The sequence below is a fragment of the Lissotriton helveticus genome, chromosome 4_1 (genome assembly GCF_964261635.1).
Source record: "Lissotriton helveticus chromosome 4_1, aLisHel1.1, whole genome shotgun sequence".
In the NCBI taxonomy this organism is placed as follows: domain Eukaryota; kingdom Metazoa; phylum Chordata; class Amphibia; order Caudata; family Salamandridae; genus Lissotriton; species Lissotriton helveticus.
Genome location: NC_136063.1, coordinates 507,480,971 through 507,727,725, shown reverse-complemented (window position 1 = coordinate 507,727,725; position 246,755 = coordinate 507,480,971). Strand labels below are relative to the sequence as shown.

The 246,755-nt window shown below is 43.9% G+C and overlaps 1 long non-coding RNA gene across 1 annotated transcript; it reads right to left on the bottom strand.

The window, feature by feature from the left end:
* Positions 1-17,499: 17,499 nt before the first annotated feature.
* LOC144827213 (uncharacterized) lies at positions 17,500-174,635 on the bottom strand. The gene is made up of 4 exons (XR_013610082.1): positions 174,575-174,635; positions 89,013-89,103; positions 39,641-39,863; positions 17,500-17,881 (listed from the first exon to the last, which is right to left on the bottom strand). It is a non-coding gene; the product is annotated as an uncharacterized LOC144827213 (long non-coding RNA).
* Between the last annotated feature and the right edge of the window lie 72,120 nt (positions 174,636-246,755).

The window sequence follows — 246,755 nt, the reverse complement described above, 5'->3', positions numbered from 1 at the left end:
ATGGAGACAGACTTATTTGGCTATTTTTCCCTCACCCAGGCATAAAAACATATTTTATAATGTCCATAGTTTTTATTACAATGCATCCTACTCTTGGGACACCAAGGGCAGACCTTAGGGGTGACGTATATGCAATAAAAAAGGTCGTTTTAGACTTTGGAAGTACTTTTAATTCCAAAGTCGAATTTTGACACAGGTTTATTTTAAAACCAGCATGCAAGGCAGGGCTGGCTTTAAGATAACACTGGACACCAGGGCAGTGCACACTTAAGTGCATTAAGTCCACTGGGGTCTCGAAGTCCAGTGGGGTCTCTAAGCCCACATGCCGTACCATTTACTAAGGGCTTGCAGGTAGGTTGAACCACTTGTATTCACACCAATTACCATATACCTTTTAAACAGAGCACTGGGCCTGGTGAGCAGAGAGCAGGGCACATTCAGAGTCATTAGCCACCAGTATCAGTCAAAAAATGGTGGACGGGGTGTGGCTGAGATGGTGACCGAGTAGGACATGCCTACTCATTGCTTGATCCCACCGACAGGGCCCACAGCCTAAGCATCGAGTAACTCGACCGGAAAGGTGTCCCAGGCCACCTCCTCCTCCTCCCCCTCCCCTGCCGGCGACCCTGGTGACCCCGAAGCCGGTGCGATTGGGAGAAGAGTGGTCTTGGCCGGTGCTCTGCGTTGCTTGCTGCCCCTCCATCTGCAGAGCTGTGATAGGCAGTGTGGCCATCTACTACAGACCCCGGACGAGAAGCCTGAGTGGGGGAACGGCCTGCAGAAGTAATGAGCGGCCCGTAGGCGCAGCTGAAAACATATGCGGCCTGCAACCCTTCCCTAGAGTGGAGCAGAGGAGCGGCTGGGACAGGGCTGCCCGGCCCAGCATCGCAGACAACTGGGGACACGGGCTTCACACCGGGGAGGTGGTGCGTCCCGGTAGCTGCTGACCGAGCAGGCCTCACAAGCGCACCCCTCTGTGAGTCGCTTTGGGAAAAGAGGCCAGTGGCATCCCCCCGGGATAGGAGGGGCAGAGTAGGAGGGGGCCTGCCAACATACCGGGCAAGACGGAACTGATCACGGAGACAGCTCAGCGGCGGAGGCTGGACCAGGGATCAGGACACGAGGTGCTCTGGAAGCAAGCGAGGGGTGTTAGAGGGTTATAGACTTGCTGCCTGCTTCCACATGGTAACACTCACACCCCCGCCGGCTGCAACACATGGGAGTGCAGAGGGCACCCTCTTCCCCTGAGTGAGGAGCTGTAGGAAAGTAGGATCTGCTTCTTATGGTTACCCCCACTTTTTGCTTGATGTAATGCTGTTTTTGACTAGTCTGACTCGGATCCTGCTAATCAGGACCCCAGTCTATCTGCTTTCTCCTTATACTATTTGGTTCAGTACCTAGGTACATCCCAGATTGTATACTGGGGTACCCTTGTCAGTCCCTAGTAAATGGTACCCATATAACCAGGGCATACGTATCCCAGAGGTCTCCCATGGGCTGCAGCCTGTATTATGCCACCCATGAGAGACCATTCAAAATGGAACTATAGGTTTGCCATTGCAGCTTGTGTAAGTTGGTGCATGCACCACTTACTAAAGATATAGGTTTACTATATCTAAGGGTCACTGCACTTTAAACATATAAGTCACCCCTAAAGCAGGCCTTTACAATCCTGATGGCAGGGTGCTCAGTTCTAAGTGAGAGGGTGCCCCTGCCTGAACAGGACACCACTGCAGCCTACGGAGTCCATGTTTCCCGGTTGTCAGTGAAGCAGCCATATACTATATAGCGGGGCATCGTGTAATCGCACAATGAGCATCTTGAAAACGGCTGCAATGAATCCTATCATTGGAATCATATCCTGTAAACGGTGTGGGGGGTATGATTCCAAACACTGGAAGAGCCCTCTGTTAGGCTCTCAGTGTTCTCGGTACCAGCCTTCTAGTCCTGGACAGCACAAAATGGTTGCTGCCGCACAGAGACATATTTATGCCCTCCTGCTGCTGAGCCAAGCTCAAGCAAGGGAAAGCAGAACAATAGGCATCCTGTCACAGGGAGGTGTGACCACCCCAGACAGGATTTTGTGTATTAGGGCTGGGTGGGAGTGCTTGCCAGCGCCTGGAAGTGTGCATGAGGGACACACTTGGTGTCCCTGTGCATACTCCAGTTCAAACCAGTCCTGGGAGCTGTTGGCTCCCGCTCTGGCGCAAAACTGGACAAAGGACATGGGAGTAACCTCCCTTCTGTCCAGACCTTCCCAACCCTTTCGATAGGGTACTTAAGGGCTTGCCTGGGTGTAGGTCCCTAGGTTTGTCGTGGACAAGATTCAGAACTTAAACCACTGCACTTCTACCATCTGGGCACTCTGGACTTCGCTTGACTTCTTTTGGGCCTGACTTTGTCTCCCTTTCAGTCTACTGCCTCCTCTGTGCCTGTGCACCATACAGGATCTGTGGAGGACCTGTGGAGCATCTAAGACACTTAAAGATAATCTCCCTTGAAGTGAAGGACTCACTTCCCTGCATTCGAAGCGCACCTCAACACTGCTGACTGGTCTGCTGATCCCAAGCTCCTGCGGACTCCGAAGGGACCAACAACACAGGTGGTAGTTATCTACATTTCCAGAGGACCGAGCTGCCCTCTCACCGAATATGAGGTCAGAATCCCTCGTAGGAGCTTCATTAACCGAACCCCTGTGCACCGCATTCTTTTGCAAGTTGGCAACTTTGCGACAAGTGCATTGGGCTCCAGGTAGCCCCAACCTCCAGCAACATCTTCCACCAAGATCTTCAGCCACATCACCTCATGGGCACCGGGGCCTCCTCCTTTTGGTGAGCTGTTCGAGGTCATCTCACGATCCCTGTGCCTCGGCCTGTGGGTCCAATTGAGGGTCATTTTTGCTTTCCTTGGGCTCCCCTGGTTGCTCGGGGCCTGCCCTGACTCCCCTACTTGTGGTGAGTCTCCTGGACCTTGCTGGTCCCAACCGTGCACATTCTTGACTTCCTGTGTGGATTGCATTTGCCAAGACTTTTTGGTGTTCCTGCCGTACACTGACCCCTCAGCACTCGACATCCTTTGTGGGACAGCTCGTTTCCAGCTCCTGATCATCCTCAGCATCGCCTGGTCCCCGCAGCTGCAGAGTCAAGGTCACTGCCATTATCCCCGAAGCACTTGACATCGGAGGGAATTCGTCTACCAAGTCTCCTGGTCACTCCCAATTGACATAGACTCTGACCCCTTTGCTTTCAGGTACTCGTCTTCGAGAATCTATGTTTGCATTCCACCGGACACTTTTTCCTCTTCCAGCAGCAGCACTTTCCTGAAGTCCTCCATTGGGTTCTACAGCGGTTTCTGACGCCACTTCATACCTGTGCACCCGGCTTCCTTGGGATAGGTAACTTGGGTACCACAGTATCCACAGGTGGGGTGGCTCTCCAACCTTCTGTCTTCCATGAGGTTTCTTCAGGGTCCACTGGGAAGGGTCCTTAATCTTTAAAAATCCAACCTCGACTTGCACATAACGTGTACGCACGTTACGCACGCTTTCCTTGTGGTCCTTAGCTACTTACCATGGGTGGCTCCTTGTGGTCCCAGCATTTCTACGTCCTCTCGACATTGTCCTGACTCGAGTCATGGTTCTTATCCTACTTTCTTAGTATATGGTTTGTCCCCCCCTGGAGCCCACTGTGCATTCATATTATTTACTGTGATTTCTTTGCTGAGGTATTGCGTGATTTGTGTCTATCTCCGTGTGGGAGATTCTGTAACATACTAGATAGTGTTATATAAATAATACATCTTTTTATAAATACTTTGTTTGGTTCTCTTTCATTTAATATATACTATAAGATTGCATTCTGGTAAAACAAGCTACTTTACACTCCTTCAAGATTAAGCCTGAAGGCTGCTCTCCACAGCTTCCACTTGGATAGCTTACTAAGGTTGTCCGAGACCTCTTGAATCACCGCAAGAGTTGTCTGGACTGGTGCCAGGTGCCCACTTACATTAGTGGATATCATATACCAGGCCAGCTTCTCACAGGAGCCAAGTCGGGAACCCGCAAACGAACCTAGCACGCAACAAGAGGCCCCATACATGGACATTGTGAGGCCTCCTGCATAAACAAGAGGCCGGCAGCCCCACATAACTTTCCTCGGTGCCCAGAGCATGCTAAGGCGGCCTCAGGAGGTGTCCCGCCTTCCCCCACCATGCGGGAGGTACAGGAGCCCAAATTGACACTTGGCCACTGGGTTACCTCGGCGGGTGCGCCCATGCTGAGTTCAGGTAAAGCCCAGTCGTGAGGGCTCTGTGTCCATAGATATCTGGCGAGCTACCACCGCAGTCTTCCACGGGCCCCTGCTGTCCGTGCCAGGGGCTTGTCTCGGGGTGAATGCCAGGTGTGTTCAGCTGTGTTGCCTGTGTTCTAAGGAGCTGACCGGGCATGATGCCCCCGGGCGGATTGAAGGTACTGGGAGGTTCTGGGGCACTCAAATCTAGAGCCCCAGTGGCTAAAGGAACTCCACACTTCCCATCATGACAACAAGTAAGGGGAAAAAAAGACCATTCAGTCAAGGATCTCCTCATGAAAACGCCCTCTTCCAGCACTGAAACACTTGCCCCCCTCCCTGGGGACTAAACAATCACAGATGTCGGAGATGCCGAGGCCCCCATCACCTGCTCCTTTCTCGAAACACAGTTTGCCTCCTTAAAAGACGATCTACAAACAATGAAAAAGGAGCTAGCACAAGAAATCATTAAGGTGCGCAAAGACTTAGACTCACCGGGAGACACGACCGGCTCATTGGAAACGCAAGGCACTATCCAGGATGAGGAGATGAAACAACTCCAGCAAGAGATTCTCCGACTTACAGACCATCACCTAGACTTCCAGGCGCACACCGAGGATTTAGAAAACCATTTCCAGCTGAACAACATCTACATTCAAGGCATTCTGCAAGCCGCGAAGGGACAAGGTTTCATCTTGTTTGTGGAGGAACTCTTTCGTTCTATCCTAGGAGCCCCACCAGATCAAAAAATCAAACTGAACAGCACACATCGGACAGGCCCGAGGAGGCCCACTCCAGATCCCCCAGCTGATATCCTCACATGTGTACATGATTTCCAGCTCACGGAACGGCTCCTCCTAAAAGCAAGAGACAATCACCCAATTGAGTTGGGCCACAGGCCCATTCTATACCAGGACCTTGCGGCCTCTACTTTGGAAAAAAGGAGGAGAGTTTAGGCCAATCACAACTCCTCTACGGTCTATCGAGGTTCTGTGTTCCTGGGTCCATCCCTTCTGGCTGATATTCCGGAAAGATCCATTAGATCGGCTCATTAAAGGAGGCCCTGCAGCTGCTGAACTTGATAGAGGTCTCCCAGGGGGACCCTTCCTTGGCCGCCACCATGGATAGATATTCAAAATTTTGTAGATGGCAGAGAGCGGGTCGCTCGCCAGCTCGCCTTCACCCAGACCCGGAGACAATTACCAGAGAGAGGAGGGCGGTCCTGGCTTTCCTGGGACAGGATGCTGACCCCCAGAATAAAAGAAATAGCACTCCCTCACAGACACACCGCGAAGGAACTGGCCTGGGGCACTGGTGGTCCTTCTTCTTTGAACCTCTTGTTCTTTTGGCGGGGAGGGGCTCAGGTGAGATGGGGGCAGGATGGGACAGGATCTGCTGACATCTGTCACCCTCTCTTATGGGTCTACTCACCCAGGACATTCATAATGTATTTCAATTTTTGTTACTAGTTTGTTGTAGTGTAAAGGGTTGTACGGTTCTCTTCCCACCCCAGATTTACACGATTCTGACCCCCTGGGTCCCCTCAATGCTGTACCACATGCCTCAAGCACCCCCCTGTTAAAACGCAAGCAGGATTTGCTGTTTTATCCTACAGTCTAGCTCCGCAACATTACCATCCTCTTAAGATAGTCCCATTGAATGTAAAGGGCCTCAACAACCCGGTGAAAACAAAGGCGTGCCATACTCTCCTATCGTGAAACCACGGAGACACACATAAGTCTTCTCCAGGAGACTCAACTTCTCTCTGGGGACACACATAGACTATGCTCCAAAGCATTCCCTCACCAGCTTTTTTCCTCCCATACCACTAGAACTGCAGAAGTTGCCATCCTCATTTCATCCACGTTCACAGGATGGATTGGTCGTAAGCGAACAGAGCTCAAAGGAAGATTGCTGGCCCACTCATTCCAATCCGGTTCCCACAATCTCACCAAGGCTCAGTGCACACTCCAAATGAGGGGCTGGAGGGGTTCCTACACACGGCGGTGTTAGAGATACCTAGATCACCTGACCGGATGTTGCTAAAGGGGGTGACCTTAGTCTGGCGTCCGATAATGAGTCAGACCGATCGGCCCAACCGCCAGTCGGGAGCGCTCACAGAAGAGGGTAAAAGCGCTTGTGGAGACTGGACTTATCGAGGTCTGGAGGACCTTTTACCCTACAGAAAGAGAGTACATTTTTTATTCCCATTCCTGCAAGACCTATGCTAGGATAGATTACTTCTTAGCCACCGAAGAGGTCATATGTTAGGTTCAACAGACAGACATACTGGGGGGTAATGGGAGGAAGTTGGGGGGAATCAATGTTTTATTCCATCTATGCGCTACCCTACGTTTTGTAGGATCAAAAGATTCAAATAAGCGTACCTATTTGTTCTGTTATAAAGGACTGTTTATGTCAGGTAAAATCAACAAAGAAATCTAAACATAAACAATTGTGGTGATCAGAGCAAAAGGATGACTTTCCTACAATAAGTCTGGCGATGCCTAAAAGAGCTGACAAAGCAAACTAAGGAGGGGTCCACCCAATACTATGGTCTCTTTGATGTGAAAAAAACTTTGCAATACTTAAATTCCTTAAAAACACGCCTTTGACAACTGCCTGTCGGCCCCGTGGGGCACTGATGCTAGTGACCATTTAAAACTCAGGAGGATCCGTCATGAAATGAATTCCAATAATGATCCTAAGTCAATAGAACACTGAGCTATTTTAACAGAGTCTTGGGACTCTCTTAATCCAAAGTTATCTTCTGAACGGGTGGACTTATTTTAGGCGCAGGGCCTTTATGAAGGTTAGATTCTAACAAATGCATCTTGTGAGAGCCACAGGACAGCAGGGTCAGTAAAATTAAAGGAAGACTCTGTCCGTTGAACAAAGTATGTAATTCCTAGCATCACAAGATGACCCCGCCTCGTGCAACTCAGAGAGTGGTACTTGTTCTCACTGTTTAATGTATTTAACGTTCACGTCTTTTGCACTGTAGTTATGTGTGGAGGACCGTTTCTCAGGAAGATAAAACCTAGGAAGGGACACCAATTTTTGCGTAAATTTAGTTTGCATTAATGATAATCCTCTATTCTAACTAAATTTGAAATATAATCTATTGGCTGGCGGACTCCTTTGTGAACTGCTGGTGATGCACTTGTAACACGGCACAAGGAATGTTTTGCCACGGAGAAGAAAACTCCCAGTTATCACTTGAGCCAAAATATGTTGTCTGTGTAACATAAGGTAAAAATAAAAAACATATTTATTTATAATGCTTCCATTTATTTTAGTCAATTTGATATTTTGAATCCTTTTCAAGAATAATGCATATTTACCATTGATACTATTACTTCAAAATAGACGATTAGTTTATGTCCTAAAGTGTAGGCATATTCCGAGGCCACTCGGCAGAGTATACATATTTCATAATATTGCTGGTGCTTGGAATGCCACTCTAGTTTGTTTACATGCATTTTCGACTTCAAGTACTTTCTGTTACCGCGGTGCTATTTATATATGCACAATCAATAGAGCAGTGAAAGGTTTTGAACAACATGATGTACAAAAGTGAAGCTTGATCTGCCAGTGATGCCATTTGGAACCCGACTGTGGAAACCCCACCTACACTTTTCCATTGTGTATGCCCCCTCCTGCCCATCGATCCGCTGTACAAGGGCAGAGAAGCCACACTAAACATGTAAAGGACATATTTTCTTTTCTGTTGAACACACATTTCTCCCACTTGATTTCCCTCTCACGCCCCATATACTTCAACATCTATGTGCCTGATTCACAAACTGCACTTTGTAGTATGTTTCAGGGCCGGACTGGCCTTAGTGGGCACCAGGTGTTTCCCTGGTGGGCCGCCAGGGTGAGGGCCGGTTTCAGACCCCTAGGGTCCGTTTTTGTTACCGGTGCCGGTAACAAAGATATCGTCCCCAAGCAGCAAAAGCAGCACTAAGCTTTGAGCTTTCCACTAGCACAACACCTCACCCTACCCCAACCGGAGCCAGACAAGCTCATTGCCAGGGCCAGTTTCGGTTCACAGTCCGGCCCTGGCATGTTTTGTAGTACTACCAAAAGTACTACAAATTGCACTACACAAACTACGTGCAGACCCCCCGCACAATTAAGTATAGGTTTTAGTAGTAAATGTAGGTGGGAGTGGAGGGAGTGGGTGGGTGGAAAAAGGAGCAGATGTAACATAACATGTGTATTTATAAAGCACACGTCACCTGGAGACATCTTGGCGCTGAATAACAGATGTTTATTGTTACCCAACTCAATGGTACTCATTTTATCGACCTCAGATGGATCAAAGGCTGAGTGGACCTGCTGGGATTTGAACCTGTGACCACTGAGGTTGAACAGCGGCCCCTGCAGTGGATGCATTAGTCCACTGAGCCACCAGACCCCGCATCATGTACTACAAAAGGGATGGATTTAGGGAGGGATGTCACCCAAGAGTAACATGCCAAATGCATTACTCTGGGGGTGAAGATATGTACTGCTTTCTCCTAGAGATGGCAGTGGCGTAACAAACCTTGAGGGGTGTCCCCCTGCAGGGTACATGACTGGCCCCCTCCGGACTCAATCTAGAGTTCCCCAGCAGAAGTGCGGTGCTGACGGGGCCCCCTGGAGGGTAGGGCCCCCCGCACCACAGGGGCTGCAGGGGCCTGTGTTACGCCCCTGAGAGAGGGGCACCAGTGCAGGCGCTGTGCTTGCTAGTGGATGGACTGTAAGATTCTGCTAAGCCTAGAGAGAAGCATTGCCTGCCAGGTTTCTGTTGTGAGACATCCCAGGCAGGGCAGACAAGAGCTGATGGTGCCACAACATTAGCTACCATTCTCCAGGTTCTGGAATCGCATAGAGAGAGGGCGTAAAGGAGTGGTAACATGTTTGTCTTGCTGTAAATAGGAAGCCTTAAACAACAAAGGTTATACCATACAGTGAAAAGAGAGCTAGAAATCAAGTAGATGCAGGTATCACAATTCAAATTGGGGAGTTTAGGGCACTAGACAAATTGGGAGGCAGAGTGGCGATTACTGCCCGCCCCATGGTATAACTAAAAAAATTTTTTTTAATACTGATCCTATATGTGACTTTCTTTCACAGGCATATTCGATAACATTTGTACCCAGTCTATGTTTATTTAATTGCCTCCCATGCTTCTAAAGCCAAACACCTACATTTATTGGAAGATATTAGCTGTAGTGTGATATATAAAAATAATATAAAAATATGATATTCTCTGACTGGAAGTTTCTTCAGGCCTGTCTTAAATGCCATGCAATGACTGAAGGTATTCAATCTATGATTATTTCGCATTGAAAACCCCATTCCATTGATAATTGATCCGACCATTATGAAATCTCTTTTTCCATTCCCTTTCCTGAATTAGTGAATGCTCCACCGTTCTGTGGTCTGTCAAGATGGAAACAATGTGCACCAGAAGATATAGAACCTGATGGGATCCTAGTGTTTAACTCACAACAATCCAGCATAATTAGTTCACAACCTGATAAAATGCTGGAGTGTTTTAACAATTGTCTGCGGATGATGCTGGAGTGTACCACACCATTTCAAAAGTGTAAATTGAGGTATTATAACATATACTCAATTAATTATTGATAACTCCTTGTCAACATTCTCTCATATTCGTGACACCTTTCATCTCTCTAATGCACGTTCTTCTCAATATCCTCTGCTCAAACACGCTCTAACTGATTTTATTTTCCAAAATACTTTACTACCATTTCTCCCCAAACTCTCTCTCCTCCACCAGATTTTTCTATCCCTCTCAGAGCTGCTGCAATCTAGAAAATACGTTCTCAACCCACCACTATCAGGATTAAATCTAAACTTGAGCTATTATGGGAGCAAGACCTAGCTCAAGAACTTTTCTTACAGGTATGGGATAACATTTGGTCCAAAATACACACAGTATCCCGATCTGCCAGTACCACACAGACTTTTTATTTTTTTTACAACAGACTTTTTTTTACTCCTTCTGATTTACATAAATTCAAGTTACTTGACTCTAAAAAATGTTGGTCTTGCTCTCATGATAATAGTGATCTTTTACATATGTTTTTCCATTGTCCATTAGTTAAGTCCCTTTGGTCTCGAGTTTGGTCAAAATTAAATAATATTTTAGCCACTGAATTCTCTTTTGTCAGTAGACACATTTTTCTGGGTGGCTCTTCACCTATTTGAAATGTTCACTGCAATGTTTGTAAGTTTATAGATCTTTTTATAGCAATTTCTTTTCAGATCATTACCACCAACTGGAAGGATACATCCAAGATATCTTATAATGCTTGGTGGAATTTATTATGTCACCATCATAGACTTGATTGTGCCTTTGCCACCACGGTTCCTTTATTAATCAAGAGAGACTTGGTGTGGATGCTGTTAACTGATTTTCTTTCCAGAGGTGCCACGTGACTGTTTTTCATGAAGTTTCTACATTCAATAGTGTTTCATGCTGTTTTTGCATCTATGGAATTGTTTTGCATCTATAGTACTGTTTTATATATATAGAACTGTTTTGCTTTTACATTACTTTTAGGTATTAAGTTAATATCATAGGTTGTCCTTCTCTCTATTTTCTCTTTCTTTCTCTTTTCCTCTCTTTTGTTTTTCCTTTTCCTCTTCTCTCTCCCCCCTCTCTTTCCTCCCTGAAAAGAAAATCTCCTTTAAAAGCTTGTTCCCTTAGTACAGTTTATTTACCCCATTTGGGGCTGTTGTTTAAATTGTCCTATTGTATCAGTTCTTGATTCCTTTTTTGCTGCGATTTCTCTTCTTTACTGATATTTTACCTTGTATTTCTTATTTAATAAAGCTTTCTAAACTAAAAAAAAGTGTAAATTTCATGTAAAGCTGTCTTGATATACTGATTTTGACCCTGTCTGCCAAATCTGGTCGTTAGTCTTTGCCGCACCAATCATTTTTTGAACTGATTAATCGGCCATACATTCACTAAGTCACAGTATGGCCTGGCAGAAGTGACACATTTTGACTGTTTCAGTGATTGATGGTCTTCGTTGGCTGGTCGACGGTGGTGATGTAAGGGCCTTGACTTCTTGACATCCTGCGACAATACAGTACTTGACAGCAGATGTTCTTTTTTTGCAATTATCGTTTATTCTTTTCAGAACAAATAAAGAGAAGAAATAAAAATCAAGCTTGTAAAACACATCACTGTAAACATGACTCTGTTCACAAAATGGAATACAACGTTGACGGTGTGGTATTTACGAATAGAGCACATGCCAGTGGACCTGGCAAACCACTAAGGTAGTTAGTCGATAGCCATGAGTACTCCGTTTAACAGAGCCAATAATACCAACAAAACTGATAACAATAACCGCAGCCTCCTATCATGATGAGACCAGAGTAAGTCACATGAGAATATAGTTCTACTGACCACCCACATTGAGGCTAAGTTAAGCTAAAACCTGCCTCCATCCCCCTTTTAATCTCAGCATTCAAGCCTATCATTGTGTTCCCTCACAATACCTTTCCAGAAGGCATCTGCCATTAGGATAGGAGAGTCTATGGACAATTATTAATAGGTGGCTGCAACATGAATTTTTCGGGCAGAAAAGTTGTGCCAGCTACCAGAACTGAACCTGGTAGGTCTCTAGAGCAGGCTATCTTCTGGGGAGTATTCTAGTCTGGTAACCCCTTGCCGATGTGCCTATCTCTAGTAGGAGCCGAGTAGATGCATTCAATACGAAGTGCACAAAACAGAAGAGGAGCAAGCAATCTACCAAGTTCCTTAGATATGTCTCTCACATAGAGTGTGAAAAAAACACGCTTTGTTTTTTTTTAAAAGACTACTCACCCACCAACCTGGTTAGTGGCATGCTTCATCAATGGGGGCCAACCTAAGACATAGCGCGTCAAGGGTGTGCATTGATGCCTAATTACAGGGTAGCTGTTTTTTTAGGGGGTGTTTCTATCTCAAATGAGATAAGGAGGTGAATTAAAATAGTTTTCTGGGTTACCCACCAATGTGGTATATTTTTTAATAGTACCCTTGGACAAATATTAAAAGCAGTGGTGGAGCTAATGACCTCTCACATCTTTGATATAGGCAACATGTTTCAGCCATAATGTCTATGCAGCCCGGGGGGATAGGGGAAGGGGGGGGTCAGTATGACTTTCTTCAGGTCTGGTCACATACACGCCAAGGCATGCAATAGTATTAAAGTGCGTAACATATGGATTTCTGTATTACTCCATTTGAGTTTCTTTATAAAATATAAAAGGAGAGGGACACAACATTATTACTTCCACTCCAATTAATGCAACAGTAGGGAAAGTGTTGGATAGCAAAAGGGTAAAATTTACTATTCCAACTCCAATGAGTGCAACAGCAGGGTAAGTGTTAGACAGCGGAAGGATTAGATCTACTATTCTAACTCCAGTCAGTGCAACAGTAGGGAAAGTGTTGGATAGGCGAGGGGTAAAAATTACAATTCCCACTCCAGTGAGTGCAAAAGTAGAGAAAGTTTTGGATAGCGGAGGGGTAAAAATTACTATTCCCACTCCACTGGGTGTACCAGTAGGGAAAGTGTTGGATAGTGGAGTAGTAAAAATTACTATTCCCACTCCAATAAGTGCAACAGTAGGAAAAGTGTTGGATAGCGGAGGGGTAAAAATTACTATTCCCTCTCCAGTCAGTGCAACAGTAGAGAAAGTGTTGGATATCGTAGGGGTACAAAAATTACTATTACCACTCCAGTGATTGTAACAGTAGGGAAAGTGTTGGATAGCGGAGGGGTAAACATTACTATTCCCACTCCAGTGAGTGCAACAGTAGGGAAAGTGTTGGATAGCAAAAGGATAACATTTACTATTCACACTCCAGTCAGTTAAAAAAAAAATATATATTTCCCTAAAAAAACTCAAAAAAATATTAAATAAATAAACATATAAATATATTAATATGTCAAAAATTAAAATACAAATATATTTAATACTAAAAATAAAAAAAACATATTATAATGTTAATTACATATGACAAATACCTACAAATATTATATAAAATAAAAAATAAACATCAGACAAACACATATTTTTGACATTAAATATTTTATTTCCTACCATATAACACCACACAAATCACAACCCACATATACATGTAACAAAAATGTACTTCCATAATTGTGATAATTAATTACCAATCAAAGAAATATTAATTAACAAAAATAAAACTGTAAAATAATCCATTACACCATTAAAACTAATTTTCAAATAAAAAACTATTACTATTAACCAACTAATTATAAAGTAATTACAATGTATTTAATACCCACTTTTACCCCTTTAGGAGTAAAAAGCACACACAAAAAATAAACAATTACTCTAAATAAATATCAATTAATTAATTAACAACTATTTATTAATTAATTAAACACAAAATACTTCCCAACCTTTACTCCTATAAACCCCAAAACACGCATCTAAAATTAATTACACCATTGCCATAATTAATTTTTAATGAATTACCTAATAGCAATTAACAACTAATTATTAAGTAATCAAAAATAGATTACTTCCCACCCTTTACCCCTCTAAACCCCAGAACCTACACCTAAAATTAATTACACAATTCACATACCTAATTTTCAATAAATTGATTAATATCAATTAACAACGAATTATTAATTAATCACAAATACATTACTTCCCACCCTTTACACCTATAAACCCCAAAACAGGCACCTAAAATGAATTACACAATTACCATAATTAATGACCAATTAATTAATTAATTAATCTTAATTATCCTAATATTAATTAATAATAAATTACTTCACCCAATTAACACTATAATATCTCAATTAAATCAATATTAATTATTAAAAAATAATTATTAATGTAATATAAGTAAATTGCTTCCCAACCTATTCTGCTATAAATCCACAACCCACTACGGAACTACAAAACACAACATTCAATTAAAATAAAATTAATAACTACTAAAAATGTAACACATATATTAAAAAATATAACCAATTCTTATACAAAAAATACATCGCATGCACTTAAAATATATTCTAAAATACATAAGTCTAATTAAACAATCAATATTTTAAACAACTATATTTTTGCAAATGATATTAAACACTTAGATATTTTCTAAAATCAATATTTTTTACCTTAAATCGATATTCTTGAACACAATAGTCTTGCTGTCGATATTTCTCACTCACAATATTAAGGAATCTAACACTTTTTAAGGAGAATTCGGGTATTTCCCATTTCAATGTGCCCGTTTCCAGTCTGCCCCTGTGTTTGTTTATGACTTTTTTTACTTGGCCGGAGATAGTGTTATGTTATAAGTGGTGACACATGTGAGCAGGATACTAGAGTTATCCCATGTATGACTTTCCAGTAAGCTTCTGTATTTTGATTCCTCACCTGCTTCTTAGTAGTTCTTATCACTTTTTCTGGGTTGTTGCAATCCTTCAACTTGTTTGTCAGGGTCTTCGCTTGGAGGTTGAAATCAGACATTTTGTTGCAGTTTCTTCTGAGCCGAAGAAGCTGCATATAGGGCATGTTCTCCCTCAAAGGTCGGGTGTGGAAACTATCAAACCCCAAAAGGGTGTTTTTGTCTGTAGGTTTATGGTGGGTTTTAGAGCACAGTTTTCCATGTTCAATAAAAATTGTGACATCTAGGAATGTGATGGACACCTTATCCATGGTGTGGGTAAATTTCAGATTGTGATCACAATTGTTTATCCAGGTGAGGAAAGGAGGGCTGAAGGTGTTGTATTGTTCCCAGATGATAAGATTATCATGTATGTACTGCTTCCACAGAACAATGTTCTGTTTGAACAGGTTTTTTGTGTTTTAGATGTGTTTTGTTTCAATGTTGTGTACATATAGTCTCGCCCCAATGGGGGCAAACTGTCATGCACGCACCTGTTGTCTCGGGAGTGTCCTGGAGGCTCGATGCTAAGCTCTCTGTCTCACCCCTATCACCCCGGGAGTCAGGATATAACACTAACCCCCAAGTAGTGACAAGGGAGAAACAGGGTAACAAAACAAGGATAGAGGGGGATAAACACAGCTCTCCTCAATCTTCACCAAAGACAGAGTTGCTTCAATTTTCTCTAGTCTGGTACTGTAGCAAAAGAAACAAAGAGTTAATGAAAATAATAACTCCCCACACTACTCCCAAAATACTGATCTGTGGGAACTTATATACCTTCAGACTACTGAGGAGATGCTGGTAATAATTGACGAGAAATGCCAGGAAACAATAGTGCGAAAGAACAGAGTATGAAACCAGGTTGCCGATTTCTGCAGACAGAAACAACTCGTAAATACTAGCAAGACTTCAGGGGATATGCTTTACAACTTACTATAAGAACTCACCTAAAAGGTCCTGTAACCCGCTTTATCGTAATCAGAAGCAATACCAATGGGCAGCAGGAGAGTAAGCCTTGTTAAATGCACAAGGTAAATATCACAAATGTGGAAACTCCACAAGGATAAGGAAAACGATAAAACAATGAGCCTACCATGCAAGCGAAGGGAGGCTCGCGGATAAGGTAGGATCGAATAAGGAAACGTAAAGAGGAAACAAAAGCTGAACTAAGAGAAGCTATGCCGCTTCTTGAACTCACACGACAAACAAGTAGGAAGACCCAGGTAACTCGGAAACACAGGAACCACCGCTAACTCCTCGGACGCCCGTCACCGTGACCCGGAACGAGAACCAACAAGCTGGCTAAACGCGAAGCGTTTCCTGTGCGTCTTGGGCGGGGATAAATAACACTAGCAGGCTATTGCGCATGCGCTACTCTTAGCACATGCGTTCATCGTCTTTCAGCCTCCTTTTGCCAACCATTGCCAACCCCGAGTGGAAGAGTGATGACCGAGATCGAAACAACAATCTGCAGCGCTTGTGCACTTATATGATTACATGTGGTAAGCGGACGTGTCGGTCGACTGGGCAGCGGATAGTCGATGTGCGCAGGCACAGGCATGACACAAACATACTTCCCATGAATGCCCAAATGTTTGTAGGTATATTGTTCCTTCGTATTCAGAGCAGTTTCTTATGATAGCAAGTCGTGCGCAATCAAGGGCAACTTTGGAGTGGGCGTTTTGTTCATGTGGATTCTGGGTAGCATGTAGAAGTATGGGATTTTTGGGTTAATGGTGGGAGAAATTGAGGCTCTTTTTTAGAAATTAAATTGGTATTTTCCATGAGGTTCTTTATCCCCGCTCCAAATTGGGGTATGCGGTCTGTTGGGAGAATCATGTAATTCTTTCTGCCTCCAAGAAGGAGAAGACACTCCTTGTATTTCTCTTTGTCTTGGATAACCACACCACCCCCTTTATCTGTGGGTCTTATGACAATTCTTTTATCAGCTTTTAGATCATTAAGTGTAATGGTTTATGCTTTACTCATGTTATGGAAGATGTACCTGCCGCCTTTGTGTTTTGTCTCTATTTCATTGAACAGTGCCTTTTCGAATGTAAGAACTTCAATGGGGACTGTGGTGGCGTAGGTAAAAAATGTGGACTTTATCCTCAGTCCTGTGTCACCTTTGACTATAATGGCTTCTGATTTTTCAAAGAAAGTTTTCAGTTCGAGTTTTCTAAAGAACTCAGCAAGTTAACAATTCAATCAGAACTTGTCAAGGTGTGCTGTTGGTACAAACCCTAGTCCTTTATTCAAGACTCAGCATTGTGTATATGTCAGTTTTATAATGGACATATTTGTCAAAATGTTGGTTCCCTGATTGGCCCCGGGAGAGCTTCCCTCAACATGCTCCTGGTGTGTACTCCTGCTGTTTGATCGATCATCCCAGTTCTCTGTTCTCTTCCGCTCTTTCCTCTTCCTCTGTCTCCCCTCAATAAAAAATTAAACGCTTGGTTAGGAGTAAACCGCGGTGGTGGGAAATGTGGAAAATAATTGCCCCAGCCAAAAAATGGGTGCGTTTGGGCTGGAGGATAGAATTAATATGGAATTCCATTATGTTATTGTAGGGCTTGAAACCCTTGAAACCAAGGAGAGGGGCTCTAGTAATCCAAAGGGATAGAGCACCTAAGTAACTTGATAGTAAAAAATCAAATTTTCCCTCTGGTAATCTCACTTCACTCATAACCACTCATATATCTAATATTCCACTCAACCACCAATTATTAATTTAAAAATTAACCATAGAAGCTCCACTCAGTGTGTGAGCACGTGTGTGCATATTTAATAAGTCATATAAAAAATTAAGTAAAGTTGTACAATAAAAACATATATCATCATAAACAGTAAAACAAATGCGGGTTATCTCATAATCCAACAATTCAACAGACAGCAACCTCCAGACAGGACAACTATATGAGACAGTGCATTTTGTCTTATATCTGGTAATTTGAGATTTGTTATAGGCAGCACCCTGCAGGGGAGAAAAAACGTCCCTGTCTTTTACTAGTCGCTGACTCCCCTCAAATTTAACCAAGGTATTGTGCGTCAACGCGTTTCGGTGGAGCAGTGAAAAATAGAGCCACTTTCCTCAGGACTAACATTTTTCTTTTTCCTTATCCGCATAGTATGTAGAAGCCTACCATAGAAAGACAAAAAAGAATAAGTATACATAAAAATCAGGAACATTTCCATACGTTTTGTAACGTTTCTTTTGTAACATTCCTGCATGCTAAAACTATCTTCATAATTTAACAAATAAACACATATGACTTATCTAAACCAAACATATACATGGTTAATGAATACATGAGATATAATACACCATCTGTACCATTTTATAAGTACAAACACCCACCCAACCTATACATTGTTTATGAATTCTACGATATATGTTTTTATTGTATAACTTTACTTTAATTTTTGATATGATATTAAATATGCACACAAGTGCTCACACACTCTGAGTAGAGCTTCTATGGTTAATTTCTAAATGAATAATTGGGGGTTGAGTGGAATATTAGATATATGAGTGGTTATGAGTGAAGTGAGATTTCCAGAGGGAATATTAGATTTTTAACTATCGGGATTGAAACCCTGCCATGGCTGTACTCATGGTCTGTTTCTATTTCTGCCTTGTTGTCTTCCTCTATTGTCCTCACTATTAGACCAGCTGTCTGTTTCCAATGATATACCATCTGATGAGTTAGTGCCAGTTGTGTCCCCTTGTTTCCCTGTGTTAATGTACTCGGGTGCTGAGTGTAGGTACACTTCTACATATGAAAATCTCTTCAGATCCTTTTGAAACGTGTGAATCTTGGATTGAGTGAGATGATCCTTATATTTGACACTTCTTGTTTATTTCATCAAGGTTTTTTTGTACAAGGTTAAGGTGGTTCTGAAGTGTTTTTCTGTGATTTGTATTTCTATTAGCATTGCATCCGAGAGTCATTTAGCTGTTTTAATAGGAAGGATTAACCAATACCTGGTGCAATGCCATGCTATCTGAGCCCAGTACTTCCTGAAAGCAGCATCTTCCAGGAAGATTATATAATAAGAAGTCCATACATCCCAGGTATGGGCCCTTTGTACTTCCCCCATTTTTTTTAGATAGAACTGAAGCAGTGAATCCAAGAGACATATGGGGACTCTACTAAGCCTTGTTCTAAAACAATGAGTTAGTTGTCAGGACTTCCTGACATATAATTAATCTAAATGGAACTCTCTCTGGAGCTTCTCAAAAGATTTGAAGGTGCCTCCTTCCAGTAGTTGGTCAACAGTGTTTATGCGGCCTGGACAGCCTCATCCCACCTACTGTCATGGCTGCTTTGTTACAGAGAATGGCGGCGGTGTGAAGCAAGAGGTGCGCATGTAATAGAGAGGGTTATTGTCTCTAGATATAAAACATATCTGATTACGGGGTTGTCTATTGTTAGAGGCAGAATCTTATACTTATAAAGGACCCCAGGCCCGCTCTGCCAATTCAGGTAGCCAGGAACCCAGTCGGGGCAGGTGTTATGCAAAGTAATAGGAACCTATATTGGGTCGGCGCATTCCTCCCATCTCTGTATGTGCACAGAGCTTGTTTAATCAGATTCTAGGCTTAACATTTTCCCAGACAAAGGACTTAATTTCCAAGTCTATTCTGAGTAGAAGGTGATGCGGAATAAGGATGGGAAGCATTCCTATGACATAGTTATATCAGGGTGCTGTTACTATTTTTACCACCTAACCTCTCCCCCCATAATGACAGCTGTAGATGATCCCATTTTACAAAGTCTAGCTTCAGGCATCATGGTATCCTTCGACATGCTTCAATTACTTTGTTGAGAAAGATGCCTGGTATTTCATGCCCTTCGGGACCCAGCTCATGTTTATCCTTTCCATAAAGGCAATTGTCATCCAGTCGGACATTGGCAGTAACTCACACTTTCCCCAGTTGACCTTATAAATGGAGAAGTCTGAACGAGTGTCTAATAAGAACATCAATGCCAGGATAGAGGTACAGGGTTGCTGGACTTTTAACAAAATATTATTGGTATATAATAATGAGTTTATGGGTTCTGCCTTTGTTGGCATGCAATGCTCAGTGTCTCCAAGGCTAATTTAAAGAGAGGTGGTGAAAAGTGACAGCCGTGTTGCGTGCAGCGTTGTATTTGAATAGTGCATGATAGTTGCCCTCCACAGTCGACCAGTGCTATCGGTCCATTGTATAACCAGCGGCCTTTCTGGATAAAGTCCTGCCCCAGGCCGAACTTTTGAAGCACCTTAAATAGGTATGATCTTTCAACCAGGTTGAAAGCCTTTTATGCATTTAAAGAAAGGTCTTCCACTTCTGACCTGTGCCTGTTGTCCCACAGCAGATGCGGTAACATTCTCAAATGGTTACTTGAATACCAGCCTGAAACAAAGTCTAATTGAGAGGCAATGAACAGTTAGGGGATGACTTTCCGAAGTATGTTGGCCAGCACCTTGGCCATTATTTAAAGGTCCATTTTCAAAAGGGATATGGGCCTGTAGCTCCCACAATCTATCAAGTCCTTCCCTTCCTTGGGAAGTAGTGTTATTATTGCCTTATTGGAAATAGGCCCCAGGGACCTTGTGTTCTCCGCCTTCTTGGAAGTTTGATAGAGTATTTGCTTCATTTGAGGTTTGCACGTTTATTAAAATTCTCCAGGGAAGCTATCTTCCCCCCTGGATTTATAAGTCGGCAAGATTGATATAGCCCCTCCTATTTCATTGGACGTAATCGCATCGCTCAATATATTCCTCCTTTTGTCTGATAGGATTGGAACTTGAATCAAGTCTAAGTAGGCGTTTTCACTTTGAGAGTCTCTAGCACGACTAGTAGCATATCGGGTTTCATAGAAAGAAGTGAACTTTGCCGCCATATCCTCCCGTTGGGTTATGAGTTGTCCCTGAACTGTGTGGATCACATGGATGGACAATTGGGCTTTTCTCTTTCACAACTGAAAGACCAGCATCTGGAACGCTTCTCCCTGCTCTCGTTATGCTGCCAGCTAAGCTTCACTAAAGCTGGCTCTGCCGCCAATATGTATAACTGGTTATACTTGAGTTTTTCTGCTTCTAGTTTCCTCCGGGTTTGAAACTTGGTCCTACATTGTACTCTGCCATCAATCCATGTAATTTCCTGCTCTAGGTCCTTCCTGTTTGCATCATGACCCTTTGTGGTTATTGCTGAATCCCTCATAAGGAGCCCTCTCCAGGTCGACTTCCCTGCCGGCCAGACTAGCACTTGAGAGGTAACTTAGCTCTCATCCTCTAAGCCTTATACCCATAGATGAGCATTTAATGACCACTATTCCTCCAGAAAGCATGGAAGCCTACATTCTCCCTCCAGAGGCTGGAGGGAGATTTCCTCTGATTTAGGGACAGCTCCAGAGCTATGGAGTTGTGATCAAGATCCACCCCATCCACACCCTTCCCTCCAGTAGGGTGTCAGTCTCAAATGGTGCACCTAATAGTAAATGGTGTACTAGAAAGTAATTGATCCAGGATGATGTGTTGTCCACCAAGGATAGAAAAGTGTCAACCGTAGTTGTAGTGAAGTCAACTCTCCAAATGTTTACCACGCCATGGTCTCCCAAAAGTTTGTTTATCTGAACTTAATCAACAGCATTGCCCATGCCTGTTGGTTCTGTGCTATCTGTAATCAGATAAATTGCCATATTCCTACTACCCCCTACTACCAGTTTGGTCTTACTACATTCTGTAAATATCTTGTTCAGTTGCCCAAAGAAGGCAGTTTTACCATCGTTGGGTGGATAGGTTTATCCTACAGCTGAAATATGTTCCCTAGTAGATGTACAAATACATATATGCTATCTGAGTCTGTCCATATCTTGCAGATTCTATGTGGGAGAGATTTGTGTATTAGAATTGCAACCCCATTCTTCCTGCATGGTTTAGAAGGCTAGTGATGTCATTAACATTCAGTGATAGGATGTGTAGAGTGTGAGTAGTCATACATCCCTTTGTCAGGTCCCCAAGATACTGACTTGTCTATACATCAGAGTAAGAATGTACCTTCTGCGCCAGCAATGACTGGCGGAAATACAGGCAAGGGGGAAAGACCAGTAGGGAGCTATAGGTATCTAGTGGGATTTACAGAGACTCAACTGGGTCGGGTTTTTAGCATAGTACTTCTCTGTTGGTCTACCTCTTTTTACCTGCTTCGGTTGTATATTTTTGTTTGGAGTTCCTTTTGTGTGCCATTCTCTAAGAACAAGAATAATAGAGGGGTTTAGCACTGTACGGTAGGCTTATGATTATTTCCCCCTTGTTAAGGGACTTGCTGGTTCTCTTTAGCTGTAGTCTTACTATTATTTCCTCCTTCATCTGCTCTAGCCATGGTCTGAGGGCTTTGAGTCCTTCCCACAGTTGCGAGGGTTCTCTACTTGCACTAGGCAGAACAGGCATAAGTCCTACAACAGAGAGGTGAATACATACTCCAATAATCCTGAGGGAAAAATAAATGGTCTTTGACTAGTTGCACAGTGCCCAGCACTGCCTTTTGGAGGGAAAGGTGCCCTTTTGCCTTACTATCTTAGGCCTAGAGTAATTCACCGCTACTGTCTGATACCCTCCACCCCCTGTCACAGCCCAAGCACACTCAGCAATGGAAAGGGACAATTAGAGCTCATTCAAAAATAACATTTAAGTGACGTTCCTGTGGTTAGGACCATTTCTCTAATGCCATCGTCCTGTTCCGGCAATAGAGTACTGCTCATGAGATGACCATAGCAAATTAAGTTGAAATTGGGTAACTGAAAAGGATACCACCCAGTATATATGAGTGTTAAAGGTGTCTCCGTCTCCTCTGGTCTCTCTTTCAAAGGTGAACAAGATTCATCTCTGTCCCTTTCTTGGATGACAGTCAACACTTGTCGGAGTGTCAATGAGTGGATGTCCGCTTCTTGCCCATGGTGTTGACTAAAGGTTGTGGAGGTAGAGGTGTGTGGCCCTGTTGCACTGTCTCCTGCTGCTTTTCTACTGCGGCAGGTCAGTTCAGTGTTCAGTGTCCAATGGCATACTTTGATCAAAATCTTCATACTGAGGTTGTTTTTTACGCTAGCCCTGTGGGGTTGGGTGCCACCCTTGCACAGCACATCAGATACTCGGGTGATCATCTCCACCACCTGGCCTGTTTCTGCTTGGTGTCACACAAGCTGATAACACTCCCCTGGCAATAAACAACCAGTAACGCACTGCTGTGTCATGTCTTTCATCATTCCTGCATGAATGTGTGGATGGAAGTGGGGACAGTGACTTCCCTTACGTCAATGATGCTCATCTAGTGGGATGCCTGTCACAGTGTGCTACATTGCCTATTGTGTCCCGGGTGCCGTGGACACCACAACTGGGGGACACACATTAGTAACTTCCTTGTCCGGACAGGGACTGAACTATGCCCAGAGCCCTCGAGTCATTGTTGCAAACCCTGCGTGATGTGCCTACTGATGGACACACCGGTGGCAGCAGGTGAGCAGTGGGGCCTGTGTGTGCAGTCGCGGCGGTTTATCTCCATCTCCCTTCTCTCTCTCTCTCACTCTATCTCCCTTCCCGCTCTCGCTCACTCTTTCTCCCTTCCCTTCCCTTCCCTTCCCTCTCTCTCTCTCCCTCACTCTATCTCCCTTCTGTCTCGCTCTCTCGCTCTATCTCTCTCTCTCCCTCTCACCCTCACTCTATCTCCCTTCTCTCTATCTCACTGTCTCCCTTCCCTCTCTCTCCCTCCCTTTCTCTCCCTTCTCTCTCTAACTCTATCTCCCTTCTCTCTCTCTCCCTCCCTCTAACTCCCTTCTCTCTCTATCTCTCACTCAATCTCCCTTCTCTCTCTCTCTCTCACTCTATCTCCCTTCCTTTCCTTCCCTCTCTTTCTCTCTCTGGCTCACTTTCCTTCCCTGTTTCTCTGTGTCTTGCTCCTTTGATGAGCGCATGACACATGTCCTGATGTTGTGCTTTCTTTTCCAGGCTGTGATGTCAAGGTTGTCCCTGATGGACCCGACAGGAGCAGGAGTCTTCTGCATTGCTGTTCTGTGTTGTGTATCAATAAAGTTTTTGGTTGTTACGTCACTGCTGTGTGGCTGTTTCTCGTTCTTCTGGCCACACATGTGTGTATTTATTTTGGCGCTGTGCGTCATCGTGCATTTGTTGTGGCTATTGTGTCATGCACGGTATTTGTATGTCTGGGGGGGAGGACCGGGGTGGGGCCCTGGGGTGGTTGCGGTGGGTGTTGTGGACCTCATGGGTATCCGTGTTGCATGATCATTGTATCCATGGCATCTGTGGGTCTTCCGGTGTGGCTCTTGGCTGGGCTCCCTTTCTTGCTGCAGGTAGTGATCCTGCTTTACACCAGCAATGAGCACTTGTTAATTTCCTGCTGCTACTGCGGCTTATCACCTGTTTTTGTTTGGCATCACTGTTCTTGCATGTCGTTGTGAAAGTGGTGATGTGGTTTTTTCATGTGTTTTTGCACGGGAACGCCTACTCTGCATCTAATTACGGTTAGTTGGTGGTGTCCACCGTGGAGATACATTTTGGGGCAGTTATCGCGGGAATACAGGCGATGTCTGCAGTTTGCACCAGTTTGTGAATGGGGTGTTAATTCTATCTCCACATTTGTTGCATTAGGGTGGGATAATTTGGATTTGAGTCCTTGTGAATATCCCCTTAGACTTTCATCATGTATAGGAAAACATCCTTTCACTGAATGACCTAACCTGCATGTGAAAATGGCATCCTGACTTTTTTTTACCAGTCCAGCTAACATGTTCATCTAGTTTACGTTCTGTGGCCAAGGCCTGTCCATGGTGCTGCCAAGGTCTAGAATGTGTTTTTGACCTAAAAGGGGGGCACAGAACATGTCCTTTTTTGACAACATTTGTCACAAAGCGACTCCTGTCCATGTTTTGGTCTATTGCTAGTGGTGGCATAATACGATGTTTTGGTAATTAATAGTCCTGAATAGACCTTTTTTCTGTCAGTTAAGAGAGTGGCATACTGGCCCCACTCACACAGAACAAGCATTTGCAATGCAATAGGTCTCGCATTTGCAAGAGTGTGTGCTATTGGCATTGTAAATGACAATGCCTTTTATTCCTATGTTTTGAAAATCAGCAAGCAGTGTGTAAGCACGCACTTTTTACTTATAGTCCTTACTTACAAGAAGCACGGCTGGCAGTAAAAGAGGCGCAGTTACTGGCAGCCTTGCTTCTCGTAAGCAACAACTACAAGTACAAAGTGCGTGTTTACGTTCCGCTTGCAGGTTTTCAAAGCACATAAATAAAAGGCATTGTTCTTTACAATGCCAATAGCTCAAACGCTCACAAATGCGAGACCTATTGCAAATGCTTGTTTCAGGTTACTGTAAGTCCCTCTAAGCAATATTTCATTTATGAATAATACACTCAACGATAGCGCTGAGAAACAAGGACATGCAATTAAAAATGTTTTTTTTTTAATTCTCTGTCTAGTGCATAACATGTGAAGGGTAACCACAAATAATGCAAAAGTAAAATCAATTAGACATGAAATGGTCAGCAAAAACAAAAGAAACATTTCTAAAATTTTTAGCGAGTTTCTGAAATCATAATATCCTTAAGCTATTCCAAAGCGCTATTCTAAATCTTAGCTGAAGCATTAAGTAACAAACCTGCCTTTCAAGTTTTAGAGTTTATTAGGATGGATGACACATCATACCTTTGAATAGCTGATTTCAGCTATTTTTTAGAGTTCTGTCGAGGAGCCAACAACATGTATAAGTGAAGGACACCTGTACAGCTTCTGGAATTAACTTTCTGACAGAGAGTAGCTGGCTGAGCAACCTGGCATGACCTCTAGTGATAATTCTAGCATGAAGACCTTCCATACTCAATCGCCAAATCCTGGCGTTTGTATGATGTGTTTTTTACCAACTGACTTTAATTTAATCTTACCTTTTCAAAACAAAACGGGGGCACTAAGGATCCTAGAAGACTAAACTAAAATGGCACAAAATACTTCAGCTCTAGCCACATTTTGACATTAAGGGGTCTATTAGGATGGCGGTCGGAAAACCACCCCGACCGCCATGGAAGCGAAAAACAACCGCCACAGGTACCGTGGAAAAACCAGTGGCCAAATTAGGATCAACCGCCCAAAAACACTGACCGCAGCGAACGGTGCCAAGAAAAAACACCCGTAGTGGGCGGAGATGGCCAAAACCTGTGGCGGTCGGATTTGCGGCGGAAAAACACCAACGTATAGCGGAGACACCGCACAGGAAATTAGGATATCCCCGATGGTTCCCTGGTACATTCTGCTGTTTCTGACTGCCCCGGTCGCAAACAGTGATGAATGGGAGAGCCAGCAGAAGAGCTGCAACATAGCCACCACTGCAGATGCTCTGTGACAAATATGGCGGTCGACAGAAAAAACCGACAATAAGGCCACAAAGTGAACACAGCAAACTAGCCATGTCCCCCAAAAACACAAAACACAACCCAATGACACAACCACATAGCAAAAAATAAAATCCCAGTACAACCCACACAACACACCTGACAGCACTCCCCCATTTGGACACATCCACATAGCTGAGTATAAAACCAGCCCATTCCCTGACCAGAATCCTTTGCAATACTCCAGAAGTGAAGGGACATACACCACAGCTGAAAGGAGAGGCAAAGAACACAACATCACTAGCTACCCCACACACAGCACCACCACCACTTCCACACCTGCACTACTAACCCCCTGCATATCACACACCATACACATCACTACCACACCCACCACTCACAACCCTGCACCCAAAACCACTTTGCCCCCCACACACAATGGCAACACATAAAATGACCAAATTCACAGAGAGTGAGTTGAAGGTTATGGTGGATCAGATAGTCAGAGTGGAACCACAAATGTTTGGTAGCCTGGTCCAACAGACACCATTAGCCACAAGAGCACAAATGTGGGCAAGGATAGTCGAGAAGGTCAATGCAGTAGGGACCACCCCGCGATCAAAAAAGGAAATCATGAAGGGGTGGCATCACTTGAAGAGGGTTGTCAAAGAGAGGAGGAGCAAGAACCGTGAGCTGGTTCACGGGACTGGCGGTGGCCCTCCCATTCCACCAAAACCATTCACTCCATGGGAGGAGAAGGTGCTTGCCATACTGCATCCAGAGAGTCCCACAGGAGTACCCGGGGGAGTGGAGGCTGGTAAGTATAAACAAATTACTACCACCACACTGCTATGTACTGTCTTGCACAACTATAAAGCTACACCACCTAGGACAAATTCCATTCATCTGCACCACACACTCACAAAAATATGTCTCACAGATCCAACATTCACTCCCTCCCATTCACCCCAAACGTAGCTAGCAACATTACCATGGGGGCATGTGTACAGGCAGCCAGCACTACAACTCCCACCAGGCCCCCTTGTCCCACAGCATCAGCAAGATGGAGCCCTCCTCCACCCCACCCAAAAGCATGTGTCAGCCATTAGATTATCCAAATCAAACTTACAGTAAACTACAGGTAGGTAGCCATCTTCCCTGGGAGGGTGTTTGTGGGCGGGAGGCCTGCACCACTACTCCCACCATGCCCCCTGTCCCACACCTGAGCAGGATGGATCGCTCCCCTACCCAGAAGCAGTTGGAAGCCATTCCATTACACCAAACAAGCTTACAGGTAGAGAGCCATCTTCCCTGGTAGAGCTGTTTGGGTGTGGGTGGCCTGCACCACTATTCCCAATATGCCCACTGTCCCACACCTGGGCAGGATGGAGCACTCCCCCACCCAGAAGCAGTTGGAAGCCATTGCAGTACACCAAACACATTTATAGGTAGGTAGCCATCTTCCCTGGAAGGGCTGTTTGGGTGTGGGAGGCCTGTACCACTACTCCCACCATGCCCTGTGTCCCACACCTGAGCAGGATGGAGCACTCCCCCACCCAGAAGCAGTTGGAAATCATTGCAGTACACCAAACAAACTTACATGGAGCTCTCTATACCACCCAGATGCATGTGGCATCTAATGGATCACTACAAACAAACTAACAGACCACCACCATCACTGAGCATGATGTAAGCCTCCACCACGCACACACAGATGTGTCACATAACAAAGCCAAATGTGAAAACATAACAGGTAAGTAGCCACTACGTGCACCTAGCCATTCGTCACAAAAAAATTGTGCCATATGACAACACCAGCCCTCTCATTGCACACATATACACATCGATCCTATTGCCACGCACAGTTTGCACACAGCTAATCAAAGGAAACTGTCAAAGCAACCAAAGTGTGACACACCAATGCACATGTAGAAGAAAGTCTGTGCATAATTATGTACAGTACTGATTGACATGTGCAATGCCATGGGGCCAGAGCAACAAGGACCATATGAAAAATAAGAAAGCATGGTTGGTGGTACAAATCCAGCTATGCACATGACAAGACAAAGGTATGCGGGAGATGACAATGGCCAGTCCATGCCCAGATGTGACGTTTGCCAGGTCAGACAAATCAACAAAGAGTCCTCACCGAAATTGTATATTGCGCTAGTCCCTAGAAGTCAACATGTCCCTGTAATCACAAATTATCACCTGGTGCATGGTATGTATTGATACCTCACACCATGGACAAGTAATGCATGTATCACAGCATCATGACAGGAGGCACAGTAGTGCACATAGAAAACAATGTGATGATCAGTCAACTGTGTAGTGTACAAAAACAGTGAATGACACACAGCTAACACAAAGCTTGCGGGGTGCACTATAATGACCATTTCCCATCTGACCTACAGGTGACCAAGAGCTTACTGCAGAGGACAACACCAGCAACCTGCAGAGCCAGTCTCCCTGGAACATCGACTCTCGGATGTTGACTCCCAGGATTCTTTGGAGGAGGAGCCCAAAGCTGGCCCATCTGGTGTTCCAGGGCGCAACAGGTCCCAGGACCCTATCGTCTCCCCACCACATCTGCTGCTACAACAACCTCAATGCAGCAGACCCTGTTGTTACAGCCGGTGCGTCTTCCACCACCACCACCACTACCAGAGCTGCCTGCAACACTCTCCCTGCCCCACAGGATGACCACCCTACCGACTGAGGAGGACAGGGAGAGGATTCGGGTGCCGACAGTAGAGAGGCAACAGGTACGTGGCAGCAGGCAGGTGGGAGGGGCAGGTTACCCACAGACAACCAGAGCCTGGGACCGAATCCCTGGAGCACATACACAGAGTCCTTGGGGCATATGAATGGGTCCAGGGACAAACGGGCCGGTCCGAACAAGATTCCCGTGAGCTCCTCCTGCTGATGAGGTCCATGGACACCCGCATGGGACAAATTGTGGACCTCTTGGGCCAGCTAGTGGCTGTACTGAGGGACAGGTCTGCACCACAACCAACACCTCCCCCTCCCACTGGTGGTTCACAGGATGACAGTTCACCATCCTCCCCTGCGGCCACAGAGAGGTGTGAGTCCTCAGACCCCACTAGCCCCCCAGGAGAGGCCCCGCCTGCCAAGCAGCGAAGGGGCTGTCCGAATAAAACCCTGGGAATATCTGCTGGCAAAGCACCTGCCAAACACCAGGCATGAAGCCAGCCATGATTGCAACCCTCTTCCCCAATGCATTTACTTTTTGGATTGTTCTTCCCCACACTACCTTGTGAATGGCAACTGTCTGTTAGACTGGGTCACCACATCTATGTGGTGACTACTCGATGATCTCATGTACCAGAACTGTCAACTCACTGCTGCACTAATCACCTCACTATAGATGTTCACCCCCCTCACATGTCACCATTGCAAATAAACAACTCCTTACACATATGCTGTAGTACCTGCTCCGTCTTTATTCCAGGATGTACAGTCTTCACCATGATTACAATGTACCAGGAGTCTGGTGTGTATGTAGGCAAGGAGAGGTTGAAAGCACCTAGGAAAACACAACAGAACAACATTCACTAGTCTGGGTGTGGCATCACAGACATCACACAACACTTCACAACAGGAGAATCCCACATGCACACATCACAATGGGCAACAAGTGCCATCCAGTAGATGTACCTAAATGAACTGTCCCAGAAACAATGTCAGCCACCACTGAGTCTCCAACCGCCTGCTGTCACAAACATAACATACACCTTCACAACAACAGCAACATCATCAGACAATGGGTACGTTGTACATTGTCACCCACCTTCAAGTGAAATAGCGGGTGATGAGCTGTTGACGCAGGTCAACACCTTCCTCTTCTCCACTGTCCTCATCACTGGAGACGGGTTGTTTTGCAGGTAGGGGCCTTGGCTGCTCATCATTATCCAGGATCAGGGGAATCTCCTTGCGAATGGCTAGGTTGTGGAGCATGCAGCATGCCACCACAATCTGACACACCTTCCTGGGCGAGTACATCAGTGCACCTCCGGTCTTGTCCAGGCAGCGGAAACGTGACTTCCACAATCCATGCACCCTGGGGAAGCAGATTAGCCATCAGCTGGGGTACAATGCTGTTACACAAGATGTATGAGTCATGGGCCGAGCCTGGGAATATGGCACACACCTGTGAGATGATCATACCTGCCTGGCACACCACTTGCACATTTATGGAGTGGTAATGTTTACAATTCCTGTAGATGTGCTCACGTGCCTGTGGTGGCACAAGCCCAACATGGGTGCAATCAATGGCACCAACAACATAGGGGATTTGTCATAGGGGCCAATTCAGGCCCCTGGGAAATGGATATATCTGTCCTTGTAGATCATCATAGCGGACGGATCATCACTCAGCACCAAGCTGAACATAGGTTGTGACATCCCACCTGCGCTGGACACTGTGTGCTGGAATGATCCAGTGGCAAAAAAATGCAGTGCCGCCATCACCTTATACATCGGGGTGAAAGCTGTTGGATATGTTCTGTGAGGCTGCAGGTCGGGCTTCAACATCTCACAAAGGGTTTGTAGGGTGGCTCTAGCCAGACTGCATTTCTGAATGATCGCCTCATCCTCCATGTCTGCCAGCACTGTCAAATGACGAAGCACATTTGGTCTCCTCCTAGTTGAGATTAAAGTGGACACATGTCAATGCAAGACATCATGAGATGGGCACAGCATCTCACGTTCTAGCTGACACAACACCAACAATGACTGTCATCAAAATTAAGTCATACACCATCTTACATGTAGGGACACCTTCAGCTACACTAATCGCACCCATGCCAACTTACACACAGCAAGTACCTTATATACACCTCAGTCAATGTTAATGCACATAGGGAGATGGCCACATTTACCATGGACACACCTGGGAGGATAGCATCCAGCATATGTGTAACAAAGCAACCTCACTGTCTCATACCTAGCTGCTGTACCTGACACACTGTCATTCGTCATTTGAACATTTCACACATCAACAATACAATGACCACAGTCTTACAAATGACGAGTGTGTGCATGATCAAACATAAGAGGACATGCAAAACCCAACAACATTCATTGAGATAAACATTACTATGATTGTCACTGCACCTCAACACATTGACATGTGTACACGTTGTAGAGTCCGTAACAACACTGTCCTGTGTACAGGCCCATCAATATCACAAGTGGCATGTGACGGAGTACATGCCAATCTACAAAATCACATACACAAACTTGGCATGTGTAATCACCAGTGGACTAAATGGAACATTGGCACTGTGTACACAATGATGTGCCATTAACCATGTAGCCACTGTGCACTGTTGATGTTTGCCAGATGGCCATTGACACAGCATGATGTGTCCATTGGTGTTGTAAAAGTAATCCGCCAACACAATCCCGCACACCCATGTCACTGTATGGCACCCAAATCGCGGTAGCTACCACCTGGCCCCAGCCATGTGTCACCACGAATCCCCAATACACAAGTGCTGCCCATGTTCGCACCAGTAAGAGGGAAGAGTGCCCTTCACCCCGGGCACCGCTGCCCTTGCCCCTGTCCCCCCGCTGCCATCAGCACCAGCTGTGTGTAGGCCAGACAGCTCTCCTCAATGCCTTCATTGACCACGAAAAAATTGGCACAGGTTGTTGCTTTCATGGAGGGCACACATTCAGACGTGGGTAGGCTGCACCGGACTGTCCAGTCTTTGTCCTCCACAGTGACGGCAGCCCTTCAACAGGCACATACTCACAGTCCAGCTCTGGTCCCTTTGTCCACCCCCCTGGCAGTGGCCACGTCTGATGATAGTGACCATGCTCCACAGACCTCAAAGTCACAATACAGCACACGAAGCTCACAGCAGCAGTAACCCAAGCAGTACCTTGCGCTGACACCATCCCCACAGAAGACTAAAGTCACCACAGAGTGCAAAGACAAAAGCATGTCAGGTGACACTAGGGGCCAAAAAGCAAAGAAGCAGACCTCAGGCTCACATGCCTCAGATGCATCCCCAGCCAAGGACTCTCCTGTCCCTAAAGCATCTTGCAAAGAGAAGCATACCGTTTCTGTGCCCATTAAGAAGGTGGTGCATGGCAAGGGTACACCTAAGAAGGGCTCCAAGGCAGATCCACCTACCACCTCGACTCCCATTCCAGGCCCAGTGAAGCCGGAAAAGGAGGGCACTGTAGGGGTAACACCTGGTAAACATGGGATGGAGGGGCAAAGGCGAAGCCAGGCAAAGCGTTCTACTGGATACAGCACATCCCCAGTGGGAATGCCAGCGTCTGCACCTGATGCAGCTTTGGTGGTGAGTGTGCCTGTTGTGTCCACACCACTTCTAATTGATCCCAAGGCAAGAGAGCCAGTTAGGATCCCCAAGAAGTGGAAAGGCACCCCTCCACATTCTCCCAGCCACACTGTGTCTCAGGTCAGCATGACTCCACCTCCATGTGCCACTACATCACCTGGTCCAAGAAGCCCTCCGGCTTACCAAGCCACTGATAGCTCTACCTCAGCTTGGCTGCTCTCTCCCCGGTCAAGTGCTCCAACTGTCCTTGATACACAGCCAGCTCCCAGGCCACCTGACAGTCAAGTTTGAGTGGTAGTCACCCTCACACACCTGTCTCTCACACAGGGGGGCCTGTACTGCACATTGTTACCCCCTGACTGTGTTGCTGACCATGGAAAGGTACAGTTGCACACATTCCCTGTGCTGCTTCTAATGGACATACTCTGCACTTTGCCCTGCCCACTGGCATTGTCATTCACTGCTGTGTGCCCCTTGCCTGTGCAGCTTCTCATGTACTCACTCTGCACTTTGCCCTACCCACTGGCCTTGTCATTCACTGCTGTGTGCCCCTTGCCTGTGCAGCTTCTCATGGACATACTCTGCACTTCGTTTTGGCCACTGGCCTTGTTGCTCTTTGCTGTGTTCAACTATTCCCTGTGCAGCTTTTCATGGACATACTTTGCACCCTGAACTGGCCACTGGCCTTGCTGTTTTGCCCTTGCCTATGCAGCTTCTCATGTACTCACTCTGCACTTTGCCCTGAACACTGGCCTTGCTGTTTTGCCCTGGTCTGTGCAGCTTCTCATGTACTCACTCTGCACCCTGGACTGGCCACTGGCCTTGCTGTTTTGACCTTGCCTGTGCAGCTTCTCATATACTCACTCTGCACCTTGGTCTGGCCACTTGCCTTGCTGTTTTGCCCTTGCCTGTGCAGCTTCTCATGGACATACTCTGCATTTTGTGCCTTGCTCTTATCTACTCTTGGTGCCTATCTGTGCAATATGTGAATAAAGACAGTTACTCCTGTTGTCTGTTTTGTCAGTGTCCTTACTGTATAATGTTCTTTTGCTGTGTGTATATGGTTTACTCTGCCACATGCTCTGTGTGCCACGTCAACATAGCCAATGTCTTGGCTCACTTACTCTATTTTTTGCAGGGGTAACAGGGACTTCAGTGCCTCCTGACCCTGGTACTTGTGGGGGCAATGGTGTCAATTTTAAATGGAATGCAGTTGTCATTTTCTTAATTTGCTCATTTTGGCTATATTGTACACATGTCAAGTTGGGGGGCAATACCAGCACAGAGTGGAATTCAATCCACATGATTGCAAGTAGGCTGGCCAGGGTCATCATGTATGTGTGTTCTACCTTTATGTGTGCCCAGTAGTGTATGTGTGTGGTCATCTTGTGATGGCCAGTCTGCAGTGTGAAGGGGGACTTTGTTGGGAGTGTTGATGTGTGTGTGCCCCCGCATTGTCAACTACACACATGCGTCACCCAGGAGTTGAGTGCCTATTGTTTGGATTGTTCAGCCCTGTGGATGTGGTTGTATGTACATGTGTGAGTTGTATGTTGTGCACTGTGCAGTGTGTCCTTGCAGTTCTGGCTGACTCCTACTTGTTGTTTTTGTCACTTGTGAGTATGCAGAGTGTGTGACTGGCAAGTCAGTGTTGTGTTTAGTTGATCATCCATGTGCCTTGGTACTGTTTGTGTAGACTGTGCAGACCTGCTGCTCCACCCTGCCATTGTGGTTGTGTTTTCTCATGCAATGCTGTCACATGGTGCCTTATTGCCTCCAGTATGGCATGTTGCGTGTGGTGTCATACCATCCCCTATCTGTGCTGCAGATGCCTTCCCATTGTGAGTCTGCACTCCCTCTATTTGTGTATGGTACACTCCTGCCATGTCCACTGCTGACATGCAAAACACTTCACTTTGATGTCAGCTGTCCCCTTGGTTTACATGTGTGTGTGCCTCCCCATCACTTCATTTGAGACACTGCTTTGTGATGCAGCTCTTTGGCCTGGAGCAATGTGTCACCAAATAGGTTATATGTGATGTTCTTGTGCTGTTTGGCCGTCATGGTTGCTCATATGCACTTCAACTGTGTGTGCTGCCCAGTCTTCTGGTCAAGTTGTTTCCACCTTTCTGTCCCAGACTTGTGCATCTGTTGGTGTTGTGTTGAATGTATGTGTGTTTGCTGTGGTACTGCTTCACTTCCTGGGTGTGATGTTGTATTTGTGCTGTGTTGATTGGTGTTTTGTGGGTTAATGTTGTGTCACTTATATCTGTGTGGGGCTGGTATGCTTGGTGTGCACACACTGCTTGTTGTGCACGCAGTGCTGTGGTTGTATGTTGCCTTGTCATTGCCTGGTGTGCATCCACTGATGTCCTGTTGTGTTTGGTATGAGTTTTTTTTGCCTGTGCCTCTGTTGTTTGTTTGATGTGGCTGTGTTTTTCTGTGATGGTGCACTTCTTGTATGTGTTGTGGTATGTTGTCTGTGTATTGTTCCTGACTGATGAGGTTGTACACTCCTGTTGTGTCTGTGCTCCCATTAGCTTTCCACAGTTTTGCTGCACAGGTCATGTCTGTTCTTGTTGTGGTTCTGTGTGTGTTTCTGGTCGGTTATGTGTTTGTCTGTTGTTTTTGGGCAGATATTTGTTCTGGCATCCGTTTGTGTGTGTGATGTTTGTGGCTACCCCCAGGGTGTGTGATTGTTTGTCTGTGTGTGCGTGTATTGACTGGGAAATATTGCCACCCTTCAGTGTGTTTGACACTGGTGTTGTGTGCTACTGATGTGAGGGGGGTATGTGTGTAAATTCCTACTAGTGTTTGACAGTCATGGAGTGTGTCAATGGACCCTGTGTGTTGTGCTGCTGGCGTACTCATGTGAAGTAGTTGTATACACATGTGTGGCTGGTCACGGTTTGACTTCAGGGCCTTCCTTTCATTCTTGTGCCTATACATGGGTTGCCTTGTTGTTTCCCTGGGTTGTTGCACTGAGCTGTCTGTGGTTTGACTTCACTCACTGTACCAGCCATGTGTGCTTTGATTAGCTGAGGGAATTGTTCTATGTTCCTTGTCTTGCATGTGATGTACTCCTGCTTGGTGGTTGTCTCCATGGCCTTCCATTTGGGTGCCCCTCACTTTGGCTTTCCTATTTGTTGTGCTCCATTGATGGTGGCATGTGGTCTGTGTATGTGTGTCAGTGTGGGGTATGTCTGTGTGACTTGGCAGGCTGTGTGTCCAGTAGGATGTTTGAGCTTTGTATGTGTGTGTGTGTTCATTTAGTGCTTGTACTCATTTTTCTTGCCATGAGTGTGGTGTTGTTGTATGCGTGTTGCCCTGGCTCTGTGCTTCTGTGCTGTGTGTTCCTCTGCAGCCAGTCCTGCTGTGGCTGTCTCCCTGGTTGTTTGGTGTGTGGTGCAGGGTGTGTATTACCTGGCTTGTTATTGTGCATGGGGGTGCACAGGAGGGGCACATGGCATGTCCCTTCAGGGGGGGCTAGTGTGTGGAGGGTGGATGTGTGGCCCTGTGATCGTTGTGCCCTGCCCATGCCTGGCCCTGCCTTCTGCATTGTGCGCATGTATTCCCTTGTCTTCACCACTGCGGTGACATGACTGGGACATTGCTGCATGATCACGGAAAATGTGTGTCCTGGATGCAGAGGGGTGACTTGGTGGCAGATGGGTCATGTGTGGGTACCCTTGTGGATGTGTTCCTGTCCCCACCAGGGTGTCTGATGTGGAATTGGACCCTGTATCATCCCATTAGTTGTGTGTTGTGATTGTATTATTGCGTACCTTTGGCGGTGTCCGCGGCGGTCCATGAGTTGCTGGTGGTGTATCAGGTACTGCACCGGAAAAACGTCTAGGGCTGGGTCCCTTGGGGTCGTGTCCGGGTGGTGTGGACCGGGACTCTGGTTTCCCGCTCCGCTGTCAAGCTTCCGACGTCTCTGATTGGGCAGTTTCTCCGCTGCGGTGCGACTGGTTGTTTGGGGCATCCTAATTTGTGGAGCGGCGGACGTCGTTTCGCATGGCGGTGAGTCTCCATTGGCTCACAACACCGCAGTAGCGGGCACACTTTGATGGCGGTACGCTTAGCACCGCGGCAGACGGGAATTTGGCTATGTTTGGCCATTCTAATATGGCAGGCTTGAGGTCTGCTGCTCGCGGGCGGTAAAATGCATTTTTCCGCACCGCCAGCATCACGGTGGTGCCACCGCCCACCATCCTAATAGACCCCTAAGTTACCATCCTTAAACAATAAGTTTACGCAGTAGGAGGCCATATTGGGATAGTGGCACCCATTATCAAAAACAAAAAACATGTCGGCCTACAGAGTGGGCAGTCAGGATGATATTAGAATTTTTGCTTATGATCTAAGAACTTCACACTTTCTATTAGAGAAAAAGAAAAGCTAACAGCAGGCAAGGAATAAAAACAAACTGACTAAATGAGAACTGTGATGACATTCAGGCCAGCTGTGTGTGTTATCCTTCCAGCAAAGATGATTTTAGTAGAGTGCTGTTCTGTATGTCACCACAGGCAGGGCAATAGCAGTGGAGTTGATGGCAGGTGACAAGGGCTGGCAACACAAGACCTGCAATGGTAACAATGACAGACAGCATGTTAGTGTATGCAGGAGTGTTTTAACATTGATTTCAATGGCAGGAGAGCATAAGATATGCACAGACAAACTGGATTGCGTGTGTGATGTAGTGGCAGTGGAAATATGTTACGGCACATTTCTGTAGAGTGTGGATAGGATTGAATTTGTTATGACACATAACTGACTGGGTAGTGGAGATGGGCAGTTATGCTGACTTGCCTTTGCCCCTGCCATGAGGAGGTGGTGGCACTAATGGTCCTTGAAATAATGCAGTCACAGAGTCTGGTAGGTAGTTGTTTATCAAAAGAGGCATACTATTTACAGTCATACACTGATATTTACTGATGAAGGTTACTTTTGTGTGTGTTTGTTTGGGCTCTGAGTCCTGTGATTGGCATGTCTGCTCTATGTAGATATTGTGACATTTTAAGGCAATATGAGGTATTGATATCAGCAGTGGTGTGGCCATCGTACCTGGCATGACAAAGCTGGAATCTGGAGCAGGAAGGTCATGCACCTGCATGCGGAGGGCATACTCTGGTTGAGAGGTTTGAGACCAAGGTATGCTCCAAGTACACCACCAGCCATAGCAGCTGCTAACTGTATCTTTGTAAAGTTGTACATCACAGGCCTTCTATCACTCTACTATGTTTTAAATGTCCCCACAGTGAGCACCTCGACCCTTAGTGCATTCACACTTTGGGTGACACTGCCACTGGGATGTCTTGTTACCTCCATTCAGGGTGTGACCTTATAATTCACCCTAGAGGTCAGCTACAAAGTTGTCACAATGTTTGTCTCCTCAGTGAAGTTCCTTCTTCTCTTGAGTGGGATTCAGTATTCGGTCTGTCTCAAATAAAAACATGGCACTAGGCGTAGAGAGCAGGGACCTGCGTTTTGGATGTAATTGTGTGCTTCTGATCGTGATTGCAGGCTGATGTGTGGCAAAGCAGTCAGGAATAGCTAGTTCCCTATTTTACCCCATTAGGGACTTTGGGCCAGATGAAGGAGCCCTAATACCGGTCGGAAATGGCCGATTTTGGCCGTTTCCGACCGGTATTAGGGTTTTCAGATGTAGGGCATGCATTTACAGAATCGGTATTTTACTGATTCTGTATTTACCGATTCGGTAAAATTACTGAATCGGTAAATACAGACTCCGTAAAATACCGATTCTGTAAATGCAGATGTAGCTGGCACATGTCAGAGTGCCACAGGGCTTTAAGAATCGGTATTTTACCACCCAATCCAATTGGGAGGTAAAATACCGAATCCAGGTGTGCATGCACATGTGTGCATGCACACCTGTGCCATGTGACACACAGTTAATACCAACAAGAGAGAGAGGGCATGAGTAGACACTCCTGTACCCCAAACAAAGTCGCAAATAACAACAAAGGAGTGACTCAGTGAAAAAGAAAAAGAAAAAGCTGCTGTCTTAAACAAAAAAGTGAAGTTAGTTTGTTCACTCTGTACTGTGAATGCGGTCGTTATTCCCACAAACACAAGTACATGGTGTCCAATCTCTGTCCCCCTGCGAATACCCAACGAGGTACCTTACCAGGACAAAAACCCATCGGGTGCAAAGCTCACCCAAGACTAACGTAAGGAAAAAGAAATTCTTTTCTTAATGAAGGACCCTCACTCACCACTAGTTGGTGACATGCTTCATCATTGACCGAATGTCCCCCCAGCGTGCTACAACGCCTGATTACAGCGGAGCGGGATGTGGTGAGTGTAACAGTGCCCAAATTAGGAGTGACTATAAGTGAGTGTGCCAGTGTGTTAAAAAATGCAAAGGTTGTAGCCTTTACAAAAATCTTTAATAATGGCCAACCTGCATTAGATTAAAAACAAAGTGAACGGACTACACAAGGTTCTGAGTTAGGGAACCGGAGTCCTATTAAGTATACAAAATGGTCAACATGTTTTAAGTTGCAATTCGCTCAGCATTCGTCAGGACCTAGCAAAATGTCCTCCGGTGGTGTGAGCGCGCTAAGGCGCACCCTACCGTGAGGCTCTATATGTGAAAAATTCTTTATCTTGTGTGATGATTGTTTACCTTGTGAATTGACCCCATGTCGTTTGCCCAACATTCATTTTGATCTCCCTGCCTCAAAATCACAATTTCAAAGTGAATGAATTGCTTATTGATCAGTTATGATCCAACCATGCTCTTTGATAGGCCAGTATATAAGACTTTAGAGCAGTCGAGAAGCAAATCTAGGAAAATATCAATTACCATGAAGTGTTTATAGTCTATAGGGTCTTTGTAGAAGTGATTGCATTGTTGCACTGATACAGGACCCCTGCAGCATTGAAACCCACACAGAACTAATCAGGTAGTAGAGGATGCAGGGTAAGTGCCTCCTTTTGCGCCATTGACAGTGGCCCACCAACTCCCCACCAAAAGAAATTGGGTTACTAGTTGAAAGGGGTAAAAGTCCCACTCAAGTAATAAGCCCAATCCTTGTCAGGGTGAACCACAAAATCATAATAATAATAAACAAATTTGTAAAGTGCATGGTTACACTAACTAGTGTGTCCCCGCGCAGCAACAAAAAGACTTACCCTGAGTGGAGCAGAGAAGCGAAATAGAAGACGAGTTAGACGGGGATGCTTGAAGACGGAAAAAGCCAGGTCTTGAGCTTATTCCGAAAGATTGTCTCAGAGGACTTCAGCCGGAGGCCTAGGGGAAGTTTATTCCAATGTTTGGCCGCCAGAAAGCGGAAGGAACTGCCACCCATTCTTACTTCAGTTCAGTTAAAAAAACTTTTATTTCAGTCAATGTGACCTAAAAAAGTGCAGCATGCAATTACATTCATTTATGGAAATACATCAAAGAGTTTTAAAACATAACATTTCAAGAGGGTTAAAAACATTACAGACTTGATTTAGAAATTACATTGATTCCATATTAAAAAAGAAGGGACAAAGCAGAAAAGTGCGGTTGTTACACATACACATACAAATTTGTGGAAAGTGCATACTGCAATAAATAAATAAATAGTTTAGGTAAAAAACTTTGATAAAAAGCAACAGGGAAACCCTTCAGTATGAGACAGTATACTATGTTACAGAGGGAGATTACACCAAATAGCAACCTTGTCATTTGCTATAGCTTATTCAATAGATCATTAGATGCTTTCAAGAAAACCCTTCTGGTGCACCACATGGAAAACAGGAATCCAGCAACTGAGTAGACAACTGGGATACTGAGGTCATACTTCAGTATCCTAAACACTTCAATGCAGCGCCTACTACCCAGGTTCCTGCAAATCTGCACCAGCCATCTTTTCCTCGCTTTGTTATAGCCTGGGCAAATACATGCAGCTCTAATTACTCGAGGTGATCACAAGCGGGACACCGGACCGCATTCTGGGGTCTCCACTTTGCTGTAAAACATCGGAGAGGCTAGACCCCACATCTAAATTGCAGGTAAAGCTTTCTTACAGTCACAGGTTTAATAAGATCTAGCACCTTCTCAAAGTTAGCACTGTCTTTTATTTCCAGAAAGACTTTAGTTAGTTTGCCTATTTTAGAGCTAGTGTGAAGTGAAGCCACTCTGTAGTTCTCATAATGAGCCTTCATTTGTCTATTAACAAATGTTTGATGTGGGCAAACCAGGGAAATTTAGCAGCACCCCTCATCTTCAAGACTTCAGACAATTCTTCCTTATAGGGGAGAAGTTCAGGAGTCGACCACAGACGGCACCAATACAGTAGGGGTTTAAGACTCAGCACCTCTGCTATTGCCATTAATCTTATTATCAGGCAACAAAGGTCCTTGACTGAATACAATTGGAAACAATTAAATGATTTATAGGCAACAATCTACGCTATAATGAAAAATTTGTCCAGCCGGACACTGATTTAATCAATGGCAAGGTATGAACAAATTAAAGGGAACAATAATACAGTGGGATACAATCCTGTATCCAGTACATAAAACAAGGCAAGACAAAACAAAAATTGACAAGGGCAGAGTGTTTTGCAGGCAATTTAGAAATAGTGAGACGCTAGTAGAAATAATAGATCAACCTAGCTGTACTCATGTAGTAAACACAATTGGGTAACACAGTGGGAAACTAGTCAAGCCCAATTGTATTCAGCCAAGGACCTTTGTTGCCTGATAATACTATTACCCCTGGTCCTTGATTACCTAGTGGGTTCCCTTGTCTCTTATAAACAGTATATTGCCATTAATCCTGCATGTAATCGGAGTGGAATTAAAGGAGTACTGGGCGGGAGCCTAAATAGCTGCCTAATATAGTGGTTCTCAACCTGTGATAATGGCTCGGGACTAAGATGACCCCAGAGCAGATTTCTAATGCCAGGTTAACGGCACTCTTGCCTGACTTATTAAAAACCTTCACGATGCCCCCTGTCGACTGAGCCAGTTTTAGTGTCGACTTCACAATGTGCGCCCCCCCAATCCATAGATTCAGTGATGGTGATGCCTAAATAGATAAAAGATGAAACTCTTAAGTGAAGGGTTTGGACGGGTAGTCTTTGGATTATTGAACACCATAAATTTCGTTTTCTGCAGGTTTATTTCTAGGCCTCTTTCCCTACAGAATAACTGAAATCTATCCAAAACCCTTTGAATCCCCATGGGTGATTTAGCTATCAGAAGGGTGTCATCGGCAAACATCATTGCTGAAATTCTACGTGAAGCTAATTTTGGGACATCTAAATCTCTTTCTGACGACAGGGCATCTATCAGGCCATTGATATAGAGGCTAAACAAAGTTGGCGCGAGAACGCAGCCCTGGCGTACGCCACGTTTAATAGGTATGGGTGCTGTAAGATTTCCATCCCTACAATATCTTATTTGCGCATAATTGTTTTCATGTAAGCGCCTAATGAGTTGAATTAAATACACAGGGGCCCCCATCTCATATACTACTGATCACAGTTTTTCCCTTGGCACCAGGTCAAAAGCTGACCTCAGGTCTACAAATATTAAATAGAGGCTACCCCCTTCCAGGCAGACCGTCTTCCAGTAAAACAGTTGCAATCTTAGTACTTGGTCCAGGGTCGACAGTTTTTCCCTGAACCCTGCCTGGAGGGGGGAAAGCACCCCCTTGTCTCCCATTCAGGATTGGAGCCTGAGGAGCAAGACTTGTGCAAATATTTCTTGTGGGATATCGATTAAACTAATTGGTCTGTAGTTATTAGGTAATAGTGGGGAGCCCTTTTTAAAAATCTGAATTATCCCCGCACCGGCCCAACTAGCGGGAATCTTCATACCCATCATTATTGCATTAAAAAGGACCCAAAGATACGGGCCCAAATAAGTGGTTCACTCCTAAAAAGATCCCCAGGGATCTTGTCCAAACCTGGGGCTTTACCTGGGGCTATGTTTGCTTCTCCCTTTATTTACTGTAGGCTTATACTCGGACCCGAACTACCATCAGGATAAGGATCTACGTCCCTTATATCTAGGGGGTGGTCCACTACTGGGGGACTTCCAGCCATTGGGAGTTCCTTAGACTCCTTTTCCTCCTTATAAAGAGATTTGAAGTACTCCCGCCAGACCTCTTCATCCAAATTTGGTTCTACCGCATTTTTAGGTATGGTCGAACCAGAATTTACAACTCCCCAGAATGTCCTCATATCTCTATCCCCTAGTGCCGTTTTTAGTAAATCCCAATTTTCCATTTCCCACCTATGTTTCTCTTCTTGGACAGCTACTTTATAAACCCTTCTCAGAATTTTAATTTGGGGGCGATCCTTTGCTTTAATAGAAGCCACTAGTGCACCTTTAGCCTTACGGCAAGATCCATTATACAGAGGGAGGGGCACTGACTTACCCGGCCTACTAGGTTTATTGGGAAAATAGAGATTTAATAACATTTCTTTTAATTTATCACGATTTGACTCAATCGCCTCATTATCTAGAGGGTCCCTATTATGGTTATATAGGGTAAAGACTTCTAGAAATATGGGTAATAGAACATCATAAAGACTGCTCATGTTTTCCTGTGATTGATTAAAATTTACCCAACGTACTCTCCTCCTGCAATTCAAAAATGTTAATTTGGGATTACTGGGAGTATTATCAGAATGAGCACTCTCGGAGTTCAATATTTGGAGATCTACTACTAGCGCATCATGGTCACTATCTGCACGTGGAAGAATTTTAAAGTCAGCCATCCTATGCCAAAGGTTAGTATTAATCTATACTAATATAATAAAAAGAGAGCCCAAACCTTTGAGGCGGGTAATATCAGGAACCACAGCATCAATCACAACACCCAATACAGCGTTGGAAAGGGCAGTTGCAGCAGAAGGACATAGGCTATGCAGACGCCCACCTTATACATTTAAAAAGTAAAAGAACTGTGCCAGCAAAGTAGTCCCTTGTGGGTGTGTCTGCGTTGCGCTGTGGGCGTGTGCTGGGGGCGTGACAAACGCTGGGGGCGTGTGGTACGTTCCGCCCTTCATGCCATGTCTCATATCGTGTGCTGTGGGCGTGTGCTGGGGGCGTGGACGTGTGCGGGGTGCAGGATTACGGAAAGTGAGCGTTGTGCCCAATATTTCATTGTTTTTTCTTCCCAGGTTCTGTACATTCCAGCTCCGGGTGTCCACCCTGCTCCCTTTAAATACCCCTGCACCCCATAATCATAACCCACCCGTACTCCTTAAAATACCCCAACACCCTTAAACACTAACCCATCTTAACCCTATAACTATACCCTGTACCCCAAACCTATCCCTAAACCCTAAAAATACCCCTGTACCCCAAAACCCAAACCTAGCCCTGAACCCTATAAATACCCCTGTATCTCAAAACCGAAACATACCCCTGAACCCTAAAAATACCCCTGTACCCCAAAACCCAAACCTAGTCCTGAACCCTAAAAATACCCCTGTACTCCAAAACCCAAACCTACCCCTGAACCCTAAAATACCCCTGTACCCCAAAACCCAAACCTAGCCCTGAACCCTTAAAATACCCCTGTACCCCAAAACCCAAACCTACCCCTGAACCCTAAACATACCACTGTACCCCAAAACCCAAACCTAGCCCTGAACCATAAAAATAACCCTGTACCCCAAAACCCAAACCTACCCCTGAACCCTAAAATACCCCTGTGACCCAAAACCCAAACCTAGCCCTGAACCATACAAAATATCCTTGTACCCAAAAACCCATACCTATCCCTAGACCCTAAAACTACCCCTGTACCCCATAACCCAAAACTATATCTGAACCCTTAAAATACCCAAACACCCCAAAACATATACCTCAGTACCCCAAAACATATACCCCTATACCCATACTTACCTTATCCAAACATTAAAAAAAAACATGCTTTTTCCATTCATGCATTTACAACGAATTTCGTTGTAAATGTATGCGTGGTAAAAGCATATAAAATGTAATGCCATGCGTTATAACGGCATTGCTGAGTCATGGTACTTTCGTAATGAAAGTATGCGCAGTGATGGTATGCGGAAAGAAAGTTGCGGAATAATGGGTGTTTACCCTTCCCCGGTAAGTACATTGGTGGCACGGCGGTCCACATCTCCAGCAACATACTCATATTTTTTCACCACCGATTTGAAAAATGCACAGGTCTCTCTCATTGATGGCCAGCACGACATACACTTTTAGACACACCTCCCGCCACAAGTTCTAGAATTGCGAACTTTAAAGCTGGGGAGCTACGTTCGAATCTCGGCATCAGCTCAACATCCTGTGATTCCAGGCAAATCGCTTTGTCTCCCCGTGCCTACCACAAATGAATGTGTTCTTCTGTAATGTAAATTGTGCTCATGCCATGTTGTCGAGTTTGCGCTATATAATATTGCAAGGAAAAATAAAGTAGGGAAACTCGAGTTCACACACTACTGAACGCGTACTCTTAAGTGCATCAGCAGTGCACTGTGAATCGGAGCGTTTCACAGGCCTGTCACAGATAAGAAATGCTATCAAAACGAAATCGTACAAAACAATATACTACTGGCCGGCAGCAATTCATACCCGGACAACGTCGGGACGGGCTGCTAGTAAGAATATAAGCTAATAGGAACCCTCGGTCCTTACTATAGAACGTAAACCCATTTGATGTTTCAGACACTGATCTTCCATTACATGCTCTTAAAGAATATTTAACGGCAAGGCAATTCATCTGAATTACCAGGGGGGGCCATTTATTTACTTTTGGGCATCTCGATTCCGGTATGTTAAAAAGGAGGTCCTCTTCAAGTAAACTGTCAATGAACAAGCCCTCTAGAGGCTCGAACTGACAGTTGAAGTCCCCTCCTACTATGACCATTTGTTTTGAAGTGTTGCTACATAGAAATATATCTAGTTCCTCCACAGTAGTGGACTCCTTACCCATAGAGGTAGGCCTCGAGTACACATTAATTAAAACAATCGGAAATTTAAGAGGGAACTGCAGTAGGACACACAATATATCACTAGAACCTGTATCGAGTTGCACGGCCGTGCAACCCAAGTGTGCACCTACCCATGTAATTAAGCCCCCTTATGGTCTCCCTACATCGCCTGATATTGCTGGGATGCTAAAAGAGGCGTAGCCCAACTTGGTTACCTCTCCTCTTGCCCAGGTTTCTTGGAACATGCATATATCGTGTTGGCTAATAAAATATGTCCAATCAGGGTCATCTATTTTATTATTGATACCCGCAACGTTCCAAGATAAAACCTGTGCAACCTGACAATTATATATATTCTTATTGGCAATTTCCAGGGACTGAATGTTCGTTATCACTTCTCCTGTTTCTGGGTCTGCCAGCTCGACTATCCCTTCTGCTATAGACTGATGGGGACTTTCATTCTGGGCTAAACCACCCTTATTAGGGATGCTGCTTCGGGAGCCGCTCATGCTCTCTCCGACCAGATCTTCCTCTCTTGGGGGATGTAGCCCTATAGGATAATCCTTATAATCAAAATCAATAGACACGGAGGATATTTCTCCCTGGGTAATTTCGGGGACTTCCTCTAGTCAGTCCACCCCTTCAAGGGGGCTTAACCTATTCCCAGTGGGGATATTAAAAATGGGTTGGTTTCTCCAGTTTTGACCGATGTTTGAAAATGCAGTAATCAAACTGCTGAGGTATGTTGGGAGGATAAAAAAAACCTAAAGGAAGTAAGAGAATATTACCCATGTTCTTCCCAAACTCTGTTGCTAAAACTCTTTCTGTCATCATTGGATTTCTAAAATTAATGACTATACAATTTCCTTGGATGTGCTTGTGTCGTCCGCCAATCCAGCCCACCCTTCTTGTAAATAAAATCTCTTCAGTGTTATCATATCCAAAATCGCTATGATTTGTTAACCAGTGAACACATTTATTCTTTAGTGCTTGGTGGGATTCTGTCTGTCCCTTTCCTAATTCAGGTACACCTGCCAAAATTAGTACATAGGGAGTTGACGCTGGGGGAAGATTTATATTTGGTGGACAGGTGGTTCCTGGGGCTGCGAGTCCTGCCGAGTTGCCTGCCCTCACCGCTGCTTCACAGCTCCACACAAACGATGCGTCTCCGCCATTCTTACTCTTCTGATGGGCGGAACACTGACCTGCCCCATCCCACTTGACCTGAGCTGGCAGGTCGGAACATACGGGGTGAGTAGGTCATGCAAATAGGTGGGCCCTTTCCTCTGTAGGATGCGGTGGCTGACACACAGGGCTTTGAAGAGAATTTGTTCCTTCACCGGCAGCCAGTGAAGGAAGCTAGGGCCTGGATAGAAGGAGCTCTCCTGGGTAACATTAAAACAAGACTAGCCGTTGCATTCTGAATGCATTGGGAGTCTTCGCATATATTTACTACTTGCCCCCAGATAGAGAGCGTTTCCGTAGTCCAAGCGTGACATCACCAAAGCATGGACCATAGTTTTCCTAGCTGTAACAGGAAGTACATCACGGGTCTTCCGAAGTCCTCGCATTACCCGCCACCAGCCTGGTGTGGCCCTCGAAGGATAGTTTAGTATCCATCCACATCCCTAGGTTCTTAACCTGTTTGCGGGGGGGGTTTGTCGGTCCCAGTGTCTGAGGCCACCAGGCTGAGAACCAAACCGATGGGGTTTTGCCTATCACTAACACTTCAGTTTTGTTACCGTTAAGTTTCAAGCAGTTATTTTCCACCCACGATGCCAGTTCTTGTAGGCTGGTCGAGAAATTGATGGCTGCTCATTGTGAGCTTGTGTTAGGGACACCACCAGTTGTGTTACGCCATTGACAGTGGCACATCAACTCCCCACCAAAAGTAATTGGGTTACTAGTTGAAAGGGGTAAAAGTCCCACTCAAGTAATAAGCCCAATCCTTGTCAGGGTGAACGACAAAATAATAATAATAATAAACAAATTTGTGAAGTGCATGGTTACACTAACTAGTGTGTCCCCACGCTGCAACAAAAAGACGGACCCTGAGTGGAGCAGAGAAGCAAAATAGAAGACGAGTTAGACGGGGATGCTTGAAGACGGAAAAAGCCAGGTCTTGAGCTTTTTCCGAAAGATTGTCTCAGAGGACTCCAGCCGGAGACCTAGGGGAAGTTTATTCCAATGTTTGGCCACCAGAAAGCGGAAGGAACTGCCACCCATTCTTACTCTTCTGATGGCCAGAACACTGACCTGCCCCATCCCACTTGACCTGAGCTGGCAGGTCAGAACATGGGGGGTGAGTAGGTCATGCAAATAGGTGGGCCCCTTCCTCTGTACGATGCAGTGGCTGACACACAAGGCTTTAAAGAGAATTTGTTCCCTCACCGGAAGCCAGTGAAGGAAGCTAGGGCCTGGATAGAAGGAGCTCTTTTGGGTGGCATTAAAACGAGACGAGCCGCTGCATTCTGAATGCATTGGGAGTCTTTGCATATATTTACTACTTGCCCCCCGATAGAGAGCATTTCCGTAGTCCAAGCATGACTTCACCAAAGCATGGACCATAGTTTTCCTTGCTGTAACAAGAAGTACATCACGGGTCTTCAGAAGTCCTCGCATTACCCCAAAGCATTTACCCGCCACCAGCCTGGTGTGGCCCTCGAAGGATAGTTTAGTATCCATCCACATCCCTAGGTGCTTAAGCTGTTCACCGGGGGGGGGGGAGGGGGCGGGGGGGAGCGGTCCCAGTGTCTGAGGCCACCAGGCTGAGTTTCAAGCAGTTATTTTCCATCCACGACGCCAGTTCTTGTAGGCAGGTCGAGAAATTGATGGCTGCCTCATTGTGAGCTTGTGTTAGGGACACCACCAGTTGTGTGTCATCAGAGTATGACACAACACTGATGCCAAATTTTTCAATAATCTCTGCCAAGGGGGTGATGTAGAGATTAAAGAGGATGGGGCTGAGTTTAGAGCCCTGCCGGACCGCTTGGGCCAACGTAATACTCCTGGAATAGTGAAGTCGCTGGGATACCTGAAAAGTACAATCGTTTAAGAAGGACCTCAGCCATTCTAGGGCTCGTCCCATCAAACCTCTTTTCTTGAGGAGCTGCAGCAGGGTGATGTGGGCTACAGTGTCGAAAGCGGCACTGAGGTCCAAAAGGACTAAGGCTACCGTCTGTCCCTCATCTACGTGTTTGCGGATATTTTCTGTAGATAGGAGCAGTGCTGATTCAGTAGAATAGGTTGCCCGAAAGCCCGATTTTGTAGGATGGAGTAAGCTATGTTTATTAATATGACCTGTCAGTTGAGTATTGACCACCTTCCCTGCAATTTTTGCAAAATACGGCAGAAGTGAGATTAGACGTAAATTCTCCAACTGACTCATTCTAAAATTTGGCTTCCTTTTTAAGGGGAGGACGATCGCCTCCTTCCACCTTTTTGGGACTGTCCCTGAGGCAAAAGATAGTTCAAGGAGGTGTCTGATGTAAGGCTCTAATACCTCTATGCTCCCTCTTAACACCTTAGGAGTGGTGGGATCTCTAGGTGAACCCGACTTGATGCTTAAGGCTATATCTGTGAGATTGTCACATGGTGGGGCAGCAAATCCACAAAGATATTCCGCCTCTGCTAAGTCAGATGTCCCATCACTACTCGGGCACCCATTACGTGCTACCTCTGGGAAGGTGGAGTAGATCTTTCCTACTTTTTCCGCAAAGAAGTCTGCCACCTGATTGCAGGACTCCACAGAACTGCTGTTAGGAGCAGTGGTACTTGCTAGTGACAAGATCTCTTTAAAAATAGTGAAGAGTTCTGTTGTGTCCTATGAAGATAGACACCAGGAGACAGGATGTATATTTTAAGTCTTCAGTTCAGGTTTCATCAGTCTTGACTCCAGCCAGCACTGCTGTGGTAGCAGCCTCACCAGGAGCAGCCTGACTAGCTACTCAGCCCTACTCTAACTGACAACACTCATCCACTCAAACACCCAGGCATTCCACACATCACAGACACACCAACATTCCATAATTAACTCACACTCTGGCTGAGCAGCTAGAGGCAGCAGGTCTAGAATACATGTTATACTAGTAAAAAGGGTATAACATTATCCCTTTTTCTTCAAACAGAAGCAAAAGGAAGCAAAATAAAACAATGGGAGAACTATACACGGGTAAAGTAAGTAATGGAACGAATCTCAAAGATGCAGCCAAAAAGACAGAACATCAAAGAAAAGAGAACCATTAAAACAAGAAAGGATAGTTACAATACAGCATCATAAGATTAAGCAACAATATCCACCATCCTCCCCCATGCAAAGATATGAAAACTATTTGAAGAGTGGGCAAATAATGCAAATCTGTAAGAATATAAAATGTAACATTTGAAGTGAACACTGTAAGCAAATGCATAGGGCAACACACCCTGCAACAACAATCCCAAATGTAAAGAAACAAAATGTATATGGGTCGTCGCCCATAGAAACACCCGTGTAGGAATGTACCTTGGTACTGCGCGCAACTGTAAATGGAGACAAAATCCATATCCCAACCCAGTGTAAGCGTTAACCTAGGTGCAAAGTAAGTATGGGAACTAACCCATGGCCCAAACCCCTTGTAGAGGTGACATAGCCCCATGTAGGAGTAACAAACAGTCAAAAGTAATAGGGAAGTTAGTTCATAACCATCCCACATGAAAGGGAACAATGTGATGACCACCCACAGGAAATCAAGGAAAACCCATCCTCCGACAAAGGTAAACCTGTGTCATCACAACATGTCCGATGACAATCATGCTCTCCCAGAATTTAAAAATAAAGAAAGATCCTCTTCTCCGTTAGAATACATATCTGTGTAACAAGCAAACTAAAAAGATACTGGGAGCGAGAACACCCAGTTTGTATGTGAGAATGATATTACATAAATAGACTGAGAGAAGATAAAAGTGAAGCGGCTTGAAAGAAAACTCAAAATTCACCATAGATCACCTAGACATGCTGGACATAGAAAAAAAACATACCCAAAGAACATTAGTCCGACATACTTGAAACAGAGGAATACCAGGATGATTCCCAAATCAACGGTACTTCAGAATGTTCAGGACTCAAAACATGCTCAAAATACATTACCCCCAACATACTTGAAATGGGGAGTTGTTACAACTAGTAACCAGAATATATATAAAAAAACACCTCCTGGGAGAAATTGTTCTTGCGACGTGTAGCAGGCATTCAGACAACTGTGGGAACAAACATCCATGGACAATACCTCCGACATCAATAAAACAGAGGTTCTTACAAGAATATTCCAAAAGCGACGATAGCAGAGGATGTTGAAGTCGTGAAGACTCTGCGTTGTCCACAGCCCTCATGTCCACTTCCAGAAAACTTTATTAAAAACACGAACACCGTGGTTGGCAAAAGGAAGCTGTGTAGACGGCAACTCTGCAGCAAACAAAAACCACCACAAGGGAAAGGCAAAAGGGGCCGCCAACCACAAGATGGCGGCACGCTGTCGACGTTGCTGCCGAATGGCTCACGGTGCCTCTGCTACAGCGCGGCTCCAGAAATCATTTCTAATCAATACTCCCCATTTCCCTGAAACCTTAAAACTCACAAATCATGCATCAGTGGGGCCCATAACACTGCACATTTACCCTGTTCACTTACACTTGGCTTCAAGACTTTGGTGAATCGCAAAGGAGAAATGCTGTAACATTTGGTGGAGTGTCTAAACCTATTTAACTATTTATTATTTACACCTGCAGATTATTACACTTTACCATGGTTTTATTCAAACTTTTAATTATTCAGACACACCACCATAGTGGCAATGGATCTGCTAGAATGAAAATTAGGCGTAGGAAAATCACAAGACCAGCTTTTAAAATTCCATTTCCCAATTTCATTAATAGCAAAACGTTATTATGTCTGACATTTATGCATTAGTAAATTCTTTATTCAGTAAAATTGTAAACTTTATTTCAAAATAATCATTTTATTTAGAGCTCAAGAAAATCGCTTTATTTTAGAAAACAGTTAAAGTTTAGCAAAGAACAGATAGTTCCAAATTCATTCTCTCCTAACATCCCTAACTAACACCCTCATCTTATCCTCCAGTCCTGTAAAGCAAACAAGTAAAAAGCATTAAAGTCTTACATCCAGGAATCGGTCAGCAATCGGGCCGCATCTCCAGTAGAAATCAGAAAAGCAACCCCTTCTAGTCAAATCCAGGGGATTTTATACCCTAATTTCCTAACTTAATCTATCTAAAAAGTAACTGTCATTTCTTATTCAAACTCCCATTGGACAATTTCGAGGTGGGTGAGCATCATCTCACCATTACAACATCATTTTCTCCATGGTTCAACAGAAAAATAAAGGGTCTTTGTTTTACAACAGTCCATAGCGTTACTATTTCTTCTAGTAGATACATCGGCACCCTTTCCCATGATCACAACGTCCAAGCGTCCATGTTTGGCACTCATCCTAGGTTCCGGGCTAAGGCAGCCTTGAACCTCATCGAGCACAGGCAGTTCTCTCTGACTTGCAGGTTTTGGCGCACCTGCGCTGTTCTGCTCTTGCTCACTGTTTACCCAAGCGTCCTTTTTAACTAGGCCTCAGAAGCCACTTTTGGAACTATTATAGAAACAAACACAAATTCATGTTAATTATGGAATTTAAACCCGTTCTGTTTACCTCCCACCTTACTAATGTTTCCCCATTAGTTGTTACCTAGCAATATAAGCTACACAAATGCATTTTATACTTACATTTTCGACCTCTCCACCACACAAACGAAGACAATAAGCACATTTATATTGCATTTTGTTTATATTTATGCTGTGCATTAATTGACAACACAATAACAATACATATTAGCTAGTTTTTTTATTGCAACATACAAGCAAAGTTAGTATTCCTGTGTATAATAATAAAATAATGTGTGCATCTTACTCTATGGTTGGTTAATTTCACAAAACATACAATTAGTAAATATTAACGTTATGGGACATTAACTTTGAGAGGGGTACACAAAATGTTGTGTTTGCCACCTCGCTCCATCAATTCCCTCATCTGGTGATTCTATCACCAAAGAACATGTTTCAAATTCTTTTGTTTAGTATCATCTATACTTTTGTTTCTTTCTCTTTTGAATCTTTGAAAAAGTTTTCTTTTATTTCTTCCATTTCTATTTCATTCTTTTCTCTCATTCTTGCCTGATGTTCCTCATTCCTTTTCTTTACCGAATTTCTAAAATCTCTTCTACCTTTGTATATACAGCATAACCTTATCATAAAAATTACTATCACTAAGATTGTTATCGGTATTAGTATTTTACCTATAATTGAACTACCTATTTCGTGAAACCAATGCTTAATTGCTGAGAAACCTTTACCCAGCCTTTCAAAGACACCTTCAACCTCCAGTGGTTCAATTTCTTTATGCAAATCTTTAATATTTATAATATACTTTTCAATATTCTGACTTTTATCTGGAATATAAGTACAACAATGTTGAACTTTCAAAATTCCACAGACTCCTCCCTCTTTTGCTAAAATTATATCAAGGGCAAGTCGGTTTTGCATAACCATAGCTCTCATAGCAACCATTTCAGTATTTACATTTAGGAATCCTCCTGCTGTATCTGTTGATAATTTATCAACTATTGTAGACAATTTTCTGATTCTATTTGCATTAAACGAAATTCCCACTGCTGGTATCAGTGCTCCAAATACATCACCTATTATTTCTAACACACTCTCTCTTCTTTTTCGACTTAGAACTTTACCTATCTCATGCTTTCCATTAGTACCTCTATCTACATGGAACATTTTAGGAAAGACCAAACCCACATAACATGTCCCATACCAGTGGTCTGGCAGTCTATAATAGGCTCTATTCCCTCAAATGAAATAAATTCCAGGAAAAACAGGATCATTTCCTCCTTTAAATCCCCAACCCCTATAATTCTATAGGTATCTTCGCATTGACTTGCACCCACAAAATAATTGTCATACATTGAGTTATCTCTTCTAATACCAAATTTTCCCAACATTGGTGCATCTATATTGATTGCTACATTTACATTCTTTTCCTCAATGTTCTCATCATCAAATGTGTAATATTTAGACTTTGCATGTTTCATTTTCTCATTTCGTTTGTAAGCAATTCTTCTTTCCTCAACCATGTTTAAGAATGCTTTCTCCTCAACTCTCATTTTACATGTCAAGTTATTATTAAACGCATACTCGTGTGTTAACTCATCTACTTCTAGAAAATATTCTCCCATTACCTCGGCATGTTTTCTTTTATTCAATGTACTGTCGATCTTTAATTTCGCAAATATTTCATCCACATTAGAATAATGATATTCCAGTTTCCCAGTCTTGTAAAACAAACTTGCAATTACACTACAAGTTACTCCATATGTAAGAGGAAGGTGGTGATAGGTCACCCCTTCTGACACTGATGCTGGCAATTTTACACAAACATAACAGTCATCAACATTCATTGTTTTGATGTACTCAAGCAGTAACTTACAAAAAGTGTTCTTGGTATAATCACTGATGGACCTATCTTGATGCAATTCTGGCCTATACACATGAGTCTCATGTACCTTTTCTTTCTTACTTTGTTTACTTGAACTCACATTCGGTTTTAATTTTGTTAAATTACTTTGGAAAGGTATCACAATAGCTAAAATTACCCCCAATATCATCAACAGCCCCGTACATATTGTAAAGCATCTACACCATTTTCTAAAAATAGAACATTTCGTTTTATGATTATTCATTGCCATCTTCTCTAACACTGTTTCTTCGACCTTATGTCACCTATACATTTCACACCTCTCAGCACTCTAACAAGTTTTCTTCAACCTTGTGTCAATTACTATTCTAAATTATACTATAATTAAATTTTTCTAACAAGTTTTCTTCGACTTTATGTCAACTCTGACCTCTTCTATATTTACAAAAACCGTCTCACAGGACTTCAGACTTTTTATTTTAATATCATCTATTTTGAACACCTAACTTTCCATTTCTTAGTTGACTTCTTTGCTCACTTTTCCCAATTGGCTTTGGGTTGTACAGGTTTTCTTGACTACTATTAACTTCAACAATTGGTGGCAGGACAATATATGTCCACTCAGGTGATTTGTACCTCTGATTTGGACGTCTTACTCTTTTAGGCCTCTGAAGTCTCTATTTTCTTTCCCAATGTTTCTTTCTGGCTGGAGATCTCATTTACTTGGTCTTCTTGCTCTTTTGTTTTGTTCACTATTTTGAATCTTAATCCTCCAGCTCCTTTAGGCCTATTGTCTCCTTTGCAGACTTTCTTAGTCTTCGGCTCTATTGTATTATGCTCCACTCTCCAAGCTCTTTTTCTTGTGCTTTTTCTTAATGGAGTTTCGTCTGCACTGTCATCAGTTTCACTTTCAGTGTCTTCTACTGTATCATTGATTATGATCTTCACAATGTCTTTGTCTTCATCAATTTCAGTTTTCTCTACTGTTACTCTGTTAGGAACACCTTCATAACTGGTACTTGGAATCTCATCCTTATCGTGAGTTACTTCCTCTTCCCCAGTTTCAGGATTTTCGTTCCTGCTTTCAGAATCTTCAGATTGTTTTTCAGTTTTCTTCCTTTTATCAACTTTCTCTTCACCTTCTTCTGCGTCTTTACTGGTGCTTGTCTTTACCGATTCTCGATCTTCAGATTGATCTTCTGAATCTGGTGTTTCAACAATCTCCCTTTCACCTTCACCTTCAGACGCAGAACTGGCTTCTGATACTTCCAGATGTCGACGTTCCTGTTGATCTTCAATATCTGGATCCTGCTCTGGTTCACCTTCAGAATCAGAGTCAGTTGTACTTTCACCGTCGTATGAGTATTCAGGTTCAGGCACACGGATGGTGTGACTAGCATGAACCCACCTTTTCAGTCCAGCACACTTAACTGCAGTAGTACTAATCAAGATAACTTGACGTGGTCTTTTCCACCTTGGTACCAAGCAATTCCTTCTGCGATGAACTTTCACTCGTACCCAGTCCCCAGGGACTAGATCATGGGCTGGAATTTTCTCTTTGGAATTTGATTCATTTCCCACCTGGCGGAGCACAGAAGTTACCACATCAGATATATTCTTGCAGTAATCCAGCATGATGTTATCATTAATTGTTAACAACTTATTAACTGGTACATAGGCCTGACTCATCACCCTACCCATCAAGATTTCATGTGGACTTATTCCAGTTTTTGTGTCAGGTATGCTTCTCAGTGTCATTAAAACCAGTGGCAAAGCATCAGGCCACTTCATTCCTGTTGCCAAACACATTTTTGCAATTCTGTTTTTAATCGTTCCATTCACCTTTTCAACTAATCCTGAAGCCTCAGGTCTATATGCACAATGTAGCTTCTGGCGAATGTCCAGAGCTTCGCAGATCATCTGCATTAACTCATTTTGGAAGCGCGGGCCTCTGTCCGATTCAATCATCACTGGAAACCCAAAACGTGGTATTATTTCACGCAAGAACAGTTTAGCAACAGTTAATCCAACATTCCTTCGCGTGGGGAAAGATTCTACCCATCGAGAGAACAAACAGACTATCACAAGAACATATCTGAGTCTGTTGCATGGAGGGAACTCAACAAAATCCATCTGAACTCATGTGAATGGTCCACCCTCCCGTCCTATGGTTCCCAAAGTTACTACAGTTTTTCTGTTTGGATTAAATTGCTGACAGACTAAGCATCTTCTCCTCCTCGTGACCTAAAAGCATGTCTCCTTAACTGCCGGTCCTTGCCTAAACATGCAAGTGACATCTGGATTTCCCTCGCGTCTAACTCCTGGGATGTGATGTTCCTCACTGAGACATGGATAAAGGACCCCTGCAACCCTGACATCACCCTAGCAGTCCCCTCTGGCTACCAATTTGTCAGAATCAATAGACCGGGCGCAAAAGTAGGTGGAGGGATCGCTATAATTCTTAGAGACCACTGGAAGATTACTTCCAGGAAATTAACCAAAACAGGGCAGATCAAAGCCATGTACTTCAGCATTTCCGAGGCCACACATCTAATTTGTGCAGGGGTGCTGATTTATAATCCTCCGAACACTCAGCCTACCCTCATCACAGATCTACTTACGACCTTGGCAGATCTTTCCTTAAAACACCCCCACTTCACCGTTTTAGGTGATTTTAACCTGCACATAGATGACAATATGTGTGCAAAAGCCAGGTCTCTAGAAGAAACTATGGCGGGCGTAAACTTGGTTCAGAAAGTACAAGGCCTACCCATATTGCTGGCCACACCCTGGACCTTATTTTCTCTTACCTACCAGGTATCACTATACTAGCACCCCTTCCTTTGACATGGTCAGACCATTTTATTATCCCTTTTAATCTTAAATTTCTATGCCCTCTAAACTCACATACCAGACTAAGAATATAGGAAGAAAATGGTTCAAGGTCACATGCGGCACGCTTGAACCTGCTCTGGATACACTCAATTGGCAACCCTCCAATGACTTTAATGCCGACGTTGAGAATTTTAACCGCCATCTCACTACCGCCATTGAGACTATTGCCCCACTAACTACCTTCTGCTCGGCCAGAACCAAACCGTCAGCACCGTAGTTTAACCAGACATTACGGGAAGAAAAAAGCAAATGTAAAAAGCTTGAGTGCCAATGGCGTCGTACCTATGATCCGGCTGATAAATTACTCTACAAAGATTCTTTTAAAAAGTTCCATAAAATTAAGAAAGCTACCATGAAAGAATATTTTTCAGATAAAATTAATTCTGCGGACAATTCGGCTAAAACCCTCTATCAGATAGTGAAAGATTTTACCAAACCTATAGCCCTTAATCTCTCGACTGAGGCCTGTCAAGAGCTCTGTGACGATCTCTGGAATTTTTTCCACAAGAAAGTTTCTGACATTTTCTCATCTTTCAATATGGTTGATAGGACAAATGAAGACTTTTCATCCCTAAACTTTAAACCTACTGGGGAAAAAAGCTTACACAGGTTCAAACCTATCTCGCTGGATCTGGCCCTACAAAAAATACAGCTTTGAAAGTCTGGCTGCCCGCTAGACCCCATGCCCGCACAGGTGTTCACAGATGTGGCACCATCGGTTGTACAACCTTTGGCAACTCTATGGAACACCTCTCTCCAGTCTGGTCATTTCCCGGAGGCATGGAAACAAGCCATATTGATTCCTCTGCTGAAAAAACCTGAGGCGGACCCGGTGGTGTATAGTAACTATCGCCCAATATCGCTTCTTCCTAAACCAGGAAAAATGTTGGAAAAATGTGTCCAAGAATAACTCTCTGACTACTTAGAGTCTAATGAGCTTCTACATGATTCACAATCCGGATTTAGGTCCGGTTATAGTACAGAGACGGCCCTTCACTGAGACTATAAGGGAAAGTGTGGTCAAGGGAGAGGTAGCCATGTTAGTGCTCCTCGACCTGTCCGCAGCTTTCGATACTGCTGGATAGGCTACAGGAAGTTGGGATCTGTGACACCCCCCTTGCGTGGATAACATCCTTTCTTACAGACCGAACACAACAGGTGTGGTGTCGCCCTTTCTGGTCTAAAAAAAAAAAAAACCTTAGTTGTGGCGTTCCGCAAGGATCGGTCCTTAGCTGTTTTTTAACGTCTACCTTGCACCCCTAGCAAAGGTGATAGAGGCACTCGGGGTCAGAGTGGTCTCTTACGCTGACGATACTCAGCTTGTTTTTTCTTTTAGAGACCACTCGGTCCATGGACTGGAGAAGTTTAAAGCATGTCTCTCCAATATAGTCGCATGGATGACTAAGAACACGCTTAAACTTAACACCGATAAAACGGAGGTACTTATTTGTAATCATGCGACCCACCTATTACCTGCCAAGTGGTGGCCAGCTGAGCTGAACCCTGCTCCCTCCCCGGTTAAAGTTGCACGCAATCTCGGGGTCCAAATTGATAACGAACTTTCTTATAAAACTCAGATCCTTAAAGTCACCTCGGCCTGCTTTGGCAAGCTACAAATGATTAGAAAGATCGCCCCCTACCTCCCTCTTGAATCAATGAAGACAGTTATACATGCTCTCGTCACTTCCCACCTGGACTATTCAAACAGCCTCTACTTGGGAATGCCAGCCTATCTCCTCCATCGGCTGCAGATTGTTCAGAACGCTGCGGCCAGGCTGATTTGCAAGGTCCCATACCGTCATTCCATTTCGCCTTATCTGAAGAAACTCCACTGGCTGCCTATTGCATCACGTATTCAATTTAAGGCTCTGGTACTGGTCTTCAGGGCATTTAATGGAAAGGGTCCTAGGTATCTCAGACGTAGGTTAAAGATCGTCCAGTCAACACGGGCACTCAGATCTAACCACCGCCATCTCTTGCTCCCCCCCAGATTCCACCTAGTCAGAAAAGGTGGTAGAGCCTTTGCGGTGGTGGCCTCCAGACTCTGGAACTCCATACCGGTTACTCTCCGTCTAATTGACTCAGAACCTGAATTTAGGAGAAAGTTGAAGACATTCCTCTTCTCCAGCTGTTAAATCTCGGCTTCCTTTCATTTGCAGTCCTCAGCGCCGGGACACCCCCGCTGTGGGTAGCCGTGCGCTCAATAAATGTCAGTAATAATAATAATATAATAATAATAAGCTTTCAGCAATCATTCTGAATTTAGGATTATACCAAGTCTGTCTGAAGAGACGAATCATATCGTCTCTGCCAATGTGTGCTTGACCATGGTACATTCGGGCCATATCCGAAATCATGCTATCGGGCATTACTGGTCTTTCATCTTTGTAAACCCAAATTTCATCTTCCTCCCTTTGTCTGCAACCTGATTTTAACCAAATATCTTTTTCCTCTGTTCCTGCCTCTTCCTGCATCTGCTTCACTTCCTGCCTAGTCTCAACTACAGTGGTTAGCAATAAAGGCATTGGAACATGTTCTTCAATTTTTTCTTGATTGATTGAAATTTGATTCTTTGCGCAATGTTTTGCAATTGCATCAGCGTAACTGTTTCCTCTGGTGATATAATCCTCACCTTTTTTATGGGCGGAACATTTTACCACAGGCAATTTTTCAGGTAACTGTATCAGTGTCTTCACAAACTCTGCATTCCAAATGGGTGTTCCTGCAGAGGTCAAATAGCCTCTTTGAGACCAAAGCTGTCCATAATCATGAACAACTCCATAACCATATTGACTATCAGTCACTATGGTTACTTTCACCTTTTTTCCCAATTCACATGCTCGTATCAAAGCAATCAACTCCGCTATTTGAGCAGAATGAATTCCTTTCAGACAAGATGTTTCCAACACTTCTGCCACTGTACAAACAGCATATGCAGCACTTAGAACACCACTCTCTGTTCTCAAGCATGATCCATCCACAAACATTACAAAATCTGATTCGAGCAAAGGTTCATCTTTAATGTCTGGATGAGGCTTTGTGCAATACTCCAGAACATCCAAACACTTGTGATCAAGCTCACCTTTCACTTCTGTTTCAATTGTATCTGGTAACAATGTCGATGGGTTGACATTCACACCTCTTGCAATTGTCACATTCTCAGCTCCCAAAATTATTTTCTCATAACGTGTCATTCTGCTGTTAGCCATGTACTGAGACTTTGCTCTTGTGAGGAGAATCTCCACTGAATGAGGTACATAGACTCTCACAGGAAATCCCGTCACAATTCCTTCACTTTGCTCCAAACTTACACTGGTTGCTGCTACTGCTTTCAGACAACCTGGCAAAGCCTTTGCAACAGGGTCCAAAACAGCTCCTCCCACTCCTCTGTCCCCTCGAATCGAGACAAGGACGATCAATCCCCACAGCCCCCTCAACCCGATCCTCCTCTACTTTACCGCACCATCGCGCGGGTCCGGTCTATTGACCCCCTGCCTTCACTCGATGAAGAGCATCCTCCTTTGCCCCCTCAATCGCACCCTCCTCAACAGTTCAGTAGCAACTCTCGGACTCGGTCTACCGACCCCCCCTTCACTCCTCGAGAAGCATTAGGGAAGAGCCCTCGACCAATACCCCTACCAAGGGCCACGAACAGGGATAGCCTAGTGGTCCCTTCCATCATTAGACCTCAGGAGACGACCCTGCCCCCCACCCCACGAGTTGTCCCAACTCAAAACTGCACCCCACCTGCCTCTAAGGACATGACTCACCGGCTGGATCTACTAGAAAACCAATTAGAAATTATATTTAGAAGGCTCGAGGAAATCCTCTCCAACCTAAACAAGACGAAAAAGCCCCAACAATCCCACTCAATCCCTTCCTTTCCGGTGGTGCCTACGCCACTAAAACGCCAACTTGCGACTACTCCCACACGCGGAAACAGACTTCTGAGGCCCACAAAAACTGACACGATGACCCCCCCACAAACTCTCACTGGAACCACAGCACCGTCGACAGGGGCTCAGAGCCACACTAACAAGGTCATGGAGACACAAAAACAAAGACCACCCAGAGCGATAGCAGCAATGTCTGAAAAAGAAGCCTTGGACCTAGCCTCTACTTATGACTCCTCTCTCCTATTGCCCTCCAACTCCAAAATTCAAGTGATCACGGGCTTCGGAAGAGACCTCCCTCCCACGAAAATTGTAAGACCTCCACCCTCCCTCACCTCCATTCCGAGGGCCCCATTAGGAAAACATATGAACAAAATCAATCCAGCAACTAACTGCATGCTCATTAACTGTAGATCCGCCCCCAAACATACAACAGAATTAGCTGAAACCATCCTTTCTTGGAACCTTGATATTGCGTTCATCACAGAGACATGGCTAAAGGAGACCTCCCCACCCTGCCTAGACATGCTGGTTCCCCCTGGTTTCACCATCATCAACAAAGACAGAAAAGACCAACGTGGGGGTGGGGTAGCCATCATCCATAAAGATGACATCGACCTCACGGTAACAGACTCATGCAAATACAGCTCCTTTGAATGTCTATCTGTCTCCATCAAGACTAAGGAAAACCGCCCTTTGATAGTTCACCTTCTCTATCACCCTCCTGGCAATTCCCCCACTTTTGGCGAACACCTATCTGACCTGATTGCCCATTGCGCTCTCAAAGACTCTAACTTCATAATCCTGGGTGATCTCAATTTACGCTGGAACGAAACCAACAACACATTAATCCAATCTCTAAACAATCTCCTTTGTGATAATAACCTTTCCCAACACTGCTCTGAAGAAACCCACAACAAAGGAGCGACCCTAGACGCCATCATTGCCCACCAAGACATAATCACGGTCGACAACATCCTCCCAGTCGACTGGTCGGACCATCACATGATTCTATTCCACATCAACCAAAGACTCCTATCCCTGCCCCCTGCTCAAGATCCCCCCAAATGGACAAGAAATCTAAACCAGATCCCCTTGGACGTCATTTAAAGAGAGACTTAAGTTCCTCCTACCCAATGACAATGATCTCTCCACTAACGACCTCACCTCGCTCTATAACGCGAACTTAGAAACCCTCCTGGACCAACTAGCACCCCTGAAACTTAAAAAAAAGAGAACCATCCCATCTAGATCCTGGTTCGACTCAGACACTAATGAAGAAAGGAGACAACTTAGAGCCACAGAAAGACGCTGGAGGAACCTGCCCTCCATGTACCACCGTGACAAACTCAGAAACATCCGGAAGAAGTATAATAATCACATCAAGAACAAAAAATCTATGTTTTTCTGCTCCGCTCTCGAGACCGCAAAAAACAGACCTAAGGAACTTTTCAATATCATTCGACAGCAAACATCCAAACCAGATACTTCCCTGGAGCTGGCCTCCAAAGAACGATGCGACAACTTTGCCAACTTCTTTGAAGATAAGATCTCCAAGATCGATCTCTCCCTGGCCACAAACCACTCCCTCCCCCCCCAGAAAACAAGATGGGGTGCTAGTCAATGCCCCCCCTCCCTCTACTAATCCCTGGTCACTCTTTCAGCCCATTCTTGAAGAAGAGATAGTCAAACTTATCGCCACCTCCAAACCATCTTCTCACACCCTTGACCCCCTCCCTGCTCAACTCACTAAAAAACTGAAACTCTCCCTTGCCCCACTGTGGTACAGGATTATAAACAGCTCCCTAAAAAGTTGAGAAGTCCCAGACTGTTTGAAAGTGGGACAAGTCACCCCAATACTAAAAAAACCAGGCCTGGACAAAAATGACTTAAACAACTTTAGACCCGTCTCTAACCTTCCTCTCCTCTCCAAAATCCTAGAAAAATGCGTACTCAACCAACTAACTCGGCACTTGGACAATACCAGTCTCCTAGACTCTCATCAATCGGGATTCAGGAAAGGGTGCAGCACAGAAACTGCAATCCTCAAAGTAATTGATGACCTACTCAATTCTCTGGACTCAGACCATTGTTCCCTCCTCATTCTCCTAGACCTATCGGCGGCATTTGACACGGTCGATCACATTCTTCTCCTCAAAGCTCTGGAAGAAAGGGCCGGGCTCGACGACGTGGTCCTTAATTGGTTCTCCTCATTCCTAAACAATCGCTCACAAAGAATAAAAATCAGAAGCTATGAATCTGACCTACACCCAGTCACAAGGGGAGTACCCCAAGGCTAAGTGCTCCCCCCCCAACTCTTTAACATCTACTTGGAACCCCTCACCACCCTACTCAGGAAAGCCAACATGCCCTTCCACCTCTACGCTGACGATACACAACTCTACCTAGAAATTTCCTCTTCTAAAGATATCCATAGACTTAATGAAACACTAAAGGAAGTCCAACGGTGGCTGTCAGGTAACCACTTAAAACTCAACCCGGACAAAACTGAGTTACTTCTTATCTCGAACAAAGAAGAGAACCCACAAATGAACGAATGGCTAAAAGAAATTGATGCGCTCAATGGAAACCTCTCCTTGGCTGACTTGATTTGACCAAACACATCAAGATTTCGGCCAAGAGTGCCTTCCTCAACCTGAAACTTCTAAACAAAATTAAACCTTTCATTCCATCCAAAGATCTCAAACAAGCCACCCAAGCATTGGTTTTGTCACGACTAAACTATGGAAATGCAATCCTCTCGGGAATACCCAAAACTCACCTTGCTCCTCTGAAAACAACCCTAAACGCGGCTGCCAGAATGGTCACTGGAATAAAGAAATTTGATCACATTTCTCCGGCACTAAAAGACCTTAAGTGGCTACCTATAGAAATGCGGGCGAACTTTAGAACAGCCTGCCTCACCCATAAAGCCCTTCACACAGGCAAACCAGAATATCTGGCAGCCAAACTCAAAAAAGCAGGTCAGAACAGGACTCTCAGAAGCTCTAACACCCTACTTCTTATCCCGCTCAAAGCACGAAAACAAAAAACATTGGCCAGATCCTTTGCCGGAAATGCTCCCAAAATATGGAACTCTATCCCCCCCCCACATCAGAACTATTCCTTACTTCCCGAAATTCAAAAGTCAACTCAAAATCCTTTTCCTCGACCGCTCCCTATCGAACAGATAGGAACCGCTAGGAGTGTTCAAAGTGCCTTTACTCTCTTCTCGATGCGGATGGCCATCTATACTCTGATTAATATCCTGAACGCCTCGCTGATTGTACTGTAATTGCTGTCTTTTGCACTGCTCTATACTTGTTGTAAAGCGCTCCGATACCTTCCGGTCTGGCTAGCGCTATATAAAACTTCTTAAATAAATAAAAATAAAATAAGAAATACGCAATTGGTTTTCTCATTCTTCTATGCCTCTGAATTAATACTGACAGAACACATCCTTCTGGCTCACTGCAGTACAGTTCAAATTCTTTTTCGTAATCAGGTTTTCCCAAAGCTGGTGCTTCACACAACTTAGTTTTTAGCTGTTGAAATGCTTCCATCTCTGTTTTGGTCAGAACAATAGGGGCTCTGATGTCTGCCTTTGTCAGTCTCTGCAATGGGTTTGCAATCAATGAAAATCCACTTATCCACTGTCTACAGTAACCTACCATTCCTAAGAACATTCTTACCTGTCTTTGAGTCTTAGGTGGCTGCATTCCTTGTATCATTTTAATTCTCTCAATTGTGACCTGTCTGATTCCCTTAGCAATCTTGTGACCTAAGTACTGTACTTCTTTCTGGTAAAACTCTAATTTTGATGGAGACACCTTATGTCCCTCCTCAGCCAAATGATTCAACAATGCCACTGTATCAGTTATACAGGCATCCTTTGTTTTTGATGCAACCAAAAGATCATCAATATACTGTACTAACACAGATTCTCCAGGCATGCTCAAATTTTCTAATGATTTCTTTAGCAGCTGATTAAAAATCGATGGTCTCTTAGTGTACCCTTTTGGAATTCTACACCATACTAGGATACGATCTTGGAAACGAAACGCAAAAATTGGTTGGCTTTCTGGATGCAATGGAACAGTAAAGAACGCATTGCACAAATCAATCACTGTGTACCATCCTGTATCATGAGGTATTTGGTACAAAATCACTGCTGGATTCGGAACAATTGGACAACACGGGACAACAATTTTATTAACCTTTCTCAGGTCCTGCACAATTCTAAATGTTCCATTTGGCTTTTTCAATCCCATAATTGGTGAATTACAAGGACTACTCTCAATTTCTCTTAGAATTCCCTGCCCAATCATTTTGTCAATTACTGGAGTAATTCCTTCAATTACTTCTGTAGTCATTTTATATTGAGGTATATTCGGGTAGCTTGCACCTTCTTTTATAGACACTTTCACAGGATCAACTCCTTTCATCAAACCTATATCCTTTCCAGTGAAATCCCACACGCTTTCTTTTACTGTCTCTTTTAATTCAACATGAATTTTCTCTTTATTAAAAACAGGAAACAGTTTATCTTGTTCTGCCTCAATCATGAGCATCGTCAATTTATACAAACTATCTTCGTCTGGAGTCTGCAACTCTGTGCCATCTGGTGAACAATATATGGCACAGTTCATTTTGCACAATATATCCCTGCCTAGCAAATTAACAGGACTGCTATCGCACACCACAAACCGATGCATATCTTTCTATGTCCCAATCTTTATTTCAACTGGTTTTGTCAAATGAGTATTTATTTGTTTGTTAGCTACACCTACAACCTGGATTGTCTCACCCGAGAGAGGAAGATTTTGAATTTCCACTGATCTTACAGTAGCACCAGTGTCCACTAGGAAAGTTATTTCCACATCATTCACCTTTCCACTCACAAATGGACCTGACTGATCTACCTCAAGAGTGGCTCCAAGCACACACTCTTCTTCCTCCCTCAGGCACCGTCAGAAACTTTCATCCGGCTCACTGCCATTCTCTTCTTGCAACCAATATTGAGGACACGCATTTACTCTTTGCGGTCTTTTTACCTGCTCACCCCCGCTGAATCCTGTCTCTGCACTGTATCTCTGCTGATTTCCACTGTATGGCAGTGGCGGTTGCGGCATCTGACTTTGCTGATTTGCTATCTGCCGTTGCTGCGGTTGCTGCGGATTTACCTAAAACTGCACCTGCGGATTCAATGATGTATGTTCCCCATTAACTCTCGGCGGACATTTACACTCTCGTTTCCAATGCCCTATCTTGCCGCAGTTGAAACATGGCATTTTCTTTTTCAATTCATCAATATTCCCTACCAATTTAGGTTTGCCTTTAAACCCACCTTGATCCCCTGCATTCTTATTCTCCATCTGTGCTACTTGTTGTTCTGCTACTTTTACTTGTGCCCACATGGCTTTCTCTTTTAGCTTCTTTTGTTTTGCATCAATCTCCTCACTACCATATTTTGCTTGTCTCAATACCTTATCTACTGAACTCGACTGCCAATCCATCATGCTATGTCTAATCATGTCTGAAATTTCTGGTCTTAATCCATATACAAATCTATATACAAAATGGCTCATGTCTTTTTCATTTAATTCCTCATAACCACTATACTGTTTGAAACCCAACAACAACCTTTCATAAAATGAATGCACAATTTCTTTCGGCTCCTGGGTAGTTCTGTCTATCTTTACCCAATCAGTTTCTTTTGGAGGTATTTTGTTTTTCAACCACACTATCACTTGTTCGTACTTCCTCATTACATCTGGTGATGGAGCTCCCGTTTTCTCATCTCTGGGATACTCCTCCCTTGGCCAATCCACAGATATTTTACATTCTGTCCATAAATCTGTTGGCACCACTATGTCAAATAATCCATCTAAATCAATCCACAATACCTTTCACACTTTTACAAATCTGTCAACTTGTCTATACCACTCTACTGGTTTTTCTCTTAGTCTGGGGAAATCATTTGTAAATGACAATATATCTTGTCTACTCCAAGGCACATGCACATATCCTCCTCCAGGAATTTCTCTCATAGGGAATTCAGTTGCCACTTTTTCCCTTTTCTCTAATGGGGAAAGCCAAGGTAGACTTATCACTATTTTCTTCCTTCTTCTTTACCCACTTGACTCTCCATTTACCTACATCACCCCATTTGCGCAACAACACAATCAAATCTTTTATCTGAACTTGTCTTCCTGCAGTATTCATATTTTCAATGTCTCTTTCTGCAAAATCTACTCGATAAGTTTTCTGCAATGATTTTATTTTGGAAAATTCTATTCCACATTCACTTGCCACTTCTTCTAATTGATCGTACATTGTCTTAGCTCTCCATGTAATGCTTTTACATAAAAACATGAGCTCATCATCCTGGTAAGTTTTTAATATGTCTGTCCCAATCTTTCCAATTATTAATTCCTCCATATCTATTTTCAATTTAGCTACATCCAATATTTTTAATTCCTGCTCTTTTAATTTTAACGTTTTTATCCATTCACTCAACTCCTTTTCTGATGGTCCCATGGGTGTCTGCGTTAAATCTACTTTTTCTGCTCTTCTCTCAAGAGTAGCAGAATCAGATTCTGCTCCTGTCGGGTATCCGCATGACAAATTTTGATTAAAAGTTAACTCTGGTAGATTTACACTTATATTCTGCCTTATTTCTGATAAATCAGGACAAGTACTTTCTTTTGCTCTCTGTAGACTTTGTTGGAATGGAATGGTTAATCTCGGCTCATTTATTTTCTGATCTTCAAATACTGGTATCACAGGTCCTATTGTTACTGGTACAGTTACAGCTTCCATATTTTTAGTAAGGTTTTGAATCAATTCATGTGTAGAACGCTCATAATCAGACATATTTGGCTGTTCATTACTTCGTCTTTCCGCACTTAGCACAATTCTGTGTGAATCATTACTTTGTACAGGGGTTCCTGTAATTCTAGCTTCTCCTATCGGTGTACTCGGGACATATCTTGTTTCTACTCTTTCAGGAAAATCTCTAAAATTTGATGGTTGTCTTGGCATTTCATTAACTCTTTCTTCTGCCATCGGGGCATTTGGGGTAGTCCATAAAGAACTTGGTTGATATGGGGGCGGTCTCCTATTTAATATTTCTTCTAAAACAGCATCCTCTGATTCACTTTTACCATAGCTTTGATTTCCTAATTCTGTATTCTTTTTCTTCTCTGTACTTTTTCGCCCCTCATATTCTTCTACCAATCTGACGGGATACATGCCATCGCACATACTTCCATCCCTCCATCTTTGCATTCTAGTCCCATGTGTTTCTCCCCACAAATCTCTACCTCTACCTCTTGGTCTAAGATGCCTACTCAACCTCTCACTCTCCATTTGATGCATCTCATCTTCCCACTCAACCAATGCTTCAAATTGAGTTGGTCTGGGTCTTGGTTGAAATTTCATCATTTTGTCCCTCAAATTCCTCAGAATTGCCAAATCAAACAATCCTCCTTCCGGAAAAGCTAACACACCATCATCCTTGGTATAATGTACCCAATTTTCCAACCAAACACACGTATGGTAACCATATTTTGTCATCATATAGGAAGCAGGCATTTTCGGTGAAGGAAGTATTTTTCCCTCTCTCGTAACTATCTCTTTTTTTTTACAAACATATTTTTTAGCCTTTTAAACCATGAATGTTTCTTCTTGTCATCATCATAATAGTAGTATGACATTTTCGGTAAACTTTCCGGCTTTCAAAAGATCGCGTACTAATCTGTTGTTGATTCCGTAACACCAACCTATCACAGCGCGGTTCGCACTAATGCACCAGTTAGAACACGATACGTCACTTTAGTGCTTAACCAATAGCCTTTGCCGCTTTCTGTGATGAACCAATCAGCTCCTACTCTGTCTTGGTCACACGGACCAATCCCAGCGCGACACTTTTTACGTCACCAGCGCTCCGGCTTCTGCAGCGCTTACTGACCCCTCCTTTACAGGGTTTTTTCAAGAAGCCGTATTTACAAGATATTTTACAAAATCAGTTAGTAACTTACACAAAACAATTCCACTAATCTGTTTCGCTAATAAAGTGATAGAATCTTCATTCAGACAAGTATTCTGTAACCGAAGTAGACGACGCTTATCTCCTCAGAATTTTTAGACTCGTCGATAAAGCAACACTACTGGCCTTACCCTTCTATCAGGCAATAACGAACTTGTTTCTCCAGGAAAGCACATACAGAGATCTTTTTCACCTCCTTAGAGACAATCCCAGAGTTTTACTTGAACGCATATTGCAATTTCATTTACACACGTTCACAAGGCAAACCCTATTCATATACACATGAACTCTGTGTTACCAGTAGGCAGCGCGTCCATCTAACCTACCACAGAATTCCTCAATCGTTAGTAAAGTAGACGCCGCTCCTTTAACCTTCTTTCAAGCTCGGGTTGAGTCCTACTACTCTCACAGCAGTAAGTTTTTATCAGGATGCACGAAATGATCCCTGTGCTTGAAGGCTGAGATTTCATATACTGTCCTCACTATACATTTATCCTTTCACACCTAAGGTCCCTAAACAGTGATATACGACGATACCACCGCAGTATTCGGCGATACTCCTTTTTTGAAACAGACTAATTCACTGTGAGACTTTACCTTGCCACACTTCCTCCGTCTGCAGACAGAGGCACTGGCTTCACCCAACACTTGGAAGCCTTTTCAAAACTACATATAACGTAATACAAACTCTACAGATGTTAGTCATAATTCTGTACGTCAATTTTTATATATAGCACTTTATCCATAACCCGAGCTAATTTCCTTAGCAACCACTACTCTGCTGCCAAGATATAACTGCTACAGCGCGGCTCCAGAAATAATTTCTAATCAATACTCACCATTTCCCTGAAACCTTAAAACTCACAAATCATGCATCAGTGGGGCCCATAACACTGCACATTTACCCTGTTCACTTACACTTGGCTTCAAGGCTTTGGTGAATCGCAATGGAGAAATGCTGTAACATTTGGTGGAGTGTCTAAACCTATTTAACTATTTATTATTTACACCTGCAGATTATTACACTTTACCATTGTTTTATTCAAACTTTTAATTATTCAGACACACCACCATAGTGGCAATGGATCTGCTAGAATGAAAATTAGGCGTAGGAAAATCACAAGACCAGCTTTTAAAATTCCATTTTCCCAATTTGATTAATAGCAAAACTTTATTATGTCTGACATTTATGCATTAGTAAATTCTTTATTCAGAAAAATTGTAAACTTTATTTCAAAATAATCATTTTATTTAGAGCTCAAGAAAATCGCTTTATTTTAGAAAACAGTTTTGCAAAGAACAGATAGTTCCAAATTCATTCTCTCCTAACATCCCTAACTAACACACTCATCTTATCCTCCAGTCCTGTAAAGCAAACAAGTAAAAAGCATTAAAGTCTTACATCCAGGAATCGGTCAGCAATCGGGCCGCATCTCCAGTAGAAATCAGAAAAGCAACCCCTTCTAGTCAAATCCAGGGGATTTTATACCCTAATTTCCTAACTTAATCTATCTAAAAAGTAACTGTTATTTCTTATTCAACCTCCCATTGGACAATTTCGGGGTGGGTGAGCATCATCTCACCATTACAACCTCATTTTCTATATGGTTCAGCAGAAAAATAAAGGGTCTTTGGTTTAAGACAGTCCATAGCGTTACTATTTCTTCTAGTAGATACATCGGCACCCTTTCCCATGATCACAACGTCCAAGCTTCCATGTTTGGCACTCATCCTAGGTTCCGAGCTAAGGCAGCCTTGAACCTCATCGAGCACAGGCAGTTCACTCTGACTTGCAGGTTTTGGCGCGCCTGCGCTGTTCAGCTCTTGCTCACTGTTTACCCGAGCTTCCATTTTAACTAGGCCTCAGAAGCCACTTTTGGAACTATTATAGAAACAAACACAAATTCATGTTAATTATTGAATTTAAACCCGTTCTGTTTACCTCCCACCTTACTAATGTTTCCCCATTAGTTGTTACCTAGCAATATAAGCTACACAAATGCATTTTATACTTACATTTTCAACCTCTCCACCACACAAACGAAGACATTAAGCACATTTAAATTGCATTTTGTTTATATTTAAGCTGTGCATTAATTCACAACACAATAACAATACATATTAGCTAGTTTGTTTTATTGCAACATGCAAGCAAAGTTAGTATTCCCGTGTATAATAATAAAATAATGTGTGCATCTTACTCTATGGTTGGTTAATTTCACAAAACATACAATTAGTAAATATTAACGTTATGGGACATTAACCTTGAGAGGGGTACACAACATTTTGTGTTTGCCACCTCGCTCCATCACCTCCATGCACCAAAACGTCCACAAGAGCCAAAAGACAAAGTCGAAGCAGCCGTACACGTCACACTGAAGATGCAGGTTCACAGGGAACTTCACCGGAGGACTGCACGTGACCCTGCTGCTGGACAAAGGTAAGCGCGTACATGGCTTGTCTTGTGACATGGCTATTTTTTAAAATGAATTCTGCGGTTAAACTGCCGAAAGTCTAAGGGGCAGCCACAAATCGCAAAACTTAAAAAAATTGGCTTACCCCCATACTGGCACAAGTAAAGAGATTGGCTGGGGAACGTTGATTAAATAACCGCCTCGAATAGCAGATAAAAGTTGACAAAGTCCACTGCTAACTCTGTGCTTGGGAACCACACGGACCGGTCTTTGCGCCTGTTCCAGTGAAGATAAAACCATGACACCTTCTCTTAAGTGCCAAAAGGCAGACCCCTATTTCCTCAAACAGCATTTCCCAAATTAGCACGTAGTCCAAAGTTGATGCACTATCCCCATTTGAAAATCAAGTCACTCACCTTGATGCAACTACTAGACAGGCATCAAACATTGCTTAAAGACAGCACGTGCTAACCTTGTGCAGTGAAACCAAAGCAAGACCCCCTGTGGGAATCTCTGTATCCATGTAGACATGATCAAACATGTGGAATCCAAAAAGTGTCCAAAGACTTCGAGCTGGCACCACACCTCTAGAGCAGACATCCAGAGGTAGACAAACCAGGGGTAGGTCCTTCGTTTCTTTAAACCTTCTTCTGCTGCAATCTCCTTCTGTGTAGCAACTGTACGCTGTCAGTTATACCACCTTTGAAATTAAGAATCCCAAATTGTCTTTTTCTTAAAGACATTGCAAACTGTAGCGCGATGTGGCTGGAACACCAACACCTGGTAGTAGAGAAGCTGCCCATCCAACTCACCAAACACTTTTGAAGGTAACAATGTGGCTGGAACACCTGATGTGGCTGTAATTGAACTACACTTCCAACTCACTGTAATCCTTTTGTGGCTGGAACACCAATGCGGTTGTAGTTGAACTATTCCTTCAACTCACTGTAATCCTTTCATGGCTGGAACACCAAATGCGGTTGTAGTTGAACTACTCCTCCAACTCACTGTAATCCTTTAGGTGGCTGTAGTATACCCAGGCTGTAGTGTCAGTGGTGGTGACACTGTTCGTTGGAGCTGTCCATTGGAAGGACACTGGTGGGGCTGATGCTGGCTTGCCTGGAAATACTTTCTTTGTAGATGTAGTTGCTTGTAGGATCTCTTGGTTTCACTTGTAGTTTCTCTTTAGTTCCTTTGTTTCTGTGCTGTACCAAGAGTCTCTAGGGTGCAAGTCCGCTCGTCGCCAAAATATGTTGTGTCCTATGTAGATAGACACCAGGAGCCAGGATGTATATTTTAAGTCTTCTTTATTAAGTCTACAGTTCAGGTTTTATCAGTCTTGACTCCAGCCAGCACTGGTGTGGTATCAGCCCCCCAGGAGCAGCCTGCCTAGCTGCTCAGCCCATCTCTAACTGACAACACTCATCCACTCAAACACCCAGGCATTCCACGCATCACAGGCACACCAACATTCAGTAATCAACTGACACTCTGGCTGAGCAGCTAGAGGCAGCAGGGCTAGAATACATGTTATACAACTAAGTAGGGTATAACAAGTTCCTTCGAGGAGCTCTCAGCTGTTTCTATCCTGTCACTATAGTAAGTGGCCCTAGCTTTCCTAATAAGGGAGTGATAGTGTTTGAGACAGAGTTTGTATTCAGTTCTCCTGTGAGTTGCAAAGTCCCTTCTCCAAGCTCTTTCAAGACACTTACAGGCGGATTACGCTGTGTCTGAGCGCCCTGTTAAATAATGGTGCAGTTTTCAAATGTCTCCCAGGCGCCCTCAAGGACCATGGAGCATTACTATCTAGTGCCTTCATAATACGTGTATCAAGAGTGCTACAGGCAGAGTCAATGTCATTACCACCCTGTTGGAGGGCCAGATTAAAGTTTGCTGGTGAGAACCTAGCCCAACTTCTGTGGGCTACCACCGCGCCGGACAGCTTGGGTATATATGTCTGAGGCAACAAGGCGCTGAAGGGGACTACATAGTGATCAGTCCAGGGTACTGCCATCTGGGATTCAGTTTCTAGGGCTCCCCAATTCGCAAAAATCGGGTCCAATAGATGTCCTAGTTGGTGCGTAGGGAGTCCCGATAGTAGAGTCATCTGAAGGGCACCCAGTTCCTTACAGACCTCCTGCATTTTGATGTTCGTCATGTCCTCAAAATGAAGATTCAGGTCCCCCAACAACTTTTTCTCATAACGCAGGGTGGGTTGCATTACCTGCTTAATTAGGCTGGATGCAAACCGGGCCAAGGGCCCAGGGGACCTATAGATTAGAAAACCTTTTATAATATAGTTGGGTGATACCATTATAGAAAAGAAGCCTGCTTCACTATCCTCAATGTTGGAGGACTCTAAAGTACACTGAATAGTTAGCTTATGAATAATGGCAATCCCTCCTCCCCTATTAGCCATCCGATCCACTCTGCTAATTACATAATTATGTGGAAGGGCTTCGAGGATTTCTGGTGTAGAGTCCTCCTTTAGCCAGGCCTCAGTAAGAAATAGCACATCTGGCTGGGTGTCTAACAAATAATCATGAATTTCCTGTTTATGTTTCCTCAGGGATCTACAGTTAATCAAGGCAAGACTTAACTTCTGGCAGGTCCCTCTCAGTTCCAAGTTCGTCTCTGTAATAAGAAGGCATGACTGCATGTATAACGCTGATTTCCTAACGTTATGCTATGCTTACACAGCTCCGTGATGGGGGGCATAGCGCGTGTAGCTGTTTGGCGGTATAGATACGGGCTGGACCCGACCCGGCAGGGGTTCTGGCCTCAGGCCCTGGCCGGCCACCGAGGGGCGCAGACGGGCTTGCCTTTGGCGCGTTCGCGTTTGCGCGGGCATTTATGTGTTCAGGGGAGAAAGAACTAGCCGCTACCATTAACTACCCCCAAGATGGCGGCTCGTTCGGCCGGCAGTCTCCGGGACAGCGAAATTACCTCCCCACCCAGCACCTATCTCGGCTGAGTTACTGTGAGTCAAAAGTCACTAAATAAACCTGTTCTTAACCCTCTGGTATACTATGGTATTCTCCAGGGTACTCAAGTAATTTCTAGGTTGCACACAAAGGATGCTCACAAGCACAGATGGTGTGGTACAATACCATGATTGGTTTATATTGCATTTTCCTACAAGAGTTAGGCTGTGCAGATGGCACCCTTCACCTATCCTCTCAAACCCACTCCTCCCCTTCTCCCCATCAGGCGCAGAATATGTGTATAGGAACAGGCGACACCGGCATTCAGTATGCAACTCTAATTGCATAATTACTTACCTTGTTACATACTGTCAGCAGTACTGTCAAATCTTATATGTTAAGAAATAGTGCGCAGCATGACCATCTAGCCAAAGGAGACGTTTTAAAAGGATCACTGAAATAATATCGAGGGACAGAATATCGACCAACAAAAATATCGTTGACAAAATATCGACAGACAAAATATCGAGTTTCTATCTACAAACAGGTAAGTACAAAAATATTGAGTTAAAAATATCGTTTACAAAAATATAGTTGTAAAAAATATCGACTTTAATAAAAACAATGTTTAATTACATTAATATAAAAAATTAATTACTAAAATATACTTAACAATACTTAAAATAACTTTTAATAATTAAATAATTAATGAAAGTAAAAAAATAATATTTTTTTAATCATATTTCTTAAAACATATATATATATATAGTAACGCAACTTTTACAACGCACTACCATTACAACGTAAGTATTGGTAAGTATATAATAATTGTTATAATTTAAATTATTTAAAATTAATTTAATATAATTTAATTTAATTAAATTAAATTAATGTAAATTTAATTTTACTTTATTTTTACACTGTACCCCTGTACCCCAAAAACCCAAAACTGACCCTGAACCCTAAAAAAAACCCTTTACCCAAAACCCCAAAACTGACCCTGAACCCTAAAAATACCCCTTTACCCAAAAACTAAAAACTGACCCTGAACCCTAAAAATACCCCTTTACCCAAAAACCCAAAACTGACCCTGAACCCTAAAAATACCCCTTAACCCAAAAACTAAAAACTGACCCTGAACCCTAAAAATACCCCTTTACCCAAAAACTAAAAACTGACCCTGAACCCTAAAAATACCCCTTTACCCAAAAACTAAAAACTGACCCTGAACCCTAAAAATACCCCTTTACCCAAAAACTAAAAACTGACCCTGAACCCTAAAAATACCCCTTTACCCAAAAACTAAAAACTGACCCTGAACCCAAAAAATACCCCTTTACCCAAAAACTAAAAACTGACCCTGAACCCTAAAAATACCCCTTTACCCAAAAACCAAAAACTGACCCTGAACCCTAAAAATACCCCTTTAATTTAACATAATTAGCAATTAATCAATTAAATTAAATTAATTACCAATTACATTTTAAATAATTAACAAATATTATTTAATTACCAATTAATAAAATATTACTACCAATTAATAAATTTACATATTTAATTATTTATAATTAAATTACTTCCCACCCTATTCCCCTATAAACCCACAACCCGCTACAGAATAAAATTACACAATAATAAAAAAAAATCATTAATTAAAAATAATTATAACATAAAATGACACTTTTCACACATATTATAACATAAAAACACTATAAATAATTAAATATTATTTAAAAACAATATTTTTTACTATCTAGATTATATACTTGGATATTTTCACTTTCTATATTATTTACAGTCGATATTACTTCACTTACCTTAAAAACGATATTTTGACTGTCGATATTCTGTCCTGTCAATATTTTGTCCAAACGATATTTAAAACTCGATATTCTGTCCAAACGATATTTTGGAGTCGATATTATGTCTGTGCACCGTTTTAAAAGTGTGTATGTTAGGTAAATAGCAAGTACTTATGCCACGGTTTCAATAATGTATCGCAATATCACCAACATGTGCTTAAATAAGTCTATGTCTTGTAGTTGACGATGCGTAAGCAATCCGGCCCTGGATCCTGACACTTTAACTGCAGCCACAATCTGCAAAGGAGAGGAGGTACTCCATGGCACACAGACATAAAGGGTCAGCAGTGGAGGATACCTTTGCCCTGCTCAAAGACAAACATGGGGGAGCACTGCAGTATTTACTAGAATACTCCCACAAGACAATAGCTCGTTCTACCATACTACACATGATTGCATCAAGGAGAGGCCGCTGCCTCCCTATATACCCAGTGGATGAGGACGCAAAGGTCTTGATGCTACTAGAACAGCTGAAGGAAGGGCAAACTGAACAGAAGTTATCAACAACTATTTCACTCAGAGAGAGAATGACTTAGTAGTATATCACATTAGTTTTAAAAATAGGGCATACAGGCATTATTTCTAACGTGCGTACTCTGAGTCTCCTTTTCAAGGATAGTAATTGCACACAGCAGGCAAGGACCATGCAGACGGTCAAGGCAGGCACCACTGAGTGAACCACCCTGATGATGAGGCATACCTCTTTGACACAGAGAGACAAAGCATATCTAATTTTATGCAGCAAGCCACATAGCCACAATTTTACACAAACTGCTGTCTGGTCTCTGGCATACACTACATTGGCTCGACCACTCCCATACCACGACTAGACAGACATTTAGTTCTGCTGTGGTTGTTGTTGACTTGTTTACCTGTTGTTTGCCACTCACGAAACGGCCATATTTCTTCCGTAAACCGACAATGATGATGATCCATCCATCCCATTGAGTGATTGTGTAAAGAATAAAGATAATATGTAACTTTAATCATCAAGACTCATCATCATCATGGTATATTATTGGCAAACTCAATGTTGTCTACACACTGAGTCCAAGGACATTTTCCATACTGAATATGCAACGTAGTGGCTGGCCCCTGCAGTAGAAGTACAATTTGTATTAAACAAGGTAACAGAGTACACTTACATTTAGTGTGTAAAAGATTAAATAACAATAACAGAACACATAGATAGGATTCACTTCATGCACAATAAACAAACAACAATTGCTTTCATCAGAGCCAGACAGCCAGTGTTGTCCACCACTGCATGCCATCTCATCATTCATTACCATCATCTTATTTAAGTGAAGGGCCACAGGGCAGCCTCTCGTGTCAATTTCAGAAGGTGCAGTCAGCATAGTGAGTCATTCCAGTCCCACTTCTTTTGAGGGGACTCGTGTACGGACTGAAGCGACAGTTCCTAGATTCTGCGTAATCCAGCCATCTGCCTTGAGGGAATGGATAGGGGGTGTCTGGAGGAGGAGGATAGAGGAGCATGACTGAGTTGTGAACTTCAGGAATGCAGACAGCGGCACCTTCAATATGGAAAATAAGACAAAGACAGTGCTTCTGATGGATTTGTTGTGATTAAAGTTTTGTTGTGCTAAAAGTTGCCAATCAAAGAAAGACACACAGAAATAAAAGTCAAAAAGGAGGGAAGAAAACAAAAAGTACTTTTTTCAAGCCTCGTTGTCAGGGAAGTAGAGCTCGTCCTCAAACTCTGTGAATTGAACATGGAGTAGGTCAGCTAACAGAGAAGAGCTTCCGTCACCTAAGTCGGTGTCCTCTTCTTCCTGCGTGTATTCACGTATTTTGTAATCTGGTGGTATGAAGTGCTGATTAATCTTGATCATTGTTAACCTCTCCACATTTTTGGGCGAGAGGCAGGACCTTTTTGAAGTGACAATGGCACCAGCAGCACTGAAAACTCGTTCCGAAGACACGCTTGCGAGTGGGCAAGACAAATAATTTATAGCCAGCCTGCTGAGCAGTGGCCAGTGAGGTCTTTTCCCATAACAATACACCAATGGGTCACGATCAATGTAGACCTCTGTTGGGTCATCCAGATAGGCCTGCACCATCCACTCAAGAGCCTCCCTGGGTGGTGCTCCACTTTGCGTACCATGTGTTTCCTTTGCATCAACACTGGAGCGAGCAAACCCTTGCCGAGTTATCCAATACGCTCCCGACAATATTATGGCTGGGCCTGGTGCAGGTGATGATGACGAGGATACTGTTGCTGCTGTTGGTAATGGCTGTGAGGGAAAGTGACTGCCTTCGGCCACAGAAGTGGACCTTGACGCCGGATGGCCTGCTGCTTCAGTAGTACTTGTAGTGTTTCCTTCGATTTCCTGCTGCTCTTTTTCGAACCGAGTGGCTGACACAGCTAGCCAATGTTTGTACTTTGAAACATCTTCTTCATCAAAAGGAATGAATACTTTGCTGGTCAGTGCCTTTTTGTACCGTGGATCCAGAATAGTGGCACAAATTTAATGTTGTTCTGAATGTATTTTTTTAAGCCTTTCATTGACAAGTAGGCGGCTTAATAAGCTCTCCGCCAACCGATATGCCTCTTGTTTGTGAACATCAGCTTGGAACGTTGAAGACACCGCCTTCAGTTGTTGCTCTAGCATGAACAACAATGGGATAGCTTTGCCCAAACTACAATCCTCCCTGCTGACTTCACGGGTGAAGACCTCAAAAGGACGAAGCATGTCTGTCAGGCTTTGACCTAGGTCCCATTCCTCCGGCTCTAGCCTCATGTCTTTCATAGGAGCAGACCGTATGTTAATGCTATTGGCATACTCATTGATTACCTTGTACTGCTCAAACAGACATTCAAGCATGTAAAAGGTTGAGTTCCAGCGTGTTGCCACCTCCTGGATGAGTCCTTTGACTGGCACTCCACGGCAACGTTGAATGATCCTCATCTCCTTCTGGGCCTTAAAAGAATGGCTGAAATGTGTGCAGATTCTTCGGCAGGTGGTCAGTAACTTGCTGACTGTGTTTTCTCTTTTCAAGAAATCTTGCACAACAATGTTAATGCAGTGCGCCAAACACGGTACTCTGAAGTAGCCACCATCATGCATGGCCTTAACTATATTACTGCCATTATCCGTGGAAACATAACCAATCATGCGACTTCTTGGCACCAGCCATTTAGAGACCTTACTCTTAAACTCATCCAAAATGTTTAATGCAGTATGAGATTTCTCCATGGCAAACAAGGCTACTGTTGCATGTTTCCGACTCGCTTGATAAATTGTGGCAGAATCAACACCTGTAAAGATCTTTTCTCTAACCCCTGCAAAAGAGACCCAGTGTGCAGTGATGCACATGTAATCCACGGCTTGGCAACTGGTCCACATGTCTGTTGTCAGGTGGATAGTGTGAACAGCACTCTTCTGCAAAGCTGACCCAATCACTTCCAGCACATCTTCATGTAGTGCTGGAACCGCAACTCTGGCAAAATAGGACCGGCTAGGAACCTTCCATTTAGGGTAGACTGTTGGCACAAATTCTAGAAAACCCACCCCTTCCACGAAAGAAAAAGGGAGAAGGTCCAGCGCTAGCATTTTAGCCAGTTTTGCGTTATACAGATGTATGTGCCGTTGGGTGGTTGCGTTCCAATGGCGCCTACGACCAAAACATTCTTTTAATGGTGGTCTGGACTGTTTTCATATGTGATGATGATGATCCAGACTTCTTCAACCCAGTTAGGCTCATTAATGTACTTTTTCGCATTGGTGTCTCTCCCAGACTCTTAGTGTGCCTCATACATGTTGCTGGGGTAGGCACTACCACTGCAGTGCTGCTGCCAGGGGTACTGGGTGTACCAGAAAAAATGTCTGTCGCTTCTTCACTTCCCCCTGCACGATCAGCCCCTCGTCATCATCAGATGCAATATGAAAGCATACATTTGGATTTGTTGTACGTGTGGTTTCCCGGATCTTCCTCATGTGCGCCTCCCAAATGATAGTGTGGTGTTTTTGGAGATGACCTCTCTGGCCTCCGGTACCATAGTTGGTACAAACCTACCCCGACTAACTACAGCTTTACAAATCGAACAAACGACCATGTTTTCCACCTTTTTGCTAACTGGGGACTGGAGATGTCTGCCGGTGGTGGAGGTGCTACTTACAATGCCAGATGAAGTGGAGGATGGGCGTGGCTGAATTTGACTCTGTTGTGCACTTACAGCACCACTACTTGAGGTAATGGAGGTCAAACTGGATGGAGGTCCCTGCCGGCCCTTCTGACAAGAAAATATGGAAGCTGTAGGTCGTGTTGTTGTAGTAGTTAACTGCATTGGTGGTGGTACCAGTGCCACGCCGCCCACATCACGCTCAGCAGCAATTCGGGATAGGGTAAAAATGTCTGTCTGCTGCATGCCCGCTGGGCAAGGAGTGACGACTGTGATGACTGGGTCGTCGTCAGACTGTTCATCAGCAGCAGAATACACCACTTCTTGTTCGTTGTCATCACCCATAAGTGGAAGCCTTACGGGAACCTTCCTTTTAGGCTTAGCTACCTTTGTCGGCTCATGGCGTGCCTCACTCTCAGACTGCATTGATGGGTTCCAATCAACATCAAGATCATCAGAAGGAAGGGGGCTTGAAGAAGAACTTGTAGTAGCCCTCCTTGACCTTTTTCTTGCTGGGGATCTGGAAGACAATGGATCATCATCAGGAGGAGTGGCTTCCTCGGATGATACCTCCGCTTCAATCTCGATTTCCTGATGTGCCCCTACTTCTGGAGGAACAAGTATTGTGGGCAGTTGTGCCGCTTCATGCGCCTCTAGTTGCGCCTCTCCATGCGCCACTTGCGCCTCCACTTGCGCCTCCACTTGCGCCTCCACTTGCGCGTCTCCTTGCGCATATACTTGCGCTTGTACTAGTTGCACCTGTGGTTGTCGTTACGGCTGTGGTTGTTGAACACTCGTCAGATGAGTTACACCCTGCGTTGATTGGATGCTACTTTCTTGAGATGAGCCAACAACACTGGTCGATGGTGATTGAACAATTAAAGTGGCTGCCCCTGCAGCACTCATGGCCTTGGACCTATATTGGCGTGGTGGCACTGAGCCCAATGAAGCGGAGGTGCTGCTCCCAGCTTGGTCCCCGGCGGACCCCGCTGCTGCAGGCGTAGTTTATTTTTTCCCCAAAAAACTGTCTGTAGGCACACCAATCTCATTGGTAAGTGGCGCCACTTTCTTCTTCTGCTCCTTCTTACTGGCAGTGGCACTGGCAACTTTCTTGGTGGAGGAGCTACGGCCACCTTTCTTTGGGCCCTTCTTCTTCAGATGTCAGAACAGCAGGCCGCAGTTGCACGAGTTGCAGAGTTGTCTGTGGCCACACATAACGTCACATGACGTTGTGCTGCACACACCGCAGCAGGACTTCTTCCTGGCACTGATGATGAACGATGACTGATTTGTGGTTCTCTTGTGCACCTAAAAGCAAAGAAAGCCAGAGGAACAACAGTTAAATAAATGTTGCATATGTCGTGCTTCAATTAATATTTGCAACTAGGCATTTATTTTTACAACACACCCAAAAACGGAAAGACCCCAAATAAAAATTGCAATTCTAATCAAAAATGGATGTTTACATTAATGTTATGCTATGTTAAAATTTGATAAAGCGCAAACAGCTGCCACACCAAAGAGGCGTCCCGGCGCTAAAGAACCGCAAAAACTCCACGGAGGACAGAATAAGGAAGCGAGGGACCTAAGGGGGAGGGAATAGGTGGGTTTTGACGGCTCTCCGGAAGGCAGACAGATTTTCCAAAGAGCGAATGTTGACTGGCAGGGTGTTCCAAAGTTTGGCTCCCAGTACTCTGAAAGAGCGTCCGCCAGTGCGGGCTAGCTTTGTGATGGGGACCGTCAATAGTTGTTGGCCTAGAGAGCGCAAATTGCGCTGTGGCACATAAGGTGTGAGGAGTGGCCGGAGAAGTTCTGGGCGTCCAGTTTTAAGGATTTTAAAGATCATGATGAGAGCTTTAAACTGGATTCGAGACTCGATAGGTAGCCAATGCAACTTTCGGATTGTAGCTTTGGCTGAGCACCTGCGGGGAAGCCCGACCAAGATTCTTGCAGCGGTGTTCTGCACGCGTTGCAGGCGTGCTATCTCCGCTTTGTTGGCGCCCAGAAGTAAGACATTTGCATAGTCCAAGCGGGAAAGAATTGTGGCTTGGATAATCATTTGACGAACCTTGGGGTCAAAGAAGCCGAGTATGGGATTGAGGCTCCTCATCAGGCCTACACAAGTGGCCGCTACTTTTTTTGTGTGAGTCTGGAAGTTGAGTGAGGAGTCCATCCAGACGCCTAGGTTTTTGACCAAGGATTTGGGGGGTGGGATGGTGCCCAACGACGACGGCCACCAGTGCTGGTTCCAGTGACTAGTGTTCTTTCCGAGGAGCAGCACCTCCGTCTTGCCTGCGTTAAGCTGCAGGCTATTGTCCGTCATCCACTGGGCCACAGCAGCCAGCCCATCCCTGAACCTTGCGGCAGAGGTAGAGGGACCCTCGGTAAGGGTGATAGCCAGCTGCGTGTCATCGGCGTATGACACCAGCGTGAGGTCCCATTCTCTGGCTACTGCCGCAAGTGGTTGCACATATAGGTTAAAAAGGGATGGGCTGAGTGCAGAGCCCTGAGGGACTCCCTGTCCGATGGAATGGGACTGGGAGAGGAATGGAGGGGCTGATACCCGGAAAGTTCTGTCCTCCAGGAAGGAGCGGAACCATTCCAAGGCACGGTCCGAGATACCCACAGTGGCCAGACGATTTAGCAGAATGTTATGGGATACCGTGTCAAAGGCCGCGCTGAGGTCCAATAGGATCAGCGCAGCACTTTTACCGGCATCAAGTATCGTCCGGAGATGTTCCGACGTGGCTAGGAGGGCAGACTCAGTGCTGTGGCCCGGCCTAAATCCGTTTTGAGATGGATCTAAGATGTTATTTAGATCCATGTGTTTGGACAGGATGGTGTTTACGTGGGCCTCTGCGAGTTTGGACAGCCATGGGAGCAGTGAAATGGGTCTGAAATTCTCTAGTTTGGAGGGATCGAGGGTCGGTTTTTTAATAATGGGAGAGACCCATGCTTGCTTCCAGGCAATCGGGACACTGGCCGAGGAAAAGGACAGATTCAATATAAATGCCAGGGAGGGTAGAAAAAAGTCTAGGGATTCGATGAAGTGGGCCGGTCTCATAGGGTCTGCTGGGGAACCAGATTTGACCTTTCTACAAAGTATAGTCAGGTCCTTATGAGAAATTTCAGGTATATGCGTCATCATGGTGCCATTATTGTTGGATATAGGGGAGCTGAGTGATGTAGCAGAGTGATGTGGGAAGGATTTATAGATATTTTGCACTTTTTCAATGAAAAATGAGGCAAGGTCCTCACATTGCTGCGCAGAAGTGATGTTGGAGGAAGGAGACCTGCTACTTTGCAGCTCATCTACTAGTTTGAAAACAACTTTGGCGGGGTTAGGACTAGAGTTAATTTCTTCAGCATAGAAGGCGGCCCGAGCGGAACAAATAGCTTTGTGATATAGCTTTTGTTTGGACAGATAGAAGGATTTGTCTCTGTCATTGTATTCCCGTCTCCAGGCTCTTTCGGCTTTCTTACATTCCCTTCGCATGGTTTTCAGGGTGTTATTATACCATGGGTTGGAAGGGGAGCTCCGTCCCCTAGTCCATTTGAGAGGGATAAGGGTGTCTAGTCCCTGAGTGATCCAGTTATGGAAGGCAGCATATGTTGTGTTAATGTTTGTATGTGCCTCTTGGTGGAATACTCCTAAGGTGGAGTGCAGGTCATTGGTTGAGAGTTTGTGCCATGGTCTTTTTAGGTGACGGGTAGGTTCAGCCCTGTTAAACGCTTCCTTAATCAGTATAGAAGAGACATCACAGAAAGACTTGGCCCACGCACCGCTGAGTACCCCTGGGCATAATGGATGAAAGCAAGGCAAACTGGGTGCAGGCCTGAGCACACTGCCTGGCTTCAAATTGGCCCCTTGACCACCACCACATGGCCAGGCCCTGCCTGTACCAGGCTTCAAAATGGCCCCCACCCACATGGCCAGGCCCCAACAACCCACCACAAAGTCGAAAAACACACAAACAAACACCCCAATCCAATGCCATCCATGCCCTCAATGATGTTTAAATTCAAGACACCCCACAGAAAGACTTGGCCCATGTACCACTGAGTACCCCTGGGCATAATGGATGAAAGCAAGGCAAACTGGGTGCTGGCCTGAGCACACTGCCTGGTTTCAAAGTGGCCCCTTCACCTCCACCACATGGCCAGGCCCTGCCTGTACCAGGCCTCAAAATGGCCCCCACCCACATGGCCAGGCCGCAACAACCCACCAAAAAGTCGAAAAACACCCCAATCCAATGCCATCCATGCCCTCAATGATGTTTAAATTCAAGACACCCCATAGAAAGACTTGGCCCATGCACCACTGAGTACCCCTGGGCATAACGGATGAAAGCAAGGCAAACTGGGTGCAGGCCTGAGCACACTGCCTGGCTTCAAAATGGCCCCTTCACCCCACCACATGGTCAGGCCCTGCCTGTACCAGGCCTCAAAATGCCCCCCACCCACATGGCCAGGCCCCAACAACACCCCAAAAAGTAAAAAAAACACACAAAAATCACCCCAATCCAGTACCATCCCTGCCCTCAATGATGTTTAAATTCAAGACACCCCACAGAAAGACTTGGTCCATGCACCACTCAGTACCCCTGGGCCTACTGGCTAGTGTGGCTTTACAGGCACCCCAAAATTAAAAAAAAGAAATTCCACATATAACAGTGAGCTAAAATTCCATGACATAAATGAGATTTAAGTACAACCACACTCACAGAAACAGTTGTATCATGCACCCACGATTAACCCTGGGCCTACTGGGTACCGTGGCTACCCACAATATATATTTTTTTTAAGTTGTGAAAAAGTTTTACAATTGTAGTTGCAGCAACTGCAATGCCCCAAAGAAACAACACCAACTTACTTGTAAAATCTCAAATCCAAAAGTAATCCAAACTCCAAAGTCCCAAAAGTCCTCGAATACAAATATCCAGCAGCAGCCACAAAAAGTAATCATTCCAGCTCCAGATCCAAATGAAAAGTGACTAGGACATGGACAAATCACTGGGAGGAGCCTGCTGGACAGGAACAGAAAGTTGGAGACTCTGGGGCACTTCCTTCCTCCACCCCCCGCCAAAAATGGACTCCTTGCACAAAAAAGTGCAGCCAAATGTCAATCTGAGGAGTTATTCTGATCAAAATCATAATTTTCAGAAGGCTTTTGCTGCCTGCGGTGGATTTCTTGTGCAGAATTGCAATTTTTGCAAGTTCGGGAAAGCGAGCTGTTCAAATCTCCCGCCGGAAGTCAGCTGCACGCCGCATCTACGTGTTTGCAATTGTTTACTCCTGCGATGCGTGACCGCGGGCCCTTATGACGTACTCGCGTTGTAAAACTCTCGCTGTGCAAGATGGCGGGCCACGATGACGTACTAGCGGTCGAAAAACTCTTGCGCGATCACGCAGCAAGATCCAAAATGGCACAGCACACGCAAACCGGGAGAAAAACAACTCAGAGAACTCAGAATCAGGGTAAGTCAACACAGCGCGCGTGATATTGAATTGTTTAAGCGCGACCAAGAAAAAAAATCCGCCAGCTTGCGAAAAGCGGATTTTTGGGCAAATTCGTGCAATTCGCAGACCGCGAAATTGCCAAAAATCCGCAAATTCCACGAGCGTAACAGATTTTACGCCCATAGTTAGTTATTAGATAGTTTTTTGTGCAAAGTCTGATGGAGGAACGATGCCCAAAAGCATTGAATTTATCTAAAAAGGAGTAGGAATTGGTAGATCAGGAGGTTAAGGAGTTAGTAAGAAAGGGAGCCATAGAGGAATCAGGAGATACAACTGGATTTGTAAGCAGCCTCTTTCTTGTAGAGGAAAAGGACAAGAGCATGAGACCTGTCATACGTTTGAAAGAATTAAACAATTAGATCCAGTACGATCATTTCAAGATGGAAGGGATTCATATGTTGAGAGATCTCATGAGGAAAGATGATCGGTTGACTCGACTAGATCTGAAGCATGCATATTTGCCAGTCTCTGTATGTCAGGATCAGAGGGATTATTTGAAGTTTCAGTGGCAAGGGATAATGTGGATATTCAAAAGGCTACCGTTTGGGTTGACGTCGGCTCCTTGGTGCTTCACAAAAGTGATGAAACCAATAGTGGCCCGATTCAGGACGAGAGAAGTGCAATTGATAGGGTATTTGGACGCCATCCTGATTATGTCACAGAGCAGGGAGTTGCCACAGGAGCACACAGTGCTTGCAGTTCAAGTACTGGATGATCCAGGTTTTGTAGTGAACAGGAAAGAATTGTGTCTGGAACCAACACAAGAGATAGTGTTATAAGGTTTTCAGATTTTGGAAGTTGGAATTTATGTTAGATTACCCATAGTAAAGGTAGAGAAGATTTGCAAGGAAATTTGGATAATGTTGATGTGCGAATGAATAACTTTGAGACAAATAGCGAAAGCATTAGACCAATATCAATTTCTATTCAGGCAGTTTTTCCAGTCTCATTGCACTATCAAGCACTTTAGAGATTGAAGGCAAGATTTCTGTGCAGAGGGGTAAGGTATTCACAAAGAGTGCAGGTAGATGCAGAAACGAAAGGACAACTGAAAAGGTGGTTGGAAAAGTTGGAAGCATGGAATGGAAGGTCTATTTTCAGGCTGGTTTTGGATGTGGTTATAGAATTGTATGCTAGTCTTCAAGGCTGGGAGCAAGATGTGGTTCATTGACGACAGGGGGAAACTGGACAAATCAGTAGAAGGGGATGCACATCAATTATCAAGAGATGTTGGAAGGCTTCTTTACGATAAAGAGTTTTGTCAGGGACCAAGTGAGATGTTGTGTTCTATTAAAGATGGCCAGTATCTTAGTGGTACATTACATCAACAAATTGGGAGGACCAGGGTCAAAAGGTTTAGTGGATTTAGCAAGGGATTGTTGGCATTTTTTCTGAGCAAAGATATTATGATGCAGGCACAGTACATACCAGGAATGTACAGCATCATAACGGATTGGAATTCAAGGGAGTTGAAAGATTTCAGTGATTAGAAGTTGAACAGGTAGATGTTCATGTCGATCAGTGACAGGTGTAGTCTGTTTATGGTGGACTTGTTTGCCAACAGTGTGAATGCTCATATATGCAGATTCTACAGCTGGAGACCGGAATCAGAGGTAGAAGCAGTGTATGCATTTTTGCAAGATTGGAGAAAGATTCAAAGTTATGCATTCCCACCATTTGCTTTGGTTCAGAGATTATTATTGAAAGTGAGGAGGCAGAGTTAGTGTTGATAGCACCGTTTTGGCTGTCTCAGATTTGGTATCCAGATATCATGGAGATGTTGTTAGGCGACCCAGTACTTCTACCGAATATAGCAGACCTGTTATTGAGTGCAATGGGAGACAGACACAAGTTGGTGCTGCAAGAGCAGTTATGGTTGGTGGGTTGGTTGATTTCAGGAAAGCCTGGCAGGTGTCAGGGTTATTGTTGGAAGCTTCAAAACTCATCAAGGAGTCCTGGGCTCCAGTGCCATCAAAGGCATACAAGTTTGGATTGGAAGACATGGATTTGTTGGTGTGTTTTGTGGAGTTTGGATCCCATATCCGCATCCTTGGTAGAGTAGTAAATTATCTGACCGAGGTTTTCTTAGAAGTAAAATCATACAGCTCACTGAATATTAGTAGATCGGCAATTTCCGCAGGCCATGAATTAACAGATAGTTTATCGGTGGGACAGAATGATGTAGTTAAAAGATTTTTGAGGAGCGTGTGATTAAGGACATGGCAGGGACCTAAGTATCCTTCTTTAAGGGATGTGGATCTTGTTCTACAACAGTTGGCAAGCTGGTCAGAGAAGGAATTTTCAGATTTAAAACAATCTGTCTTTTAAATTAGTCATGTTACTTTGTCTAATTTCGTTTAGGAGGATCTCCGATGTTAAGGCGTTAGAAAGTTCGGCATGAAGGTACTTGCCAGAAGGGGGATTGCTTTACTATCAGAAGAAGATCTAAGCTTGTCTTGTACTATCTTTTCTCCAAATTTGGATGAATGTAGAAAGTTGTGTGTAGTGAGATGTTTGCATGAGTATGAAAGGAGAACAGATCATTCGAGAAGCTATGTGGATACGCAATTAATAATTTCATTCAAACATCCATATTAAGCAGTGTCTACAACCACTTTAGCTTGTTGGGTGAAAGAAGTTATGAATAAAGCAAAAATAGATCTTTCTAGCTTTGGGGCGCATTCTGCTAGGGGTGCTATGGCATCCAAAGCATTTTTGTTTGGAGGTGGCTTAACTGGTATTTTAGCAGCATCAGATTAGTCAACAGAATCAGTTTCTAAGAAATTTTAATTTAAGCCAGCAGAGTGTGCAGTTAAGAATATTATAGCAAGGCTTTAAACATGCATAATATTGGCCTCCATGCCTTGCCATGAAATTCAGATTTTCCACAGCAGGGGTGGGTAGAAAGTCATGATTTTATTAAAGACACTGAGGCTGATATTATCCCACCCTGTGAATTACCCTACCTATATTATGTTTCTGATTTATTTTCAGGAGGAGGGGACTACAGAAAATAATTAACATGTGGATGAAAAGCGGGAAGAAAGTTGTTCCAATTGGTTATGTAATTCCTGTTGAGGATGTTCAAACATTATAGGAATAAGGATCTTATGTCCGTGGCAAAGAAGGAAGATGGCTGCCAGACTAGGGATTAAATAGAGAATGAAATGTTCTAGGATTCCTAATCTAAGTTATTTTTGTTTGTTTGTAGTTGCTACTGTGAGTTGGCAATAAAGAGGATATGCGTAATATCAACCTCCATGTCTTCAATAAAATCTTGATTTTCTACCCACACCTGCTGTGGAAAATCTGAATTATTCAGTCTCAAAATTATCTTAAAACTAGTGTGATGAACCTACTTACCAACCATGTCTTCCGAGGCAGTCGCAAATGCTCCGTTCTTTGTTTTGTCCAATATCAAGTATTTGTTTCTCCCAGCATTCTTCAGCTGCATCTAAATAAATAAACTGACTGTTAAAACATCTTGTGTTGGTTTAATGAGAGTATGTCCATTATGTTTGCAATTTTGCAATCTTAAACTTTTGTTTCTAGTGCATCAAACATCATTTTAATATAGTGGATTGACTAGGACATATAATTATTATGCTTGCTTCTCTGTAGTTTATGCATGCAGACTTTCTTTTCAAATCGTACGCTCTTGTCTTCATGGAGCAATGTTTTAAATTTGTCTTCCCACCATGTTTTCCTCCCTATCTGATACCAGATTCTCAGCAGCCTCTGGTTTTTGTTCCTGTATCTAGTGCATGTCTGCGTTTCTTATTGTATAGTATCTGAATTTGTAAATTCATCATATTAAACACACAAAGTACTATTACACACACTAAGAAACATACAACCAATAATGCTAATAAAACAACCCAAAATATATTAGACCATAAAAAAGGTCTGGACCTGAAAGATATAAATGAGATCAAATCCAGGCTCCTCCAAATTGAAACACCGGCCCTCACAAACGATGATCCCTTACTGAGAATGAAAATGAGGACTCTTCACCAGGAATATTTGGCTATAGCTAGAAACGATGCGCAACATGCAATACAAGCCATGCATCAGCACCTTTACGACACAGGAGACAAGGCAGGTAGACTACTGGCGTGGCTCAGTAAGAAAGAATTAGACAGTAGGTGGGTGACTCAGGTAGATATGGATGATGGTCAACAGGATGTGACCCCCATTGAGATAGCCACTGCCTTTGCTCATTACTACAAGGCCTTTTACGCCAAGTGTCCCCTTGCGGGACCATCTCAGATAGCAAGGTATCTAGACGCAATTGAGGTCCCCGGACTAGGAACAGAGTGTTGGAAGAAGCAATAACACTTGAGGAAGTCAGAGAAGCTATCAGCTACCTAAAGCCCAGGAAAACTCTGGGTCCTAATGGACTGCCAGCTGAACTCTTTATATACAAAATGCGGCACTATTAAGCCCACATATTTTGAACTTGTTTCTAGAAGCACAAGCAGTGGGCAGCCTACCGAAAGACCTACGAACAGCCACAATAGTGGTAATACCTAAGAAAGACAGACCGCCACAGAAATGCAGCTCGTATCGACCCATTTCACTTCTTAACATAGAAACAAAGATGCTGACGTGAATCCTCACTGGCAGGCTAACAACAGTCATCTCCAGCCTTATTCACCGTGTCCAATCTGGCTTTATGCCTAAGAGGTCCAAGAGATTAAACCTACAGAGACTACATAATTGGCTCAAAGTAGCAAGCAATAGGACAGAGCCACATTTAACACTATAGCTCGATGCAGAAAAAGCATTCAACACTGTCCACTGGCCCTATCTCATGTCAACATTGTAAAAGTTTGGGTTTGGTCCCAAATTTAGGCAATGGATAACTCTTCTATATGAGTAGCCACTGGCCCAGGTACGGGTAAATGGAGTAATCTCTGGGGAATTCTCAATAGAGAGTGGGATACGATAAGGATGTCCCCTGTCCACCCTCCTTTTTGCCCTCGTACTGGAGCCCCTTGCTTGCCTTATTAGAACACACCAGGACATGACAGGTTTTTGGCACAATGAAACTGAGATTATGAATGAACGCATATCAATATATGTGGATGATATCCTTCTCTATGTCACGAATCCCAGGACGACGCTCCCTCGAATACTGGTCAGTTTCAAACGCTACGGGGAACATGCTGGATACAAAATGAACTGGGAGAAATCCAATCTATATCCAGCAAATCAGAGATGGGGACCTCTTGAATGCGCGAGCCAGCTCCAGGTAGAAAATAATGGGATACAATACTTAGGCATTTACATTACCACTGACCGACAGGAGGCCCTGCACCGTAATCTCTATAGAGTCCTTAGAGAATTCTAAATGGACATAGAAAGGTGAAAAACGCTGCCCCTGACATTGCTAGGCAGGGCAGCATTATATAAAATGATCGTGTTGCCCAAATTCCTTTACATCCTCCAGAATACATATTACCCAATCTCAGAAGATGTCTTTGTTAGGATAGATGACGCTTTACGTACATTCCTCTGGGACGGAAAGCCTCCCAGACTGGCCCTAGCTACGCTGCAGCACAATCAGTATAATGGTGGAATATCACTACCAGATATTAGAGCCTATTATTGGCCACCCATTTGATAGTGGTGAATGAATGGGAACACATGCCAAGAGATCATCCCACATATGCGCTGGAGTACACGTAATTTGAAATACATCCCCACACTCACTACCTTTATGGAGGGAAGGGAGTTGCAAAATTATTAGTGACTATGCAGGTGGTGATTGCCGCCTGGAAAACAGCAGAAAGGCAAATTAAATTTAACAATAACATTACTAGAGAAACCCCTCTCTGTGTGGGAGGGAGACTTAAAGAATTTGCAAAATTAAACAGGTTTAAAAAGTGGGATCTGCTGGGTATCTCCAAAATCAAAGATATACTAGATCACAAAGAACTTGCTACCTTTCCAGTCCTCCAGAAGTAATATGACCTGCACCAGAAACAGTAAAGTAAATATCTGCAGTTGGTCCATGCGTGGGAGGCGCAACATATAGATATGGATGAGCTCCCTGAATATGCTCGTTAGAGGGAAGACTCCTCATGGGCAAAATTGCTGAAGAAGCAGTTTCCTGGACATATCGGACCATAATAAACAATAAGCCAGACACAATCCTGAAACTGAGGGCTAAATGGGAAATTGAACTGGGAACCTTAAACAGTGTAGACTGGGAAACTGCGTTGATGCATCCGTGGGAGGTAGCTATTAAGTCACGGCTTAGACTTATTCAATTAAATATTTGCATAGGACCTACTATGACGGATCTCGTCTACACAGAATAGGGAGGGCGGATACACCCAATTGCCTTATATGTAACGAGAAGTCCGGTACCTATTTTCATACGATATGGGAGTGTCGGGAAATACAGGCTTATTGGGAAAACATACTGACAGAGCTGAAGGCTGTTTTCGGGGATAAGATACCGAGAGTAACCCTGGGCGAAGCACTACGCTCCGCTCACGGAGTTTGCGAAGTTTTTGCAACTTCGCACTACGCGAGCGGCACATAGCACAGTGCGAACATGCGTAGTGCAGCATAGCGTAGTGCAGCACTCATTTTTTGCTTGTTCGCGGTCCTGAACGTCATGTTCGCGACCGCGAGCAAGCAAAATGACATCCCGGCGAGATTCTCAACGCGAGGAAGTCAGGTTTCTCATTGTGAGTGGTTGCGCATGCTCGCGACCGCTCTCAATGAGAAACTACCTGTTCGCGTTGAGAAAGCTGCCACTCGAGTAATAATCTCCTCGAGCAGCAGAAAACTACAGCTCGCACTGTGCAAGATGCCGTTTTCAATGCTTGCACAGTGCCGGATGCTTGTCCGCACTGTGCAATCATTAAAAACGCATCTTGCACAGTGCGAACATGCTACTACGCAGCTCGCGTAGTGCTACGTGAAGTTCGCGTAGTGCGAAGTGCACTTCGCGTAGCTTCGCGTAGCGCTACTTCGCGAACTACGCCCACCCTTAACCGAGAGACCCCAAATTTGTGCTACTGGGCATACATACAGACGTGGACCTCCCGAAGTTGAAGTTATTACTAAATAATCTTGGCTTGGTGGTTGCCAAGAGAGGTTTGGCACGTAAATGGGGGACAACACAGGGGCCCCAGATGGAGGAGTGGAAGAAGGGGATGGATATGTATATGACAGGAGAAAAGACCATAAATGTGGCCCGGGGATGCCCCAAAAAGTTCTAGAAAATATGGAGTCCGTGGATACAATACAATGGCCTAGATATGGAAGTTTCGCAAATGGTTTCCCAAACCACAGGAGAGAAGGGTACTGCGGGTGGGAGGGTGGAGACTGAGACGTGGGGGATTCGAGAAGTATATAATGTTGACCTATGTATCAATGCTGCACTTGTCAAAGCTGTTGTATGAAAATGTTACCAAGAACTTGCTTCCATTGCTTAAAATTATAATCTGTATTAATGTTGCATTAACGAAAAATGCCAATAAAGAAAATTAAAAAAACAAAATAATAAATAAGGCCAAAAAAACAGCATTTTAAGCTCACCCAAAGTAATGGTGACCGAACACAAACAGCCGGAAATCAGTCTTTGGTGGACTCATCAAGAGGAGTGCATTAAGGCACTGAATGCTCTGCAAAGCCTTATTCAGATCTCTATGGTTCTGTAGTGTTCTGACACTTCTGATAGAAATGTTTGCTAGTGGGCAGTCTATTGCATACCCTAAAGATCAATGATGGACAATCTTGTAGGCTAAGGGGGTGTTTACGTGGGGCGGGGGTGCCGTCTGCTGTCATCATTGCAAATATCCAGTCCTTATGTAATGAGATTGACAGTCTGAATGCTAGCTGAACAAGCATTTGCAGAGCAGTAGGGCTCGTTTTGGTGAACCTTTGAGCTACTGGAGTTGCAAATGCTAATATATATATTTATTTATTTAAAAATATCCCAGTTGAAGCATAAGTAACAAAAGATATTCCTTGAAGCAAGGAAAGACTGCACAACCACAGGCAGTTACTGGGTGTCCCTGTGGAGTCATAAAGGGACCTTTATTAGCCACATAAGGTACTGCACCCTTAACCCCTTCCCTGCTCCGTGAATTCCGCAGTGGCCCTGGGGTAGGGGGTGAGCGCGGCGCTTCCTTGCTCATGATGGAACCGTGCCATCATGAGTCACGGGCGGCGTGTGCTCATGATGGCGTGGTTCCGTCATGACCAGGCCCGCTCATCAATGAGCCCGCACAGGCGGGGAATCAGTGCCGCATGGGCGGAGCGGCCGCAGCATGACGGAACCACGCCGTCATTAGCACACACCGGTCATGGCTCATGACGGTGTGGTTCTGTCATGCGCATGCAAGGGGTTAATCCAATTATGAAGAGAAGCATTGCAGGTAAGTATATGTTTCTATTTGTTTTTATTGTAAGTCAGGTTTTTGTAAGCTTGCATTTTAAAAACGCACCATTGTTGTTCATTTAAATGGTGCATTTTTAAAAGGCAAGCTAACAAAAATCTTACTTTAGAAAAAACAAAAGGAAACCTATCCTCAGCTGCAATTTTTCTATTTATAATTGCATTAATAGTGAACCTTATGTGGCTAATATAGATCCCTTTACAACTCCACTGGGACACCTAGTAACAGCCTGCGGCACTCCACCCTTCCCTTGCTTAGTGGAATTATTTTTTATTACTTATGCTATTGCTGGGATATTTTTTAACAACAAAAAAATATGCAAAATAAAATTTGCAGTTGCAACTCCTATAGCTCAAAGTTTCACCAATGCGAGACCTATTGCATTGCAAATGCTTGTTCTTTTCCTACCTTCGTCCTCCAATCTAATCAAACCCTGCTTAAAAATGAACTCCCCATTCCTCTTACGAATATTTAGTGCCTTGCTTCATTTAGTAAAAAGTCGACCACGAAGCTCTTCAAATGTTCTCATGTTATTTACAATGCACCCCTTTTTTTAGCACCAGGACACTCTTCGGGGCGACTGCCATGTTTAAAAAAACTTAAATAACAATAAATAAACGCAGTAGTTCGACATCTAGTCTACATGCCCTTTACTCACAAATATTGCTTATTGCTTTAAGCTATGCTAAAATGGGTAATGTGCAGCCACTACTTGTTTTCACTCATGATTACACCTCATCGGAATTTCCTAAAGTTTTACTTTAACAAAAAATTACAATAAAGTGAAAGAGTAAAAAAACTCGGATTGTGAGATACACACCCACATTTGCATACACCAAACTCATAACCCAACCATACAGCTCAGATCTGGATCTTCCTTTCTGGCAGTGATACCTAGGTTCAAGAGAGCCAGGTGTGGAGGACGCTCGTTCTCCCACAACTCGGCCAGGCTCTGGAACTCCCTCCCCCTCCAACTCAGATCAGAGCCCAAACTACTCACCTTCCGTAAACTCCTAAAAACCCTGCTTTTTAACAAACCAGAATAGCTTTTAACTGTTTTGCAAGAAGCGTGATGTCTGCAGCGCTAGGCCACCTGAGGGTTGCTACCGCGCTATATGAATGGTCTTTTCATTTCATAATGTATTTTGCATTATGGTACTAGGTCATGCAATGTCTGTTTGCCAAAGGTGTCTGAAAGATTGTTTCTGAATTCACTTCTGGCATTATCAAAGTATAAGAATTGCCTTTAAAGCACTGAAAATATCCCTCGTCAGTCTTCCAAAAATGACTGCTGTTATTTGCAGGATGAATTTTTGTAACACCTTTTGTGAACAATCACATTGACAACTCTGGTGGGGACAGGTACCTACATTCTTCCATGTCTGGATATGCTGGTAAATTTCACTTCTGGGTAGGTGCTGTGCCACTTTTTAATGGGATCTGCTGCAAATTGGTCATCACTTTGATGTTCCCTGAGTCTCTTGGATTTTTAATTTCCTGTCCAGCGAGCTCAGTGGTTTCGTGCACGTATACAGGTGTTCATTACTTTTGTATGTTTGACATGTGGGCAAGCGTTTGGAGAGTAACTTTAGCGAGAAAGGATTACACTCATCAGAACATGCACATCGAAAATACTACCAATTTATGGTTGTTAGTGTTGCCCATAAAATATTCATGAACATTTATGTTTTTTAAGAATTACAAATGCAACATGGTTGAATAGTTACTAATCACAAAGTGCAACTTCTGTTGTTCTTTACTTATGGGACTTTCTGGTGAGAATAGTTGGTTTCCAACCATAGCAGCCACCTAGAAGATCTACTTGGTTATTTGCACATAGGAAGTGGCCACTGCATTCTGGGAAGTGGATCTTCACAGACTCTTCTCTGAGAAGGAACACTTTTCACCAGACTGATTTTCTGCCCCCTTAGAACCTGCATAATGCACTGTTTCTGGTGGGCAACGAGCCATTGCCCAATGGGTTGAGCTTGTATATTTAAGATGGAGCTTCCATCCAGCTTGTTGAACACCTTCGGACAAAGACCTGCATGGACCAACTGATGTCCCATAAGGCCCTAATCCTACTATATAATTCCTTGAGCCAATAAATGCACTTTCCGGAATCTGTGTCAAAGAATATTACTGAGGCCAATATTGCACTCCATGCCAAACACAATATACGATCACAGTGTGAAATGCACTGGTGATAATACTGGCATCTGTCCTGAGGAAGTCCCCGTTAGTAAGGATTAGAACCAACTTACATGGTTTTAGGGGTCGAAACGTCGACACACCATTGATGCCAGTATTATCGCCAGTACATTTCACACTGTGATCGTATATTGTACATGGCTATGTAAATAATTGCAATTCTCCTTATATGAATTGTACTATGAATACGTGGCATTAAGTAACATGCCAAACAATTGTATTGTGGTACGACTGATTATTATTTGTCACTTACGTCCTTACCTCACTCAAATCACCCGCCCCTCACCCAGTTGGGCACACCAACATGACATATGAAGGTCCTTTGTGAACTGTGATCGTAAGAAATGCGCAGCATGTGCTTAGTGTGATTAAATAACACTGCAGCACCAATTAATTTCTCTGTTTTATTGTTTTGAAACATTTTCCACTGTTTTGATGTTATAATACTGGGACCACCACATTATATACGAGAATCAGTCAGGTTTAACTTAGAGGCAATATGCAAAGTATTTATGCAGCACCCAAAAAGTAATAAAATGAAAACACAACACAAGAAAAATCCCACACCAATTTGGAAAAATAGAGTACATTTTAATAACTTATTTTAAACCAAAAATGGCAAAAATCCAAACAATAGAACTGTAGTTATGAATTTATAAAGGTTTAATAAAAAATACCACTTAAAAGATCAAAGGACCAATCCCAGACATCTAGTTGCATGAGACCGGGTCAAGGTTGAAAAATATGGCAGACTGCGACGGTTGGATACAAGAAGTGGATTGGGCTCGGTCAGAGCTTACCTTCGCACTTAGAAGAAATTTCTAGAAAAAATTTCGGAGAAGGCAAAGTTTAGCAGGGCAAGGCTGCAAGCAGTGTCTGAGGAGGAAGCATTGCCATTGTGGATCCGCTGGACTAAGGTGCATTCAGACTGCATTCACTTTCATGGAAGGCAAAAATCTCCAGCGGGACGAGGCAGTAGGCTATATCTGAAAACATTTCCAGGAGTTCAGATATCCCTTTGGCAAAGGACAGCCTGTTCAGTTGCAAGTGGTGCTGTGCCCAGCTACCCCCTTCCATCCTGCCAGCAGATGGCCCATTCAGGCACACCTGAGCTCTCTATTTTGTGACTGCCTGGGAGGAATTCAGAAAGTGTAACTGTCAGTTACACCCAGTCATGTGACCCAGGAGAGCTGCAGGCACCAAATGCCCATGGGCAGCAAAATGCCAACTTTCTAAAAGTGTAATAGTAAGAAGGAGTTTGGCCCTAGGCGGCTGGACAGGGCCGTAGTAAACTAAGAGAAAGGAGGGGGGGTTTTCCTAGCCGTCACATTCAAATGCTGCTAAACCAATTTAACAGACTAAAGGCCATCAATTCAATTGATATGGACTATAAGCATTTATTTGCTACTTCGTTCTGTGCACTTTACTCCACATTTGATCATGGGTCAGGTAAGTGCCGATACGTTTCAATTAAGAACAAATAATACATATTAAGGCAACAAATAAAACAAAGACATACAAACTTTGTGATGAAACAATATGATGTAATAAACAATACATGAAGTGTGATACATTCATCTAAACATTATAACACCAGTCTTAGTTCACAAACGGAGCAGTTACTAGGACAACCTTTAGCATTGTGTAACAAATTCAAGGAGCTGCTACCCTCGGGGAAAAGAGAAACTTTAGGCCCAGTAGTGAGATAATTCAAATAACATTTCTACTGGGGAAAACTTAATTAAAAGCAAAAGTCCCTGCGTTGTGTAATGCCGACGCCTTTTGATTCCCAAGGTTGTTTGTGAGATTCCTTTCAGGGCATGGACTGGTTTATCTGATTGAATAGAGAAATAAATTTGCACGTTGCAGGTGAAAAGACGCAGGTTAAAATGTGGATGGCACGATTAGTGCCAGAAGGGCGGTGCGTTTACAAAGGGTATAAGAATGCTTGCTTTTGGTTAAAAGGGAACCTAGTTGTACTTTTGTTTGACAATTTTCACCATGCCGGCGATGTTTTCGTTAATGATTCCTTTCAGCTCTCAGTCGGTTCAACATATAGCTTGACCAGCGCCGCACCACTGCCAATTTCACAAATTGGTGAAAAGAGTGGCTTCCTTTAAAGTTCACTTACTCTCACTTAAGTTTTCCCCAGTAGAAATGTTTTTGAATGCTGACATGCCGGTACGAGGGTTTGGGGACAGGGATTGGGAAAAATTCAGGGAACAATTGGGTCCGTTGGTGCGCTCTGGAGTGGGTGAGGATGAAAAGGATGTGTTAGCAAGACAAGCTATGAAGAGGGTAGTAATCGGATTTATGAGACTGGGGACATTTAGTAAGCTGTGCGTGTGTTTGAGCCTTTCCTGCAGCAGCACGTTCTTAAACATATGTCCGCTATACTGATTGATCTTTGGCACACAAACTTTAATATGGAGCCCCACAATTGTTATTTGATATTAAGGATCATGTTTATGTCGCTGATTTAGCTCCAGGAGAGGTGTTTGCAAATAATACTACTATAGTTTCTTACAGTGTTCTATTGTATAATAAGAGTCCCACTAAAATACTCAGTTCCCTATGCGCGAGGTCATCCAATATATCTCCAGAAATACCTGAGTTAACGTATCAACATGGTAATGTCACTAGAGCAGCCGTAGCCACTTGTTTTGCAGGAACAATGGGTCTATACTCTGTGGAAAAGGAGTTAGGTTTCAGCCCTTAAGACTACTCTGCCTGACCCTAGGAAAAATCCTACAGTTTATTATAAGGAATTAACAGAGGGTGCATCTTCTACTGTAATGACTCTTGCTGATATTGACATGTTTTTTGGTTTTCTCGTTCAGGTTGATATTTGGTGAAAGGTGCATACTCAAGATCATGTTGCAGAATTGGGTGGTACATGGGATGTGAATAAAGGATGGAATCAGGAAAGGAAGTTAGGTGATAAACCCAGTGCTGAGATACTTGCTTTGCCCAGTCGTATCATTACATACATACACACACTTTTCCACATGAGAATGTCAGCTGGGACAGATTGACGGCTTGTTGATAGAAAAAGGATGAGAGTGTGTCTGATTTCTTTACTCGGTTTGAGGATACATTTTTGGATTATAGTGGCCAGGATATGTCCACTGAGGGAGGAGTCCATGTGTTTGTTGACAGATTTGTTACTAATCTTCTTGAGATAAGGACTCATTTGCAGGCGTCTGAGAGTACTTGGTCTACGTCTCCCCCCTCTGTTATTTTGAATATGGCCCAATATTATGAACATCGAGACTAGGAGGAAAACATAAAACTGACAAGATGCTTGAGGACTTGAAGACAAAGGTATTGTTGCAGCAAGAGTTCAGGGGGAATAACAGGGTCTGAATAGGTCCTTTTAGACCAATTCCACCTACTAGGCAGCCTTCAACGACACCTTTAGGACAGAATCAGTGTGTTTATTGTAAGGAGGAAGGACATTGACACAGCTAGTGGACTGTGCTTTTATAGAAGGTTGTGGCCCCTAGTAGACGAGTTTCTGGTGGTAGAGCTCGTGGCACCGACAGAAATCAGAATGCTGTGGCTACTGGGGGTCGTTCTGACAATAATGATTTTGATGACCGTAGAGACGGACAGTATTATCATGATGATTATGACATGGATAGTGTGACAGATATGTCTTACAGCTAGGACAGCCAGGGACAGGGTGAGGGACCAGTTCAGATACCTGTAGATCAGCATGGTCTTTATGTCACAGCAGGCTCAACTAAGGAATTGTTGGTGGATACAGGTGCGACAAAGAGTTCTGTGTCTTGACATATGGTCCCCGGGGCGGCTCTGTCTGCCCATTATAATGTTTCGGTAGGTTTTTCAGGTGTACCGGTTGTAAGCCCCATTTCACAGCCCCTTGCGTTGACCGTTGGTCCCTTCACTGTGGAGTCTGTGTTCTAGTTAAAGTGTAATTGTGGTGAAAATATGATGGGTTTGGACCTGTTGAAGAAACTACATGCTACTAACTATTGTTCCCCTTAAGGCGTTTATATTACTATGGGTCCAGATGTGAGTACTAAACAATGTTTGTCTCAAGATGCGCCCCGCCCAGCTGAATTTGCTGAGGTCCCACCCACGTTGTGGACCACAGGTGATATGGATGTCAGTTTGTTGCATATACTACCAGTTTCTATACAAGTTAAAGATAATGCTATTCTACCTCGCATTCCTCAGTATAAAATACGGCATACAGGAGAATGGGTTCTTCTTCAGATTCTTCAGGATTTGATTAGAATGAGAGTGTGTGAAGAAACGTCTGCCAACATTTGTAATAGTCCTATTCCTCCGGTCATTAAGAGAACACTCTTTGTTTCTCTGAGACTCTTGATGATATTTACAGCTTTTTAATTGATTTGCCCAATGTTAATAAAATAGTAGTTCTGCAGTTTCCGGTGGTTCCTGATATCACTACATTTTTAACAATGATTCTATCTACCTCTAAGATCTTTTCTGTCATTAATCTGAAAAATGCATTCTTTAGCATTTCCATCCATCCAGACAGTAGGTATTTGTTTGGATTTACTCTTGCTGGCAGAAGCTTTAGATTCTGTCGCGCTTCTCAAGGCTATACAAAGAGTTCTAGTATGTCAGGCATTAAAAAGTCAATTTGATACACTATTGCTTCCTCCAGGTAATGTATTGGTGACTCTGGACTACGAGGTTCACGGTTCAATCCCCGGTGTGGGCGGCAGGTTAGCCCAGCACCATATTGACTCTGGGCAATAGCTTGCCTAATCTTCCCAGGGGGCCCAGTGCCAGGACACCACTTTGGAGGTAGCTGTGCGCTTTACAAATACTTGTATTTCATTTCATTTAATTTCATATGTCGATGACCTATTGATTGCTTCTGATACGGAACAGGGTTGCAGAGATAGGATAGTGAAACTGTTATTGCATTTGGCATATCATGGTCATAAGGTTTCTCTTTCTTAATTTCAGTATTTTGAACAGGAGGTCAAGTATTTAGGTCACCTACTGTCGAAGGATGGTAGTACATGTCGTTGGCTCTTGTTTTAAACTACCAGATGGCACCACCACTGCAGCTTATGCTATCACCACATTACATACTGTGGTAGAGGCATCACGGTTCCCCTATCAGTCAGCTCAAGCTGCTGAGCTTGTGCCTTTATTCAAGCTTGCAAATGGAGTGAAGGACTGGTTGTCAATATTTATTCTGACAGCCAGTATGCATTCGGGGTCGCATATAATTATGGGCGACTCTGGGCTGAGATAGGGTTTCTTACTTCCCATGGTACCAAGATTCAGCATGGGAACCTTATATTGCAGTTTTTGTCTGCTTTAACGCTTCCCAAGAAATTGACAATCAGTAAGTGCAGTGCCCATAAAAAGGTTGCTGATGATGTGGGTAGAGAAAATGCCTTTGGAGATCAGACAGCTAAGAAAACAGTAAAATGAAACCTATGTTTGTTGCTGGTCCAGCTGGGTGGGTTCCTGAGGTTGTCATGTTTGAGAATACTCTAGGGAGTGTAAAGGAGATAGAAAGTGAAGCCACAATAGAGGAATTTTCAAAATGGCAAGAGAGTACAGTGCAGCTGAATGAGGAAGGGTGTTGGATTGATAAATCTGTAGAACAGAAATGTATGTTGTCCGATGCATATGTCATTAACGTGGTTACTATGGCACATGGTTGAGCTCATGTTAGTGCAAAAGGCATTTGTAAATTGTTAGCCCCTGTGTGACATAATGATAACATCTCTAAGACAGCTGCGCATTGATGCATAATCCAGGGAAGGGTATCCCTACACCACCTGGTAATTTTGCACCACCTACTTTTCATCTTGAAGTCCTCCAAATGGACTGCATCGAGTGCGTTTTGGTGGTTGTATGTGCATTTAGTAAATGCGTTGAGGCTTACCCCACTAAAGATAATACAGCCATTACGACTGCAAAGGTACTCCTTAGTTCTTTCCTCATTTCGGCTTGCCTCAAATTATCTGGAGTGACAACTGAAGTCATTTTAATGGGAAAGTGATTACATTGATTTTTGAAGGTTTACATGTAAAACAGAAATTCCATGCTGCCAATCATCCAGTCAGCGGGTTTGGTTGAGAAGTACAATGGTACTCTCAAACTGAAATTGGCAAAAATTCAGGAAACAACAGGGTTGAAATGGCCAGATGTTCTACCATTAGCTCTTTTGTCAACAAGAACAACAGCTCATTCTAGAACAGGACTGTCACCTCATGAGGTCATGTTTGGATGCCTGGCGAATGTCTGGGGCCTTCCATGTCCTCGTAGCTACTCAAATATTGAATACCCTGTGTTGCTTGATGATCTTGGCCAGTTAACAGAAAGTTTACCTTCTATTCACCAACAGGTGCGGAAATCCCAATACCCAATACCAGAGGGGCCTGGCCACGACACTCAGCCTGGGGACTATATCTTGGTGCGGAATTTTCAGAGGAAGAAAAGTCTGAAGCCCCATGGAAAGGTCCTCAGCAGATTCTGTTTGTGACATGGAGAGCTGTAAAGGTTCCTGGCCAAAAGAACTGGGTGCATGCTACCCATCGTCGGAGGATTCCTTTGCCGGTGCCATACAATCAATGGGTGAAGGAGGGTGTGTGACAGGTGCCCATGTTTGTTCCCTTCAGCGACACCCAGTTGACCTGGATGCAGACAGATAAGGAGAACGAGGATGTTTTAAATGAGGCTGTTCCCCTAGAAACACAAGCTATCCAAGAGCCTCTGTTTGTTGATCACACGGTGCCTGGGGTTACCAGGTACAATTTGTACTCTCGGCTGAGGGATATTGAGTCCAAGGAGAAAAAGATTAGGGATAGACTGCGCAAGATAGCTAGTACTGAGTTACAGTACCAACGGCATTAACAGAAATTAGTGGACAATTTAGTCTCTTACTTTGTTCTTGTAGTTCGCATGATTAGAGAGAACTGAAGTATACCTTAAAGGTATGCCATCTGAATTGACGTGGGATACATTAAGAGCTTAGGACTGAGCAAGCTCCACCGCCGGTTCTCAAGAGTGCCAACTTATTGATGGAGAATAGGAGCCTCTACCAGTGAGACTCTGATGGACACTGGTAACTTGTATATTTCTTTTGGATTTTTGCCTTTCCCCTGTAATTTATTATGCATCTCTTTGGTAGAAAGGTTGCTGAAAAAGAGCAGCCAATGGTTCTTGTTGCACAACACAATGTGATGTGGTCGCGCAAAAATGAAATATGTGTTGTTCTTTTGCTTTTGCTGATCATAGTATTGTGTGGAGTATCATGAGCTTTGGAAAGTAACTAAAGTGTACCCTTGCGCAGCAAGGATAAGGTTCCCTCCCCGAAAAGAAGCAAAAGAACGGCCCAAGCAATGTATTTTTGGAGACACATAAGAGGTTCTTTGGAGAGGGAACTGCTTGTTGTCCTACTGAATCTGTCACTAGTTTGTGGACTGCATATCTCTTGTCACTTGTAAACTATACTTACACTCGGCCGTCCCAGTTCACAGACGTGAAAGGAGAATTTGGGTTTGGTTATCCAGGGCCATGTTTATACCATAGAGAGCCATTGGGAGCGGGTTATCCAGGTTGTGATAACAATACCTATTGCGATAATTTTTATATGGAAAAAGAGAATGTCACATTAGTGGGTTGGCATTACAAGGAATTGTTAGTTACATGAGAGGCTGGTTATTACCCTGCTTGTTGCCCTATTGTAAATAGTAATGATACTTCGCTGTATATAAATTGCTCAGGAATAGTGACATATAAAAATAGTTTTCCTTTAGTAAATGCTGAGGACCCAAGTATTTTTGGAATGAACTCCAGATATGCAGCAGTGGATTATGAGGGACCAATTTATGCCCACCCAGGGGGTTTCTTTTTGTCTAATAGTACATATTCTAATGTTCATAATGGTACAGATGACGTAGCTCTTGCAATGGTGTTGCCCTTAGGTGTACCTTGTAAATATGCTAAGCCTAACATAAGATGGGTTAAAAGGACTCAGACAAAAGAATTCTGCGAGGGAGTGACCGATATAGAGGTCAATAATTATAGTAATGGGATCACCTTTGGTTATATCCTCTCTTCCATTTTCACGTTGGGTGGCAATTCCATGGCCAGGGGTGAGAAAGCTAGAGAATACATTGGGTGTAAGCTGCAAATTTTGTCTAACACCACAGTAGCAGCTTTGCATGACATCACCACTCAATTGGAAAGTATGCGCATATATTCAGAACAGACCAGATATGCAGTTGATTTTATTTTAGCTAAGAGTGGTGGTGTATGTGCGGTAGTGGCCCATTAGTGTGTGGTCAGGATCAAGAATATGGAAAAGAATATTACCAAACACATTTTAGACATTCTTGAAAATGTCAAAGCAATGGAAAGTGGGAATTGGAGTGGGTCTCTATTTGGCAGCTGGGGTTGGATCCTTGAAAAGGTGATTTACTTAATTGTGATATTGGTGCTCTGTTGTGCCCTTATTCAGTGTCTTCTTTTTCTTTTTTTCCAGAGTTTTATATAGCTCGAACTAGACCCGATGATATCAGGTATCAGAGCGCTTTACATGAGGACCAGTTTCGTTACAGATGGACACATCCATTTGTTTTTGTTAGGCACAGGGAGATTAAGTGATTTGCCCAGAATCACAGGATGTTGAGCGTCATTGCCGAGACTCGAACCCAGTTCCCCACCTTCAAGGTGGACCGTTCTAGCCATAAGGCTACACCCTCTTCCCTTATGCTGTTCCTATTGTACCACTATTCTCACTCCTAAAAGGAAAATATTGGCTAATGACAGCAACGCTGCCATAATGATACAAAAGGATATTGAGGATATGATGAACATCGATGAGGGAATTTGTGAGAATTTTTCCCTCCTTACTGTTTCGCTTCCTAATATTGGGAATAGGGAGTGTTCGTAACATGTTTATTGTAAGAATTTTTATTACTTCTAGAAAATGTTTTAGCTGATGCTACCAGGAGGGTCTGTTAGAATAAAAATGTTTATGATTATGTATTGTTCTATGTAAGTTACCATTCGCTGCGCCATTTCCTATTTTAGGCTGTTTGAAACTGATCTAGTTCAATTCCGAGAAATGCTTCTCTCTATGTGTTTCGTTTCTGCATTTGTTTTAGTAACAAATACACTGTTCTTATTAGTGCATACCTTTCCCTTTCGATAGAGGCCTTCTCCCCCTTGTCGGACGGCAAGCTCCGGATGAAACGACCTTGGACTCTGTTACTTTGTGTAAAGAGATGAGCGCTAAAACCATTTTTTCTGTATTTCGCTGTTTAGCTGCATCTGCTTGGAAAGTTCCATTGCGAGCGCGTTTTTGCTCGGTTATGAAAAGTACATAATGTATCTTTATCCTGGTTACTTTCAGTTCCCTCTGCAGCACTCCTAGCGACTGTGCAGATGGGGCTCCACCCTGAGTGTATATGAATAAACAGTTATTGGTTTGTATTCTCCGACCGTCTCTTCATTTGGTACGGAAGACTGAGAGGTGGTTATTAATGACCCGGGACCCTAAACGGGTAACTTCCTTCACCAAAATGCTGAATTCATATAACAAAAGTGCTTCACTGTTTTAATTTATGGTGCTGACTTATGGGGAGTTTCAAATGTGTCTTCTTTTCAAATGGCTGAAATCAGGATTTGCAGGTGACTTTGGGGTTTGCCCAAACCACTCCCCATTATTCATGCAATGGGGATATTAGTCTTGGGTATTTTAAGAATGAAATCAAGATTGCTATCTTGTTATTCTGGATTTCCACTTGATCCAAAAACGCCACCTCCTTAATTAGAGAAATAATTAAGGATTGTGTAAATAAGAAAGTCAGAGGTAAATGCCAATGGTTAATCTATATTAAGCGTACCGAATTGGAGCGCCCAAAACGTTATGACACTCCCTGCCAAAAAAGGTAAGATCAGGGCTAAAAATATGTTTCTCGATCACATCATCATACTAGGAAACTAATTGGGCTAGATAAATCTTCAGTTAGATCACATTGTCTTTTAAAACTCATCTCAATGATGGAATTATATTTAAGCTTTGTCCCTTCATATAAATGAAATCCCTCCAGAATAACTACAATTATCATCATAATAATAAATAATAATAATAAAGCCATTTTTAGAGCGCCTGGCTACACTAAAAATAGTGTGTCCTCGCGTTAGAATGCTACTATATCTCAAGAGGCAGAAGTTGGAGAGAACAAAGCCATGGTCAGAGGAAAGCGAGTAAATTAGATGACTGGAAACAGATGAGTTTTAAGTTTAACCCGGAATCTGGTTTCTGAAGGTTCCATTCGGAGGTCCAGCGGTAATTCGTTCCAGTGTTTAGGAGCCAGGAGTCTGAAAGAACGGCCTCCCATCCTGGCTCTGCGAGTACGGGGGAGTTTGAACAGCATCGCTCCGGTCGACCTCAGATTCCGGGTGGGGCGGTGAATTGTGAGGAGCTTTTGCAGATAGCCTGGGCCTTTGCCCTGGGCGATGCGATGCGTGAAGCAAAGAGCTTTAAATTTAATGCGTTCCTTGACCGGAAGCCAGTGAAGTTTTGCTAGGGCATTCTTCCCAGATGCTCTACGAGGGAGGTTAAGTACCAGGCGGGCAGCAGCGTTTTGCACGCACTGCAGCTGGTGCAGGCCTTTTTTACTTAAACCTAGGAGCAAGACATTGCCGTAGTCAAGATGGGGTGTGACTAGGGCGTGGACCAGTGTCTTTCTGGCGTTGATGGGGAGAAGGTTAAGGACTTTACGGAGGGTTTTAAGTGTGCTAAAGCACCTACCCGTAACTTTACTAACCTGAGTCCTAAAAGAGAGATCTGAGTCAAGCATCACTCCCAAATTTCTGACAGAGTCCGCGGGAGAGGGAAAATTGCCCAGTTCCGCAGGCCACCACATGTGTGACCAAGCGGAGGGGGATTTACCAACTACTAAAAGTTCTGTTTTTTCGCCATTCAGGCGCAGACAGTTGGTATTCATCCATGTTGCCACTGATGACAGACGTTTGGAAAAGTTAATAGCGTCTTCCGTGTGGTCGAGCGTAAGCTTAATCATCAGTTGGGTATCATCAGCATAGGTGACGATATCCACCCCGAAAGCTTCAACTATATGAGCCAGGGGTTCCATATAAAGGTTGAACAAAGTAGGGCTCAGGCTAGAGAGCCCTGTGGAACCCCATGGCTCAGCTTCCGGGGGGAGGATTTGAAAGGGGGACAGTGCATCTGGAAACTCCTATTAGCCAGGAAAGATTTTATCCAGGCATGGGCAGACCCTTCCACTCCCATATCGGAGAGGTGGGACAGCAGCGTTGTGTGCAGCACGGTGTTGAAAGCTGCACTGAGGTCTAATAAAACCAACGCTGCTGTCTGTCCATCGTCCGCCATCTGTCTAAGGCACTCAGTGGAATAGAGGACGGCTGACTCCGTCGAGTAGCCGGCTCTGAACCCCGATTGAGTAGGGTGGAGGAGGGATTCCTCCTCCAGATATTTCATGAGTTGCCCGTTAACTACTTTTCCCACTATTTTCGTGCAGAAAGGGAGCAGGGAGATTGGACGCAGATTTTGAAGTTGGGAAATGTGGACGTTAGTTTTTTTTTCAAAGGGATAACATGGGCTGTTTTCCATGCATCAAGTACATGGCATTCTTGGAAAGAAAGAGTGACGATATGGGTAATCTGATCGATCATACTCTCCAAGACTCCCTTACAGCGATTAGGGGGACACGCATCGCAGGGGGAGCCAGACTGTATGCTATTGGCAATACTCAACAGTTTCTGTCTTTCAGGTACTTTAAAACATGTCAGACGAGGTTTGACAGTGGAGTTATCTCTGACTACCGCATGGTTGTTCAAGGAATCAACATCGTCTGTGAAAGTGCATATATTTTGTCGACCTTGCCAACAAAATGGTCAGCTATGGAGTCGCATAGCTCGCTGGAGTAGATATCTTGTGCTTCGAGTATGGTCGGGACCGTTAACTCTTTATAAATGGCAAAGAGTTCTCTAGTGGGGTTATCGGCAGATTCTATTCTACCCTTAAAGTGGGTACCTTTCGCTGCTTTAACAAGCTTATGATATTTTTTTAGCTCTACTCTATAATGTTACTTACATTCTAGATTGTAACTTTTCCTCCATTTTCTTTCCAAATTTTTGCATTTAGTTTTGGCTCCTTTGAGTTCTTCAGAGAACCAGGGGGCAGTTTTAGTCTGTCTTGCGGGAGGTTTGAGTGTCCAGGGCGCAACCATATCTAGCGCATTGGACACCCATTTTTCATAACTATTCCACGCCTGCTGTAAAGTATTACTAGGGGGCGGGGGTTTCTCAAGTAGGGCAAGTTTAAATGTCTCCTGCTTAAATTTTTTCCAGTCTCTACGTTTCTGGGGTGGGGGACTGTTAATTCTGATTTGTGAAGGAATACCTTCTATTTCGAATGGAATGATGAAATGATCCGACCAACTTGTTCTGATCAGGGAGGAGACCTTAACACCCTCCCAATTGGCAAAGATGGGGTCCAAAAGATGTCCTAATTGGTGCGAGGGGGATCTCGATTGTAGGTTAAGCTCTAGGGATTTCAATGTCCCTTATGATATCTTTTTCCCAAGGAACGTTCTTTTTCCGAAGTGTCTAGTCCTTACCCTCATGATAACAGCTCTTCACAGAGAATGGTGATGCTCTTTGTCTTTTCAATGTTATTTCAAAAATATAGGTCAGATTACGAACAGGTTACCAAATTGCTAAATGAGTTTAGAAGGAAATAACAAATTTCTATTTAAAAGGGGCCTATTTATGGTGTCCCTTCCAAGTAGTGATTTCTTGTGGTATGTATCAAATGTTTCACAACTTAAATCTGCTTGCAAAATATAGAAATTTTAAAGATTCTCAAAATGAGGTGGCAAACTGTACGTAAAATGGGAGGGATCATCTTGGGACACCTTCCCCTCTGTGAATTTGTTCGGAAGGAGACAGTGGTGTAGGGGACCACTATTTAATCTCAAACATACTTTAAAAAAATTACAACTTTTTTTCGAAGCAGTCCACTTCTGTTGGGCTTTGCCTTCTCTGTCTGGTCTCCCCCAAACCTTTTGCCTTAACCCCTCCTGTTTTCTGAGCCCATATGTGTTGGCCTTTATGACCAAGTGCACTTTTCCACTGCTAACGAGTACTTAATTTCTCTCTCCTTTATATGGTAAAATTGACTTACATCCGATTGGAACATTTAATGTACTTACAAGTCCCTAGTACAGTGGTACTACATGTATCCAGGGTCTCTAAATTAAATGCTACTAGTGGGCAAGCAGCACTTATTGTGCCACTTATTTAAGCAGCATTTTAAAACATGTCTTAGGCCTGTCATTGCAACCTGTGTGCAGTTTTAAACTGCCAATTACACTTGACAAAATAAACCTTTTTGCAGGAATAAACCTTTCTTTTTAATAGATATTAGCCACTCCTAATAGAGGCTCTAAACAGCTCATAAGGCAGGGTGCATTGTTTTTAAAAAAGTATGACATATGTTTTTAAGTTTTACATGTCTTGCTAGTGATAAACAGTTTAATTCCTGTTTCTCTACTGTAAGGCCTACCTCTCCTGTAGGATAACATTGGGTTTTCTTATTACATTTAATTAGTGCTAAATTTTGATTGGCGGTACAAAAGGGGGTGGTGATGGACGGAGCATCTGAACCAATCAAACACTCACACCCAGTCAAAAGATCTGGGTTTGATCCATCACCATTCTTTACCCCACTCTGCCTCCCCAGTTCAGACATGGCTATATGCAAATCAGTCTGACCCTGTGCCTCATAGGAACAGTCCAGCCGAAACTGCCAAGCCATGCCTTCCCTGGACCAGAAAAAAGCTTCCGAGGACCGGTTTCTGGCATTACAGCCGTCTTCAGCCCGGCTTGCTTGAATCCAGTGGCAAAGTGAGCAAGAGACTCACGTCTGAGCATACCCTGCCACACTTATGGAGGCCAAAGCAGTACAAAAGGGGGTGGTGATGGAAGGAGCATCTGAACCAATCAAACACTCACACCCAGTCAAAAGATCTGGGTTTGATCCATCACCGTTCTTTAGCCCACTCTGCCACCCCAGTTCAGACATGGCTATATGCAAATCAGTCTGACCCTGTGCCTCAGGGGAACAGTCCAGCCCGAACTGCCAAGCCATGCCTTGCCTGGACTGGAAACAAGCTTCCGAGGACCAGTTTCTGGCATTACAGCCGTCTTCAGCCGGGCTTGCTTAAATCCAGTGGCAAAGTGAGCAAGAGACTCACGTCTGAGCATATCCTGCCACACTTATGGCGGCCAAAGCGGTACAAAAGTGGGTGGTGATGGACGGAGCATCTGAACCAATCAAACACTCACACCCAGTCAAAAGATCTGAGTTTGATCCATCACCGTTCTTTAGCCCACTCTGCCACCCCAGTTCAGACATGGCTATATGCAAATCAGTCTGACCCTGTGCCTCATGGGAACAGTCCAGCCCGAACTGCCAAGCCATGCCTTCCCTGGACCGGAAACAAGCTTCCGAGGACCGGTTTCTGGCATTACAGCCGTCTTCAGCCCAGCTTGCTTGAATCCAGTGGCAAAGTGAGCAAGGGACTCACGTCTGAGCATACCCTGCCACACTTATGGCGGCCAAAGCGGTACAAAACGGGGTGGTGATGGACGGAGCATCTGAACCAATCAAACACTCACACCCAGTCAAAAGATCTGGGTTTGATCCATCACCGTTCTTTAGCCCACTCTGCCACCCCAGTTCAGACATGGCTATATGCAAATCAGTCTGACCCTGTGCCTCATGGAAACAGTCCAGCCCGAACTGCCAAGCCATGCCTTCCCTGGACCGGAAACAAGCTTCCGAGGACCGGTTTCTGGCATTACAGCCGTCTTCAGTCCGGCTTGCTTGAATCCAGTGGCAAAGTGAGCAAGGGACTCACGTCTGAGCATACCCTGCCACAGTTATGGCGGCCAAAGCGGTACAAAAGCAGAGGGTGATGGACGGATCTTGTCCATGGTGAGGGCTTGCGGACATGCCCATTGGGACAGCATGTTGATGTACTCTTCTGTTTTCAGATCCTGCTCAGTAGTTTTTTCTGCCACGTCATGTGGGTGTCGTGACAGGAAGTCTGCAGGGTTCTTTGCCCAGGACGATACACCAGTTCCATCTGATAGTGTTGCAGTTGTATTGCCCAGTTCTCGATCCTTGGCGGCGGGTGTGGTGCAGTACCTCTAAACAATGGGATCAGTGGCTGGTGGTCGGTCACCACTCTGAAGGGGTACCTACTGACATAAGTGGAAGTGGTTGCAGAACCACTTAATCGCTAGTCCCTCTCTTTCAATTTGGGAATGGTGGGCTTCTGTCGATGTGAGGGCCTTGCTCACGAACGCGAGTGGAGCCCAATTCCCTGTCTCTTTCTCTTGGGTTAGGAGCGCTCCAAGCCCGACGGGGCTGGCATCCATCAGAAGTTCTGTTATCTGGGTGATGCCGAAGTACACCATGGTGGTCTTTCCCAGGAGTGCCATCTTGATCCACTGGAAGGCTTATTCTTCTCGTGTATTTAACAAGGACCCCCTGAAAGTACGGATACCATAGTTCCAAGGCCAGGGAATAAAGGTTTATGACAAAAAACAACCTAGGCAACTATACTTAAGCAATGTAGTGTACACATGGACGAATGGCTACAAAATATTAAGAAAATATATGTTTTATTATAAGTTCTATGAGGACACAACATGTAACATGATTAAAAAGAAAGCAGTGAACATAGGTAAAATTATATATCACACAATGTCAAAATAGAAGATTCATACATTTGTAACATTTATTATAAACACATATTGAGCAAGTTAAAAGACTAAAAGTGGCAAAATAGGGTCTCTACGCGCGTTTCGGCGAACCAGCGCCTTCTTCTGGAGTAGCCACACAAGTTAAGTAATGTTGAAAGTTTACAAAACAAATCGATCAGAAGTATAATTGATGTCCAAATAGTTTCTAGGTAGAAGATGTATTCTGAATTCTTATTTGATGTATCATATCATGGTACAACCCGCCAACCGGATGGATATCTTGGATGAATCTAGTTTAGTTTTGATGTTCTCAGATTTCTCAGAGGTTTCAAGATTCGTTGATATACGATAAATTGTTTAAAAGATCTCCCTGCCTGAGATATTCGGCAGAGCTCTATGTAGAAGGGTTAAAAAGATCTCCCTTAAAAAAATTTTGAGGAGATGTCCCAAAGGTATATGGTAATTTGTTTAAAAGATCTCCCTGCCCGAGTAGTTCGGCAGAGCTCTTTGTATAGAAAGTCAATGATAGCCCAGTCTGAACATAAACAGCTGGGCTCTAAAGAATCCGGTGGCGGGATGGAAACGAAGGATGGCGGCCCGACAGCGACGAGTGGTGTTTCAAATGCGGGTTTGCTGGGTCAATGGCTTCTTCTTCCTTTTCCCACTTCCAGGTAGCATCTTTCTTCATCAGGGCGAGCAACGATTCAGCTGTCATGGCCAGGTTCGTTACGAACCGCCCACAATAAGTGGCCATCCCTAGTAAGCTCTGGGTCTCTGATGCTGTCGCCTGGGCTGGGGCTCGCTGTACGACCTGCAACTTTCGGGGATCTACCCTGACCCCATCTTGGCTGAACACGTAGCCGAATAATTCAATGGGTTTTTGAAAGAACAGACATTTGTCACGGTGGAGGGTTACTCCATGCTTGGCGAGACATGGAGAGTGGCCCGGAGGGGACGGTGATGGTCCTCTACGGTTGCAGAGTGTATTAAGATATCATCACTGACATTTAATACTCCCTGGAGTCCCGATAGTACTTCTCGGATGGCATTCTGGTATATATCTGCAGCCAAGGAGATTCCAGAGTTGAGGCTCTTGTAGCGGCCCAGTCCTATGTGGGTCGAGAAGGTTGTGATGTACCGGCTCTCCTTGGCTAGCCTCAACTGGTGATATCCTGCGTTGAGGTCTGGCTTGGAAAACCAGCGGGATCCGTTTAGAGCAGCCAGGATGTTGTTGACTGTTGGAGTCAGGTGTCTCTCCCGCTTGATCTCTTGGATGGGTAGGCACATATCAATGCATAGCCTGATTTTGCCATGGCTGCTTCAGCTTCTCCGCTATCACCATGAGGGAAATCCATGGTGTTGGCCCAGTGACTTTTTCTACGACCCCTTGCTGTTCGAGGTTGTGGAGTTCTTGCTCGACGAGTGGTTAGAGATGGAAGGATAAGCATTGGTGTCATAAGGCGACTGGTTTTAATGCCTTATCGATGTGTAGTTTTATTGGTGGCATCTTCATGCTCCCAAGTCCTTTGAACAGTTAGGGAAGAGTTCTAGCACATCGTCGGTCTGCAGGATTCTGACTGCATTGGCGAACATGACCAGGCCAAGATCATTGGGTGTATGGCTCCCCACTAGAACGTCCACTTCCCTGTCCACCACGTGCAATGTTTTGGTGATTTTGCAGCTTTCTGACTTTACCTGAACCGTCATTTTACTATTGAGGGGTAGAGGTGTTTGGCTGCCATACATGAGAATCTTAACATGTGACTAGGTCAATGCGGGTCTTGGATTCAGCCGCTTGTACTGTTGACACCCCATCACATTGACGGATGCTCCTGTGTTGATCTGGCAATTTCGAGGGCGCATGTGGGTTGAGGGCGCCGCGTCTGTTTGAGGTTACTGGCAAAGGAGATGAGGTAGCACTCACCTTCCTCTTTGGTGGATGAGTCCTCCAGTAACTGCCTTTGCCTCGCCGGTGTTTTGAGCACGTTTGGGCTCTTGGGATCTTCGAGTGACAGATGCTTTACTGCCTTTGAAGATGGTCTTCTTCCGCGAGTTCCTCAATTCCGTGGTCCCCCTCTGCGCACGCTTGCAAAGTGTTTGGGGGTACCACACTTGGAGCACATCTGTCCTTGCGTGGGACATTCTTCGTGGGGGTGCTCTAGCTTTCCGCAGTACCCACAGCATGATCCTTGCATGTTCTTACTTGCCCTCCGCCCTCTGGTGCTTCTGTACTGTGTGCTTACTGCATCTGCCCTTTCAGTCTTGATCATCACCGGCTTCTTCGCTTGTTGGATTATAGCGATGTTCATCGCTGTCACCCTGGCATCCGTTAGGACATGCGACCGTGCCATGATGAGGATATCTTCAAGAGTGATCCCTGGTTGCCGCATAATAAAGCTCTGAAGGTTTTTGTTTTGGCAGCCTTGGATGACTTGGGCTCTTACTTCCTTATTCCGGTCGTCGGCCATGCATGTGCTGGCCAGTTCTCTTAGCCGCACATGGAACGTGTCCATCGACTCCCCCTCTCTCTGGCGCGCTTGCCGGAGCTTGAATCTTTCATAATCGGGGTTTAGTTGAGGATCCAAATGTGTGTTCAGGGCCCTGACCGCCGTGTTGTAATCATTGGGTGCCCCAGTGTTTGGTAGGTGAGCAAACAACTTGTATATATCCTCCCCACGAAGTGCAGCAGTAGAGACCTCTTGACTGCGCCATCTTTTTTGCGCATCGCAGTAAAGTAGTTTTCTAGCCTGCGGATCCAGAAGGTCCAACTGGGAGATGCGGTGGCTGGATCTATCAACTTGCTGAACACGGGGCAGCGCATTGAATTGGGAATGCTGTTACGTACCTGTTGTCCTGCTTGGTGTATTGGTGGTAAGTTGTGTGGTGCCACCTGTGCTGCTGGATCTATCATGGTTATGCGCTTGGTGGGCTTGGTGTTGTGACTTCTTTGCTATGATGTTTCCACGTGGTTGTATTTGTGTGCTTGAGGCATTATTGTGAGCCTTTCTCTTCTGTTTCTTTTTTCTTCTTCTTTTTCTCTCTCCTCGGGGCTTGCCCTGATACATCGACCAAAGTCCGCCGCCTTTGTGGAACTATTTACAGGGCAGACAGGCGTGTAGACAGAGGGAGATGGTGTGCACTACCACTTGCTTGTCAATTTGAGCCAGGCCGCATCGGTTGTTAGGCGGGTTGACCGGCTAGGAGCGAAACGCGCATGTGCACGTTGTGCTGGTGAGCGTGTAAGGCTAGGTGCACGCAGACCCTCGTTTGGGATCCGTGGTCGGCAAGCCGGTGGCAGCAGGTGGCAGACTCGCCGGCAGCATCAGTGCTCTTCACCTTCCGTGTCTTTTCTTCCTGGAGTCACTGGAGGGAGGTGAGGAGGTAGTAAGGGACACCTTCTTGCACAAAAACAATCCTGAGAGGCAAGTTCCTCTTTCTATGTATACTGCTGCAGAATGTGACACGCATAGAAAGAGGAAGTTAAAAGAAGAAATAAAGATATTTTCCTCGTTTCGCCTCTCCTGGGTAGGCATATCTTTTCGGTGCATTTCCTTGTTTACTAGTTCTGGTAAATCTGGGAATGCATCAAAATCCATGAGAGTTGAGCAATGCCCTTGGTGTAGAGTACTTCAATGCAGCGATTTGCTCTGTGTTGCTTTACTCAAGATTTATGAAGCCACTCAAGGCATGGCTCTTTTTTGAGTTGCATCTCTCTTGCACATCCATACGTAATGTAAGAGCAACTCAGAGGGGCTTGCAAAAACGCCCCTAACTTTCTGGCAACACTGCATAGCAAACTGTATTATTGTCAGAGTTCACCGCTGTCCTATTAGGCTAGTCTGTTGGCAAGAAAACGTTATGCTTCTCACTTATTACTTAAGTTTGCTTTGTGTGCCCTCGTGGTTATTTTTATTATTGTTATTTTGTTCATAGTATTTAGATATTGTTTTCAAACAATTGTTTTCCTCTGTTCGGAATATTTATTTTCCAACAGCTGAAGCGAAGTGCAGGTTATGCAGTTGTTTAATCTATAAAGATGGTTGAATAGAGAGTATCTTGAGCACAGCATGAAAATCATCTAAGTCTAGTTCAAATGCGCGCACACACACTCTCCGTTCTCTCTCTCTTCCCAACAACCGATTCTACAGTAGAACTAGGCACATTAAAGTGATCTTCCAAATCTACCATAAAAATACATGTCACATAAATAAATCTATCTATTGATACAAGGCTTACCTTTTTCGCTCACTGAGGACTCCAATAACATTAATATACACAGAACTACGATATATTTAAAGTATGCTCTGCTATTTAATTTTTTACATTTTTGACGGCTTATTGTAAAATCGAATTCATGTTCTTTGGTATTTATACTCTCGCTTTGGAGCAAAAAGCGCTGTAATCTTATAAATGTTTCACTGAAATGGAGGCCACTCTTGAACCAGTTATTTCCCCATCAATGTTCTGTTATGTGATAAAAATCCTCATCAGAGGTGAACCACTTCAGTTAACGGTTTCATACTTTTTGTGACCCACACATATACCCTCAAGCCCATGGAAGCTAAGTGTAAAGGTGTGAGGCCCTAGGCCCACATACACTAATAATAATGAATATACCTGAATATCCAGCATTATTTTACCACGCATGGAATCACCACGCGGTCGTCACAACGACCGCGTTGTGATTGCGCATACCATTACTCCGCAAGTCGGATCAACGACTTGTGGAGGGGGGGCGCTGGATGTTGGAATAGTATAATTTACTATTCCAACTCCAGTCTGTGCGGACACTAGGGAAGGTGTTGGACTTTAAATCCAACACCTCCCTCCCCTCCGCAAGTCGTTGTTCCGACTTGCGGAGTAATGGTATGCGGAATCACAACGCGGTTGTTGTAACGACCGCATTGTGATTCCGTGCGTGGTAAAAGATGCGTTGTGAACGTCCAACACCATAATAATCCCACAGACACCGGGCGTTAGTATCTGGAACTGGACCAGGGCACGTGCGCCCCTCCACTTTTGTTGACAGGGTCACATGTCCTGTGACGCCTGTGATGGGTGGGTGTGGGGTGGTGGTGTAAGCCAGCCCTCAGGGAGTGGCTGGCACAAGAAACACTAGAACAGTGACCAACCGGTCACTACACTAAGTTCATAAGCAAATCCCGATTTATATTTACAGTGTTAGTTGAAAATTTGATTGCAGAAGTTATCATCGCCTTTTTTTTTTTTTTTACCCAAGAAGCTCTCTGGTAGCTAAGGTTTGGTTCAATTTGGGACCTAAGATTTCAGCTTTGTGCACTTACTAGGGCGATGGGGGGAGCTCTGTTCAAGATGTGTCTCCTGGTGTGCTTCTTGCTGGTATGTAGTAGCCCTGATGAATCATTCTGTGTACTGACATCAGTGCATGCACGTTCAGACACTCGAGATGTCTCACGTTGGACTCCATCAATATCACATCGATTGGCCCCATATGTCATTTCTATAATACCTGGTAAACTCAGGCTGTGGGATCGTGCATTCTACCCGTAGCACGATCAAATGGATCACCTTGGAAAGCATGTTAGTGTTTGACGTTGCTCATACCTCAACGAGCATGGGTTTTACCATTGCAGACCGATTTTTCCTGCCATTCTGTGGTCATGCAGGGAAGCTGTGCCCATGCCCCATGAAGCCTAGAAAGGGATGGGTCATGCTGTGTATATTACTCAAACAACAAGGCCTTGGGTAACAGTACTGTCCAATGTGGAGTCATGGCTGGGGAGCTTCCTAAATATGCTGGCAATTGGAAAGTCACCGTGTAATCACATATTTTCCATGATGTGGCAAACTTTGCAGGAGAGACTGCATGGACTTCAGAGGAAACACAATAATGCATACAATAGAAGTGCGTGCATTATGTGGTGGATCGCAGAGTGGACATCACACCTTCAGACTATCCTCTCACTAACTCGAGAGCCATCAACACTCCCCCACTTCCCTTTAATTGTTAAATATAAGCCTTGCACTTCCAAGCCTTGTTATCTGCCCTGGTGCACACGTTCTGTTTCAGCTACTATCGACTGCTATAAGGCTACATCACCACCTTGGTTGTGCCACGGCTATGGTGCTGGCTCACAGTGTCTCTGAGATGTTATCACAGTAACACACTGTGAGAATTATCTGTAACTTTCTGGAGATAGAGAATGTTTCTTGGTTGTTCAGAGAGTTCCTCGACATCCTGTGGTGCCTCAGGTGGCACCGCATAATTAACTGGGAGCAAATGCCTATTCATTTTAAGCATGGATATTCTCCAGATTATTCCTATCGCTACCTCAGCTGCTTCAAAACAATGTATGAGGATACACCAGCTGCAAGACACAACAGATAGTGTATTGCTGAGTTGTGGCCTTTGCTCTATTTTTTTTCTTGCCCATATGTGGCTTTTTATATAGTGAATATTTTTGTTCTTCTAAGCAAGCACTAGCAGATGATGGTCGGACCACTGAAACTTTTCAGACACTCACCCCCAGTCACAGATCTGGGTTAAATCCATCATCGTTCTTTCGACACAGCTATGTGCAAATCAGTCTTGACCTATTTTTATTTTTCATTTCATTTTCTGTTATAATCTGTACAATAGGTGCTGTTCATTTTCTACTGGATGTGAGGATGTTGCAAGACACACTAATTTAAACCATTGTAAACTGGGCATATGTCTTAGGAACCAGAGGGGGTGAGAATTCCCATCGAAGGTGGTGTTCTTCTGTCACCAGCTGTAGCTGAATGGAATAGTGCTTGTTGCTGCCAGGCTAGTAGTGTGATGCTGCTATTGCCAACACTATGTTCTTCATTACCAACCACAAGGGCAGTCCAATAAACCTGAACCAGGAACAGTCAGTATATACACCTAACAAATGGTTCAAGAAGAAAATCACTTAAAACATACAGTTCAACAAATCAATGTACAAACAATAATCAATCAAACATTCAAAAAGAAGGGGAAGAGAAAGAAGAAGCCCCTAAGTCAAAGAGATCATGCATCAAAAGTTATTATTTATTACATATAGTAAAAGCAACTAGAACAGTTATGCTCAAGACAAAGTGCTCGTATAAAAACAAAACATATCACAAACCAGACAAGTGGCAAACAAGGAAATACATATTACAATAAAGAAAGCAAACAAAACTGTATAAAAACAATCACATCAACTTTCATTGAAGGTGACTGGGCCAAGACTTTAGTGTTTTGATCTCCGCAGTTTTGAATTCTACTCCTTGATGTAAAAGATAGATACAACTAATTGTCTATCCAACAGTGAGACCTGTTCAAGCAATACTTGCTGCTGTTTTTACTTCAAATTTCTTGTGGATCACCTTCAATGAAAGTTGATGTGATTGTTTTTATACAGATTTTTTTGCAACGCTCAAGCAAAATGAGAGTTCTGATGATGACCGTGTAATTATACAGTGGTCGAAACGCCGTCACAGCTTATGTGGCCAAAAATATAGAAGGACACATTATTTTTGTTTATGTTGTTCCTTTATTGTAATATGTATATCCTTGTTTGCCACTTGTCTGGTTTGTGATATGTTTTGTTTTTATACCAGCACTTTGTCTTGAGCATAACGGTTCTAGTTGCTTTTACTATATGTAATAAATAACTTTTGATACATGATCTCTTTGACTTAGGGGCTTCTTTCTCCTCTCCTTCTTTTTTCTTTTTGAATTTTTGATTGATTATTGTTTGAACACTATGTTCTTAGCAGGCCAGTTCACTCGGGATTTCTACATTAGTGTCCCTCACATTGAAGCCTTTTAGTTTCATGTGCACAAATTATTTTCACAGTCCACCCTTGTATTCAATCTTGTCCTCTGAGAGGGCATACATATAGAGAGTGGTCAGCCTCAGTGGTCAGCCCCATTTTAAAGAAGCCTAACCTGGACCCCCTTCTACCAGAAAACTATCGTCCCATCTCCCTCCTGCCCTGGACCGCCAAAGTCACTGAGGCACACGTGAACTCCATCTTGTCTGCCCACCTCTCTCGAAATAACATTCTTGACGAGAGCCAGAATGGTTTTCGTGCACAGCACAGCACCGAAACTGCACTGCTCTTCATGACTGAGCACCTGCGAACGGTGCTAGATGCTGGGCAGACAGCGGCGCTCCTCTTGTTAGACCTGAGCGCCGCGTTTGACACGGTGTCTCATGACATTCTGATCCGGCGTTTGGAGGAAGTGGGAATTGAGGGGACTGCTCTCCACTGGTTTCGCTCTTTCCTCTCGGACCGGTTTTTTAAAGTGGCTATTCCACCTGGTCAGTCCTCTTTCCATCCACTGGGGCTGGGGGTACCGCAAGGATCTGCGTTGAGCCCCACTTTGTTCAACTTATATGTGAAACCGCTGGCTGCAGTCGTCAGACATTGTGGCTTAACCATGACATCGTATGCCGACGACACGCAGCTGGCGGTGACACTTAGTGGGGATCCCGAGGTGAACGCACCCAGATTCCGTGCAGGACTCATAGCCGTGGCAAATTGGATGCGAACTAACTGTTTGCAGTTAAATGCCAAAAAAACCGAGGTCCTGATCCTAGGGAAGCAGGCGGAACTCTGGGGTGACCAGTGGTGGCCCTCAGAATTGGGGGTGACTCCCATTCCAGCTGCCGAAGTTAAGAACTTGGGGGTTTGGCTGGATTCTACTCTCTCTTTTACCAGCCACACGAAGAAGGTCGCAGCTACCTGCTATGGTATTCTGCGAGGACTGAGACTGGTCCTCAAATTCTTCGACCCCCCTACTCGGCAACTGGTGGTCCAAGCCTCCATTCTTTCCCGGCTGGACTACGGGAGTGCGCTGCTGCTCGGAGTGAATCAGGCTGAGGCTTCTAGACTGCAAAGGGTGCAGAATGCCGCAGCGCGTGCCATTGTTGGCCTTCCCAGACAGTGTTCTGTCTCGGCAGTTTTGACCTCTCTCCATTGGCTGCCGGTCAGACAAAGAATTGAATTTAAGGCTCTTTGCCTGACATTTAAGATCCTGAAGCTCTCTTCTCCTCCAGCCCTTGCTAACCTTGTTTCCGCCTATGTTCCTACGCGGGCTCTCAGATCAGAAACTCTCCATCTGGCGGTTAAGACCAGGTTTAGACTGAGTAGGATGGGAGGCCGCTCCTTTCGAGTTCTAGCGGCAGGACTATGGAACTCCCTCCCTGCTCATATTCGAGCGTTGAACAGCCTGACTCCCTTTAGGCGCGCCATAAAAACTTTTCTGTTCCCTACTGCTGACTGATTCACTCTTTTTTCTCCCAGTATCGATTTGTTGTGTTGTGGTACCTGATCAGGCGCCGGGACGCCCCTTGGCTGGGGCAGCTGCGGGCCTTACAAAAGCTATTAACATAACATAACAGAGTGCTGGCCCCTATCAGAGGTCCAGTAGAGCGGCGCTAAACGTTTCAGAGGCCACACCTTTCAAGTGCAGCTTGGCACTTGTTTCAAGGTAGAAGAGCTAGCTGCTATAAAAACAGGACCTTTTAAGCACGTATGTGGCAAAGGAGCACCAAATAATGTGACAGGGTTTACTAACTTGTGTGGCAAAAAAGGCAAATTATGTGGCATAATATGGCACTTATTGGATCGTACTATTTTACACATGGTAATACTGTCTAGGCAAATATTTCACCTCTTTAGTAGCAATTTAACAACCAAATACAGAAATAAGCAACTGAAAGATGACCAGTTAACCTTTGCAAAAGGTGTTTCACTGCGCATGAACACATGTTGCCACATTTTAGTAATGTTTGATCTGTTTGAGCTAGAAACAGTTATTTATTTGTTAAATTCTGCAGATTTTGCAGCAAATGATGGATTATGTGACAAATTCATAATCAGGCAAAAAAGCTGCAGCCGCAGAATCACATAATTCCAGTAGTCCTTGCATATAGTCTATATAATCTACATAGTATTTTATAATCTCTTATGTACATTTTCTTTATATAAACATCAGCCCCGGTGGCAGACATCTATACCTGTACTAATCCTAAATATAGAGGGGTACAGATAACCATAGTATTGCAGGTGACCCTGTCATGTATTTTGTACTGATTGCACATGTGCCCACAATATTATTAATAAATGCCCAACAGGGCCTATGGCTTCCTATGTTATTTCACATTCATAACAGATGCTTATTTTTCAATATAAATGATTATTATCGTGTGACAATGTGAGGTATAGGTATTATTAGTTTTGATAATGTCCTTTTAGTTTCCATATTAATACAAATGTTTAATGTATTTTTTAATATCAGAATAGAGAGATTGTATGTGTAAAATGTTGAAATATTTCTCCTGGGTTTAACTTTAATGTTATATTACTAATCACAATGACACTTTCTCACAATAGTTTTAATAATCAATGTTAAGGAATAAAATTGGGTTCTATCTGGGAGAAAGGAACATTTGTAATCTTTGAAACACTGTCTTCTCAGAAACATAAATTGGCCTTGCAGGCTGCTGCGGGATGTCTGCCTTTAGCTATGCGACAAATGCTGTGCCGTTTGTCACATAAGGATGGCAGACCTTTTAGTGCTAAATATTATTAACAAGAAAATATTAAATAGAGAATTCTTAAAATGTAGTGTGTTATCGGTTTTTATAATATGTATTCTCTGTATATTAGAATCACCACATTTAAAAAAATATCTAATGTAATAATTTTACATGGGCTTTCAATTAGATTTGTTTCAAATAAAGCCTTATAAAATAATGCTCATGATTTCTTGTGGGTGTTCTCTTGTGAGAATGCTTTTAAACCCTGAGCGTGCCCTAGGTCCAAGGGAAACCGACCAGGTGTGGTGAGGATTGGTCTCCGTCAAACTAGATAGCCAGACTGCACAGTGGTGTAGCTATGGGTGGGGGGTACATTTTTGGCGATGGTGAGCGCAAGGCAAGTTTCTTTTATTTAAAATTTTCCCTAGACGACGTCTATCGACACCCTCCCCCCTGCTCTTACCTGCACTGGCCGTCACTGGGTGGCAACATCAGGGACCGCCCAAGGCGGCAAAAGCTCTAACTATAACACTGAGACCTGCAGCTTACTGGGTTATCCTTCAGATGGCGCTGTTTTCTTTTCCCAATCCCCTTCCTTTCATAAAAGTGTATTACAAAAGCATGAAAGACCGGTGGTGACACTCCCTTCACACGTATGTGACACACTAGAGGCAAGGAGGCAGATATTGATGATCTAACATCTGGGTAAAGAGGTGTGCCACTTTGTGCACTAACATCAAAATCTCCTTCATCAAGCGAAGGCAGTGTGAATTGGGAACCTCCAACTTAAAGCTCCTTAATTTGAGCTTTTCATATACATCTGTGTTTTTCTTTCAAGAGATTCCACTGTACCCTGTGATAAGTATTTTCTCAACTTCCCAAGACACACTACAGCATGTGGAGAAGTGTGGCTCAATGGTTAGAGTGGCAGACCCTGATGCAGAGGTCTAGCCCGGGACCAGGGTTCAATTCCCCGCCTCGGCGGGTCTTGGGCTCAAAATTCCACGGACCTGATAATTCTCGCCTTTGTGCCTATTCCAATCATGGAGTCCCACTCTACAACTCTGGGCAATAGCTTGCTTAATCTCCACAACAGCCCCCACAACGCTAAGGATGCCTGGCCTCCACCTTGGGGGTGCCCAGGAGTGGACACCTCACAGGGAAAGCCAAGATGGGTTCCACAGCGGTATTCGTACAAGCACCTTGAGACCCTTGCGGGTGAGTAGTGCGCTATACAAGTATCAATTTAAATTTTTTTACATTTTACAGCATGGCACATGGTGAAGTTTGCATCTGCTCTTTCTGATGAGAGCAGGACATGCATAAAAAACCTAGTTGCTAAATTGACTGCAAATTGCCTAACATATTGCCACCAGCAATTTATTTTGCAAACTGGCCTATGTCTTAATGGGTTGAATTTCAAAATAACAAATTGTAGTGTGTGGCAGACTGACTGGTATAATGAATATTAATTAGGCAGGTCACAATATACAAACCACTATGATTGTCCACAATTTCAGGGATGGTGTCTTGCAAGGGGTAGCAAACCACCATCAATATAATTGCTTTTCAAAATCCAAACTTTCTTTTAAGCAGCCTGTTTCGCTTGAAATAATTAATTTTGAAACACTTCAGTGAGAATTGGCAGTGAATCACTACCTACTTCCCCTGGAACTGCCACCCCAATTCTCAAAGGGGAAGTGGTCCAAAGACGACCACACCCATTTGCAAATCAGTTGCCACTTGAAAGTCAGTAATTCATCAAAGGTTTGTGACAAGAATTCTGTTCACAAACCTTTGATACATATGGTACTGATTCGCAGTTTGAATAGGATGCCAACAATGCACCCCTTCAAAATTACGATTCATATCATTTTCTAAAACCATTTTTTAAACTGTTTTTACCTACCCCTAAAATAAGATTAGTACATTGAAAACAATCTTCAAGCAGGCGCAAACCCTCTGTTTTTTTGACTTAGAGGGTTTGCAATCACTAAAGCATTTAGTACATCAGGCTCATGGTGATTATGTGGTGCAAGACTTAGTGGGATTAGAGGGGTCACTGTTAGACCTGACACCCTTGGCGTGGTTTCCCCCCATCTTTTTGCCTCTGCCTCCTGTATTTTTGATGCTGTGCTGGATTTTTTTTTCTTTTTTGCAGAGTTTTATATAGCGCGAACTAGAACCGAACCGAATCAGTTATCAGAGCGCTTTACATAGCACCAGTTACGTTACATGAGGACACACTTTCATTTTTTTTTTTTAGGCACGGGGAGATTAAGTGATTTGCCCAGAATCACAGGGGGTTTTTGGCGTCGTTACCGAGACTCAAACCCAGATCCCCAGGTCCGAGGTCGAGCGCCTTAGCCGTTAGGCCAACCCCTCTCCCCAATGCTGGTTTAGATGCTTTGGACACTCTGCCACTGCTGATCAGTGCCAGAGTGTAAGTGCTCCCTATGTAAATTTTCATATTGATTGGGTATACCTGATTGGCATATTTGTATCACCATGAAGTCCCTAGTAAAGTGCACTGTGTGTGCCAGGGCTGGTGATGACAGATGCTACTAGTGGGCCTGCAGCGCAGATTGCACCACCCACATAAGTAGCCCTAAAATGGTGTCTCAGGCCTGCCAGCGCAGTGCCTGTGTGCAGTCAGTGGACTGCCATGTCCGCCCGGCCAGTGTCCCCACTGGCTGGGCCTAACCCTTCCCTGTCTGTGCACATCAGTCACCCCTATGGAAGGCTCAAGGTACCCCCCTGGGCAGGGTGCAGTGTATGGGTAAGGTAGAGCATGTACTAGTGCAGGTTACATGCTCTGGTAGTGAGCGGCAGCCATTTTGTGTGCTCACTACTGCAAGGTTGTCTTGCTCCATAGACTAACATGGGGGAGGCTGGTCCCAATGGATACCAGCCTATCTTCCCATAGGAACAAGATGGGACATAAGTGATTGATATCCCTGGACTCAGAATTTAATAACACATCTTTTAGTAAAGGTTGTTTTTAAATTCTGTGTTTGAGAATAGTACTTTTAGAAAGTGGCTGTTCTCTTGTCTAACCTTTCTGTGTGCCTGGGCCTGCTTGTGGATTGACTGTCTGGTTTGAGGGTGACAGGGGCTGCAGAGCCCCCAGGAGGTTGTCTGAGTCAGCCCGTAGATGAAAGGATGCATCTGCTGCCAGGGAAGTGGGAGGAGATAGCACCTGGGAGTGAATAGGGCTGTGCCTGCCTGACCACAATGCTGGCTCCACCTCCCGCTGGGCGACTGTCACCTCTGTCCCTGATACTGAAAGAAAGAAGGAAGCCAGGAAGCCCAAGGGCTCCAGCAACACCCCAGAACTGGTTTAGACCGGGTTCAGGGCCGACTTGCACAAAGACTTCAGAGGACTTCAAAGACTTGTAGGGGTATAAGAGAAGGACCCCTGACAACATAAGATCAGATTCTACAATCAAGAGGAACCTCTGCTGGAAGAAGGACTGCTGGAGAACTGAAGGAAGATTGCCTTGCTGTGTGCTCTAAGGGCTGACCTGTTCTGCTGTCTAACTGAAGCTGAGAAGAAGAAAGGGACTTTGCTGTGTGCTGTGACCCTGCCTGCTTGACCTACAAAGACTTTGCTGTGTGCTGTGTCTCTGAATCTCCAAGGGTCTGAGAAGAGCTGGCCTCCTGTTCCTGGAACCCAGGGTTAAAAGGTTCCTAAAGAAACTCCAAGGCGCTGGGAAGATCGTGTTGTTTTGGCTGACTGCGGGGTTTATGTCCAGCTGCTGATCGTGGGCAGAGATCGGTGTGCTCATCGGCACATACTCTGTGAAAGGGGGGGGGTCCGTGGTGCCTCCCTTCGTGAGCTCTGCCCTAAGACGATCGTGTGGCTGTGAGGGCGGTCTTGTTGTGACCTGTGCCCTCGTAAATCCCTTGCCGCCTGTTCATCGCCACGGCCCGTGGCCAGAAACACCCTAGAAATTCCCCGTCCTTGGCCGGAGCGGCGGAGACGAAGACCGAAGCCGCCACGCTCCCATTGGCCCAAAGAAACGAGCCCCTCCAGTAACGCCGTGCTGGGATTGGCCCAGTGCCGCCGCGTCATCGCCGAGGCCGCGCACTGATTAGCTGCCGGCTCAGCATCATCAGGGGCTGGTCCCGGGAGCCGCGCTGTCATTGGCTGACTCCAGGGTTCTCACCGAGGCTCGTCTGTGGAGCCGCGACTGGATTGGGCGGTCCTGAGAAGCTTGTGGAGGATCATCGGAGCCGCGCCCGAAGCGAGAGGGAGACCCGTCCTCGAGACCCGTCCTCGCCGAGGGAGCAACGCCAGTGCTGACTGCCCCTGGCCTGTGTCCCCGATCGAAGCGCTGTGCTAGCTCCCCGCCGCTCCCTGGAAGTGCTGAGAGCGGGCGGAGAGCAGCCGGGACCGGCCGGGGCTTGGTGCGAGTCTGCTCTGATCGGCACGGTGGTGCCCAAGGAATACTCGGTGAGGCGCGCTCGCAGCGCTTGAGCTCAATTATTCGAAGGGCTGATTCTTAAGTTAAGAACACGCTGGTATTGCGCTGGCAAACCATTTAAAGAGCTGATTTGAGCATAGATCGGTGATATCATTTTTACCACTTATTTAAAGAGACTTGAGACTGTTTTAATAAGAACTTCCTAATAAGCTAAGCAACCATCAAGATTAAGTGCAACGTTTTTGTTTTGATTAAGAGCTATCATCGTGTAACTGTTTGATTTTTACTGCTGCAACTAGATAAAGTTATATTTTTATATATATGCTTACCTGTGTGGTCTCAGTTTGTGGTGGATTGGGGATCATTGTTTGTGTTAAGTGCATTTATTATACACATGGCCTTAGGGATAAGCCTGTCTGCTCGTGCCAAGCTACCTAGGGGGTGAGCAGGGGTTATCGACTGTGTGTATTCCTTCACCCTGACTAGAAGCAAGGGTCCCTACTTGGTCTAAGGTACTTACCTCTGCCAATTAGAAACCCCCAGATCTAACAGTCACAAATTAAGGCAGAAGTTTTTGTTATTGACAACCAGACTTTCCTGAAACTTTTTTATGCTTTGTCTGCCTTAGTGCCTAATCCTGATCATACTCATATAAGCAGATGTTTGAAGAGTTGAGGACCTTTTTATTGGAGGAAAGGGGCAAGATTGACTAAGACTCAGCTACACAGCTTTATCAAACGCAAGCTTCTCCTCGGTTAGCTCAGGTGTGTTTCGTTTTCTCTTCTATTTACTGTATTGTTTGCAGGGTCTCTCTTTTGACCCACATGATTGCTTTCACCACAGCAATGAGCTTTATTCTTAATGGCCAATGACATTGGTACATTAGCTCAAGCACCGCCACCTTCTTTCGGGCCAGAAACACCATGCAGCATACTTCTCCCAAAGACTTTAGAGGGTGTGATCCATGTCCACATTAGTGTTGGCTTTTTTGGCAAGAACACCAGCAGCACTGACCACTTCTTAGCAACCTCTGATTTTACAGGGAACATGTTCAATTGAGCAAATACATGTTAGGAACTTCAGGACCAATTAATTAGTTCTTCGCATCCAACTTGCAAAGTAAGACTCTGCAAGTTGCAGTGCACATATAAAATATGCATAATGTAGTTATATTACATAAATATTAATTCTATATATTTCCTTTAATACTACGCACAATTATTACTTATATATTTCCATTAATAACACGCATTGGTAAAACCAATAGTTCTGACTGACATTTTCAGTTATTTGCCAGATCTATGGGGTTTGCTTTGCTTTGTGTCAGATTCTTGAATGCCACATTGGTGGCTCTACATAACTCGATACAAGTCATATGATTATCTAAGATAGTGTAAAACGTGCTTTAACAAATACAATAGTTCCCTTATGTATGCAACACTCAGTAAGTGGCCCTGAAAGCAGAAACATCCTTGGCCAGGGTTTGCTTGAGAGGTTGCTGTATGGTTGTAGTGCAATTATGGGGGTCCAGTGCGATACTGGTGGTGGTAGGGAACTTTTCAAAGTGGTAATGTGGTATTCTGGTAGTGCTATTGTGCTTTATAGGTGTGATAGTGCAATGGCGTGTGTAGGGGCAAATAATATATTGCTGTGAGGGGTCAGTACAGTTGTGTAGTGATGACAGGTGGTGGAGAGTATTCTGTTTAGGACTTTGAAACTTTACAAGAGAGGAAATAAGACCACCCTTTTCCGGCACAATACACGTTTAAGAACCACCAGCGCAGCTACTGTTTTAAAAAGCATTGACAAAACAAATAGGTCTCTCCTTTTGACGTTGCTAATACTTTTTCCTACTGTTATTCATTATCGAAAACAACAAATAAAATTGATTATTGCCAGTACTGAACAGAAACAGCAAAAAGAATCCCAGAGCAATGATGTGAGACATGCATGCATCATCATGCACGAAGAACAATTGAGGGACAGAATGTTGAACAATGTCATACATTCACCCCGGTACAGAGATCAGGGTCTAAATCCTTAGTTTTTGTGCTCCCCATGTCATTCCAGTTTAAACCCAGCCATATGCAAAGCAGTCTTGACCCTGCCCCCTATTGGAACAGTCCAGCCCATACAGCCAGGCCAGGTCCTCCCTGGACCAGAAACAAGCATCCTGAGACCAGTGTCAGGGTTTGCCCCTCATCAGCCAGGCTACCTTATCTCCAGTGGCATGGAGAGCTTAGGATCCATGTCTGGCCATGCTTGTCCCACTCAAAAAGAACAAATGCTAGACAGAATGTTGAACCATGTAAAACATTCAGCCCAGAACAGAGATCTGGGCCTATATCCATCGCTTTTTTGCCCCCACCATGCCATTCAAGTTTAACCCGTTCGGTGCTGATGACGGCTCCCGGCCGTCATGAGTTACGGTGGGCGTGTGCTGATGACGGCCAGGAGCCGTCATGACCACGCCCGTGATCGGATTGATCGGAATGTGCCGCACAGGTGCAGAATTCCGGCCGCAGCCAGGGGTTTAAACCCGGCCATTTGCAAAGCAGTCTTGACCCTGCTCCCCATGGGAGCAATCCACCCCATGTATGACTCTACAGCTGTTCCCGCATGATGGCATATAAGCACATATGCATCAACATGCATGCACATACATATGTCCTTACATGATGACCATTTTGGTTTATATTTCATTTTCTGTCCCAAGATGGTGGGAGCTATTAGTGGCAATTTAAAAATATAGGAGAAATCTGTGCAAAAGTAAATTTCAGCTGTCAAGCCCTCTTGAAAACTAAATAGAAAATTAGACCACATGGGTGGGGGAGCAATGGAGGAGGGGCGGCGGGACAGCATTTCAACATTGACAGCGAGGGGTGGCAGTAAGCAGGGTGGGCCAGGGTAGTAATGAGATGGAGGGGCTATCAAAAACAGGGCCAGGGGGAGGGGTGGGTAATAGTGTACAAAAGTTAGCAAGAAAACACATATACTCCCATGAAGTGCTGAAAGCAAAGGAAAAAAATTATTTCCTGAATGTGAGCTGTGAAAGGATACACGTCATCCAATTAAAAGAATGGTAAAGAAGCAATGCTCCAGGTGAGGAGGTCAAACCATTGAATAGTAAGCAAATTAGGTTGTTTACCAATGATAAACAATAAGCAGACCCACAGCCCACGTCAATTATTGGCATTGTCCACAATATATTATTTGACAAAAGAAAGCTAAAGATGCCTGTAGGTAAGACCTTAAATAATGTGCAAAGATATCACGAATGCACAGTCCTACATTGTAAAATCTGCTTCCTAATTACATCCATTGAATACTCGACACTGTACAAATCTCAGAAATATAACTTATTCAAAAGCAAAATGCAGCTGTTTGGCCACCTGAAAATTTGGAAAAAAAAGGTTTTACAAAAAAGACCGCAACAGTAGGGATGGAGTAGAAACCCAGGAATGGGGGGTGGAGAGTAACAGAGGGGGGAGCAACAAGAAGTAGTTTGGCCAGGGGAGAAACAGAGAATCTTGAGGCAAGGGGGAAATAAACAGAAAGTAGCCTGGCTGAGCAAGGTGGTTGAAACAATAGATAAATAAGGGGCGAGAAGACAGCAACATAGAACAAGAGGGGCTATGTATCGGTATTGGAAAGCACGACATAAAGGACGAAAGAGCAAGAAAACACAAACACTCTCACGGAGTGCAGAATAAGAGGAAACCAGCTTTGACAAGGTGAGTTGGTCTGCCATTGATTGACTGCCTCTTTGCTTTGTCACTGCTTGTATTTTTTTTTAAAACCAACAAAATGTGCCCCCTCACTCAATCACTTAAATATTATTTCAGGACCAAATAGACATGGACGTTAAATCTGGTCCGGTATCTTTATTTATACCTTTTATGACTGATTATTTCAAAAAATATTTCATATGGCAACAGGAGAATACAACAAACACAATTATTTACAAATAACGCTACACTACATTAACACGATACTACTGACACACTCTGTGAACAATATTTAAATGTGACATCCCAATGACAATGCGATACTAAACTATAACCGTCACCACTAAACAGTTTTATACAGCCAAATCAAAAAACATGGAAAGAGCCAATTCAATACAAGAGAAAAAGCGTGAGGCAGGTATAATTCATAATACACAATCAATGTATATCATTAACTCTTGCTGGATTGCCGACGCGTTTCAAGTTTGGGCGTGAAGTTTCCAAACTATCATCAGGGCTCTTGTAATTTTTCTGAACGTTAGTGATCGGTTGGCCTGTATGGGTTTCTATAACTGGACCAAATCCTTAATTCAGGACACAACCAGGATAACTTCAGTGGCAGCACCGACCTTTAGTGGTTCAAATTTGTGGCCACAAAAAGGGAGGGTTTTTTTTTTTTCTGGGAGGCAGAGGATTATCTCTTCTTTTGATCCTTTCACGATCTTCCGATATAAGGCGGCAGGAATTTCTACCCTGTATCTTTGTTTATTGTTTTCAACTCGCCGCGCTTCCAGTCAGCGACACGTCACGCTAGTAGTGAGTGAGAAGCGCCGGTTCCTAGTTGTGCAAGGAGGTTGGAGATCACGACGGTACGTGACTGTTGAATACAGAGCGGAATCGAGTCGCTGTGCTCCGCGAGTGCCCCGGCTGGGGTCGCTGACTGGAAGCGCGGCGAGTTGAAAACAATAAACAAAGATACAGGGTAGAAATTCCTGCCGCCTTATATCGGAAGATCGTGAAAGGATCAAAAGAAGAGATAATCCTCTGCCTCCCAGAAAAAAAAAACCCTCCCTTTTTGTGGCCACAAATTTGAACCACTAAAGGTCGGTGCTGCCACTGAAGTTATCCTGGTTGTGTCCTGAATTAAGGATTTGGTCCAGTTATAGAAACCCATACAGGCCAACCGATCACTAACGTTCAGAAAAATTACAAGAGCCCTGATGATAGTTTGGAAACTTCATGCCCAAACTTGAAACGCGTCGGCAATCCAGCAAGAGTTAATGATATACATTGATTGTGTATTATGAATTATACCTGCCTCACGCTTTTTCTCTTGTATTGAATTGGCTCTTTCCATGTTTTTTGATTTGTCTGTAATTTTGATTTGGCTGTATAAAACTGTTTAGTGGTGACAGTTATAGTTTAGTATCGCATTGTCATTGGGATGTCACATTTAAATATTGTTCACAGAGTGTGTCAGTAGTATCGTGTTAATGTAGTGTAGCGTTATTTGTAAATAATTGTGTTTGTTGTATTCTCCTGTTGCCATATGAAATATTTTTTGAAATAATCAGTCATAAAAGGTATAAATAAAGATACCGGACCAGATTTAACGTCCATGTCTATTTGGTCCTGAAATAATATTTAAGTGATTGAGTGAGGGGGCACATTTTGTTGGTTTGCAATATATAGGGTCCAGCCCTCCCTCAGCCCCGCAAAGGACCTAACTCCTTTCTGTTCGCTGTATTTTTTTTTAAACATTTGCTGTTGGTGTTGAGCTCTTTCCAATATTAAAAAAGAAAATTGGAAAAAAATATTTTTTATTGTCTCAAAAAGTCATAGTAGTCCATGCACTGAACGGAGTGTGCTCCTTGTGAGACCGACAAATGGATTGATAAGACTGACTGACAGCCCCTCTTACTAAGGACAACATATATGATTTTAGTAAAATCTAAAGGTAATGGCTAACTCAGATTTAAAAAGTAGTTCCCTGAATGTCCGCAAAGGAAAGCTGCAAGCCATCCACTCAAAAGGATGGTAAAAAATCTATGCTAAAGTGGATGAACAATCACAAGGGGAGGAAAGAAAGGCATTGAATGAGATACAAACAAATTAGATTGACTAGTAATCCAACCAATGTTAAACAATAGCCTGGCCCAAAACCCACTGTAAGTATTGCTATTCTCCTCAATATGTCTTTGACACCAGACAAACCTACTGCTACTACAATGACATCACTGTCTGCCAGGCATGCTTGAGGTGGGAGACGAGTGGGGAAGAGTGAAAGTGTTTGTGTGCCATATCGTCACACCAGCAGTATGCACATATATAGCCTAGCTGGGGAATCAAACACAAAACCAAGCAGGAATAATATGGAGCTGCAGGCACATTGGTATGAAGGTTTAGGGCACACCCAGATCATCTAAAATGCTCATCTGAGATTACGTTTCAACATATACATCTGTGATATGATGTAGGGTGCTCCCAAACAATGACAGACAGCCGTCTTTGCCCATAAAAAGATCACACAAGGTGGTAAAGATGCCCAGCCCTAGTAGGTTATTCTAGACCAGTGGTAGGAAAACTCTTACATTACCAAGACAAAGACATCGTCCTGCAAAAAGCCACGCGGCTGCCCTGTTCAAGCTTGAGAACAGCTCAATTTCCTTGTTCCCTTACTATACTGTTGCAGTACAAACCAAGAGGACATCTTTATGATAGTGAAAAGGGGACTCGGAGAAGCTTATCTAGTGTGGTACTTTGGGAAATGGCCCACAGATACATGTTTACTTTTTCTCTTATGCTTTTTCGTTTTCTTCCTAATGTGTACCCCAATCTGTTTTCTTCCTAATGTGTACCCCAATCTGTTTTAGTAGCATAGCGCTGGGAAACCCTGCTAGGGTAGATATGTGCTGTATAAATCCAATTAACATAACATGGCTAGGGGGAAAAAACCTGGGTTAGATGGACTACCCACTCAATTCTACTTCTTTCTGGGCTCCTAACATCTGAATGCTTAAAGTATATGTGGAGGCAATGGAGAGAGGGGAGCTGCCAGAGTCATAGTGAGAAGCACCGGTGTTACAGCTACCAAGCCTTGAAAATCCACAGACTCAGTGCACACTTATTGCCCCGCTCATTGATAAACATTGATTTTAAAATACTTAGCAAGGTTCTGGTGATGATGCTGAACCAATATTTGTTCCTCCTGATACATAAAGATCAAAATGGGTTCATCGTCTCAGACAACACATCACATAACCTGCAGAGAGTAAACAGAGTCCTAGTTGAGACAGATATAAAGACCTTCCCGGGAGAGATTGTGGCATCTGTAGACCTAGATAAAGCCTTCAATGCCATGAGTTGGAGGTTTCTTAGGGCCACTATGGCTCACATGGGACTGGGAGCTAAGTGGACCCGCTGGATTGAGGTGCTTTACATCAACCCAGTAGCTCAGGTTAAAATGGGCATTTCTCCTCAATACCTTATTTTTCCTGGCACCAGGCAGGGTTGTCTCCTCTACTCACTCCTCTTTACTATAGCAATTCAACCTCTGGCCGCATTCATTCGAGCAGAGGGGGGTGTAGGAAGCTGGGTTTCTCTTGCAGTAACCCCCCCCACTTTTTGCCAGATTTCTGATGCACTTTGACTTGGTGTGCCCTGGTTCCCTGCCAATCAGGTTCCCAGGGCATGTGTTCTTTCCCAAAACTGTACCTTTGTACCCCCAATTGGCACCTTGTACAGAGAAAAGTGAAGAGTTGACATGGCACACATACCTGTGTGCTATGCTTGCAACCCACTGCCTATGGTAATAGGTAAGACACCCCTCTAGCTGGGTGCACTATGCCACTGGCGAGGGTACAGTCAAATGAGCACTGTACCCCTACAGTGTCTGAGTCCATTCTCAGACATTGTAAGTGCAGTAAAGACATAAAAGAGTATATGGTCTGGGAGTTTGTCATTATGAACTACACAGCACCATAATAGCTTTACTGATTTCTGTGAAGTTTGGTATCAAATGTATCAGCATAATAAACCCACACTGAAGCCAGTGTAGGATTTATTATACAATGCACTCAGAGGGCTTCATACAGATGCCTCTTGAAAAACAACCAGCCTCTGGTGTGTTCCCCGACTGGTAAACATCAACCTGCCACCACAAGACATGTTTCTGGACCCTGAGTTGGGAGCCTTTGCTTCCTAAGCCCAGAAACAAACCCTTTCCTGGGTAGAGGTGGTCATACCTCCCCCAGCTCAGGAAGAGCCATCTGTGGCAGAGGAGCGTCAAAGGCCTTGCCGCCTTTGTAAAGGCACCCCCAGCCTCTCCTACTATCAGGAGCAGATCCCCTTCCTGTCTCCCCTCCTTTTTGGCGGGAAGACAGGCAGGAAAAATGAGAACAGCCCAGAAGGCGTTCCTACCTCTACCAACCCTACCCCTCAGGTGGGGAAAGCGAGGTGAAGCCCACTCTTTACTGCCCACCATCTTGCAGATGGCAGGCACTCCCCAAAGAGGGTTAGGTATTGTTCCCACTCCCCCACATGCAGTGAGCACACCAAGGGTGTAGTCACCCTAAGGTCAGTAGCCCATTGGCTACTGATCTTGGGACCCCTAAAAAGCCCCCTAAATACAGTATTTAGAGGGCAGCCATGAACCAAGAAGGCCGTTTCCCGCAACCTATGAAGAAGAAGGACGAAACAAATCGCTCAGCAGACAAGACTGCAGAGAAGAACTGACTTGGCCCCAGCCCTATCAGCCTGTCTGCAATTTCCAGAGATCCTGCGCCCAAAGTCTTCTTGTCCTGCACTCAGTGACCTCGAAAACCCCTGGGAGGACTGATGCCTTCAACAAAGACTGGATAGCCTATGAACAGCAGCTCTGTTCAAAAGAAACATCAAAGAAAGACCAGAGCCGACAAGAAGAAACAGGAAAAAGAAGGACCGAACAGCCGCGCTGAGAGAAGAAGAGGAAGACACCCACTGACTTGGCCCCAACTCTACCAGCCTGTCCTGACCTCAGACTCCTCCAGCAGAACTTTGGTGTGTCTTGCAGCCAGCAGCCCTAAAAAAAACAGAGAATCAGTGCTGTCTTTGCAACCAAACAAACTCTGCCTCCCGTGAGCACCGGACTTGCTCAAAAACCAACTGACTCTGACCGATTCCACGAGTCTCCATCATTGCGCTCCCGGCAGCCGAGCCTGAGTGACCCATTACCCTAAGGAAGTCCCCCCGTGTGATCTTAGCCTGGATCCCAGCGAACCCTGAACTTCTATAAGCTGCTAAATCTCTCATGCTGCCAATAACTGGAAGGTCCCCTCACCCGCGACTGAAGGCGACCCCCTGTCCGACTCTGTTACCGAAGCGGTCTAGAAGAACCAACCACAACCGCCTGACCAACTCCACCCCAGAACGCTGGCGGTCGCAAGACAATGACTCCCAAAGACCCCATTCTCCTCATCAGCTGCTGACTGACTCTGAAGGATCCTCGACCAAATCTGCAGCGTCAGCCAAGACCGTATCCTACACCCAGCCGCCTCTGGATTAGTTTCAGGACTAAATGTGTATAGTGAAGTAATACCATAATCCTGTACTGAGCTTGCAAAACGCATTATCTCCTTTTTCCTTCCTTCAGGAAATGCACCAGCCTAGTATCTAGAAATACCTGGCTGTGTAAGAAAAGTAACTGAAAAGTAATTCCGATTATTGCGAGTACAAAGTAATTATTCTGTAACCACTTCACTGCATTCAAACTGTATTTAAACTGCATATGCTTGCGAAGTATTTTTATACTTACCTGTACAATACCTGGCTTGGATATAGAAAATAAATATACCTAAATAATATTTTTATACAAAACCAATTTGTCAGGAGTTCAGTCCTTGAGTGTGTGAAATCATTTCTTGCCTGAGTGTGTACAATAAATGCTTAGCATTACCCTCTGATAAGGCCTTACTGCTCGCCTACACTATCATAAATAAAGAGTAAGTTACTATCTACATTAACCTCTGCCTACGTTTGGGGATCCACTGGACTCCGTGCGCACCATACCTTACTTTGGTATGGCAGAGCTAGCTTCCTTAAGGGAAGAACAGAGGTATCCCACTGAGGGGTGGGACCCACGTCATATCCCTCTACATGAATGGCATACTGTTTATGTTAGAAGTGGGGTTCATGACTAAAATTGGATGCAACAGCTTCTAAAGGAGTTTTGTGTAGTATCCGGACTTAGGGCAATCAATTCCAAGATATGTGAATTTCCAGTAGCCCCAGAAAGTCATGGAATCTAACTTGGACGAATTGGGGATTTCCTCGATCCCTCACACTTTCAGATATTTAGGAGTGCATATATATCACAAACCAGCAGATCTCAGTGATGGTAACCCAGGAGCAGCGATCAGGGCACTGAAGGACCCTGTGCCATTCTGAAAGACCCTCAAGGTACTAATCATGGCAAGGGTCACTCTTAGGAAATGATTGTTTTTCCCAGACTTTTATACTATTTTGTAAACTTACCAACCGGAGTCCTGGCTGGGTGGTTCCGTCAGCTGAATTCCCTGATCCAAGAACTAGTCAGTGACATAGGGCTGCAGAATTGCCTTAGACACGCTTACAAACCAATGACTACAGGTGGCTTGGGTGTACCTGACTATTTATTTATTTATTTGCATGTTTATATAGCGCTATGAATAAACTCCCGTAGGAGTATCTCCGCGCTAATGACAACCGGTACGGAACTGAAAAAGGAAGCAATGAAGTCAAAAAGTGCTGTGAAGCTCCTATAAACCAACAGAGGTGCTAGTTAAAATGAACTAAACAGAAAGGTTTTCAGGTATTTTCTGAATTGAAGGTGGTTATGGCATTGCCTCAATGAGAGCGGGAGTGAGTTCCAGAGGTTGGGACCTACTACAGACAGAGCCCTGCCACCTAGCCTAGATTTAGTTATCTTAGGAACACTCAGTAACAACTGGTCACTGGATCTAAGGGCACGGGTAGGGACATAAGGAACAAATTTGCTGGCCAAATACTCTGGTCCCAATTGATTGAGGCTCTTATGAATGATGCAGCAGGTCTTGAACTTCACTCGTTGACATATTGGTAACCAGTGAAGTTCGTGAAGTAATGGTTTGGAGGAGGATCTGGGGGGTGCGTTTAGCACCAACCTAGCTGCTGTATTTTGCACCACCCGCAGACGATCCAAAAACTCCTCCTTTGCACCTGCCAGAAGACCGTTAAAATAATCAAGCCGGCTGATAACCAGAGCCTGAACTAAGGTTTTCCTATGGGAGTCAGGGAGAAAGGGAAAAATTCTACGGAGGAGACCAATCACATGGAAGCAGGATCCCACAGTAGTATTGACATTTTGCATCATGGTCAGCTCCGGCTCCAATCTAACTCCCAAGTTTTTGATTATTGTTTTGGGCTCAGGAACTGGGCCCAAATCAGGAGGCCACCAATCGGGGGACCATTGGACCCTAGCTTCCCGGAAAAGCATCCCCTCTGTCTTTCCAACATTACATTGAAGAAAGTTGGAAGACATCCACCTTGCAACTGCCTTCATCCCATCGGAAAAGGATTGTATAATTTCCGGGGTAAGTTGTTTAAAAGGGAAGAGCAGCTGCGTATCATCAGCGTAGGACACTGGGCAGAATCCAAAAGCTCTAGTAACATCTGCCAAGGGAGCCACATAGGTATTAAATAAAGTCGGGCTCAAACAGGAACCCTGCGGGACCCCCTTGGCAATGTTAACATCCTCCGACCTAAACTCACCCATGGTGACAGATTGGGTGCGGTTGGAGAGGAAGCTTTTGATCCAGTCCAGTGCTCTACCGCCGATTCCACTCACAGACAGTCGTTCGATCAGGATGGTATGGGAAATCGTATTGAACGCTGCCGATAAGTCTAGCAGCACCAGGACAACAGAGTAACCCCTGTCCTGGTACAGCCGTAGGTCGTCTGTTATCGACAGCAAGGCCGTTTCAGTGCTGAATTTTGGCCTAAAACCTGACTGCGAGGGATCGAGGCTACCAGATTGTTCTAGGTAGGTGGATAGGTGCTTATTGGTGTGCTTTTCGATGATTTTCCCTAGAAATGGCAAAAGGGAGATGGGCCTCAGGTTAGACATGTTGGTCCAAGGAATAGATGTATTCTTCCTAATGGGTCTAACTAGGGCTTTTTTCCAGCACTGTGGGACAACTCCAGATATAAGTGATAAATTCACCAGTTTCTGAACATCAGGGCCTAGTGTACTCCCTAGCGGACCCATAAGTCTGGCTGGGAGCAGGTCTGCCGGGTTTCCACTTTTAATATCAGTGAACAATTTCTGGACCTCTATTAGCGATATTTCAGGAAAATCGTTAAAAGAGTAGGTATTGATGGGTGCTGTCTATCAAAGTATAGTTATCCTGGCTACTTATGTCAGGACTAAGTGCCTCTATTTTATTATAGATGGCATCAATTTTTTCTGAGAAGAAACAGGAAATACTATCACAGAGATGTTGTGAAGCCATGTCAGCGCTTTCACAAGCTGTTGGTTTCAGAAATGTGTTAACAATCTGATATAGAACTTTTGAATCATTGCCAGCTGCTTCTAGCTGAGCAGTAACGTGGTTTTTCCGTGCTGATCGTATGGCTTTATGATAGATGTTAAGATTCTTTTTGTAATAGATTTTATCTTCCTCCATGGAGGATTTTCTCCATGTTTTTTCGGACTTTCTAGCCAGGCGTTTGAGACTGCGTAGTTCCTCTGAATACCAGACCTCTTGTTTCCTGGCAAGGCTAGTTTTAAAAGTCTTTATCGGGGCAATTTGTTGTACTGCAGCATTAACTGCAAGATCCCAATTTGAAAGAGCAATGTTAATATCATCTGTGCAAACAATAGGAGGAGGGAGATATTTCTGTACAAAATTAGTATTGGTTATTTTGTGCCACTGCCTACGTTTGGATGGAATTTGAATGTGGGAAATAGGTCGGAGGTCATTCATCGGCATGGAGAACTCAAGCACAAAGTGGTCAGTCCAAGGATATTGTTTAGGTGCACAGCATTTAATACCAGGGAAGTTAGATATTATCATATCCAAGGTATGTCCTGCTTGGTGTGTTGGACCACTATTACATTGGTTTAGTCCTAGAAGAGATATATCAGTTAGGAAGGACTGTGTCTCACTATTAGTCTCTTCCTCACTATGAATACTATGAAGTGTACTACCAAGTACTAAAAATGTAGTAGTTGATGCAGTGGCTAGATTGTTTAGGAACAAAAGAAATGGGAGAGGTAGGAAAGGAACCAAACCAGGGAGCCTTGATTTCCCGCTCACTGAGAAACTCTGCCAAGTCCCAGAAGGTACCCATACTACTGCTTATTGCCCAGACGTGTTGGAGAAGGAGCATTAAACTAAATATAGGTCACCCACTTTACTCCCCACCATTGCCCTGATAGGCCTTCCACATGGGGAGCCCACATCATTCTTTAAAAGTGAATATATACACAATCTTGAGAGTTTTTGCCTTGATGATCAGTGACAGTTGCTGCCTGCCAACAAAAGTCAAAATACAGACACACAAGAAGGTACTGTGCACCCAAATGGTGGGGTAGATTAGGAAACTAAAACTAGAAAGCACAGGGGGAAGAAAGAGGATATGCTTGTTTGCATGGCTAAGGCTGGGTTGGCCACCACTCACAGTTTCCCATACAGCCCCAGGGGAAATTAATCCCAAGACTATGATTGATCCGGCACAGAGGAACCCTACAAGAACTGTCCCACCAGAACTGATGTTTAGGCATTGAGAAACATATCATAGCTTTTGTTCTCTGATTTTATATACAGTTGTGTTTCTCTATGTAGAGTTAAAATATTTCTTGTTTTTTTTAAACTAAAGGTACTGGCTGGATCATATTTTATTTTTTGGTTATTAAATGTTCTGTGGAGTTCTGAGCATCTAACCCCACACCACCTCCCTGAATAAGCCATGGACTGCTTAACTTCGCTACCCTGAAGGTTAATTGCTAAAGAAGTGTACTTGGTGTTCAATTTTGGGTCAAATAGTAGGGTTACATCACCAGACACCAGTAATAAATGGCACTGATGAAATAATCTGAATGCAGACACACCTGATTGCCCAGGCACACCTGAAAAAGTTCCCACAATTATTCTCTTTATTACTGTAGTACAGTGTTACTGTAACAGTTATATACTGTGTTAAAATAGACATAGCCTATACCATCTATGTCCACTGTATTCCTAGTGTTGCTCTATTGATTCAAGTATTTTCGATTGGTTGACTTTCATATACATTTTATGTATCTAAGGCGTTATTAAAGAGCTACTCCTTTGTATCTAAAATACCACTTGTCTGTCTCTAGTCTAGCTTTAATAACTATGATATAGAGCCACCCTTCGAGGCACCTTCTTTGAGCTAGTCCTTGACTTCTCGACCAAGCTACCATGAAGAGTCAAAGAAGGCTTGGGGGGGCCAACCTGTCATCACATACCCAATGCCCTGATTAGTAGAGAACACAAGCAATTTCATCTTTGACATTGCTAGTTTGCCTATGTGAATACAGGATTTTGGGGAAAAAGCAGACAACAAAAAATATTTAACTAATTTACCCATAAATTATATAAGGTATGTTCGAAATTTGTGTAATTTGCTTTTGTTTAGGTACACAAAATGTCAGCAAAAATATGAAAAATTATGTGTAATTACATGAAAAAAAACCATCATTTGGCGCTGTATTTGAAAAGGAAATACATCCTTGCTTCAATTTTGCACACTATAAAAAAAAGTGCAAAAAAATAATAGTAACACGACCAACAGCTGCTCATGTTCTGTTGTTCCTGTGCATTTGCAATGAATATGTGACATTACAACGCAATCCTTTAGATCGCGGTACGTTACATCGCAGTTATTACAACGCAAGTTGTTACAATGACTTGCGCTAGAGGCGCTGGACTTAGGAAAAGTATGATTTACTATTCCAACTCCAGTGTGTGTAACAGTAGGGAAGGTGTTGGAATAGTAAATCATACTATTCCTTAGTGTAGAACACCATCCAGTGCAAGTTGTTGTAACGACTTGCGCTGTAATGACCGCCATGTAAATGTATCGCGGTGTAACGACCGCGTTGTGAAGGTCGTTCGCCATTCTCAATTTACTTTTATTTTGAATGGCATATTTGTTATCAACTTTTAAAGGGAATGGTGCAAAATTACTGAAAGCAGTATGATGGCATAATTTCAGGAATTTCAAATAAGAAGCATAATATACATTTCAAAAATTACCTGTATTGCACTGGTCTAATTAAAATTTTTGCCCAAGCTTTAAGTTACCCCACCAGAGCTACTACAGAGAGCGAGCATGTTGTAGAGAATAATGTCTGGCTGCCTGCATGATTATTTGAAAGTATTGTCTCCATCTTAGCTCTTACTTGAACTGCTGCCCCTTTCACTGTTCCCCTGAACTAGTATTGTTGTGAGGCGGTAAGAGTCAGCTTTCTGAGAGGTGCTGATTTGCTTGGGACGATCTTACTGTTGGGAGGGGAATGTTCCCTGCATGGTAAACATGCTCTGAGTGACCCTACTGCATGTGAAACTGGTATCCTGATTTTTATTGGACCAGTTGAAATCCTAATCTACCATGTACACTGAGGCCTAAAACTGTGGCTGCTGCCGGTATTAACTTTATGTGATACAGCCACAGTTTTCGGCTGATTGGTGTCTTAAGCAGTTTGAGAGCAGTAGAAGCGCTGCTATACCATGTTAGACTGTGGTTTCCTGTCACATGAACACTAAAGGCATGCACTGCGTTTGGCTGGAGAAACAGCAGCATTTGTTGAGGTATATAAGTAAATTAGCCAAAAATACTGGAATTACGTAACACCAGAATAAAAAAATAACATGGCACGTCACAACAAAACAGTAACAGCAGAATGCAACAGAAGCACTGCAGTACAGAAAAACAATTGCAAGGATGCAGCACAAAAGCACAATAGTATTAAAAATAACAGATTACATCAACACCACAACAAAATACCACACAAGTGTACATAAACATCCTTGTCACACATCAGCATCTCAAGAATCTTAGTTACATAATTAAGGCTCTCTGTGTCCCTTTTTTTTTTTAACTTCACAGATAAATAGAGACAGTAAACACATCGGTCTGTATTTATTTTTTAGAAGCAGAAAAATACAGATAATGGTTACAGGATGAGATTTTCTTAAATACAGGCATTAGTTAACATATATTTGTATATAATGCTATATTTACATCTGGTTGTAGTGTTTTGTTATATCTGGCTACTTCATTTTCTAAAATTCGACAGGAATCAAAGTATGAAGGCATGCTTATCAGTTAAATAAATGTGGATCTTTGTTTATTTTCAGATCACAAAATAAATATGGATAAATACCAGTAGAATGGCCAAAAAATAATTTTGGATAAATATAAACGGATATGTTAACGAACACTAAATACCACAAAACTGGGAGTCCTATTCATTATACGGTGGTACACGTTGTTTGAGCAAGCACTGCGATAACTTACCCAAAGACGTGAAATTGTGTCATAACTTACCCAAAGACATGAAATTGTGTCATTCAAAACGTTTTTGTGCTCCAGCCCCTAATGCGTTTGTACAAAACAAAATACAATCTCAAACATGCCTGGTTGTGATACCTAAGGATCGGAAGAAGGAAACAGTACCTTATAGGCTTTAACAAAAAAACCTGATCTCTAAGGCGGTCACCCCCAGAAGGTGCCTTGAGGCATTAACTATCTTTGACCACCGCAGAGTGATGTCAAAATTACAAGGGCCAAAGAAATCGCCTTTTGCTCAATAAACAGGGAACGCTCTAGCACCAAAATAATACGTTAGATGGAGTGCCAAGGATCCGTGAACCATGCCTGCTGTCTCTAATAAAGTTTGTAATAAAACGGGATTCTCTACAAAAGTCATATGCGAACACATTTGTCTTCAGGAACATTAGCGGGAAGTGGATTGAGACTTCTATTTTCACGTCTAAAACTAAATGAACTGGGAAAAGAGAATAAGAGATGCTGTGTTCTTTTTACTGCACAGATAATGTAAAACATGTCTAGTAGGCAAATGGGGGCACATAGGCTTTTAAATATTTATATTTAAGAACAGAACAATTTAGACGCTGTGGTTTTGAACGATGGGGGAGCTAAAATCACACAGAAGATACATATTGAAAGATGCCTCTCCGCAGAATGAATAAACTTGTTACTCAAAGGCTTTGCTGTTATTTCCATTAACATTGCTCTCTGAAAAAGAACAAACATCTGGCAGGTAGGAACAAAACGTTCACAGTTCAAACATAAGCAGACTTATTAACCAACAAGATTTAAAGGGACAAGTTTATCTGTCAACAGGCATCAGAGAGTAACTGAGGTCCCGGCAGCTATTTCTTAGGCGAATCTTGGATCACCCACCAAGTGAAATTCGCTGAATGTGTCCTCCTTAAGCAATTTTCTGGCATCTGGGCACAATTCAGCATGGCCTGCATGCACACATGCCTTGTCTGCAACTGGTGAGGGGGCTTTCTTATTTTCTCTTCCAGCATGCTCGAAACAAGGCCACGTTAATTTAACCCCTTGACCGCGGCACAAATTCCGCCGCACTTCTGGGGAATTAATGAGTGGGCCGGTATCGGACGGCCTCCAGCCGTCCTCCGCACACACCCACTGTGACGTTGGACAGCCAGGGCCATCCGACACATGCAAAGGGTTAAAGGACCATCAGCCCTTCTTATGTTTAAGAATCATCCTTTCTGGGAGCCACCTGGAGGCTAACACCAGGAAGTCAATGCAACGGAAGGAAACAAAGGCACGCAACTTATCACTTCACAAGTACTTAAGAAAAACAATGATTTGGAGGCAGGTTTTTAATGTGTTCAGCTCCCCTACATAAGAAATGTTCACACTTGGTAAGAACGGCAGTGTATGAGTAACTACACAAACAAGGATTTACATGACGATTTGCTATTTTTTTTTCTTGACTCTTTTTCATAGCGCTACGCATCGCAGTGTGACATGTCATACCACTATACATCACACCCAGAGATACAATAAATCATACAAGTGTGCAAATCAATGTGCAAGAAATGTTACATACGACAATGGGGGTTTTAAGATACGAGTCATGTATCTTCCATTCTTACAGCCATTATAATTTAAGAATCATTAGTCAGGAGACACACAAAATTGGGATTTAAAATGCAACAAAGTGATTGGGTTTCCGCGTACTAACAAACTTTAATCTACCCAAATGAACCCTTCTTTTCAAAATAAAAATAACACATTGAGAAGAAAAACAGTACATTTTTAAACCCATGACTTGCAGTTTGCATGCAGCTCCTTGATGCCAGTTCTTAGCTCACTGTGTTATATTAGGAGGATTGCATTCTATGAACTGGAATTAACAAAAGCATCTGTGCGGCAAAAACAGTAAGCCACTTACCTATCTACTTGAAATACACATCTGTGATCTTCATGTTATACTATGTGCTTTGCAGCAGACACATTAATCCTCTATGGTACTTTACGAGTCAAAACTGTCACTAGACAAACCACACATCTCTCCAGCAAGAGCAGTAACCAACCAGTGGTATTTTACCATTATTAATATTATCTCCTGAAATTTGATGGACACACTCTCTGCAGCACATCCCTTATCCCATAAGATGTTTTAAAATTCAACCTCTTTGTGGCCAATTTAGTATGCTAGAACAGATTTATGGTCATATTTGTAATTGCTCCTTGTGACCTAGCCCCCTTTCCAGTGCCACACCTTAATTCCCAATTTATGGGCTCCTGGCATAATTTTTTTCAAATTCCAGCACTGCTTACCAGACAATATGAACCGCCTAAATCCTGGTTTCATAATACGATGGTGAAAAGAATTTGAATTTAGCACTTCCTTACCTTACCACCTAGGACATGAAATAGTGCCAGTGAAAATGTTTTGTGATCATGTCAATAGTGTTTTGCAGTTGACAGAATGACTGAAATGTTGTTGGAAATGCCACACATTATTACACATGATAGAAGATTATATTATGAAAGAATACAAAAAGTACTAATATCTTCAAGAACACAAGGCCTTATTTGTAAGAGTTGTGTGCAAACATGAGAACAACAGGCCTATCTGAAACACAAAGAAAACGATTAGCCTAACTGCAAAATGTTGTATCGTTTGGAGCCAGCACAGTGATATAGCTTGCATGTAAAGTTAGCAGGCATTATCCTAGTCCAGTCATGAGTTTATTGCGGGATTAACCATTAACTTCTACAAGATGACGTACAATTAATGGAAGAATCTTCTTTAACTTGTCATTTAGGGGAGAGATTATGATAATACAGCATTGCTATGAGGAGCTTCAGGCAAATGTTTGTCAATTCAAAAATTCCAAGCATTTTATTTGGAGAAAATACACACAGAAAAATGACCAGTCCTTCAATTATACAAGAAACGATGGCGGCACAGGTAATTTACAAATCTCAAAACTGCAACCTGCCAACGACAGCTAGTAATATATAATAAGATTACAACAGGCAGAATGCCCTGTTTGCACACTGTGTTACTCTGTGGCTCAAGTGGGGATTGTGACTAGCTGGATCGGGTCGACGTGTTTCTGAACCACTCTTTTCTTTAGGGTTCTCCCCAGGACTAGATCGAGCACATTCAAAAGTGTAAGGTGAGCATGGTGATGGTGAACAAATAATGGTACTTAAGACCGCTTTGTTTAACAAAAGTTTCTCATGTGCGGCTGATAGAGACGCCGTTGGGCGTGTGTAATTTCTTTGGCAGTGGAGACTTGTCGTCTTTAGGTTTTGGACACCTCTGAAGGAGTGGAGTTGTTCGTGGTGCATACTATTTCGCCTGACTATCTGTTTTCAGGCACTTCAGGAGGAGGGAGGCTGTTGGTGACTCGTACAATGTTGGACAACTTTTCAATCCGGGGCACTGTTGAAAGCACTTAGCGGGTCGATTCACGTTCCGATGGGGTGAATCCTGTTTTGGAATAGTAATGGGTGTTGTATCAGCATATATATATGTCAATCTACTGGAACCAGTTGAGAGCCGGGAGTAGTTGGCAAGAAAGTAGAAGACCAAGAAATGTTTCTACCTACCAAAATAATGTCCTTTTTCAATCTGTTTAATTTAATTAAACACACATTGATCTAATGTAGAATTAACACAATGGCACCTCCTTTGTCTATTTTATGCTCTTGAATGGACTCAGGGAGTCTAAGAAAGAGCTGTGTGTCATCAACAAAGGGAACTATCCTAAGGCCAAACTCTGAATGATTGAACAAATGAAAGAAATATTTTTTAGCCCATGTCCACCTAAAAAGAGGCAACTTGGCACTCATGAAGTCACAAGAAAAACTAAACGGATATATAAAGGCAAATACAACAATAAAGTTGTATCCATTAATTATACATCATGTCATAAGAACAGATAGGACTTCAGTTTTTTCCAAATAGTTAGTTGCTTTGTAAAAGTACTGAGGGAGGAGGTTTCAAAGTTGAAAGGTAAAGACAAGAAATGCTGTCCTTCTGATCCCCCCAAAAATCCAGAACACAAGCAATATTATTATTATTATTGGGACATTTGTAAAGCGCTGCGTTACGCACACCGGCGTGTCCACGCGCTGAAAGTGAGAGAGGCAGCAACAGGGAGCACAGTAGCTTAATAGTCAATTACTTCGCATAGAGGTGGGTTTTCAATTTCGCTCGAAACCTCGCTTCTTCAGGTTCCAGACGCAGATCCACTGGAAGTTTATTCCAGTAGTTTGCCGCTAGACACCTGAAAGATCTGCCTCCAATGCGCGCTTTCTTCACCCTGGGGACCCTAAGCAGACCCACATCAGCGGATCTGAGCGCTCGAGCGGGTATATAAGCTTCAACCAGTTTCCTCAGTGGTCGAGGAGCCCTATCATGCAAGATACGGTGACACGTGCAGAGGGCTTTATATTCTACTCTGCGCCTCACCGGAAGCCAATGTAGCTTCTGCAGTGCCGCCTTCGAAGGCGCCCTTTTGGGCAGCCTGAGGATCAGACGAGCTGCCGCATTTTGCAGCACTTGGAGGCGAGCCATGCTCTTCTCTGGCACCCCCAGGTAGAGCAAATTCCCATAATCCATCCTGGCGGTTACCAAAGCATGTACCAGGGTTTGGCGAGCTTCCATCGGCAGTAGGTCCAGGACTTTCCTCAATCTTTTCAGTACCCCAAAACATACGCCAACCACACGGTTGATCTGGGGCCCGAAAGTGAGACCTGCATCAAACCATACCCCTAGATTTTTTGCCTCCTGGCAAGGGGTGGGGGTTGGTCCTAAACAGGGTGGCCACCATGCCGATGACCATGCAGACTGGGCTCTCCCTACTACCAACACCTCTGTCTAGTTGCCATTGAGTTTCAAACAATTGATGGCCATCCAGTCGGCAAGTTCTTTCATGCACGACCGGAAGCCATCTGCAGCAAGACAGGGTGCGTGCGACAGGGAGATGACCAGTTGCGTATCATCGGCATATGATACCAATTGGAGACCATAGTTCTCCACAATGGAGGCTACCGGCGCTACATATAAATTAAAAAGGGTTGGACTCAGGGACGAGCCCTGAGGCACGCCCTGGCCCAAAGGTACCCCTTTTGAATAGCAGTCGCCTTGCCTCACTTGAAAGCTTCTTCCCGTGAGGAAGGCCTGGATCCACCTCAGCGCGGTATTGGTGATACCACCTCTGTTCAGACACTGTAGCAAGGTGGTATGTGCTACAGTGTCGAACGCCGCGCTGAGGTCTAACAGGATCAAGGCCATCGTTTGCCCCTTATCTACGCCCTGTCTCAGATGTTCCGTTGCCATGAGAAGGGCGGACTCGGTAGAATGGCGCGGTCTAAAGCCAAACTGCGTGGCATGAAGCAATCCCACCTCCTCCACATGTTTCATGATTTGAGTGTTAACCACCTTTTCCGCCACTTTGGACACTTTGGACTTAGGACTGGGTTTGCCCTAGTTATGGCTCTTCTGCCAGTTATAGCTTGGTCCCAGTGGCACAGTGAGCCCGGGTCCCATATCTGGGCATACCCGGCCCACTTAGGGCCGCTAATGCAAAAACAACAAAGTGATGGATGGAATACTCAAATTAATCTTAGCTACTGGCACTCGCACATGACTGCATCCCTGTCCATTCTTTTTTGTCCACCATGCCACTTAAGTTTAGACCCAGCCATATGCAAATCAATCTTGACCCTGCTCTAGTGGAAACAGTCCAGCTCACACTGCCAGACCGGGTCCTTCCTGAACCAGAACACAAGCAAAGATGAAACCAGTTCTAGGTTGCTTGATTTGCGGTTAAGGGAGGACCTGGCTTGGCAGTTCAGGCTGGACTGTTCCCATTAGACCAGGTTCAAGACTGATTTCCATATGGCTGGGTCTAAAATGAGGTAGTATGGTGGGTGAAAAACAATGGAATAGGATGTGGCCCCTAGCTATTGGCAGTGGCTGAGATTAATTCAAGCATTCCATTCGTCATCTTTTTGTTGTTGTAGTTGACGCTTAAGTGCAACATATAAGACCAGAAGTGTGTTTCGTGCTCACTGTGTCACTGGAATCAAACTATGCCTGGCTCAAGAGTCCATAATAAGGGCAAAACCATACCTAGTTTGCAGAGAAACTGACATCTGTACATCAAGTAGGACGAGATCATCAAGCCAACCTTCATCTAAGCTCAATCTGTCATAAATTTAGTGATATACTTTGATTATTGGCCTCCAAGGAGGAGGTCAGGTAGGATTTTTTTTTTAATAAGGATATGACAACACATTTTTTCCAAGCCATTGGGTGGGTGTAAGAATACAAAGACTGCTATATTATCGTAATGGCCAGGGAAAACACCTCTGCCTTTTTATATAGAACATTTATGGGACAATTATCTTTTAGAGAACCAGATTTGTTGGACAACAAAAGCTGTACAGTCATATTGCCTTGAAATCTGGGGATAATATGACAAACAGGACCTTTGTGAGGTATTATTACCCAATTGAATTACTTTTCCTGCCGGCCAGATCATTTATTATGTTATCGTACAGTATTGGTACTTTCCTTATAAAATAGGATGAGAGATTTTTGCATACTTCCTAGCAAGGGGTTAGACCTATCCACTTTAAAAAGAGTTTGAGGGGAGTTAAAAGCTTCAAGGATTTTTCCCAAAGGGGGCACTCTTTGTTTGATAAATACAATTTTTGTAATGTTTAAGTGTGGACCTAAAGGCTTGTAACTGAAAAGGAGCATACTTAATGCCCCACTTTCTCTCAGTCTGTTGCATTAGAATTCTTTCTGCTTTGAGTACAGCTGTGAACCAAGAACAGGAAGATATTGTCAGTCATGATTTTTTTAAATCCACAATGACTATGCATGAAATCCATTTGCAATAAATGACAATCAGTGGAGACTGTTTGGATGTGACTTTTGTCACTTTGAAAACCTGGCTTGATTTTGCTGTTCATTGGATAGCGAAGATTGATATCTACTGTGTCATATCCCCACAACATCCCATGCACACAACAATAATGTTTTCACTACAGTGCCCTAACTACTAAACACATGGCATGAATAGTAATTATATGCTTACACGAGTATGTAATAATAAGATCAAGAAGTGAATACAATATTTATTGTTGGCTGTAGGTAGGCATAACATCTATGCTTTGTGTTACCGCCAAAGAGATTTTACCTCCACAGAGTACATAGGGTGTGATTTATATTTATCTTCCAAATTCTGGAGGAGATACTAAATTCAGAGTCCACTTGAGGCCTTTCCTTCACTTGACCATTTCTATGGTGGAGCAAATAACAGAGGTGGATTGTTGTCTGATTTTAGCATTTCCTTCAAAATTCAGAGTATTTTACATTAACACCCAATTATAAATGGTGGAGGAAATGCCATTGGTGGATTCTCTTCTGGGTTTAGCATTTTATTTCCAAAAATCAACTGATTTTCCATTACGCCTTACTTAATCAGGCTCATGCAGTGTTTCAAAGCAGCTCAACACTCAGCTGGCACTGAATTATAACACCTGAACCAATATGCCAAACATACAAAACACAAGCATGTCCTTCACTCACTAGCACAACATACTGAAGAGCATAGTAACATAATTAGGCTTTCCTGTTTTCAGTTTCTATTTTTGGTAAATTCTGGTGGGGTTTATTCAGTGTTTTCAATATCATAAAAAACTGTTGTTATCAGTGGTTACACATTTTCGCGCCACTAAAAACAACAGAAAAAGTGTTTTTCCGGTGTTTATGGAACGTTTTGCTTTTATTATTGCTTGCTTTCTGCACTGAAAGAACATGGTATATAGACAGTGTACTTATAGTGTATATGTGGTCCAAATAGATTTTTGCAAATTAATCTTATTGTAGTACACCATACTATACTTCTTCGGGGAGTCTTTGGGTTATGTGCGCTCGCTCTTTCCTTCCCATGTAAACTTCTGTGAAAAGGCCCTCTCAGCATTCTTAGCCCATTGGGCTGAGAACCGTCAGCTAAGGGACACAGTTGAGATGACTCTTTCTTTGATGCCACATAAAGAACGAAATGATAAATATTTGCGTTTTAGTTCCTGTGCATTAGAAACCAGTGCGCCAGAATGGACTAAAAAGTCAATAGCATCCCTCATTAACTCTTAAGATTGTAAAGATGCTTTCAGCATACCATCTAACAAGTGGCAAGGATCTACTACAGGGAATCACTTCAGCTTGGTTATCAATTTTGACAGGTCATCACACAACTTTTTTACATATGTAGCTGAATCACTGCAAATACAAACAAAATCACTCCAATCTTTGTTGAACTTGGAAAGAACCTTTTTTGCAGAGCATTACAAGTAACACTGCGTTCCATGTTTTCCAAAAGTCTGGTGTCATGTTTTCACCACTATCCCAGATGCTTGGTGATATATATACTTGTCACTATACCTTGCATTGAATGTTTAAAGCCTGAGGTGTTGGCAATTCACCTACTATCAATACTGACCCACTAGAAACTATGGTCTGATGTATTAAGGGTTTTTACCCATTCTCTGTGGGTAAATGTGATGTCACATATTAGGAAATGTTTTTATGAAACCAGCCATTTTACCTATCGGTGAAAGAATCAAATGTAGCCAAAATATCAAATATGAGTTTTATATTTCCTGATTCTATATAGTTTATAGAATAATTAAACTAGACCTAAAACATGAAACTAAACCCTGCATCTTTAGACCAAAGGCCACAAAACTGAAAAAGTAAAAGGAAGAAGAAACAATATTTTAGCGGCATCCCTAAAGAACAAAACTCAAGCAGAATAATGTTAGCCAGTCTTTCTTACTGCTACTTGTATAACAAAGTTATATTGTATTGACCCCTTCAGGAAGAAAAACATGACTTTCACTCTCTTTTTCCTTTCTTTGAATGGCATTTAGTTTGTGGTTGTCCAGGTGTTTTTTCAGTGTTTATATGTTTTCACCAGTGAGGGCTATTTGTCTTTCAGTGGGGTTTTATCAGTTATTATAGGTTTAAACCTAAAACCCCACAGCCTAAACATAATGTACAACCTCAGGGCCAAAACACAGGGCTATTTAGAGTTTTGCAAATGCAAGACATCTACCCAAAAGAAATCCCGCACACCCCATTTTGGGTCTATCTTCATATATATATACTCCAAATAGGTTGGATAGGACCAGTGCTTTAAGTGGGCTGGGTCCTTCTAGGACCCAGCACTGTCAGTTCTACGAAACAGATGCAGAGCCAGGTCCTTATCGGTCTCTCCACTTTTGCCCTCGCTCTCAGGGTGAAAACATAATCTTACCTCTGAAGCAGTGCCACCTTTCACTGCCTTAGCTGTAACTTCAAAGAGGCTTGTTAAAGTTCTTTCACAGTCTAATCAATTCAGACATGAAGCATTTTCAATATTATATACAACAAAGCCATAGTTGTTGCTTATTTATCTTATACAACTAACAACTATCGACAAAGCCAGTAGTCCTGGCTTGTTGTAGGTATAATATTACTTGTTGTATTACATTTCTGGATGCAATGACAGAAACAGCAAAATGCTAGTCGGGCGACACACTATGCTAATCACAGATTTTTAGTTTACATGTTTTTAAGTCAAGCCCTTGATTACATCGTCACACCCCTTTGAGAGACCCCCCAGTTTGTTCATATAGCCTGCCGTAGAGGGCTATACCGGCTATTAAAGGCCCTCTCCCGCGTTAAAGGCCAGAGACGAAGGCGAGGGCCTTTAACAAAGGAGAGGGACTTTAATAGCCAGTATAGCCCAGCTACGAAGGGCTATAAGGCTATTAGAACATTCTGCCACTAGAGGGCTGAATGTTCTAACAAAAAAACCAAAGCCTTAAGGGAGCGCAAGGGGATTGGAATCCCCTCAGGCTCCCTGAAGCCTTTGTTCACAGCCAGAGCTGTGAACAAAGAAACATTGGAATGTTGGAGCTCCAGGCTTATACCAGCCATTATAAGCCCGGAGCCCTCCATTGTTTTCAACGGAGCTCCCAACATTCCAATGTTCTAATCCAACTTAAAGCCCTGGATGGGACATAGACCAATGTTTGCTTAGTGGCTACTCGATGCACCAAGCTTTATAAAACCCCCAGAACTTTGCACGCTCCTCCCAAATATTCACACCACTCTAGGTGCAGAAAGCCTATACAGAAAAACAAGGCCATCCCACAAACCCCCAAGGCCCCCACCGACCCAGGCATAATCTATGACCATCAGGTTTCTAAAGACTCATTTATCAGGACACACGGTAGGCACTGATGCTCTGCAGCAATAGACTTCTCTTCCTATGATCATTTTGGTCAGTAGCATCAGTGTTTAGTGAGCTGGTTCAGCGGCATAGATAATTTACTGCTTATTCTCCAGCAGAGGCTCAACAGCCTAATGGGTAATGAATGTGTTTGACTTGGGTGACTTCGAGCGTGGTGAATCGTCTTTCGGCGCCACTGAGCGCAGGTTTTTTCTTTCTCAGTTGCCTTTGACATTTTCCATGCAGAGGAATGCATGCAATAAATCTATTTTCGCTTCATGTAGCATGGTGCTGATATGATAATATCCCCTTCTGGAAAATGAGCGTTTGAATGCGCGTGCTAATTTAAAGATCCACTTTTGTGACAATGTGTCTAGCTTTGCAGAAGTCATAAAACGAACACTCACACGAAAACCTGTCTTTGGAACTACAAAATAATAGGTTACACCAAAAATAAAAATATAAAGAATAGTGGTGATTATGAACAGAAAAAAGTACCTGTCAATTGTTGAAGGATGGGAAATAGCTTCAACAGATAATCTGAAATTCACCAAATTATCCTCCCACCACTTCTTGCACTGTTCCTCCTATCTGCTGTCACTGTTGTACTTTCCTGGATTCCCAGCATCGAGCGTTCAATGGTAGCTCTGCAATGTGCCTGCATGGCTCCTGAAAGCAGGCCTGTTTGCCCCACAGGCTACACTTTTCAGGGACCCGCAGCCACTGATGCAAACTTTACGAGGTACTTAAACTGTCGAAAAAACACCAATGAATGAATGAATGAATGAATGTTGGATTTATAGAGCGCGTGGTTACCCTGGAGCATCCCAGCGCTGTACCACGGGGGAACTCATCCTTGGCTACCCCTGTGAGATGGTCCCTTTACTGGGCATCCCCAAGGTGAAGCCAGGCATCCCCAGCGGTGGTGGGGCCGGAGTGGAGATTAAGCAAGCTATTGCCCAGAGTTGCAGCGTGAGACCCCATGGTTAGAGTGGCACCGTGGCGCGATTTATAGGACCCGCTGACATTGGCCCTGCACCCGGCCGCGTCGGGAATTGAACCCTGGTCCCGGGCCGACCTCAGCCTCCGAGTCTGCCGCCTCTAACCGTTGAGCCACACTTTGTGACCTGGACTCCATAGAAGATCTCACAACCCAGGCCAAAATTGTGTTCTAAAAGCATGCGCATGTTCAATAAAGTCAACAATTGATGTCTGCCTTGTGTGTGCCACTATTACCATGGCACTCAAATTCAAACTAAAATTCTGCAGTTCCTAAAAAAGGATTGTGCTTATGGTAGCCACTTGGCACCGAATACCTTGGTGTTTCCAGGCTCCATTAAGTCCATGCTTTATTAACTCTCCAGAAGAATGGATGACAACGAAGATGGGAGGAAAATGAGAACACTGGATGAAGGAGAGGAATTCGATTTACCTCTCTCAGTCCCAGGTACCCTGTGGATAATTGAAATATGGGAACTGATTCACATGAAGGTAGCTTTAAAGTGTTGAATACATAAGAATATACTCATGACTCATTTTAAAAGTCTCTGGTGTGTTGAACATCTGCGTGAATTACACACAAAAACATAATTTTACCCAACAGCATTGTTCAAATCTAAAGGAAGGAACCAAACCAGAGGTTCTTAGAAGAATTGTTTAGTTCATCCCTGCCCTACAAAAAATGTACAACAATAGTTGGCTAAGCATTCTTAGGATAGTAATTATAAAAATGCTAATGTCATATTCATTCTGCAAAAAGTACACAAACTGCAAGACGTAATTGCTTAATTAATAGCTTAATTAACTACTTTTTGGCGCACAATGTTTTGCTCCAGTGAAATTCGTCATTTCAATCTAGGGCACATTGCTAGCAAGTAAAGCAATAGCAAAACATGTTCTCATTTTTTTGTGGATCAGCAAAGTCCTCCTTCGGATTTGCTCTTTTGTGGGTGGATACTAAATGTTATGTCGAACCTTAGGGCTCATCTTATTTGCGTTTTCATGTTATTTGCCACACGGAGCACAATTCACAATGCACAATGGCAGTGGCAGGATAATGAAGTTTACCGGTAAGTAATGTATTCAATTGCTCCCTAGAGTTTTGAGAGGCAGAGGTAAGTCTTCAGCTCTTTGCTGTGCTGGATTAATGTTAGGACTGTTCTAAAAGTTACGGGGATTTTGTTCCAGTTCCTGGAAGGTTAATTTTTATCTTTTTATGTTTACATTTCGTTATACTCAGTCTGTCAGTGTACAAAGTGTAGGTATGTTAAGATGCCGAAGATGGCCACTATGTTAGCTAAATAGGCATGATTACAATTCATAAGGATGCAACTGATCCTGGAGATGAGGATGGCATGCAAGTGGAGCCAATGGAGTCCCAACAGTATATCAGTGATGGGGTAGAGTTTCTTCAGTCCCTTGGTGAGACGGTCTGCCACGCATATTAAAGGCTGAGTCATGGAGGCCAGTATGGTGTAGGGAGGCTGTGGAGAAAGCTATCATCCGGATTTGTGAGTACAAGAGTTTGCACAGCCATTCTAAAATCAATTTCAAGGAGGAATGTTTTAATTTGTTCAAGAGAGAGAGATAGTCCACTGCTATTTTGGTATTTTTGACCATCTGCTCAGTGATGGAGGTCTGTTTGGATGTTGGATCAGAGTAGTTTGGCACTGATTAGGTCTCGCCTGTCGATGCGCATGCGCATCGAGCAAGGCGAGAGTATTGGCACTTATCCGCTCTTTATCCACACTGCAAGGAATCGTGGCGATTCCTTGCAGTGCACGAGAAATTTAAGCTCAATGCGCATGCGCATTGAGCTTAAATGCGCGTGCACATGCCCCCAGCCGCCTACTCTCTCTCACAGCCTCCCCCAGCTCCGCCCCTCACTACTTGATTGCACGGCCGCTAGGCCGTGCCTCCCCTACTCTCCTCCCCCCTCCTCCTCCTACTCTCCTCCCCTGCCTGCCTGCCGCTAGGCCGTGCCTCCCCTACTCTCCTCCCCCCTCCTCCTCCTACTCTCCTCCCCTGCCTGCCTGCCGTGTCGCACCTCTCCCCTCTCCGCCCCCTCCCCTGCCCGCCCCCTCCCCTGCCCGCCGTGTTACGGTGAAAGGCTTGTTCTTTCCTGTGTGGCTGGGGAGCGGTCTGTCCCTTTCTTCTGCAGTAGGTAAGCAGACTGTCTCTTACCCTACCTCTGTAGATGGTGAGCAGTCCCATTCCAGAGCTTCCTGTTTGCAGTCGGGAGCTTTCCCTTTCTCTCTCTCTCTCTCTCCGCCAGGGATATTTTTGTCTGTGACGGCGCAGAGGTCAAATGTTGTTTTATTCGTACACTGACACAGCTGCCGATCCGACCCATGTCGTGACAGCCTCGCCCTGTCCTGGTTATCTGGCAGCATCTCGTGCGTGCAGGGTCCTGACCTGTCCCATTTCCTACACAAGTTTCAGCCTTTAAGTCACTGCGTTCAAGTGCGGGTCAAAATCCACAACTGTCTGAAGGTGCCACAAGTGCGCCTCGGACACGCACTTCTGGGCCCCGGTGAGACTGCCTGTGTTCTGCCAGTTCACGATAGACCCTTGCTTCCCTTTTAAAGTTACCACCTGACCCCCATGGCCACAAGCATATAATGATCCATTCCTTGCTTTCCTTATACACACGATTGTTTTCAGGTGTGCCGTTTCAACCGGGTCAGTGACCCAGGACTTCAACTCCCAGAATGCCTTAGGCACCTAATTGAAAATCCAGGACTAGAATCCTGCATCCTTGGTGAATGTGGTAATTTATTAACATTAAACACTTAACCCTTTTGCTTCCTTTAAAAGCTTAGCAGTGCAACTTGTGTGGTCAGCACTAGACAGACACACCGTGAACAGTTCACCACTTATGCTGTGCAGTGTGCGGTGCTGTACGAGGTGTTCATGAAGGACGCTGCTGCTCTTTAACGTGGGAGGAGCAGAAAGTGCATAGAGAGCCAACCTCCTGTTTAGCTTTGCCGTTTGCGCATCACGCCCGCTCTCTCCTCGCCACACAGGTGCTGCTGACAAGATCATGTCTGCAGCCTTGATGGATGGCTCGGAATTTAATAAGCTGAGAGTCAATATAACCGCCAGGAAGCAGCCAGTCAGAGTATTGCCTGATGATGCCGTTGCCAGGTGCTGCCGCAAATGGGGGCTTCCTCTTCCGGGTGTCTGGAGAGGCCGCGGGATCGGGTTCCCGTCACCTAAACCAAATGCTAATTCCCACAAGAATTGGTGCCTCAAAGTGCCAAGTGTCATTTGCAGCACTGCAACCAAATGCTAATTCCCACAAGAATTGGTGCCTCAAAGTGCCAAGTGTCATTTGCAGCACTGCATTCTGGGACTTGTAGATCAACTGCTTATTAGAAAATGGAAATGAAATGTTCATGCCTTCAAATCTCCTCTATCTAAGGTGGGCGATCAATTCTGCTCGCTGGCAGATTTAGCAGAGTTTTGCCACTCCGCATAATGTTTGTAACACTGAGTCCCGGCAAAGCTACGCCAAAAGCCTCATGCTGGAGGATTTTCTCGCACGCGGTAGGCAAGCGAAAGTGCGACTTGGCATCCCCAAGCGTGATTTTCGGGCGATAGAATGGTACTCAGCGAGACTTTCTCAATGTGGGTGGTTGCGACCGTTCGCTGTGAGAAAGCTGCTGCTCAGCCCTCCAACGCGCCACGTGATGCCGTTTGTGCTGATTTTGCAGCACAGAACAGGCTCCTGCGCTATAAATCATCACGAGCAGCACAATATACCGATTTCTACCCGCTTGCTGAACTCTGTGGACATTTTATGTAACTCCAAAGAATTCCACGGAGTGAAACTCTGCGAGTTCCGCCCTCACCCCCTACTTCTATCACAGACATTAAATTAGCATTGCACACCCTCTTGACATCTCAGTTTCAGATTCAACATTTATCACTCACCCTCACTCACCTTCACCCTCACTCACCTTCAACCCCTCACCCTCACTCACCCCCACTCACCCTCAACCCCTCAACCCCTCACCCTCCCTCACCCTCATTCACCCTCAACCCCTCACCCTCACTCACCCTCAACCCCTCACCCTCACTCACCCTCAACCCCTCACCCTCAATCCCTCACCCACACTCACCCACACTCACCCCCACTCACCCACACTCACCCTCACCCTCACTCACCCTCACCCTCATGCTAAACCCATTAACAATTCTAAAAGCACTAATTCTAATGCTGCGAGACCTATTGCATTTCTAATGCTTGTTTTTAGTTGGGTGTCGCAGCTACACAGGTTCACATGGCTTAGCAACGTTTAGCCTAAATGTTGTTGACAAACTAGGAACTTTGTCTTGATGGGGTTTAGCATCAGGGTGGCCCTGGACATCCATATTTGAATGTGATGGAGACCCTGCCTGAATCATTTAACTTTGAGAGAAGAAGAGACTTGTGGAGTTTTGTGTCATCGCGATCATGGGGAATTTTGATATTCCTGTTGCTGAGTAAGGTTTGAAGTGACTCCAGGTAGAGGTTGAACATTAGAGAGACAGGATGGGAGCCTACAGTACTCACAAGAAAATGCGTAGCTTCTGGGTTACCCCTCTGGATGAGCTGGTGTTTGGTCAGAATGAGGATGGATGACAATACCAGAAAATCCCATTTGGGACCTCAGGATGTGGATGAAGGGTGGCTATTTGATGGTGTTGAAGGCTGAAGGTTGAAGGTGTGGTGCCACGGCCAGGGCGACTGACGCTGGAATCTGGGGATCACGGTTTGATCCCCGGCGCCGGTGGCAGATTAATCTAGCACCATGTGACTCTGGGTAATAGCTTGCTTAATCTTCCAGACGGCCCCCAGCGCCTAGATACCCTTACGGGTGATTGTTCGCTCTTTACAAATGTGGATTATTATTATTATGAGACCCAGAGGTATTAGAAGGCAGAGTTCATCATTGTCTGGGATCAGTATACCATTGCCTGCAACTTGTGTTGTGGCAGTGTCGGTGGTGATACATGATCTGAACCCTGGTGGTTGAAGTATCTCTACACTCTTGCTGAAGTAACTGTGATGTACTTATATTAGTGTGACCCTGTGTTTTTTTTTTTAAATCTCGATAAAAACATTTAAAAAATGAAGCACATGTTTTTTTTATGTGTTCTTGGAGAGTGTGAAGAAGTGGGTTTACAGCCACTAAACACCTCTCCTATTTTGCACCTTCTTGTTTTTTGATCTCTGCTGTGTTTGGGCCTCACTAATTTATTTATTTATTTATTATTTATTTATTCAAAGTTTTATATAGCGCGAACAAGATCCATACAGATATCAGAGCGCTTCACAGAGACAGGGGCAGCAGGAATGAACAAGATAATGGGAGCAGTATAGTAATCACTAACATAATAGGATAACAGTAATGTACAGAAACATATCAAAATACAATCAGGTAAACAAGTAATCTAAGACGGCACAAGTCATTGCTCCCACTACAGAAGGGTTCACCAACCGTAAGCTTCGGTCTAAATGTTTATTAGCTATAACCACCAGTGGCTGCCTTTTAAAATAAGGTCTGCTGTGGTGCAGATAGCGTTAGAGGTCCGGTGCTCTCAGCACGTGGGCATATGTGTGGAGGCTCAGTAAGGAAGGCTTTTGTCAAAATCAGCCTGGTATCTATGAACAGGTAACCTTGTTGCAGATCAGACCCAGAATGAATAAGCATGTCCTCTATAGTGATTATAATTCAATTAGGTATTCCAAAAGGAATATCTTTTTTCATTTTGACTAAAATATAAAACAGTACTCCTTCACTATATTTTTATCTTGCATAAAAATAGTACAAAATATAATTTTGGATGGCTCAACACAGAAAAGTGATTTGCGTGAACGTTTCTATGTTTAATAAAGTCCAGAATACATATAACATATTCATATCAGCATTTATGCTTCACTTTGATATTTGTAATGTTATGTGAATTTGTTTGGTGCACTAATCACCCGTGACAGTATCCAGGCGCTGGAACAGTCATTTAGGTGCAGGTGTTTGAGTTGGGTGTCGGACCTCACAGAGTTAATTGAAGAGTCAAGTCTTCAACCCCTTGCAGAATTCAAGAAGTGAGGCAGAGGTCCTGATGTACTGGAGTAGGTTGTATCAGGTTTTGAGTGCAATGTAGGAGAATGCTTGAGCGCCTGTTCTGCTTTTGTGGATGCGTGTGTGTGTGCGAGTCAGAGAGTGACTGAACGCAGGTGTGTGGTGGGTCAGTGAAAGTGCAGAGGGTTGTTCAGTTATGCTGGTGTGATGTTGTGCAGTGCCTTGAATGTGTGTATGAGAAGTTTGAATTGGCGGCATTTGTAGATGGGGAGCCAGTTGAGCTTTCTGAGGTGTGGTGAGATGTGGGTGTGCTGTTGGAGGTCAAGGATGAATCTCGCTAGGGCATCCTGGACGGTCCAGAGATGACTTGAGATCTGCATAGAGTGCGCTGCTGTACTTTAGTTTGCATGGGATGAGGGCATGTGTGATGGTGCATCTGATATCCAGGGTTAGCTATTTTAATAACTTGCAAAGCATGCAAAGAATGTGGATGCAGATGGAGCTGACTGCATTGACCTGTGCTGTAATGTTGAACTTGTCATCCGGGATGATTCCCAAGTTTCTGGTGTGGCAATCTGTGTGGGTTCAAGCTCAGATGGCCACCAGGTGCCGTCCCATGAAGAGTTCTTGTTTTTGAAGATCAGCACTACCTTCTTGTCGGAGTTGAGTTTCAGATAGTTAGATTTTATTCAGTCGGCTACATTGATCATGCAGTTGGAAAAGTTGGTTCTCGTGGTGGTGGGCTTGTCGGTTAGAGAAAGGAGGAGTTGGGTGTCATCGGTGTAGGATACAATAGTGATGTGACGTGATCTTTCCCTGAACCAGCCCTAATGAGACTCAGGTTTTTAACTTCCTTACTGGGTGAAGTTAATTACTGTCCTGGTTATCTGGCAGTTCAAAGCATCGACTGGGTGATCGGCCCATTTCCATTTGGGAAGGAATAGCAAACTCCACGTACAGGATTAGGAGGGGTGGAATATGCATAGGCTGATTGGCTACACTTACTGATGAGCCAGAGCATATCCTCCTCACAAACACAAAGAGATAACAGGTAGAACTCTGGCACCAGTCAAATTAGAGGTTCCCTCTCAAGTCTTGGAGGGAAGGCACCATTTTGCATTGCTAGAAGCGTAGCTAAGTTAGTGGAAGAGGTCGTTCAGAGTCAAACCATCTCTAAATTCGGCCATCTTTAAAAAACCCAAGATTCTGCACAAGGAATAGGCTTAATCTCGGTGGCATAAGCTCAACGGATTTACTCTCCATAGAGTTTATATGCACTGCCAATCCTCAGAGATCAGAGGCCACAAAGGCAACATGGAACTCAAGAGAAATGCAGAGATAATCCTAGCAGAACTGGGCACATTCCAAGACTGGGATATTGATATCACCCCGTTCCAAAAACCAGCCTACCCATTTCCATTATTAAGTAACGTAAGCCCTGGACCAAAAATACACCATGCACACTTAAACTGCGTACTGAGAGGAGCTTGGGGTAGATCTCGACAACAGAGTGCTAGCAGCCAGCTGTACCGACAAGAAACACCACAAATGGCCACCACCTCCACCAGCCAAGGATTCAACAGGGAAGTAATATCCTGTACTATAATTACACACGCATTGGAGGACTGACGCTACTCGCAGGACAAAGCCCACAGCAGGGCAAAGGGGAGCCCTTTTAGACTATGCTCGTGGAACATCAATGGTATAGCAACAAAAATAGAGGACCCAGATTTCCCGAGCTATGTCAGAACTTTCGATATGTCAACATGTAATCCCCCTTTGTCCCACTGTCTGGGTAGAAACACAAAGGGCAACTGCCAACTATTTACAGTCACGGGACCCAGGACACAGGCTCCACAATGGAGGCTACCGGCGCTACATATAAATTAAAAAGGGTTGGACTCAGGGACGAGCCCTGAGGCACGCCCTGGCCCAAAGGTACCCCTTTTGAATAGCAGTCGCCTTGCCTCACTTGAAAGCTTCTTCCCGTGAGGAAGGCCTGGATCCACCTCAGCGCGGTATTGGTGATACCACCTCTGTTCAGACACTGTAGCAAGGTGGTATGTGCTACAGTGTCGAACGCCGCGCTGAGGTCTAACAGGATCAAGGCCATCGTTTGCCCCTTATCTACGCCCTGTCTCAGATGTTCCGTTGCCATGAGAAGGGCGGACTCGGTAGAATGGCGCGGTCTAAAGCCAAACTGCGTGGCATGAAGCAATCCCACCTCCTCCACATGTTTCATGATTTGAGTGTTAACCACCTTTTCCGCCACTTTGGACACTTTGGACTTAGGACTGGGTTTGCCCTAGTTATGGCTCTTCTGCCAGTTATAGCTTGGTCCCAGTGGCACAGTGAGCCCGGGTCCCATATCTGGGCATACCCGGCCCACTTAGGGCCGCTAATGCAAAAACAACAAAGTGATGGATGGAATACTCAAATTAATCTTAGCTACTGGCACTCGCACATGACTGCATCCCTGTCCATTCTTTTTTGTCCACCATGCCACTTAAGTTTAGACCCAGCCATATGCAAATCAATCTTGACCCTGCTCTAGTGGAAACAATCCAGCTCACACTGCCAGACCGGGTCCTTCCTGAACCAGAACACAAGCAAAGATGAAACCAGTTCTAGGTTGCTTGATTTGCGGTTAAGGGAGGACCTGGCTTGGCAGTTCAGGCTGGACTGTTCCCATTAGACCAGGTTCAAGACTGATTTCCATATGGCTGGGTCTAAAATGAGGTAGTATGGTGGGTGAAAAACAATGGAATAGGATGTGGCCCCTAGCTATTGGCAGTGGCTGAGATTAATTCAAGCATTCCATTCGTCATCTTTTTGTTGTTGTAGTTGACGCTTAAGTGCAACATATAAGACCAGAAGTGTGTTTCGTGCTCACTGTGTCACTGGAATCAAACTATGCCTGGCTCAAGAGTCCATAATAAGGGCAAAACCATACCTAGTTTGCAGAGAAACTGACATCTGTACATCAAGTAGGACGAGATCATCAAGCCAACCTTCATCTAAGCTCAATCTGTCATAAATTTAGTGATACTTTGATTATTGGCCTCCAAGGAGGAGGTCAGGTAGGATTTTTTTTTTAATAAGGATATGACAACACATTTTTTCCAAGCCATTGGGTGGGTGTAAGAATACAAAGACTGCTATATTATCGTAATGGCCAGGGAAAACACCTCTGCCTTTTTATATAGAACATTTATGGGACAATTATCTTTTAGAGAACCAGATTTGTTGGACAACAAAAGCTGTACAGTCATATTGCCTTGAAATCTGGGGATAATATGACAAACAGGACCTTTGTGAGGTATTATTACCCAATTGAATTACTTTTCCTGCCGGCCAGATCATTTATTATGTTATCGTACAGTATTGGTACTTTCCTTATAAAATAGGATGAGAGATTTTTGCATACTTCCTAGCAAGGGGTTAGACCTATCCACTTTAAAAAGAGTTTGAGGGGAGTTAAAAGCTTCAAGGATTTTTCCCAAAGGGGGCACTCTTTGTTTGATAAATACAATTTTTGTAATGTTTAAGTGTGGACCTAAAGGCTTGTAACTGAAAAGGAGCATACTTAATGCCCCACTTTCTCTCAGTCTGTTGCATTAGAATTCTTTCTGCTTTGAGTACAGCTGTGAACCAAGAACAGGAAGATATTGTCAGTCATGATTTTTTTAAATCCACAATGACTATGCATGAAATCCATTTGCAATAAATGACAATCAGTGGAGACTGTTTGGATGTGACTTTTGTCACTTTGAAAACCTGGCTTGATTTTGCTGTTCATTGGATAGCGAAGATTGATATCTACTGTGTCATATCCCCACAACATCCCATGCACACAACAATAATGTTTTCACTACAGTGCCCTAACTACTAAACACATGGCATGAATAGTAATTATATGCTTACACGAGTATGTAATAATAAGATCAAGAAGTGAATACAATATTTATTGTTGGCTGTAGGTAGGCATAACATCTATGCTTTGTGTTACCGCCAAAGAGATTTTACCTCCACAGAGTACATAGGGTGTGATTTATATTTATCTTCCAAATTCTGGAGGTGCAGGTGTTTGAGTTGGGTGTCGGACCTCACAGAGTTAATTGAAGAGTCAAGTCTTCAACCCCTTGCAGAATTCAAGAAGTGAGGCAGAGGTCCTGATGTACTGGAGTAGGTTGTATCAGGTTTTGAGTGCAATGTAGGAGAATGCTTGAGCGCCTGTTCTGCTTTTGTGGATGCGTGTGTGTGTGCGAGTCAGAGAGTGACTGAACGTAGGTGTGTGGTGGGTCAGTGAAAGTGCAGAGGGTTGTTCAGTTATGCTGGTGTGATGTTGTGCAGTGCCTTGAATGTGTGTATGAGAAGTTTGAATTGGCGGCATTTGTAGATGGGGAGCCAGTTGAGCTTTCTGAGGTGTGGTGAGATGTGGGTGTGCTGTTGGAGGTCAAGGATGAATCTCGCTAGGGCATCCTGGACGGTCCAGAGATGACTTGAGATCTGCATAGAGTGCGCTGCTGTACTTTAGTTTGCATGGGATGAGGGCATGTGTGATGGTGCATCTGATATCCAGGGTTAGCTATTTTAATAACTTGCAAAGCATGCAAAGAATGTGGATGCAGATGGAGCTGACTGCATTGACCTGTGCTGTAATGTTGAACTTGTCATCCGGGATGATTCCCAAGTTTCTGGTGTGGCAATCTGTGTGGGTTCAAGCTCAGATTGCCACCAGGTGCCGTCCCATGAAGAGTTCTTGTTTTTGAAGATCAGCACTACCTTCTTGTCGGAGTTGAGTTTCAGATAGTTAGATTTTATTCAGTCGGCTACATTGATCATGCAGTTGGAAAAGTTGGTTCTCGTGGTGGTGGGCTTGTCGGTTAGAGAAAGGAGGAGTTGGGTGTCATCGGTGTAGGATACAATAGTGATGTGACGTGATCTTTCCCTGAACCAGCCCTAATGAGACTCAGGTTTTTAACTTCCTTACTGGGTGAAGTTAATTACTGTCCTGGTTATCTGGCAGTTCAAAGCATCGACTGGGTGATCGGCCCATTTCCATTTGGGAAGGAATAGCAAACTCCACGTACAGGATTAGGAGGGGTGGAATATGCATAGGCTGATTGGCTACACTTACTGATGAGCCAGAGCATATCCTCCTCACAAACACAAAGAGATAACAGGTAGAACTCTGGCACCAGTCAAATTAGAGGTTCCCTCTCAAGTCTTGGAGGGAAGGCACCATTTTGCATTGCTAGAAGCGTAGCTAAGTTAGTGGAAGAGGTCGTTCAGAGTCAAACCATCTCTAAATTCGGCCATCTTTAAAAAACCCAAGATTCTGCACAAGGAATAGGCTTAATCTCGGTGGCATAAGCTCAACGGATTTACTCTCCATAGAGTTTATATGCACTGCCAATCCTCAGAGATCAGAGGCCACAAAGGCAACATGGAACTCAAGAGAAATGCAGAGATAATCCTAGCAGAACTGGGCACATTCCAAGACTGGGATATTGATATCACCCCGTTCCAAAAACCAGCCTACCCATTTCCATTATTAAGTAACGTAAGCCCTGGACCAAAAATACACCATGCACACTTAAACTGCGTACTGAGAGGAGCTTGGGGTAGATCTCGACAACAGAGTGCTAGCAGCCAGCTGTACCGACAAGAAACACCACAAATGGCCACCACCTCCACCAGCCAAGGATTCAACAGGGAAGTAATATCCTGTACTATAATTACACACGCATTGGAGGACTGACGCTACTCGCAGGACAAAGCCCACAGCAGGGCAAAGGGGAGCCCTTTTAGACTATGCTCGTGGAACATCAATGGTATAGCAACAAAAATAGAGGACCCAGATTTCCTGAGCTATGTCAGAACTTTCGATATGTCAACATGTAATCCCCCTTTGTCCCACTGTCTGGGTAGAAACACAAAGGGCAACTGCCAACTATTTACAGTCACGGGACCCAGGACACAGGCTGCAGGCACCAAATGGTTATGACAAAAAAAAAAAAATTCTAAATGTATAGCATTTATGATGAGACCTTGTCTGAAACAATTAAACATTTTTTTTTACCAGGAAATCAATTAGCATGAGCAAAAAGAATTATTCACAGTTTACTGTCATCACATTCATTAATTGTTTACTAAATCCATACCATACAAAACGTTCTTTGTCTTACAATTTGAGAATTGTACATCTTTCTAGTTGGCATTATCTAGTGTGAATTCCGTGCCATTAATTGTTTGTTCACAAGCAACAGACTTACCACATGTGTGGTGTACTATGTATCATATGTCCGTGCAAAAAAAAAATGTTGGAAATACTAACCAAGAAATACACCTGAGGATTGCCGAGAATAAGTTGAGAATTGCCATAAAGTTCCATCAGCCCCTTTAATTATTCACCCTTTGAAAAAAATCACTAAGAAAATGAGTTTCACTGGACTGTGGTTTCAGTGACTCAACCAGATCCTAGAGGTGGAGATTGTAAACAGAGTGACTAAAAAGGAGGCAAATCTAATTTTGAGATTTAATACAGCAATCACCAGGTTAAAGAAAATTCAGAGCCGCAACACTTATAAATCTGGCCAAATATGTTGATTGATGACTGAGTAAATGTAGCCCAGGTTAAAGACAATGACAAAGAAAATTTCAATTTAGTGCAATTGAAAATTTAAATTGAGCTGGAAACTACAAACTCCATCATACCCACTTAGGAAGGGGAAACTTCCGTGGTCAGAACAAAGGCACACACAGTGAGCTGGGTGCTCGAATAAATGAGACAGAGAGAGATGCAATAGGTTAGACGCTGTGAAGCAACAACATGGCCAACAGAGATGGAAGCACTGACTTGGAACTTTGTAAAGTGACACATTTGCTGAATACGCTGTAAGTCTATTGGGAGGTGTTGTAGTAGCTCTTTGAAATTCATATGTACCAAAAACAAAACCTAACACGCTCTCCATGCTTGGACCATGCAGGTATCTTTGGGTGAGCAAACAATTGGTAAAAGAAGCTCTGAAGTTAAATGCAAGCACATGCGTGAATGTCGTGGACTAGTGGCAGCCCCAGTAAGTGGCATTCTAATTGCATTAAAATCAGTTTACTAAAAGGGAATAAACCAGAACAGAGGTTTTCAAAAATCTCCCCCTGTTTCTCCCATTTTTGTATTTCAGTTTTAATAAAATCGGCTTACAGATCCGTGCTTAACAATAAAAATCACACAGACTGCAAAGCAGTTGGGAAGCCAAGGTAAAAGTGATTGGGATAAAAAAAATATAAGAAATGTTCCAGGGACACCAGGTTAATATTAAAACACCATTCCTTTTAAATATTTTTCAGCCAATGAAAGTTCATTGTCCTGAGAAGATCCTTGAAATGAGAATGTGTCGAAACACGTTGGCTCGTTCTAAAATAGGGAGTTGTCAAAAGTAATTTTGTCGTGGAGTTAACTGCAGATCAGATACTTTTTCCAACCGGTCCCATTGGAGCTCTGAAGGAAAGGTTTTCTAAAGGCTTCAAACATTCTTCGGGTGCAAACACAGGAGTACAATTCTAAGGCCCCCAGGACCTCAGGGAAGCCCCTTAGAGACTCTCAGGATGTCAGCTCGAGGCAATAGCAAAATCTTGTCCAGGTCCGCTTTGCACTTCAATTCACTGTCAGTAGGTCCAATCCTCTTCGAGGCTTCCAAACTGTCAGGAGGGTACTACCTTTATGGTTGGCACTAGCTAGTGGGGTGTGGGTGACGCCTGCCTCTTCCCCAACGAATTCGGTAAAAGTCCCTGGGGGCAACCTTACCCACTTTTTCAGCTTTTCCTGTTTGCTATAACAGTCCTGAAGTGATGACTAACAGTAAAGAGCAATCCCCTCCTCCCACTGGGTTTGTTGCCATCCTGACCAGATGGACAAAGTCTGCAGCCTTTCTAGGTGTCATCTGAAATTTACTTGTGAGAGTGCAGGCCCCTTTGAAGTTAATACATTACCTTGGGGCCCTTGCAAACTGGTCTTCCGGCCATGGGTTGAAAACCACCTACCCACCCCCAGGCCAGAGCAGTTTTCACACATGTTCCACGCCTCTTTTAGACAAAGTACAGGCTGCACAGTTGCTGGAGAGTTACTGCAAAATAGCCTCTAGCAGATTCAAGTAGGGTGAAGGTAACTTTTTAAAAGTAACATTTGCAATATATTTAATAAAAAAGAAAATACACCTTTAGATTGGATTATTAAGAAATATACAAATGTCTTTGTACTGATTCAGTAGCTGGTATAGGTACAAAGTTATAGCTTGAAGTGTATAATTTTTACTTAGACTTTTCCTTTTTGCCAGTTACAACCTGACCTGTGACAATGTCGGTTTGGGCTTAGCCACTGGTGGAACATGCTTCTTTGAGTATCACACATGTTCCATTCTTAAGTACTACGCACCGTACCTTGTGGGTAGCAAGAGGCGCTTAGGAGTAATGAATTTAATCTTTTAAATATTTTTTTTTCTGTGCATCAGGGTCAAAAGTGTTGCAATGAGGCTACACAGTGTAGGCCAGAAGCCATGTTTTCACTCACAGTGTAGTGGATCGCACAATAGATTCTGTACTCTGTAGGTGCCATTTATCTTTCCATGTCCGGGGTGCCAGGGGTAATTTTTGCACCATGTGCTATGGCCTTATCGGAAACGTAATTGTGCTAATCATGTTTATCCCGATTTCAACATGTTTAAAGGGGCAGAATAGGCATTGTATTGCTGTGTATTTATGAATCGTGAAATCTTAAAGTAGTTGCTTGGATGGGCCGTAAGGATTTAGGCTCTATAGAAGTCTATGTTTTACACCAACCATAGTCATTCATACTGGCTGCTCCTTTTTTCCAGATTTCTCTTCACAGTAGACTGCCATCCAGGAAATCGACATGGAAAAGCAGATGCTTTATCCTAACTCAGGGATAACAATCACAAACCTACGATAAATCCGGGTAGTGAAATCATACGGTCCATACAAACTATAGACAAAGAACTCTGGTTTGCCAAAGGCTCATAAACTTGTCAGCAAAAGAGATCACTATACAGGAAGGATCAAAACGTAATTGTTACATCTTTCTAACGTAACAAAATACCATACAGGTGTCATGACACTTGGGTGGACACTTAGGTTTTTAACAAACTCTAGATCTCAAAACACGTAGCTATTGGTGGCCTGAGGAGTAATATCTACGTATCTTAGGCCACCAAAATCTATTTTTTTTACTCAACATTAGACTCACTGAGTTCTCTGGAATCCCTTGCTGTGTTTGTACTCTGTTTTGGTTACTCTCTACTTCATTGTGCATTTTGTTTTCTATCTTCACATGATACCTTTGACATGCCCAGCAATACCAGTCCTGTCCAGGAAAAAATTCACACTTCATATCTTTTAAAACGCAATGTTATTAAACCCCTTAATACAGCAAAAACTCCATATATGAAACATGCTAATAAACACAGACATCCTGTTTCCTTCTATCAAGTGGGTGATTTGGTATGGCTATCAACTCTTTACGTATGCCTTCCTGTTTACCTTGTTCTCCATAATTTGTCAGACATTTCCAAATAACGGAAAAACAACAATCCTTTGAATGACTGGATCCTATCCAAAGTAGGATCCATCCTTTTTTCTACATTTTTAGGATCAGAACCTCTGTTCTCGTTCGGCTAAGGGTTACTTCACCACTGGCCCCTGTCATGGTTGATGTTTCTGTGGAATACAAGATTGAAGATATCCTCGATTCCAGATTTTATCATGGTCAATTACAATATGTGATTGCTTGGAAAGGCTATGGCCCTGCTCTAAACTCTGGGGAGCCTTCTTCTTTTGCACACACACCTTGCTTGATACAAGCATTCTATGTGAAAGAAAATAGGCTAATATTTCCTGTGTTACACTATAGTTATTGCATTAACACACATAGCTACTTACCTGGAGGTTGGCGGAGCAAAGTTCCTGCTGGGAGTCAGAGGGTTACTGGGACTGGAGATTAAGGAGGCCAAGAAAAACATAGAGGGTCTCGTATGTAAGAGTTGGGGCCTGATTTAGAGTTTGGTCGGGAGTACTCTGCCACAGTGATGATAGGTATTCTATCTGCCAATTTACGAATTCCATAGAATATACTGCGCCGGTAATAAGATGGGATGGGACATCATGTTTCTGCTGGAGAAACCCGTCTGACAAACTCTAACCAGGCCATTGGCGTGTTATTGACCTTGTCTCTGTGTGAGTCAGCCATATTTGGAGTCCGTTAAAAACATCTTTTGTAGCTATAATAGGCACCTTCCCTATCCAGCATGGCTGCAATTTTCATTTGCTTTTTCTTTTGTGGCACAAGTTGTTGTGCCACTGTTAGATGCGAGTGCACCATTCAATCTATGCCTGACAACTTTGTGTGTTGGTGGGTTTACCTAATTCTTGTTAATTGTGCACCTGGCGTTCTGAACTATGGAGCTTTTTTGGGTTTTCCCACCATTCCACCTTGCATTCATTCTCCATGTATGTGCTTTTGTATGTCTTGGTTCTTAGCCAACTCATCTGCATTTTACTAGTGGCTTGCTGCTTCTGGACTAAGTTGGAGACATTCTCTAGCTACTTCTCAGTGACAGAATACAGAAATGAAGATCAGGTTACTACATATCGTTACCTACTCTTTATCATATACGGGTTCATGGCTTAACTTTATGCACACTTACAACCAGACAGCACTGAGAAGAGTTCATGGCTACCCGCAAGTACGATCAACAAGATTCTAGGATACTCCAACGCGACCACATCTGCATCACCATTTAAGAAACATCATTCTTACTGTTACCGAGACTACACTAAACAAACCAACTGAACACAATAGCCTTCAGAAAGTCTGATAGATGGAACATGCGTTGACTGTTTTACCAATTAAACTATGATGTGGATTATAATGTAATAGAAATCATTAAAAGAATGAGGCACTGTATTTGTTATTTGTTATTAAATTTCCTTTGGACTACTTGCTATAAACGTTGATTGAGTGTTCCCATCACACTTTTCATACGTAAGGAACGACTCTTTGCGTAGCATGCCACTACACATAAGAGCCTCCTCCTCATTTCTTGAATCCTGCAAGAAGATGAAGACCTGGATTTTTGAGCAGTTTTACTAGACTTAGGTTTGGCTAGACTCACACCTGCTCAGGACATCCTCCCGGGTGACAGTGCATAGGGATGGGCGTAGTTTGCGAAGTAGCGCTACACGTAGCTACGCGAAGTGCACTTCGCACTATGCGAGCTACGCGTGGCACTACGTGAACTGCACTGTGCAAGATGCCGTTTTCAATGATTGCACAGTGCCGGAGAATCTCGCCGGGAGGTTTATTTTCCACCCTCGCGATCGGCAACTTGATGTTGCTGATCGCGAGAGAGGAAAAAGTCTCGCAGGGATGTCATTTTGCTTGCTCGCGGTCGCCAACTTGACGTTGAGGACCGTGAGCAAGCAAAAAATGACAGCTGCACTACGCTACGTTACGCTACACGTGTTTGCACCGTGCTACGTGCAGTTCATGTAGTGCGAAGTAGCGCAAACTTCGCAAACTATGCAAGCATAGCGTAGTGCTTTACCCAGGGTTAATTGTGCACACTACAAATCCGCATAACATAACACAACACAACACAACATAACATACCAATACAAAGATCTATTGATGATATCGCACCATTTACCTAATTGTTATTATCAGTACACAGTGTTCATACACATAAGCCTATAAGTTTCCTCACGTAGTGACTTTATTTAAGATCATGTATTGCATGTAATAAGTCCCATAAGGAATGAGTCAGTATACTGCAGTATCATAGAGAGCGGCAAACTCCGTAAGACGTGACTTGAGCATATCGGATGCAGCCCTAATGTTTGTGAAGACTGTACCAATTCCTGACGTACAGCCATAGTGGAAATGTTGTTCCCCACTAAAAGACCATGTAGTAGAATAAAAGGTTAGGTGCACTTTAAGCAGAAATGGAGACCATCATAAGCTCCAATCTGGCAAAGTCCTTTTATCGGCATCTCGGTGAGACGCTGATAACAGGACTCTATATCAATGCCTCTATAATCTCTAGCAATTTTTATGAACATGCGTCTTTCAGAGGTTGCAGCTCTGCCTCTCTTGGATGAATTCAGTGGTAGTTTATCAGGTGGTTTAGCAAGGTGCTGATTTTACAGGTTGCAGACAAGTGTAATAACTGATTGAAATTAGAATGCTGCATATTCTACTGACAGCAGTCAGCTCCACAACAAGTGAGCTTATAGCCTCTAACTCTGGAATTGGTAAGGAATCTTGCCTCTCATAGGTGCCTCCTACCTTACTCTCACGCACTAAGATTCCCTTTGCATTCAGTGTGCAGGAGTGTTGGTGTGATGCGCAAAGAGCTCGGCAACGTCATTGAAGCACTCGCCCCATTGAGTAGCACGTCATTCAAGCACGTCTTTTCTAAACATGACTTGGGGTCACACAAAGTGCCTTTTGCATGCTGCCAATTTTAAAAAGATTCATTGCATACGGGCAAGTGTATTTACATTAGTTTCTATATAAATCTAAAGTCCTAATGCAACTCAAACAACAATCAGAAATAGACAATAATTCATAATAAACTGAAGGAACAGAGTATTACAAAAATACAAAACGTGTATTATTTTCTTCAAACAGTATAAAAAACATGAAATATAAATTCACTCACATGCTCACTACAATCATATCTATATTCACTCACTCATTCTCATAGCTAAAAACATTCAAATAGATGATAACCTGTATAATTAATTCCACAGTAGCTAGTCGGTCTACTTTATAAAGATATTGATGATTGAAAAATCTAGGTTCAGCACAACAACAATGCATACAACACGGCAAAAGACCAGATGGAGTTTGGATCAAGAAAACAACAGTAGAAGAGAACGTGGATAGAAACCAGACGGTATCTACACATGTTTTGGCACACAAGGTGCCTTTATCAGGAGAAGCCACAGATTTAATTATCCTGATGCCTGTAACTGCAAAAACAGTATATATATATATATATATATATATATATAGTTCCTTTCAAAAGGATGATTAATACAAGGATAGGATGAAGTAACTAATTGCTTTGCATCTGTAATCAGTGGTGTGTACAGTCCCAAATGCCAGAGATTCCATGCATACAAAAGAAATTATGAATATCCAAATGCTGTGCTGCAGATCTATTTCAGTGGATACCCATGCCAAAACTTAACCAGATTAGAAAAACGTGCCCAGAAGAGGAGGGGAAAATTGTTTCATGCCAGATAGAGGATCCTAGACACCCAGTGTAGGTAGGTCTCATATAGGATAAGTTGTCAAAAAATACCCTGAGTAATGCAGGAGCCTGCAGGCACAGTATAGGGATTATAAGAGAAATCCTCTCCAACGTTGTATGGGAATGGAAATTATCTGAATATAGAATAAAAGCATTTTATTGAAGAATTGCATTGATTTTCATGATATATCATGACACTAAAAAGACACTATGGTCAAGCACATCCACCCACCAAATAAATTAACAAGAGGTCCAACATATGATTTAATTCGAGGAATGCCAACTCAAGGGGACCTTTCTGGAATGATAATGCAGGCTGTCCGTCTTTAAAAACAGCCTATAAACAAAACGCAAAGGGCATACTTTACCCTTACTACCAACACAAAAATCCAAAAAGTGCGCTACTCGAAAATGCACACTTACACAACGTGTGGCGGACAATGAGCCCGATGAGAATCAATCCTCCCACTGCCACAAATATATGATACTGGATCTAAAAACAGTAATGGAAGCACAGTAATTCGTGGTCAATAATCTGCAAGGGCGATCAGATAATTAGTACATAGAAAAATCATGCTTTAACAATAAACTCCGTACTTGGATGAACCGCTGGTAGCAAGTCAGCAGCCGGACGCCATCTTGATTAAGAATGGATGTGAAGGAGTTGAACATTTAAATAGCAGGCAGTTGTGGTCATGTGACCTATCACGTGCTTTCAAATGGATTGGAATAAAGGTGTAGCAAACGCGGCGGTGATTAATAAAAAGGTAAAGGCACCATGTAACCCTATCACTCTTGATGCCAAATGAGCTTCATAAGAAATGACTCACATTGTCTAATGAACTCCTTGAGTAAGAAAAAGATAATGAAAATGGGAAACGTGATTAAGCGTATACACACAAAGAAGTTGAACATTTAAGAAACAAACAGATGCAGTTATATGACCTGTCACGTGCTTTCGAATGAACTGAAAGAAAATGTAGCAAACACAGCGGCCATTAATAACAAGCATTTGCAATGCAATAGGTCTCGCATTTGCTCGATTTTGAGCTATTGGCATTGTAAATGACAATGCCATTTATTTATGTGTAAAAACCTGCAATAATAAAAGGCATTTCAGTTTACAATACCAACAGCTCAAAATCCCGCAAATGTAAGTCCTATTGCATTGCAAATGCTTGTATCAGTTACGTTATGAGACAGGTTCACAGAACAACAAGTCCTCCCTGCTTCAGTTGGTAAATTGGCATATCTTTATTACCTGGAGGCCAAGGGAAACCTATAGTGTGCAACCAATATTTATTGACAACACAGCAATCAAACTACCTAGAATAGGTCAAGCAAGAAAAAAAACGTTTTCAAATGTAACTAAATTAGAGTTCATACAAGAGTCTGGACGCAAAGCTCATAATCTGAATCGGCTAAGAGCAGAGTTATAAAAGGTAAATTTCATATAAATTGAAGCATGTTACATTATCCCTGCATGTAACTGAAAACGACTGCAACTGCTCAAGGGCCACAGCATGAAGTCGCACTGCCATCTGCTGGATTACGAGGAAAAACTTTGAGGTTTCATATTCAAAACATAACATTTAAATCAATACAAAAACGCACGCTACCATCAACTATATTAAATAAGTGTCTACCTGGCATTAGCATGCCAGGCTGCAAGAAGGAATGGAAAGTAGCTGTGTTATATCACAAGCATTTGTAATGCAATCGGTCTCACAATTGTGAAAGTTGGAACTATTGACGTTGTAAATGATATTATTTTTTAACTTATATTTGTTTTGTTTGTAGTGGAATTAAGTGGTTTGAATTGCAATTGTTAGACGGCGTGGAATTGTGTGGGGTGGGATTGAGTGATGTATATTGATAGTTATGTAGTAGAATTATGTGGTATGATGAATAGATAGGGGTGAGAGCTGTATATAATAGATAGAAAGTAAGACTGAGAGGTATAAGTAGTTTGTGTCTGACGTGGTGAATGAACTGTAGATCGAGTAGGTCGGCAAGCAGGCAGTTCCAGGTGACCAACCGCTCTGGCTTTTCCGCTAGAAACGAATAGCCTCAATCCATTCTTCCAAAATAACTGTAGTCTGCACTTCAGTGCATAATTTATTGTGCAAAATAAACCTTAAAACGAACCGTAACTAATATTGCTAAATCCTGGGAGTAGTCTGTTCAACTAAATTGTATGTCTGGAATTTGCACGCTCCATGCGTGACCCCCTGACCACTAGTTTTCAAAAGTAAAACCAGTTTTATAAGCAGTAGACAAACCAGCCCAGGGGCTACAACGAAGAAACGAACAAGTGTAAAAGCTTTAGAATACCCACTATGTTACCACATAAAAACACGGAACACTCTTTAACTTTCACAAGTCCCGCCTTTTATTGATTATAATGAGGTCAGCCCGACCTCACCACTATGTTAACATCACATAGGCAACATCGTGGCACACCCCTCTTCGCATGGGCATATCTTTTCCCCAAGACAACACATCACAACACAGTTTCGAACATAAACCCAGTTCTCAAGAAAAATTTCCCTGTTTTAAATTGGGGTGTGAACAGGACAATCTCTGCTTTTGATTAATGCTGCATACGCGTTACATTAAGGCCGCAGCCACACTGTAGGGAGGGAGGGAGAAATGAAATGAACTCTTTCCCCAAGAGCAGTGTTACAAAAGAGAGCCCTAGGCACCGAAACAACAAAACAAGAGGTCAGTTAAGGGCAAACAAGTTCTTTTCAGTGCAGTGTTGTAATGGAAGAATTAATATCAAAGTTTCCACGTGAAATAAATTCACGATTTGACTTCAAGCTGTGTGATACTTGTTGCATGTTTCCCTGGCAAACATTTTCAGGGCTCGACTCGTGCATGGGCCCTAAGAGCCAGGGCTCGTCCTGATAATCTGTTAGATCGCCCACTTCTACCCCCTATGCATCTCACTGACCCTGCCGTGCACATACACTGCACATGCAACCCCTCTGCATAGCCGGGCCACGCCCTGTGCGCAGGCACTCAAGTTCTCGAACCTTCCAGCTCTTCATAGCACCCCTTACTCCCCCTCCCCGCCCTTAAATTGCGCACAGACTGGACATTCAGCTCCGTGCAAACCGAGAGGTAAGGGAACCTTCAGGCAGAGCATAACCAGGTTTGTGCACGGAAGGGCAGGGGTGATACTAGCTGGAGAGAGGTGATATAAATCGGGGAGAGCCGGGGAGGGGGGGAGGGGGTCACACAAGTAGTTTCCTGACAATGGAGCACATCAAAGAACCGAAACTGCAACAACCTAAAGGACTTATGTAAAGCGCTCTGACACCTTCGGGTAAAGTTCGCGCTATATAAAATCGCATTAAAAGACTGACGCCAGAGCCAAATGAATTAATTAACTGACACTGGAACAAAGTAAACACGACGAGAAAACTGACACTAAAATAAAAATTAATGAAACCATACTGAAAGGCAAATTAACGCCCCGATACTGGAAAGAAAATCAATCGACAAATTCTGCGACGATTCGAAGCACCGATTATGTAAAAACGTAGTTTCAAATGTGGAAGCAAAACAACAGGTGCATGCAGTGCAACCGAGAGCAAACTGGCCCAATTAATGGTCGACTAATATACGATGTAAATGTATACATCAGGCAAGGTTTACACAAAGAGCTGACACTGCGGGCGCAACTGCCGGAACTGTCACTAAAGGAGTAAAGTAAAAAGCCTGTGCTTTAGGCAATAAATAAATTACTACCGACGGTGACTGAGAATTCAAAAATAATACAGGCAATCGACACTCTATATTAAGACCATGTAAAGACGACACCTGATACTAATACCGAAAAAGAACCAGCACCGCCTCTCTTCTACCTCCTCCACCGCCGAGGAATGGGCAGTAATGAAGGCGTGGTGGTGGCGCCAGTAATATGCCTGCTCAATTATCACAGCATGCCGAGAGGCGCCCCACACTGCTGGAGCACTCAACTGTGCATTAATTATAGTTGAGTGCTCCAGCAGCCTGAGGCGCCTGTTGACATGCTGGGATAAGTGGGTCTCATGCTGGGATAATTGGTCTTACGGCGCCTGAGGAAGTGAAGTCTCATGCTGGGATAATTGGTCTGGCGGCGCTTGGGACGCCTGAAGTGCAACAAACGTGCACAAGCTGCTCCACTTTCAAGCGCGTTCACAGACCTGGGTCGGCTCGTGCCCAGGTCTGTATCTGCTCGCTCACTGCTCTGACTCCCTTGGCAGGGAGCAAGGCAGCTATAAGTCTCGTTGGCGGCAGGGCTTCGCCCTGCAACGCCAGCGAGACCTAAAAAGGTACAACTGTTCCTGAAAAGTATGTATATAGGAAAAAAGGAAATGATTAGTCTACAAATCGCAGGTATGCAGTTGGATAAGAAAAAACACACAATCTGTCACTGATGTGTGACGAGAGATAATGAGTAGCTAAGTTGGTAAGACTGTTATGGCTACAATCATTACAATCACTTTTCTGGACGACTGATGATTATGTGAAAAAGATGGCGAAAAACATCCCCAGAGTATAAATGTGTCTGATGTTTGATGGAGTGACATGGAGTCCTATACCAATGAGTCAGACATCTAGACCAGCATAGGCAAATGAATGCTGGAGACAGGAACTCATCTAAACCAGCATTAAAACATATGGCTTGTTCCCATGGAATCTCCTGATTTATAGGTTCTGGATCACAGCCTGGTTTGTGGTTGATTTTTTCCAGTATAAGCCAAGCAATCTCTTCGGGTTTGTGCCCAAGCTCAATATAGTGTTTCATAAGGGGCGCCATGATTTTTTTGTGCGTATGGCCGATCAATGTTCTATGAGTTGTGTAGCTAAAGTCTGGATGTCTTCCCTACATATCCTAATCTGCACGGAATCTGGCAAGTCTCTGTGCTGTAGGTTCAAAGTTATGCATTTAATGTAACTCTTCAAATATTCCAAGAGATTAGGGGGTGATTAGGAATGGCGGTGGATCACCAACGCCGGCCCGGCGGTGGTGATTCGCCCGCCATCCCAACCTGATTTATCCCTGCCATATTACAATGGCGGGGGTATTGCGGTGGACGCAAATTGCGTCCGCCGCTTTTCTGCCGGTCGGCAATCGTTCCGATTGCCAGCCGGGCGGACTGGGGCTTTAATATTGTGGCAGTGCCTAGCAGGCACCGCCATCCATATACGGATGCTGGGTTCTACAGCCCTTTCCATGGTGACTTTGGCTGGGAATTGGTTTGGGGGGCCGTTGTAGGACCCTGGGGTGGGGCTGCACTTGGGGGGTACCTATGGTACCCCCTTCATTGCAATGCACAAGGTGGCAGGCACCGCGCGGAGTCTGCCTCGTTGTACATGGCAATGCAAACATGCCTCTTTGGCATTGCGGCGGATGCTGCTTACAGCTGTACCCGCCACAATGTCAAATATGCAGAATGTGACTGCCAGGGTGGTGGTCGCATCCTAACTGGCGGTGCGGTCCACCGCACATCTAGTAGCCGGTCCTGGCACTGCTAGGGTGGCGGGCGGACTTTGCGGGCAAACTAAAGTCAGCTCGCCATCCTAATAACCTTCTAAGTAGCTTTGTGCATGGTATACTTACAGCGAATATGGAACAACATTTGATATTCTTCAGAAGCCGGTAAATAGATGAAACATAGTAATTTTACTATAGTGTGGTAATGTTGGGTAAAGTACTTCACAAATTATAACTGAATACCACATTTCTACATTTATGAACAGTGGTACTTTGACTACCATTTTATATTTATGCCATGGCACAATACAATGGAAAAAACTCAGCCAGCATTATTCTTACAAAATCCAAGGAAGCCAAGTATGAATTGGAAAAGTTGGCATAGAGCATTTGAGAATTACATAGTTGCCATTGATGAAAAGAAACTTGAACCAGAGTGAAAGAAAGCACTAATGTTTGGTCTTCTATGTAATACTGGCCAAGAAATATTTGATAATTTGCCTGAGATAGAACCACCAGCAGAACAATTTATTCCAAGAAAGAATATGAAGAGGCAGTAAAAGAATGGAAAAACAGTTTAAAGTAGCACCACATGTCATGGTTGAGATGAATGGATTCTTCGTGTAAAAACAACTCGAACAGGAGAGATTTAAGGAATATATCGCTTTCCCCTGGGGGGACAGAAAGCCCACTAGGCCCCAGGATTTAAAAATAAATAAAAATAAATATATATATATATATATAGGTAGGGGTGGGAGCTGCCCAGAATGGGCATGCCAATGCCCCCACCCAAAGAAAATGCAGTGTTTTTGCCCCTGGGAGGAAGATGGGGCACAGCCCCTTATCTGCCCCCAGTGGGGGCAGAAATCCCACTAGGCACTAGGGATTTTATTTCTCCAAAGTTTGGACGGGGGCTGCCCAGAATAGGCATGCCAATGCCCCATCCCCCCAAGATTTGATTTTGTTTTTTATACGTAGGGGTGGGGCCTGCCCAGAATGCCAATTCTCCCACCACCAAAAGATTACCACTGTCTTTCTGCCCCCCTGGGAGGGAGATGGGGGCAAAAGCCCCTTATATGCCCTCTTGGGGGTGGCAGAAAGCCCACTAGGCACAAGAGGTAAAAAAAAAAAAAACTCAGGGGTGGGGCTGCCCAGAATGGGTATACCAATGCCCCCACCTCCCCAAAAAAGATGCCACAGTCTTTCTGCCCCCCAGGAGGCAGATGGGGGCAGTAGCCCCTGATCTGCAGAGAGACCACTAGGCACCAGTGATTATGCTGGCTTTTTTTTTAGGTAGGGGTGCGGGCTGCCCAGAAGGGGCAGCCCAATGTCCCCACCCATCCCCAAAAATTGCCACTGTCTTTCTGCCCCACTTGGGGGCATATCGGGGCAATAGCCCCCGACTTCCCCCCTCCCTACTTCGGCAGAAAGCCCACTAGGCATAGATTTTTTTTCGGAATGTTCCAATCTGTGGACTTTGGGTCCTAGTGCTACTGACACCCAAAGAAACCTAGCAAACCTCTACATTTTTTAAAACTAGACACACAGGGGAATCCAGGATGTGATGACTTGTGTGGCCCTCACTCAGTTCCGTTACCCAGAATCCCTCACAAACATCTAACTTTGTAAAAAAAAAGAATGACCTCATATTTCTGTAATGGAAAGTTCAGGAATCAGCGCAGATCTACAAACTTCCACCCATCCCGCATTCGGCCTAGTGCCAACAACAGGAAACGGCCCAAACTGTAACGTAGTCACACCACATTTTTACAGTGACAACTGACCCTTTTTTTGCAAAGTGCCTAGCTGTAGATTTTGAACCTTAGCTCTGCCGGCTCCTAGGGAAACCTAGCAAACCTATACATTTTTGAAAAGTAGATACCCTGGGGAATCCAGGTTGGGGTGACTTGTCTGGCTCACACCAGGTTCTGTTACCCAGAATCCCTTGCAAACCTCAAACTTTGTCCCAAAAAATACTTTTCCTCCTATTTCTGTGATGGAACGTAGTGGCATCTGTGTGGATCCACAAAAATCCACCCTCACCGCATTTCCCAAAGTCTTTTGATAAGAATGATACCTCACTTGTGTGGGTAAGCCTAGGGCTCGTGACAGGAAACGGCCCAAAACGAGACGTGGACACATCACATTTTTACTGTGAAAACTGATCCTTTCTTGTAAAGTACCTAGCTGTAGATTTTGAACCCTAGCTCTGCCGGCACCTAGGGAAACCTAGCAAACCTATACATTTGTGAAAACTAGACACACAGGAATCCAGGATCTGGTGACTTGTGTGGCTCTCACTCTTTTCTGTTACCCAGACTCCCTCACAAGAATCAAACTTTGTCAAAAAAACCCATGCAGCATTCCCCAAAGTCTTTTGATTAAAATGATACCTCCCTTATGTGGGTAGGCCTGGTGCTCCCAACAGGATACGGCCCAAAACGCAATGTGGACACATCACATTTTTACTGTGAAAACTGATCCTTTCTTGGTAAATTGCCCAGCTGTAGATTTTGAACCCTCGCTCTGCCGGCACCTAGGGAAACCTAGCAAACCTATACATTTTTTTAAACTAGACTCACAGGGGAATCCAGTATGGGGTGACTTCTGTGGCTGTCACTCGGTTCTGCTACCCGGACTCCCTCACAAACATCAAACTTTGTAAAAAAAAAACATTTACTCATATTTCTGTAATGGAAAGTACTGGAATCTGCGCAGATCCACAAACTTCCACCCATCCTGCATTCCCCAAAATCTTCCAATAAAAATGATACCTCACTTGTGTGGGTCGGCCTAGTGCCCACAATAGGAAATGGCCCTACCCGCAACGTGGACACACCACAATTTTACAAGTGACAACTGAACCTTTTTTGCAAAGTGCCTAGCTGTAGATTTTGAACCACAGCTCTGCCGGCTCCTAGCGAAACCTAGCAACCTTATACATTTTTCAAAAGTAGATACCCAGTATGGGGTGACTTGTCTGGCTCTCACCAGGTTCTGTTACCCAGAATCCCTTGCAAACCTCAAACTTTGTAAAAGAAACACATTTTCCTAATATTACTGTGATGGAAATTTCTGGCATGTGCATGGATCCACAAAATTCCACCCACGCTACATTCCCCAAAGTCTTTTGATAAATATGATACCTCACTTGTGTGGGTCGGCCTAGTGCCCACAACAGGAAATGGCCCAACCCGCAACGTGGACACACCACATTTTTACAAGTGACAATTGAACCTTTTTTTGCAAAGTGCCTAGCTGTAGATTTTGAACCACAGCTCTGCCGGCTTCTAGGGAAACCTAGCAACCCTATACATTTTTGAAAAATTGATACCCAGGGTAATCCAGGATGGGGTGACTTGTCTGGCTCCCACTAGGTTCCGTTACCCAGAATCCCTCACAAACATCAAACTTTGTAAAAAAAAAGAATTACCTCATATTTCTGTAATGGAAAGTTCTGGAATCAGCGCAGATCTACAAACTTCCACCCATCCCGCATTCAGCCTAGTGCGAACAACAGGAAACGGCCCAAACCGTAACGTGGTCACACCACATTTTTACAGTGACAACTGACACTTTTTTTGCAAAGTGCCTAGCTGTAGATTTTGAACCATAGCTCTGCCGGCTCCTAGGGAAGCCTAGTAAACCTATACATTTTTGAAAAGTAGATACCCTGGGGAATCCAGGTTGGGGTGACTTGTCTGACTCACACCAGGTTCTGTTACCCAGAATCCCTTGCAAACCTCAAACTTTGTCCCAAAAAACTGCTTTTCCTCCTATTTCTGTGATGGAACGTAGTGGCATCTGTGTGGATCCACAACAATCCACCCTCAACGCATTTCCCAAAGTCTTTTGATAAGAATGATATCTCACTTGTGTGGGTAGGCCTAGGGCTCGTGACAGGAAACGGCCCAAAACGAGACGCGGACAATTCACATTTTTACTGTGAAAACTGATCCTTTCTTGTAAAGTGCCTAGCTGTAGATTTTGAACCCTAGCTCTGCCGGCACCTAGGGAAACCTAGCAAACCTATACATTTGTGAAAACTAGATACACAGGAATCCAGGATGTGGTGACTTGTGTGGCTCTCACTTGGTTCTGTTACCCAGAATCCCTTGCAAACCCCAAACTTTGTAAAAAAACACATTTTCCTCATATTTCTGTGATGGAAAGTTCTAGCATCTGCATGGATCCACAACATTCCTCCCACTCTGCATACCCCAATGTCTTCAGAAAAAAAGGTACCTCACTTGTGGGGGTAGGCCTAGTGCTTGTGACAGGAAAACATGGACACAACACATTTTTAAGGTGAAAACTGGCCCTTTTTTTGCAAAGTGCCTAGCTGTAGATTTTGAACTCTAGCTCTGGCTCTGCTGGCACCTAAGAAAACCTGGAAAACCTATACTTTTTTAAAAACTAGACAACCAGGGGAATCCAGGAGGGGGTGACTTTTCCGTCTCTCACCGGGTTCTCTTACCCATAATGGCTTGCAAACCTCAAACCTTGTCCAAAAAAACACATTTTCCCCACATTTCTATGATGGGAAGTTCTGGAATCTGTGTGGATCCATAAAATTCCTCCCACCCTGCATTCCCAAAAGTCTTCCGAGTAAAATGGTACCTCACTTGTGTGGGTAGGCATAGTAGCTGCAACAGGAAATGGCCCAAATCGTACTGTGGAGACTTCAAAATTACTTATCACAATACTACCTGGTTTTGCAGGGGGGACCTGTTTTTTTTCCCGGGTTTGAAGCTATCTAGGGATACCTACTAAACCCACTTGCATGGATCCCCCAACGTTTCCCTACCCAGAATCCCCTGCAAACCTCAAATATAGCAAAAGAAAATAAATTTTCCACACACTGTTCGTGTGGGATCACTGTCCCGGCACAAATTTCCTTCCACCTTGTATTCCCCTTGATCTCCCAAGTAAAATGATACCTCACTTGTGTGGCTGTACAATGCAAAATCAGCTAATAACATATTTTTGAAAAAATTTAGCACTTGGAACTCGCTGTGCTATACCTTTAATCCCAATGTGTTTGGCTCTTCCCAGTCACAGGCCTTTGGCCCACCCTCACAAGTGAGGTTTCATTTTACTCAGGAGAACAAGGGGAAGGCTGAGTGGTATGACATTTGTGCTGGCCTGGTGATCCCATGCAAAAATGCATCCAAAAAGTGATTTGTTCAGCTAAATTCGAGGTTTGAAGAGGATTCTGGATAGGGAAACATTAGGGGATCCGCGTAAGCCATACCTCATTGGACTCCCCAGTAGTTTTCAGAAATGTGTGGGTTTGGTATGATTCCGTAGATGGCCGCCAAGCTCAGGATCAAAAACCCATGTGGCCCCCCCTTGCAAAAGCAAATCGGTTTGTGATAGGTAATTTTGATGTCTCCACAATACGTTTTGGGCGCTTGCCTGACGCAGGTACTTGACCCTACCACACAAGTTCGGTACCATTTTTATTGGGAGACCTGAGGGAACGCTGGGTGGTAGGAAATGTATGTCAGCTCGGTGATCCTACAACTTTCCCACACAGAAATTTGAGAAAAATGTGAGGTTTGCAGGGGGTTCTGGGGAAGGGAAATGTTAGGGATCCACGCAAGCCATACCTCCCTGGATTTCTCTGGGTCTCTAATTTTCTGAAATGTGTGGGCTTGGTAGGTTTTCCCAGATGCCTGCTGACCCCGGGACCAAAAACACAGATGGCCCCTATGTATTTGAAAACAACCTGATTTTGCAAAGGGGGGGTCCCATGAGTTTTAGTTCCCGGGCTTGGCAGCCATCTAGGGATACCTATAAACCCACACATTTCTCAAAACTAGAGACCCGGGGGAGTCTACAGAGGTATGGCTGGCATGGGTCCCCAATGTTTTCTTACCCAGAATTCCCGGCAAACCTCAAATGTAGCTGAAATAAATTAAATGTTTCTCAAATTTCTGTGTGGGAAAGTTGTGGGAACACCACACTGACACAAATTTCCTACCATCCAGTGTTCCCCCAGGTCTCCTGATAAAATTGGTCTCTCATTTGCGTGGGTGGGTCAAGTACCCGCGACAGGCAAGGGCCCAAAACATATTGAAGAGACATCGAAATTATTTATCACAAAACAGCCTGGTTTTGAAAAGGGGTCACCTGAGTTTTTGGCCCCGGGCTTGGCAGCCATCTTGGGAAACCTACCAAACCCACAAATGTCTGAAAACTAGACACCGGGGGAGTCCAGTAAGGTATGGATTGCGTGGAAACCCCAACGTTTTTCTACCCAGAATCCCCTGAAAACCTCAAATGTAGCTGAAAAAAATTACGTTTTTCTCAAATTTCTGTGTGGGAAAGTTCTGGAATCTGCATGGATCCACAAATTTCCTACCACCCAGCGTTCCCCTATGCCTCCCAATAAAAGTGGAACCTCACTCCCGTGGGTGGGTCAAGTACCCGTGACAGGCAAAGGCAAATTACCTAGCACAAAACAACCTGGTATTGCAAGAGGGGGTTACCTAGGTTTTTGGCCTTGGACTCGGTGGCCATCTTGTGAAACCTACCAAACCTACACATTTCTGAAAACTTGACACCCAGGGGAGTCCAGCGAGGTATGGCTTGCGTGGATCCCCCAAAGTTTTGTGGATATACGCAGATTCCAGAACTTTCCATCACAGAAATGTGAGGAAATGTGTTTTTTTTTACAAAGTTTGAGGTTTGCAAGGGATTCTGGGTAACTGAACCTGGTGAGAGCCAGACAAGTCACCCCATCCTGTATTCCCCTGGGTGTATTGTTTTAAAAAATGTATAGGTTTACTAGGTTTCCCTGGGTGCCAGCAGAGCTAGGGTTAAAAATGTACAGCTAGGCACTTTGCCAAAAAGGGTCAGTTTTCACTGTGAAAATGTGGTGTGTCCATGTTGCGTTTTGGGCCATTTCCTGTTGCTGGAACTAGGCCTACCTACACAAGTGAGGTACCATTTTTCTTGGAAGATTTTGTGGAATGTGGGGTAGGTGGAATTTTGTGGGTCCACATGGATTTTAGAACATTCCACAACAGAAATGTGAGGAAAATGTGTTTGGTTTTTACAAAGATTGAGGTTTTCAAGGGATTCTGGGTAACAGAACCTGATGAGAGCCACACAAGTCACCTCATCCTGGATTCCCCATGGTATCTACTTTTCAAATTTTGTTATAGGTTTGCTAGGTTTCCCTAGGTGCTGGCAGAGCTAGGGTTCAAAATCTACAGCTAGGCACTTTGCAAAAAAAGGGTCAGTTGTCACTGTAAAAATGTGGTACGTCCACGTTGCGTTTTGGGCCATTGTGTGTCGCGGGCAGTAGGCCTACCGACACAAGTGATATACCATTTTTCTCGGAAGACTTTGGGGAATGGGAGGAATTTTGTGGATCCACGCAGATTCCAGAACTTTTCACCGCAGAAATGAGAGGAAATGGTTTTTTTTTTACAAAGTATTAAGTTTGCAAGTAATTCTGGGTAACAGAACCTGGTGAGAGCCAGACACGTCATCCCATCCTGGATTCCTGTGGGTGTCTAGTTTAAAAAAATGTACAGGTTTGCTAGGTTTCCCTAAGTGTCGGCAGAGCTAGGGTTCAAAATCTAAAGCTAGGCACTTTGCAAAAAAAGGGTCAGTTTTCACTGGAAAAATGTGGTGTGTCCACCTTGCGTTTTGGGCCGTGTCCTGTCGCAGGCACTACACCTACCCACACAAGTAAGGTACCATTTTCATCGGGAGATTTAGGGTGACATAGAATTGTAGAGCAACTGTTATTACCTATTGACTTTTAATGCATTTCTGCCTTCCAAATGTAAAACAATGTGTAAGAAAGAAGTCACTTTGACAAATGTCCTATAGTTCACATGCTAGTATGGGAACGAACAATTTCCGAGATGTGCAATTAGCTACTGTTTCTAAACTCTATATTTTGTTCCCATTTCAGAAATAAATAGGTGTCTTTTATACCGATTTTTCCCTGCTTATATTTTCCCAAATTAATTGGTATCTACCCGGTACACAATAAAAAAACATTGCAAGACGCTACTCAGTTATTGCCTCTGGGTTCCTCAGGTTCTTGGTGAACCTACAAGTCCTTATACATCACCACAACCAGAAGGGTCCAGCAGATATAACGGTATATTTCTTTCAAACATTTGTCAGACTTAGTACAAGTTACAGGTGAAAATGTTGGCACAAATGGCTGGTTTATTTAATTCATTTTCAATTGTTCCTATTTTCAACTGTTAGTTTCTATAAGAAAACCTTAAAGGATCTACACAAAAGACCCCTTGCTAAATTCAAAATGTTTTCTACTTTTCAGAAATGTATAGGTTTCCAGGATCCATCATTGCTTTTATACCCATTTTTACCATTAACTGGAAGAAGGTTGAAAGCACAAAAATAGCAAAAATATGCTATGTCCCAGTAAAATGCCAAAATTGTGTAAAAATGTTGGTTTTCCGACAAACGTCGGTGTGTCCCTGACAGCTGGGAAGATGCTGATTTCAGCACCACTACCCCTTTGTTGATACCATTTGCAGGGAAAAAAACAGAAGCTTTCATCTGTAGCCCTTTTTTCCAATTCTTCCGAAAAACAACAATATTTATCTGTGTTTTGGCTAATTTCTGCTTCCCCTCCAGGGAATTAACAAACCCTGGGTGCCTTTAAAATCCCCATAATGTTGGAAGAAAAGGAGGCAAATTTGGCGAGGATACCATAAGTGGTCAAAAAGTTACAGGGGCCTAAGCGTAAACTACCCCAAATAGCCCAAAAAATGCTTCGGGGGGTGCGGGGGGGGGGGGGGGGCGGGAGCCTAGCAGCGAAGGGGTTAATACCAAAGAGCCCTCAGGCAGAAGAAGCAGATGTAAATGTCAATTACGTTCCAGCCTCACTTTCTGTAATTTGGCTGCTGTTGGTCAGTGTGCATGGTTGCCCGTTGGTCACTACACACATATGCATTGATACTTTTTGGTATACTTTCATCGTTGCCTGTTGGTGTGCTGCTTTTTCTACAGAGGTGGATGTATGTTTATACGTGGTATTAAATATGTGGAATAATGAATACATTTAGGGTGTGTCACAAAATGAAACCATCTTTTTTTCCGCACATTGAAATACCAGTGCATCTTATTATTCATTGGTGGACGGTGGTCTTGCTAGGTCCTGAAAGCTTCAAGTATGGTTGAGGCGCCTTGCGCAAAAGGTTATTTCTCCTGCGAAATGGTACATTTTCTTTGTACGCCATGCTTTGATAAACACGAACTAAATGTTAATTGCATTTGATATTAATTTACAGAACAGACCATAACAATAAAGGCACTGGACGTTTCCTAAAAGCCTGAAAACAAAATCCCAGCATGAATCTATTTGGCAGTGAACATTTTCATTTGATACAGGAACATTCGTGTGGTAAAACACTTTTTGTTAATAAGAATTTAGATTTATTTGCAATAACATTAGCCACAATAATCTTGTTTGTTATTAATGGGTATGCAAAGTGTGTTCCCCGTTCCCTCTATATTAGTTCAGCAAACCTATCTGCCCATAAAATAGACTTGCTGATAAAGGTGCTCGTTGACAGCAGCCGTGTTCTTTCCTATTTCAAGCTCCATTACACAAGCCACTCGGCGCAGTACTTTTTCTACCTTGCTTCTTCCTTTCACCCACAGACTGCTCTTTTAATTCGGTGGAGGCTGAATACGGTATGGCCCATTTCCTCAGAGCAGACTTTATAACATTAAAAGGTTCCTAATAATTTCAACACACATTTATACATATGGTCCCCTCCTTGGGACGTGATTTGAGATATTTTATCCACAACTTCAGTGTAAAGCCCTGCCCTACTTTCAAACTTTGGTTTTCAAATATAATATGTTGGTGACTACATTTTGCCAAAGTGCCGGGAGTCTCCAGTTGACTAAACTCGAAATTAATTATTACAAATATTTTTATGAAAAATATTAATGTGACATGATGTTATATATTTATTTCATATTCAGAATAAAATAAAAAATGAACAGTGTTAATAACATAGTTTACAGTTAAAATGAAATCCTCATAAATATATTAACTTCTGTTATTTTTATGGGGCTTACATTTTATAAAATCCTGCCTAAAGTAAAAAAAAATATTTCTATTATCTTTTAATAATGATTAAAAGTAATGTGTAGAATAAATCAAAAGTAATTTAATTGTTTATTTAATAAAATGGAATGTTACGTACATTTTTTTTATAATTTTTTTTATTGCATATGCTGAAATACAATGAAAATGTTAAACTTTTTAATATTTTAACATTAAATTACATTTGTTGATATTTTCACCTATTTTAAAATAGTTTAATTTAATTTAACTTTAAAGGTATTGATATTTGTAATAAATTTCAAAAGTTTAATTTCATTTAACATTATTTTCTACGAGGTTTCATTTTAAGTCCTTATCTCCTATAATGTCTATGGAGAGTGCTGCAGTACCAGTGGTTGTCTACGTATGGTGATGCACTTATTTTAGATCTGAGTTGGAGTACATTTACTACTGTTTTGTGTCTTTTTTGACTGCAGTACCATCAAAAGTGCTGTTTGTAAATAGGAATGGGCTTACTCTTTTGTGGGTGGGTGCACATTCCTCTGTAACCCTTACTAAACTTTTCTTTCCTCCTCCCTTCAACCCTATTATTTAGCCCTTTAGTAGGAGGTTTGCCTATTTTCCAGTCACTCCCCTCTGTCCTTCACACATGTACTACTAAAACATATGCTGGCATGAGTGGAGACTCTCCAATCGGGCAACAGAGTAAAACTAGCTGAAGCACTGATGGAACCTCTACACGTAGGTTTGTGAAAATATTTTGTAGTACATCGGTAGTATTATTGTAGTACTACTAAGCGTACTACAGAATGCAATTCATGAACAGGCCCTATAATGTTTACTGTCCGATCTCATCCTTGCCTCTAAAAGACAACAACATACTCCTTCATAACACTACCACTGTGTCAGGAATGTGCTGTTCTGGCGAGGGAGAGTCAGGCTCTGAGCTTAGGTGATAATCATACAGTCTCTTCGTTAGGACATCCCAGGAGGCAGAAAGGTAATCTAACCCCCCAGCACAGTCCAAAGAAGGGAAAGAGGGGTATAAGGGAAATTAAAGGCGGGAGAAAAACACACGACATCACACACAGTAGATTCCCGTAACACGAGAATCCCTGCTTGGTCTTTGCTTTGTTTTTGGGGATGTGTAGTATGAAAGGTCTTAACAAATCTGGGGGCATGTACAAAAGCCCCTGGTTCTCATGATCTCTCTGGAGCATCACAGCACTTCCATGGCACAAGATACCGAAGACTAGAGGCTATATTTGCTTCAGGCTCATACTCTTATGACCTATTTACATGAACCAGTCGTGGAAGAACTTTAGATGGTCTTGATGCTGCAGTCTTGACATGAGATACATGTACTACAGGATGAATCTTCCATCCATTCAGTAAGGTTAAACATAAGGCAGACGTTTCTACCCACTGTTCGGCTTCAAAAGGACCTACAAATCGGGGTGAAAGCTTTGGATGGGACCTGGGAAGGGAGAGCTGTTAACTAAACTTTGTCCTGTATCTTATAATTAGGGACACTTCCTTTAGGCAATCAAAATAATGTTTTGGCCATCACCAAATGAACTATAGCAGACTTATAAATCTGATGGAGCTGTTTAAGTAATACTGGTACCTTTGTAATGACCAAAGAGGGGGGCAAATCCTTGGATGGTACCCACAGGTGCGATAGAAGGGAGCTAGCCGAGAGTTGTTATAGGCTAACTCAGTGAAGCCCATTCTTCAGGACAAAACATCTTAAGTACTGTTTCAAGGATAGGGTCTTTCTGTTGGTCATCAATTTGAAGGTGGTAACAGGCGGACTTATAGTTCACAGATTCCAATAGTAGCAATTTATTCCAAAATTTGACTATGAACTGAAATCCTATATTTGTGGTTATATCTGTAGTTATAATCTCAGTAAGTCTTTGCATCATACTATCTAGGACAAAAATATTGCTGTGATACTCCTGGGACTGGTGGCAGTTTGGTTAGTGGGATGAGATGATCAGGTTTAGTGAAATAATTCACAACAACCAATATTGCAGGGTATCCCTAGGACACACACAAGTACACAATAAAATGCATAAATATGTCAGCCCAGGCAAGAGAGGGAGTGGGTAAAACTTTCAGTTCATTGAATGGCCTCATATGTTCATCCTTTGCTTTAGCACAAACCTCACAGGTTCTGACATCCTATACTGATCGCCACTAGAAGGTATGTCTTACCAAATCTCGTTTTTGTAGTTCCCAAATGCCCTGCCGCATTGGAATCATGAGCCCCAACAAGAATAATTTCTGCAGTATCTTTGTGGGAATTCAAAGTCTATTTTCCTGATATCACAAATTCTGTTTCTTCATTCTGTAACATGGATCTTCTTATAATCTGATTCCATACATACTGAAACTTGAATTATTCTGCTGTAAGACCACCACGTTTTAATGCCAGAACTGTAGGAGGTAACGCTTCCTGTAGTCTTTCTTCCACTAGCTTTGGATGGGATAGGGCGCACAGATCTCCTCACTGGATGATAATAGAAGTCATAATGAAACCTTGAGAATAAATGTCCCTCTGGATCCATACTGGACAATATGTGTCGGAAGCAATAGCCTTGCGACAGGGAACAAGGCAGGGGTGGTCTCCTTTACTTTTTGCCATGGTAATTGAACCCCTGGCCTGTAAACTTCAGCAGACCCTCCAGGGTTGGGGTATTCCTGTGGGCAATACTGTACACATAATTTCATTGTACGGAGACAATGCATTGGCCTACTTCAGACAACCGGAAACTACGGTCTAAACCTTGCTTGGGGTCTTGAAAGAATTCGGGGAGATCTGAGGACTGGGTAAATGCTCAAAAATCTATGTTATTCCCGCTCTGATTTCAAGCCAACAATTGGGTGGAAGCATTGCCAGACCTTGTCCTTTGATGGAAGACAGACAGTGTTAAATACATAGGTATTCATATTACCAGTCATGAAAAGCAGTTCTTCAATCTCAATATTGGGAATGTTTTGGCTGGGTTAAAATCGTCTATACAATTCTGAAACGCCCTCCAACTATTTCTTATGGAAAAAATTGCACTTCTTAAAATGGTGGTGCTCCCAAGCTGTCTGTACGTGATGCAGGACACCTTCTGCGAGCTCACATGAACAGTCTTTGTAGAGCTCGACAGACTGACCATAGCATTTCTTTGGCAAGGGGGAAGACGTAGAGTAAGTCTAGCAACTCTGAGGTGAGAGTTGTAAAAGGGGGGTATGGAAGTTCAGGACTTTGAACTGTACTACTATGTATCACAACTGCAGTATGCAGTTCATTGGCTGGACAGCATGCCAAACTGAGAACGAAACTTGCTGGAAGGTACTCACCCTGGATACCAATTAGGGGAGCTCCTGATGAAAGGGGCTAGAATTCCACAGACTCTAACACACGTAATCAGGCTCATGGGTAGAATAAGGGAAACAGTATTCAGGCGCATACTACGACGAACCCCATATGCCCCTGACTTGGATATGTGGCTGCTGGTACCCTTCGCACAAATTCCACGGTCAATGGCTATTGACAAATGGCAAGAGGGGGGTTGTTTGATGTTGTATGGGGCTTATCCCCAGGATAGATTTATTGCCATGCAAGAGACTATAGATTCTTTTGCTCCAGTATGCAAAGATCACGGCAACAATGAGGCAAATTTGGCTAACCTTCCCTGAAGCATCAGAACGCACACACATGCTGGTTATGCTGCCAGATGTGGCAGGGGGTCGTAAATTAGGAAGCCATCTTTATCGGGCATTGTGGGCAGACAGGCAGCTGCAGCCACTCCCAGTAGAGGCCTGGCAACGCCATGTTGATGACCCAATTTCACAAAGGGATTGGCTAAAAATGCATACAGGGTTTAAAAGAGTGTCTCCGAGCGCCCGCTTTAAATTGAACCAATGTAATTACATCCACATGACCTACCTATCCCCTAAATATTTGAGTGATATATACCCCGCCGGGAAACATCACTTACAATGAAACTTTTACAACGCACTACCATTACAACGCGGTCATTACAACGCAAACCATTACAACGCATTGCGCTGGGGGGTGCTCTAGGATAGGGAATAGGTTAATTTACTATCCAATAACCTTCCCTAGTGTCCACGGGGACTAGAGTTGGAATAGTAAATTAAACTATTCACTATCCAACACCCAAAAGCGCTATGCATTGTAATGGTATGCGATGTAAAAACCGCGTTGTAAAGGTATGCGTGGTAAAAGTATGCGTTGTAATGTCATACATCCACCCCGCCAGAGACCCAAAATGCCTTAGGTGCTATTTGGAACCAGCTGACTTCTTTCACATGACCTACTACTGCCCCGTAGTACATCGATTTTGGGCATAACGTTTGGACCAGCTGCGAGAAATCACGGGGTGGAGAATCCTGCAGACAGTGAGGGTTAGTCTGTCGGGCCTTCTCCCTGAGAACCCTAAATAAAACCTCAGTAGGTGATACACTATTTTAGACCTCCTCATTGCAAAAAGGTGAATTGCCTGCATGCTGGCTAAGGAAGCTTGAGAGAGGGATCTCATAGAATGGGCAGGAGCGGAGGAAATACATATGAGGTGGACAAGAAGAGACCCGAAGGCACAAGAGACCGTAGCAGCCTGGGCAAAGTTGACTCAGTGCCTACTCACCTATACACATTTCCAGATGGGAGCGTCACCTGAGGGATCAGGGACGAATACATAAAGACCAGGATACCGGTGGGGAACACCCCTACTGTGGGTGGGTTACAAATCCCATTGGGAGTTATTATGAATACATTGACTCTATGAAGGACATGAGCCAACATGTAAGCCTTCTAAAGGTTAATTATCATGGAAGCTCAGGGGCGGCGGGAAGGTATCTTCTTGTTGGGGGTGACAATGGTCACTATAATGTTTGGTCCCATGGTCCTTGTTGGAATGTGGGGGGGACTTTCTAACAGGACTCGGACCGTCTATACTCGTAAAACCTAAACTCCTAATGTATGATCCTGATTGACCTGTAATCCGAATGTCTTCCTAATGCTTTAAAACTGAAAATATATATTTTTTTAAAGTGTCCATCTGGCATGCCTAGCATCACTACACCTCATAAATTCGACAAAATCCAGGTTATTGTGATCATTCTGGACTGTGACTTTATGTTTCACTCCATACAAACAATGATACCATTGACCAGATATATCTTATATAGCCAGTAATTCATTATCATAGTTGGTGCAGTTTTGTTCTTTGGTAGTGTCTTATAGAAAAAGACAATTGGATGTAATTTGTCTGTGTCTAGATTTCTCTGAGATAGAATGGCCACAATGACATAGGCTGAAGCATCAGTCTCTACTATAAACAGTAACTTGCTATCTGGAGTCCACATTATGGGCCCCATTAGGATGGCGGGCAGACTGAAGTCCGCCCGCCACCCTAGCGGTGCTGAGGACTGGCTGCCAGGGGTGCAGTGGTCCCACACCACCAATTAAGAAGCGACCGCCCCCCTAGCGGTCGCGTCCCACATCTCCACCATTGCGGCGGGTGCTGCTGTAAGCAGCCCCTGCTGCAATGCCAAAGATTATTAACAATAAAGGGTATGGCTCTCAATCAGTAAGGCTGGGCACTTTACAACAAACAACAAGAAAAATGCCAATATTGATCAATTATTTAGATTAATTCAACCATAGGTGCATGAACCACAAAACAATACACCCAACAGCTCATTAGTAGCTTTTATTTCAATAGCAAAACATTTTCTTTCAATTATTCTCTCCTACAGGGAACACATAACTACATGTGATGGACGATAATAAATTGGGAATAAATTTCGACATAAGGACTAGTGATAAACTCACTTACATTCGCATACTTCCAAAACGCATTCACTCTAACAAAGCACATTCAATCAGTATCACACCATACACATTCAACCTACTTGGTGCAGGAAAGGGGGTTAGAACAAATAAGCCACCTAGAAAGCACCTAAAATGCCAAACAAAATTGTGGTTGACATTACAAAAAGATTTCTCTATATGTATACCCTATACAATATTTACACTAATATACAGCCAATGAAATATTTACATTAATTGGGCATAACACAAACAAGCCTAATTTACAAAACCACTGTTTGGCAAAAAATGTGGTCTACACGTTTCAAATCCCTTTATTCTTGGGATTCTCTTCAGGACCAGAAACCACTGTAAAACAAAAAAAGAAAATATATGACAATTGCCTATTTGAAATCAAAAGAGCACTCACATCTCGTCTGTTGCCTCAATGCCTCCTTACCTATTCAGAAAAAGTCCACAATGTCTATTTTTAAGGAAAACAAGAAGTCAAAAGTCTCTGTGGTACACCCAGGAGGGTGCCAAAGAGGCATGTTGTGCATTGCCATGCACAAAGTGACAGGCACTGCGCGATGCCTGACACTTTGAGCATGGCAATGTAGGGGGGTACCTTAGGTACTCCACAAGTGCAGCCTCAACCCCCCTGGGGCCCGCAACGGGCCCCCACAGCGATTTCCACCTGTCCTTTCATGGCAGCATTGCCAGGCACTGCCACCACATCATGCCCGAGTTCCACCGTGATGATTGCCAGCCAGCGGAAAAGCGACAGACGGACATTCCGTCCGCAGAGGTACCTCCTGCCATGATAATATGGCAGGGGATAAATGTGGTTGAGATGGCAGGTGGATTGCCACCGCCGGCCGGGCAGTGGCGATTCACCCGCCATCATAATCACCCCTTGGTGTGCAGTTGTGGAGAGTTCCTTTAATTGTTGAAAGACTTCTACTTGTTCAAAACCCCACTGGAATTTGACCTCTACTTTTGTGAGGTAAGTTATGGGCATTACAATCCTTGCATAATTTGGGATGAATTGTAGATAGAAGTTGACAAAGCACCAAATTGTTTGCACTTCCTTTATGCTGTTAGATGCAGTTCATTCTATAACTGCGTTCATCTTGAAAGATTCTATCTGGACTCCTTGTTCCAATAAATGAAGTCCAAGAAACAGAATTGCTTCTTTTCAAATTTGCACTTCTCCAGTATGGCATACAACAAATGTTTGCAGATTCAAGACAGCACCTCCTTAACAGGTCTCTGGAGATATTCTACTGAGTCGGAGAAAATTAAGATATCACCAAGATAGATCACAACATATTGATCCAAGATATCCCTCACGAAATAATTTAGCAAGTGTTGGAACACAGCTGGGTCATTGAATAGACCTAAGGGCATGACCAAATTCTCAAAATGGCGATAGTGGGTGTTAAAGGCAGCCATAACCTTCACTCATCTGTGCCAGACTGTATACCTCACACAAATCCAGCTTCATTAAAACCATGGCAGACTTGGTTTGATCCATCAAGACTGAAATGAGGGTTCGGGATATTGGCTGTGAACTTTGGTGTTGAGTCTCAACTGATTTTGGAATGAGAATGATGGTAACGTCTTCTGGAGAGGTTGAGTGTCTAATGAATCCATTCTTAAGGTTTCGTCAAGATATTTCTTGAGTACTTCATTTTCCTTGACGGTCAAAGGATAAATCCTTTCATGAGGAATTAATGCTTCAAAACCAAATCAGTAGGACAATCATGTTGCCTATCAGATAGCAGGGAGCCAGCTTGAACTTTATTGAATACATTAGCAATGTGGCAGATAGCAATAACTCCTCTTGTATTGAAACTAAACCTGAGATTTTGGCATTCCTACACTTCCTTTCTCAGAAAACACTCCTCCTGATACTGTTGAAAGGAGGAAAATTCAATGATATGAGTCTTTCAATTAGTAATAGGATTATACATTCTCAACCACAATCTTACCAACACAGTAGGAAATGATGTGCCAGCAATTAAATCTAAGTCAAATACTCTACATGTCCTCCAGGGGTAACCATTAAGAGAGGTAAAGTAGCTTGCAAAATGCCTCCTGGGGTTAAGAGCCTCCCAGCAATTCCTTAGAAGGGATCTAGGCATATTGTATTCTGTATCAGAATTTCTGATATCTTCTGGAATTCATAGTTCATAAAACAACCAGATGCTTCACAGTCAATCAGAGCCCAAAGGCACAGAGCCCATTTGGTGTTGTAACCTCAACGGATAAATAGTAATGTGTTCTTGAGATTGAAAACTGACTCTTTTGATACAGGAAGGCCTGTCCGGGGTTTCCGTGGCAAGGACAGGGCCAGAAGTTTTCCTACAACTGTCTGCAATTTCTTATCAAAGTCAAAGTCAAGGTAATGTTTATTTAGACCATTGGTCCTTAAGCATAAAAATAAAGGAAACATTTCCTTCTTTCCATAATACAAAATGATAATAATTTGTAAAAAATACAATACCACAATTACCTTTCCTAATCTTGTCCAGTTATCCGAAAATTAATTTAATAAAATCCCGGCTTTATATACATAAAAACTTTTTAACCTGCAACATAAACCTACCCAGTGCACCGGCGATATCTAGATAGATCATTTCTGTTAACAATTCTACTGCCTGTGCACGGTTCTTTATACCATATTTTATACATACTGGTCGTAAAAAAAAAATCCGTGTATCAAAGACCTTTATACAGTCTAACAGTAAGTTTAAAATATCACATCTCGTACCTAGGCTGCAGGTGCAATTTCCTTCAGGATCCACCATAGCCTCTTTTATCCCCCTATTCACATAACAAGGGTTAATTCCTATTCGTAACCTTAATATTTCCCTCCTCAGATAGTGGTTTGGTAATGTATCTATACATGGGAACTGTTTGTTGGATTTCCAAGAATTAATCAAGAATCCCACCGATTTCTTCCACTCCAGATACTTGCAATCCTGATCTTGTGACATTTCTTTTCCCAGCACCCTCAAGTCTTGTCGTGCGGGCCCAATTTTATTCCTAGTTCCTTTCCAACTAACTCTAGCATTGTCTTAAACCGTAGTGCCCATTTCAGTTCGCTCTGTAAAATGTCCCTTTTGCACCAATCTGCTATTTTTTGATTTTCCCCATTTCCTAGAAGTTGCCAATATCTTATTAATGCCAAGCGTACCATTACCTCCCATGATACCATTCCTGTTTAAATTTGAATGGCTGTATCATAGATGATCTAGGTAGGGGTAGTAGTTTTTTTAATACATTTTCCCTCTTGAAATATACTATCTTTTTTAACAATACTTCGGCTCCATATTGGAATTGAGGCAGTATCATGGCCATATGGGCATTTAGGACAGGTTTATCAGACTTTTCTCCGTATTTCCTATTAACCATTTTCCACCCGCTAACTGAGGCCAGGGCTCGTATCCTTAGTGTATTCAGATGGGCCTCCCATTTTAGGGATTTTTCAAACCATATCCCCAAGTACTTATATTCGTTTGCTTCTTCCACTTTGGTAGTGCCCAGAAACCAGCTAAATGTCTTCCTTTTCTTGCCAAAGCTTACGACCTTGGTTTTGTCTAGATTCACAACACATTTTTTCTGGTTGCAGTATTCATTGAACACATCCAGCTTCCTCTGCAGCCCTATCTCTGTGTGATCTAAAATTATCAGATCGTCTGCATAGACTAAGCAATCAATGTGTTTCCCATCTATGTTTGGGCTAACACCCCGTACCTGCTATAGTATAGCAATGTGTTTCCCATCTATGTTTGGGCTAACACCCCGTACCTGCTATAGTATATTAGGTAAATCAGCCGTAAAGAATGAAAAGAGCAAGGGGGCCAAGACACACCCCTGTCTTAGCCCATTTTCGATCAGTATTTTCTCTGACAATGTCCCCGCTGTGTCCAGAATAACCGGCGCCCAATTGTTTCTATGGAGCACTTGTATAATAACCAGAAAATCAATGGGCATATTGATCTTTATCAACATTTCCACAGCAGCTTGCAATCAACCAGGTCAAACGCAGCCCGAAAGTCAATAAAACAACTGAACAGCCTACCCCCTTGCTCCACTGACTTTCGTGCGATGAAACAAAGGGAGAAACAATGGTCTACAGTAGGATGCCCCTTTTTAAAACCCCCATGTTCTGGGGGTATCACTTGGTTGACCTCTGCCCATTCTCCCCTTCGCCCATTTCTTATAAAATGCCCTGGTTTACCACAATAAAGATAGAGCTTTTTCTCTTCTTTAGATAGAGGTCTTTACATATTTCCAGTTTGCATCAGTTCTTCTATCTTTCATTTCATTCAGCAACAAAGGGTGGACCCACCCTTTTCTTTCATTTTACCTGTTGCATTGGTGAACTTTTATCTATAACGTTAGTTCTATCAAAACTTCCATCAGTGTGGGTCAGTTTGCCACAAGTGATAACGGGCCAGATGTAGGTAATTCCTATTTACCGACTCTTAAATACCGAATCATACCGATTCGGTATTCAAGAGTAGGTAAATAGGAAGGAGGCATATGTAGGTAAATCTTATGTCTAATTTACCGATTCTGTAACAGTCGGTATTTACCGATTCTGTAAATACCGAATCGGTATTTCACATTGATTCCTATGGGCCTTGAAGCCTATAGGAATCAATGTGAAATACCGATTCGGTATTTACAGAATCTGTAAATACCGAATCCTGCAAGGGTGCAGGGGGTGTCACTTTGACACCCTCTAGCACCCCAAGTACAGGCTTGTGTGACATGTGGCACACATACATGCCCTAAGGCCATGTCTGTGTGTCACATTGCACAGGTGTGCATGCACAGATGTGCATGCACACCTGAATTCGGTATTTTACCACCCAATAGGATTGGGTGGTAAAATACCGACTCTTAAGGGCCTGTGGCATTCTTAGGAGTGTCAGCTACATATGGATTTACAGAATCGGTATGTTTACCGATTCGGTAAAATACCGAAGTGGTAAATTTACAGATTCGGTAAATATACCGATTCTGTAAATAACTACCCACCTACATCTCAAAAGCCAAATACCGGTCGGTAAAGGCGGAAATCGGCCGTTACCGACCGGTATTTGGCTACCTACATCCGGCCCAAAGTGTCCTTTAATTCTTGAAAGCTGATGTAGAACATGGCTGTAGCAGCCTCATCAGTCCACCAAACCTCTGCTTTTAATTGGTAAAATATGCTCATGTAGCAATTCCATCACAAGTTCCCGGTTTTAACATAAGTTAATTAATATGAGCTGACTGCAGCATGTGTTTTCATGAAAATAAACTGGAGAATTGGTGTAAGAAGTCAGAATAGTGCAGGCATTAATAATGGGCTGTCTCGATTTATCAAGGGTGTGGACAAGCTAATGCATTCTGTAACAAATAATAAAGAATGAACGTACATTTAGCCAGGTCTGTTTAAAACAACTGAGGATGGGTGAGAAAATGTAGTTTGCCCTGAGCAAGCAAAGAATGGAATTTTTGAGGATTCCCTAAAAATTTCTTATGGAATGCAAAAATGGTTAGGCGTGATAACAGGGTGAACTGCACCTAGGAGTGGAGTCTGCAGCATTTTTTCCAGCCACCATGATAGGAATCTCAACCATTCAGGCAGATGAGTATTGTATGAGAAGGTTATTCTTATTTAGCATAAAGGTTTGCTTTTGGTGAGCCACCCCCAATTCAGTCTGAATTGTGATAATGGCTTTTGCCACAGCCTGAAGTGGATACATCTAAATCCATGCGTTAATGTGTGCCTGGCACGTCAGGGACTAAACTCGGTTGATAATCAACCAATTCATCCTTTAGGACTTCTAAAGAGATAGAAAGTTGATCTAATCTCCCAAGTCATTCTGGAACAAGGAAAGAGATGTATAGGGGGACAGTAAGATGAGGGAAACACACAGCATCAGCAAGCAGCCCTTCACAGGGGAGTCTGTCTTCATGTATGATATATATACATACATACACTAAAAAAACAAATGTTACAGGGATGTTATCATTAGGCTCAGATTTCGCTCATACAAAAACAGTGAAATTCCAAAATGACAGTTACCTGGGCTAACTCTAACATGTGCCCCCACAATGCAGTGCTTCTGACCTCACATATTACACCACCCATGACATGGTCAGTGACATTACTGATGGCATCTCAAATTACATCACTAATGACATCATCCATAGAACCACTCACACCCCTACACAATCTCTCTGACATGCACTGACCTACCCATACAAACACTCACACACCCACCTACTCATCCACAGTATCACTCACACAGTCACACACACAACCACTCACTTACCCATACAACTACTTACACAGCCACCCACTCACCCATACACTCACACACTCATCTATGTGCTAGTCCCACTTCTACATATTCAACCATTCAGCCACTCACTCACCCATACTGCTACTCACACACCTACTCACACACGGATACACTCAGTCACACACATAATATATGTTGGAAATGATATCACTCATTAGTATTACACAAAGTGTACAAATGTAACTTTTGTAGTATCTTAGTATAAATGTTTAACACTGATAAATGTTTAGAAAACACTCATAATTGCTGGATAATGTCATCAGTGATGTCATTTTAGATGTCATCAGTGATGTCATCAGTGGTGCTACTGACCATGTCTAGAGTGATGTAATATGTGAGGTCATAAGCAGTACATTGCGGGGCGTGAGTTATAGTTTGCTCAGCTAACTACAAATCACTGAATTTAACAGGTTTTATATGAGTGTACTTTGAGCCTAACTATAACATCCCTGTGACCATTGGCTTTCTCACTGAATTTCTAAGGTTTCTTTAAATGCTGTTTCCTAAGTATAACGTCCCTGTAACCTTTGTTTTTAAGTGAATTTCTAAGGTTTTTCATATTGTATTTCTCAAGTGTAACCTTTGACTGAGTGTGTGAATAAGTGCATGAGTGTCTCAGTGGATGTGTGAGTGGGTGTCTCAATGGGTATGTGAGTGTCTGTGTGGGTCTGGGAGTGGCTGCAAAAGTATCTTACTGGGTGTGTGAGTAGGTGTATGCGTGAGTGTCTCAGAAGGTCTGTGAGTGCGTGTGATAGCTTCAGAGTGGGTTTTCTAATGCTGCCATGGGTGTTTGAGCCACTCTGTGACTGAGTGCATGAGAGTATGAGTAGGTCTATAAGTGGGTGCATTAGTCTCTGAGTCGGTCTGTGGCTGGTATGTGAGTCTCTGAGTGGATCTGTGGGTGGCTGTCTGAGTGAGTGTGTGAGTGTGTGAGTGGGTGCATGAGTGTCTGAGTAGGTCTGTGAGTAGGTATACATGTCTTAGTGGGTCTGTGAGTGGGTGCATGAGTGATTGAATATAACTGTGAGTGGCTGCATGAGTCTGTGAGTGGGTATATGAGTGTCTGAGTGCATCTTTGAGTGAACGTGTGAGTGTCTGAGTGAATGGATATATCAGTGTCTGAGTGGGCCCGTCAGTAGATGTGTGAGTTTCTGAGTGTATGAGTGGGGTTCTAAGTGTCTATGTGGGTATGTCAGTAGCTGTGTGAGTGACACGCTCACAAAAGAACCACACCTGCGCTTTTATCCAACAAGAGTCCATAGTTTTGCACAAAATGTCTACCCAAGTGGATTACTTGCTACTGGTTAATTACTAAGTGCTTCCTCCTTGGGTAAATGATCAGTAGGTATTCTGCACTACAGCTACGTGATGGACCATGAGGAAATGTCAACAGTTACTTGTGTGCTTTTTCACAATGTGTTTATTCCTGGTGCGTCTTTATCCGGAAATATGTGATAACATGAATCCTCATATAGAGAAGACAACAAGACTACAAAGAGGTAAATCTTCAGCAAGCAAGGGTCTTTCCTCTTAACTATATGAAGTAAGTGCTTCTTTGTTTGATGACGATGTCCTCATATTTCTCTGAATCAAGAACTCCTCACAAAATGAGCGGGGTTCTAAGTGTCTATGTGGGTATGTCAGTAGCTGCGTGAGTGACACGCTCACAAAAGAACCACACCTGCTCTTTTATCCAACAAGAGTCCATAGTTTTGCACAAAATGTCTACCCAAGTGGATTACTTGCTACTGGTTAATTACTAAGTGCTACCTCCTTGGGTAAATGATCAGTAGGTATTCTGCACTACAGCTACGTGATGGACCATGAGGAAATGTCAACAGTGACCTTGTGTGCTTTTTCACAATGTGTTTGTTCCTGGTGCGTCTTTATCCAGAAATATGTGATAACATGAATCCTCATATAGAGAAGACAACAAGACTACAGGGAGGTAAATATTCACCAAGCAAGGGTCTTTCCTCTTAACTACATGAAGTAAGTGCTTCTTTGTTTGATGAAGATGTCCTCGTATTTCTCTGAATCAAGAACTCCTCACAAAATTTGAAGGGAAAATGTGCTGGGGGCCCGCTTGTGAAGCCGACCATCACCCTGGCAAAAAACAGGAAAACCTTTGCATACTACCAAGGTGGGAGGGCCATATGGGCGAAACTTCCAAGTGATTTGCACATTTCCTTACTCGTAGGCATTTGAAGGGAGAACCATGGACTCTGATCTCACCAGACCAGGACAACAAAAAATAAACCACTTGTCACAGTCACATACAGATTGCACTCCAATAGATCCATGATGCATTCACCTCCATGAAGCATGTCAGATCATTTTCACTATGGAATTGCTGAGAAAATATGCGATAGGAAAGTGCCTTTTTTGACATGGTTAGACCACACTTTTTGCCTGATGTCTGATGTGACTTCAAACTGTAAGTGCACTGGGACTCTGCTGAACAGGTCCCCAGTGCCAGATCTCTTTTCCAAAACATTTACCATGATTGGCACAACTTTAGCTACCCCTGTAAGCACCTAGTAAATGGTACCCCTGGTGCCTAGGGCAGAGGTTCCTCTGGGGCTGCAGCCAGCCATTGCTGTTGCAGGTAAGAGCAGTTGGGGTGGTAGGGCCGGCTGGGAGGGATTTCGAGAGAAGACCACAAGGGACAATTAATTATTTATTTAATTTTCCCTTGTGGTTGTCTCTTGAAATCACCCCTAGCCAGTCCCACCGCCCACTGCTCTTACCTGCTGCGGCTGGTCTAAGCATTGGTTGTGCCACCCCAGGGACACCTCACCAAGGCTTTGCCCTCTGTCAGTGCAAGCTGTGTGTCTTGCAGCAGAGAAATCCAAAGAGTCAACATGGCACACAGCCCTGTTTGCCATGCCACCCACCCACTGCATAAGATATAGGTAAGTCACCCCTACTGCAGGCCTTTAGCCCCAAGGCAGAGTGCACTATATCCTATGTCTGGGCATATCAGCATGAGCAGATATGCCCCTACAATGCCCAGTCTATTCTGAGATGTTATAGGCGCACAGGGAAGTCATGAAGTTGATTTCTAAGGTGTGTGGTACAAAACATCTTGTCTTAATAAACCCTCAACGATGCCAGTGGTGGATTTATTAATACATTTACATAGGAGACACTTTTAGAGGGTCCCCCAAAATGTACCAGGCACTGGCGTAGTTCCTGACTTGATGTTGTCAGTCTGCCACTACCAGACACGTTTCTGACCTCATGGGGCGAGAGCCAGGGCTCTTAGAGGACAGAGACAAAGCCTGCTTTGGGCAGAGGTGCTTAACACCTCCTCCAGGACAAGATGGCCTTTCTGGGTGGGAAGCTTAAAAGACTATGCCGCCTTTGAAATCCAAACCAGGAACCTCCAGACAGTAGAGAAAGCCAAGCCCCCTGTCGTGTTCCCCTTTTTGGCAGGAGGAAAGGCTGGAAAATTAGTTACATTAGGGGGAGAGTCCCCAACTACACCACCCCTAGGGTGGGCCAGCGATGAGAACCCCTCTCCTGAAATTCCACCATCTTGGAATGGAGGGAAAACCTCCCATCGGGATTAGGGTAGTGCCTCTTCCCACAGGAAGTGGTCACTAGAGGGTTTAGACATCCTGTAGGTAGGTAGTCCATTAGCTACTACATGTTGCCTCTTGTAATGCCCCTAAATTCAGTATTCATGTGGCACCCTGAGACCTAAACATCAGATTCAACGGACAAGAGAAGATCCGCTGCACGAGAACGGAAACCCTGCTGCAAAAGAATATGGTACTAAATTCTGCCTGCTGCTCCCAGGACTCGACAATCACTGCCGCTGTGTTATCCTGGAACATGAGAGGGCTCCAAGAACCCTAAAGCACCACCAACCTTCTAGAAATTGCTGATAAACTCCCTTGGAGTGCAGGTATCTGTCCCCTGCACATCACAGGCACTGATCCCATGATGTTCGGTTTGTCGAGTTGCTGCTCCCAACAAACCTCAGTGCAGCACCATAGCAAGAGAAGGTACAACACCTCCAGTAGGTGAGATTTGTCTCCCCACAAAGTTTGGGGACACCAGAACCTACCAGAGCTGCGGCTTACCAATAACCCAGGTACTGGACCCCAATGGAAAACCCCAAGAAGAAGAGGGACATCAAGACACACAAGACCTACTTCCTGAGTGGCCCAGCTGTCCCTAGATTGCCTTTTCAAGTTCCTGCTCCTGACCGTGAGGACCTCAAGACGCACTACACCTTACTGACCTGTGCACTCTGCATCAGGCCCCAACAGCCCCAGCACCGACCAACCATCCCTGATCTCATGGTCCCCAGGCTCTTGTGACCTTCTTTCTCTGAGGAGACCTGCAAGTCCTTCAGTGCAGTGCATTTTCAAGTGCCCCCATCATCTTTGCGCACCAGCTTCCAAGACAGTTGCACTCTGCTCCAGGCTGATCTGGAACACTAACCAAAAAACAAGAGATATTGGGTCTCAAAAGAGTGTGTGTAGTACTGCACCTAAGGACTGTAGAGGATCAGGAAACACAAAGAAAATAACTGTGGCTGAAAAACTCCCATCAGAACACCATTATGGCGGAATATCATCACGTGGGATACGTATAGTAAATCCAAAACTTGCCCAACCTATCAAGTGATGGTGCAGAGATGGATTACCGTGATAAATTTCTAGCCACAGTATATTTCAAAATGGGTACTGATGGAGTGCAGTGCTGTGTGAAAAAGTGTGTGATAAGAATAATGTTTAAAAATGGCTACCAGAACAGAAAAAATGTTTAATGGGCACTCTTCTGGTGTCAAGATTAAAAATACGCCTAATAGTGTGACATTATAACTATGTATAGGGGCTGTGCAGAGTGGTCGACATGTTTCGGCTATATGGATAAAAACTTATCCAGCTTTCTTCAGGACCGTGATCTTTATAGCAACTGCAGAAAAAATGAATATAAGACAAGACGGTATCAGATCAAAATATTCCTACCAGGAACTTGGATCCCCAATGTGGACTGCTGGAAAATGAAGTTACTCGTCCTTTCCTATACAAAAAGGAAGTGCATACAATACATGGTGTAAAAATAAAGTGTTCACATTGATCCTCAAGTCACAAAGAAAACAATAACACACAGTAGCAACAAGAGCAAAAAGTCTCAATGTTACGCAGACAACATTTGTTCTGCTAGGTATCCATGACAATTGGTCAGAAATAATATTATAATACTATGTTCCTACTTACCCAGCATTATGTGGGAGGTCGCCTCACCTCACCCGGCACCCGCTCGGGAAACAAATGAGGCCCCGCTCTATTAAGAATGGAAGAATCAGTGAGAGTCTATATCGCAAAAGGTAGTTCATTCGCGACATACTGCTAAGTTTTAGCAAGCTTCCAATTGGATTTCTTAAAATTATCACTTATTGCTCTCAGAAAAGCACCACCCCTGTCAGTCCAGTGCGCATCTGGGGTAAGCTTGCAAAGTGGGGACCCCAGAGAGGAAAGGGGTATGACATGTAGGCTGTGGAAGCTCACATAATAAGTAACTCGTAATTTAGATGTTACCGAGGAGAGTTACGACCATCCAACAGATACTTTCAGAATCTCTCAAATTGTACGAGCGCTCACCTGTCCGTCGGTACCTCTCGCCGGCTTCCGAGTGGGAGTGGAGGTACCGAACGGACGGAAAGCGCGCCTCTTTATACATTGGTTGATTGATCGATGAATAACCCGGTGTATAATTTAACAGATGAAAAGCGTCTCAGCATAAATCAGGGGCGGAACGCTATTGGTTAGGAACCATTTAACCTCCTGAGCATGCGTGGGTGACATAAACAACAGACGCTGAGCATACGCGCATGCGTGTTGAGGATAGTTATATGCGCATGTGTCCAATGCTCTTTCCACCGCGCATGCATGTTAAGAATAGTTGTATGGGCATGCGCGCAGTGCTATTTCCACCGCATCGGATGAAAACACTGAAACTAGTGTTTACACGTGCAAATCAAGTTTAGCCTTAGACTGGTCCGAATAATTTCGGCACACATCACAGTCTAAGTTCAGGCTAAGAGACCGACTGGAACAACGTTACTCAATCATTCACGCTAAAAAATATGTTACAACACATAAATAAATAGACATTAAATATCAATCAAGAGTCGACTGCAGGAATCACAAGGTATGCGTAATGCTCAGAACACTGATCTAAATACAGGGAGTATAGTCTGATGGAGCCTACAGCATACCATGCTCTATTTGAGCACTTGTACATGTAGACTTGAACAATTAATGTTATAGTGACGTCCATGCTATTTCATCATTCAGTCCCTTGCTATCACTTTTAAGGGAGAATATCCATTTTTGTTCTTTCAAAAATAAGAATCTGGAGATATCACTGATATGTGGTGGGATAAATGGATGTTCTAAAATCAGCCACCTAAGGTCTTCTGCAGTGTGTTTTTGATTCACAAAATGTTCGGTCAGTTGTGTCGATTGTTTGTGACAACGAATAGTACTTTTGTGCTCGCTGATCCTTAATTTTATTTTCCGAGTAGTATATCCGATATATCTTAGGAAGCAGGGGCACGTGATCATGTATATGACCTTTTCAGTATTGCAATTTGTATGTTTCTTAAGGAGCCACATCCTCCCTGTTCCTAGATCGACTCTATCTGTTTTAATTGTCTGAGGGCAGACACTGCATGAGCCACACGGGTAGTGGCCCTGTACGGGGGGGGAGGTCCCAGAGTGTTGTCGGTCTGTCTCTTTCTTGTACCCTCGGTCTAGTATGTACTAGACTATCGCGCAAACTGGGTGCTCTTTTAAAAGAGAAAAGAGGTGGAGGAATATTCATGTCAGTGATATTCAGGATACTCCAATGTTTACGGATAGTCTGTTGGATTTTGTTCGAATGAACACTGAATGTACTGACAAACGTCAGCCTCTCTAGTGATGGTTTAGCTGGTCTCCTCTCCAGGAGTGCCTCCCGATTATTATTCGAAGCTCGTTTCCAGGCTCTTTTAACCAGATGTTTCAGGTAATGCCTTTCCTGAAGTTGTTGGGAAAGTTTCTTAGCATGTTTCTCAAAGAGTTCCGAGGATGAACAGTTCCTACGGACACGCAGGAACTGCCCAACTGGTAGATTGGCCCGTAGGGAACGTGGATGATGGCTATCATACACGAGAAGGGAATTTCTGGCCATGGGTTTAGTATAGAGCTCACATTCTAACTTGCCTGCTTCTGGGAAGATGGACACATCCAAGAAGGGTAGTTTCTCATGGCTGAACTCCAGAGTAAAATTCAAGTATTGGTTTTGGATGTTGAGCCATTGATGGAAAGATTGGATCTCAGCTTCCGAGCCTCGCCAAACCACCAAAATATCATCGATATACCTCTTCCATAGCAACACTTGATGTATAAATGGGTTGCTATGGTTGAGGACGTGATCTTGTTTGAATTGGTGGACATAGAGGTTGGCGAGGCTCGGAGCAAAAACACTCCCCATGGAGGTTCCAGAGATCTGCAAAAAGAACTGGTCTTCAAATTTGAAGACGTTTTCCATCATGGCTATTCTAGCACATTCAAGTATGAAGCTTACAGGAGTGATACTGTCTAGATCTCGCAAGGATAGTAACTGTCTGATGGTTTCTAAAGTTTCTTCCTGCGGTATACAAGTATATAACGACTCAAAGTCGAAGCTAACTAAGAGGTCAGTCTCGGCGTTGAATTCGATTTCTGGTAGCAGTCTAAAGACATCTGCTGTGTCCTGTAAATATGTGGGCATTTCTTTCACTAAAGGTCTGAGAAAGAAATCCACAAAGGTGGAGAGAGGCTCCAAAAGCGATCCTATCCCCGATATGATCGGGCGCCCTGGCGGAGGTCTAGTGGCTTTGTGGATTTTAGGAAGACAGTAGGAGCCAGGCGTGACTGGGTTGTGCGTCACCAAGAATCTGGCCTCTTGGGGTGTTATCCATCCCTCGGCATCACCTTCATCAACTAGAGTTTTGATAGTTGTTAGTAATCGTGATGTAGGATCTTCAGATAGTCGGCGGTAGAATTGGGTGTTGTCCAATTGTCTGAGGCATTCTTGGCGATACTGGACCATGTCAAGTATGACTGTGGCCCCTCCCTTATCCGCCGGTTTAATTATTATTGACGTATCTTTTGAAAGATCCATGAGTGCATTCTTTTCCCTTTTAGGAAGATTGTTAAAATTATTCGAAACTTCATCATGTAGCCCCATCACATCATGGGTGACTATGTTTGAAAGTGGTCACTTGTGAAGGAACCTGGTGCACCAGGGGGGTAAACGTCGATTTAGGACGTAGCCCGGTATTGACGATTTCATCCACAGTTGTTCTCTCCAGATCAGTTCTGTTTTTGAAAAAGAAATGAAGGCGTACCTTTCAAAAAAAAATGTCAAGTTCTATTCGCATCTGGAAAGGGTCGCCTTTATTTGTCGGCACAAAGCCAAGTCCTTTCTCAAGGATGGCTAGTTCTATCGGTGTTAAAGTCCGCGATCTTAGATTGACAACTAAGTTCCGCTCGTCTCCGCGCTGGTGCTCTGTAGTGCCGCCTTCCTGCTCCGTGTATTGGGGAACGCGGTGTCCGCTTCCCACTGGACAGTTTGTTGCCCTCTTCTCTTTCCGCGGTTCTGTCCTCGGCCACGTCCTAAAAAAGACGGGTCAGAGAAAAATTGTGGGTGCTGTGTGAAGGGGTTCATCTGTTGCACAAAGGGAGGTGGTTGGAAACCATAGGGGCCAGGAGGCCACCACGTGGCAGGGTTCTGATAATTACCCGGAAAGTTGCCTTGCGTCCCGCCTCTCTGTCTGTTGCCTCTCCTGAAAACCGCTGTGGTTGTCCCCCTCCCCGGGGCTGACCTCCAGTGGAATTGGTAGTGCCTGAGTCGCTGGAATCTGACCCTGAAGTTGAATAATTAGACCCGTACCGTTTGCCTTTGCCATTGAATCCAGGTGCCACATAGTCATCACTAGTATATGGATAAATCTTAACCAGTGAGAATCGGGCCAGGTCTTTTTTGAACTTGTCGATTTTGCTAGAAAGTATGTTGTCCTTATAGTCTTTGTTAGTTTTGTTCGTTTCGTCTAGTCGTTTTTTGAATAATGTGCTACAAGTGGTCTTGATTTGGCCTTCTAGTCTTTGTATCTCTATTAAAATGGTATCGGCTATTCTCTTAGCAGAACTAATAATCAAGAGGAGCCAGTTTTGTGTGCATCGCCACGCTATCATGAACCAGTCGCGCAGGAAATCTTTATCGGTAAGGAAAAGTCTGGGTACATTTGTTACAATCAAGCCTGTAGGGGCACATTTGCCCCGTAAATATTCTGCCATGATTAGTCCATGGACTGTGATACGTGAATGTGTTTTCTTTAGTTTAAGCAACGTGAGCCAGTCGTCTTTAGCCGTATTTGTGGTCTCTGGTAGAGAATCCAAAATGCAAGGATTTTCAGCAAGGATAGAGTTCAAGAACTCATCATAATACGCCAGACCCGCAAAATCAGCCATGGCCTAGCAGGGGGGCGCCTTGACAAGAGTTTTTAGAGTGCCCAATAAACATATTTTCTGTTCTGGTAGCCATTTTTAAACATTATTCTTATCACACACTTTTTCACACAGCACTGCACTCCATCAGTACCCATTTTGAAATATACTGTGGCTAGAAATTTATCACGGTAATCCATCTCTGCACCATCACTTGCTAGGTTGGGCAAGTTTTGGATTTACTATACGTATCCCACGTGATGATATTCCGCCATAATGGTGGTCTGATGGGAGTTTTTCAGCCACAGTTATTTTCTTTGTGTTTCCTGATCCTCTACAGTCCTTAGGTGCGGTACTACACACACTCTTTTGAGACCCTATATCTCTTGTTTTTTGGTTCATGTTGCGTATTGGGTTTGAGACTGTAGGGTCATTAAACTAACCCATTTAGACCCCCCTATCTTTCCTTTTTTCCAGTGATCTGGAATACTCCCAAACTTCTTCTTTGCAAAATTGTAACTTCAAAAGTACTTTTTTTTAATTTTATTTTTTTACTTTATTCGGTATAAAAACAATACCATACAAAGTGCATTTTAAAAAAAACCTTACAACCATTAGAAGTTACATAAGAGTTAAAAAAAACAAATATAGGAACTTGTACATTAAGAATATTTTGAGTCTTAAAATTTAATGTTAAAAATTATTTATACAGTGCAAACAGTACTCCTGGAGTATGTTGGTGCAGCCGCCCCTACTGTCACCAATCGGGATCATCAATAGTTATTCCTTGCCTCTAGTATTCCTTAGTCTCACGGCCGATCTTAAAAAATTTACTGTACAAAATAATGTCAATGGATCTACTGACAATTTCAAGAATAGTAGAGCCACCTTTGCCTGGTTGAATCTGCTTTGCCTTAAAATTGCTTCTAAAAACATTGTCCGTGGGTACGCATAAAAGGGGCGTATTAAAACAAAATGAAGGGTGTCTTGCGGAGACCTCTGATCACAGCCGCACGTTCCCTTGGTCTCTATATATGACGTGTACCCTGCTGGGACTGATAAGATATGATGCAGAAGATTCAACCTGAATCTGGTCATTAGGAATCTGTCATGTTTGTTGTGAATATGGGACAGATAAAATTCCATTCCTGGGGTTGATTTAGTTAGCAAATGAGCTCTCACCGAGGATTTCATCAATTTTCTGTCCTCCCTTGCATTTGATGTTTGCCTTAAAAATGCTGTCTTTATAATGCTCTTGTCTTTATGCATAAGTTTGGTTGGTTCATCAAAATACTTAACATAACCCGACCCCTTCAAAGTTTCCCTTACGTATTTAAGCCAAGGTATAATTCGTCCCCTGTCCAGGGCAATGCAGTCCGTTAATATTTGCCTGCTTAGTGTGGCTTCAGGGTTAGTCCATATTTTAATCCAGCAGGTAATGGGTTTTAGGCTTAGCCTCTCACTGATATATGTGAGGCCCGAACTCCTCATGAACAATATGGGAAGGCGTACTTAGTGGTACCTGCAAAACCCTTCTCAGGAATTTGTGTTCCTCTTTTTGAATCAGCTTACAATCTCTAAAGCCCCATACCTCACTTCCATACTGTGTCTTGGCGCAACATACAGGTGCATTATTTCATTTGGAGGCCAGCGGCCCAATCTTTTTGCAAAATTCATAATTGAACCCACCGCGCTATTTTGTAAGCTGCATTTGTCATTGACCAGTGTTTTAAAACTAAGGTGCTTGTCGAATAGAATCCCTAGATAGTTAAATGCCTGCACTTTTTCTAATTTGTGGGTCCCAATTGTAAATGTAAAATTCTTGGATGGTCTTTTCCCCGTTTCCATTACGTATGATTTGGTGAGGTTTGGTGTTAGATCCAAATCCTCCATAAAGCTGACAAAACCATTGATAAGTGACTGTAATCCTCAAGCGGTGCGGGCCAGGAGTACCGCGTCATCTGCGTACAGTAGGACCGGTATACCTCTCCTACCTATACCCCTAGGTCTCCGAACGCCTTATCCAGTCCATTTATGTATAGGGTGAAAAGAAAAGGCGCAAGGATACATCCCTGCCTCACACCTCTTGAGCAAGGGAAATGATTAGTTGTATTACCCTCATCATTGAATCTGACCTGTGCCGCGGTGTTCTGGTGGAGCACTCTCAGAATATTTATCAGACCTAGGTCAACACCAAGCTGCCCCAGGGATTCCCACAATTTCCTCCGATGCACCCAGTCGAAGGCTGCGGTCAGGTCCATAAAGGCCAGGCACACCGTCCCCTTGCTTGACACGGTTACTTGGCCACCAGGAGGTATAAATTGAGGCATTGGTCCGTTGTTGATCGGCCGTTTCTGAACCCATACTGGGTATCCGGAATAATGTAATGTTTCTCCGCCCAGTCCATCAGCCTGTTAAGAATTACCTTTCCCAGGACTTTCACTGTCACGTCTATTAACGAGATCGGGCGGTAACATTGTGGGTCACTCCTATTTCCCTTTTTAAAGATCGGTACTATGGTGGCCGTAGACCATGACCTGGGCATCCCCGATTCTACTGATGTGTTAAAAACTCTTGTGAGAATAGGGGCCCAGAGGTCTACCTGGCTCTTAAAAAGGTCTGGCGGGATTCCGTCGGGGCCAGGGGCCTTATTTTGTGTCAGCCCGTCTATACCTGCCTTAATCTCTCCCAGGACGAAGTATATCTTCGTGCTATTTACATTTCCGGTATCTAGTACTATTGAGTCTTCTGTGGCATCATGATTATACAGGCTTTTAAAGTGCTCCTCCCACGATTCAGGGAGAATATGGCAGGCCACCTTCGGTTTATTCGAGTCCTGGAATTCGAGGGGTCATTAATTACTCTCCAGAATTCATTCATATCCCTGCGCTCTGCGGCTTCTTTTAGTGTCTCCCATGCCTGGTCTTGTAGCCTAGTTTTACGTAGTTTAATTGCCCTTTTATAATGTGCCCTACAGTTGACCACCTTGCTCTTGTCTTTTGGGGAGGTTTTAAGTGCTAGCTTCAGTTCACGCTGTGTGAAGGTACATTCGTGATCAAACCATCTATGGTGCATTGGTTCAGGTTTTGTCTTTTTACTCCTCAATAGCCCATCGATTTGCTGTGCTGTACTTTCAAATGCACTAATCAGTTCATTCCCCTCCACCATAGGGTCTAGGCATTTCCAAATCTGGCTATCAGACTCGGCCAGAAGCGTTCCTTAAAACGCTTCCCCGTCTATATTCTTCCATCTCAGTCTCCTACCCTGGTCAGTGGCTTCAAGTGAGCCAACGGGCTTCCTTTGACCGGGCTTGGTGGATGGGTAAGTATCCCTGATGGACAGTACCAATGGGTTATGGTCGCTGAATGCGCTAACCTCTATACTGACACACGTAATCATTCGTTTAAGTGTGTTGGTTACGAAGATAAAGTCAATGATGGTGTCCCTACCCCTACCTTTATAGGTCGGATGACTGTGTTATTTCTCCCCCTTTTGATCATGTCCATCATGTGTATGAGGGCATGTGTGCCCAGGATCTTACTTAGTTCCCTTCCTCTTTTGAATGTTCTAAATGCCAGCCCTTGTTGGTTGGACAGGAGAGCCGTCCTACCGTACCCCATTTCATGGAGGGGCACTGGTGGCAGTTGAAATCACCCACTAATATTAACTGAGGGGGTGTATCCCCTATCTCATGTATACCAGCCAGCCTGTCGTCTAGCTCACACAGTGTTAGCATGGATTGTGCTGCCACTATTGCATTATAAAAATTAATAATGATTAAATGTAGTCCCTTCTTGCTATACCTAATTCCCTGCATGACTTCCGAGTCCCAACCCAAGTCTTCCCAAATTCCTTGCATTGTCAGGTCCACATAAGTGATCAAGCCACCCTTAGCCCGCCCCATGGTTTTTTTGCGTGCCGGAACAAAAAACATTTTGTATCCATCTAGATGGGGAGCACTGATATTAGGGAAACATCCTTTACAACGCAACTTTTACCACGTATGCCTTTACGACACAACTTTTACAACGCAAACCATTACAACGCATTGCGCTGGGGGGCGCTCTAGGATAGGGAATAAGTTTAATTTACTATCCAACACCTTCCCTAGTGTCCACGGGGACTGGAGTTGGAATAGTAAATTAAACTATTCACTATCCAGCACCCCAAAGCGTTATGCGTTGTAAAGGTTTGCTTTGTAAAAACCGCGTTGTAAAGGCATGCGATGTAAAAGTATGCGTTGTAATGTCATACATCCCTGATATTAGTTTCCCAGGTTTCCTGGAGGCAAATATTATGAAATGTTCTGATGTAATCTAACCATTCTTTATTGTGTATTTTGGCCGATAGTCCTGCAATATTCCATGAGACCGCTCTAATCTCGCTGGAATCAGGACTGTCAGTACTAGTCTCCATGGGACCCATCCCTGGTGTTAATGGCGTCTCCAGACGTCTAGCAAGCGGATCATTACCCTCCCTCAACTGCTCCCCTAGCACTTCCAGAGAGGTTGGGTTGCTTGGTTCGGTTGTACATGCCATTCCTATTGCTTCAGTCCTTAGGGGGCTCTCCTGTCTTCTAGCGTCTTCAGCTCCCTCCCCTACCTCATGTGTGCCCCACTACCGAGAGAAGAACAAGTTCCTAACTAACACTGGATGTCTAAGATTTACAATAACACAATCCCCTGCAAACTTTTTCTCACTAGCTCCTATCCATGCCACCCTCCTTGCCATGAGAATGTGCCTATGGTGGGGTCTGTTCGCATTCGTGTTTTTGGCAATCTAATGTGCTACCTTATTAATCAGGGTTCTTGTGGTTTCTTCTCTGTCCTGGTTACATGCTGGGACCCCTGTCAATACGATAGTATAGGGACAGCATGCCGGTGGTAAGTCCAGGATCTGAAGACCCTGAGTACTGGGTACATGGTCAGTTGGGTTTATGTTTGTGACAGTGGCAGTCTCCTATCTTCCCTCATTGTGTGTAGTGTCTAAAGAGGGGTTGAGGGTCTTACTTGGCCCCATGCTTGTTGGGCCCTGATGTTTGCCCTTGGTCCCTCCTTCGCTCCATCTTTCCCACCTGTAATTTTGTCAACATGGAAGTTGCCATCAGCTGTTCCCTTATTAATACTAGCTGGCTCTGGGCGATGCAGGGACCCTGACCTCCCCTCCACCGCCCGTGCGCTAATCACAGCTGGTTGTCCCCTATCATGCTCTAGTATCCTGCAGATTTTCCCTTCTAGTCTGTTTATTTCTTCAAGCACCAGCCCTAGGTGTACAATTAAAAGTGATTCCAACTTTGACTCAAACGCCTCGGCAATTCACTTGTACCAATCAATCAATCAATCATAGCATTTGTATAGCGCGCTACTCACCCGGAAGGGTCTCAAGGCGCTGGGGGAGAGGGTCCGTTACTGCTCGAACAGCCAGGTCTTGAGTTGCTTCCTGAAGGAGAGATGGTCCTGGGTCAGCCGAAGGTGGATGGGGAGGGAGTTCCAAGTCTTGGCTGCCAGGTAGGAGAAGGATCTTCCTCCGGCGGTGGCTCTGCGGATGCGTGGTACGGCGGCGAGGGCGAGGCTGGTCGATCGTAGCTGGCGGGTGGGTGTGTGGAAGGTCAGGCGGTCGTTGAGGTACTTGGGGCCCAGGTCGTGGAGAGCCTTGTGTGCGTGGGTGAGGAGCCTGAACGTGATCCTCTTGCTGACGGGGAGCCAGTGCAGGTCTCTCAGGTGGTCGGAGATGTGGCTGTGTCGGGGGATGTCTAGGACGAGTCGTGCGGAGGCGTTCTGGATGCGTTGAAGTCTTTTCTGAAGTTTGGCTGTGGTTCCGGCGTAGAGGGTGTTCGCGTAGTCCAGTCGGCTGGTGACGAGTGCCTGGGTGACGGTCTTCCTGGTCTCGGTGGTGATCCATCGGAAGATCTTACGGAGCATGCGCAGGGTCTTGAAGCATGATGAGGAGACGGCGTTGACTTGTCTGGTCATCGAGAGGGAGGAGTCCAGGATGAAGCCCAGGTTGCGTGCGTGGTCCGTTGGCTTGGGAGTGGTGCCTAGGGCAGGGGGCCACCAGGAGTCGTCCCAGGCGGAGGGCGATGATCCCAGGATGAGGACTTCCGTCTTGTCTGAGTTCAGTTTCAGGCGGCTGTTCTTCATCCACTTGTCGACGTCTTTCATCCCTTCGTGTAGGCTGGTTCTGGCGGTGGCGGGGTCGTTGGTGAGGGAGAGGATCAGCTGAGTATCGTCGGCGTAGGAGATGATGTTGACGTTGTGTTGGCGTGCGATGGCTGCGAGGGGGCTCATGTAGACGTTGAAGAGGGTTGGGCTGAGTGATGATCCTTGTGGTACGCCGCAGATGACTTCGGTGGCCTCGGATCTGAACGGGGGAGGCGGACTCTCTGGGTCCTTCCAGCGAGGAACAAGATGATCCACTCCAGTGCCTTTTCTTGGATACCGATGTTGCTGAGGCGCTGTACTAGGGTGCAGTGGCAGACAGTGTTGAACGCTGCGGAGAGGTCCAGGAGGATGAGGGCTGCTGTTTCCCCGTTGTCAAGCAGGGATCTGATGTCATCGGTGGCTGCGATCAGGGCGGTCTCGGTGCTGTGGTTGGCTCGGAAACCAGACTGCGATGGGTCGAGGGATCCATTAGTCTCGAGGAAGGCGGTGAGCTGTCTGTTGACGGTCTTCTCGATGACTTTGGTGGGAAAAGGGAGGATCGAGATGGGGCGGAAGTTCCTGAGGTCGGCGGGGTCCGCTGTTGGTTTCTTCAGGAGGGCGCTGAGCTCGGCGTGCTTCCAGCTTTCCGGGAAGGTGGCGGTGTGGAAGGAGGTGTTGATGATGTCCCGGAGACGGGGTGTGATGATGGAGTCGGCCTTGTTGAAGACGTGGTGGGGGCAGGGGTCGGTTGGTGATCCGGAGTGGATGGTGTTCATCGTGCCAGTGGTGTCTTCGGTGCTGACCGGGGTCCAGTTGCAGAGGGTGGTGGTGGGGGGCGTTGGTTCGGCGGTTTGGTACGTGGTTGGTGCGCCGAAGCTGTTGTGTATGTCGACGATCTTGCGGTGAAAGAACGAGGCGAGTGAGTCGCATAGGTCTTGCGAAGGAGTGATGTCGTTGTTTCCGGTGCTGGGGTTGGAGAGCTCTTTGATGATGCTGAAGAGTTCCTTGCTGTCGTGGGCGTTGTTGTCTAGTCGTTCTTTGAATGCTGTCTTCTTCGTGGTGCGGATCAGCTGGTGGTGCTTGCGGGTGGCGTGCTTGAGGGCGGTCATGTTGTCTGTGGTCTGGTCGTGGCGCCAGGCTTTCTCAAGGGTGCGGCAGTTCTTCTTGGAATTCTTGAGTTCGTCGATGAACCAGGGGGCTTTCTTGCTGCCGGGCCTGTTGGGAGGGTTCTTTAGTGGTGCGAGGTCTTCGGCGCAGGCGGTCAGCCACTGTGTGAGGTTGCTGGCTGCTTCGTTGGGGTCCGGTGTGCTGGCGGGAGGGTTCTGGCTGAGGGAGGCGGTGAGCTGCTCGGCGGTGATCTTGCTCCAGCGAGGAGCCTGTTGTGGGTGGTGGTGGGTCGTGGTTCTTCTGAAGCTGAAGTGGAAGCAGCTGTGGTCTGTGCAGTGGAGTCCGGTGGAGTGGCTGAAGGAGATGTGCTTGCTGGAGGAGAAGACGGGGTCAAGCGTGTGGCCGGCGTAGTGGGTGGGGGTGTTCACCAGTTGCTTGAGTCCGAGGTTGGCGAGATTTCCAGCAGGGTGGTGGTGTTGCTGTCCTTGTTGTTCTCCAGGTGGAAGTTGAGGTCCCCTAGGAGGATGTAGTCAGCGGAGGGGAGGGCGTGTGGGCTGATGAAGTCTGCGATGTCTTCTCTGAATTGTGTGCGTGGTCCCGGGGGTCTGTAGATAAGGGTGCCTCTGAGGGTCGTCTTGGGGTCGGTGTGTATCTGGAAGTGGAGGTGTTCGGCGGCGGTGAAGGTGTCGTTGGAGTTGGTCGAGATGCGGATGGTGTTCTTGTGTACGATGGCGATGCCTCCTCCTGTCTGGTTGACGTGGTCCCTCCGGGTGATCTTGTATCCGTCCGGGATGGCTATGGCGATGTCGGGTGCTGAGGAGGCATTCATCCAGGTTTCTGTGAGGAAGGCGACGTCTGGTGATGTTGTGTCGAGCAGGTTCCAGAGTTCGACGGCGTGTCTGTGGACGGAGCGGGTGTTGAGCAGGATGCACTTGAGGTGGTTGTTGCTGGTGCTCGGCTTGGCGGGTGCGGTGCAGGTCCAGAGGCAGGTGAACTTGCAGGCTTGGCAGGTGAAGGGTCCGAGGGTGCGTTTCGGGGTGGCTCGGTAGCAGGCGGGGTTCCGTCCGGTGTTCAGTGCGCTGAGGGTGGCGGCATCGTAAGTCCGTCATGTGGGCTGGCATCTTCGGGGGCCAGGGGTCCTGGCGCTGGGTGCGGGCCAGGCGCGGACGGGCGCAGATGGGCTTGCCTTTGGCGCACCTTCGGCGCACAATCGGCGCGCCCGCTGCGCGTACGTGCAGACTCTGCCATAAATGGAGAGAGGGAGGGAGGGAGGAGAAGCTGGGAGGCGGGAGCGGGGTGGCAAATAGGAGGGGAGAGGGTACAGAAGGGAAAAGGGGGGCGGGCCGCGGGGGAGCAGCGGCAGGGAGCGGGGGAAAAAACAGCGGGAAACAGGCGGCAGACAAGCGCAAAATCAGAAGAATACAGTGGCAGAGCGGGCAAACAAAAATAGGCACAGATCAGAAAATACACAAAATTAGGCACAGAGCAGAGTAAAACACGACCAAGAGGCACCTGAGCCCTGGGGGCAGCGTCGAACTGGCGGCAAGAGCAGGGGGGACCAGCGCACTCAGGAGGAGCCACGCGGCGGGAGGAGCAACCGGCTCTGACTAGGTCAGGTCAGGTCACAGCTACCCGTCGCGTGTCCACCTCCTAAATAGCCAGTGGGAGGGAGGAGAAGCTGGGAGGCGGGAGCGGGGTGGCGAATAGGAGAGGAGAGGGTACAGAAGGGAAAAGGGGGGCGGGCCGCGGGGGAGCAGCTGCAGGGAGTGGGGAGCGGGAAAAAAACAGCGGGAAACAGGCGGCAGACAAGCGCAAAATCAGAAGAATACAGGGGCAGAGCTGGCAAACAAAAATAGGCACAGATCAGAAAATACACAAAATTAGGCACAGAGCAGAGTAAAACACGACCAAGAGGCACCTGAGCCCTGGGGGCAGCGGTGAACTGGCGGCAAGAGCAGGGGGGACCAGTGCACTCAGGAGGAGCCACGCGGCGGGAGGAGCGACCGGCTCTGACGAGGTCAGGTCAAGTCACAGCTACCCGTCGCGTGTCCACCTCCTAAATAGCCAGTGGGAGGAAGGACAAGCTGGAAGGCGGGAGCGGGGTGGCGAATAGGAGGGGAGAGGGTACAGAAGGGAAAATGGGGGCGGGGCCACGGGGGAGCAGCGGCAGGGAGCGGGGAGCGGGGAAAAAAACAGCGGGAAACAGGCGGCATACAAGCGCAAAATCAGAAGAATACAGGGGCAGAGCGGGCAAACAAAAATAGGCACAGATAAGAAAATACACAAAATTAGGCACAGAGCAGAGTAAAACACGACCAAGAGGCACCTGAGCCCTGGGGGCAGCGGCGAACTGGCAGCAAGAGCAGGGGGGACCAGCACACTCAGGAGGAGCCACGCGGCGGGAAGAGCGACCGGCTCTGACGAGGTCAGGTCAGGTCACCCCCACACAATTTGGGCAGCTTTGACATACTGCACTCGCGGTTCCCCCCTCTGCATCTTTCTTGGTCTTCTCAATCCCTTCCCGTTTAGATATAGTTTTGGATCTTGTTGTATGTGACCTGCCCTTAGCCGGGTTACCGGTTGCCTTGGTGGCAGCTGGTGGGGCGACTAGAGGAGCAGAGTGTGTAGAGAGTAGAGACTTTTTGGAGCGTGTGACCACGTCCCTAACTGACCCTGGTGAAGAGTCTGATTCACCTGCGTCCAGTGTTGTTGGGGCTGACCCTTCCCCCAATTCACTCAACTCCACCAACCTACGGGGGGCTACTGCGTGCCCTTTTTTTCACATATAGGGATTTGTGCAGGATTTAAATCTGTTCCGCTTCTCTCGCTTGGTTTAGCTAACTCGCCAGCCCCTTGTGCTATTGGATTGGAATGGACTTGTGCCTCAGTGCAATGAGTGGCTATAATTTGCACAGGATTTGACTGGCTTGGGGGTGTGTCCGCTCTGTTTATGCCCATAAAGGAACGTTTCCGTGCTATTAATGTGTCCAATGATAATCTTTTTTCCATAAGCTGTATTTCGTGCGTTAGGAGGGATTCTGCTCGTGAAATGAAGGCGTCCATGGTCCTCTTCACTCCCCCCCCACCCTGAAATTTGTGGGCTTACATTTCGCCATGATCAGGACTCAGAGGGTCCCCGATTTGCTAGAAGGTGTGCTAAACAGTACCCTTGCTGAACAGTAACTTTGGAGAGCTCTCTTTGGTCAATAGGCGTCCATTAGGCTGCCGGAATGTGCTCTATGTTTATCTCCCCTGGCGCGGTAGCAGCAGTAGGCAAATCCGATTGTGAAACTTAGGGAAGTGGCCCAGCCCAGCCTCCTTTGGCCTCGGATGGCCACAGATGGCCCGCCCTTTGCCCGGGCTTCTCCCGCGTGCGTCAGCCCCTGTCCGATCTTGTAGGGCCAGTAGCTCCTCCCCCTCTCACCTCACACAAGACCGTGCTGTCTTGTGCATGTCGTAGTAGGCAGTGCGCGGTCCGCGGGTTCCGGGGAGAGGAGTGTGCAGGCAGGAGGTTGTGGAGCAGCAGGGCAGGTCCAAGCAGCATCAGAGTCCCCCTCACGAGGTTCAAGGCACCAGGCTCCCAGGAAAAAACAGGTCAGTGGTTTGCATAGGGCGTCCCGCGCCGCGTCAGCCCCGGTCCGATCTTGTAGGGCCAGTAGCTCCTCCCCCTCTCACCTCACATGAGACTGCGCTGCCTTGTGGGTGTCGTAGTAGGCAGTGCGTGGTCCGCGGGTTCCGGGGAGAGGAGTGTGCGGGCAGGAGGTTGCGGAGCAGCAGGGCAGGTCCAAGCAACGTCAGAGTCCCCCTCACAAGGTTCAAGGCACCAGGCTCCCAGGAAAAAACAGGTCAGTGCTTTGCATAGGGCGTCCCGCGTCAGCCCCGGTCCGATCTTGTAGGGCCAGTAGCTCCTCCCCCTCTCACCTCAAGCGAGAACACGCTGCCTTGTGGGTGTCGTAGTATGCAGTGCGCGGTCTGCGGGTTCCGGGCAGAGGAGTGTGCGGGCAGGAGGTTGTGGAGCAGCAGGGCAGGTCCAAGCAGCGTCAGAGTCCCCCTCACGAGGTTGAAGGCACCAGGCTCCCAGGAAAAAACAGGTCAGTGCTTTGGATAGGACGTCCTCTCTTCAGCAAACAACACATCTCACTGGCGTGCATGTTGCTGCTCCGCTCCTCTTGCATCTGAGCTGGTCAGCGCATCAAGCCTTTAATTTTTTGCATCTGCCTCTCGCTTTGGTTCGAGTTGCTGCTCCGCTCCTGTTGTCTTAGAGTCAAAAGTACTTATTTTAGAACCATGTTCTTTGTCTTAAAAATTACATAAAAATAGATATTAGTTTTACAAATTGGTCTCGGCTTTATATATTTAGTATACTGTACTGATAGCCAGTTTCCTACACACTTGCTGTGCTTTCGCCAAGCCCAGGGGTTAGGATCGTTTGTCCTTTACGGAAGTGGAGCTTCAGCGGGGGCACTTGCTATGTTTATATTCGTAAGTGCCTCCCGTTGAGGTTTAATTTCTGTGAAATGAGCAATAGAGCCAAAACAGCCTGCCAAACTTAATGGGGGGGGGGGTTTGATTTTGGCCCCTGGAACCCCATCCCCAGGGCCTAACCATGATTTAATTGAGGAGGGGGTTGAGTGGCCCCCTCCCAGGGTCAATTTTGGCCACAGGGTCTCTATCACCCGGGGCCTGACCAAGATTCAATTGGGAGAGGGGGCTGCATAGCCCCTCTTCCAGGGCTGATTATGGCCCCGGGGCCCCTTGCTACGGGCCAAGCCACATTTCATTAAGGGAAGTGGACCACGCAGCCCCCATTCCGGGGCCTATTGCCTATTTTGGCCTCTGAGACTCCATACCCCGGGGCCCGCCTTGACATTTTGGATGCCCTGGAGCCCACTCAGGGTACCCAGTCAGCACTGTTGGCGACCGATGGAGGTGCCTTGAGGGCCCCGCAGCCCCAGTTGCTCCCCGTCTCCTGTGAGAGCCAACTTTGCTCTTACACTCAGGGAGCTACTAAACATGCAGCTTTCTCTGTGTGAGAGCAATACTTTAATCTTTTTCCTTGTCTGCATGTTTGCGGTCCGGGAAAGAGATGAAAACTCCACTTCCAGCAAGCGGTAGCACTTTGACAGCTCCCACTTGCTGGAAGTGGAGTGTTTGCTTTTGCTTCCGCCAAGCAAAAGCAAACAGCTATGTCCCCAGGGTGGGCTCCCTGGGACATAGCAAGAGCCGGCCCTGGGGGGTGGTGGTCCCCAGGGCTGTTATTTCCACGGGCCACCCCTGAGGAGGAGATAGTCTAACAAAGGTTAAAGTTACATTATAGTTATACAAAGTTCTGTTTTTGTTTAAAAAATCCTTAGAAATTCACTGAAAAAAGGTTCAAGTAATGTTATAGTTAGGTGAATATGTCATTGCAACATTACAGTTTTGAACTGTAAAAAACACAGAAATTAACCAGTATAGCCTTGCATATTACATCGCTCACAACACATTCTATGACATCATTTATGACATCACTGATGACATCACAAATGATACCTTCAACTAGGTATATGTATATATATGTGTGTATGTGTGTTTGCAAAAGAAGGGGTTTATTTATTTATAGAGTTTTGTATAGCGCAAACTTGACCCGAAGGTATCAGAGCACTTTACAGAGTTAACACAGCAGCAACTATAGTAATTACTTATGGAGTAAATAATAATACATAGTAACAGAATATAAAATAAGTATACAATAGACATTAGTATATGAGGATGATAGCGCGAACCAGAACCAAACTTTTTGGAGCGCTTACAGAGTTACTAAAGCAGCAATTACGTGAAAAACATATGAAGTAAAAATACATAGCAACAGTACATACAAGAGTTGTAATCTAGACAGTACGATCTATGTATGATAAAGTTCTGAGGTAGTTATGGTAGATTGTTGTGAAGGTGGGGAGAGTATAGGCATAATTTTTCCTCGAGGTAGTGTTGCTCAGATTTATTTGGAGGGTACGGGGTAGGGGGATCAGGCAAGTCAGATGGTTCAAGGGGAAGGGTTTAGGTATTTATTGAGAATAATACATTTAAGTTCCTTCCTGATGTGAGGGAGTGATTGGATGTCACGCAGCTCCTGAGGCAGCGAGTTCCGGATTCTGGGAGCATTCCTGGAGAAGGACCAGGTATGAGATTTGTTTTCTTAAATTTGGGTGGAATCAGGAGTTAGAGCTTTGGAGGGGTCTCTTTTGGCTGGCTTTTGATAAGTTGCAAATCCTTTATTATTGAATAGAGTACCCAATGTTCTCGATTGACCTCAAGTGTGGGAGATACCCCTTTCCCATTAGAGAGTATGAATCACAGAAAGTTAGAGGTCAAGATTAAGTTAATTTTCATCTTCTTCGTATTTCATATGAAAATTAATAGATCCAAATAGTAACTTAAGAGTACTGTTTTTTTTATAATTAGACCAAAATTCTGGTTCGAACATTGAACCAGATCTCAATGGAAGCTAACAGTCAACACATGTTTCGCCTCTTCCCGGTGCTCAGGCCTTGGCTTTCTCAAGGTTGATAAAATTTAGGAGTGAATGTATCGTACATCGCCAACAAAAAATAAAATTAAATAAAAAAATACATTAAATATGTACCCAAAATATATTAATAAATGATCAATATTAATCCATAATACACCTAACTATATGCATGCAGCCCAAAGTGAAGGCAGCTAGTTTTGAAAATTGCAGTCCCCAGAAAAAATATTAAATCAATCACAGTTTATATTATGAACATTAGATCATAATTCCAAAGAGAAACATCAGTCAGTTATGCAAAAGACCATAGTATAGATCAATGTTAGAAAAGAGAGGTACATACAGAATAATGTTGGTATTGAAATCCCTGATGTAATTGAGAGCCTTGCATATGAGAGCTCATTAAGCAAAGAGAGGAATATAAAGAAAATGCTTCATTGAACACATTTAAAATAATAGTCTTATGATGTGTACTTGTCCCAAACCTCATAGTCAAGTGCAAATAAAAAAGCGATCATGAATCGGCCCCAAAAGCGAGAAGGAAAATAAATTAAAATAAAATCAAATCGGAAAGGCCCAAAAAGGTATACCAAAAAGAGTCTAAAGCAGAGTCCCAAGTATTCTGAAGTCTAGTCATAGTCAGGTAGAGTTAGAAGGTCAACTCATAATATCAAAGTGATATGCAGTACATTTACTGGCATGTAAAGCAACCATGTCAAAATTTCATTTGGTATGACTTTGTGGCTCATTTCAAATGAGCTAGATCTACAAAAGGAGAGAATATGGACAAACCAGATTAGAGTACGAACCCACAAAATGGTCAATATCAAAACAAAAAATAAAAAGGACAAAGCAGGGTGGGCCAAATTAAATCCCGCAAAGGCCTGTGGCTCCTGGCAAGAGAGGGGTTCACATAAATACCTTTCTGAGAACATATATATTCAATGTTGTCTCTCAGGAAGCTAAAGTACAAGGAGGGCCTCGTCGGCAGCATCAAGCCACTGTAGAAGGACAGCCATGGTTTTAAAATGCCTCCGACTTCCAGGAGCAAAGAGCCTGGAAAGTGGGTCCAACATCTTCTTTTTTTAAAATATTTTTATTCTTGTTTGCCAGCTGACAAAAAGTGCAGAAAAAGACAAAAAAAGAAGAATATACATACATAAATTGTTTCATACATGTACAAAAGAGACATCAGAATGTATATGTTATAAGCCAATAATTTGATATATGGGGACAGTAAAAAAATTCCTATTACAAAATCGAACTAAAGACACATTCATCTTTGTAGGGGGGAGAGGAAAAAAAAAAAAACAGAGTTAACAATTATACGACGTTTGAATGTTATTTTACTCTAGAAAATTACCCCAGTTTCTATTAAATTTGATCAGTGAGCGTGTTCCCCTGAGATTTGCTAAGGCCAACTCCATGGCGTGTATCTCTGTTACTAGTGTCCACCACTTCCAAACCGTCGGGGTTCCAAATCAACCCAAGCCCTAGCCAAGGTTAGTTTGGCACAGGAGATAAGTATGGTGGCTAAGGCTGATTGTGGAGGCGGAGAAGGATTGAAATCTAGTAGGACCGAGGCCGCCGTGATGATGGGTAGCGTAATATTTTTTAATCTAAGAACATTCTGTATATCCTCCCAGAAGGTCTTGAGTTTGGGGCAAGAATACAACATATGTACTAGGTTGGCTGCCTCGGTTAGACACTTAGGGCACTTAGTGCGATTACTAAAGGAGGCGTTGGAGGACCATTTAGAGATTCTTTCAGGTGTATAGTAGAGCATACAGGTCGTTCTAAATTGTTGTAAGCGAAGGCTAGATGATCGTACAAGGTTGTTAATATTAGCCAAAGAATGCTCAATCTGATTTGAAGTAATATTTAAACCTAGTTGAGTACCCCACTTGGCGGCCAGTTTATCGCAATCGTTTGTTTTAAAAGTACTAAGTATTTTATAGGCTTCGCTAATAACTGATTTATTTTTGTTTGAATAAAGACACGTCCATATGTCACATTCGGTGATATTTTGGATCTTTTTGTTGTTGATTAAGTAGTTATGTAATTGCAGATGTTTATACCTTGTGGCTTCCGGTATATCATATATCTGTTTAAGCGTATTGAATTCTAGAAAGCCCTGTGTGCCGTACAGATCCGCCAATACCTTGATCCCTAGTGAGGCCCAGTTATAAGTGATAGTATCTGTAAAAATGGCCGGGAGGCCTGGGTTACCCCATAGTGGCAATTTCAGATGGAAGAAAGTTGTTTTACAAAATTTTAGTACATTATCCCAAATCCTAACAATATCTCTGGCAGTCTTAAACTTCACCCGCTTGTAGTAGTTCGGATCATTCGCTCTAAATAAAAAGAATTGTGAGTCTTGTTTCAGCATGAAAAAATGAAAAAAAAGAGCTCTGTCCCCATACATTAAAGAGCGTAGACGTGTAAAAAACGCTGACCAGAAATAAAGTTTGAAATCTGGGAAGTTCAGCCCTCCCTTGTTCGTATTATTTTTCAACAATTTTAGTGATTTTCTAGCCTTCTTGTAGCTCCATATGAAGCTACTCAGAATCCCATCTAAGTGCTGAAAGAATTTATTATTTAATGCTAGTGGAATAGATCGGAATAAATAAACAAATTTTGGCAAAACCTTCATCTTAATAAGCTTAATTCTGCTAATCATGTTCAAGGGCAATTTGTTCCATTTTTTCAGTAGGAGGGTGGTTTTTTTAATCAAATCATTATAGTTTATATTATTAATATCTTGTAGTCTGGCCGTTAGTTTGACCCCTAAGTAGGTTACCTCTTTACAAATCTCGGGGATAGCCCTATTTGGAGAATAATTAGATATGACTTGAGTCTTCTGTCGATTAAGCTTGTAGCCTGACACCTTCCCGAATTTCTCAGCCTCTATAGATATTCCTTTCAGCGCATTAGCTATGTCAGTAGTGTATATGGCGATGTCATCCGCATAGGCGGTCATTTTCAGCTCTTGTGATCCGGAGCTGAAGGGCACAATCAGTATTTGAAATTGGAGGGCTAACAGAAATGGTTCTAGTGAAAGGGCAAATAAAAGGGGTGAAAGGGGGCATCCTTGACGGGTCCCGCGCATGATGGGAAAATCTGATGAGGTCAGGCCCCCATAACTAATGTATGCAATTGGTTTATCATAGAGTGCTTTTATACCCTTCAAAAAGTTTCCCCCAAAACCGATTTTAGACAGCACACTCCAGAGATAGTCCCACCCCACTCGGTCAAAAGCTTTTTCAGCGTCTAATAAGATCATGCCGAGTGGGGTGGACTCGGTCTCCGCAACATCGAACGCCGTAGTAGCCATATTTACATGTATAGTTGTGTCTCTCCCGGAGATAAACCCGTGTTGTTGTGGATTGACTATTTTGGGCATAAATGGAGCTAATCTGAGTGCCATAATTTTAGCGAATATTTTCGCATCAGTATTTATCAGGGAGATGGGTCGATATGACCCTCTCTCCTCCTTAGGCTTACCTTTCTTTAGAAAAAAAAATATTTTTGTCCTATTCCAGGATTTGGGAGCCATTCCATTTAGCCCAATTGACTGCATGACTTCGAGTAATAGCTGTTCTAATTCCGATCTACACATTTTATAAAGTTCCAAGGGTATCGTATCCTCTCCTGCCGCTTTTCCAGACGGTAGGAAGTTAATAGCCTGGTGTAGTTCTGCCAATGATATGTCGTCAGAAAGTAGGCCCAAGCCTAATAAATTCTCTATACGTACTGGATGTTCATCAACATATTCTTGAACTAAGTCTGTATCTACTGGGGTATCTGGAGTATATAGGTTTCTATAATAGTCAGCAAATTGCTCAAGTATATCTTGCGGCTGATTATATAATTTGTTCCCTTGCCCCCGAATATTAGAAATTAGGGTATCTGCTCTATCCTCAGCAACTTTATAGGCTAAAATTTTGCCTATTTTATCCCCCCCTCATATTGCGCAATTTTGAATTTATGGATCCTTGCACTATTTTTTTGAATGAAGTTGGATTTTATGTCATTTTTCAGTTCGCTAAGTTTTAAATTAATTTCTATAGTTGCTGGGGAGTTAAACTGTAGAGCTGTGGCCAGTAGTTCTTCTTGTTTGTTTATGTTAGCAAGTAATGTGATCTTGTGTTGCTTTCGTTCTGCATTTTGCTTAATCACATAGGCCTGCGCAAAACCCCTGATGCTTGCCTTGCATGAGTCCCATACCATACAACAGCCTGTTGAGTTCTTGTTAAAGCTTATAAATTCATTGAGATGGGCTTTGAGTTGGATCGCAAAACTTGGGTCTGAAATCAGGTGTCTAGGGAAAGAGAAAGGTCTGGGGGGTGTCCTAATACTTAATGTGTAAAATGTCAAAATTAAAGCATTATGATCGGAGGTTATTCGGGGGCAGAGAGTCATGGAGCCAGTCTGCAGTAGCTTATCGCTAGCTAGAGCCATGTCTAATCTGGTGCACATTTTATGAGGCGCTGAATAATATGTATACCCCGGTATGGTTGGGTTCAGATATCTCCAAGCGTCTTTAATATTATGTGTCTGACATAGGTCCAATATAGATATCCTGGTCTTGTGCATCCTATGACGAGGATGTAACTTAGTTGTATCGATTTTGTAGTCCATGATGCAATTAAAATCCCCCATTATAATAATTTCCCCCTCCCAGTCCAAAAACTTCATATTTAATTGGTCAAAATAAATTGGTTCGTCTAAGTTTGAACCATAAACCACACATAGAACATACTTGTTGTTTGCGTAATTAATTTGTGCAATAGCCCATCTGCCATCCTTATCGTGAGCAGTTTGCAATACTTCAACCCTGAATCGTTTGTCTTTAAGAATAGCAACGCCTCTTGTGGGACTCCCAAAAGTAGAACAAACCAAGGTATCATACCCCATTTGACTTAATAATTTCCTATCCTTCCATATGATGTGGGTTTCTGATAATAAACAGAAGTGAGGATTATGAAGTTTCAGCTCTTCAGACACCAGAGATCTTTTGTTTTTACTGTTTACGTTCCATGCTAGGCATTTTATTACATGCATTTAAATGTTTGTAGAAATACTGGGCCCCTTATCATATAATCAAATAATAAATCTTGGTCTCTCGGGCATCTAAAACAATCGATGAAACATTAAAAAAACAGTGATTTAAAGTCTTTATCAGAATCTTCGCCGGATTTACCCCTGTCGGCTAGCAAACATTTTTTAATGAATTTCCCCCTCCCCCTAACTCTACTTGCTCCCAACTTGCGGAGAGGGAGTCCCACCCTCCTCCCACCCCCCTGGCTCTCACCCCAGCCGGGGAAGAACCACCTTCCAGTGACAGCTGCCGTTGGTGTGGCAGCACATGAGGTGACATACCCTGAAAAACTCCTGCCCTCCCCCCCCTTTTAACAAACAACGTTGTGCATACCGAACAATAGATGAAGTGTGACATAATATTCTTTCTCTTCTTTTTTCTTATTTTTCACCTTTTTTTTTTTTTCCCCTACCTTTGCCTTTCCCTTCTGTGTACTTCTGTGTACGTGTGCTCCCCGACCACCCCTTATATAGCTTATATAGCTTATTAACCACCCTTAAGTTAAGTATTAATTGTTTTAAGTCTGACTCTGGTTCTGGCTAGAGCTGATGCTCGAAACATAAGACTCTGCTTCATTAACATCATTGAAAATGTGGGTCCGCCCGTTCCTCATAACCTTAAGGCGAGCAGGTTCTTGAAGGAAAACCTTCCCTCCACAGGCTTTAATGGGATCCATCAATTTACGGAGCTGCCACCTCCTATCCATAGTATCCCTACTAAGGTCAGATCGTGCAAAGAATGAGAACTCTCCTACAGCTATTGGAGAGTTAGGGCGGGCTCTCTGCCAGACAGCTTGACGCAGAAGGAAGTTTCCAAAATAAATTAGAAAGGGACGTGGGAGCTGATTTTCTCTATTCCTTTGAAACAGAGGCAGACGATGAGCCCGCTGGATTTGCGAATCCCAGTCCCAGTCTGCCAGATCGGGGAAGGCCTTCTGGAGTACCCCTACAATGTATGCCCTAGGATCTGAGCCCTCTGATCTTTCTGGAATGCCAAAAAGTCTTAGGTTTGATCGCCTCTGCCTGTTCTCCAAGTCCTCGACCTTTAGTTGTAATTTCTTCAGCTGGTCGTCATGTTTTTCCACTGCTCCTGCTGTATTAGTGCTTGACTCCTCCACCTGCACCACTCGTTGCTGTAGTTCCATGGTTTCCTGTGAGATCCCCCCAATTCTAGTAGTGAGGTCGGATAAAGAGGATTGCATCTTGTTATTATCCTCCCTGAGTTGGAGATAATATTCTTGCGCTTCCGCCCGCTGGTTGCTCAGTTGCTTACTCAGAATCATTAGTATTTCATCCAAAGAGGAGGTATTAGTTCCTTCCCTTCTTAGGTCTGAGTCTGAAGTCAATAATTCCTCGTCCGATGGGTTTCCCCTGTTTTTGGGCGTTAGAGATGAAGGAGAAACTAAAGCAGGGCCAGGGGGAAGCTCCGCCAGATAGGGAGGGCTAACCATTGCGTGGCAGGGTGATTGAGTAGTTGGGAGTATAACAAAATTTTTGTGCGTCAATGTTAACTCCGGAACATCAGGCGAACCATTATCCAGCTCTTGAGTGTGAGATTGAGATAGCACTTCTTCTATCTGATCCACAGGGGGTGTACTATCCGGGTCAATCAGAATGCTCTTGTCGGGGGAGATCAGTGTTAATGTGGAATCTGTGGGGCTCGCTCCTGATAACCTTAATGTCATGGTTTTAACCAAGCCTTTTGCTTCGATCCATTTTCTAAGCGGGCTCTTGTCTGGGACATTCTTCCTTAAAGCTAAGTTGTTGTTTGGCTTTGGCTTTGGCCGTTTAGGGATAGCGCCAGTCTTGTTGCTTTTCTTTAGTTTTAGTTTATTTTTAGTCTTAGTCTTAGAGAGGCTCCCCCCCATACAGTGGATAGCGGGCGGGTCATCTTCAAGCTCGGTTTCAGCCTCGCAGTCCTCATATGAGTCCATCTCCATATCTGCAGAGGCTGTTGTAAATAGCGCGGTTTCGTTTGGCGTCGTGCATTCGATACCCTCTGGCTGGGGGGTCCAACATCTTCAATAGATAGATAAACACCACCATGGTGTAAGTTGTGATTGAGAGATAAGTAGTAATGGTACTAAACTCAAAAATAAGGAGAGAATAATGTTTTGGCCATTCAAATGTTTGCAAGGAATATTAACTCGGAGCATTATTGACTTCCAATGAGGTTCAGGAACAGCCAAAAACATAAAGCTCAGAATATAAATCCAGCATCCACAGTGGACAAATACTGCTGCCAGTGCTGGCAGTTAAAGTGTGAAAAATATTAGTAGAACCTAAACTCATAAGAGAAAAAGTAAAACAAGGCAGAGATTAATATAGCATATCTATCTCGGAAAATAATAATCTTTAAACAGTTTGAAGATTATCAAGTGATATAAACATCAAAGTACCTAAATGGTGATAGACGTGGTAGCAGACATCTCAAACTCCCACTATAACGTAAGAGATGCTGCCATTAAAATCTGAGCACCAAAGTAAATATAAAGGAATACGAAATGCAAATAGAAGCAGTGGAATGAATTAAGGTTGGCCTTTAAAAGGAAGTCAGATTAGGACAGCGAAAACTCTGTCACCATTCCCTTGAAGTAATAAATCACATGGAGAAAGTTTAGAAGGTGATGTGATTTAAAAGTGAACTCAGTTTAGTTACATGGCTCCAACCTCCATTCACAGCCATTATCAAATGGCATTTGGTGTGATTCTGTTCAGCAGTTTTGTCTAAAGAAGTCCCTGGAAAAGGAATGGGGATTTTGCCCGCCTTTTTCTCAACCCCCGCTTGAAGTTCACCTGGAAACCTCCCATGCACAAAGTAGTCCTAAAGAAGAACCTTTTTGAAAAGGTTCACGGAAATTCTTCAAACGCTGCCAGAGTTATTAGCAACACAAAAAATGCTTTTTATAACTATAACTACCTAGTATTAGGGAGCTGCATTACTAAAACAACCCCTGCTTACCACCTTGGTAGCTTGGCACGAGCAGACAGGCTTATCTCACAGGCAGTGTGTAAAGCATTTGTGCACACTGTGAAAACAATACAAATGGACGCCACACCAGTTTAGAAAAATAAGTAATCTTTATCTAAACCAAACTAGACCAAAAGTACAAAAATCCACAATACAATAATCAAGATATGATTTTTTAAAAGGTAGAAATAGTTTTGCCCATAGCAAACTATAGATGCAACACATTCTGGTAGATGTGGTACCTCGGTGCGATGCGTGACGATCCGGGATGCGTCGGTTCTCGATGCAGCAGTGGCGGCATTGATGCTGCATTGGTCTCGCCAGCTACGATCCTATAATGCATTGGTTCTTGCAGCAGCACTGTATGGCCCGAGTCGGACTCGGTGCGGTGATCTCGTACTTCGGAGATTGGTGCCCGGGGATCGGGTGGAGCAAATTCTCCAGCTGCGGGTAGGCACTGTGTCGGTTTTTCAGCGGTGTATTGGAAACAGGTACAGATGTGTCACACTTCTCGTAGTTGCATCTCTTTTCCAGCTCCCAAATCGCAGGAACAACTCCAGAGGCCCAACTCAGCAACAGGTACCTCTTGGCACTTCAGAAGTCCCAGCAAGGATGTTCAGTACCCATCTACACACTCATGCACCCACTCACCAAAACAGCCACTCACACACCCAGTCGTACAGAAATATAGACACTCAAACACCCACTAATACACCAAAACAACTACTCTCCAGTCAGTCACTCACCCATACAGTTACATACACCCACCCACTTGCTTACTCGTACAGATACTAACACATGTACTCACTCACCTAAATAGTCACTGAGACAAACACATACCATACAACATCTCACACATTCACTTACCCATACAACATCTCACATATTCACTTACCCATACAGCCACTCACACACCCACTCACACTTATACCACTCATGCATTCATTCACTCACTCATACAGACAGTCGGAAACCCACTCACTCATACAGTCTCTCACATGCACACTCACTCATCCATACACCACTTAGATACCCATTCATTCACCCATATAGCCACTCACACATTCACTCACTCACTCACTCACTTAATTATACAGCCACCAACACACCCACTCACTTACCTCTACAGCAAATCACAGACCCACTTATTGACCCATACAGCCAGTCACACACACTTACTCGCACATACAGCCACACACACACCCAGTAACACACAGATACACAGTTACACAGGCACTCACAGAACCTCTGTTTAAAAATGGAATCACCAAGTAGTAAAAAAATTATACTAATTTAACTTTTGTGGTACCTCAGTATATAAATTTAACACTCATAACCATTTAGAAAACATTCAATATCACTAGATAATGTCATCAGCGATGTCATCAGTAATGTCCCTGACCATGTCATTAGTGATGTATTATGTGAGGTTATAAGCAGTGCATTGCGGGGATGTATGTTATAGTTAGCCGAGGTAACTATAACTCCTGATTTTCTATGGTTTTGTATGAGTGAAATCTGAGCCTAACTATAACATCCCTGTAATCTTCGTTTTTTCCAATGAGTTTCTAAGTTTTTTTAATTCCATTTCCTAACTATAACGTCCCTTTAACCTTTGGTATTTCTAATGAATTTCTATGTTTTATTTCTACGTTTTTTTTATTTTGAGATATTTTTGAGCGGAGCACATAAATCAATTCATATACAAACAGTTATTCTGAGAGATTCCATAGGGATAAAACATATACATTTAGTAGCAGCATCACTCTCATATATACATGGTATTTTCAATTCGTTATTACTTTTACAGGCGATTATTATTCAAATAAAATAAACATTGGGGTAAAAAACTGTACATAAATAATTGCATTATTTTCATGTATAGAATTTTAATTCGTTATTATTATTTCAGGGGACCCCAACCTACCCCTTTCGCCGATAGATTGGAGCCCATATTGTTTTTCCCAATCTTTGGGCCTTTTGGCCTTTTCTTTCATAGATTCCTTTCTCCAAATTAAAAGTGGAGAGGAGCTGGGCAAGCCATTGTGAAAAGGATGGGGCCACCGGGTCTAACCAAGCTGTGGCGGTACAGATTTTAACCACTGCTATCGCCAGAAACATAAAGTATGGTTGGGCATCATCTGATCCTGAGCTATTAACCCCCAGTAGTATTACCACTGGGGTGAAGACCACGTTCACCTTCAGGGTTAGCTCTAGGAACTGTTCTGTAAATTTTTTAAGGACATTCAGCCGCGGGCATGTCAAAAACATGTGCACTACATCTGCCCTGATGGTGTGGCAACGGGAACAGCAATTACCCACAGACCCCACCACTTTGCAATTTTGTCTGGTGTATAGTACAAATCTAAGATCGTTTTAAAGTGCTGTGCCTGTAGTTCTGATGAACAGAGTATATTATGTTCCTTGTCTAAGGAATCAAGGAAACCAGATCCTTGTATCCCAAGCCTTTGGTCCCATTTTACGGCCCGACTCTCTAGGTCGTCTGGCTGCATGGCGATCAACTCACTATAAATACTACTGATGGTGCATCCATCTTCATCGCTTAACTTATCAATCATGGTATGCTTGGCTAACCCATTTGGGACCCCTGTTTTCTTCCCCCAGTAGCTACGTACCTGTAAATATTTAAAAAAATCTTTCCTGTCTACCCGTATCTATCCTGTAACTCTGAAAAGGACCTAAATCCAGTTACATCAGCTAAGTCTCCAATCACGTCTACAAATAAGTCTTTCCATTGTTTCATTATGCTATCGTGAAAGACTATTGGTAGTGCTGGATTAATATATAGGGGGGTACAATAATTTATTCTCCCTATCCCCGTCTTTCTTTTTATCGTCTTCCACACAGGACCTGCTGCTAATAAGGTCTTAAATCTCACCTTCTTGTAGTAACTATGCTCGATAAACCTTAATTACAAGTTTTTAGCATTTTTCCCTACCAATAACTCGTAGATATCTGGTACCCTCCCCTGATTCCAGGTGTCAAAGGGGTTTCCCCCCCACCAATGCACACATATGTTGCAGGGCATTTCTATGTTTTTAATGTAATTTCCTAACTATAACGTCCCTGTAACCTTTGTTTTTTAAGTGAATTTCAAAGGGTTTTCAAATGTTAATTCCTAGCTGTAACCAGTAACTGTTGACAGTGAGTGTGTGAGTGAGTGCATGAGTGTCTCAGTAGGTATGTGAGTGGGTCTGTGAGTGAGCACTTGAGTCGCTCAGTGGGTCAGTGAGTGAGTGCATGAGTCTCTGAGTGGGTCTGTGAGTGTCTGAGTAGGTCTGTGAGTGGGTGCATGAGTCTCAGTGGGTCTGTGAGTGGGTGCTTGAGTCTCTGAGTAGGTTGGTAAGTGGGTATACAAGTGTCTCAGTGGGTGTATGAGTGAGTGGATGAGTCTCTGAATAGGTCTGTGAGTGGGTGTGTGAGCATATGAGTGCTCTCTGTTTGCCCTCTTGTGCTCTGTTTTCCTTTTCCACTTGCTTTTGTGCCCCCTGTTTTGCCTTTTCTGCTCATTTTTCTGTCCTTTGTTTTGCCTTTTACACAAAATGTTCTCCCTCTGAGGGGGAAAGTAGCCGCAATGCAGGGTAGGCTTTAGTGCAGTGTGACAGGTGCAGCCGCACCTGGCTCTGACCTCGGGGGAGGCGCTGTGTTCTGAATGAACTTTAGATGATTTTATAAGCAACTGCTTTTTCTTTGCATCCAGAAGTTTTCAGGCAGCAATAAAAATGTCAACGTGGGTTATTAATGTCTCTGCTGGTGAGAGATCAAAGTTTTATCTAGTGACAGTTTGGACTCATTATGAAGTAGCCCAGAAGATTAATATGCCTGGTGAAAAGAACATTTACCATGCAGATTAGAGAACAGTAACCCTCATTGTTTTGTCTAACATTTCCTATAGACTTACTTACACACGCAAGATTCATTCTCTTTGTATAACGTGTGTGATATAAAGTGCTCTGACACCCTAGGGTTGGTATGAGCAGTGCTATAAAACAAAATAAATGCACTTGAGAGAGAGGTTGGGAAGAGATGAGTGGCACTGTTGGAAGGTGGTTGTGAGGGAATCTGTGGAGAAGGAGGCCATGGGTGGCCCTCCCTCCCCGGGCTGATTTCAGACCCGGGGACAACATCCCCCAGGGCCTGTCATATTTCAATGGGGGAGGTATGCCGCTAGACCCTCCAATGCCCCAATGGATGGCCTTAACTGAATGGGAAGGGGAGCCGCACAGTCTCCTTCCTTGGACAATTTTGGCCCCAGGACCCCCAAGTCCCGGGGCCCAGCCATGTGTCCCTGGGTGCCCTGGTCCCACCTCAATCTTTTCTGCATCTAACCAGAAATTGCTATGTGGCCTGTAATGATTTAGGTTTTGGAATACATACGTAATGCATGGAAAGATATGTATAATATATTTTGTTTAAGAAATATATATATATATTTTTACCTCACTCGTCAAGCGATTGGCTAAATTTCATGAGGCTTGCATGGCTTCAAGGTATTATTTGGAAATGCCATCTAACTACATTAATATAGTTAAAGTCAGTCAAAAAAAAGTTACAGTGTTTTTAACACGTTAACATTTGAGACACTTTTTTATTCAAGCTTAAAAATTGTGTTGACTGTTCTTGTTACAAAACATGGAGCAATTTGTTCTCCTTTCTTTATCCTGTAATTTATGACACCTGCATATAAATTAGGAGTTCTTCTCTTTTTAAGCATTATTCCCTAATTCTAGCAAGTACAGGGTGCTGAATCGCTCTTATCTGCTTTCATACACTCTCTTGGTTCCCTTTGTTCAAATCCCGGATTTATGTAGAACAATCCATTGTTTAATTTCTTGGTTTGTTTTTCCAGTATACCATTTTCCTACATGGGCAAATTATTGTGTGTGCCATTTTCTGCATTTGGAAAATTCTCATTGTTTCCACAGAATGTTATCGTTAATGAACACAGAGCCTTCAATTCTTTGTGCACAAGTAATGCAACCGCCATATTTATGATGACCATCAATTGATTTTAGATCCCATTGAGAGACCAGATTTATTTTCTTGTTCTCCTTCTCATACCTCGCAGCCACGACAGGAATGACTAATGAAAACACCTCAGAACCTCCCCCTTTTTCAAGAAATTCTGAAGGAACCTCAAGACATGCTTCTTCCAGACAGGCAACTATCCCTTAGGGAAATTAGCCACGCTCTACAAATTCCCATAACATATGCTAACAGAATGACTCCAAGGAATATTGCCTGGCCTCCTGATTAGAGTAGCAGGAGTGGAAAAGGCTCCAATCACCTTACACCTAGCACCTAAACTCTATCTGCTGCTAGTCTTGCCCCCCAAGTAGTACCAACCCAGTCCTGGACCCTTGGAAGTGGTTCTTAAGGTGCTCCTCCAGCCAAGCTGTGGTCTAGCCAGAACTGACGCAACGTGAGGCATCACCTCACAGACTCACATCGGAACTGCTTCTGCGCAATGCATCCCTCACACAGGACCTCTCAGTGCCTCTGAATCAGCGCTGTGTGATTAACCCTCGATGAACTTGTGACTTTTGTCATGCTTTTGTAAGAAATGTCTAAATCTTTGGATAATGTGATGTGTAAGATGTGAGTACTGCACAAATAATTCCCATAACATATGCTAACAGAATGACTCCAAGGAATAGTTGCCTGGCCTCCTGATTAGAGTAGCAGGAGTGGAAAAGGCTCCAATCACCTTACACCTAGCACCTAAACTCTATCTGCTGCTAGTCTTGCCCCCCAAGTAGTACCAACCCAGTCCTGGACCCTTGGAAGTGGTTTTTAAGGTGCTCCTCCAGCCAAGCTGTGGTCTAGCCAGAACTGACGCAACGTGAGGCATCACCTCACAGACTCACATCGGAACTGCTTCTGCGCAATGCATCCCTCACACAGGACCTCTCAGTGCCTCTGAATCAGCGCTGTGTGATTAACCCTCGATGAAGGACCTCTATCGAAGCCCCCAGCACCTAGAAACCACTGCTGCATGTTGCATCCTTGATGCAGTACCTCGCATCGCAGCCCAACAGCTCCTCAGAACTGCTGCACAATGCCATACTCAACGTAGGACCTCCGCGTCACAAGCCCTGAATCACTGCTGCATGACGCATCCTTGATGCAGGACCTCATAATACTCCGCCACCAGCATAAATGTACTTTGCTTAGCCACCCTAACTTGGTCCCTGTATATGCTCCAAGCTCCATGTCGTTTGGCCTGAACTTGTGACTTTTGTCATGCTTTTGTAAGAAATGTCTAAATCTTTGGATAATGTGATGTGTAAGATGTGAGTACTGCACAAATAATAGGCCCAGATTTGTCTCCTTAAAGTGAACCAAGTACTCAATTGTAGTACTTCACTCTCTCATGGTAGACAGAACAGTCCAAGGCCTTTTCAGGGGTGGGTTTGTAATCCTTATCCACTGGCACACAACAACAACACTCAGTAAATTGTTCAATCTTCAGTGCTTTTTCTTTGAAAAAGGAAAATTATATTTATTACACACACACACACACCCACACACACACACACACACACACACACACACACACACACACACACACACACACACACACACACATACATACACATGCACACACACACACTACTAAATACTGTGCATCAATTTACAAATATATACGTCGGGCTGATGGAAATACCTTTGATGACATTGACAAATCCCATTTGGCCCCCAGTGGGTCATGTACCCCAGTCACAAATACCCTCCACCTTTACCAAATGTAACCTTGCAATATATGAGATGTCATTATAAATAAATTAGGCCTATTGGCTTTGTCAAAGGGTTACCTTATCCATATATAAAGCCAGTCTTGTCAAGGCTTTGTCAAGGGGACATCATGTTACATTAAACACATGTATAGGTAAATTCATTCACTACTAAATAAAATTCTCATTGCATCATTCAATAACTTTTATCAGCAAGGAATTTTAAGTAAAGCATTTGAAATCCAAAATAACGTGTCTGAAACTGCTAGGGACCCCTTCACTCCAGAGCTGTAGAGCAAAAGCTCCAATAGGGCTTGAAATTAAGGTAAGCAGTCCCCCAGGTCATGATTCCGAGGACCTGGGAGTCATATGGTTACAATCTTGAAATGTCATTGATGCTACCTCTGTTGATTTTGTAGCACCACATAAGCACAAAGAGTATGGACAATTGTCACTGTCCCTGTAGGACATTTTGGGCACGCTCTCCAGAGGAAAAATGAATATCATATGAGCCTCTTCGCAGCTTTCTCTTTGTTATGGAGGTGCCCCTCTCCCACTTGCGACGTCACAAGGCAATTCATGACAATGGGGCCACTGGAGGAGCTTCAATGCCCTGCAACTCTAGCTGGCTCTCTGCCAGCTGCAGAAACCAGCATCCTGGGGTTACTGCTCCCACTGTGCTGCTCTCAGGAGGTAGGAGGCAGGAGCAGTAGAGTGTTTTCTTCCTGCCACGTGGATTGCAAGCAGGGGCTTCATAGTGGGTTGTGTCCACCCCAAAATACAGGCATGGGGGGAAGGGGAGCACCCCCAGGATCTGCCCTTTGGCTTTTCTATCTGCCTCTGGCAGGTGGGGTCACCAATGGCATCTGGATTGTGTCAGGCCTCACGTAATAGAATCCCCGGGGTCAAAAACTTGCTTTTGGCAGGGGGCACGCAGGGCCCTTCAACCAATAAGTCATGGAAATGTTCTTTGACCCAACAGGGGTAGTCTGGCCCACCCCAGTGGTAATGTAGGGAAATGTGGTAAATGTGCTATGCCCTTTTGTTTCCTTATTTTTCAGGGACAATGGTCTAGCATTGAAGGAGTATAACTTGAAGTCCAATTGGCCGATTATACTCATCTAAGGCTAATTTTACTCCTGGTGACAAGCTCTTGCCACCAGGAGCACTTTCAACAGGCATCCTAGACTGTAAAGATCACTCTTTGCTGGGAGCTAGTTTCAGTAGCTCTCTGTGCCAGCCTTCCCCTCTGCTTTGCTCTCCACAGGCCCCACGCCTACTGGATGTCCTGGGGGGCAGTGAAGTACAAGTCTTGAGCTAAGTGGTCCTCAGGGGGCATTAGAGGACCAGTGCCACTGGCCCTGGACAGATCTATCTAGTCCCTGGAGATCAGCTGCGGACAGAGCCCTTAGTCCATCAGGAACATCGGTTGGCTTCTCCTTACAGCTTTTCATGATTCTGGTGTCGTAGTAGTCCAGATCCAAGATCTTGCTCTCTGTCTCTGCCTTGTGCAGGGGTTTACAAGTGTGGATGATACATTCTAGATGCCAGGCCCACCTGATCATTACTAGCATGCCACGTCATCGCCTCAGTGCTACCTTTGCTGAAAAAAACCTCACTTGGATCTGGATGATCCTAATAATTAGCGGCCAATCTCCAGAATACCATTTCCATTGAAGGTACTGGAGAAGCTGCTTAATATCCAGCTTACCTCCTATATCTCCTCGAACAACCTTCTAGACCACTCGCAATAAGGTTTCACAGAGGGCCATGGAACAGAGACCGCTTTGATCACAGCAACTGAGGAACTGAGAAAATCACTGGATGAAGGAGGGAAGGCCGCCTTGATTCTGTTAGATCTATCGGCGGCCTTCAACACTGTCAATCATAAAATACTAATCAACAGATTGACTGAGCTGGGCATGCAGGAATCCGCTACTACCCTACTAACTTCATATCACAGAAAGTTCCTTTTTTTGTAGAAATGGGCAAATCCAGCTCCAAAGCCTTCAATTTGCCTTGTGGGGTGCCTCAGGGCTCGTCCCTGAGCCCCACGCTATTCAACATATATGTGGCTCCTCTAGCCGCAATGATTAGACAGTATGGTTTTTCTGTAATGTCCTATGCTGACGACACGCAGGTGATTGGGTCAATAACCAACAATGAGGATAAGACAGCCGATCTTTTTAACAACATGTTAACATCTGGATGCAGACCAATTGTTTAAAACTGAATGGTGGAAAAACAGAAATCCTGCTCTTAGGCGCCAATACACCAGTTTGGTTGTCAAAATGGTGGCCGACTGATCTGGGAGAATGTCCACCACCAGCCTCCAAGGCATAAAATTTAGGGGTGATTTTTGATAATAAGCTGACTTTTGATTGCCAAATCAATGGTCTTTCTGCCAGTTTTTGGGGCATACTAAAATGATCAGGAAGATTTTCTCCTTTATTCCCCCTGATGCTCTACAAACACTAGTAACTACCCTTGCGTTATCCAGATTGGATTATTGCAATGCCCTTTACGTGGGGATCCAGACCCAATAACTGAAAAAACTACAGCACCTGCACAACGCAGCAGCCTGTCTGATATTGGACATTCCCAAATAAGAATCAGTCTCACACCAATTAGGAGCACTTCACTGGCTGCCAGTAAGAAAAAGAATAATGTTTAAATCACAGTTTATTGCGTTCAAAGCGCTCCAGGGCAGAGGCCCTTTGTATCTGAAAGCACGTCTGAAATACTATGTGCCTTCTAGAAACCTGAGATCTGCTCAGTCAAAACTGCTTCAAATCCCCAGGTACAGACAGGTGCGTTGGAGGGGGTAGAAGTTTTTTGCTAGGAACTGAAAAATATCTGGAACCGCCTGCCACTGACGATCAAAAACTGCACTTCACTTATATCTTCAGAAGATCATTAAAAACATGGCTATTTTCAACTGACCTTTAAGAACTGCTAACTAGCGTATTCATTTTTACATACGTCCGGCCAAGTCCTCAGCGCCAAGACACCCTCGGGCATTCGCTGTGCTTTATAAATCTAAAAATCAAATCAAATCATCCCGCCACCACTGTCTTAACTCTCCTGCACGGCATCCTGAAATAATCCATTATGGCAGAACATGTCTTCCCCTGTGCAGTGCTTCTGTACCCACCCAGAGGTGTTGCCAAGCTAATGGGCAAAGCTTACCATGTGGTCAACCCAAACCGGTTCTGGGGCAGCTCCCCACCACTCGTTTTAAAGCCAAGTTGGTTAGAGTGACGTAGGAAGGGGCACACCTGGTTTCAGGTTCATCTCCCTAAGACCCGGAAGACCCCTTTGAAGTTTATCCAGTCACTGGGCACATCCCCCATGCCATGTCAAGGAGGGAAACTCCCTCCCCACACCCAAGGACCTTTGTCAACTGTCTTGGGGCAATTCACATCTCACTACAGGGGAGCTACCCTACTTAGGGGAAACGTATTAATATTTAAAAGACCGGTTTAGACATTTCAAAAGGTGTTCTTTTGACAAATCAAATAAGCAGTTTAAAACTGCCACAGGCATGTTAGGTGAGTGCCGCTACCAGGCTGCTCACAATGGTAGCCTTGCACTTGCAGCCTGCACATTTATGCACACACACACACACACACATGTGCACACATGTTCATGTGTAACCAGCCCGGTGCCCCTCATCCTAGCTGCGCTGCTGTGGTCTTATCTTAAAAGGCAGACACTTGCAGTAAGCACACTCAATACAATTATCATTAAATTATTGTGAGTAAGACTTAGATGGTAGGAACGAACCACACTAAAGGTCCACAAACTGAGTGATCAAAAGCAAGAAATTCTGGGAGACTAAATGGGCAGAACCCACTTGCAACAGATAATATTACCCAGATGGGATTGTAAGTTGTTTTACATGTACAAAGCAATGATCTTTGCATTAATGAGATGCAGTACCCTATACAGGAATGCTTAGACATTTATAACGCATTGGATAATTTTTAATAAACATTTAATTGTGATGACAGAGCATTATTACTCAAAACAAGTCTTACTGTATAGCTATACAGAATTTAGGTAACAGGTAAGTGGGCGCTCTGCATATAATTTTGGCTAGATTAAATTCTTAATTTTATTCTTTTTGCTACTAGGCAAAATAGGGAGGTTACCTAACTCCCTAGCAAATCTCCTGGTTCCAGGAGATCAATAGAACAGATATTTCTTGCCGAGCAAAAATTATATATCAATTAATTGCGTAAATTACACTTTCATAGATTGGATTCCAAAAGTCAAATATTGTCCATTAGTCAGTAAGACACTCAAATCCTTGTTTATTCTCAACTCAAAGTCACACGATGCAATATAATCGTCTTCCAATTCACAATAGTCTTTATATTCAGATCAGTCTTGTGAATAGAGCATCCAATTTAAATTCACACAATGTAGCTCAATAATCTTATAAATGGATCAGCCAACACGTGTTTCGTTGTAACAACAACTTCATCAGGGCTGCAATCCAAAGAAACAGAGTATAAACTAAAAGCATAACTGTACATTTCTATCATTATATAGAGAGATTATATTCATTCTAGCACCTCCTAAGTGCAAGTAAAGCACAAAGTTCCCAATACATCGGTGTAAATACAATAACTTAGATGTGGATCCCAGTGTCATATAACAGTGCACATCATAAACATTTGGGTCTATCGCCATTAACACTATTCCCTATGTTACAATTCTAAAGGTTTTATTAAAGAAATTAATCACTCAGGCATTAGAAATATCTGAAATGATATGAGGAAACCTTTGACTCCGCCCTGACTATCTTCCCCAATCAGAACATTATTTAAATCGATTAAATCGTCATTTCCAAATACGTACTAGTTCACTCTTAGGTTTTTACTAAATTACCTTTCTATAGTATACGTTATCCATATAGTAAACAATTCTTCCCAGTTCTTTGTAACCGGTTTGATATTTTAATCTCTTCTAAGTCCTGAAAGAAAAACGAACGTGTCTAAGTGACTTTATCCTTGGTCACAAGTAGTAATAGTAGTATTTTGCCGATAGCGTCGCTTACCAGTCAGACTGTAAGTCTTGATAATTATGTATGTGAAGGTGACAATTATTTTGTTGTCAGCACGATGCTTTCATTTTCATTATTTCTTTTTTTTTTTTCTTTTTTCTCTTATTCAGTCTACAAAGTTAAGGTTATAAGATTCATAATTATTAAGCTGTGTTCACCGTTGCTTTTAATGCAGTGCCGGCGTATTCTGAATTAAGACTGCAAAGGAGCTCACCTTTTTAAGGACGATATATCTTCAAATCGCTTCAGTATTTGTCATTCTTAATCGTCCTCAATTCTCAATTTCTAAAATTAAATTATAGAGAACTGTTTCAGGGTCTGTACTGCGTATTCAATATATACACTAAAGGGGATTTTAAACGATAGTTACGCTTACCTTGTCAGAGTTACTATCTCCTCCAACACCTCGTATTCGGTATTACTGGCGTTTGTCATGAGCGCCATCTTAAGTAAGGGCTTGAAGTATAGTCGATATCACGTGTTAATTCAGGCGGCGGCCATATTATGTAAACATATAAAGGTTCTGTTGTTGCCACATGTTGATGTTAACAGCGGCCATCTTATGTAAGTAATGTCGTCTGCACATAGATCGCAACGGATATTATCCCAAAGAATCAGTATACTAAATTATTTAGTATTCAAAATACGTATACACAGTAACGCTAGTTCCTGTTTCGGATTACACATTATATAGAATAAAGTTCGTAATAAAAAATATTTTTTTATTTATTTTTTTGCGTGTAAGCATTATGTCAAATTGTGGGATTGCATCCTTATTTGGGAAGTAACATATTATATACGCTAAATATAATTTTATACTCTCAGCAGCTATTGTTTTGTCAGCAAGCACTTGTTGTCGTGCCCACATGTTCAGGATATACATCTAACATATTCAATAATTAATCCTATGTTCTCACAACATATTATCTCCCCAAAGTTTAAGTTAGTAGTCTCTTTTGACTACACCATTCTCAGCTAGGTGATGTTATGCCATATTCAGGGGATAGGTCTATCCTTATTCGTTAATAAGTCTTATGTTCTCATTGGTGATGACCGCCAGTATCAAAGTCGCCGGTGCCTCACATCATTCCATTACAATTTCGGATTACAGCAAAATGTAAAATATAACAGAAGTGGGGTTTGGAGAGCAAATGCAGAAACTTCATCATAACTCCATAAAAAAAGTTAATATATACCACAATCATAGTTTGATTTCCTTATTTCTTTCCGTTAATGTTTTAGTATCATTTACTTAATATTCTCCAAGATAATATTGGAGCTCAGAATCAATATTCAACCCATCTTCCACTGCTCTAAGGACCATAATCCATCTTGCCTCTTTTCTTCTCAATTTGAGTAACCTGTTTCCTCCTCGCCTATCTGGTGCCACGTGTTCTATACCGTGGTATAGGAATTTGTGTCTTTCTGTGTCATTTCCATTCTGTATCAGATGTGAGGAAATAGGGTACCTTGTATCTCCATTCTTAAGTGCCCTATAATGTTCAATCATACGTTCCTTAAGTTTTCTCACTGTGCTGCCTACATAAATTTTACCGCATAAGCAGGCAATAACATAAATAACATATGATGTTTCACAATTAATAAATGATTCAATATGAAATGTCCCAGTATTGTTATAATTAAATGTCGTTACTTTCTTCATTGCCCATCTACATGAGCTACAGTTTCTACAGTAATAGAAGCCCTTCGGGCATGTCCGGAGCCAATCACTTTGGCTCGTCGGTACTGGTAATTTCGGGTAACTTGGACTCACAATATTGGCAAGAGATCTTCCTTTTCGATATGTTATGCTCGGGCGTTCGGTTAAAAAAGGTTTCAAATCTTTATCTGTGGTTAACATTTGC